At 43.7% G+C, this 243,793-nt stretch overlaps 1 protein-coding gene and 1 long non-coding RNA gene across 4 annotated transcripts; both read left to right on the top strand.

The window, feature by feature from the left end:
* Window positions 1-3,131: 3,131 nt before the first annotated feature.
* On the top strand, window positions 3,132-7,310 carry LOC138787172 (uncharacterized). Its single transcript, XR_011362318.1, has 3 exons — window positions 3,132-3,845; window positions 5,045-5,225; window positions 7,151-7,310. It is a non-coding gene; the product is annotated as an uncharacterized lncRNA (long non-coding RNA).
* Window positions 7,311-15,238: 7,928 nt separating this feature from the next.
* On the top strand, window positions 15,239-121,487 carry SUSD1 (sushi domain containing 1). Of its 3 annotated transcripts, none has more exons than XM_069962142.1 (23): window positions 15,239-15,915; window positions 26,667-26,789; window positions 27,076-27,231; window positions 37,453-37,605; window positions 41,132-41,284; window positions 43,405-43,581; window positions 47,105-47,284; window positions 49,235-49,414; window positions 51,389-51,568; window positions 57,958-58,055; window positions 58,158-58,347; window positions 60,443-60,537; window positions 68,378-68,564; window positions 69,129-69,217; window positions 71,180-71,336; window positions 71,698-71,783; window positions 72,841-73,030; window positions 84,431-84,521; window positions 88,605-88,851; window positions 103,213-103,252; window positions 105,498-105,591; window positions 114,830-114,866; window positions 118,388-121,487. In XM_069962142.1, exons 1-22 carry the CDS (start codon window positions 15,840-15,842, stop codon window positions 114,843-114,845), a joined length of 2,958 nt encoding a protein of 985 aa, XP_069818243.1. In that variant the 5' UTR covers window positions 15,239-15,839; the 3' UTR covers window positions 114,846-114,866; window positions 118,388-121,487. The 3 variants fall into 3 exon arrangements, with proteins under 3 accessions (XP_069818243.1, XP_069818242.1, XP_069818244.1); XM_069962141.1 differs by having other exon boundaries at window positions 60,440-60,537; XM_069962143.1 differs by lacking the exons at window positions 84,431-84,521; window positions 103,213-103,252; window positions 105,498-105,591; window positions 114,830-114,866; window positions 118,388-121,487 and having other exon boundaries at window positions 60,440-60,537; window positions 88,605-88,721.
* Window positions 121,488-243,793: the final 122,306 nt, after the last annotated feature.

Genomic DNA, 243,793 nt, shown 5'->3' with positions numbered 1-243,793 from the left:
CAATTGCTTGTCCTCCGCATTACCTGTTTTATGTAAGCACAGTTTAATTAATTTGGCTTCCGTTAATGTTAGATCAGTTCTCTGTTACACATTAAAATGTGGCCTTTGACCTTTTGCACTGCCCCACCTTTTGATCCTCTGAACAATATAAATGCTCTCTACAGGAAATTAGAAAGGGCTTTTCAATCTTGTACTGTGGAAGACTGTCAAAACTGTATTTTTTCAGTATTGTCTAATATTTCCTTCCTAGAAACATAGACAAGGCATATAAGGCTGAGATACGATACATGAAAACATCCAATTACAGCTTTAAAAGTTTCTATTAAATTTTTTTTAAAATCAATGGATGTCAAAAAGTTCCATTGATTTGTGAATTACTTCTATTAAGAAATCTCAAGCCTTCCAGTACTTAAAGCGTAACTGTCATGTTTTTTTTATTGCAAAAATCAGTAGTATAAGCGATTTTAAGAAACTCTGTAATAGGGTTTTTTTTTGCCAAAAAACCTTCTTTCTGTACTCAAAAAGCAATCTCCCAGCCTCCCCCCCCCCCCCCCTCACTTCTTGTCTGTGCATTATCAGGCAAACACGTCTTCATTACAGAGAAGCCAGTAAAAACGGGTTCTGCTGTTTCCATTATATTCTATGGAGGAGGGGAGGGGCCTAAGGGAGATGAGCGAGCAGGAAAAAGAGACATAAAGGTCAGCTGTTTGTAGACTGTCTGGGCACCTAAAATGCTGGATTCAGAGGTCAGAAAGGTCAGTGGTTATTTAGGAACTTACTGAGAGAAGATTGCAGGGTGTTGTGCTGTGCAGGACTGCTCCGTGCTCACTCACTCCTCTCAGCCCCTCCCCTCTCCATAGCCACATAATGGACACAGAAATCATGCTTCTTCTGAAGTCAGGGGGGAGCTAGGAAAACTGCTTTTTGGAGTACAGAAGGAAACTCTTATGGTAAATAAAACCTATTACAGAGTTTCCTAAAATCGCTTGTACTATTGATATTTATTGTTTTCAGAAAAATGACCCTGAAATGACAGTTACGCTTTAACAGCTACTGTATGGCCTGAAGTAGTGTTGGATTCTTTCCAGTTTGACGCAGTGCTCTCTGCTGCCTCATCTGTCTCTGAACTGTCCAGAGAAGTAGCAAATTCCCATAAAAAACCTCTCCTGCTTTCCCTGACAAGGCCAGAAGTGGCAGCACAGAGCTCCATGTTAGACCAAAAAGAATACAGTTTTTGTTTTGATTGTTTTTTAAAAATAGAAGTAATTTACAAATCCGTATAACTTTCTGACACCAGTTGATTAACAAACTATCCCCCCCTTCTCCCCGAGTAATCTTTTAACCCCTAGACGACCCAGGGCGTATAGTTACGCCATGGAAGTCTGTCCCCAGACGACCCATGACGTAACCTTACGTCCTGGGTGTTCCTCCCGCTATGAAGCGTGCTCCAGAGCGGAGCGTGATTCATAGCAGGTGGGGGCCGGCTGCAAACAGCAGCCGGGACCTCACCGGTAATGACACGCTGCAGCGATCGCGCTGCCGCGTGTCATTAACCCCTTAAACGCCGCGATCGCGGCGCGACCGCGGCGTTTAAGTGTAAGTGACAGGGGGAGTCCCCTGTCACTTACCGATCGGGACCCCCGCAGTGTGACTGCGGGGGTCCCGATCGTTGAAACGGACTGCCGGAGGTCTCTCACCTGCCTCCGTGCGGTCCGATCGGCGATCTGCTACACTGAGCCTGCACAGGCAGGCTCAATGAGCAGATCGCCGATAACACTGATCAATGCTAAGCCTATGGCATAGCAATCATCAGTGTATAAATCAAAGTAGTGAATGTAAAAGTCCCCCAAAGGGACTTCAAAAGTGTAAAAAAAAAAAAGTTCAAAACACTAACACACTACCCCAAAGCCCCTCCCCCAATAAAAGTCTAAATCACCCCCCTTTCCCATTATATAAATAAAACATATAAAAATAAATAAATAGATAAACATATAATATACCGTAGCATGCGTAATTGTCCGATCTATTAAAATATAACAAGCGTCATTGTGATCGGTGAACGGCGTACACGAAAAGAGGGGAAAAAGTGCGCAGATTACCGATTTTATGTTACATTATATATTAAAAAAAATCAATAAAAAGTGATCAAAACATCCGATCTTCACAAATATGGTATTAATAAAAACTAGAGATCATGGCGGAAAAAATGACACCCCATATAACCCCGTAGGTGAAAAAATAAAACAGTTATAAGCGTCACAATAGGCCCATTTTTTAATATTTAATTGCCAAAAAAAAGGATTTCATAAAAAAATACATATATAACATTAGAGAATCTGTGTAACCTGCATATGGTTGTGTTCGGACTGACCTATAGAATAATAGTGTCATGTCGCTGTTACCATATAGTGCATTACGTAGACACAGGAACCCCCCAAACGTTACCATATTGCATTCTTTCTTACGATTTCACCTATTTATATCTTCATAAATAATATATTTGGAATTCCATCATACATGTTATGGTAAAATGAAAGACGCCATTACACAGTACAACTATTTCTGTAAAAAACAAGCACTTACATGGCTTGTAGATAGAAAACTGAGAGTGCTGGAGCTCTTAGAAGGGGAGGAGGTAAAAACGAAAACACTAAGATCAAAATTTGCGCGGTCCACTGGGTCATTTTGGGCCTGGTCCTCAGAGGGTTAAGTTACCTATTCAAGCTGACATGAGATGTTTTCACAGTACAACAAGAAACACAGTTGAAGCTGACACCTACTGTATATATGTAGGGTCTCTGTGCCCTATATAGTTTTGTTAATCATTTAAGGTGCACCTGTCATGAGAGCCTCTTCCGGATTAGTGGTGAAGTCCACTAACAGAACAGCCGGTCTCTGCCTGGATCATCCTTAAGCACCTGCCGGATGATCTTTCCAGCCGCAGGGTTCTGATGCAGGTGCAGCAGCGCGCACCCGCATCAAAACCTCCCACAGCACACAATAAAGCAAGCGGCCGGAGCCGCTCGCTTCATTGTGTGAACTGACAGGGTTTCCTATGGCCATTGAATTGCAGCTGCAAAAAACTGACAGTTATTTGCAAAATGTCAGTTATTTGCGGTGCCGCACGGGATCCTGGCCGGAGCGCAGGCCCGGATTGACAATCTGGCAGATCTGGCATATGCCCGCTGGGCTGCCAGAGTGCCAGTTCGTGGGGGCCGCCTGGGGTGAATAATTAAATATTCCTTTATTAAAAACTAGCAGGTAGTTACTCGGTCACACCACTAGTCGTCTCTGCTGAGGCCCCCTGCTGGACTGAGGAGGCCCCGGCAGCTGCCAGACACTTCCTGTCAAAGATGTCACTGACAAGCTAACAGGCACCCACAGGGCCACCCACTGCCAATCGTCTGTGCTGAGGGGCCTCCACTGGACTGAGGGCCTCATCTCAGCTTGTGAGTGTGTGTGCTGGTGCCGTTCAGAGCCACCATCAGGTCAGAGCAGTTATCAGGGCCCGGGCCTGCACCCAAACTGCACTTCTGTCCCCCTCTGCACTCTATATGGATGGCCTCCCCTTCTTAGCAGCTCCCAGGCTGGACACACCACAGACCATCCAGTGAGCTGTGTCCCCTCCACAGTTAATAAACGTGCAAGTGACAGGCAGGAAGATCAGCAGTGGCCCCCCTCTTCTCTGTCCTGATCCCCTCCCCCCGGAGTGATGTCTGCCCCCTCCTCTATACAGCTCTGCAGTCGGGTGCAGAGGGGGAAGGGCTGCAGGCTGCATGGCCCTGAGCAGAGGGAGAAAAGATGGAGACAAGTGCACACCTGGAGTTTCTACACCTGTATAAAAAGTAAGTGTGTGTGTGTGTGTGTGTGTGTGTGTGAATATCTGTGTAATGTGCCTGTTTGTGTGTGAATATCTGTGTGATATGTGTGTGTGCACATCTGTCATGTGTCTGTCTGTGTCAGGGTTAGTACTATACATGTATAAATGTAATCTGCATGTGTCTGTATCTGTGTAATTTGTGTATCTGCATGTGCCATGTGTGCACATCTGTTGTGTATCTAGTTGTGTAGTCATGTGTCTAGTTGTGTTTTAGCACTATAGAGGCATATAGATAGCATGTAATTACCATGTGTTTGTATATGTATGACATGTATGTGTGTAGTTGTATATCTATGTCATGTGACTATTTGTGTGTTAGTATGACAAGATGTATGCTTATGTGTGTACATGTATATGTACATGTGGGCTGTCTGGGTGGCACATAAATGCTCCAACCATCCATATTCTGTTGCACCCCCACTCTGTGATTCCTGAGCTTCATGCCCAGATCTGTGGACAGCCGCTGCTTTCCAGTAATAAAGTAGATAGCAGGCAGCACCCCACTATCCTGTGTAGCTGCAGGCTGATTTATGTCTGTGGCCAGCAAGGGATGCAGGCAGTGTGATGATATCATGTACACTGCAACCAATCACAGTGATCACATGACCTGCATGGTATCATGGCTCACAGCCTGTAAACATTATGGTCACCAGAACGTCTGCATTATAAAAGGAGCTGATCCGATTTTTATTTTAGGACATCTTACTTTTTTTTATTTTTTATTTAACATCTGTGTTATGTGTCAAAAGTTAATTTAAATACAGTAATACCTGACATTTTTGTGTATGTGTGTGTCTATGTGTGCTGTGTATGTGTGTGTCTATGTGTGGTGCTGTGTGTCTATGTGTGCTGTGTATGTGTGTGTCTATGTGTGCTGTGTATGTGTGTGTCTATGTGTGGTGCTATGTGTCTACATGTGCTGCGTGTATGAGTGTGTCTATGTGTGGTACTGTTTGTATGTGTGGTACTGTGTTTGTACGTGTGCTGTGTGTACTTGTGTGTCTATGTATGCTGTGTGTATGTGGGTGTCTATGTATGCTGTGTGTATGTGGGTGTCTATGTATGCTGTGTGTATGTGGGTGTCTATGTATGCTGTGTGTTATGTGGGTGTCTATGTATGATGCCTTGTTGTGTGGTCGGCTGACCAGTTACCTTTCTATTCAGGCTGACTGCGGCTGCCTCATTCACCTGTGGTGGTCCTGTGTGGCTGGTGCCCCCTCAGCTCAGTGACTAGAGGTGAAGGCCTGTGTTATATATTGTCAGCAGTGTCAGAGGCAGAAAGTATCATTCCTAAGGATCACTATCAGGACAGCGACATCTGTGACACTTTGCTGCATCAGGGCAGGTGAGTTGTTAACCCCTGCAGCACCCTTATGTATTCTCTAAGTCTAACTTCTACATGTTACTTGCATATTTTTTCAAGCCCATATTGTGGACAGCCTGTCCCAGTCTGGCTTAAATATGCAAATAACACGCTTATGTGAAATCATCCTTATTTTGATACACTACTGTGTGAATATCAGCAAATTTTGTGGGCTGGTAGGTATTGTGTGCCAGGGCTGCTTTTCGGTCCCAGTCCGGCCCTGCCGGAGCGTATAATATGTGTATTCGCTCCGGCCGGGATCCCATAGAGGAATAGGCAATGTTCAACACTGCATAAAGTACGGCCGTTGTTGCCGATGGCAACGACTATACTTTTATGTAGCATGAATATAGCCTCAACTTCCTGGATAAAATGGTGATGCCACAACCTGACTCCCAGAGCTGTGCGGGCTGTGGCTGCTGGAGAAGATGATGGCAGAGGGGCACTGAGGGACACAGGGCACTGGAGGGACACTGAGCATCCCTCTGCCATCATCCTCTCCAGCAGCCACAGCCCGCACAGCTCTGGGAGTCGGGTCGTGACATCACCATTTTATCCAGGAAGTGAAGCCTTGATGCAGTAGTAAGTGCAGGGAAATAAACACATTATGTGCATTTCCCGTAATAAGTGTATATTGGTAATTTGTATAACTTTTGGGGCGCAATACAATACTTTAATAAAAATTTTGCCAGACTTCTCCTTTAATGCACATAACCCCTGTCTGTGTTAAAGAAATAAACATGCTCAAAATCACCCAAGACTATGTTTACACACAGTAAAATGATACCAAAATATGTCCGTAATTTTGAGTGAAAAATACAGCATTTTTAATGTAATAAGGCTCCATTAAAGTCTATGGGGAACTAGCCATCACTGCACACACAATATGCAAAAACCGACCATAATTGAGTATGGACATAAAAATAATGAATGGGGAGGAGGGGTGTCCTTAATTTGGAAGTCCTTGAGCTTGCCATTTGACAAACAATTTTTTAACTGGGCAATCTTTCATGGATAAAAGGCTGTATATAGAGTGGATACAGGTTTCCTGGGGGAGGCAGCCTGGGGGAGGTTAAAGCGACTCTGTACCCACAATCTGACCTCCCCAAACCACTTGTACCTTCAGATAGCTGCTTTTAATCCAAGATCTGTCCTGCGGTCGGTTTGGCAGGTGATGCAGTTATTGTCATAAAAAAGTTATTTTTAAATTGCAGCTCAGTGCCCTACGGGAGTATCTGTGCCCTAACTTTGCACCACCCCCTCCGTCCCTCCTCCCCACCCTCTTCATCATTAGGAATGCTCCAGGCAGATTGCTTCCTATTCCCCACCTGTGTTACCACAGCACATGGGCTGGAACATTAAGACACCTGTACAATGTTTAAACAGAAGTAAATGATCCAGTGGCATTCCTAATGATGAAGAGGGTGGGGAGGAGGGGGTGGTGCAAAGTTAGGGCACATATACGCCTGTAGGGCACGGGGCTGCAATTTTAAAAGAACTTTTTTATGACAATAACTGCATCACCTGCGGAACGGACCGCAGGACAGATCTTGGATTAAAAGCAGCTATCCGAAGGTACAAGTGTTTTGGGGGGGTCAGATTGTGGGTACAGAGTCGCTTTAAACCTCTGTTTCAGATCTGCAAATGTGGACATAGCGCCCTGGGTGTTAGGATTTAATTTAATATAGCTTTCAATAAATATAGTTGTACAAATTTGTAGTATTAAGTAGTAATTCATGACTTGTAAGACCTCTGCTTATAGGCAGTGAATGAGAACCTTTATTGTTTTCTTCCAGAGGCTGAAAAGTTGTTTTGGTCATGGGTAAGTTTCATTGCAGTTATGAAAACTTTCTCTCTTACTTATTCTCTTAAAATAACTCATATATATGTATTAATCTAATTACAAGGATAAACCTCATCCGCTATAATAAATACATGAGGATTCCCATTCATGGACTGCAGAGATCCTGAGAAAACATAAGGACTTGGTACAAGACATATAATTGAAGGAATAAGCCTATTTGCTGAGACATTTATAATTGCAAGGTATTTATACACTACATATAATCGGAGGTTGTATATTGTATAAAAAGAGTGTTATAAAGCAGCTGTTGTACAATTTATTCTTGATATGACCCAAACATAGCCTACACTGGCCTGTGTGAACTAAGCCATATAGAGATAAGGGCAAACCATGATTAGATGACATGGAGATTCCCCTGTAATTGCTATCCATATGTGCTTGTCTGATAAGAGATAACATGGTGTCATATCAATTGAAAGCTTATTTTATATGAGATAGTAAGTATCATCTGTTGGAAGTAGAATGTTTGCAAAAGAGAAAGGAAGTGTACCGTGGGAATTGTTTTCGGTGTGGTTCATTTTAAATGACTGACTAAATATAAGACTGTTGTTGAGCTAACAAAGAAAAACTATTTTCTTCTTCCACGCTATTTAGATAAAGTTCTGTGAGATTCGGGCAGGAATATGTCAGCTGCTATATAAGACCAGCACTCCTAACCTTCTGTAGAACAATGTAATCTTCTTTCTTAATCAATAGAAATATAAAGTGCAACAAATATAACATTACTTCCGTCCAACTCACCAGGAACACCCAGAACAAATTTAATAATGCTATGTTTAAACAAAGCCAAACAGCTTATCTACAAAGCAGTGCCAACCCATCCCATAAGAAAATACCAACCATTGGCAAGAGTAGTTATGCTGGAATTCATGGAAGTAGCACATTGTTTAATTACTATGGCAAAAACAGATGTCCTGCTGCATGCGACATCTAATTTATTCCTTTATTTCTTTTATATTCATAGTGCTAAGATTAACAGGGATTATACAATAAACTATTTAACAGCCAAGTAAATAAACAGATGGTATTTGTATTAGTGTTTAATAAAAATCCTAAATAAATAAAAAGTAATCAAAATATATAAACAGATAAAAATGTATATAATATATATATATATGCCAAATCTGCCAATAGTACTAAAAGCAGGGGCATACCTAGAAATGGCTGGACCTCCCACCCACCGACAACTATGCCATCAAGTATAGTCCTAACCCAGTGGCGGATTAAAAGTACCCTGGGCCCCGGGCTGTCCACCCAACCTGGGCCCCCCCCCCAGTCAATTCGCCCACATTATAATCCACTACTGCCCCCCCCAATGCTGTCCCCAATAAACATTGCCTGCCTCCCCTGCCGGCTGGCCCCAATAAACATAATGTTTGGTCCCTTGCTGCTACCCCCAGTAAGCATTGCCCACCCCACCTCCACTGCCCCCAATAAACATATTGCCACTTGTTCCCCCGCTGTTGCCCCCAATAAACATATTGCCACCTCACCTGGTCCCCTGATGTTGCCCCCCCCCAAGGTCACAGCAGCACAGAGGATGTCAGGGGAGGAGGGTGCTGATCTTATAGGGGAGGTCGCAGGTTCCCACCGCACAGAGGATGTCAGGAGAGGAGGGTGCTGATCTTATAGGAGAGGTCACAGCAGCACAGAGGATGTCAGGAGAGGAGGGTGCTGGTCTATAGGGGAGGTCACAGCAGCACAGAGGATGTCAGGAGAGGAGGGGGCTGATCTATAGGGGAGGTCCGAGCAGCACAGAGGATGTCAGGAAAGGAGGGTGCTGATCTCTAGGGGAGGTCCCAGCAGCACAGAGGATGTCAGGAGAGGAGGGTGCTGATCTATAGGGGAGGTCCCAGCAGCACAGAGGATGTCAGGAGAAGAGGGTGCTGGTCTTATAGGGGAGGTCGCAGCGCCCAGCAGCACAGAGGATGTCAGGAGAGGAGGGTGCTGATCTATAGGGGAGGTCCCAGCAGCACAGAGGATGTCAGGAAAGGAGGCTGCTAATCCTATAGGAGATGGTCCCACTTTATAGATGGTCTCCCTCTTCCCCCCCCTTATAGATGGTCCCCCTCTTTCCCCCCTTATAGATGGTCCCCCTCTTTCGCCCCTTATAGATGGTCCCCCTCTTTCCCCCCTTATAGATGGTCCCTCTTCCCCCCCCTCTATAGATGGTCCCCCTCTTTCCCCCCTTATAGATGGTCCCCCTCTTTCCCCCCTTATAGATGGTCCCCCTCTTTCCCCCCTTATAGATGGTCCCTCTTTCCCCCCTCTATAGATGGTCCCCCTCTTTCCCCCCTTATAGATGGTCCCCCTCTTTCCCCCCTTATAGATGGTCCCCCTCTTTCCCCCCTTATAGGTGATCCCCCTCTGCCCCCCCTTATAGATGGTCCCCTTCTTTCCCCCCTTATAGATGGTCCCCCTCTTTCCCCCCTTATAGGTGATCCCCCTCTGCCCCCCCTTATAGATGGTCCCCCTCTGGCCCAGCTTATAGATGGTCCCCTTCTTTCCCCCCTTATAGATGGTCCCCCTCTTTCCCCCCTTATAGGTGATCCCCCTCTGCCCCCCCTTATAGATGGCCCCCCTCTTTCCCCCCTTATAGATGGTCCCCCTCTTTCCCCCCTTATAGGTGATCCCCCTCTGCCCCCCCTTATAGATGGTCCCGGATGGGCCGTCCGTTCCGCCGTCAATCTTCTCTCCTTCTGCAGTCTCCGGCTGAGCGCGGCTGCCGGGGGTGTCCCGTCCTCTCCCCGGCAGCGGGCGCATCACACAACTCCTAGTGCCGCCTGGGCCCTGACTTCCGGTACAGAGAGTGTCAGTACCGGAAGTCAGGGCCCCAGGCGTACAGGGAGCTGTGTGATGCGCGCGCTGCCGGGGAGAGGACGGGACACCCCCGGCAGACGCGCATCAGCCGGAGACTCTTGTGACCGCAAGCGAAACAATGCTTGCGGTCACAAGAGTGCAGTGGCGGGGGGAAGGGGGCCTCCCGGGCGGCATTATAATGTGGGCGGCGTGGCATGGGCCCCCCCGGAGCCTCAGGCCCCGGGCGGCCGCCCAAACCGCCCACATTATAATCCGCCACTGTCCTAACCTTATATTACATGGTTCCGAGGCCAGTTCTGAGGCCATTTGCAGCACCCGGGAGGCACGTTCGGCCGCCGGGTGATGCAGGTAATGTCAGCTCAGGCCCTGATGTGGTGGGTCCCGTAGCAGCCGCTATGGCGCTTGTTCCGCCCCTGGCTAAAAGAAAAGAAAATGGGGGTGTTAGCATAAGGTATTGATTTCATAATTTTAAGAGGCATTATTTACACTATTTTGGAATACTGAAGTAATAAAGGTGGAGCCTTTGTTCAGAATCCTCATTTCTTGGCATAAGAGGAAAATGGTTGCAAAAAATGTTCCACTTTAGAAATGGTCCTGTATTACACAGACAGCCTATTGCTTTAAATAGTCACTATGACTAGAAATAAACGAGCACGCTCTATTAAGTATAGTATTCGCTTGAGTATTAGGCTGCTCAAAAGTACTCAATACTCAAGCAAGTACTGTGGGCTGCTCGGTTGCTCACAAAAATGCCTGTTGAAAGACTGCTCAGTGCTCAGTCAAAGCTATAGAGACATGAATGTGCAGATCCAAAGAATCACAATCACAAATAAGGGAGGGCGAAACGGGCGCAGTATATTGCAGCCCGTACATGACAGGGTGGGGAGGAAGGGGTTAAGTTAGGGACCTGGCTGCAAGCATGGTGGCTGTGCCTAGGGAGCAGCAGCCATTCAGGGAGTTTGTTGCTCTATGTAAGAGCCAATGGGGGTAATGTTAGGAGCGTGGGGGGGAATGGTTTAGCTGGGGGGTAGAAATAGGCTGGGGGGGAGGGCTTACCTCAGTCTTCTGCGTCCGGACCCGAGACAGCCCGTCCGCCCTATTGCTTTTGCCTGGGCGGTGGAGTGGTGGCTTGTTCCTGCTCAGTGTCGCGGCAGCCCGCGGAGGGGTGGTCACGGATGGCCCTGAGTGAGTTGGTTTGGGGGCCCATTTAAAGTGAACCCCTGTTTTGTTATCTGGAATGCGGTTTTGGATTCGGTGCAGGTGGTTACCGCTTAAGCAGTTATTCTGAGGTTCCATAGGAACCAGGGGGACAGCAGTACATGGCATATTTGCCATCCCCGAACCGGCACGGTGCGACTGGGGATTATAGTTTACACTTGTACTGCTTGGTTGGGCTATCAGTCATCTCCCCATATTGTTGCTATGTTATATGTTTACAAATGCAATCATAAAGTTGTTATGATAACAAAACGTTTACAGATTAATTTTATGTTTTCTATTTAATAAAGAGGCTGCTGTGGCCAGTATTCAGCATGGTGTCCGTTATTGGGGTAAAGGGAATTGTTAAGGTGGGAGGGTAATGTTGGGTGTTAGGTCTAAGCTCCCTCTCCCCATAATCTGCCTTAGCCAGGTCATGACAGCCAGGCCTGTTGGGAGCTCACTAGGAGAGGGGTGGGGGAAAACAGACCAATAAAAATAAATGGTAGAATGTTCTGGACATCAGATTTTACCTGACTGATGTCAGTGTGTGACCACACACCCCTCCACACAGACACAAACAATAATGATAGTTGGGAAGTAATAGGATTACTACTTTCATTTTTAAAGGGTTGGTTGCTAGGGGCAGCTGCCTTATTTTCCTTTTAGGTCCTATAAGATGATGCGTTTATAACTGAATGATTGTTTAAATTTGAATGATATAACGATTTTCTGCACGATAATTGGCCTGTGTAATAGGGCCCTTACAATACTCACACAATACAGTGAAAACATCTCCCGTTCTAGGTTCTGCTCTTTGGGCACTTACTATAGATGTCATTAATAACAGAGAGGGGTGGCAACCTGCAGCTGATCTTACTGACTTCTGTGGCATCTTTTGGACCTGCTAAGTTAAACCAAGGTCTTGAGGAAAACTGCATCACAAGCTGCAGAGACTCCTCACCAAACTCGAAGACTCAGCAGACTCCTCAACAGTCATGAATGCAAGTTGATCAAATGCATCATGCTACTGCTCGTGCTTCTGAAACACCTCAGGAAACTCAGGCCAGGCAGCAAGCTGATCAAATGTGCCATACTGCTGCTAGGGCTGCTGGAACACCTCAGGAACATGAGACACTGAGAAATAAAATACAGCATGCTGCTGCTCTGGCTGCTGAACACACTGACACTTTATACCCAGGCAGCGCTAGGTACATTTTCTAATTATAAAATAATCATGAACTCTTTCATCATAACCAGTGGGGCTAAAACTAAACTGAGACTTCCTGTTCTGTCTGTGCTAATAGGAGGAGGCTGCTGTAAAGTGATCTGTACAGCATTACTGTGCCAGGTGAAAGCAGTAGGTAGATAGCAACAGTATAGGACAAGCCACAGCCGTAAAGTGTACCTGTGATGACTGCCCCTTCCAGGTAACCGCAGAGTGCAGTAACCTGGGGTTGCTAGGTTTTGTGAGCAGCAGGCTAGGTGTTAGGGGTATCAACTAGTCACGGTGGCTAGGAGAGGTATGCCCACCCCGGGTATACTAACACTAAGGTTTGAAAAGTAGAGATGAGCGAAGCAGCCGGAAATTTTGTGTCAAATTTTGTGTCAAATTTGTTAATATTCGTGAATCGAATCTTAACATATTTCAATAAAGCAGCCACATTATAGTAGCTACAATACTGGGAATATTACAGAGAGACATATTTGTTAAAGCATATTGTTGTAAAAGTGTTAAAAATCAATCAGCCAGCCAATCATCCAATCTAATAAAACCCAACTTGTATAACACAGACTTGCTCTGCTTTAATGCCAGCTGCGATCCTGCACTCTCCTCCACACACAGCTGACTGGTCACCTCCGTAAATAAATCGCCTTATATAGATGGAGAGGGGAGGTGCTGACATCACAGAGGGGCCTGCAGCTGATTGGATGGGCGCTAGGGATTATGATTAATCCCTTTCTCCCACCCAGTGACACTCCCACCCAGTGACACTCCAGACAGCATTATGTTTTTTTTTGCAAATTTCTTTAATTTAACAAATTGGCAGGAATTCGCTTTGCAGAACGAAGCAAATATACAACGCTGCCGATTTGCTGATTCGCCGGATTCACTGCTGATTCGCCGGATTTGCTTCACTCATCTCTATTGAAAAGGTAGAACCAGTGTAAATGCAGGTACCGGTGCAGAGTAAGCACAGAGTCCAGTTCTTGCCGCTGATCCAGAAGGGGCGATCAACACAGGTGCACGGAAAGGGGGGGGGATGATAGGTGATTAGTGGGAAAAGTATACTTATCATTCCATTCATCTATCTTTCTTCTCTATTGCCACTCAGCCAATCATGGGCTGAGGTGGGACACTGCGGGAACATGCTCCATGAACCAACTCTGTGAATGTCCTTGAGTTGTCCAGCCAGAATATTGCAAATTATACAATTACCCCCTATTCTGTGGATAGGGGGTAAGTGTCCCTATTAAGGACTGAATGGCTCAAATAATTCTGATGCAAAGATAACATAATGCAAAGAGATAAATAAAACTGCTTGTGCAATAAAAAAGCCCTGACACAATTTGCATCATGATTATAATGGAGGCCACTTTGCTCTAGTCTGAATATTTGTGACTATGCAAAATTGCCATTTTTCCTTTTTTATAAATTTATAAAAAGTCTAAAGTCTTTCTAAATACATTGTAGATTATTGGTATGATTCATTATTGAGGTTTGGTTCATGCGTTTGGTTCTGTACAGAATATGGCTATGTTCAGATGCTGTAAAACAGCAGCCATTGTTTGACACGGCCGTTGTTTGCAATGTCAAACAATGGCCGCTGTTTAACATTTTCTTCCATATGATACTCAATATTGGCTGGACGAACATTATTTAGGGCCCATTGTAAACTGCCGGCTGTATGGGTGTGTCTGAAGGACAACTAACCATTGACTTTCATGCACACTACGGCCGGAATGACAGCCACACAATGTGTAAACTGTTAATTAATTTTGCCAAATAATTGACAGGGCATTTATTTGTACAGCGCCGTAGAACAATGTCTGTTGTGTGCTACATAGTGTGCACAACAACGGCCATTGTTTTATTGAAACCAATGTCAATTAATGCATGCTAAACACTTTGGCCATAGTTTTCCCATTAATTTACATTGTCTGAACATAGCCTATAACATATTTTATGGTTTGTGAACTAAAATGTAGAGAATAAAAATTTTTTTGATTGAAAGACAATCTAGTAGCAGATTTCCCTTTTTGCATTACTCAGCAGTTACATATTTAGTGAAAAGAAATGCTATTATTATCATATAGTCTGTGTTTACATGATGTAAAAATAATTGCAAACAATGGCCGTTGTTGTTGAACATAAACATTAATAATGGCTGTTGTTTTGCAATAACGGCCGCTATTTGCCTTTATTTTTACATTGTGGAAACATAGCCATGCTCAAAGTTTCTCTATTTCCACTTTCTCACAATTGGCTTACCGTCTTCCAACTCATTCTATACACAGCACTTACATAATCATTAACATTGCACATTTCACTTGAAGCTAATCCTGCTTCATCTTTCTTCTTAAAAGAAACTGAAGCTTCCTTACTGATTGGACATTTTAAACATGAGCCTTATCAGACCACTCCACCTGCACACACTGCACAAGCAGCTCATAGGCCCCCTGTACTCCGAAGAACAAGGACACACAAGGGGGCAGACAGGACTCTGCAAGATATATTCATATCTGGAGGAAAAAGATATGTCCAACGGTGACCACATTCTATCTAGAGACGGTCCAAGAAAGCCCTTATTTTTTATAATAATATTCAGTGAATGGGGCTTCCCAAAGAAGAGTACCATGAAATGGTTATCAACAATAAAATAGGACACATCTAAGCAGAAATCTGTGTTATAGTGCTTTGAGAAGAAAGTAAAAAAAACACAATAAAAGGGCAGACTAGATGCACCAAGTGGCCTTTTTCTGCAGTCAATCTTCTATGTTTCTATTATCGATGTATTTATTTTATAGTAACATCACACAATAGTTTTCTTAACATCCCCAGTTTATTTGTCTACTTGAATATTACAGGAATATTACATACTAATAATAAAAATAAATACTACTAGTAATATTGGGACTAATAATATTATAAAAAGGATAGGAATTCTCATGCTTAATATTATTTTAATCTACTGATATGTGTTTTGGTGACCAGCTGTTACATTTTCTTCCTGCACAAATGTGCTACAACTATTATGAAACAGAAATGTGTGCTTCTTCGTGTCACCTGGGGTTTCACCATGTCCAAATAACATGTTGCTTAAGAAGTAAAGTTGAAGTACAGTGACTTGAGCATACAAAAAAATGCTATCTCATTCTGCATGAAGTTAACCCGCCTCTTCCACTTGACAAGCATATAACATAAGGACAAGAGGTAGATTTCAGACTCGGGAACTTATTTCTTTTTTTTTTTCTTTTTTTATATTTAAACTATTTTGCAAGTGGCTTCAATGTGACATCTGAAGAATGAGTCACAGGCTGTTTGCTCCATCCTGCCCAGAAGCTACATGAATGTGCTGCCCACAGGAAAGTGACGCCTTGCATCTGATACAAAAAAGGGGTTTCTGCTCTCAAATTATTTTAGATGTGCAGGGGAAAAGAACTGTAGTTGCCAAGAAGTTAACAGTGGGGGGAGTGCTGAAAGACTTTGTGATATGACAACACTGAGCACTGTGCACTTGGCCCTGGAGACATGTGTACTGCTCCTGCTCTGTGCCCATGCTTTTACTGGTAAGTTTCAGTTCTGTATAACATTTGCTGCTTGTGGATTTATTCATGTTTCTTGGCATAACATTGATTATTATAAAAAGATACATTGTATTCTGTGCTTTTTTGATATTATTGGAGTTAGAACTATATGTTATAATTAGGGCTGAGAAATATTGTCTGAAAAGAATCACACTTTTTCAGTTAAGGGTGGTTCTTTATTTTAGTCTCTTTTTATTCTTAAATACTTAATACAAAAAAAAGTCTCAATTCATTTACATAAGGGAATTGCTTGCTAGTCTGTCTGAATATCTAATGATAATCAGAATTGCCCCTGGTGCTATGTGGGATCACTCACACTTTTGAATGGGCCAATTCTAATGATTAATGTATATTAACAGATTGCTGTGTATACAAGCGCCTTTTGTTAAAAAAACAAAAGTCCCATATTTTATTTACATAAGGGAATTGAATGTGCATTAGTCCTTTAGGTAATATTTCATCTGAAATGACCTATTGTTTTTACTAGGTTAAAGTAATTAGGTGGATTTTTTTTTCATTGTTCTGTATCACTGAAAAAATTCTGTAATCTTAAAGTTTTCACTCAATTAATTCTCAGAATAACTTGACATTTTCTGTTCTGTACAATTTTTAGTAGTCATCTCATTATCATCACAGCCCAGATTTTATGAAAAGTAACACCTATGTGTAGCTACAGGATCCATCATTGACAGTAGGTCATGGTCAAAGCTAACCTCCTCCCATGCTTGGTTAAGGCTGGATAGCACAGCCTATATGTTGCACTTGTGGACGTAAAAACTTACCTAAAAATAATCAAATTGAGGTGCTGCTACAGTGCCTTACATTGTATGCAGTGGCCCTCTCTGCACAGGTCACATCACATGCTTTGAACAATCTTCTAAAGAATTCAATCTTTAGAATACAGGTACTCATCATTCATGTAGTTGCTGGAAAGCTTATCATTGTATGTGTTGCGCAAGATGGCTGCCCCTATAATTATGTACAATAAACAGAATTTTCAAAAATCAGGAAATAAAATTTAGAGTTATAGAAAAAGCACAGTTTGTTATTCAATACTTTTTACACAACTCCTAATACAGTCAATGTATGGTATGCAAGCTGTTTTCAGCCTTTCAACCACCCCCAGCTGCTGCAAGCAGAACAGTAGGGGCCTGGGACCCTCGATCTCAAAATAGATGTACGACCAAGAATTGGGACTAGAATCTAATAGACATTTATTGCTTATCCTGTGATCATGTCGTAAATGTCCCAGATGGGAATATCCCTTTAATTTCCCCCAACACTAATCAGGAACACTGTACAGAGAGTGGAAAGATTGATAACAGTCAGAGACTCTGACATAGTATAACACCATCAAAATCGCTATGCTGTCTCAGCAAATCTCTCGATGGGCCCCAGTCACAGACCAGTATAGCTGCTCTCTACATGCAGTTTTGGGATCCTGGAAGAAGGATACTTCATATGGATGGAATCGGGTCTCTCAGTCTGCTAAGCCAGCTGTTTTATCAAAATGGATGCTCAGACTTCCCTCATCTGCTGCTGCTTCCCTCAGGTCACATCTTCCAAATGCCAGGTTCATCTCCTTTGGCAACAGCACAGCCTTAAAGGACAACTCTGGCGTCAGCAAGAAAAAATCCCGTCAACCCCGTCCGCATCTTCATCTTCTTCTTTACTTCCGGGGTCCCATGGCAGGAATGAGAGCAAAAAGGAGCCGTTTCGCCTATCCCCCGATAACCGCTACATGCAGCCCCATGACCGTGACTAGTTTAGACTCCAGGAACACTCAGATGACTAGTTGAATTACTGGACAGTGCGGAAATCAATAAAAGTCATTTTTCGGGGGTTTGTGGGCTGGGACTCAGGAAACACACCTTTGCTTGGGCTCTGTGTTAGAACTTTTATTAACAATGATAGGCTAATAGCAAGTTTGGTGGTGATTGGTTCCTTTTAACAACATGTTCCCCCTGAATCCACATCTCACATAGGAAATAAATAAAAATGTATAAAAACAAGTAATTTTAGAGAAAGAGTAAGAAAGGTTTAGGTTGAACTGCCCTGTATGTCCCTTATTGTTTGGAAAAGTCTTTTCAGGTAGATGTTTTGTCCAGAAGACCTTTTGCTTGTGGATATTTGACATATGGTTAAGTAACAATGTCCATATTTCCAGCTCTGTGGTATCTCACAAAAGTAAGTCATCACATTTTGATATCCTCATTTTTCGATGGTGTCTTTCTGAGATGAATACCATAATGCGGAAGCTTTGAACTATGATACCCACATGTCATGCCTTACCATCCTGTTTTTCTCCCTTTCAAGTTCCTTCTGCTATAAACAATGGTGCTTTAATGTCACAAGAAAGCTCTGTAATATTTCCTGCCTTTAACACTTGACAGTATGTCATTGTACTAGTGACTGCTGTTATCTCCTGCACAGAATTCCCTGTTTATTCATTGCTTGGCAAACTAGCAGACGTACCTTGTATGACCAAAAGCTATTTAAAAGGTGAAGATTTGCAGAGAGAATGGCTGATCAAATATGATGGGTGGATGCAGACCCCCCCCCCCCTGAATCACCTATCCTGTTTGTTATGGCACCTAAAGGTCAGCTGACAGGTGTGCTATAAATTTCTTAGAAACAAATGACAAACTGACACACTTTTAATAACAGTAAATACCTGGCACCTAGTGGTCCAATATTAAGTAACATCTGACTGAGTTTTAAATGGCATGTGTCAAATCTCAGTAACATCCAGTCTATCTAAGGAGAACTATCAGTAGGTTTATGCAAACGAAGTTGCTGATATCCCCCTGCTGCTGCGTACCTGATGTTTGTGGCGCCAATCTTCTTTTTGCTTTGAGTCCTGCAATTTTTGAGCAATTTGATTGATTCAGCTTCATAGGAGTCATCTTCATATGAGCACTTGGACATTTCTGTCCCCACAGAGCACCCTCCTTGGCCCACCCGACGCCACTTTTGGCGATGCCAACTATGCATAGCAGCCAATGCCACCTTCCCCAGCATGCCTGCATGACCTCTGCCCTCCCTGCTCAGCCGCTTTCACCTGACAGGACTTCCTCGAGTGTCCTTGATGAATATGTATTAGGCAACAAAAGAGGTTGCAAGCAGGCAAAGGGGGTGCTCTAGGGGCCAGGAACACCCCCAGTGCGTCTAAGAAGCTGAATAACATATCTGATCTTGATCAAATTGCTCAAAGATGGCGGGACCCACCTCAAAAAGAAGACAGGCGCTGCAAACATCAGGTACACAGTACGAGGAGGATAATTCCCCTTTAAACAGGGGCTGGCCATTAACATGACCTAAAGTTTTGGAGTTTGTACACTGTGCTTGGTGTTAACCCAGAGAAGCATACCTGAGGACATTTTATGCTGCCAAGATGGTATTCAAACACCCCTTTCACCATCCCTAAAACTTAGGGGCCTATTTAGAGCTAGCTCCCTTTCCCCACTTTAAACATATATAAACGACATCTATATCCAAGGAAGATTCTATAGCCTTGTGACCAAAATGTTTTAATGACCGGTGAGTAATTCAACCATTTCTGAATTATCAGTATAATGCCGGGAGTGGAGCCCATGGTTTGAAGATGCTTCTATAACCTTTTCAATGAATGCTGAAGAATGTTTTCATCATTTATCAGGATGTTGCAGCTGTGAAGCTCTAATATAAAGCTCTGCTTATCAGACATTCCTTGTTTGGGACATGTAACCGTTTGGGCTGTAAATTATTATTGGTGTAAATAGGGGGTATCACACAATCAGTGCCAGCTTAATTCCTGATAACTTTACCTTTGCTGGCAATGGGACATCATATTAATAGAATGAACAACCTCCCAATAATTTGGTAAAACCATTTGGGAAATACAAGTCCTCCTGTGTCCCCATCCTGGATAATCCTCACATTTTAACTTACTGCTACCTAATCAACTCTGGTAAAGATTGGATGCCTTCCATCTTCGTTTGGTGCCCATCCACATCACCGCTGATCCCCTCTGAACCCTGAATTAGTCACTTCACGTAAAGCTGCTCCAGGCAGCAAGCCCTAGTACCAGCAGGTACCAGCACCAGCAGGTTTGTAGCAACCTGGGGAGTTGTGTGTGGAGGGACAGTTAACTGAATAACCCATTCTTTGCTGATACAGTCTTCTTTTTTGATACAGAACACCTTACCCACCTAATTATTGGGCTTGGATATACAAGTGATTCGGATTACAAGCATGTTCCAGGAAGAAATTATGTTTATAATCCAGGGTTTCACTGTATTAAGAATTAAAGGGGGTTTTCCATTCAAACAAAACTTTTGATATGTTGCTTACTATGGTGACACTAACAATTCATTTCATACTTGTTATTATCTATCCAGTCTCCTTCCCACAGTTCTGAGCTGATGCTTTCTGCTGAAGACACAAAAATCTGTGTGTGAGCCTTTATATCTGTCTCCCCCTCCTCCTCTCTTCTGAGACAGATGATAGCTAAACAAGTCCCTGGCAGGCTTTTTCTGCCACATTGTAGTCTCTTTGTAATGCTGGGAAGGTTAATCACAGTCAGTTCATTAGCAACTTGACCACACAATAACCCTCCCAGCATTACAAAGAAGCTATTAAGTTGCAGATACAGCCTGTCTGGGACTTGTTTACATCAGCTGTCTCAGAAGGGGAGGGTGGAGGGTGGAGAGAAAGGCTCACACATAGATTTTTGTGTCTTCAGCAGAAAGCAGCAGCTGAGAACTGGGGGAAGGAGACTGAATAGTTAAGTATGGAAGGAATTGTTAGTCTCACCATGGGCAGGAAACCATCTTTTTGTAATCAGAGACAAAGATATGTATGATCAGGGAAATGTCCCCACAGTGTCCTTTTCAGACAGAAGGGAAAGAAAGAGAAATGACTACTGTGGTGTAGTGTAGATACAACTTAACTTTTATTCTGGATTAGTCATAAAAAAAAATATATATTTGGTAGGATATTAAATATGATTTACGGGTACAAATATAAAATTTTTTTTACTGGATCGCGTCATGGGGGGGCATCCCCCCAATAGACACCAGGGATGTGGAAAATAACCTTTTTTAATGCAGCTGTCAACTTCGACAGCTGCATTTAAAAGGCTAATTAGCGGACAGGGCAACCGGGATTCCGGCGGATTCCGGCGGTTCAGAAAGGGTTAAAATGCACCTGGTGTTTTGCCTAGAACAAAAAAAAAAGAAGAAGATTTTTTTAATCTGCAGCAGGCAAGTCAAACTGGTGTGGCCTAGAGTGTCTTTGCCCCAGGTCTGTGACGCCTCTCCTTTCTTCCTCCCTGTCATGCAGACAACTTTGCTTTGATAATAAACAGCTAAGAAGTGTGTGTGTGTGTGGACTTTAAAAAACATGGTTTATTAAAGGGCTTTAAAGTGTACCTGTTGTTATAACTTTCAAAATCAACAGGGAATGTGAAATAAAGCATATTTGCCATTCACATCAATTTATTTTTTAGTTATCATGCTAACAAAGCTATACTTCCTTGTATACTGGTCCAGTTTCCTGAAAGCAGCTTTTTGGTCTTGTGCTGGTTGAAAAAAGTCCCAGTCATTTGCACTCTCACAGATAAGGCAGTGATTAGATTGATAGAAGCATTGAGCCGTGACACTCTGTACTGGCCAGGACATCCTGCGTTTAATCTCTTTTTTTCAACCAGCACAAGACTAAAAACTGCTTTCACGAGACTGGACCTGGATACAAGTAAGTATAGCTTTGTTTTAAAGCATGATAACAAAAAAAAAATTAAATGAAATTGCAAACATACTTAATATTACTTCACCTACTGATTTAGATTTTGAAAGTTATAATGATAATGCCCATTTAAATATTTTGTTAGATCATCCACAGCATGCTACATTCTCAATTGAAATATTTATTGTTACAATGTGCCTAGATATTGATGTTACATACTTGTAATGGTGCCCCTGGTGTCTTTCACAAAATGTCCACTTGATGTATCCAGTGTTGGCAAGAAAATGAGTTTTTATTGACTGTCACACACAATAGCACAAATCACTCCATTGTCCTTATACAGGAGTATCAAGGTGGTGGCACTGAACTACTATGCATGTGTGTCAACCTGTATTAGAGACATTAGAAGGACATTTTGATTTGGAATAAAAGAAATCCAGAGACACATTTAAAAAAAAAATCTAATTGATAAATTATCTTTTGCGCAGTCTCATAGATTAATAGATAGTATTAAATCGTAGGGTAACCCCTTTCATTGCGCTATGCATTTTGTATGAATGCATTCTCTTTTTGTCTTAAGGTTTTTAAAACAAAAAATAATCAATGCAAGGAACCAACTAGACATATGAGCTCATCGTTTAGGAAAAGTCCTTCATTCCTGTTAAGCTGAAGGCAAGACGGAAGCTTGTTAGAAGGTGGAAGGAAGTCCAAATCTTACAAGAGATTAGGTTATAACAATGAGCATCATGTTGACACAGTTATGTGAAGGATTCTTGTGATGAGGTCAGGGCAGGAAGTAACAGTGTGGTCATATAGTGATTGAGGCATCATTTTTACACGGCCAGGTGTTGAAGGTCGGAAAATTAAAGTTTCAAGGAACAAACATCTGGATTAAAGCATTTAAGAATAAAAGGCTATGTATATGTTTTATCATCAATACATGACTGGTAGCTATTACTATAGCAATAGTAGTTTATATTTTTGATATTACAATGATATTAATGTCCAATGGTCTAAAACAGTGGTGGTCAATCAAACATATAATAGGGTCATATCATAGGTGGCTCTACTTTAAGGGTTACACATCATATTTAACCAGCCAGAGTCTAGAGGAGGCACACACATCCTTTCACAGTTCACAGGAGTTAACTGTATTACTAACATTTCCATAGTTAAATATTCCCTGCCAGTAAGGTACTAAGGGGGGTCCCTCCTCAAAAGCAGTACCTACTACTACTTTGAACCAGAGACTGTGTCTTTGGGAACTACTGTAAAACTTGAGATATGAAAATTTTTTAATTCTGTTTTTACATTGTCATTTTAGTGTATTGAATGCAGATTGATAGGGGGAAAACTATATATTTTTTTGTTTTGGGGGGTCTGAAGACATTTCAAATGCAGTGCATGCAGACAGCCTCTTGCAGCAAGCCAGGGAGTGAAAGTCTTAGTGGGTAATATATTATCTGCGCTATCTTTATAAGGAGCTGGTACTTTTTTGAGCTGGGCAAAGTTTTACGGTTGTTGTGCAAAAATTATCATTAAGGCTATGTTCACACATAGTATTTCGATCAGTATTCTTTCAACAAAAATCAGGAGTGGGTTAAAAACACAGAACCTGTGTAAATCTTTCCATTATAGTTTTTCTCTGTTGCTTCCACTGCTGATTCCGGCTACAAATACTGACAGAAATACTGACCAAAATACTATTTGTGAACATAGCCTAAAGCAGGGGTCCTCAACTGGCGGACCGCGGTCCGAACCCGGACCGCGGAGGCCAGCTGTCCGGACCCCTGGTCAGACCTCCTAACCGCCCCGGATCCGGTCCGTCCCGCTCCCCACCGCACTGCCTCCCGCCCCATAGGCGTACTGTCCTTAGATGTCAGTACGCCTGTGGGGCTGGGGGCAGTGTCGGTCCGGCCCCCGGCTGATACGCGGTCTCTGGGGATGTCCCGGGGATTCCCCAGCAGAGCGCGCACCACAGACCTCAGTGTACGCTGCCGGCCTGTCCTTCCCGGAAGTGCAGGCCGGCGGCGTACGCTGAGGTCACTGATGCGCGCTCTGCTGGGGAATCCCCAGGACATCCCTACAGAGCGCGTATCAGCCGGGGGCCGGACCGACGGGAAAAGAAGAAGACAGCCGCAGCGGGGAACGAGGTGCTAGGTGAGTTGTTTTTGTTATTTTTTTTTTCTGTCTGGGGGGCATCTACAAGGGGAGAGCGCACAGGTGGACTATATACTACAGGGGGGACCTCACAGGGAGCTATATACTACTGAGGGGGCTATATACTACTGGGGGGAGCGCACAGGGGGCTATATACTACAGGGGGGACCATACAGGGGGCTATATACTACTGAGGGGGCTATATACTACTGGGGGGAGCGCACAGGGGGCTATATACTACAGGGGGGACCTCACAGGGGGCTATATACTACTGAGGGGGCTATATACTACTGGGTGGAGCGCACAGGGGGCTATATACTACAGGGGGGACCTCACAGGGGGCTATATACTACTGAGGGGGCTATATACTACTGGGGGGAGCGCACAGGGGGCTATATACTACAGGGGGACCTCACAGGGGGCTATATACTACTGAGGGGGCTATATACTACTGGGGGGAGCGCACAGGGGGTTATATACTACAGGGGGGACCTCACAGGGGCTATATACTACAGGGGGAAAGCACAAGGGGGGCTATATACTACTGGGGGGGACCTCACAGGGGGCTATATACTACTGGGGGGAGAGCACAGGGGCGCTATATACTACTGGGGGGAGCTCACAGGGGGCTATATACTACAGGGGGGAGCTCACAGGGGGGCTATATACTTCTTGGGGGGAGCTCACGGGGGCTATATACTACTGGGGGGAGCTCACAGGGGGCTATATACTACAGGGGGAGAGCACAGGGGGGCTATATACTACTGGGGGGAGCTCACAGGGGGCTATATACTACTGAGGGACAGCGCACAGGGGGCTATATACTACAGGGGGAGAGCGCACAGGGGGGCTATATACTACTGGGGGGAGCTCACAGGGGGCTATATTCTACAGGGGGAGAGCGCTCGGGGAGGCTATATACTACTGGGGGGAGCTCACAGGGGGCTATATACTACAGGGGGAGAGCGCACAGGGGGGCTATATACTACTGGGGGAGCAACAGGGGGCTATATACTACTGAGGGAGAGCGCACAGGGGGGGCTATACACTACTGGGGGAGCAACAGGGGGGCTATATACTACCAGGGCAGTCACCCCCTTTGTACCTAATATCAAAGGCCTGGTGAGAGAGAAAAAAATGCCAGTTTTCCCGCTAATAAGCAGCAATTCTGTATATAAATAGTTGAACGTTAGTGACAAAGTAACAAAACACGTTTCCTACTGATGTTCAGCTCAGACCTTCACCTGACAATAGACCCCGGTAAGTGGACCTTCACTAAAAGTTGTTGAGTACCCCTGGCCTAAAGTGTACCTGTCATAAAAGAAATCTTTTGACATGTCCTACACTTTGATTAATCGGGTGTCTGAGTGTTCAGATGCCGACTGATCAGTATAACGAGTGGGGAGACTCTCCACATAGTGTTTCTGTCAGGTTTTTTCAGCATAGCCATAGGCTAGGTTATTACTATGTAAAAACGACGTCCGTCTTTCATAATAACAGTCGCAATTGCAAGGCTATGTTCACACTTTGTTTAACAGCATCAGTTGTATAGCATTCAGTGTCTGTTGCCGCATTCAGGACATTCCTGCAGCCGATACCTCTGCAGCCGCCACACATTGTTAGAACAGCTATTATTTCCAGATGCTATTCATTAAACAGTGTCCTGAAATAATAGACAGGTACAATATTTTAACCCACATTCTAAATAACAGTTGTTAACAGAATGATGTGTGAACACAGCGGCATTGTATTGACTTCAATGCAATGCCGCCCCTGCAGTAAAAAACGGAGGCTGACTCCATTGCAATCAGCATCCGTTCTTCACTAAAAATTACATTGTGTGAACATAGCCAAAGTCATTTATTGTGAAATAACAGATGTTAATTGCAAAAGGACAGCTGTTATTATAAAAGAAGGACATTATTTTTACATAGTGTGAACCTAGCCATACACTGAATTGTACCTTGGACCCTAACTAGTTTAAGTTCCCAAGGTATTTAACAGAAATATATACAGGCTTAATCCTCCTTTACTGTATATTTCTATTCATAGATTAGGTTCACAATACGGTATGTAAAAATGGCGGCTGTCTTTCATAATAATGACCGTCATTTGTACAATGATTCCCGTTGTTATGAAAGATGGACGCCATTTTTGTATACTGTGAACCTAGCTCTACACTTATTTGGACCAGTCAGTTCCCTATTTGTGGAACTGACTGGTCCATAGTCAATCGATCTCTAAAAAAACTAGGACGGCAGACAGATTTCATCCATATGCTTTCAGTATTTGTGGATCATCTCCCTGACAACGTAAAAAATGTACATTCCAAGTGTCAAAGAGGCCTAAGGGTCCTATTACATGAGCTGATGATGGCGGCCTGATCAATACTGTAAACGAGCGCCAACCTGCTACATCGGCGCTCATTTGCTGGGCCTATTACACGGCCTGATAATCGTTTAGCAAGGGCTGCAGGGACATCATTAGCGATGTCCATGCAGCCCTTGCCTTTATGTAAAATAGTAAAGTATTAACTTACCTTACCACGTCCCTCAGAGGCCTTCAATGCTGTTTGCAGCTCTGCCTTCTGTTCTGGTCTCTGCACTGACAGGCCACAGTCGCTCAGCCTTTCACTGGACAAGTCAAGCTGCGGCCAGTGATTGGCTGAGTGACCCTTAGTGTAAAAGAAACTGTAGTGTAAAAGAAACTGTGTGACAGATACAAAAACGCAATGTTAACATTAACCGATTGTCAAGTATGTGTGATAATTTCAATACTATTTATAGATTATCTACTTTGCATTGTGAATAAACAAATCCTGTTACACTGTTCTCTTTATCTTTTTTAAGATATAATATCAAGTGAAGTATGTAAAACATGCCATCCGAATGCCACGTGTATAGAAAAAGATAACAAATATTCCTGTATGTGTAACTATGGATTGATAGGAAATGGGAGGACAGATTGCATTGGTAAGTAAATGTGATCTTATTTATTTTTTCTAAGAATGGAGCACATAGCACAGTACATATATACATAGTGCATTTTTATACAACTCATATTGAACACAATTAGTTATCCGTATGCACTGAGCTCCCCCTGGTGGCAACATAATTGTTTCAATAGGCCTTATTTCTCTTAAAGCAGTGACATTATGTTGGTGACTGCTAATATCCTTATAATTGACAGTAAGGCATTATCCAAAATATTTGGATGATTACTCTAATACACATTATATTATCTTTAACATTTCAACAGATAAAAATGAATGCCAGATAGGAGCACATAAAATTTGCGGAGAGCATACAGCATGCCATAACACACATGGAAGCTACTACTGCATCTGTCTAAAAGGTTACCGACCATCCAATAATCATGAAAACTTTATACCCAATGATGGCACTTTTTGTGTAGGTAAGTAGCACAACATGACAGAGTGGATTGTTTACATTTTATACGTTTTCCCCATTCCAGAAATCCAAAATGTTTGTATGGTTGTGATGTTATTAGGTAAGTAGAATTATTCAATAATGACTATGACTGCATTGATACAATTTGGGTAGGCATCTAGCATCCATGTAACCGTGTGAAGAAGTAACTTCCCCTTTAATTGTAACAACACATTAAGGCTAAAGGGCTTTTACATGGGCCGATTATCATACAATAATTCATTAAATTGTTTGAAATTAAAAGATACTCTTCATGTGTTAACGTGGCAACGACCAAATAACAAACAAAAATGCATTTCTATGTTGTTGATCGCATCTTTTGAGCTGACTTCAAAATCCTTGTTGATCGTTCACAAGTCTTTTAGTGCAAACACTTGTCATTCACAGTATATATTACAAACACAATTACGATCTTATTTACAAACATAAATATGATCATATTGAGGACTTTTCTTATCGATGTATCTTTTTGTGTAAGCAGCTATCATTTGAGAGAAAAAATTATTACTTGTCGTTCACAAAAAAAGTGCTTAACCCCTTAACGACACAGGGCGTATATTTACGCCCTGTGGTCACCTCGTGGACTTCAGAGGGGGGCCGTGCGGCAACCCTGCTCTGAACCCCTGCGGTCCCGGGTGCGGCATGTAGCACAGGACCGCGGCTATTAGCGGGAAGGGTTCGACTGCTGTGCCCGCTAATCAAGCAATCAGATGCAGCTGTCAAAGTTGACAGCTGCCTCTGATTGCTTGCTGTCCCTCATACATGGTGTCTAGTGGGGTGGATCGCCCCACCCCCCGGGACATTGTCCCGGAGGAGCAATCCACACATCCTCTGCCAGCCAGAGTCTGCGCCGTAATAGCGCTGATCCCAGCTCGCCACTCGGTTGTTTTCGGCTGCAGCAGCCGAAAGCAATCGGGTGCCTATCTCATTGATTTATGCTGTATTACTATACAGCATAGATCTCAATGAGAGATCAGTGTGCTCATACTAGAAGTCCCCCAGGGGGGCTTCTAGTATATGAAATAAATAAAGTGTTATTATTGATAAAAAAAACCCTCCCCTAATAAAAGTGTGAATCACCCCCCTTTTCCATGTTATAAATAAAAATAAATAAATATATAAATAAACATGTTTGGTATCGCCACGTGCATAATCGCCCAAATTATTAATTTATTTAATTCCTGATCTCACACGGTAAAATCCCAAAGTGGAAAATTGTGCATTTTTGGTTGCATCAAATCCAGAAAAATTGTAATAAAAAGCGATCAAAAAGTCACATATGCGCAATCAAGGTACCGATAGAAAGAACACATCATTGCGCAAAAAATGACTCCTCACACAGCCCCATAGACCAAAGGATAAAAGCGCTATAAGCATGGGAATGGAGCGATTTTAAGGAACATATTTATGTTAACAATGGTTTGAATTTTTTACAAGCCATCAGATAAAAGAAAAAGTTATACATGTTATATATCATTGTAATCGTAACGACTTGAGGAACATGCATAACAAGTCAGTTTTACCCCAGGGCGAACGGCGTAAAAACAAATACCCCCCAAATAAACAAAATGCGTTGGTTTTTTTTTCAATTTCACCCCACATTTATTTTTTTCTGGTCTTGCAGTGTTTTTTATGGAAAAATTCAGCCTGGCATTGCAAAGTAAAATTAGTGGCACAAAAATAAGGGCTCATGTGGGTCTCTAGGTGAAAAAATGCAAGTGCTATGGCCTTTTAAGCACAAGGAGGAAAAAAAGTGCAAAAATCGAAATTGGCTCTGTCTTTAAGGGGTTTATGTCTAAGTCTAAAACTACATGTATGCTGCCTGGACTGCAGTACAGTGTGTGTGTGTGTGTGTGTTTACCATCAGGTGAACAGATAGCCCATTGAAAGTAATGCCATCAAGTTGTTGATTACAGTTGTCCTGTACAATAGTGATCATACACAGACTGGAGGTCATACAGAACCTATAGAAGAACACTAAACTATCTGGGAGCAGCCCCCATACCACTAGGCTCACCCTCTTCCTCAGCCAATTTCTGTGCCCATTGCTGGGCACAATATGTAGAGGCCACATACAATGCACATCCAGCCGGGTGTAATGTAAAGCTCAGCATCCGTTTATACTGTGTGATTTGCAGGGTACAAAGCAGCCATAGACTATCTCCACCATCAGTCCTTTCACATCACTGCCCAGGGCATGCAGCAACCTGCAGCTGGCACAGTACAGCTCTGGGTGGGACACAGTACACACAGTTCCTGTGGCATCATCACATACATAACAAATCTACAACAGATCATTTCTGAATCACGGCTCCATCTGTCACCACATAGTGTTCCCCCCCAGGGTGAAGGTGGAACAGGTACATAAGACTGGCACTGTCATGTATGAAGCAATGGCAACCACTTCTGCTCTGCACCATAGATGTCAGCAATGTAATGGAATAGATGTCACCAGGGACAGGGAAGAGGAATTGTGCTTTAGCCTTTTACATGCAGTGTACATACAGGTTTCTTTTATATGCTTGGCCATTGTACAGATTTCCCGGGGGATTGGACAAACAAGAATTGACAAGTAATATAGAGGCAGACACAGGGTTGGGGGAAATTCAGCTACGTATATAAAAAAAAAACTGCAAAAATTCTTATCATAGCCTAAACTAACTAAAACTAAATTGACAAAATATTTAATAGTTACGCTTTAAGCATGAGGACATAACAGTTTCTGAGGGTCCCTTTGCCTCTGGTCAGGCAACATGCAGTTTTTTCAAGCCGCTTCAGAGAATTCACTGTAAAGCTTAACTTAAAATAATAGGCTTCCACCTACCACTTGCCAGGACACCATTAGTTATAAAGTGGCCCAGGGGACTAACATCACCTTATCACTACGGTGGCCCCTAAAGAGGTGTCCCAGAGTCAGAGGAACCACTTCAGTCGCTATGACATTTACCTTAAAGGGGTATTCCACTCAACCATAACTTTTGATATGTTGCTTCTTATGGTGAGGCTAACAATTCCTTCCATACTTGTTATTTTCTATTTAGTCTCCTTCTCCCAGTTCTGCACTACTACTGCTACCGTACTACTACTACTACTACTTTTTGCATGAGCTGTTACCTCTGTCCCGTCTCCTCCCTGTTTGCAGGGATGCTTTAGTTCAGACATTGCCAAGGCTAGGTTTTCTGACATAGGTTGCCTGGTCCGAGCTGAGCAGCATTTCCTGATTTCTTTTTGACAGACAGGAAGGGTCCACAACTACTGGCTGAGTGGGTTACTGCTACAACCAATGATAATGTGCTGAGCATTGGTATGATGGGTGATGTAGTCAGGGAAGTTGAGGGAAGACGTTCCTCAGATCAAATCTCTCGAGGGTTTTCGGCTGGTTTATCTTGGAAATACCTTGTGCAGAATCTCAACACATTTTGTAAATAGAGGTGTGCACAGGGTAAAAATCACATTGGTACAGAATGTTTTCCAACTAATGCACACCCTCCCGGTACCCCTCCCAGGCCCCTAAAATGGATCCTCCCAGCAGCCTTTTTAGACCAGGCCCGCCCCAGCCCCCTAACGCGGACCCCCTAGCGCCTTTCCAAGCCCAGGCCCAGCCCCCTAACATGGATCCTCCCACCCCCTTCAAACCCAGGCCCGCCCCAGCCCCCTAACATGGACCCTCCCGGCACCCTTCCCAGGCCCACCCAGCCCCTAATACAGACCTTCCCAGCGCCCCTCTCAATGCCCTTACCAGCCCAGGCCCTTTCCAGCCCTCTAACATGGACCTTCCAGGTGCCCTTACCAGCCCATGTCTGTCCCAGCCCCATAACAAGGACCCTCCCGTTGCCCTTCCCAACCCAGGCCTGTCCCAAACCCCTAATGTGAACCCTCCCGACGCCCTTTCCAACCTAGACCTGCCCCAGCGCTCTAATGTGGACCCTCCCAATGCCCTTCCCAACCCAGGCCTGCCCAAGCCCCCTTACTCAGACTCTGCTGGCACCCGCCCCAACCCCCTAATGCAGACCTGCCCAGCACCCTTCCCAGCCCTGGCCCCCCAGCCCCCTAATGCGGACCCTCCCGTCGCCCTTCCCAACCAAGGCTTCCCCCAGCCCCCTAAGGCGGACCCTCTCGATGCCCTTCCCAGCCCCCTAATGTGGACCTTCCAGGTGCCTGTCCCAGCCCCCCAACATGGACCCTCCTGATGCCCATCCCAATCCAGGCCTGCCCCACCCCCCTAATGTGGACCCTCCCAGCGCCCTTCCCAGCTTAGGCCTGTCTCAATCCCCTAATGCTGACCCTCCCGGTGCCCCTACCAGCCCAGGCCACCCCAATTATGTACATGATCAGTGTATAAATGATACACCACTGCTCATGCCCACAGAATATAATGCAGGAAAATCATAAAACTGCCTTTCTTGTCCATAACAATGAATCAGAGTGAGGCTTTCACTTTTTAAGAGCTTAGTACAAAAGCAGTGCAGTGCTTGTTGTTGGCAACAAAGTGAGTTTACATATTTCACCTACAATAAATAAATTGGGGCAAAGTTGTGATTGGTTGCTGTGTATAACGAAGAGAGTTTTGTTTTTGAACAGTTTGATGAATATAATTTTATTAGTAGAAGACGCAGGAGACATTGTGCTGTGATCATGTGGTGGAGTCTAGTAATGAATGGAGCATGTGTGGACTTCTATATAAACTTAACATCATTAAAATAATTTTACCAAATGTGTGAACTGAAAGCTCAAATAATTTACACATTTTTAAGAAATAAAAAATAAAATGTCACCTAACGTGACAGCTATTATATAACACAGATCCCTGCCAATCCTCTGCTGCTATTTGTGGCACGCAAAGAACATTAGAAAAGGGCCCTCCTATCTGGTACCTATCTCCTATCTTGTTGTTTCTTCGTCAACTTATCTACTTGTTGGAATACTTTTATTGATTATTTTTGTGCTTTGTACCTGAGCACTGTTTGTACTGTTTACACGTTTTCAAGTAAAGTCTACAGGTTGTTAAAAGTGGGACTCATCTCTGTCATCTCTACCATCGCACTTGCACCCTAAGGCTATGTTCACACTACGTATCTTTTCGGCCGTAGTGCGAACCGCGAATATACGCGCGTAGTTTTGAGGTTGATGCGTTCGCTTGAAAGTATACGATATATGGCCGCACAATGCACACTACGTATGAGCTTACGGCCGGATTGTATACGGCGCCGTGAAAAATGAACAAAACCATTGTTTGAGGACGGAAATGTTGAAACTCACGGCCGTGGATCTCCATACAGTCCCGTATGGAGTACTTATTTCTGCCAAATTGAACTTGATTTTTAGATCCAAAAGGTTCTGTGTGTTTTATTGGGCAGGGCGAAGATTTCCAAGTAAATGACCTGTTTCAGATTGCTTTGAAACAAGCTAGGGAAGCATAACTGTACTACGGGCGTATGTTTGCGGTTCGCCCGTATGTTCGCAATCTGGCCGCATGTCTATTTTTCCCACGGACGTACTTTCAGCCACACATGTACGGCTGCGTACGAACTACGGCCGGACGTAGTGTGAACATAGCCTAAATCTGTCCTAACTAAGGTTCGGTTGCCGTGTGTCTGAGGGTGGGTGATACCACTCCTGGCCACCATAAAAAGTAACCTCCAAAACACCAGAACCCACCAGCAGATCCAACATAAGTACCAGCACCCCAGGCCATGGCAGATGTTCTAGGATGATGTATCAGAGAGCTGTGCTGTCCGTCAGGCATCTCTCTAAGAAGAAATGGGCAGAAAATTGCCCCTCAGAAACCACAAGACACCATAAGACTTATTTAAAGCTCCAATTATCATGGCAGTTATGATCAAACCATAACATTCGGTGATTGGGTGTTTCTTTTTAAACTGAAGTAGCTTTATTATTAACTAGATGTTTTTTCAAATACGTACTGTGCAGCAGCTCCAGATAAGAAGCAGCAAACAAATTATTACCCATCCCATAGATAGCCCAACAATATAACACAGGCATCTCTACACTAATCATTATACCACATATTATATACTGTGGGTACCAAGATTACATTTTTTTTCCAGGGAAACTTCGGCTTTGACAATTAGGGGTGTGATTTATTGTGGGTTTGGCTTGTGTATGAAAGAGCTATGTCACTGTGTGCCCCCCCTCTTCTCTATAACCAGCCAGATAAAAAAAAAATCAATAGCAGTGTGTAACATCAGGACAGGAAGGACCATGTGATTTGCTATCACATTTTGAAAGAGTTGCTGGGTCCATGGTGTTTTTTCACAGTGCAGAATGCTGTAGGTAAAGTATATTGTGGGTGTTTATTTACTATTTATAAGCCTATGGACTGATGAGCCGTCCACAGGATAGTTCCATCAGTCTCAGATCGGTAGGGTAGGCCATAGATTGTATCCATGTTTTCCAAGACTCCTGCTTGAGTCATGCTCATCTTTAGTCACTAGTTCACACGTACAAGATCTACAGCAGAACTGCAGCAGATTTGATGGTGCAGATTTTATACTGTGTTCAGTTATTTAGATAAAATCTGCGGATCCGCAACATCAATTCCGCTGTGATACGGTACGTGTAAAGCTATGATTAGGCTATATTCACACAAAATCTTTTTTAGGTGAAGGTAAAAAATGGCAGTTCTTTGATAATGAAGTCCATTAAAAATTATCATGATCTTTACTTATGTCCATCATTATAAAATCCTGGCCGTTATTTTGCCTAAAAAGATGTTGGGGGAACATTACAGAAATAACAGTCAGTGTAAAATAATGGCCATTATTAGTTGTTAAATGGCAGCCCCCCAGGTCATTTTTACATAGGGGGAACATAGCCTAACTGGACAGCCATCATTTAATGGCAAATAATGGCTGGTATTATTCAAACAGCGGCTGTTGTTATAAAATAACACCCTTTATTTGCCGTTAAATGATGGCTGTCATTTTGGCGGTGTGTGAACATAGCCTCAAAGCATAAAATATAAGCATCATACTTTAACCTTAGCCCATATGTCATACTACATATTTACTAGATAAGTATGCTTTTGTTGAAATTCGTACGGCTGCATTTTCCATTAAAGTGGTATATTTTCTAAACAGATGTTGACCAATTTTCCCTTGTGTTTCCAATGTATGGACAGAACAGTAAATACTTTCTGAGTAAAAAGCTTTGAGCAAGTTTTGTTTAATTCCAAGAAGACTCTGAAAAACTGAATGTGATTTTAAGAACGAATTCAATCAACACAAGTGCTTATTAGGAAGAGCTTTATACTTGTCTTTGAGTTCAGGTTATTCGAGATATTTTCCCATCAGCCACATTCACCAGAAGAAAGAAAGCGTTTTTCGATAGACTCACACCTGCCTTGTACACAGCGGTTACCTGTTATTACATTTTCTGCTTTATGACATATATATATATATATATATATATATATATATATGTAAATACTGATTCTTAAATAAACACTAAAACATTACATACAGTAGCATTAGAAGATTTTTTCTAAATGCTTTTTGCTAAATTGGCTATTTACACTAAGTAGATTCTTATTCATTGTGTTCAACAAATTATTCTGTATAGAAGAGTTTGTATTCTGTAGGGAAAAAAATGCAATACAAATATGCTTTTGTCATAGATTTATGTATTATGCAAGGCTAGACAAGTAAGTCAGCCAAGAAAGGGACTAGTCAGACAAGTCCAAGACTAGTGCAAGACTAGTCAGCCAAGCAAGGGAAGGGGCGAGCCTTGAACTTGTCCCTGCCCAATGCCTCTTTCTACTAGCCTCTGACAGCTCTAGTCGACTGTGGGCAACTGGGCGACAGTCCAAGGAAAAAGTCAGCGATACAGCCATCCCGTAAAAAATCACTGGGTGACTGTCCCTAACCTGTGATAATGTGAAACACAAAACAGAGACAACATGAACAAACACAAGAGTAGTCAAGCAGTTCAAGGTCAAAACCAAAAGAGCAACGTGTACAAAAGCAGGATCCAAATAGTGGGGTCAAAGGTACAATGAACTAAAGTCAGGTAACGAGGTATAGCAGACAGAGAACAATTACACAAGGGGTATGCTAAGCATGTTTTACAAGAAATACTAATAGCCAACGAGGACTATGGGAGCTAGGGAACGTTATATAGGAGGTCAGGGGTCTTATCCAGAACGTGATTGGACTGTCCCCTGACTGTCACCACAAACACACTGCTCCAGTCATTTTCTATGGATGTCGGACTCATCTCTAGTGATTAGCATAAAGCGCGCCAACAGCTTTGGGCAATGATTTCTCCGCGCTGAGACTGGGTCCAGGAGCGGGACTTCCAGCAGCTGTTTGCTAGAGAGAGGGGCTCACACTGTATGCCAATGGCTCCCTGACAGTAGGTTGCTGTGGTAGCCAAAGGGTTAAAAATGGCTACCAGATCTCTCATGTATTACCATGTCCTACAATGTTACGGCAAAGGCAGACATAGAGCACTGTACATTATAGAGCAAGAGTAGTACAAGGCTTCTTCCAGTGAGAGTTAATGTCAGCATATCATCCCGTTTACTGGACAGTCTGGTGCTTGGCATTTCTTCTATCTATGAGCTGCTGTAATATGGAGGCCACACCTGATTTTAACCTGCTTTCTTCATTTTTCAATTATGCAAACACATTTATGGTGGTTTTATATGGAACGATTTATCGTTCAAATTTGCCCGATAACGATCGAATTCAAGCGATAATCGTACGTGTAAATGCAGCGAACGATCAAGCCACGAGCGAGAAATCGTTCATTTTGATCTTTCAACATGTTCTCAAATCGTTGTTGATCGTTCCCCAAAAATTCGCAGATCGTTCCGTGTAAACATTCTTTCAACGATTTCACTTATGTGTGAGATTGTTTTGCGATCGCTTAATCCTATCGCATAACGATTTTTCCGTACGATGTATCGTTCCGTCTAAACGCTGATCGTTAGAAAAAAAACATTGTTCATTTAAAATTATTAATTATGCCATCGGGCGAATTATCGCTCCATTTAAAACCACCATTAGGCACACATCGTTTACACAACGTTGAAATAGCGGGCAATTTTATTGGACAGCTGCCATTTAAAGACAAGATTATTGATAAAATAACGTCTGTTATAAAATAACGGCTGCTATTTCTAATTAAAAATGAGCTTCTTTTTGACGGTGTAAACATAGCCTTAGAATGCAGAATGATGGCTGTCTCCAAGCCTGACAAGTTTTTTGTGTGAGGAAAAGTGTGCATGGCTTTCCATTTATTAAACATTCTTCCCTTTTTGTCTGTAAAAAGTGGAAGTGAAGAAAACTGAAACAGATCTGGTGCTGTTTGGTAGGATAAACTTTATTGTACACTTGAGTGCTTTCTTGGGCACAGAGGCATTACTCAATTTTTTTTTTTAAATCCACCATTCTGCTCGAGTCAACATCACTGTTGGGTCCACTTCTTTTTAATATGTTTATTAATGATCTTGTAGAGGGTCTACAGAGTAGAATCTCCATTTTCACAGATGACACTAAATTGGGGAAAGTAATCACCACAGAGGAGGATAATATAATATTACAGAGGGATTTATTGTGGATACATGTAGGGTTATGCTATTGGGCTGTAGGAATAATAAGTACAGTTATGTGCTAAATAATGGTAGAATGACCTCCTAAAAGGACTTTGGGACATTGGTGGACAAAAAACTTAACTTTAGTGATCAGTCCTGCACAGAGCAGGGAGCATGAAGGCATGAGTAGGGCATATGTAGGCACAGTATAGCAGCACTCTCTGTCCAGGGAGAGAGGGGTTACAGCTATGGAGAGATTACCTGCACAGTCCTGTCCCCTGATGCAAGCCCCAGACTGAAGTTGATCTGCTATGATTTGGAAGATGAGGGAGACTTCCTGGGTCAGAGTATTTCTATTAGTTTATTATTATTTTGCCCAATATCATCTCAAATAAAATTTTCTTATATTTAGAAACACAAAAATAATGTTGTTTTTTTAAAAAAAGTAATGGTTGTTATTGTTCTACTTGTATCATGCCAAGCTTATTCAATACCAAGCTCTGTTCAATTTACTATGAAAACTAAAGGTAATGGTAATCCTGGGTTGTTTAGATTCCAATAATGTTACCCTATAAATTATTATATTGCACAAAGTTTAAATATACATTTGCATTGACTTCTCTCTTGTAGATATTGATGAGTGTGACGATTCCAATATATGTGGGGTTAATGGGAAATGTAAAAATATTCCTGGAAGTTATGAATGCTACTGTAAAGAAGGCTTTAGTTTACAAAACGGTACTGGACCATTTCAGGCGGTTGGTGGAAAATCTCTGTGTAAAGGTAAATTAGTAAAAGTCCAAATGTAATCTATTGTGAGATATAGTATGTAACTGTTTACTCTTTTGTTCTATATATTTTTGTTTTGTGGTGATCACATTCAATTACGAAACAATTTTGAAGAAATTCTAAAGAGACAAAATACTTATAGAGGACCTGCAAGTTCCCCTGACATGCCTGTTACAGTAAATACTGTACTTGTATTTCCTGTAAAATAACAATGCTGGAGTCGCTTTTCCAAATTGTGCCATTCTTTTATCATTTCTCCTGGAAATTTGTAAATAAAGTGAAAACTGGCTGTTACTATTCCCCTTGATAACAGTGCTTGCAATGTCATGCTATGTAGGGGCGACATTGGACATAAAAACATTTTGTGGGAACATAGCCATACGTGCAAATCTTTCTTTTATAGTTTCAGGCTATGTTCACACATCATATTTTGGTCAGTATTTGGAGCCAAAATCAGAAAAGAAACTGACAGGGCAAAATTATAATGGAAAGATGTGCACAGTTTGGCTATGTTTCCATCAACATGTTTTAGGCAAAAGACAGCTGTTTTTACAGGCATTAGGATAAAAACAGACGTTGTAGGAACATAGCCTTTTTGTGTGACCATAGACTAAAGCCGCATTCACACGTTCCATGTTCCGCACGGAACACGGACGTGGAAGGCTTATAACTGACTAAACCCCGCACCCCCCCCCACACATCCCCCACCAGCATCTGTGATAACAGTACAGATATGCGCGGCGCTGTGATGACAGCGCCACGAAGTTGCTTCATTACAGCGCTGCACACATCTGTACAGTTCCCCCGCTTCCAGCATCTTATCACAGATGCTGGCCGGGAGATGGGGAGTCTGTTACAGGTCTTCCACATATATGCAGAACACAGAACGTGTAAATGCGGCCTAATAGGCAAAAAAATAATGCACCGTAAAAAAATGTGTTAACTGTGGCATTTTGCTCAATCATACTGCAACTGCATTATAATCGCATTAAATCACAACTGAATTACACATAATAGTCATATATTACTTAGTTATAATTAGAAGAAAATTATATTTTGATGGACGTGTCCCTTAGCAATCTTTATGATAGTTAAAGGAGAAGTCCGGCCAAAATTAATTTTTGATATGTTGTTACTTATGAAAAGTTATACAAATTTCTAATGTACATTAATTATGGGAAATGCACATATACTGCTATTTCCCTTAATTTAGTAGATCAGGAAGTGTTAGAAATATCTCTGAAGAAGTGACGTCACGACCCAGGGTGTAATTCCTATGGAGTGTCCAGCAGGGGGCGCTCTCTATATAGAAGTCTATGGGACTTTATTGTTTCTATGGGTTTCTATGTAATGTAATGTAATGTAATGTAGTGTACAGTGCTTTATTGAATGAATACATCTATGGAATACTTTGGGGAGCAAGTGTCCTTGCTCCCCAAAGTATTGCATAAATGTATTCATTCAATACATTCAATACACAGTAAGCCCACCGATCCGCCGCATTTCCGCCGAATTTCCGCCGCATTCCCGCCGATCCGCCACACGCCGATCCGCCGCATTCCCGCCGATCCGGACCATATACATTGAACTACAGCTCCCATCATCTGCTTCTAGTATGAACAGGTGATGGGAGCTGTAGTTGGGTAAGGGATATCACATGCCGCCGGGCGCAGGGGGGAGCCGCTCAGTACACAGGAGCGCTCCCCCCTCCTCCTCCTCCTTCCGTGATAACTTCCGCCTATACCAATGCTGACTCCCTGCCTGGCCGCCGCTCTCCGCTCTCCCCCCCATACATACCGGCTCCCGATGCATCCTGGTGTCCGCGCTGATGCCGGGAGCCGGTATATGAGAGCGGAGAGCGGCGGCCAGGCAGGGAGTCAGCATTGGTATAGGCGGAAGTTATCACGGAAGGAGGAGGAGGAGGGGGGAGCGCTCCTGTGTACTGAGCGGCTCCCCCCTGCGCCCGGCGGCATGTCATATCCATTACCCAACTACAGCTCCCATCACCTGTTCATACTAGAAGCAGATGATGGGAGCTGTAGTTCAATGTATATGGTCCGGATCGGCGGGAATGCGGCGGATCAGCGTGTGGCGGATCGGCGGGAATTCGGCGGAAATGCGGCGGATCGGCGGGCTTACTGTGTATTGAATGTATTGAATGAATACATTTATGCAATACTTTGGGGAGCAAGGACACTTGCTCCCCAAAGTATTCCATAGATGTATTCATTCAATAAAGCACTGTACACTACATTACATTACATTACATAGAAACCCATAGAAACAATAAAGTCCCATAGACTTCTATATAGAGAGCGCCCCCTGCTGGACACTCCATAGGAATTACACCCTGGGTCGTGACGTCACTTCTTCAGAGATATTTCTAACACTTCCTGATCTACTAAATTAAGGGAAATAGCTCTATATGTGCATTTCCCATAATTAATGTACATTAGAAATTTGTATAACTTTTCATAAGTAACAACATATCAAAAATTAATTTTGGCCGGACTTCTCCTTTAATAATAAGCTGTATACATTACCTCTCCATTCTCTCTGGTGTTTTCTTCGCTTCTCCACACTCCCTGCAGCTACAGGTACAACTTCCGAGCCAGTCTCCGAAGTGATAGGCTGCTTAGCCAATTACTGGTTGTGGTGGTCCTGTCCAGGCTAGTGATTGGCCGAGCAGCCTGTCACTTCAGAGACTGGATCTGAAGTTGTACTGGCGGCTGCGGGGAGCGTGGAAAAGCAAAGAGAACACAGGGGAGCATGGAGAGGTAAGGTATACTGTTTACTGCCTTTTTTTTGCAAAAGCACACTACAAATGTTCATTATTAATGTTCATTATTTTAACGGTCCTTTGACTTCAACGGGCTATGTTCACACATAGTATTTCCGTCAGACATTTGGTCACTATTTTTTGACCAAAATCGGGAGTGGAACTCACAAGGCAAAGTTATAATGGGAAGATTTGCACAGCTTCTGTGTTTTCAGCCCAATCCTGGTTTTGGTTGAAAACAGAATGACCAGATGGAAATATTACGTGTGAACAAAGCCATTGGCTATGTGCACACAAGATTCTTTTTTAGAAAAGAACGGACACTAATTGTAATGAAATCAGCTTCCATTCTTTTCTGCAGCGGCGGCATTGTATTCAATTCAAAGCAATGCTGCTTGCTGTGTGCCAACATCATTATTTTAACGTCCGTTCTTTAGACATTGTAGTGAATGGTTAATTGCGGTGCCTGCAATTCAATTCTAAAACAATAATGTATAATGTTCCTGCAGCCAATACGGCACTATCAGTTGCAGGAACGTCTCAAACGCCGCCTGACGTCTGGCAGTATGAAATCGCCTGTTGCTATGCAACAGACATTGCTATAGGGTAAATTAGGGTACATTATTACAGTATTAAAAATACAGCCGTAGTTTTGCCCGAAAATTATGGACATATTTAGGTAATATTTTACAATATGAGCATAGCCTTAATCTACATAAAACTTTCTATTTCTATCTATAGATATCGATGAATGTAAAGTACCTGAAACATGTGGTGTTAACAGTCTGTGTAAGAATATTCCTGGTAGTTTTGAATGTTCATGTAAAGAAGGCTACAAGCTGCAACATAGTAAAAACACTTCTCAAAACAAAGATTTCAATTTTACTTGCCAGGGTAAGAAAATGCAAACAACGCCATAAATGAATGGTATAATCTATGTAGAAACATTACTATTTGCTCTTATTTTTACATTGTGTTAACATACTGTAGCCCCAAGCTGCTGTCACACACAGGAGTTTATTGGAAACTCCCACTGCAGTTTGTGAGCCAAAACTAAAGTCCGTATTATACGGCATGATAAAAAGGGAGAAGCGAGTGCTGACCTGTCAGCTCTGCGCTCGCTTCTTCCTCATTCTCCGCTTGCTGTCTGTGCTTTTACTCGCACAGACAGCCAGTGAGGAGCAGTTGGAGGGGCTGCCAAAAAGATCCTTAAATCGCTCAGGCTGCCCTTTGAAGTCAATAGAGTTGTTGCACAAATCATACTCTTTCAACAAGTTAAAAGACCATGATTAGCTGCCATCTTGTATGTCGGCTGATTTTGGCCTTTTAACATGTCATGTTGCATGAAACGATTATCGACCTAAACGTCCGGTAATCGGACAAGTAAGGCTGATAATCATGGTGTGTATTAGGTAATACATTATATAGAGACATCTATATAACTTTTAATGTAATTTTAATAGAAAATAATTTTCCCTATCAGGAGTTCCTCAAAGGGAAACTCTGGGTAGGGATAATTATTTAATATTAAAAGTACATTAAAAGTTATATAGATGTGTCTGTATAATGTATTACCATATCTGCACGGTTCTGCCACACTGGTAGCTGATTGACATCCAGGAAGAGAAGAAAAATGGCCTCTGTGCCAATCATGCTCTCTCTGCTCTCCCCCCCTCAGGAGACAGAGATTATTGTACATGCCTCTGTTTCACATTGTGTGTGTTTGCTGAGCACAGGCTGATGATGCAGACAGGGGGCAGGGTGTGATGTCACAGGAGGCTTGCCTGGATCTTCTCTCCCACCCCCCTGAGTGATTCACCATCTCTGACCAGCCTCTCCAGCCTACACCTGAGCAGACAAGGAGTGACAGAAGCAGCTGCTGCAACTTCACTGTTTGTGCAAAAGTCTCCAGTGAAATTACAAGTAAATGATGCTAAACAGCATAGAGGATCAGAGCCGGAACTGCCAATCCGACCTGGATAAAAAACAAGGCATAAACAGTGCATCGCATGTAAGATAATATGGGATTAAGTCCTTATTGTGGGACTCAATCCAAAGATAAAAGATGCTTGAACATAATATGTGCGAGGAGATGGGAAGAAAAAAATGTAATTCAAAAAGTTCTTTACTTTATTCCAATATCAGCGTTACAAGTAGAGGATACAGTGTGCTGTGTGGGTGGGACCACGATGGAATGATAAAGTACTGCAAATAATTCAGTAACACAATGAAACTGCAATGTGTGAACACAGCCCAGATGTTCTGCAAGAGTTTGGGGTGGGGAATGGGCAGGGTGGAGGACTGTGATGAAGAGCTGAGGGAAAGCATTGCATTCTAGAACCTGTAGTACTGTGTACAACTGCTCAACCTGGAAGTAGAGCCACAAAATACAGAACAAAGACCCCCAAACAAATGGATTTTTGGTATTTACAAAGCTTGGTTAGACAGGTAAGCAATGCGATAAGCTTCAGCAGCAGGTTTATGTTTTTTACCTCTACCTGGAGTTCCCCTTAAAGAGAAGATTCAAAAGAAACAGGAACTATGAAGGAAAGACTTACTTAGGCCCAGATTTATCAAACTGCGTAAAACAGAAACTGGTGTAAACTTCCCACAACAACCAATCACAACTCAGCTTTTATTTTACCAGAGTTGAAAGCTGAGCTGTGATTGGTTGTTATGGGCAGTTTACACAGTTTCCAGTAATCTGTCCCGGATAATCTGTGTTTCTGTGGGCGTAAGGAGCAGATGAGTACAAGAATTACAGCCATAGAAAAACATTGAGGTCATGTCATGGTCACAGAATTTAGCTTTTTTGCTAGTCCAGAAGTTGCCATTTAGCTGTATTATTAATCCAACTTTGAAATAAACTACTAATATATTATCAAAGAGAACAATAACAACCCCAAACAAAAAATACAACACAGGTATTTCTTGTGGCTCACCTGTTCTCATAGTATCTACCTAGTAAAATATATTTGTTTTAATGGCTTTCAATATTATTATTTGCTATTCAGCTGTAGACTGTGACCAGCCTCCAATCCTTCCCAACACTAAAATGGACCTGTCTGGAGCCACAACATTCGCCAGCCAAGTGATTTACAAATGTGTTTCTGGTTTCCTTGAACATGGCCACAATATATCTGTTTGCACTGCTAATGGGACATGGGAAGGCGCCACTCTGTTTTGCACAGGTAATGTTTACCATTTTCTATGGACCATTTAAAGGTGAAAATTCTACTGTGCATTTGTTGATACATATATTGTACAAGGCAGGATTAAATTGTATTGTGCTGTACATTGTTCTGCTTGTGTAAACAAAGTCTTTTAGGGCACTTTTATTGGTAAAAAAAACCCTGGCCCTTATTCGAATCTCACAGAAACCCATAAATGCAGCGAAAAAAACACCCAAAAATGCTGTGTATGATTTCTAATAGAGATAAGCAAATCATTGCTATGATTGGTACTATCACTTGGTGGGAGGAAAGGATTACCCATAATCCCTTGTGCCCCGTCCAATCACCTGCAAGCCCCTCTGTAAGCACCTCCCATTCACCCTTTATATAGGGTGATTGGCTTCCTGGAGGCGGGCAGTTGGCTGTATGTGTAATAAAGAGTAGGATGCAGCAGGCAGAGAGAGCAGAGCAGTGAAAGAAATACAGAGAGATAGGGACAGAAAGGAGAGAAGGGTGGATTGTGAGTAGATTTTGGGTAGATAGTGGTCGGTTTCTGTGGCAGCTGGAAAGCCAGTGTCCGGTATATCAAGTAACTAGTTGCTGGTTTTGTTCATTATACCAAGTCACTGGATGCTGGCTGGGCATTATACCAAGTCACTGGATGCTGGCTGGGCATTATACCAAGTCACTGGATGCTGGCTGGGCATTATACCAAGTCACTGGATGCTGGCTGAGCATTATACCAAGTCACTGTATGCTGGCTGGGCATTATACCAAGTCACTGAGTTCTGGCTGGGCATTATACCAAGTCACTGGATGCTGGCTGGGCATTATACCAAGTCACTGGATGCTGGCTGGGCATTATACCAAGTCACTGTATGCTGGCTGGGCATTATACCAAGTCACTGTATGCTGGCTGGGCATTATACCAAGTCACTGTATGCTGGCTGGGCATTATACCAACTCACTGGATGCTGGCTGGGCATTATATCAAGTCACTGGATGCTGGCTGGGCATTATACCAAGTCACTGGGTGCTGGCTGGGAATTATACCAAGTCACTGTATGCTGGCTGGGCATTATACCAAGTCACTGGGTGCTGGCTGGGCATTATACCAAGTCACTGGGTGCTGGCTGGGCATTATACCAAGTCACTGTATGCTGGCTGGGCATTATACCAAGTCACTGGGTGCTGGCTGGGCATTATACCAAGTCACTGGGTGCTGGCTGGGCATTATACCAAGTCACTGGATGCTGGCTGGGCATTATACCAAGTCACTGGATGCTGGCTGGGCATTATACCAACTCACTGGATGCTGGCTGGGCATTATACCAAGTCACTGGGTGCTGGCTGGGCATTATACCAAGTCACTGGGTGCTGGCTGGGAATTATACCAAGTCACTGTATGCTGGCTGGGCATTATACCAAGTCACTGGGTGCTGGCTGGGCATTATACCAAGTCACTGGGTGCTGGCTGGGCATTATACCAAGTCACTGTATGCTGGCTGGGCATTATACCAAGTCACTGGGTGCTGGCTGGGCATTATACCAAGTCACTGGGTGCTGGCTGGGCATTATACCAAGTCACTGGATGCTGGCTGGGCATTATACCAAGTCACTGAGTTCTGGCTGGGCATTATACCAAGTCACTGGGTGCTGGCTGGGCATTATACCAACTCACTGGGTGCTGGCTGGGCATTATACCAACTCACTGGATGCTGGCTGGGCATTATACCAAGTCACTGGATGCTGGCTGAGCATTATACCAAGTCACTGGATGCTGGCTGGGCATTATACCAAGTCACTGGGTTCTGGCTGGGCATTATACCAAGTCACTTGATGCTGGCTGGGCATTATACCATGTCACTGGGTTCTGGCTGGGCATTATACCAAGTCACTGGGTGCTGGCTGGGCATAACAAGTCACTGGGTGCTGGCTGAGCATTATACCAACTCACTGGATGCTGGCTGGGCATCAGGGGAGGATTAACTTTACCATAGGCCCCGGGCTGTTCACCAAGCCTGGGCCCCCCACCCTACTGTACATATGCAAATCATGGCAAAACTGTAGCCAGGGACAATACTCCTCTGTTTGGGCAACCATGGGCCCCCCAGGGGCACAGGGCCCCAGGGTACTGCCTGAAAAGGACCTACTGGGTGCTGGTTCTGTGCATTATACCAAGTCACTGGGTGCTGGTTCTGTGTATTATGCTAAGTCACTGAGTGCTGGTTCTGTGCATTATACCAAGTCACTGGGTGCTGGTTCTGTGTATTATGCTAAGTCACTGAGTGCTGGCTGGGCATTATACAAATCACTGGGTGTGACCTCTATTCGGCATTGCAAAACCAAAAGGGGATGAGGGCTTAGCTAATGCACAGTGGACATTCATAACAATGAACTAAATAGTTAAATTAAACTTTGAATTAAATTAAAAATTATTTTAATAATAAAAAACCCTTCAAATCGAATTGAAATACAATTTAAAAATTAAAATCAGATTGAATAGACATTGAATTTAAAAATGAGAGGGCTTTGAATTACAAATTGTATGGAAATGAGATACTTTATGGGCCCCCTCAGGCTTCTGGGCCCTTGTAAAACCACACCCTCTGTACTCCCTACAGATACAAGCATGGTGCTGAGTACATTCTTTTCTGGCTGTGTACCATGTGACACGTGTAAAACACCATGTACAATGTGACGTGTACATAAGACTTTTTTTTAGTCTCATAGACAGAAAGCAGGGAGGGACTTCAGGCAGTTGGGTGGTTGTAGCAGGATTTTATTCCCCTCTGTACACAAAAAGGCAGGGGACGTTTTAATATATGGCTGGAGAAGGACTGATTGAAAGGAATAAACTGCACCTACCTCCTTGGCTAACGTGCTGCCACCAGTGTCTTACCTCTCCATCCCTCCTGTCTGGACACTTTTGGGTTCTGGGGTCATGGTCTTGCAGGCCTGTCCAGCCAGTCAACAAATGTAGCAGTGTCCCACCTCAGTTGCTGATTGGCTGAGCGGACATGCAATGTCACGACCCCAGAACCCAAAAGGGGTCAGACAGGAGGGATGGAGTGATAAAGATACCGTCGGCAGCATGGGAGCCAGGGAGTTAAGTACAGTTCATTATTTTCAGTCACCCCTTCCCTGGCCATATATCAAAGTTCCTTCCACCAAATATAGATCTGATTCTCTTCTGTTCACAATGTATTTTTCCAAAATATATTATGAACACTTTAATTTTTAAAAGCATTCTTACTGCCAAACATTTTTGCACAGTACTGTATATATAAAATAAAAAGTCCAGGAGAACATTCATACGTATGCTTCTTGCATATTCATGTTGATGTGATTTATTTACATTGTTTTAAAGTTAGCATTCTGAGATTTTTTTTAATGCCCCAGGATTCTTTGATAGATGTGTGCCTTTTAGACATGTTTATAAATGTTATATCTGTATATGTAAATGGATGTTTTATAGCACACTGACTTTATCTTACAAAACTGTAGCCGTAATTTTGATCATGTGATCATGTCTTTTCAGCTATAGACTGTGGACCACCAGTGGCCATGCTAAACACTGTAATCCATACATTTAGCAGCACCACCTTTGGAAGCAATGTGACATTTACATGTGCAAAAGGATTTATTGCAGTGAGTGGTTATAATTCCTCTGTATGCAGTGATACAGGACACTGGGAAGGGGCTAATCTTGACTGTAGAGGTAAGACCGACACATTATCAGATGAAAAATTCTTATGATGTTTTCACAACAATAACCTGGATGTTAATAGCTGTTATAAGGCAAACTGTCCAGTAAAAAAAATGAATGGGGGTTATATTAGACAGCCCCAGCCGCCTGTATATGACCTGCAGTGCTGACCCTGAACCTGTACTGTCTGCCACAACCCTCTTGCATGTACTTTATATGACTCTGCTACTGTGCTGCCTTGCCACAAACCACACCTGCACCAATACTAGCCATCCTCTAATCCCTTGGTGACTTGTGCCAGTAGCTTCTGTTCTGTTGGGACTACCACCACTGCCACCACCAGTGCCACCACACTGGGACCATTCGCAGGACGTGACCCTCTAGCAGGTAAATCCAGCTTTCACATCCCTTAGTCAGATAAAAGAGAGAAAAGACGGACACATTTTCTTTTTAAAATGACATCCATTTTTGCCACATTTTAATTGAAGTCAATGGAATAAGAGACGTCGATTGCACAGTGTATTAAATAACGGACGTTGTTTGCGCAGATGGCAAAATAATGATCACGACAATTATTTTTGGAAGTCTTTTGCAAACAACAGATGTTATTTTTTGTTGTTCGCACACAATTTTTCTTTTACCGTTGCTTCACCGTCTTTACTATTAAATTCAATGGACTTTTCAATTAAAGACACACCCAAAGCTACCTGAACTAGCATAATGTACCAACAGTCGTCATTGTAATGATGGGCGCCTCAAATGTGAACTGATTGAGGTCATTTTAAAAAAGGGAAAGAAAAAGACATATGCCCAGGGGTAAATACTTAGGAGTGAACCTTAAAGGGGTTGTCCAGCGGAAAAAAATTTCTTTAAAATCAAATGGTGTCAGAAAGTTATATAGATTTGTAATTTATTTCTATTTAAAAATCTCAAGTCTTCCCATACTTGTAAGGCTAGGTTCACATTGCGTTTTTAACATCCGTTTAACGGATCCGTTTTTTGCAAAAACGGATTGGAAAAAAACGGATGCATGTGTGTGCATCCGTTTTTCCATTGACTTCCATTATAAAAAAAAAACGGATCCAAAAGGATGCACAATAAAGTACTGTTGGAACTACTTTTTTGACCGTTAAAAAAAACGCATCCGTTGAACGGATTCTGAAAACGCAGTGTGAACAAAGCCTAAGCTACTATATGTCCTGCAGGAAATGTTGTTTATTTACATTCAGAAACAGTGCTCTCTGCTGACATCTCTGGCCGAGTCAGGAACTGTCCTGAGCAGCAGCAAATTCCCATAGAAAGCCTCTCCTGTCTTGGCCAGAGATGTCAGCAGAGAGCACTGTTTCTGAATGTAAATAAACAACACTTCCTGCAGTATATACAGCAGCTTATAAGTATGGGAAGACTTGAGATTTTTAAATAGAAGTAAATTACAAATCTATATAAGTTTCTGAAACCAGTTGTCCTACTTAGTGTTATATAGTCTTTCTTGTAAGAATGCACATACCTGTTTTTGTAGGAATGGTGTCAATAATGGAGTGGGATTTAAAAGGGTTGACCATGATTAGAAATTATCATGATTAGCTGCAATACTGTACATATTCCTGTTTTTGAAAACAAGTTAAGGCTATGTTCCCACAGAGTATTTTTGCACACTATTTTGGTCAGTATTTTGCAACCAAAACCAGAAGTGGCTAAAAAAACTTAGAAAGGCACTGTTCACACACTGTTGAAATTGAGTGGATGGCCATTATTTTAAAACAGCGGCTGTTGCTTTGAAATAACATCCGTTATTTGCCATTAAATCAAGGCCGTCCACTTGTGTGAATATAGCCTTTCTGGGTTTTCAATCCACTCCTGTTTTTGTTCCAAAATACTGAGCAAAAATACAGTTTGGGGACATAGCCTAAATGTGAAATGATCCACCTATCAAATTGTCTCATACTAATGTTCTCTTTGAAGTTGCTGATTGTGGGCCTCCACCCTCCATAAATTACACAAAACCAAATTTACTATGGAATACAACCTATAGAAGCACTGTCAATTATGAATGTTTGCCTGGCTTTGTTGTGGACAGCGGAAATAAAACTGTTACCTGTAATGAAAATGGCAAATGGATAGGAGATAACATTATATGCAGAGGTAAGATCTCACATTATAAACTTAGAATTAAGGATATTTAGCTAGGTTCACACACCGTCTTTTTTTTTTTTTGGGGGGGGGGGGCGTTTGACGGATTTCTTTTTGAGGCCAAATAATTTTTGAGGCCAAATAACGTTCATTATTTTGAAATGACTCACAACATTGCAAAAAAACAATTTGGCCTCAAAATGATGGACATCCAAAAACACGGATGTCAACTGCCAAAAAGAGTGTGTGTACCTAGCCTTTGGAAGTATTTAAAGTGACACTGTCACCCTCTTTGTGCATTCTGACATCTCTACACAGGTGTAAAGGGTAAATTTAGCGTTTTTCATACATAATTTTATATCATACGTTATCATATTTGTTCAAGTAAAAAGTGTCCTTTTATCAACTGCAGATTGTATTAAGTAGGCGTGGCCTTGTGACCTTAGCGCCACTTAGCCCCGCCCACAACTGCACAGTTGGCCCCGCCTAGACCTTTCTGCCAGCCTGTTCCAATGGCCGGTGAGAGGGCAGGGCCAACTGTGGCGTTGTGGGCGGGGCTAAGTGGTGCTAATGCCATGAGGCCCCGCCCACTTAACACAATCTGCAGTTGATAAAAGATGACTTTTTACTTGAACAAGCACCATGACGTATGATATAAAATTATGTATGAAAACCGCTAAATTTACCCTTTACACCTGTGTAGAGATGTCAGAATCCACAAAGGGGGTGACAGTGTCACTTTAAGTGAGTTTATTTAATAGAGAAGACAATCAAAGGATTGATCATAAATGTCCTAATATGTCCACTCTAATCTTTTCCCCCTTTTTCTCACATTGTACTACATACATCAATAACTCTAAGGAGTAATGGGGCTCCAATGCACATAGGAAAAAAGGAAAAGGGTGTTAAAAGAAAAGGGGAGATGTCCTAAAATGACATTCAATTCAATTATTATTCAATTGTTAGCCCTTGGACGCGCATGGAAACATGGTTGGTGGATGATGATTTTGGTGTCAGACAAGGATCATTGTCATCGACTACATGAAGTAATAATTGGTCATATTGACCTAATTTGGCCGATTATTGCTCCATGCAATAGGGCCCATAGAATAACATTGATTAACTAAGCTGTTTGTACCTTTTTTTCTGTCACATTGTGCAGTTTTTTTGTCTATGACTTTTCAGACACTTTAATAAAGCATTTGCACTATTTTTTTGCAACTTTTCATAATGCTTTTTATAGTTTTTATTTATTGAGGTGCATGTTAAATACTGATAAAAACATTTTGTATGTAGGGAAACCTGTCAATTTAATATTAATCCCTTGGGCCACCATCTTAAACCAATACATCATGGGGCTATTAGGGGTGCATGGAGCGGGTCCTTTCTGCTCCATACCCAGCAGCTATCATCAATAATAGCCTGCATGGAGCAATCGCCCCTATACGGGATTTCAGAATTGCGTTTTGGTCACATCACATCCCAGAAAAAAAAATCAATAAAAAGTCCCATCTGCACCACAATATATTTTATGAAAAAAATATTTTCTCATTATTTTCTTGGGTCATTTACATTGGATCCCAGGGTCAGCATGAGCCTGTACATACTTTATCTCTATGCAAAAATAATGTAGCTAGTTTTGTCTGTTAATTCCGTTTTAAGAAAAAAAAAATCCACTACATTTAGCCAATATAATAACATTTTATATTCTATTCAGCAAATTATTTTGTAAATGTCGCTTGGCATTTAAAAAGAACTAAAAACTTAATAAGGTTTGTAGAGAGTATTTGAGAGTGCTTTGTACATTCAGTTTTCCTTACGTGAGTCTGTTGCCCCTGTGTTCTACATTATAGCTATGTCCACACCATGTAAAAATGACAGCCATCTTTCATAACAACAGCCGTCAATGCGCAAATAATGTCTGTTTTTTTTAACTTAGTGTAAACCTAGCCTATATATATATTAACTGTTTATTTTGTATTGGAGAGGTGAACTGTGGAATGCCTTTTATGATTGAAAATGCTGAACCGATGTGGAATAACCAGAGTTCCCTGGGAAGCTATGTCTATTATAAGTGTAAGCCAGGATTCACTGACAATGGCAGAAAGAACTTTTCTGTATGCCTGGAGGACTCTACATGGGAAGGACTGAATATGACCTGCTCAGGTATTTCATCAAATAAATACAAAACTCTATGGTTGGACCTTCACAGGTCAGCTTGTTATGCTCTGTCTTATGAATAGTGGATAACATTGCAAGTTTTGGAATCCCCCTTCAGCCTTGATCATAGTTTTAGAAAATCCATACGACTTACACTAGACTATAAGTAGTCTAATCTAAAATGTTTAGTAACAGAGTTTTTGTTCTGTAAGGTCATGTTCTAGCTAAAGGCAAGATCTAGCTGAGATGAAAAAACACATACATGGGTAAAGGTTGTGCTGAGGAGGAGGTGGCACTCAAATGCATGTGCTTTTCTTTTATCCTGATAGATGGGGTCTCAGGGATTAGTTCTGCTCTGATCAAATATTAATGATATGATCTAGCCATATGCCTTCGATAACTATTAGTTATGGACACCCTTAAAGGGGTATTACACTCAGTATTTAATATTCCACAAAAATTCATTCCATACATTGATGGGGAAATTGTCATCTGCCTCAGAGGTTTTTGCCTTCCCCTGGATTAACACAGTAGGGTTTCCCTAGGTTGAACCTGATGGACTCTTGTCTCCTTTCAACCTTATTAACTATGTTACATTCCATTGCCTTTTCCATCTTATTCCCTCAGTTCTGAGCCTGCTGCTTTCTATTAAAGACACAGAAAACTTTGTGTGACCTGTTCTGTCAGTCTCCCCTCCCTACCCTTTCTCTTCCAAGATGGCTCATGTAAACAGTGTTCCTGGCTGAATGATTCTGCATTGTGCAATGTGGGAAAGCTAATCTAAGGTCAAGTTACTTGTGACTTTACTGTGATTAACCCTTCCGGCTTCAGAGTGCAAAGATCAACAGATCAACTTCCCTCTCTCCTTACACAATGACTTCTGCACAGGTCACAGGCCAAGCCTAGAAAACTGTCTTAAAAAAGGCTCAGATTCAGTCTATTGTTTCCTGTGTCCATTAGGCTTGCTGTAAAGTATCTTTCAAAAAGCTGTGCAGAAAACTCAGACAATATGGCTGCCCCCATAATAATGTACAAAACTGGAAATAAAATTTCAATCAGAAAATAGAAACAGATTAGAAAAAAAAACATTTGTTAGCATCTGTCCCTAGATAACACATTCCCTTTCAGGCTCAATATCCCCTGGCACATTCTCAGGCTCAGTTATTAAAAAAAATGAAATGACCTTTAGGCCTTGGGCTCCCAGCTCCCCGGCATCCCATTCAGCCACTGATTGGCTGAAAGCGATGTCAACGAGCCTGGAGCCTGAGAAGTAAGCAGGAGTGCAACAAGTGCAGCGCTGGGTTAAGTGGGAAGGGGCTTTACATACTCGAAGCAGAATGAAAAATCTGCTGCATGGAAACCCATAGAAAATAACAGTACCAAGAATCACAGCGGAATTCGTTGCAGAACTCTTAGCGTGAAATCCACTATTATCTGGTATGTTTGAACCCACCCTAAATGAAAAATAGTAGTTATATACGATTTATTAATTAATTAGGTAATATTAGATATAATGACATGGCAATGATTTGGACATGGTTATGACTATAATTTGAAGGGTTGTTGACTATCTCTAAATGTTAAAAGGGTAATACATCTGAGAATTCAATCAACAGCAAGTGTTCGGTTACCCTGCAGCGTCACCATAGATAGAAAAACTTGTTACTTAGTTCTCACAGAAATTAATGACCTGATCATGTAATACACAGCCATGCTGGATCCTACAGAACAAGAGATGCTTTTTGTAGCCACTTTCTATTCTAGCTTAGAAATAAGGTGCATTTATTCATTCCCCAATATACTGTAGTGTTTGAATTTTCTAAACCAGACAGGCCAAAAGATTGCTGTATGTAAATGATAGATTTTGTAAACTTCTAAGGAAAATTGTCTGTATTTGGCTGTCTTTTCTGTGTTCTCTACGGGAAGGGGAGAGGTAGTCACAGCCAGACTACCCTGGTTGCAACTTATCTCCAGAGAACAAAGGGATTGGGCAGTAATTTCTTTTTATTCACTCAACCCCTATCTTCACTGATGTCATCTGTCGTTGGATGGTTGGGAGAGCTCCATACATTTGTTCTGAAGGCCAAACCCACGCCGATCGTAGAATAAGTTGTATAAGGACCTTAACATGAGATTTCCTGTTGTATACAGATTATTTCTCAGCAGTGCCTTTGTTATAAATACACACAGGAGTACAGTAAAAGGTGACACCAGTATATATATAACAGAGGTACACACAATGGCTCCCACAACGTCTTTCTGAAAAATGACTATTTATGGTAATGACTACAAATGAGCATAGTCAATTGGGAAAACGAATTTACAGTGATTTAGCAACAAAATATCCATAATCCCTTGAACTTGTCCAATCACCTGCAAGCCCAGGGCCGTCCTTAGGGTAGATGGCAACCTGTGTGGAATTCTCTTTTAGTGCCCCCCCCCCCACACACACACACAAAGATCACTTAACGACACAGCGCAATCAGAATCTCAGAATCCACAGGATATGAGGCCAGAATGTACACAGAGTGCGATCATATACTAGTAGCACTACTAGTCATTTTTACTTCCCACATAAACCCCTTTAAGGGCACATTCTAAGTATTCACAAACAGTATAATGCCCTCAAAGTGCCCCCACACAGTATCAAGTGCCCCAATACATACACAGTTATCTTACAGCATTGTTGACAATAAATATTACCACCATACAGTATTAACATATTGCCTCCATACTGCAACTAAACAAAATAGAAAGTCATTACCAATGATACCACTACATAATACTGCCACACCATGACCACTATCACTACAGACCCTATAAGAGAGTGCAGTTACATCCAGTGACTCACTGGGGGGTGTCTTCTCTGATCAGAGTCGTTCACTTTTTCTTTTTCTCTCCATTCTGCCTGAGCCATCTAGCAGTCTTCTCCTGGCCATGAATCCTTTCTCTAGAATCTGCCAGAGAAACATTTAAGGCTACTTGCTCCAGCACATATAATAGTTAGATTTCCTGTGCTCTTATATAGTAGTCTGGACCCTTTGTGAAGCTCTTATATAGTAGGTGGCCCCCTTCTGTGCCATCTCCTATAGTAATGCCCCCTGGCCCCTATAGTCAGTGGCTCCCTCTGTGCATTCCCTTACCGTAATGGCCCCATGTGCTTTCCTTATAATAATGCCCCCCCCGTGTGCTCCCCTTATAGTAATGACTCCCCCATGTCCTCCCCTTATAATAATGACCCCCGTGTGCTCCCCTTATATTAAAGGGGTAGTGCAGCGTTTTTCTTTTTCTGCCTAACTAACACACATTACAAAGTTATATAACTTAGTAATGTGTGTTAATAAGCTGTCTGCCCCCCATAAGTTAAATAAAGTATACATACCAAATCACTGTCGACCCCGTTCTCTTCTCCTGGGCGCCATCTTGGGTAGATGTCGTCACAGCAGCAGGCAGTCCTGGTCTCCTTCCTCTTTGCTGTCTTCCACAGCAGTGAATGGGAGAGGAAAAGGCTGCTGGTGCACATGCGCGCCAGCAGCCTTTTCATTGGCTGGAGTGCATCACATGGCTTCCAGCTTGCTCAGCCCTGATTGGCTGAGCTTCCTTGAAGCCATGTGATGCGCTCCAGCTAATGAAAAGGCTGTCGGTGCGCATGCACACCAGCCGCCTTTTCTCTCCCATTCACCGCACACCCGGACCCAGAAGTGAGGACGGCGGCTGAAGATGGTGGGGCCGAGTTCACCTGGCGGTGCCCCCTTTTGATTGATGGGTTGATCCGTCCTGTGAAGTTGCAAAGGTCGCACGCCCCTAAGGCCGGCCCTATGCAAGCCCATCTGTGATGTCAGCATCTTCCCCTCTATATAAGGTGATTCACTTCCTGGAGGTGTGAAGTCGCGGAGAGCAGGATTGCAGCAGACAGTTAGTGCAGAGCAGGGAGAGCAATACAGAGAGATAGGGACAGAGAAGAGAGGATAGGATAGGATAGCGGATTGTAGGTGAATTTCTATGGGAGCTGTCAAGCCAATATCCAGTTTATCAAGTAACTGGGTGCTTGTTGTGCATTATACGAAGTCACTGGGACCAGTAAAGACAAATTCCATATTATTGACTTACTGGGCGCAGTAATCTCATAGCGTGTTATACCAATTCCCTGGGATCAGTGAATTGAGCGTCCACCTTCCAAACTTAGTAGGTGCACTCATAGTGTGTTACAGAAATTTACTGGGAGGAGTGAAGACATCATCTGTCTTAAGAACTTACTGGGCTCTGTATACAGATTTAGGCTATGTTCACACAACGTATGAGACCGGCCGTTCCGCATCAGCGCACGCCCGCATCAGAGCTTACCATAGCACACAGTGAAGCGAGCGGCTGGAGCCGCTTGCTTCACTGTGTGAACTCACAGGCCTTTCTGCAGCCGGAATTCACTGAATTCCGGCCGCAGAAAACTGACCTGTCAGTTATTTGCGGGGCAGCACAGATCTTGGCCGGAGCGTATACGATGTGTGTAAGCTCCGGCCGGGATTCCATTGCATAATAGGCTGTGTTCCGCTGCGCAAAAACTACTACTGTAAAAAATTGCGTTTACGCCACTGTTCCACCGACCTCCACTGCTGTCCATGGTGGAAATTGAATGATTGACTGGCTGATTGACATTTTTTTTAAATTGACATTCTCTAACTTTGGACACTGTAATAACAAAATCTGTAGTAGGACGCTGTATAATCCCACTATTGTTGCTACTATAGTTTGCCTGTTTTAATGACTATTGTTTGTATGCGATTGTCATTGTCGGCTGTTATCAATGGTTATGATCATTAATAATGGCCGCCATTATAAAACAAACATCCGTTTTTACCTATAAAAAGACGTTGTGGAAACATAGGCAATAGATGTTGCCCCTCCCACCGAGGTCACCGAGCACACCCAAAAGTCTTTCTCACTAATCCGAATCAGACAAGCCCTATTTATTGTGCTTATGGTCCATGAGGCTTGCTATAAAGCATAGGTCTAAATGCTGTTAAATTAGATAAAGCAAAAGGACAACTTCCATAATAATGTACAAAAAAAAATTATAAAAAATATTTAGAAAATAGAAACAGCAACAAATTAGGAAAAAGAACATATTTCAGTATCTGGCTGTAATCAGTAACAAAATCTAGGTGATATACTACCTCCGCCCTCTAGTGAGCTCGGCTATGGACCCTCTCTAGTTTGCTTATCGGTCAGGCATTGGGGTGGATGATGCCATTATCCACCTTCTACACAGAGCCCTTTCTAACCTGGAGAAACCAGGGAACACTGTGAGAATAATTCTCTTCGATTTCTCTAGTGCTTTTAACACCAGTCGAGGCTACTGAGAGACAAGCTGGCCTTTGTTGGAGTAGACCTCCATCTCTCAAATTGGGTCCTAGACTACCTCTTTAATCGACCTCAGTATGTGTCAGACACTGTCATCTGTAATTCAGGGGCACTGCAGGGTACAGTTCTTGCTCCTTTCCTCTTCACATTGTATACTGCAGACTTCAGGTACAACTCACCTAGCTGCTACCCACAAAAGTATCCAGATCCAGAGGTAAACAGAAATTTTGTTAATTGGTGTTAGTGGAACCACCTGAGGATCAATGCTGGAAAGACCAAGGGGATGGTGGTGGATTTTGCAAGCGCAAATTTCCTCCAAAACCAGTAGCCATCCAGGGGATGGACATTGAGACAGTGAACACCAATAAATATCTGGGTGTGGTCCTCAATAATAAGCTGGACTGGGCTGACCACATGGACACACTGTACAGAAAGGGCCACAGCAGGCTCTACCTGCTTAGGAGGCTGAGGGCCTTTAGAGTCCAGGGGGCACTTCTTAGGACCTTTTTCAACTCTGCAGTGGCATCAGCCATCTTCTTTAGAGTGGCCTGCTGAGGGAACGATACCAGCACCAGCGTTAGGAACACATTGGACAAGCTAGCTCTGTCCTTGGAAGCCCCCTGGAATCGGTGCAGGTGGTGGGGGAGAAATGGATTTTGTCAGTGGTCATCTCCATACTGGAGAATGACTCCCATCCAATGCACAAGACCATGATAGCACTGGACAGTACTGTCAGTGACCGGCTAATTCACCCAAAGTGTGAGCGCTATTGGAAATCTTTCCTTCCTGCTGCGTTTAGGCTATACAACCAACACCGACTCCATAAAGAGAAGTGAAATATTCTAATGTTTTTATTATATCTTTTTACCTATTTTTTTTACTCTTTGTCTTCTTTAACCGTAATGCCTTTACTTTACCTTTAGCTTTTTGTATGTGTAATAGCTATGCTGCTGTAAAACACTGGACTTCCCCATGGTAGGACTATTAAAGGATTATCTTATCTTATCTTTAAGACTAACGGTATAATGTCTTTTCAGTAAAAGAAGATCTAATTGCCCACCTTATCATTGTGAATAAAACATGTCTGCAATGGCAGAAAAGTAGTGATATATCAGGTTGGAAGATTTTGTATGAGGTAGGTCTGTCAAATGACCTTTGTATATACAAGTATAATGATGCCAAGAAATAAATGTTAGTATCACTTTAACAGATTTGTTCCTGTTTTTCCTTACATCAGTTCGATATATATGGCATTAGGTGGGATGACAAAGACTTTGTTGACAAGAAGAGTTTGAACTACACTACAGAGAATGAAAATCCAGTTGTATGCCTGGATCTTCTTCCTGACACTAACTACACAGTCTCTATGGTGGCTATCACTCCCACTTTTCTGGCCATTCGGCTCAACATAACGGTGAACACAACTAGTAGGTAACCAGTTCACACTATTTACACTTAGTTTCTGTAAAGATGTAGCTTTTGAAGTTTAACTGTAGGCAGAAAACTGACTTAGGGTACTATTACACGGAACGATAATCGGCCGAATCGGCCCTATCCACCCAATTATCGATCCGTTTAATAAACACAATGATCAGCCGATGATCTTTGTCAGCTGCTGATCGTTGATATAGGTTTGGATCTATAATTGTTGGCCACCGACCGCGCATTGCTACATGTAATAGCGGTGCGTGGACGGCGGCTGACGATTAGCAAAGTAAATACATTACCTATGCATGGTCCAGGGCTCCTCCTGTGCTTCTCGCCGTCTCCCGCGTGCTGCAGCTTCAGAGCGTCCTGTCTTAGCTGACAGGCCGCTCAGTCAATCACAGGCCAGGACCGCCGTGGCCAGTGATTGGCTGAGCGGCCTGTCAGTTAAGACAGGATGCTCTGAAGCTGCAGCATGAAGGACCCGGGGAGAAGCGGACCACAAGAGCAGCCCTGGACCATGGATAGGTAATGTATGCCAGTTTAGCAAGGGCTGCAAGGGCATGTAATAGGCCCAGTAAACGAGCGCCGATCTAGCAGTTATTATCAGGCCCCCATTGCCCCGTTTAATGCTACCCTTAGGGTACTCCAGGCAAAGGTAAAAACAAAGGGAGGATAGGGGGTGGTGGGAACATATTAATGAAATTATACTTACCTGCAAGCATCATTATCAATAGTTGCCCACCTTTCCCAATTAAGTGATAACATGTTACCGTCGTGGAAACATAGCCATAAAATGTTTCATTAATTTTTTTATTTTTTATTTAAAGAAATAAAAAAAATTAAATAAAAAATCCACATTTGGTATGCTTGTTATTGTAACACCTAAAAACTAAAAGGGTATGTCCACACGTACTTAATCTATACATTGCATTCTATGGAATCCCAGCCGAAGTGTATACACTCTGTATACACTCCGCTGGGATATTAATTGAGTATCGGCTACACAAAAGGGACTGTTTAGACAATGGCCGCACTTTACATTGTGTGCTATAGGTAATTGGAATGGGGCACACCAGAATGCGCCCGCATCCCAATTCAAAAGAAATGAAGTCCATCCAGCCGATACTGCAGTACCGGCCGGGATGAACTTTACTGACATTGGCCATTCTGTGACACGAGCATTGTCTAATGTTGTGTTAATCCGGCCTAAGAGACCATTCACATGTACAGCATCTGCAGCAGATTTGATGTTGGGGATTTGAGGCTGCATATTTTATGCTGTGTATAATAATTCAAGGGCCTTTTACATGGCCAATTATTGGCTAGGAGAGTTGCTAGAAATGCTCCTGCGGCTGATAATCGGCCAGTGTAAAAGTGACAGCAATCAGTTGAGGAGTGGGAAAACGCCCAATCTTGGTGTGCATCTTTGGGACAGGCTTCAAAATGTATCGTTATCGGATGCACATCTTCCTGTGTAAACAGGGGATGCTGACAGCAAAAGGAAACTGACAGCATGGATATGCATGTATCCGTGCTGTGAGTTTCCAGATCACAAGAAGTTCGTGCTTAACTTTTGCGCTGCTTGTGATCCAGCATCCTACTTTTCTGCTCTCCTGTCCTCTGGCCGTGGCTGTATCTTCAGATTCTTGGCCACTACATGAGAAGTATTGGAATCTGTGACCAAACTGATAATAATGTTGTAGGCGATGAGGTCATATAAGTACTTCTCTTTAGTGCAACAGAAGGCGATTGCCAGCTATATAAACAAATTTCAAACACGTTTTTGTTAAAAAAAACAAAAAAACAAAAACCTGTTCTTGTCCCATCCTTGCTGCTTGATGTCCTTTGAATTCAGTTGGCTGCTTATGTAAAGCATGTACATGACAGATCATTACAGGAAGAAGAGCAAAGATGTTCTATACTTTGGCTTATAGAAGACAGACCCTTTATTCATAATCAGGACAACACCTTTAGGCTTCCCAGTGTCAAAAGAACATATTTTCTGAAGGAGGTTTATGGGAATCAGAGATTAGATAAATAATTTGAACTTCTTAAACATGCATAATAATATAAAGTGTCTTGTTTATTTAGCAGTGAAAGAAACAGTTGGTGACATTGAGGTATTAAATAACACATGTTTGAAATGGACAAGGAGTTCTTCAGCAGTAAGATCACCTGAGGTGTATACAGTAAGTAGAGGGTGTGTGAGTATCTGTATAAAAGCCCATATATGTCTTACCTTCTGCCTTCGGGCCTTTGGTAATTCAAATATTGAATTGTTCTTTTCTAGAAAGTGAAATAGTACTCCCTTTCCTATGTAACTCAGATATCTAAACAACATATCTGAAAAAAAATTATGTTTAATGTTGCTGCCATAAAGGGAAATTTGTAACTTAGAAAAAGCAGGGTGAATCTCAAAAAATTAGCCCCAACATTCAAATGCTGGTAATAATAACGATGATGATGATGATGATGATGATAATAATTAGATCAGTTATTTCAAATCAAATCTACAGTTTTCATTGCTGAATCAGGTTAATGCATTGTGTAAAACTACAGCTCCCAGAAGCCCAAACTACACACCGTACACCATTAAAATTAATTAGGATACACATTGAACCCCTAAAATTCGTTAGAATACACAAAGTATCCCACGAATATACACAATATGCTCCCTAAACTTCTTTAGAATACATAATCTGCTCACTGAAATTCATTGTAATATATAGCAGGCCCCTTGATATTTATTAAATTATACACTTGCACACATTTTACTTTTTTCAGCAGAAGTGAGAGTTTTCCATCTATGTCCCAGTAGCAAAATCTTACAATATCTAAGCACAGCTGGTGCGAAAAGTATAGTGTGCGCAAATACTAAATAGGGTAAAACTCTACAAAAACACTGAAGAGGTTGTGGTGTAAGCCGTGTACCGAGGTGGGCTCCCCAGAATACAGCGAAAAGTCAAGAGCGAGAGAGACGACTCCAACACCAAGTTAACCCAAATTGTAATTTTACTGAAATGCACCAATACTAGTACTACAGGTACCAATAACCCCCAAACCATCACAATAATACAATAATAACAATAATACAACAACTAGTGGAGACCCCTGTGCTACATAGCTTGTCGCCACACTTTATCTAATCCAGATGTTCACAACAGCTTTTACCTATTAGCAGTCTCAGATAGATTGGACGCTATTTACCTCTTAATACCCTCACAAGACAGGAACAATTGTGTATGGATGCGTTACTCAGGCGCACTCGCGGTGTAGCACAGCGGTTTACAATCTTAACAATAAATCTAAAACCACAATTTGACAATAAGACAACAATCGGCCGAAAATATTGTCAGACAGGCAATGCTGTGGTATATGAGTCCCACACGTGTGTTCTGTGTGGCTTGTGGCCTAATACGAACAAGAAACCTAACTAACTAACTACTTGTAGGCAGTGACTCAGTCTCTCATACGTTGACGTGCACGCTACTGTCTCACTGTGTCCAGATGAAAAGCTCCTCTGCCAACATCCAGTCCCACGATGGCGACCACTGTTCACAGCAGCACGATCCAACTCACAGAGGATCCAATCGCCAGCAACAACAGCTGATCTCCACCGCAACTAGAAGTCCCAGCAAACCGATTCCCAGCTTGGATGGATCAGGATTTTTACCAACAGCTCTCAGGGAAAAATGGCCGCTCTCTCCTTGACAACCAAAAGACCGTTAGTGATGTCACAGACATGTGACCAGTCACTTATACTTAATGTTAATGCTCAACAGTGGCATCTTGTGGCCAAAATAAAGAATTGTAGGTACAGTTACAATGACATCTCTTACATGCCACCCCACTAGAGGTTGGTGTCCTCGCCAACCCTCCCCATACAAACTCGTCTTGCGCATAGCGCTGTGGGGGCACACCAGCATTACACCTGGGAGTTCTACGTGGGGTTATAGACTCAGGGGTATCAGGAGTGTCAGGCAATCTCTCTGAGGGAGGGGCCGCTGACTGTGTAACCCTCTCCCTGGGTGGCAGACTTGCTACAGTTGGAACCTCTGTGGGGGTTGGGACAGGAGCTGTCCACCATTCCTCATCTATGGGGGGTTCTACCGCAGTCTGAACAGTGACAGGCAACTCCTCTACTATTACAGGCTCCTCAAAAGTACAGCATCTCAGCATATTACGGTGCAAATTCCTTGAGGGTCCACCGGTCCCCACTGGCTCCACCTCATAGACCGGGATGGCAGGGTCTACCCTCCTCTTCACCACATATGGGACTGCCTCCCACCGCCCATCCAACTTCCCAGATGGTCTTTTGGCCCTAACCATCACTCGATCGCCCGGGACAAATCCACCTCTTTGCACTGGTCTCGGGTTGGGGTGTACTACTTGTCTCAGGCGTTCCCCTACAACCTTGTGCACTGCTCTGAGTCGGCGGCGATGCTCTTGCGCCCATGCAGTAGAACTTCTTGGAGGTGGACCCATCGGATCAGGCATGTGAAGGTCCTCGATCTCCTGACCCGCCCTCCCAAACATAAGCATATGTGGGGAGTAACCGGTGGTGCTGTGTACCCTGTTATTGTAAGCCCACATCAATTCAGGTAAGTACTCTGGCCAGCGGGCCTTCTGAGTATCCTCCAAGGTTCGCAGCATCTGAAGCAGGGTGCGGTTGAATCGCTCACACACTCCATTCCCCTGAGGGTGATATGGGGTGGTGCGTGAACGTTCAATCCCGTACAGCTGATACAGTTCACTGATCAGTGTCCCCTGAAAACATGCCCCCTGATCTGAATGAATCCTTCGTGGACATCCAAACACATGTATAAAATGTTTACAGACTGCCTCGGCAGCAGACTCTGCCGTCTGGTCTCGAGTAGGCACCGCTACTGCATATTTTGTGAAATGATCTGTCATGACCAGGCAGTATGAATGACCTGAGGCGGAATACCCAATATGTACATAATCAATCATAAGGACCTCAAGTGGTGCAGATGTCTGGATGGTCTGAACAGGAGCCCGTTGCTCAACACTCTTATTTAACCCACAGGACCGACACTTAAGGCAGGCCACGGCCACCATATCTCCCAAACCGGGGCAATATACCAATCGCTGGAGCCACTTGTATGTTTTATCACTCCCAAAGTGAGCCCCCCGTTCATGGGCTTCCCGGGCGGCCTCTGGTCCCAATGACATGGGAATGACAATCTGTTGCCGAAACTGCAGTTCAGACTGTAGGTATGTGGTCCGGCACAAGAGCCCCTGGATAATACTCAGCTTATCCCACTGTCTCAACAGCTTCTGACCCTCTGAAGTTAGTTGGGCCCGTTCTTCCGGTCGAGGCCAGACCCTGTCCCGGACCCACTCCTTTACTTTTCGCAGATCTGGGCAGTCACCTTGGACCCTCTCCCAGTCCGCCAACGTCTTTCCCAACACCATTACCATTCCGGACACCACCCCACTTGAATGTGCCACATCCCGGAACATGGGCAATCGACCTAGGTTGGGAGTTTCGGTGTCCTCAAGCTCATCGTCAACACTCACAATGGGCAGTTCCACTGGAACCCGGGAGAGCGCATCAGCGTTGCCATTCTCCCTCCCTGAGCGGAACTTAATGCGATACTGATACTTAGAGAGGCGAGCCATCCATCTCTGTTCGAGGGCTCCAAGCTTGGCGTTCTCCAGGTGTGCCAACGGGTTGTTATCTGTCATCACAGTGACCTCTGCACCTGTCAGATACTCAGCAAACCTTTCAGTCATGGCCCACACCAGCGCCAACAGCTCCAGCTTAAAGGAGCTATAGTTGTCAGGGTTGCGCTCCGTCTCTCTCAAAGACCGACTGGCATAGGCAATTACTCGCTCACGTCCATCCTGGACTTGGGACAGCACGGCCCCTAGACCATGTAGGCTCCCATCAGTATACAGCAGGAATGGGGTATCAAACCGTGCATAAGCCAAAATGGGAGCACTGGTCAGCGCCTCCTTCACCGCTTCAAAGGCCTCCTGCTGCCGTGGTCCCCACTTGATGGGCCGATTCTTCGGGCCTCCCGCTGTGCCCCTTACCAGCTCGTTTAATGGACCTGTCAAATGAGCGAATCGCGGTATGAACCTCCGGTAGTAACCAGCCAGTCCCACGAATGCCTGCACCTCTCGTAGTGTTCGTGGCTGAGGCCACTTCTGAACAGCCTCCACCTTTACGGGGGCTGGCTGTACCCCTTCTGAAGTGATCACATGCCCCAAGTATTCTATCCGCTGCTGGAACAACTGACACTTCTTGGGCTTGATCTTGAGCCCGTGGTCCCGCAGCCGCCCCAGGACCTGCCGCAGTTTTTGGAGATGATCCTCAAAGGAGTTCCCAAACACCACCACATCGTCCAGATATATCAGCACTGATTCAAAGTTGAGGTCCCCCAAACAGTGTTCCATCAGCCGCTGAAAGGTCCCTGGGGCATTGGTTAAACCAAATGGCATCCGATTGAACTCGTAAAGTCCCATAGGTAGGATGAAGGCCGTCTTTGCCTTGTCTTTTTCGGCCACCGGTACCTGCCAATAGCCACTGGCCAGGTCAAGGGTCGAGAAGAACTTTGCATGACTCAGGGCAGACAGCGACTCTTCAATCCGCGGCAGAGGGTAGGCATCTCGTATAGTCTGAGCATTCAGTTTACGGTAATCCACGCAAAACCTAAGGCTTCCATCTTTTTTCCGCACTAATACTACAGGTGCAGCCCAGGGACTCTGGCTCTCTTGAACCACCCGATTGTCCAACATGCTGGCCACCATTTCTTTCACCTCCTGGTACATCTTTGGCGGGATCTGCCGGTACCGTTCCCGGATAGGCGCAGCATCGCCAGTAGGGATTTCGTGCTCAATGCCGGAAGCACAACCAAAGTCTTCGTCATGCCTTGAGAACGCCTCCTGAAATTCCCAAAGGGTATCATCCAACAACTGTTGTTGTCCCGGAGTCAGAGTCTTGCAGTCTACTCCCATAAGGGCCATGATCACTCGGCCGTTCCACTCCGCAGTTGGGGACTCCCTTTGTTGAACCTCCACAGCATAGGTCCAGGCCAACCCCTCATCAGTCTGTAGCGTAAAACTCTTGCGTCGGATGATATCACCCTGGGGTACATAGACATCGGCCAGTAGGGTAGTCCCAGGAACGGTCAACTGACTGTCCATGACATTGAGACATCGTACAGGTACGCATCCATTCTTCACAGTGGCGAGAGCCCGGGCTATCAATGGGCGGGTTGAAGACTCTCCCTGAGTGGCGGGTTCAATCAGGACCTGATGGTTTGGGGGTTATTGGTACCTGTAGTACTAGTATTGGTGCATTTCAGTAAAATTACAATTTGGGTTAACTTGGTGTTGGAGTCGTCTCTCTCGCTCTTGACTTTTCGCTGTATTCTGGGGAGCCCACCTCGGTACACGGCTTGCAACTTGGCGTAGTCGGCAGGATACAGCGACCGTCATGGACAGAGACGCGGCACTTCAGGGTGCCCCAGTAGGATACGTTCCTTTGGGGGCACTATTGCAACATCTGCCTAAGTTTGATGGGAACAACATGATGTTGCAAGATTGGACTGAGAGAGTGCGTAGTGTAGTCAAAATGTGTAACTTGGTCCCAGAGCTGCAGGCAGAGGTGGCGGTGGGGGCCTTAGAGGGTGACGTTAGGCGGGCAGTGATGTTACGGCCCGAATCTGAGAGAGACACATTGAAAAAAATATTTTCCCTCCTGGAGGGGACCCAAGGGGGCCGGGCTAAAGTAGTACAGTTGCGAAGCCGCTTCTTCAACCGACCGCAGCGAGAGAGACGACTCCAACACCAAGTTAACCCAAATTGTAATTTTACTGAAATGCACCAATACTAGTACTACAGGTACCAATAACCCCCAAACCATCACAATAATACAATAATAACAATAATACAACAACTAGTGGAGACCCCTGTGCTACATAGCTTGTCGCCACACTTTATCTAATCCAGATGTTCACAACAGCTTTTACCTATTAGCAGTCTCAGATAGATTGGACGCTATTTACCTCTTAATACCCTCACAAGACAGGAACAATTGTGTATGGATGCGTTACTCAGGCGCACTCGCGGTGTAGCACAGCGGTTTACAATCTTAACAATAAATCTAAAACCACAATTTGACAATAAGACAACAATCGGCCGAAAATATTGTCAGACAGGCAATGCTGTGGTATATGAGTCCCACACGTGTGTTCTGTGTGGCTTGTGGCCTAATACGAACAAGAAACCTAACTAACTAACTACTTGTAGGCAGTGACTCAGTCTCTCATACGTTGACGTGCACGCTACTGTCTCACTGTGTCCAGATGAAAAGCTCCTCTGCCAACATCCAGTCCCACGATGGCGACCACTGTTCACAGCAGCACGATCCAACTCACAGAGGATCCAATCGCCAGCAACAACAGCTGATCTCCACCGCAACTAGAAGTCCCAGCAAACCGATTCCCAGCTTGGATGGATCAGGATTTTTACCAACAGCTCTCAGGGAAAAATGGCCGCTCTCTCCTTGACAACCAAAAGACCGTTAGTGATGTCACAGACATGTGACCAGTCACTTATACTTAATGTTAATGCTCAACAGTGGCATCTTGTGGCCAAAATAAAGAATTGTAGGTACAGTTACAATGACATCTCTTACAGTGGCACTCTTGCCCATTCACAGTGATGAAATATTACCACCATACTGCTACTGAAAAAATGTCCTACAGTATATACAGAAATATCTTACCAACAGTACTACTGTATAATGACTAAAAAGTACTGCCACACAGTAACTGCTATCATTACCACCACAGAACTTAGTGACCCTAAGTGTCCCATAGTGACCCTAAGAGATTACAATGCAGTTGCATCCATTAATTCACAGGAGATATCTTTCCTGTTTGGAATTGTTCACTTTCCCTTATCTTTCCCATCCGGCCCAGCTGATTTCCTTCAGCCATAATTCATCTTTACAGAACCTGTCTGACCAACATCTTAAGCTTCACATTCTTTCAACTCCTTTACTACTTTTGTCCACCTATAGTGCCCCAAATGGTAATACTATGCACTTGGTGTCTCACACAGTAAAGTGGGTAGATAAGTGGGTTGGGGAAGGTTCCCCAAATAAGTAGGTAGGTCGCTCCTGTAGATAAACAGGTGCCCCAGTAGGTAATAACCCCTATTAGGTACATCCCCCAGTATCTAGTCTTTCTCATTAGGAAGGTGAGTCCTGTAGGTAATTTCCCCAGAAGCTAGGTCCCCACATGTGTAATTTCCCCTATTAGTAGCGTCACTCCAATTCTTAAATTCTCCAGTAGCTAGGTCCCCCCAAATGTAATATCCTCCATTATCCAGGTCCCTCTGTAGGTACAGTAATCTCCTCCAGTAGCGAGGTCCTCTGTGTAGTTCAAACATGCAAAAAAGAGCCAGTGGAGCTTCATTTAAGAATCTCAAAACATATGATTAGCCAGATATCCCTCCGGGAAGGGCCAAGCCAAGGGGTGGCTCCTGTAGGGAAACTACTAAAACCACCATATTAAGTGGCTCTATAAGTCAATGTAATGACTAGATAAAGACCAAGGCCAGGTATCCATCCACAGGTGCCCTGTGTAGGTAGCATCCCCAGTTGCCAAGTCCTCCATAGGTAGCATCCCCAGTGGCCAGGACCTGCCCCTATAGGTAATATCCCTGTAACCAGCCCCCCCCCCCCCCCCCCAAAAAAAAAGTAATAATTTCCCCTGTTGCACCTCTCCATATAGTAATAATGACCCCTGGCTTGCTTGGTGTTATAAATGGCCCTGCTGCTGTGAAGATATGAAGCACTCACCTTACCTAAAGGATGTACGCACCTTTGTTGTTGTGAGGAATGCAATTCCAAGTTGTCAAAATCATGTCTGTAGTTTGCAATGTCATCAAAATGAAGAAGGGACCCTAGCACAGTGTTATGTGTTATGTGTTGTAGCAGGCATTTGTTACATTTCTTTTAATAGTTATATATGGCATATCATTATTCTGTAGGTGTTCATCCAAGGACGGATAAAATCTTCAGGTGTTTTACTCCAGAGCATAATGTTTAACTTCAGCACAGACAAAGTATCTCCCATGCTCTGTCTGGATTTGCCTTTTTCCGCAGAATATGTTGTTAATGTTACAGAGCATTCCACAGACCAGTCTACATACGCTTATATAAACATAACAAATGATGGTAAGTATGGATGTTACTGGCACTTTTGTGTACAGTATGTGTACTTTTATTTTGTCCATATTATTTTTCTATAATTCTAGCACAAACTGGTTCATTGTAATTACTATTTTTAAGTTATCAAAATTTGTCATCTGATCAAAGATTAATGTGAAGGGCAGAAGAGCACTTCTTAAATTACAAGACTACTGTGTTGGTGACCAGCGTATCCAAAATGGCAGGTCTCATGGGATATAACTGGTATGGAGTAGCTAGCCCCTACTAAAAGTGGTCCAAGAAAGCACAACCTGTGATCTGGTAACAGGGTCGTGTGCAGCCAAGGCTCTTTGTTGTGAATCAAAAGTGAAGGCTGGCCTGTGTGGTTTGATCCTTGAGAAAGCCTCCAGTTTGGATGACAATAATATGTGTGAATAGCCTACCAGACGAGAGTTGCTTTAGTTGTATCTAGTCTAAACGCCCCTCTGTAAGCTAAAGAGGTACAATGGTGTGAAATGGATAAAATGCTGAAAGCAAACGTAAAAAATACATGAAAAAGTTGGCTTCTAATGAGCATATTTTGTTTTTCAGAACCTGAAAATTCTAGAAAAGAACAAATATTGAATGAAACTTGTCTGTGGTGGAATCGTAGTATAGATGGATTACATGAGATATACAAAGTTAGTAATCATCATTATTCATCATAAAGCATAATTTTGCTTTTATATCCAATGTGTGAATATATGTAATGGTGCTCTAACCTCCAATAAAGATTTTATCAGCATATATTAAAAGCCGTACTAAAGGACATGACTGTAATGGTAATGATCATTCCTTAACCGCTTAGCGTCCCATGACGTACCTGGTACATCATGGTGGTGCAGCCGGGCAGTGCCTCTATTAGCCGGAGCGGGTCCCGTTGCCGCGCCGGCTAATTAAGCACTTCAATGCAGCTGTCAAACCTGACAACTGCATTGAAGTGCTTTGTACTGCACGTCCCTGGTGTCTAGTGGGTCGGATCTCCCCCCCCCCGCTATGCGATCGCGGGGGGGGAAATCCGGTCTTCTGGCCAGACTGGCACTCATCGTCGCAATGATGCTGATCCTGGCTCAGCAATAGATTGCTGTGGCCTGCAGCAGGCCACAGCAATCTATCACCGAGTACAATGATCTTTGCTGTGTATATACACAGCATTGATCTCTATGAGGAGGGACTTCAAGTTACAGTAAAAATAAAAGTAAAAAAGTGTTTTTATTAATAAAAAATCCCCTCCCCCTAATAAAAGTCCAAATCACCCCCCTTTTCCCATTTTATAAATATAAATAAATAAATAAACAAATGAATAAACATGTTTGGTATCGTCGCATGCATGATCGCCTGAACTATTAATTAATCACATTCGTGATCTTGCAAGGTAAACGGCGTAAGTGCCAAAAAATTCCAAAGTGCAAAATTGCGTATTTTTTCATAGCTCTTAGCGTTTGCCCGTATCCTAGGTGAACAGCAAGATAAAGACTAAACTTAAAAAGAAAGCAATTTTGCCAATGCAATGCATGTGCAAAGTAGCTTTCTTTTGCAATTTCAATCACCTAACAAAAGTTTGGGTGCTGGGAGTGTCCCTTTAAGGGATAACATGTAGTGGTTTTAACAAACACAATTTTCCTCATTCTGCAAAAGCAGCCCTGACCCTTTAAAACATAGACTTCACTAAACTTCAGTTTTTAGCTGGACTCAAGGTAGGGACCTGGCTTTTAAAATGGGGATGTCTGTTTGGGACAAACCCTTTAAAAATAACATAAATTATAATATACAGTGCACCAGTGAACTGGGGCTGTAATCAATATAAAATCTCAGGCGGAAAGCCATGTAGTGCTCAAGCCACATACACACTGAACAGTCAATCATGTAGCAAGTAAAAAAACACAGGGGCACTCACCCGTATATGCTTTTTGGAGAGTTTATTTTTTATTTTTGTGAAACTGTAACAGACAACAGACAGACACCAGCCGGGTGCATGGTAACTGCTGTTTTGTGTTTTGTTTTTTATAGTTATACAACTTTGTAATGTAAGTTATGTATGTATGTATACAACTTTGTGTCCCCCCCCCCCACGCTAGACCCGGAAGTGTGGTGCATTATACTCACCGGATCTCGTGTCGACCCCTATCCGCCATCTTGGGACCATGACGTAGTCTTAGGGAGGCCGGCCGAACCGCTCCATCCGTCACTCATGCCAGCCCCCCTCTGCCGATTCATAACTGTGCTCAGCCGCGATTGGCTGAGCACAGTTATCCTCGGCCAATCGCGGCTGAGCTGCTGATGACGCGGCAGAGGGCGGCCAGCATAAGGGACGGATGGAGCGGATCGGCTGGCCTTCTGAAGATTACGTCATTGTCCCAAGATGGCGGGAGGGGGGCCAACATGAGATGCGGTGAGTATAATGCACCACACTTCCAGGTCTAGCGTGGGTGGGGGGAAACACAGGGAAGGGGGCCATTCACATACATAACATACATTACAAAGTTGTATAACTTGTTTAGCGCCGCACTACCCCTTTAAGCACTGTATCTGCTACTAACACTAACACACAAGAGGTTATACATGAAATTTTATTCCGTCTCATTTTATCTCTACTTCCACAGCTGTATGTTCAAGGGAAGAAGTGGTCTTCAAAAGAATTATTTCAAGGTTTACTGTACAAAATTAATACAGACCACAATATCAGTGCAATATGTTTAGATGTACCCATGGATAATGAGTACCCAAGTAATATGACTGGAGCATTTTCCCACCTTGTTGGTATGTTAAACATGTTTTTCTATCTCATCTTAACATATGGTCCTATATGGACCTCTAAGGGTACATTCACACTGAGCAAATTCTGCAGAATTCCGAAGCAGAGCTCTCCACCGCAGAACCCCCCCCCCCCCCCCCCCCAGTGTGAAACAATGTGTCTATGGGAGGGCTTGCGCGCCTCTGTTCTCCTTCGCTCTCCGCTCAAAGAATTGACATGACGGGGTTCCGTGGCAGAGAGCTCCGCTGCGGAGTTCCGCCTAATTTGCTCAGTGTGAACATACCCTGAGAGAAACTACTGTTAAAAACTGAGTTAGGATAAGTTTAGAAATAATTTCATATTACACTTTCCTGTTATATTTTATAGTTGGAGAACCCATTCAAAATCTATCTGTGTTCAATGAAACATGTCTAATTTGGAGAAGACATTTAAGGACAAAAGAGCTCTATGTGGTAAGTTTAAAGATTTATGAATGTAAAATGGATTTCAGATTTGTACATGAGTTTTGGAATTCCTTGTTCTTGTTTGTTTATGGTCTTCTGAAATGGCAGAAAGTGATGTGACACCTATGGAAGTGTGACATTATCATGGCAATCAATCACAGCACACCGCATGACCACATGGCCATAGCATAAGTGGCTGCCAATGTCTTGGCTGCCTGACATCCTATCAATACTTGGTGTTTTGAACAGAGATGTAGACTGGCACAGAACGAAAGATGCCTTACAAGTTACAGGGCAAAGGGAAAACAGAAAGTAAGAGTTGGAGTTGTGTATATAGTTATGCAGTGGAGGCAGGGTTATTGCAGATTGCAGTAAAGTAAAAACCTAGTTGAAATCAAGATTTCCGAGGTTATGAAATAATATAAAAACCTATTTTTTTTAATAAAAGCATACCTGTCAAAGCGCTTAGGTTGAAAATTCTTCATGCAGAAAAAGCTGACACTGGAAGTTCAGGTTGCTATGAAAACTTCCCATGCCCCTGCAATTTCCGTGCATGAGCCCTATTCTAAAACCAGTAGGGCTCATGGATGGAACTTGCCAGGGCATATGATGTTTAAATCTAAGCACTGTGACAGGTATGCTTTTAAGGTCAAGTAAGAACAGCATTACAAGCTGGCAAACCATAGAGTCAATGGACATTTTTGGACAAATGACAAATTGGGTTTCATGTTTTTGTTTTACTCTAATGATTTAATTATTCAATTAAAGTTTTGTCAAGCTGTGTCGACACAATACATACATCTTAGGCTGTATATATATATATATATATATATATATATTTCACAATTCTCATTTAATATTTTATGATTATCATAGTAACTGCATTATGAACTGCAGTTGTATCATTGAATAGTTATAATATGTAAATCAAACCTTGTAGTAGTCGTTCAACACATAAAACAGTGCCTATTAGAAATAAAGGTGTTGAACTGTAGCTTAATATGCAGACACCATAAGCTCCTTAATCCAGTAACATAGAGTTCTACCCATTTTTTCTCATTTTCAGTTTTTTATCCACGGTTATAGAAGAAATGGGAGGAGCATATTTTACAAGCTGGTGTTCAATATTGCCTCAGATGAGAAACAACCCATTGTGTGCTTTGACCTCCAAAAAGGCATTAACTACACAGTGCACGTTGTGTCAGCATTTTACCCTCAATACCCTGTGCAAATCTCTGTCCTTGCCCCAAATTCAGGTATGCATTCAGATGTTATTCACATGGGAAATGATTGAATCAGGGAAACATGATTACTACTTGAGTCATACAAAAGAAAGATGTAGTTTAAATGGTCAGTGTTGTTTTAAACCTCTATTTAATAGCTTATGCGATTTCTAACAAATTCAAAAAGTGTTTTATTTACCAAAATGACTCCTAACCCCAGAAAATAAACCTTAAAAGCAGAGCTGGAAAACAGGGGTGTAAATAGCCTTCTAACTAGATAGTAATGAGGATTCTGGGCATAGCTTTTTTCTTCATAGTCATTTAGAGAGATAAATCTATTTGTTATTACTGTATGTCAATGAGGCTTAAAAGCTCAGGGGACATCCCCCAGCACGGCAAAGCCAAGTCAAGTCCAGCCCATGTTTTCTTTATCAAGTGGCTGTCAGTCAAATGGGGTATGCAGGTGCACACATGTACAGAAGCAGTGAAGAAGAAGACATGGTTTGGACTTACTTGGGCTTTTATTGTGTTGGGGAATGCCCCCTGAGCTTTTGAGCCTCATTTAGGCCCCCTTTACACATCTGGAAAATCAGTGCTAAACCCTTCACTAGAGAGGACAAGTCAGAGATCATCTCAACCCATGCCATGAATAAGGAGAGTCACAGTGCAGGACAGTATCCATAAAGAAAAGTAAAGGAACTGATCCGGATAAAGCAAAGTTACTAGAAGCCTATGAACTCTATCTCGCACTGCGGGTGTGGACAGGGAACCCTTAGCATTTGGCTCATCCCAGGTAACAAGGTCTGGGGCTTGTGTCGCCCACTAGGATGGGTCCCCCCACACTGGTAGGGCAATAGGTGGTGCGAAGACCAAAAGAATCAAAACACGGGCACAAGTATTCTCTCTCTCTCTTCTCAAGTATTCTTCTATTTCTACCTCCGACCTCACGGAAGAGCACAGAACTACTTGGGTTGGGACTCTCAAGACATCCTCCTCTCTGCTCTTCTGATCTTCTACTCTCAGCGCGCAGCTCAGTCGGCACGACTGTACAACCTTCTATATTCTCACTACAGATCTGGATCCTAAACTATCAAGTGTCGTATTAAGTGTAAAGTCTTATGTCAATGCAAAGCTGTATGACCTGCTGCATACAAGTACCTCCAGAGTAAAGCAGATTTTACTTATGATAAAGAGACTCTGTGATTCCTCATTAAGAACCAATACAGTTCACGTTTATTCCTTTGGGTCATCTACCCCCTTTTCCGTGGGTGGCAGTGCCAATAGTCCGGGTGGGTCCCTATTCCACTCCGGACCACCGTGAGAACAGCTCAAGGGACCCCGCAACAACCCGGCAGGTCACTGACCACAGGGGAACAAGGTACAACCGACCCTTTAAACTAAAAGCAGGTGTGCCACCATACATGTGTGCCAAACCGGCACTGGCGTCAGGACTTAACATCTTTGGGCCCGGCTGTATCTCAGCCAACCACCTCCGGAGTGGCATCACACCCTACCATCTGGCAAGTGACCAGCCGTCCTACCTCCATACTACCGGGGGTGGGCACCACATTTGCACAACACAAAACGCTTTGCATAGTTCCCCCCTGTGCCCTATATAGGCAGTTATGCCCTCAAGTAGTATTCAGGCCACTCTGTTCCCCCATATAGTATAGTATAAGAGGCCTTCTGTGCATCCATATAGTAGTTAGGCCCCTGTATGCATTCATATACTGTAGATAGCCCCCACTCAATAAGTAGAATACCCATATACAGTGATCCCTCAACTTACAATGGCCTCAAGATACAATATTTTCAACATAAAATGTTACTTTCTAGACCATCGTTACTTGAGACCAGACTCAACATACAATGCTACAGACAGCCAGGATCTGTGAAAGATGTAAAAAAAAAAAACCTAGCTGATCAACCAATAAAGGTGGCCATTTTTCTTGTAAAACCCCAATGTTAGTGAAGTGCATGCACTGGTTTGCTGTCTGGTATCTCCTCTCTATAGTCCAAGTGATACTACATGTCCTGTACTGCTGTGTGTGTCTAGTTTTTCCTCTCTATAGCAGGGCTGTATTAACAGCTGCTGCTGCCCTAGGCATTAAACAGGGAGACGCCCCATCTACACGCACCTTTTGGCGATACCAGACCTGACCAATACCACCATACCCCCCATCCCCCTGGAAAAGACACCAGATTTACTGGCAAGTCTGAACGGGAGGAGGGAAACTAAAAAAATAAAAGCAAAAAAATTTGTTTTTTCTGTCCCCCTGCTCCCTGGTGCTGCCCCCCTGCAAGGTGCTGCCCTAGGCACCGGACCACGGGTGCCTTGTGGTAAATACGGCCCTGCTCTATAGTACAACGTGTTACTACATGTCCTGTACTGCTCTTTACCTGTGCCAGGATGAGTATCACCTTTGGGCATCAGGTGAGGGCGGTTTCATTTTATTTTTCTGGGACCCTGCATGACCTGTATAGGATATTTTGGGAGATTTAGAACCAATTACCAGTTTTCCATAGAGTTTTGGTCTCAACATGCAATGATTTCAACATATAATGATTGCCCTGGAATCAATAAATATTGTATGTTGAGGGACCACTGTACTTATTCTCCAGATTGATAGTTCCCCTAGTAGGCCCCCCCCCCTATGTATTCTTCATGCATGCTTTTTAGTAATTCTCACTGTAGTGATCCAGCCCCAGCAATAAACATCCTCCCCTGTAGGTAATTCCCTGTAAGCAGCCCTCCCCAAACACCTGTAAGCACTGCCAGTGTCGCTGGGAGCCGGGGCATCTTCTGCTTTACCTTTTATGTACTGCAGTGTGTACGTGACACAAACTTCACTTTCATGCTGCAACACAAAAAAGGTTAAAGAGCAGAAGACAAGGAGTGCTCTGCTTCGCTGCAGTGAAATCGGCTGCAGTACTCAGTACCATTATAGTCTATGGCCCTTCATTCTTGCTGCGGATTTTCATTCCGCTGTGAAAATGTAGTAACAGCCATGTTTAACTATTTAGCTGCTGTGCCTGTAACAATAATAAACAGCTAATGCGCCCCAGGCGCACTTCTGCTTGAGGCTCAGCCAATCAGTACACAGTCCATCTACATCCTCTGACTGGCTGAGCGAGCCGTCAGTGAGCGGAGACCCAAAGACTTTAGCAGGAGTGTGCTGGGGGTAACAAGGGTGGAAAAGCATTGGTTGGTGGAAAAGACGATCTAGACTAGAGACTAGAGGATATAAAAATATGCTTAGCACCTTCCCCTAAAATAACTAAATAAATATTTGAAAGGCAACAGAGGTATAATACATATTTGTACATTTAATTTACCTAGGAATAATAGTCAAACAGTTATCAAATAATACCAGATTAAGAGGACCAAATGTTAACAACATATATTATTACCGCCATACTCTTACTCACTATGTGTACTGACACTTATACTACCAATAATACCTTCACACAAGGGGGAGATATCATCATACATATTACCATATACTGTTACTGACCAAATCCTGTATACTGAGAGTATTATTACCAGAATACCATAAGGCAATATCACCCTATATATTACCACCATGCAGTGACTACAGGTGACGGAAGTGGCTCACTTTAGTTTTCTTTCACCCACAATTTATCTCTACAGAATATTCCAAAAGTCATCTTAGGCTAGGCTAACAAAAATTCTTTTTATTCCGTTTAAGGTATACACTAAAAAAGAAAAAAAACTATAAATGGTAAAAGTGATACAGCTGTATGACTGTTTGCCCACTGTTTGCTGTATACGATACCGCACAATCTGTTTACCCTTTAATCCAATTTATCAATTGGATCAATTTTGCAGTGACGCAGCAGAGTTAAAGATACAGATGTTGGGGTTCACAGGTGGATCCTTCGGTGGGACAGTCTAACACTGATGTTCCCCTTCTAAAAGGTGGTGGCAGCTTGGTGGCATAATTATACTTCATACAATGTTGCAAGGATTCATCTTGAATGACCCTAAGGTGACTGAGTAGGCTTTATCCTACTTAGATGTTATGCTGGCAGAGCCATGACTAGGTAACTTTCAGCTCTGCAGCAGTGCTGGCAGAGTTACCTACTCCATCCCAGGCCAAACCAGGACCTAAAGGGGTTTTCTGATTAAAAAATACTTGTCCCCTATCCCCAGGTCTGTTGTGACACAACAACCATATGAATTATGTTAAGCACCACCACACTGCCATGGGTGAGTCAACATGATTTTATAGATTTGTGTTAATAAGAAGTGGCCAGAATTGTGTTTTATTCCTATTTCGGGAGGCCCTCTGTTATTTCTTAGATACACTAATACCTATGTGACTCAGAACATTGTTTGTTTTAGTCGATAACTATAATATTATAGGCGGTGTGTTTGTAGGACGCCATTTTGTAATCTTTTGAATTATGTGCATATATTGTCTTTTAGATTTCTATTTGAAAATAAATTCATGATTTTTAGCTGAAGCCTTTGTTTTTTTGCTCTTTTTGTGTACTATGAATTCAGTACTAGTAGGACTGGCACAAGGATATCGCAAATGTTTGCAGTCTTTTGGAAAATTGCCACAAAAACTGCAAGAAAAAACTCATGAAGCAGAATATAAAATGTTGCACTTTTTTTTGGCCTGAACCTCCCTTGGATGTAAGTTTGGGCTTACCTTTATGCCTTCATGATACATCTCTTAAAAACCAGGCGTACTGTATTACTGGCCTTATCAGAGCTCATCTTCTACCAGTTGCATTAAGCTGCATGTAGACAGTGAGGTATTTTGTCAGCACTGTGTCTCGTTTTAATTATTACATTAGTACATTCAGTACAGTATATGGTAGGTGAAAAGACAGGGATTAAATAGAAAGTAGCCTGATCAGTAATTAGCTATAATTACCCGGCTAATAACGACCCTAATGATTGTATGATGATCTAATTTTGCTCTTCTGTTTGGGAATAAACTGAGATTATGCAGTGTGCTTCACTGCTTAATTGAGATAAAACAAGAGATGGTAAATAGGTTAACATCAAGTGGAGGGAGAGCCAACTACAAACAGCTGCAATTTACAGATTACAAGGACGATTGTCAGAAAATGTGCACTTAGTGCTATACAACACTCCTTTCTGTGATCAAACATTCATAAATTCCCATTTTCAGACTGGGGACAGATCTACAAATGTAAGATGCAGGGAGCTGATAGAAAAGGCTAATGTTATTTAAAGCAGCCAGAGTACTAATTTGTGTCCCTCCAAGCATATGTTATATATAACACGATAAAGAAATAACACATGCAACTGAAAATATCAGTTACAGTATATACCAAACCTATAACTAAAACAACCTATTACTATTTATACTCTATATATAAAAATTGCAGATCAGGGGTAAACTTAGTTTTTTGGGGGATGACATATTGTGTTTGTGCCAAACGCAAAAGAGTACTGACTACATCAGGGAACCAACGGACATTGATCGTTTTTTCCAATATGGGATGTAAACATATATTGTTAATATTGCACCACAAAGGGGATGTAAATGTATAGTAATCGTATTGCACCACAAATAGATAAAAAAATCACAGAAAGCAGCTATTTTAGTACAATCCTGCAAGATATAGCAGTCAAACATAAACTATCTATGCCCAGAAAAAGCAAAGCACACTCAATATACACAAGGGATAATTGCAGCAGCATAGTATTCTAGGCATAGAATATCTGCAGCAGCATTACCATTCAAAAGATGGTATGTAGCTCCCCAAATCCCATTAGGGTAGATATTAGCACATTATAACCTGGAAGCTGGTCAAATGGCATCTAATGGAATCTAAACATAGGAAGTCCACATAGGAAGTCCTGTGCATCTCAGGCCATCTCAGCACTCACAGAGTGAAGGCAGTCATGTGACTTACGAACGTATTGAGCCGTGACTCTCTGTACTGGCTGAATTTCCTGCATTAGGGTGCCTTCACACCTACCGGATCCACAGCGGATGTCACTTCTGCGGATTCGAAGCGAGAACCGCTGCGGATCCGGTATCATTTCACCCCTATGATAGCACATATTTGGATTGACATCCCACTGTGAATATGTGCTTTAACTCCCTGGTGCCCGCAGCACATTACCCCATCCCGGCCACATCCCCCCATAAGCCCATCTCCGGCCCGCCGCCGCGAGCATACATTACCTGCTCGGTGGCGCGGCTGCAGTGAGGCTCCCGGCTCCGGTCCCGCTCAGCTGATGGGGGGTGGGCTGATGGGGGGATGTGGCCGGGATGGGGGGGGATGCGCCGGGGATGCGACGGCGGGGCTGCGGGCACCAGGGAGTTAAAGCACATATTAACAGCGGGATGTTAATCCCGCTGCGAATATGTGCCATCGTAGGGGTGAATTGATACCGGATCCGCAGCGGTTCTTGCTTTGAATCCGCAGAAGTGAGATCCGCTGTGGATCCGGTAGGTGTGAAGCCACCCTTAAGCTTCTTTTTTCAACCAGCACAAGACTAAAAAGCTGCATTTAGGAGACTGGACCTAGATTTCAGATAAGCATAGATTTGTTTTAAAGCATGATAACTAAAAGAATGATAAATGTAAATTGTAAACTAGCTTTATTTTACATCCCCTGCTGATTTAGATTTTAAAAGTTATAATGACAGGAAACTTTAATGTTGCTAAAATGGAGATTGTTGCAGCCAGGGTAAGGACTGTGCAGGTTATAGTCACTTTTGTGAAAACTGCCTTCCCAGCCTCACTAACAACTCAGGGGCACTTCACTGATGAGGCCCACCTCACAGTTTGAGAAGCATTGCCCTAATGGACTCTCATGGCTGCATGAATAATACATAGATCGTTCATGCAGTCCGACCACTAGCTTTGTCATGCCGTGTAAAAGTACTGCAAACTAGTGCCAATCTCGCTGATCGGCACTCTTTTGCTTCTGCCCATGGCCAACAAATCTTTCCATGTAAAAGGACCCTTATTTTATCTCATCACCACTATAGCTGTCACCAGAAACTGTAATATAGACACTGTCTCAAGTGACTATGAACGTTTAAGGTATACTCTGTACCCTAATGGACGCTGATTACAAGTTCTGTTTACAAGTGCCTTATCAAGGACTTTAGGAGTGTTTACCACTGGGCAGAAGCCAATCCCACTTAATAACTTATGTTATAAAAAAAAACGTGTCTGGCAGCAGTGAACAGCATGTACTGACACATAAAGTGACAGGACAGGAGCCATTTCACAGCGAAACAGCTTACACTACTACTCTCACACTATTCTTTATCTGTCCCTGATACCTAATCAACCTTCTATAACCCTCTCTAACCCTGCCTCTCCCTATCTCTTTCTATTGAATTATAGTATGTGTTCAGATCAGGAGCTGACTGGATGAGGATTGTTCAATCCTTAAAACTCTGTACCCGCTGTGCAACCCCCCAACTACTTATACCTTTTTGTAGCTGATGTGAAGTCCTTTCTGCTGGTATCTTTATAAACGCTGGTTGTGATTTCCTGAGGCAGAAAATGAAACTTTAGTTGAGATGTAGCCGTGTCAAAGAGGCGTGGCCTTAAACGACTGTGCCCTAGGCCGGCGTCATCTGTGTGGTGTTGGTCTCCGTCTCCCCCTGCCTCCCGTTCCACCCCCTGTCCGCCCGCACAGGGTAAGTTGTCAGTGCACATGTGCCATTGTTTTACTCCCCGGAGCCGCTGCAGGGATGTTGCTAGTCCCCGCCCCATGGGAGTGACACTCCTGGCCCTGCACCACCTCTCCTGCCTGTCCCCCCCATCACCCGCTGGCTGGATCAGCTTCTTCTTTGCACATGCGCTGCTGTGCACTGATCCTGTGCAGGCACAATGACGCAATAGGCTAGTCAGAAAAGGCCGGTCACGTCACTGCCACAGGCGTGAAGAGGACACACCACAGAGGCGGCATGGACCTGCCAACACCACTGCTGCGGCGCGCGCGGGGGGGTGTAAAACAATGGTGCCTGTGCACTGACAGCTTACACTGTCCGGGCGGACAGGGGGCAGAACAGGAGGCAAGGGGAGACGGAGACCAAAACCACACAGGCGGCGCTGTCCTAGGGCACGATCACTCTAGGCTACGCCTCTTTGACACCGCTATACCTCAAATAAAGTTTCATTTTCTACCTCAGGAAAGCACAACCAGCGTTTATAAAGATACTAGCAGAAAGGACTTAACATCAGCTACAAAAAGGTATAAGTTGTTGTGGGGGGGGGGGTATGGTTGCACAGTGGGTACAGAGTCGCTTTAATTTTATGTCTGATTGGGAATGTATTTATATGTGTGATTATGATGTGTGGTTACAATTTTGATCACTGATGAATGCACCTATGAAAGCATCTTTTAAATTTTATCCAATTGTGGTAAAATACTAATACAATGCATTAAACAATTTGAGTCATTAAAACCAGTAGTTAAAATATGCAGGGCATTATTAAAGTGTCACTGTCGTGAATTTTTTTTTTGCAGAAATCAATGGTCCAGGCGATTTTAAGAAACTTTGTAATTGGGTTTATTATCCGAAAAATGCATTTTTATCATGAAAAAGCAGTTTGAAGCTCTCCCCCCTGTCTTCATTGTTCTCCTATGGAGAGAGCTAAAGAAAAGACCAAAACAGGACAACAAAGAGTTAATCTACAAATCCCTCACGGGAAATCTCTTCTGACCATCACCAGTGACCTGTCTGAGCTCGGATTACAGCTGTCACCCAGCTCCTTGCCTGTAATCCTCTGTTATCTGCTTTCTGCTGCCGGCTAACTCCCTCCTTCCTCCTCCCCCCTCCCCTCTCCCTAGAGCAGACAGGGTACGTCTCCTGCAACAAGTCACAATTTTCAGATTTTTCAGAGTGGATGAAAAAGAGGAAGGAGGGGGGGACCTGGGAAAAGGCTTTTTACATGCAGATAATGGCAGATTTGGCTAATAAACCCAATTACAAAGTTTCTTAAAATCGCCTGGACTATTGATTTCTGCAAAAAAAAAAAAAAATACGACAGTGACTCTTTAAGTACAGTCATGGCCAAAAGTTTTGAGAATGATACAAATATATAATTTTTACAAAGTCTACTGCTTCAGTTTTTAAAATGGCAATTTGCATATACTCCAGAATGTTATAAAGAGTGATCAGCTTAACAGCAATTACTTGCAAAGTCAATATTTGCCTAGAAAATTTACTTTATCCCCAAAACACATTTCAACATCATTGCAGCCCTGCCTTAAAAGGACCAGCTAAAATCGTTTCAGTGATTGCTCCATTAACACAGGTGTGGGTGTTGATAAGGACAGGGATGGAGATCAATCTGTCATGATTAAGTAATAATGACAGCACTGGACACATTAAAAGGAGGCTGGTGCTTGGCATCGTTGTTTCTCTTCTGTTTTCTTCTCTTCTGATCTCTAAAGAAACCCGTGCAGTCATCATTGCACTGCATAAAAATGGCCTAACAGGGAAGAGTATCGCAGCTAGAAAGATTGCACGTCAGTCAACAATCTATCGCATCTTCAAGAACTTCAGAGAGAGGTTTAATTGTTGCCAAAAAGGCTCCAGGGCCCCAAAGACAGAGCAGCAAGTGCCAGGACCGTCTCTTAAAAGTGTTTCAGCTGCGGGATCAGGCTACCAGCAGTGCAGAGCTTGCTCAGGAATGGCAGCAGGCAGGTGTGAGTGCATCTGCAGGCACTGTGAGGCGTAGACTCTTGGAGCAAGGCCTGTTCTCAAGCAGGGCAGCAAAGAAGCCACTTCTTTCCAGAAAAAGCATCAGGGACAGACTGATATTCTGCAAAAGGTACTGGGAGTGGACTGCTGAGGACTGGGGTAAAGTCATTTTCTCTGATGAATCCCTTTTGCGATTGTTTGGGACATCTGGAAAATTGCTTATTTGGAGAAGACGAGGTTAGCGCTAAAACCAATCTTGTCTAATGCCAACTGTAAAGCATCCTGAAACCATTCATGTGTGGGGTTGCTTCTCAGCCAAGGGAATCAGCTCTCTCACAGTCTTGCCTAAAAACACAGCCATGAATAAAGAATGGTACCAAAATGTATTCCAAGAGCAACTTCTCCCAACCATCCAAGAGCAGTTTGGCGATCAACAATGCCTTTTCCAGCATGATGGAGCATCTTGCCATAAAGCAAAGGTGATAACTAAATGGCTCAGGGAACAAAACATGGAGATTTTGGGTCCATGGCCTGGAAACTCCCCAGATCTTAATCCCATTGAGAACTTGTTATCGATTATCAAGAGATGGATGGACAAACAAAAACCAACAAATTTTGACAAAATGCAAGCATTGATTGTGCAAGAATGGACTGCTATCAGTCAGGATTTGGTCCAGAAGTTGATTGAGAGCATGCCAGGGAGAATTGCAGAGGTCCTGAAGAAGAAGGGTCAACACTGCAAATATTGACTTGCTGCATTAACTCATTCTAACTGTCAATATAAGCTTTTGTTACTCATAATGTGATTGCAATTATATTTCTGTATGTGATAAAAACATCTGACAAACACATAAAAACCAGAGGGCAGCAGATCATGTGAAAATATAATATTTGTGTCATTCTCAAAACTTATGGCCTTGACTGTAGAGCTGCATATTTACTTTCTCAATTTTCATGGATCGCTTAACTTGGGGATAAAAAAGAGATATCATAGAGACCTAATAGAGACCTAATTTTTTATTTTATTTGCCAACCCTATTTCCATGTAATGTAAAGCTAGAACATAATAGCGGGTTTAGATGAAGAAATAACTTAAAGTAATAAACATGCTATCATACAAGTAAAATAATAAAAAGTTACTAGAAGAATTATTGTCTTGTTAAAGGTAGAGCAGATATATCAATGTTCTAGAAACAGATCTATAATAAGCAGATTTGTTTCAATAATCTTGAGGCCCAGTAGAGAGAATATGCTACAGCCAGCTGTACACTAGATGGCACTGTGCATTAATACAATCTGAATGAGCAAGCCCAGTATAATATTTTGAAAACAGTTTTCCAGTAAGGGACAATGAAACTGGAAAAATACAAAAAATACAAAGGGTTTAGTTTCATAGCGTGAAAAGTCTTTTGTATGATGAAGTTTTTGCTGTAACACAGCGGAAGTTGTGACATCAGGAGAACATAACTGTGGTTTATGGCAGTCTCTATTCCAACAGAATTAGAAGGCAGCAGACGGGCAGAAAGTATAGTTTAATAATGCATTCCCTTAAGGTGAATACTGAACACAGAAGCTTTTATAACCTTGTGACATCCACCATTCACTGGAACTACTTGGCAAGCACCTACAGTATCTTGAATTGTTGCTAATATTACAACTGTGGCTACTGTAGCTCATAGAGGACATTTAAAAGCTACAGCCTTGTTTCCTTGAATAAAGTATAAATTCTAGTTTGTGTTATCCATTTTCAGACACTCCACTTCCTAAGCTGAAAATTGTGCCAGCTCACAAACAGTTGCCAAAAATTAGTTTTCAGAGAAATGATCGCCATGGACCAATCAGGTAAGTGTCCTTCTAACCTTATAAAAACCCAATTAATATATTGCTTGTGCAACTGCAGTGTAGATGCCAAGGGCACAAGCTCACACTGATGGTACTGTCTTAAAGGGGTTGTCCGGCTTGAGAAATCTTCTGCTATATAGCTGCAGTTGTATAGAAAATAAAGATCTTAGGCTTACCTCTCCACACTCCTCCGATGTCCTGCTGTGGTGTCTCCGGTGTCCCCCACTGACTGAAGCCCTGCCACTTCTAAGAGGGACTCCTCTCAGGAGTGACAGCCCGCTCAGTGAAACACTGGCTATGGTGCTGTTCCGTCTCAGCTGGGAACACAGAAAACACTGCAGCAGGACACTGGGGGAGCGTGGAGAGGTAAGCATAGGTTCTTTATAATTTCCTATATAGCCACAGTTATACAGCAAAAATTTTCTTACACCTGACAACCCCTTTAGTTGTCAGTTTTTTTTTTTGTCTGAGCATTCAGAGATTCCAGCAAGAGAAAATTATTGCTTTTTGTATTAAAAAAAGGTGTTTTTGCTCTTCCTTTTTTGTTAGTGTTAGAACAAGATAAATATTCCAAACTACTCAACCCCCTTTACAAATTACAGTGGTACCTTGGTTTGAGAGTAACTTGGATTAAGAGCGTTTTGCAAGAAGAGCTCAGTTTTTCAAAACTGTGACTTGGTTTACAAGCATTGCTTTGGTTTAAGAGCTCACTGTACTGGGTGCGAGGGGGAGTGGGTGAGGGGCATGGTCTGAATATCAAGGTCTACAGCACAGTACTCTGACCCAGGAAGTTTTCCTCACCTTCAAAATCATAGAAGATGCACTTCAGACTGGGGCTTGCATCAGGGGACAGGACTGTGGAGTTAATCTCTTTATAGCTGTAACCCCTCTCCACCTGGACCGCATTTATGTGACCACATATTCCCTGCTCATTGCTTCATGCTCCCTGCAGTCCTTGTGTTTCCTATCCTCTCTATTCCTGCTATAATGTGCCTGCACTCACACTTAGCTATATACACTGCTGCTATAATGTGCCTCCACTAACACTCGGCTAAACACACTGCTGCTATAATGTGCCTACACTCACACTTAGCTATACATACTGCTGTGTATAAAGTTTCTGTCGCTGTCCTCCTGCACAGCTCTAGGATTCTCACTTCCTTATTGGTTTATGCTGAACACACCCCTCCTCATTGCTGCCAGGTGACCACACAGACCTCTGACAGCAGCCCTGCTTCTCTATTCTAGCCTGTTGAACTATGCTACTGCATTATGGGGATCTGCAGTTCCATTCTGTATCTCCAAAGTGCTGCTGTGTTTTCAGGTTTATGTATGGTGGTGCACTGCTATGAGGTGCGACCGGTCACTTGCTAGATGGTGCTGTGTGAATCCACTAGTGTAGGGGGTGGTCGATATATAGCTCAGCCAGGTCTTTTACTGTTGTGACCCCAGTGCCAGTTGGGCACACAGGTATAAAGGCACACCTGCTTTTATTTTAGTGAGACTGGCTATACCCTTTCCCCTGTGGTCAGTAACCTGCCGGGTTGTTTGGGGGTCCCTTGGGTGCTTATCACGGTGGAGTTGTGACCCACCCAGACTATTGGTCCCACCACCCACAGAAAGGGGAGATGACTCATAGAAAGTGCAATGGCTGTGTAGGTGCTTAGATAAGAATCACAGAGTCCTGTTAGAATAAAAAAAACTCTTCTTTACTGCAGAAATACTTGATACAGCGATATACAATAGATTTTAGCCTTGATAACACACTTTGGACTTGACTGACAAGACTTGTGCTGAGAGCTCAAGAGGTAGAATAGTCGTGCTGGCTTGTTTGCGTTCTGAAAAGTAGAATAAGTTCAGAGAAGTAGAGAGGAGGATGTCTAGATAGTCCCAACCCAATGTAGTACTGTGCTCTGCTAAAACTTTAGAAGTAGAATAAGTAGATGTCACGGCCGCTGTGGCATCCCGTGCTCCGGGCCGCCGCCGCGACCTCTCTCCGCCCCATGCAGCCGCCGGGGTCCATGTGCAGGGACCTGGTGCTGCTACCTGTTCGGCCCCGGGGGGCGCCTTACCTCGCCCCGCTCCTGTCTCAGTCTGTGCCGGCCGGCGCGCGTCCCCGCCTCCTAGGGCGTGCGCACGCCGGCTGTCTCAGATTTAAAGGGCTAGTCCGCCCCTAATTGGAAGTTGCACCAATCACTCCCTATAAATCCCAGCATGCCCTGTCCCTCGTGTTGGAGCCTCTACATGCTTCCCATAGCGTTTGGCCCAGCTCCTTGTTGTTCCTGACCTCAGTCCTTGTTCCTAGTCCCTGTCCGCTGTCCCGGTCCCTAGTCCCTGTCCGCTGCTTACCCATTGTTCCTGAGCACTGCCTGCAACCTGCGGTTACGCCTAAAGACCTCTGCCTGCACTATCATCTGCCTACTGCTCCTGCCACGCCTCGTCTGCTGTCACTGGCAACCAAGCCAGGGGTAGCGACCTGGGGGTCGCCCGCCGCAGCAAGTCCACCCCGCCTTGCGGCGGGCTCTGGTGAAAACCAGCGACCCCTTAGACTCCGCTCCCTGGTGCGGTTACTACCATCGCTAGTGACGGTTCAGTGGATCCACGACTCCAGGCGTTACAGTAGAACACTTCAGAGTAGAGAGAAAACTTGTGCTCGTGTTTTGACTCCTTGGTCTTTGCACCACCTATTGCCCTCAAGTGTCGGGTGACCTGTCCTAGAGGGTGACACAAGCCCCAGACCTAGTTACCTGCGATGAGCAGAGTGGTCAGAATTTTCTGGTTACACCCACGCTGCGAGATAGAGTATGTAGGCTTCTGCTCTATCCGGATCAGTTCCTCTTTCTTCAGGATACTGTCCTGCACCTTTAGACTTGTTCACGGCGTGGGCTGGGATGATCCCTGACTTGTCCTCTCTAAGAGTACTGAGCACTGCATAGCGTGTGGAAGTGTTGCATGCAAGAAAAAAGTGTTCTTGCATCCCATTTGTGTGCATCCACTACCACAACTCAGACTACACTGGACATGTCCTCTAACAGGGGACCTGGCATAAGCCAGGGCCCAACTTAACTGCTGTAGGGACCGTTCTGGCTTGCGTCCTTCCTCTACAGAAACCAGAGTAAGACTCACGAAGTGTGGCTACACTTCCTCTCCCCATGTGACAACTTCCTACAGCATATGTAATATGAGCTGTGAGTGGGGGAGAAGAAAGTGCAAGAGAAGACAGGAGAAAGGTAGAGAAGAGAAAGAGCTCTCATTGGTACACAAATCACAGAAACAATAACCCTTTAGTTAACTACAGCTGAGCAATACTTAAACATATAATATACATACTAGCAACATCTAGTGGTAAAACTTAGGTACTACTTCACTACCACTACTACTTTGAATTACAGGCTTTTGCGAGGGGTGTAAAGGCAAGAAACACCCATGGTGGGACACCACATATGCACTTACTATACATTACACTCCACATGCTGATACTATACTGCACAGTTACTCATAATATGACATATCCAGCTGTTTCTCATTGTTTGTTTCATCTGTTCTACATGTTATTCAAAATAAAAAATCCAATGTTTTTGGGGTGTGAAACCAATTGTCTGCATTTTAGTTATTTCTTATGGGAAAATTTGCTTTGGTTTAAGAGTGATTTGGATTACAAGCACAGTCCCGGAACGAATTATGCTCATAATCCAAGGCACCACTGTAGGTGGTTTATTTGCAACTTTTACAAAATTGTAGCTGTTCATTAAAAACCAAACACAAAATATAACAAAACAATATGAATAGCATAACTTTACTAATATAATGTGGTTTATACAAATTTCACACAAAATGCCACTTTAAGCTATGTTCACAAACTGTATTAACAATTCGCGCTTTTTGACATTTTACTGCCGCCCATACTTCCATATCAGACACAGGAACATCATTTTATTTTATTTGGATTGCGGGCATATTTTGGTCCATGCAATGTATGTCCGTCAAAAAGGCCATAGACACAGAGGGGAGGGGGTTTCATCACACTGAGGGCCAGTTTATTAAAAAATCCCTGACAACCCTTTTAATATTTGCTAATTTTAGTTCCTACCAGGTGTTCGTGATCCAGTTGGTCCACAGGTGCACCTTTACCTGTGAATTTTTGGAGGCAGTCACATACTTTAATAACATATCAAAGACTCAAGGATATGTCACTGCTGAATTTTTTCCTGGAGATGTTCCTGACCATGTGGAGTTTTCTGTTGGAGACAGAAAATATTATGGAGAATTCTATAATGCTCCTCTAGAGAGAGGGAAGGATTACTGTGTAATATTAAGAACTGTAACAAAGGTAAGTCTGCTGTAATATCTGATTATAATCAAATGCGTAGTTGAGGGTTTATCAAATACTGATCTTCTACTACTTATAAAAGATTTGCGTGATGGCTTATGGTGGGAAAAGCAAGTTAGACTTAACTTACACAAAAGACATTGTTCCACTATAAACATACCTTCAATTGGCTGGGAGAATCAGTTTGAATTATGATAGGATATATTTCTTATTGGAAATAGAGATGGATGGGTTCAATCCATTTTTTTGGTAACATTTCAAAAGAGAAGAGGTCAACAAGTGACATTTTTACAGAATTAAATATTTAAATGAGTAAAACTTTTTTTAAGCCTAAAATGACCCAGTGGACCGCGCCAATTTTCATTTTTGCGCTTTTGTTTTTTCCTCCTCCCCTTCTAAGAGCTCTAGCACTTTCATTTTTCAATCTACAGGTCCATGTGGGGGCTTGTTTTTTTCAGGAATAGGTGTACTTTGTAATGGCCTCCTTTATTATACAATAACATGTATGACAGAACGCCCAAAAATATTATTTATGAAAATATAAACTGGTGAAATTGAAAAAAAGAATGCAATATGGTAACTTTTTTTTTTTTTTTGGGGGGGGGGGGGGGGGGGGGGGGGGGTTCCTGTGTCTACGTAATGTACTATACGGTAAAAGTGACATGATACCATTATTCTATAGGTCAGCCGGAACACAACCACATGCATTTTAATACATTGACATTTTGATAATTTTTTATTAGTTTTATAAATATATATATATATATATATATATATATATATATACATACACTTTTTCCCCTCTTTTCGTTTACGCCGTTCACTATGTGGGATTGTTATATTTTAATAGATTGGACAATTATGCACACTACTGCATATAATATGTTTATTTATTTAGTTATGTTTATATGTTTTATTTATATAATGGGCTAGGGGGGTGATTTTAATCTATTCTGGGGGAGGGGCTTTGGGATATTGTCTTGGGGGACTTTTACTTGCAATCATTAGATTGCTTACACTGATCATTACTATGCCATAGATCACCGATCGGACCACACGGAGGAACAGGGAGAGACCTCCGGCGGTCCCACACAGCGATCGGGACCCCCTCAGTCACATCCGGGTATCCCGATTGGTAAGTGACAGGAGCTGTCCCTGTCATTTACACTTAAACGCTGCGATCGCATTTAAGGGGTTAATGACAGCCTGCAGTGCGATCACTGCAGCCTCCCATTAATTAATGGTGAGGGCCCGGCTACTGATTGCAGCCGGCCCCCACCTGCTTCATAACACAGGACGTACCTGTATGCCCAGGGTCGACTAGGGACAGGCATCCAAGGCGTACAGGTACGTCCTTGGTCGTCTTGGGATTAAAACATACAGAAATTTCCCACGCAGAATATCTATTAATTCCATTTTTAAATTCCAAATTTCCTTTAACGACGCATTGAGGATTCACTCAATTTTAATTTTTTACACATGAGGGCTGATTTTTGCTGAATCAATTGTACTTTGTAGTAACTTCCAATGCACCATTGCAAGTTTTACTATGGCAAAAGTTAAATATTATTGTTGGCCATACCCATTGGATGGTTGTCTGGTCCCATAGAGGCTGACAGATTCAGACAATTTTCACTTTTTTTCACTACCAGTGTCTTATTCATTGTAAACTAGGATCCAATGGAATTGATCTTTTCTGGATTGCTCCCTTCCTAAGATGTTTAGAGTCATCACTTTCCGTCAGCCGTATATGTTTCCTTACATAGTTGGAATAACATGCATGTTTGGCAAGAGTGTATCTTGCCTCTATTACCAACCTAATATAACATTGGTAACTACACTAAACTATGATTTCATATGAATAGCTACCAAGGACAGAGCTGCATCAATTTTCATTTGGAGAATACATGGGTCTATGATTAGCATGCTAACATTCTTAGCCAAGAATGACTGCTTCCTAAATTATTATAATAAAAAAAGTCTCATTAAACAGGGTATTGTAACGCCTGGAGTAGTGGATCCACTGGACCGGCACCAGCGATGGTACTAACCTCACCAGGGAGCGGAGTCTAAGGGGCCGCTGGTTTTCACCAGAGCCCGCCGCAAGGCGGGATGGACTTGCTGCGGCAGGCGACCCCCAGGTCGCTACCCCTGGCTTGGTTGCTGGTGACGGCAGGCGAGGCGTGACAGGAGCAGTAGGCATGTCCGCAGGTGACAGGCTGAACTCAGGAGCCACGGTGACACAGGGGAACAGGAACCAGGAACACAGACTAGGGACCAGGTAACGGATAGGAACCAGGAACAAGGACTAGGGACCAGGTAGCGGGAAGGAATCAGGAACAAGGACTTGGGACCAGGTGGCAGATAGGAAACAGGAACAACAGGGGCTGGGCCAACGCTATGGGAAGCATGTAGAGGCTCCAACACCAGGGACAGGGCATGCTGGGATTTATAGGGGAGTGATTGGGTGCAACTACCAATTAGGAGCGCACTGCCCCTTTAAATCTGAGACAGCCGGCGCGCGCGCGCCCTAGGAGGCGGGGACGGCCGGCACAGCGAGAGACAGGAGCGTGGAGAGGTGAGGCGCCCCCCGGGGCCGAAGTAATAGCAGCGCCCGGTCCCTGACTATGGACACCGGCTGCTGCATGGGGCAGGAGGCGGTCGCGGCGGCGGCCCGGAACGCGGGACGCCGCTGCGGCCGTGACAGTACCCCCCCCTTTGGCCTCCCCCTCTTTCTTGCCTGCAGATGGCACAGGAAGCCACAAAGTCTTTGACATCCTGGAACAGACTGGACCACCAGTAGTGGCGGGAGATCCGTTGGCCGGTCTTACGGACTCCAGAGTGCCCGGCCTCCAATGAGGAATGTCCCCACTTCAAAATACCTCTTCGAAGCGCAGGGTGAACATGGGTCTTTCCGGGGGGTACTCTCCGAAGAGTAGAGGTGACGACTGGTACTAGACGATCAGGAGATATAACGTGGCAAGGGGATGTGGGTTTGTGGAAGAGATCCTTCTGTAAGTTCTCCCGGTGGTAAGAGGACATAGAGTGCTTGGTGAGGTGCTGAGGTGACTTGAGACACTGGCTGGAACAGTCCTGACCCCAACTGAGAATCTCTCCGGTTCTCCAGTCCAGCTTAGGGGCATGTAATTGCAGCCAAGGGAGTCCCAGGAGAACGGTGGGGGAAGAATGGGGCAGGACGTAGAAGGATATCTTTTCCTGATGTAAAGGACCCACCTGGAGGACTAAAGGTGCGGTCTGGTAGTACACACGGTCGGTAAGAATTTCGCCCGTGACAGAGGAGATAGTCAGGGGCCTGGCTAGGCGGGTCACGGGTAGCTGCCATCTTTGGACCAATGTAGCCGCAATAAAACTGCCTGCTGACCCAGAATCGAGAAAGGCAGTAGTCTGGTGATTTTGTCCTGAGGGAGTCCGGATGGAAACTGGCATAGACAGACTTGGAAGGGTGGCATTCACACCTAGGGACACCTGTCCCACCGGACCTAGGTGCGAGCATTTTCCGGACGTTTGAGGACGTAGGGGACATCTCAGCCGAAAGTGATCTGAACCACCACAATAGAGACAGAGATTCAACTCCAGACGACGGATTCTTTCATCAGGCGTCAGGTGAGCCCGTTCCACCTCCATAGGAATATCAGGAGAGGGCTGGGACATCGGAAAGTCAGGATTCCGGAAAACCGGCGCCAGCTGGGGATGGCGACGGGAACGGCTTAGTAGATGTTCATGCCGAACCTCCTCCTCCCTCTCCGAAAAACGAGTATCAACTCTGGCGGCCAGTAGGATGAGTTCGTTCAGGGAGGTAGGTAGGTCTCGGGCGGAAAGCACGTCTTTCACTTGACTGGATAGGCCCTTCTTGAAGGTGGCTATTAGAGCGGCTTCATTCCAGTCCAATTCAGCCGCCAGGGTACGGAACTGGATGGCGTAGTCACCAACAGAGGAGCTCCCTTGAGAGAGGTTGAGGAGAGCAGTCTCGGCTGAAGAAGCACGGGCAGGTTCCTCAAAGAGAGAGCGAAACTCGAATAGGAAGGCCCGGAGATTGGCAGCAACAGGATCATCACGGTCCCACAGTGGCGTGGCCCAGGCCAGGGCTCTACCCTCCAATAGGCTGATGATGAAAGCCACGGTGCACTGAGTCAGGAATCCTCTGCACAACTTGGAATCACCAGAGTATTTGCTTGGGAGAGCAAGTCGGAGTGTAGAAACAGCGTCAGGAGGTGGTGTGCGCTGTAAGGCGGCAGTGAGTTGCTGGATCTGCTGCGACTGTTTCTGGATTTGTTGCGCCTGTTGAGCGACCACTCTGGCGACGTCACGGAGATCAGGCACCTCGCCGGGATCCATGGTTGGAGCCTACTGTAACGCCTGGAGTAGTGGATCCACTGGATCGGCACCAGCGATGGTACTAACCTCACCAGGGAGCGGAGTCTAAGGGGCCGCTGGTTTTCACCAGAGCCCGCCGCAAGGCGGGATGGACTTGCTGCGGCAGGCGACCCCCAGGTCGCTACCCCTGGCTTGGTTGCTGGTGACGGCAGGCGAGGCGTGACAGGAGCAGTAGGCGTGTCCGCAGGTGACAGGCTGAACTCAGGAGCCACGGTGACACAGGGGAACAGGAACCAGGAACACAGACTAGGGACCAGGTAACGGATAGGAACCAGGAACAAGGACTAGGGACCAGGTAGCGGGAAGGAATCAGGAACAAGGACTTGGGACCAGGTGGCAGATAGGAAACAGGAACAACAGGGGCTGGGCCAACGCTATGGGAAGCATGTAGAGGCTCCAACACCAGGGACAGGGCATGCTGGGATTTATAGGGGAGTGATTGGGTGCAACTACCAATTAGGAGCGCACTGCCCCTTTAAATCTGAGACAGCCGGCGCGCGCGCGCCCTAGGAGGCGGGGACGCGCGCGCCGGCCGGCACAGCGAGAGACAGGAGCGTGGAGAGGTGAGGCGCCCCTCGGGGCCGAAGTAATAGCAGCGCCGGGTCCCTGACTATGGACACCGGCTGCTGCATGGGGCAGGAGGCGGTCGCGGCGGCGGCCCGGAACGCGGGACGCCGCTGCGGCCGTGACAGGTATGTATTAGCTATTGACTTTTGCTGATAAATCAACATGTATTCCTCAGAATCAAAAACAACTGTTTTCTCAAATCATTGTTCTTAACGTGGTTATGCAATTGTATTGTATTGTATTATATATTTTTTTCTTTACTTATATAGAGCCAACATATTTCTCAGAGGTGTACACAGTTTAGGGCCATGTTCACACAACGTAAGTTAAGTATTAATCACGGCTGTTGTTGCTGATTTGCAACACGGCCTTGATTAAGTTAAACTTAACTTACATTGTGCTGTAGCTAGAGGGGATCCCAGCCGGGGTGTAGACACATGGGGGGACATTTATTAAGTCTGACGTCTTCTGCGCCGGGGTTAAAAATGTCACAGCAGCGCCGACAGTACGCTGATTTATGTAAAGGTGCACTAGATAAATTCAGCGGACCTAGAGTCTGCGCCCCCCGTTCCACTCCCTCCACACCCCCACCCCGCCCCCCTGGAGAGTTTTACTGCGGCCGCTATTCATTAAATATGGGCCACATAGAACGTGTTGGTTCACAAAATGACGCGTGTGGCTCTGGCCACACGCTCCATTGTGTGCAGTGGGGAATATGGATGTGGGCGTAGAACGGCCGGGACACAGAATGGCTGGTGTTATACTAAATGTGAATATGGCCTAGTAGTGTATAGTCAATAGATGCAGACTTTATATATTTGTATATGAATGTTACACGTATTTAAAAAAAAAATAGATTCATTGTAAATTATCTGCAATGGTGCATACCAAAATGTATGTGTCTTTGTTCTAGGTTAAGCGATGGTTGTAATGAAACAATGGAGAGTATCTTGTATTTCTTTCACTTATCACCAGTCATTATTTTCAATTCAACTTTGATCAGAAACCGATCATAGGCTTTAGAGTTGTTGTTTTTTTCTTTTGCAAATCTAAACAGTTTAATAATAATTCAACAAGTATTTATATTATACTATATATTTTGGAAATCTAAGCAAAACACTTTCCCCAATTTTATGAATAGATCCCAAACTTATTTTTCTATTAGAGCCTCTCTCCCTTTTGTCAATAATATATTTGATGAATAGAAATAATCATTGTGCTCCATGTTAAAAAGGAAGTATTGCATCCAGCTATAATGAGCTCACCTGAGGTGAGAATTTCTCCATTTAAATAAACTAAAATATTTAAAACAATTATCTCAGGGCCACAGTGACCCCTGAGCTTCTCATTATATCCTATCTTCTATCTAACTTTGCTTTCATCCCTTATTACATTGCTTTGCCAAAGCCATCTGCAAAAGATAAACTGTTCATTAGTTTCCTGCAGAGTTGAATTGTAAGGGAACCCCAGCGATTATATGAATGCAGTACGTGACTTACCAGATGCTGTTTGTTAAGGATGAAAGACATGATGGTAGAAAAATATAGACACATTAGAATTAGAACGATTTTATGTGAGTTATGCAGTCCACATCACACAGTGTTTGAATTTTTATCAGGGCAATGATGTCAAAGGCACAAACTTTGGTATCACAATAGATTTAAGCTATATGTCCATAAAAATCAAAGCCTTATTTATTCAAAAAAGGGAATTAAAGGACTTCTAAAGTGCCCTGTGAAAGTACTTTCACCACTGGTGCATTTCCTATTTTGTTTCATCACAACCTTGTTGCATTACAACCTGGAAGTAAAATGGATTTTAAATCTTGTAATCAACCTTACAAAATAGTCAAAACTGTTACAGTGGAATGAAAAACCCTTATTTAAAAAAGAAATACTAAGTACATATTAATTCACCCCCATTTCTATGAATTTCCTTAAAGTGACTCTGTACCCACAATTTGACCCCCCCCCAAACCGCTTGTACCTTCACATAGCTGCTTTTAATCCAAGATCTGTCCTACGGTCCGTTTGGCAGGTGATACAGTTATTGTCCTAAAAAACAACTTTTAAACTTACAGCCCCGTGCCCTACGGGAGTGGCCTAGATTGTGTATGCATTAGGCTGGCACACCCTCTTTGTCCCTTCTCCCCACCCTCTTCATCATTAGGAATGCCACTGGAACATTTTCTCCATGCCGAACATTGCACAGGTGCTATGTATGGTGCAAATCTAACACTTCCTTTCGCTGACTTTCCCATCAAAGCCCAGACTTAAATCCAATTGAGAATCTATGACTTAACTACTGCTGAACACACTCCCAACCCTTCAAATTTGGGGCAGTTGGAGCAGTTTTGCCTTGAAGAATGGGCAAAATCCCAGTTCTAAGCTTATAGAGACATACCTAAGAGACTGCTATCTGTAACAGTAGCAAAAAAAAAAAAAAAAAGACTTTACAAAGAATTGACTTTTAAAGTCTTGACTTTTAGAGGATGAAAACCTTCCCGGCTCCAGCACTGTTGACCATTGTCCTCTATTCTAGTCTCTGTTGCCAGGCCTGTGTAGTCAGTCAGCAGCAGAGGTGGGACACCTCTACAGCCGCTGGATGGCTGAGCGGGCTTGGAACGGCACGTCCCAGGTCCCCTCTCTAAACCAGGAAGTGGCCACAGACTAGGGGACTGGAAAAGAGGAAAGTGGATGTCAGTGCTAGAGCTTAGGAGGTAGGTGCACATTTTTTTTCCACCCACCCCCTCCCCAGCAGTTTTGACAAAAATGCCTGTGGCCAGAATTCTCCTTTAACCTTTTAGAGCACCATGCCATAATGGACCCCTCTCCACATTCAACGACTGTTGGCTGCTTTCAGCAGCTGATAGCTGCAATTTGTATAAAGCTCCACTGCTGGCTATTTAACTATCTTGGTATAACTATCAGTGCTGACAGCGTAATTTAGACAGTTACATTAAGTGTTAGAGGTGGTTTAGGGGTCTGTTTTTCGCAGTTTCATATAGTCTTCATTAAAAATATCTATTTTGTGCCTTGAACTCCTACGCATACGAAAGCTAAACAGGCAACGTGAAAATATGTAGCATTTCCACTAAGTACATTAACCCTTAAATAGACCATTTCATTTAATCAAATATACTTACTGATACGTTAATGAAGGCTTGGAATCCAAGTTCACCAGAATTCTGTTTACATCTGTACAAGTTTTGATAAATTTTTAAGCTACTGTTTTATACTCTCTTGTACATCTATCCCCTTTTCATCATGTAACCAAGAAGGGTCAATACAGCTGCATAGTCCCAGCGGATAACATGGGGAACACACTACAAGGTGGGAGAAACAAGACCTTTAAAGGGGTTATCCAGCACTAGAAAAACATGGCCACTTTCTTCCAGAGACAGCACCACTTTTGTTTCCAGTGTGGGTGTAGGTTTTGTAACTCAGTTCTATTGAAGTGAATGAGGCTTAATTGCAAACCACACCTGAACTGGAGACAAGAGTGGTGCTGTCTCTGGAAGAAAGTGGCCATGTTTTTGTAGCACTGGATAACCCTTTTAAGGGGCCACAGTGCTGAATTGCCCTCATTGCCCTTTCTTTCTTAAATTACCCGCAGGAACAGCAGGGTTCCAGAAGTAGGACCCCAGCAATTATAAAATGACGGCCAATTGTAAGGAAATAAAAGTGTTCGCAGCCAATACACAGGAAGATTTAGTTCTATTAAAAAGTCATACCACGCCATGTAACTCCCTCATGATGTAAATGAACTCAAGTGACTTCACATGCCTTCCTCTATATAGTGCCCTCTGCGGCATGGGATCATGATCATAGTACATCACCTGATTTTCTTTCTTCTCATTGCTACTGCACTTTGATTTTATGTTTGAGAAATGATTTATAGAAAGCTAATTTTTCACTTCTGCGCTGATGACTGTATTTATTGACACTGGGAACACAATGTTGATAAACACTACTGTGGAATGTATGTTACATCCACTGTTACTTACCATTGCAAATGCTGTAGATTTTCCCCGGTAAAATTTACAGCAACAACATAACTTGTGACTAGTAATGAGCGGACACGGCTTCAATATTCAGGTTTGCTCAGTTCAATCAAGCTTGAATAAAAAAAAAGTTCCCTGACTGACTTTTATCCAAACTTTTGCACAGACCCGAACTTTGGGCCACTAAAATGGCTGTAAAATGGGGGTAGAAAGGGGTAGAAGGCTACAAATGCAGCCAAAATGGGGGTAGTAACAAGACAATTGCCCTGGCAGTAATGGGGTGGGAAAGTATTTAAAATAGTAAGACAAAAGAAATAAATGACAAAATTAAAAGCAATTCAAATAAATTAACTAGAGATGAGCAAACCTCGAGCATGCTCGAGTCCATCCGAACCCAATCGTTCGGCATTTGATTAGCAGCGGCTGCTGAAGTGGGATAAAGCCCTAAGGCTAATGTAGAAAACATGGATATAGTCATTGGCTGTATCCATGTTTTCCAGACAATCTTAGAGCTTTATCCAACTTCAGCAGCCACCGCTAATCAAATGCTGAACGATTGGGTTCGGATGGACTCTAGCATGCTCCAGGTTCGCTCATCTCTAAAATTAACTAAATGAATAAGGCCGGGTTACAGAACGTTTGGTGTTACTGAAGAGCGGGCGGTGTTAATGATGATCTTCATTTCTTGTTAATTCGGATGTGGGCACATTCTAATCCTAGTGTGTACCCGCATCATAATTCCCCACTTGTCTTCTATATTAACCCTTTTTTTGGTTTGCAGCATGTTAGAGAACACTGGGTCAGTTACACACTGCAGTAAATAAGGGGTTAAGCAAAAGGACACAGGAGGCTCTTATCTTCCCTGGGCTCCCTCCCTCCACGGGCCCCATAGCAACCGCCTTCCCTGCCTCTATGGTAGCTACGCCACTTTGTGTGAACTAACAGGTTCCCTGCAGCCGCTATTGAATGGACAGCGGCCACAGAAAACTGTCATGTCAGTTCTTCATGCGGCCGGATGGAATCACGGCCGGAGCGTATACTGTGTGTATACCCTCTAGCCGGTATTCCATTCATTCTAATACAACGTATGTTTTGTATAAATCACGGCTGTTTTTGCAAATTGCAACAATGGCAGTGATTTACGCAAAACATACTGTGTGTGAACATGGCTTAAATAATATTGAAAAATGACATGGACATTCGGATGGAAAAGAAGGATCAGGAGGGGTAGGTGGAAGTGATGGAAGGTAAAGGTAGAGGTCGAGGAGAAGGCAATAGCTAACACTGCCGATTTGCAAATAGACTTCTTAATCAGGCACCAAAACCAACAAGTCATCTGAGATCCATGACGTTCATTTTTAGGAATATCAGTTTCTCCATGTTGGCTGTGAATAGGTGGATGACACCACCCGTGGTGCTAAATACCCTTTCGGAGAGCACGCTTGCTGTAGGGAAGGCCAGTACCTCCAAGGGATAGAGGGAGAGCTCTGGCCATTTTGGAAATCTAGAAATTGAATGTGGATCAGCGATTATTCAGCACCATGTGACACAAACTAATCCAACACATGCTTATAATTCTGCCTCCTGCTCATGCGTGCCATACCTGCCAATGGTGTTGGTGCATTTTGCGGAGTTCTCAGAAAGGTGTTCCACATAGAGGCCATGCTCACACTCCTTTATGTGACAGTGCTGGTCCCCAAGCTGCAGTCGTGACCACCTCCTCGGTCTGTTGCTCCCCCGAGCCCTTTTTGTCAGATGGGAATTCTGACAGTAGTGCCTCCACCAGCTTTTGTTTGTATTCCCTTATTTTTCTATTAGATCAGTGCTGGCTTATAATAGGCTGCTGGAGCCCAGAGCAATCCATCACTGAGCCAGGATCTTCCTACTCTAACAAGCAGCAAAATAGCAGCAGGACATGTGACAGGCATTTTTATACACCAGGGTAACATGTCCAGCCTGACCAATCCCAGCCATGCCCGGCATAAAAGCTTGCTAATTGGCTGCTGAGCCGTCACCTCAGTGGCCTTATTGAAGAACAAGTAGACACACAGACGCGTGATTGTTCAGGTGTCTGTTCATTACTTGAACACAGGGGCGGTCTTGGCATTTCTGGGGCCCCAAGCAAAGTCATGTCTGGGCCCCCCCCATGCCCCCCCCTCCTCGACATGCGCTGCCCCCCCCCCCCCCCAGTAGTCCTCTTATAACCCTCCTACCACCATACAGAGATTACAAATTACCTCAAAACTGCTCTGAACAAAACAGGAAGATATTACCAATGATGCCATAACATAATACTGCCACACCATGACCCCTATCACTACAGACCCTATAGCAGAGTGCAGTTACATCCAGTGACTTACAGGAGGCGTCTTCTCTGATCAGCGTCTTTTACTTCTTTTTCTTTCTCTCTCCATCCAGCGTGAGCCACCTTGAAGTCTTCTCCCGGCTGGTAATCTTCCCTCCAGAATCTGTCAGAGAAATATTTTAGGCTCCAACACATACAGTAGTTAGGTCCCCTCTACGTCTATATAGTAGTTACGCCCCTCTGTGCCCCCACAGATTAAAGGTGTCCCTGTGCTCCCACTTAATAATTAGGTATGTTCTGTGCCCCAGTATAGTAGTAAGGCATATAGGCACTTCTGTGCAGTCCCAATGTAATTAAGACCGCTGTGTGCTGCCCCCAGTTATATAGACCCCTTGTGCGCTGCCGACAGCAGTAAATACCACTTGTGTGCTGCCCCCAGTAGTAAATACCTCTTGTGTGCTGTCCCCAGTGGTATATAGACCCCCCCTGTGTGCTCCCGCAGTTATATATAGACCTGTGTGATCACCCAGTTATACATAGCCCCCCTGTGTGCTCCCCCAGTATACTATATAGACCCCCTGTGTGCTGCTCCCAGTCGTATATACCCCGTGTGCTCCCCCAAGTTGTATATACCCCCCCTGTGCTGCCCCCAGTTGTACATACCCCGTGTGCTGCCCCCAGTTTTATATATCCCCTGTGTGCTCCCCCACTTGTATATAGCCCCCCTGTGTGTTCCCCCCTTATATAGCCCCCTGTGAGCTCCCCCACTTGTATATAGCCCCCTGTGAGCTCCCCCACTTGTATATAGCCCCCTGTGTGCTCCCGTTTATATAGCCCCCCTGTGCGCTCCCCCCGTTTATATAGCCCCCATGCACTCCCCCACTTATATAGAGCCCCCCTGTGTGCTCCCCTGTTTATATAGCCCCCCTGTGCGCTCCCCCATTTATATAGCCCCCCTGTGCACTCCCCCCGTTAATATAGCCCCCTGTGCGCTCCCCCCGTTTATCATTATGTGACTGTGTTCTGCTCATTTGTGGCCGTCATGTGGCCATCATGTGGCCGTCGGCCGCACGTCGGGCTGCACAGCAGCATCCTTTTTTCACTGATTTCTGCCGTGTAGCCCGACGTGCGGCTAAAAACGAGATATGAACATAACCTTAATGTATTAAAATAAAAAAAAATACAGAAATTAAAAACAATATATATGAAAGTACAGAATGAATTAGCAAGAGAGCAAAGATCACCCTTTAGCAGCATTGGAGTACAACTCCTATCATGGAAGTTGCTGTCAGCAATGATGGGGAAGTAGTCCAGAATTAACAGTCCGATGTGCTTTTTGTTTGTTATAAACTTCACCAAACAAACAGCACATCGGACTGTTTTAATTCTGTGCACTGATACTACTGTGCATAGTCCATCCTGATCCATTAGCTGATTCTGGACTACTTCCCCATCATTTGCTGACAGCAACTTCCATGATAGGAGTTGTACTCCAATGCTGTACTCCTGCCTGCAATTACACCTCCCCACCTGACCCTCATCCCCCCACAAACACACAACCTCACCAGACCCCTCCATACAAGCATACAACACCACCTGACCCCCCCCCCCAAACACACACACACACATACATTACCTCACTTGAGCATGATTGCCCTGAGGTGAAGAAGCGCGGCGGGGCAGGACCTTGCAGGGAGACTTCCAGGAGCGAGGCTGGGCTGGGCAGGAGCACGGTTGACGTCACTGGCGCTGCGCCCTCAGGTACCGCTCACTAAAGGAGGCCAATGTATGTTGTGGGCCAGGCCAGGGGTCAGAGGTTGCGGCTGCTGCCAATCCGGCGCTGGCGGCAGCAGCCGTGGACTCCAGGGACAGCGCGCCACAGCAGCACATCACTCAGGGACCCACTGGGCCCCAAAAGTGATGTGCTGCTGTGTAACCTCATGCACAGTAATAATGTGGGCGGCATGGGCCCCTCCAGAGCCTCGGGCCGCCCATACCGCCCACATTATAATCCGCCACTGAGTGCCGCTGCTGCCGGTAACTATGTGCGCTCGTTACGAGCGCACATAGTTAGCCGCAGCGGTCTTGGGCACCAGAGCGGGGGCCCCCTGGATGTCGGGGGCCCCACGCAATTGCGTGGGATGCGTGGTGCCCAAGACCGCTACTGCTTGAACACATGGATTCAAGCATGAACTCGAACTTCGCAGTTCGAGTTTGCTGATCCTTACTTGTGACTAGTGTTGAGTGAACTTGCAAAGTGAATATACAACCTGTGATGTCTATACAGTAGTGGAAAGAGGAACAGAGAAGCCCATCTGTTCCTCTGTCCACGTCTTTATAGACACCACAAATTGTATATTTACTTATTTATTTACTTATTTTACTGTATTTTGCGATGGCTACAGGACTTGTTGCCTGTGTTTATTTCTATTCTTTATAACACTTCTTGCCACAGTGGCAACCATCTTTTACCAACACTTGTTATACCATCTGTGTATTGCTTTTTGCTATGCTCAGTGTCTAGACAAAGAATTCACCTTATTGGAGGTGTGCCATGTGTATGTCTTTATATGTTTTTAATGGTTTTGTTGCATAAAGGGAGGCTACTTTTCTTCATTTTGGAGTGCACAGTTCCTGTGCTCTTTACATGCTATTTACATGATCTAATAGATTAGCACTTGTAGCATCCAGTGTTTCATTGGGGTGGTGCTCTTCCTACACCATACTAATGGATTTATTTATTTTAATATCCCAGTTTTGTTGAAACAAACAAAAACATACAGTGCCAAATAACACATCACTCAACCATGACAATCCCCCCCCCATAAAAACTGCATTTAAAAACACAAGAAAACCCCAATAATAACTAAAACATATCAGGCATACGGTCTGTACATTTTGCATGTTTCCAAATCATTACATAGAATATCTAGAAGGGGGTTTAATAGTGATGGCCTATACTTAACATAAAAGTATGATATTGTGTATCAGAACGCGGTTGCATAAGTGTTAAATTTTTTTTTATATAAATCCATTTTTTGTCAGCTTTATTTAGATTTCAGCTTTATTACATTTGCATTTTTTTTTTCAGATGAGAACACAATCATGTACGGTTATCGCACAAGTTGAAGGTAAGAACTATGAGAAAATGTCCAATCTACACATTCAAGTTCTATATGTAGGAAAAACAAATGAAAAAACTAAATCTGTGTAAATCACCTCATGGTTATGTTCTCACACATTGTTGTTGTTTTAAATTAACAGCAATTTTTGCAATTAAATGGCGGTCATCCAGTAAATTTCAACAGTGTGTGAACATAGCATTTCTGTATCTTCAATCCACTCCTGGTCTTGGTTGCAAAATACTCACCAAAATACTGGAGAAGTCCGGCAAATTTTTTTTCAAAAGTTCAGCAGAGAACAAAAAGTAATATAACCTGTAAATACAAAGTAATAATCTATTCAGCAGCCTTATCCTACTTTTTTTAGTTCAGTATGGCAGCCAAAAGTATACTCCTTATGTTCTGATTATGTCACAACTCGATGTGTGTACAGGTCCGCCATCTTGGGTCATGACGTTTCCCATGTAATAGGGCCCTTAGGCTATATAACTCTTTTTTCCCCCTTTCTTCTACTTGTTTAATGGTAAATTATTAAGTTTCTGCTGCAGCTGAGTAGATGGATTTCTTCTTGATATCTTGGTTAGAACAGCAGCACATTGGAACACATTTTCCTGATTATCTACATAGCACAATAATGACACACACATCTGGGATCATTTAATAGAAGACAGCGTTTTATAAATTAATATTATTATGGAAGAGAACAGCCAGCACAAAAAGCTGACCTGAAACAAGTGTCATTTTCGGAGATGCATAGGAAAATTCTTCCATGGATATCTATATTTGCATGACGAGTGATGAAAAAGGATGTTAAACCTTGTTAATAATTGAGAAGGTAAACAGAGATACTACTTTATAGTTATCTCTACAGGGTTTAGACTCCAACCAACATGTATTATTCATTCAATGAAGTGGCAATGCTGATGATACATATATAATTACAGCCTTACCCGCATATGTCTCCATTGTGAAGTAAGGTTGATAATGGCACTTGATTCTGTCAAGCTTATCAAACTTTTGGACTGGAGTCTTTAGCTGCATAAATCAATTGTCACATATGATTTTTCTGGCCAAATGCAGCAGGATGTCTGTTCCTTATCATATAAACAATACTGGCACAGTAGACTGAATGATTTATTCTTCAGTCACTCTATAGCCCATCAAGTGGCTGTTTCACAATCTAATTATACAGCAATTTCAGTAAAACAGTCGTTTACTGACACTTTATTCTAATTATCGTGACATTTGGCTATATGATATTTAGGTGATCCATGCTCTTTGCATGGCAGAGAGGCAAGAACACTAACTATGCCTGAGTTTCAGGATACATGTTATGCTTTGTTATATAATTTCCATCCTCCCTAAAGCCAGGACAAGCTAGGCTACATGGTCAACCATGCTGTTTCTCAATGTAATACACACAGAAACAGATCATTTAGCTAATGAGAAAAAGAGTACACCGCTGCTTATGTGTTGTATGACTAAGCAAACTCACAGAGATGCCATACTGTAGAAATAATAAAAACATTGTATGAAGAAAAGGATCCTTTTAATAAATGTTAAAGAAGAAGTGCGGAATTTATATTAAAGTATTGTATTGCCCCCCAAAAGTTATACAAATCACCAATATACACTTATTACGGGAAATGCACATAGAAGGTTTTTCCCTGCACTTACTCCTGCATGAAGCCATCACTTCCTGGATAACATGGTGATATCACGACCCGACTCCTAAAGCTGTGCTGGAGAGGATGATGGCAGAGGGATGCTCAGTGTCCCTCCATTTCTTAGGACGTGGCATTGTAATATTCTTATGTTGTTGCACCATTTCTATTAGTCCACCTGGAAATTAATAAATTGACAACTACATTACAATTTCTCTATTAAAGCGTGACCCTACACAGTTTGATACTGTCAGGACTGATCGACGATAATTGAGTCTAAAGGGTCTTGCCCCTTTGACAGGATAACAGTAACACCGGATTTTTTATTATAAAAATAGAGGACCAGTAATCCTCAGAGTAGCCTATAAACTACTTTGCGAGAGGATGATAACAGTTCTAGATATACCTTCCAGCTGAGGTCAACATTATTAGAATTATTGTTTATTATAAAAAAAAAGCCAATCGCACAAAATTGTTACGCAAGGTAAAATTCATTTGTACATGTTTTTCAATGCACTTTTTTGTTTTGTGGTTTGTAGGAGTAGATTTGCTAAAATTTCACTTAGGCTTCATATTGTTCTTTCTTTCAGAGCCAAGAGGCAGTCATCATTACATGAGTGTTGTGTTGTTGGGATCAGTTGCTTTTGCATGCTTCATAGTATTTATGTCTTACTCACTGGCACGGTAAGTACCTTGGAGTGAATAGATATTTAATTTAAATGCATTTTGCTTTACAGCATTTGTATATTAGACCAAGGCTACTTTACAAAAATGCTGTACAGCCAAAGCCCATAAGTGCATATAATACCAATATGATGCATATAAGGCCACTCCTTGCATACTCTATAAGGCTATGTTCCCACTTCATGAACACATGGGGCAAAGGCGGCTGTCTCGGTATATAGACGACCACTAATAATGATCATATCCCTATTGGGGTCCATCTATATAATGAGATGGCCACCTTTGCCTGATATGTTCCTGAAGTTGGAATATAGCCTGATATTTATCTTCTTCCTCATAAAACTAATTTGGTATAGAAAACATCTGTTTAACCAAGTTTAACCAATACTGCAGGGTAAATGATTGTGAGTCTTAACCCCTTTGTGCTGTAAATCTGACCTGTCTTGTTTTATGCAGTTATAGCTCTAATGATTTATTGTAAACCCTCAATCAGCCCTTTAGGTGATTATTTTAATGTGTGGCCTGGAAAGCATGAAATGTAACAATGCTGTATACTTACCCAGTGTTCTTACCAGCTGCTGCCCGCTGCTACAGAGTTTTCCTTATTCTACTTGTCACATCCGCGGCTGCGGCACATACCTCTTGCCGCGCTGCTGCTGCCCCATCTTCTGCTCTGTGCTGGGGCTCCCCTTCCTCCAGCTTCCTGTCAGCGCGATGGGCGCGTCCCTGCCTCCTAGGGAGCGCGTGCGCCGGCTCTGCTACAATTTAAAGGGTCAGTGTGCCTTTAATTGGCTGCTGCTCTGAGGCTCTCCTATAAATTGCAGCCCTTCCCCACCACAGGTGTTGGAGCCTCTGCATGCTTCCCATTAGTGTGTGGCCCAGCTCTCCATTGTTCCTGTTCATTGTTCCTGCCCTTGTTCCTGCCCGTAATCTCTGTCACCTGCGGTTTCACTCATGCCTGCTATCCGTGTGACCTCCTACCTGCCTGCTTTCCTACTGTTCTAGCTACACCTCGTCCGACGTCACTAGCAAGCCAAGCCAGGGGTAGCGACGTGGGGGTCGCCTGCCGCAGCAAGTCCACCCCGCCTTGCGGTGGGCTCTGGTGCAGACCAGTGGTTCCTTACACTCCGCTCCCTGGTGCGGCTTACGCTATCGCTGGTGACGGCTCAGTGGATCCACGACTCCAGTCGTTACAGCAGGCTCCAACCATGGATCCCGGCGAGGTGCCTGACATCCGAGACATCGCCAGAGTGGTCGCCCAGCAGGCTCAGCAGATCCAGCAGCAGTCTCAGCAAATCCAACAGCTGACTGCTGCCTTACAGCAGCGCACTGCAGTTCAGCGGTCACCCCCAGCATCCCCACCTTCTTCTCCTGTGCCGTCTCCTCTTGGTCCTAATCTACGGCTTGCTCTCTCGTCAAAATATGATGGAGATCCCAAGTTGTGCAGAGGATTCGTCACACAGTGGGCTATGCACATTAAACTGCTCTCTAACCAATTCACCACCAAGCGCTTAAAGGTGGCATTTGTCATCAGCTTCTTGGAGGGGAGGGCCCTGGCCTGGGCTACACCGTTGTGGGACTGTGACGACCCAGTGACAGCTAATCTTCGGGCCTTTCTGGCAAAGTTTCGCTGTGTCTTTGAGGAGCCAGCCCGAGCTTCTTTTTCAGAGACCGCTCTCCTCAACCTGCAACAGGGGAACTCCTTCATGGCCAAGTACGCCATCCAGTTCCGTACCTTGGCTGCTGAACTTGACTGAAATTAAGTTGCCCTGGTCACCACCTTCAAGAAGGGTCTTTCCAGGCGGGTGAAGGATGTGCTATCCGCCCGAGACCTTCCGACCTCTCTGACCGACCTCATCCTCCTCATTCCAGAACCCGGTTACTCCTGCACCCCAGTCTGCATCCGAAGAACCCATGCAGGTTTAACGAGTTCGCCTGACTCCCGAGGAGAGAACTCGTCGTCGGGAGTTAAACCTCTGTCTCTACTGTGGTAGTTCCGGCCATTTCCGTCTGAATTCTCCCCAGCGGCCGCAGCGTCAGGGAAATGCCCACACCTAGGTCCGGTTGGAGAGGCCTCCATAGGTGTAAATGCTTCCTTTCCCAGATTGTCTGCACCAGTTACCATCTTGACGCCTTCGGGACAGAGTTACCAGTCCTCTTCTTTCCTTGACTTGGGTTCTGCTGGCAACTTCATCGTGGCTACCTTGGTTCAAAGATGGCAACTACCAGTACGTTAACTCTCTAAGCCACTTTCCATCTCCTCGGTCACCGGAGAGTCGCTCAACATGGTCATCCGGTACCAGACCGAACCAGTGACGCTTCAAGGGCGCTGCACTCGGAGAAGATTGTCTTCTTTGTCTTGTCCAGCTCCTCATCAGACATCCTGCTGGGGCTCCCCTGGTTGCAGCTCCTGGTTGCAGCTTTATCTGCAAGTCCTCATCTCCAGTGGGTGAAGGCTTCTTCTTCGTCCAGAAAAAGGACGGTTCTCTCCGTCCATGTATCAACTATCGGGGCCTTAATAAGGTGACGGTGAAGAATCGGTACCCTCTTCCACTAATACCAGAATTGTTTGACTGTCTCCGTGGAGCTCGGATCTTCATCAAGCTGGATCTCAGGGGAGCTTATAATATGATCAGGATGCGTGAAGGGGATGAATGGAAAACCGCCTTTAACACCAGGGATGGGCACTTCGAGTATTTAGTCATGCCTTTTGGTCTGTGCAATGCCCCAGCGGTTTTTCAGGAATTTGTTAATGACATATTCCGGGACCTGCTTTATGTCTGTGTCGTCGTATATCTGGACGACATCCTGATCTACTCCCCAGATTCACGGACCCACGTGAGACAATATCGCCAAGTACTGCGACGGTTAAGGGCCAACCACCTATATGTTAAGTTGGAGAAGTGCCTGTTCCACCAAACCAATCTCCCGTTCTTGGGGTACATAGTTTCTGGCCACGGCTTACAAATGGATCCAGCCAAGCAATCAGCGGTACTACTATGGCCACGCCTCGTTGGACTTAAGACTATACAAAGGTTTCTGGGGTTCGCAAATTACCATCGGCAATTTATACCCCATTTCTCCACCCTTGGGGCACCCATTGTGGCCCTTACCAAAAAGGAAGCTGATCCAAGACTATGGTCTGCTCAATCTGAGCAAGCCTTCTCTCATTTGAAGTCAGCATTTACTTCCGCTCCCATTTTGCTGCACCCAGATCCTGTTAAACCATTCTTCTTGGAAGTGGACGCTTCCTCGGTGGGTGCAGGGGCCGTACTCACTCAGAAGGATGCCTTAGGAAAGACGAGGACCTGTGGGTTCTTTTCCAAGACCTTCTCCCCTGCAGAGCGTAATTATACTATCGGGGATCGAGAACTTCTGGCCATTAAGTTGGCTCTAGAGGAATGGCGCCATCTCCTGGAGGGAGCTAATCATCCAGTCACCATCTACATGGACCAAATGAATCTTCTGTACCTTCAGACTGCTCAACGCCTTAACCCTTGTCAGGCCAGGTGGTCGCTCTTTTTCTCCAGATTTGACTTCCTCATTCATTTCCGTCCTACAGACAAGAACAAAAGAGCCAACGCTCTCTCACGAGCATCCGATGTCCTGGGACAAAAAGATGTACCTGGTTCCCGTGGCTACTTCCGTCCTACAGAATCTTCCCCCTGGCAAAATTTTTGTTTGTGCTGCTTCTTGGTTGTAGGCCACCCTGGTATCCACAAAACCAGACAATTAATATCTCTTTTCTATTGGTGGCCCAGTCTTCCTCAAGATGTCAAGGACTTTGTGGCATTGTGTTCTACCTGTGCCCAGAACAAGATCCTTCATCAAAGGCCAGACGGTCTTCTCCAGCCTTTGCCTATCCCTGAGCAGCCATGGACACATATCGCAATGGACTTTGTTACTGATCTCCCTCCTTTCACTGGTAACACAGTTGTCTGGGGGATCACAGACTGGTTCTCCAAGATGTTCCATTTTGTACCACTTCCCAAGCTGCCTTCTGCTCCTTGTCTGGCAAGTCTTTTCTTACAGCATATCTTCAGACTGCATGGTCTTCCTCAAACAATCGTCTCGGACAGAGGACCTCAATTTGTTTCCAGATTCTGGCGAGCCCTCTGTTCCCGACTCCAGGTGAAGTTGGACTTCTCTTCTGCCTACCATCCGAAGTCCAATGGGCAGGTTGAAAGAGTTAACCAGATTTTGGGAAACTATCTCCGGCATTTTGTCTCGGCTTGTCAGGACAACTGGTCAGACCTACTTCCCTGGGCAGAGTTTGCTTATAATCATCATGACTCCAGTTCCACTGGCAACTCACCATTCTTCATTGTCTATGACCGACACCCACGTCCTCCTTTACCTGTACCCGCTTCCTCTGAGGTACCTGCCGTGGACGAACTGGGGACTGACTTTAAGTCCATCTGGGAGCAAACCAGGCAATCTCTACTTCATGCAACAGGTCGAATGAAGGTCCAGGCAGACAAGAGGAGGAGACCTGCCGTGACCTATGCTCCAGGTGACAAGGTTTGGCTTTCCGCCAAATATATACACTACTGTTCAAAAGTTTGGGTCCACATTAAAATGTCCTTATTTTTGAAGGAAAAGAGCTGTACTTTTCAATGAAGATAACTTTAAACTAGTCCGAACTTTAAACAAATACACTCTGTACATTGCTAATGTGGTAAATGACTATTCTAGCTGCAAATGTCTTGTTTTTGGTGCAATATCTACATAGGTGTATAGAGGCCCATTTCCAGCAACTATCACTCCAGTGTTCTAATGGTACTGTACAATGTGTTTGCTCATTGGCTCAGAAGGCTAATTGATGATTAGAAAACCCTTGTGCAATCATGTTTACACATCTGAAAACAGTCTAGCTTGTTACAGAAGCTACAAAACTGACCTTCCTTTGAGCAGATTGTGTTTCTGGAGCATCAAATTTGTAAGGTTAATTAAACGCTCAAAATGGCCAGAAAAAGAGAACTTTCATCTGAAACTCGACAGTCTATTCTTGTTCTTAGAAATGAAGGCTATTCCATGCGAGAAATTGCTAAGAAATTGAAGATTATCCTACAACGGTGTGTACTACTCCCTTCGGAGGACAGCACAAACAGGCTCTAACCAGAGTAGAAAAAGAAGTGGGAGGCCGCGTTGCACAACTAAGTAAGAAGATAAGCACATTAGAGTCTCTAGTTTGAGAAACAGACGCCTCACAGGTCCCCAACTGGCATCTTCATTAAATAGTACCCCCAAAACACCAGTGTCAACATCTACAGTGAAGAGGCGGCTGCGGGATTTTGGGCTTCAGGGCAGAGTGGCAAAGAAAAAGCCATATCTGAGACTGGCCAATAATAGAAAAAGATTAAGATGGGCAAAAGAACACAGACATTGGACAGAGGAAGACTGGAAAAAAGTGTTGTGGACGGATGAATCCAAGTTTGAGGTGTTTGGATCACAAAGAAGAACGTTTGTGAGACGCAGAACAAATGAAAAGATGCTGGAAGAATGCCTGACGCCATCTGTTAAGCATGGTGGAGGTAATGTGATGATCTGGGGTTGCTTTGGTGCTGGAAAGGTGGGAGATTTGTGCAGGGTAAAAGGGATTCTGAATAAGGAAGGCTATCATTCAATTTTGCAACGCCATGCCATACCCAGTGGACAGCGCTTGATTGGAGCCAATTTCATCCTACAACCGGACAATGACCCTAAACACACCTCCAAATTGTGCAAGAACTATTTACAGCAGAAGCAGGCAGCTGGTATTCTATCGGTAATGGAGTGGCCAGCGCATTCACTAGATCTGAACCCCATTGAGCTGTTGTGGGAGCAGCTTGACCGTATGGTACGCCAGAAGTGCCTATCCAACCAATCCAACTTGTGGGAGCTGCTTCTAGAAGCGTGGGGTGCAATTTCTCCAGCTTACCTCAACAGATTAATAGCTAGAATGCCAAAGGTGTGCAATGCTGTAATTGCTGCAAAAGGTGGATTCTTTGACGAAAGCAAAGTTTGATGTAAAAACAATGTTATTTCAAATACAAATCATTATTTCTAACCTTGTCAATGTCTTGACTCTATTTTCTATTCATTTCACAACGTATGGTGGTGAATAAGTGTGACTTTTCATGGAAAACACTAAATTGTTTGGGTGACCCCAAACTTTTGAACGGTAGTGTACGTCTCAAGGTCCCAAGCTACAAGTTGGGCCCACGGTTCCTTGGACCATTCATGGTGCTGAAGCGTGTCAATCCTACCTACCAAACTATCCAAACCTACAAGCTTCGCCTACCGGCCACCATGAGGATTCTCAACTCCTTTCATGTCTTCCTCCTGAAACCAGTGGTCCTCAACCATTTTTCTAGAAAGGCAATCTCTCCACCACAGCAAGCAGCATCCTCCGACATTTATGCTGTCAAGGACATCCTGGATATAAGGATGGTCAGGGGGAGGCGGTTCTTCCTGGTTGACTGGAGGGGTTTTGGTCCAGAAGAAAGGTCTTGGGAGCCTGAAGCCAACATTCTGGATCGGGACCTCATCAAGAAATTCTTGCAGACAAGAAAGAGGGGGGGGGGTACTGCCACGTCCGCGGCACATACCTCTCGCTGCGCTGCTGCAGCCCCATCTTCTGCTCTGTGCCGGGGCTCCTCCTCCTCCAGCTCCCTGTCAGCGCAATGGGCGCGTCCCTGTCGCCTAGGGAGCGCGTGCGCCGGCTCTGCTACAATTTAAAGGGTCAGTGCGTCTTTAATTGGCTGCTGCTCTGAGGCTCTCCTATAAATTGCAGCCCTTCCCCACCACAGGTGTTGGAGCCTCTGCATGCTTCCCATTAGTGTGTGACCCAGCTCTCCATTGTTCCTGTTCATTGTTCCTGCCCTTATTCCTGCCCGTATTCTCTGTCACCTCGTGCATGCTATCCGTGTGACCTCCTGCCTGTCTGCTTGCCTACTGTTCTCGCTACACCTCGTCCGCCATCACTAGCAAGCCAAGCCAGGGGTAGTGAGGTGGGGGTCGCCTGCCACAGCAAGTCCATCCCACCTTGCGTTGGGCTCTGGTGAAGACTAGCGGCCCCTTAGACTCTGCTCCCTCGTGCGGTTTACGCCATCGCTGGTGACAGTCCAGTGGATCCACGACTCCAGTCGTTACACTACTTCACCTCAAACTATTCTTGTTACAAATTATTACCAATTACCAATTATTAATTAAGTACCAAAAGTACAGTTCCTTTTCTGTACCGCACTGAAGATATTTTTAAGTGAATTTAAGCATTGTTTAAGTCATCTCTGCCGTTGCACCCTGCTCCTCACACTAGTTCTACCAAAGGTCGCCTGTGTGTCCAGGGGTGGGTGTTACTCCAGAGCCCACCGGCTGGTTCAACACCAGTATCCAGCGCCCTGGGCCACAGCAAAAAGTTCACATACCCTGGTGATTTGGGCATAGAAGTTGACACAAATTGACAAAAATTGTTCAGGATGCAAAGAAGACCCACACATAACATCAGCTGAATTACAGGACTCTCTGAAAACTAGTGTGTTTTCTTTTTCATTTTCTACTATACTTTTGTAGCATAATTGAGCAGACCGCTGTTGTACGCTGATATCAACACTCCTGATTAAGTGTGGTTGTCTTTCAATGTTCTGTATTTTATTGTTTAACAGTTTAAATGCATAAATAAAAACTCTTAAAACAGTGGCGTCGCTATTTTAAGATGCACAATAAGGAGACACTTGAAGAAAACGGAGCTGCATGGTCAAGTGAATTGACAGGAGAAAGACATTACTGTGCAAATGCCACAATTATCTTGCCTACAATACGCCAAACAGCACAGAGACAAACCTCAAGACATCTGGAACAAGGTAATTTGGAGTGATGAGACGAAAATTTTACTTTTTGGCCATAACCATAAGCGTTACATTTGGAGAGGTGTCAGCAAGGCCTATGATGAAAGGAACACCATTCCTACTGTAAAGCACAGAGGTGGATCGCTGATGTTTTGGGGATGTGTGAGCTACAAAGGCTCAGGAAACTTGGTCAAAGTCGAAGGAAAGATGAATGCAGCACATTATCAGCAAATACTGGGAGCAAATTTGCACTCATCAGCCCGAAAGCTGCCCATGGAATGTACTTGGACGTTCAACATGACATTGATCTAAAACACAAAGCCAAGTCAACCTGTCATTGGCTACAGCAGAACAAACTGAAGGTTCTGGAGTGGCTATCTGAGTCTCCTGACCTCAATAACATTGAGCCACTCTGGGGAGATCTCAAGTTTGCAGTTCATACAAAACAGCCCAGGTATTTACAGGAACTGGAGGCTTTTTGCCAAGAAGAATGGGCAGCTTTACCGTCTGAGAAAATAAAGAGGGGGCAATACACAGAGGGGGCAATACACAGTATTAAGAACCGGGGTATGTAAACGTTTGATCAGGGTGATTTGGATGTTTTTGGTTGTCATTATGATATCAAAAGAAAAACATGGTATGTTGGACAATAAATGTCTTCAACCAAACACTAACCATGAGTGGAAAAAAATGTTTTTTTTTGTGTTATTCATTCGTATTCTCTGAAAAAAGGACAAGAAAGCAAAAATTCTGCTGGGGTGTGTAAACTTTTGAGCACAACTGTAGGTTCAATAGTTTTACTTGCAACTGTATCCTATGGTATCTAACACTACTGCGTAGGAGATTATTATAGCAGAGTGCAGCCCATAAAATGCAGACTTACTCTTACATACTAGGAATTTTATATCCAGTAATTCCCTAATATATAAACTCTGCTGACTTAGATCAAAGGTCAGAAATGCGGATCCAGATCAAAGTTTTTTTTTCTGCTTAACTCAAAGCGTCTTTCAACTATAATTTGAAAAAAATGGAAAAAATGTGTTGAAACATAAATGAAGAGGAATGGCATCCAAGACATGTGACCTTCTAGGAATGACTATCATGTGATTGTTAAAAGGATAAATATGCTTCTTTGGTTTTTTTGTGCAAAGAATTTCTAATTTTCTTTGCATTCTTAATTATTGAAGATTACTCTACACTATATGTTAACCATGGTATATACATATAATGCTGCTACTATTATTAATAGCTATGGTTATCATTATTAATAATAATAATAATAATAATAATAATAATAATAATAAAAATAATAATAGCAACAACAGTAAAATAGAATCGTGTTAAAAGGAATAGGTTACTAAAAACATATAAAGCTTACCCATTATTCATATTCTGTTTGCTTTTTGCAGGTGCCGTAACAGCTAACAGAGACATTTTAGACAGACAGTAAGTTACTGCTTTATACTATTAGGCTATATTCCCACTTTGGGAACATATCGGGGGAATGCTTCTTTCTCGTTAAATAGACAGACGCTACTAAATAACATGATCTTTATTAGTGGTCGTCTATTTAACAAGATAGCCGTGTTCCCCTGATATGTTCCCGAAGAGGGAACATAGTCTTATTCTGCTCTTATATGCTTTTGCTATCAAGGGGAAAGTCAAGGATTAAAAAAAGATTGCAGATTTTTTTGTCACAGATAAAAAAATCATTAATCTACACAAATAATAAACTAATATAAACTAGAGATCTATATATAAACTAGATATAAAGTGATATGACTTTTAGAAGGCGAGGAGGAAAAAAACAAAAAAGCTAAAATGGGAATTAGCCTGGTCCTTATAGCCAAAATCTACTATGTCCCTAAGAGGTAAAAAGAAAAATGCTGGCATTTCAAACTGCTGACACTGTTAAATACTGGTTGACCAAAGAGACACGTGGTATATATCTGTCTGTGTCTCCATAACATAACAAAATCTCTTTAACACTATTCACTGGAGAAAAAAAACACTTTACTATGTTATGGAAGCACAGTTGGATATAGGAAAGTCACCATGCAGGGAATTTGTGTGTGGCATCTTTAGTTGTAGGGTTTTTTTGTGAAATGTATTTATTATGCCTGAAAACCTTTGTAAATTTTACACTTGCAAACAGGTTCCCAAAAATTTAGGTGGTTTCACACATTGCAGTCTGTTTTTTTTAGAAAACAGCCACTTCTAAGCCAAAGCCAAAAGTAAATTCAAATGGGTTTGGCACAAAAACTGCACTAGCAGTTATTCTAAAAATTGCCATGTGAGAAACCAGAATCAATGAATTAAAAAAAGCTGTGCAGGCTGTGGCTGGTGGAGAGTATGATGCCAGGGGGGCACTGAAGGACACAGGGCACTGGAGGGACACTGAGCATCCCTCTGCCATCATCCTCTCCAGCATCCACAGCCCGCACAGCTCTGGGAGTCGGGTCGTGACATCACCATTTTATCTAGGAAGTGAAGCCTTGATGCAGTAGTAAGTGCAGGGAAAAAGCACTTTATAAACATTTCCTGTAATAAGTGTACATTGGTGATTTGTATAACTTTTGGGGGGCAATACAATACTTTAATAAAAATTCTCACCGGACTTCTTCTTTAACTGAACAGCTAACAGTGTCAGCGATTTTTAGATTCCCTTAAAATAGAAGCAAACGTTCTTGGTTTGTATGTTTGTTTTTAATTTTATTTTAGAAGTAACCTTTCATCATACTAAAAATGTCATCTTGTTTATACTAAAAACGTAAGTAGTTTATATGGCTGAAGTATGAACTTTGTTTTATTACTCCTTCAGCCTCATAAAGTTCTAAAGCTGAACCCATGATTGTGATAAAGTGTGTGATTGGCATTAATCCTTGCATTCTTTCCTGATGACTAGGGCCATGCTACGAAAAAATGAAAATGTATGGCTCTGGGACACTTTACTTTTTTAACCCTAACATTACATATCACATGCCTAGACTATATATGAAATATTTCTTGTAACTAAAATTATGTTATATATCTGAGTTCTTTAAAATTAAACTTGCATCAGTAGTCACATTTGACATTAATAAAAACCTAGAGAACATAAGAATGAAGGATCCCCAAATAGCTTGCCCCATTTCCTACAGTCACTTTCTGGTCAAAAGATTCCCTGCAGCGATCAGTTGTGAAGAGACCTGACAGCAAGGGGGATATTTACTCATACGCCAGTCTTAGATAAAGCCCTGCCCCCTTTTTCCTGGCCGGATTTACTAAGAGGCACATGCCAGCCCTGTGCCTGTCCCAGGCATTGCGATAAAATCTACACCTGCTCTATTGTGCAGTATTTTCATAATTAAGAAGAACAGGGATATGTAATACACATACACACACATATAATCCACAACTGAAAGATCTGTGGTACTATGAAGATTACCCAGCCATATCAAGGGGAAAATATTCCTGGAAGGCAACGCTAAGATCTATATAAAAGATCTAGATAGTAGGTGCTAAATTTCTAACATTTCGTTAAGTTGCTGTTTGTAAATTTGTGTAATTTATAGGCATTGACCATTAGGTGGCGATGTGCAATTCAAAAACAACTGAGACAAAAGATATCATTGCAGAAGCTCTTTAAATGTAGCCTGATAATCTATAGCTAATGATGATAAATTAGAACTGAATAAAAAATAAAGTTTCTAAATATTAAATAGCACAATGTGTAAGTATATACACCAAACACTGGTGAAAGAACTTGAGAACTTGCGGGGTCACTGTCCATTAAATATATTTATTTACATGGGACCTCTGCAGAGTGTCCACATAAAGCGAACTACAGTACCCTTTAAGTACTAGCCAAGTCCCTTCAAGCCGAGTCCCTTCAAGTGTCCTTCATAAGGTGCCCCTACAACAATTTCAGTCAGAGCATCCTAAAAACAGTAACAGTGACAGTGCCTTATAACAGTGCCAAAATAGTGTTTCTATAACAATATCTACCACAGTGTCTCTATAATACAGTGGCCTCAGGCCTCAGGCTGCTGTTTGGGGGGCAGTTTACACCAGTGTATATTTAATATTCTTTGATAAATGTCTTTTTTTTTTGTGCCTAATCAGCTATAATTAAAGGTTATCATACATCCTCAATAGCTGTTAGCCAAACATTTGTGTGGTCGACAACTATCTTTTCCAATATCCCCATACACATATTAATGTGTTCACAATGGAATGAGGTGGGGCAAGCTACTTCAGTTAATTTCCCTGAGAACAAAAGGGTTGGGCAGTTAGAATCCAACATGCCTGAACCTCCTTTCCCCCTACATAATCTGTCTGTCTGAGGAGAGACAGGAGGCCCCCATACACTTTAGACAGCTGGTTAATGCCACCAAAGTCAGTAGGTTCAGAAAGCTTCTGCTGATTTTGGATGTGGGTGCACCCTGCATCTGAATTCCCTGCTGCACACAATGCAGCGTGCGGCCTGAGCCGCACGCTTTGTTGTGTGTACTGACAAGTTTTCTGCGGCCACTATTCAATGAATAACAGCAGCAGAAAACTGACATGTCAGTTTTTTGCGTGACCGCTAACAATCCCTGCTGGAGTGTATAGTTAGTGTATACACTTCGGCCGTGATTCCCTCTAGCTGCAGCACAATGTAAGTTAAGTACTGTATTAATCAAGGCCATGTGGCAAATCAGCAATACTTAACTTATGTTGTGTGAACATGGCCTTACACTGTAACATGTTTGCTCCTCAAATACATAATTAAGGTTTCATAGACATGCTTTGCCTGTTTGTAGACTAATATTGCATATATAAAACAATTTTTGTGAGCATTTTGATGGAAAACTGGAAAAAAGTAGAAACTATAGCACTGGTAAAGGGCCCTTAAAATCAGAGAACCACAAAACTTACTTTATTCTATGGAATTTTGTATTTCTACAGTTATGTTAATTTATAACTATATTTTCTATTGTTTTAAGGATTACTGAATGAGCCATTCCAGAACCATCTTTGTGTGACCATTTGAATATGTGAAGTTATTGATAAGCGTTGGAACAAAATCAAATATGGACATATTTGCCAACAGTCTTTAGTTCTTATCCTAGGATGAGGTTTGCAATAAGAATATTGCTTTACATACACTTATATTACTGAAATGATGAGTCTCGGCTAAAGTGGTCTCCAGTTGTGGCACTTTTATTATTGTATAGTGAAGTCAAAGGCCTTAAGTGAGCCGAGGATATATTTGGCTAAAATTCTCCCAGGAAAATATATAGAATTATTAAATTTAGAAAATATTGAAAATATTCACCCAACTTTCTTACCTCATAGTATACTATCACAAAACAGTGATTTTTTTAAGGCTTTAATTAGCGGTGTTTTACCGTGATTGTGCAATTCACTGCAAAATAGCACCAATCAAATGCTATATGTGAACATAATCATGAAGCTGAACAGATCAATTAGAGGAATCACTCAATATTGAGAAAAAGAATATGGAATATAAACAAGTATATTTCAAATAATTACTTTGCTTCCTCTTGGGTATACCAGTACAGCATGGACTTCACTGACTGGTAAAAATATATTTCACATTAATCTGGTTCCAGTTTTTTAAATAGCATTTTATAGATCATCTTTACTAGATGGAAACATGTCATGGACTTATTTTCCTAATTTCCACAATTAGGCTGTTTACACACATAGGCTACTGTATGTCTTTCTTTGTCTGGCCCTTTTTTTCGGGATAGAGGGTATATTTGTTTAGGGGCCCACAAAGAATTTTCTAAGTCCCCTTTGCAGTACCAGGCTATGTTCACAGGTTACGTTCACACAATGTTGAAATTCAGTGGATGGCCGTCATTTAATGGCAAATAATTGCTGTAATTTTAAAACATCGTCCGTTTATGAAATAACGGCCTTTATTTGTCATAAAATGGTGCCATCCTCTTAATTTTAATAGTGTGTGAACATTGCCTTCCTGTGTTTTTAATCCACTCCTGGTTTTGGTTGCAAGATGAGGACCAAAATACTGAGCAAAAATACTGTGTGTGAACCCAGCTCCACTCTGTATGGCGATATGGACATACTATGACAGTCTGTATCTACCCAGCAGTCACTTTCACCTTCTGGAGGATTTAACTGATGGAAGAAAATTTTTGTGGGGTTATAGATAGCTTAAACTGTCACTGTCACTTCACAAAACTTTTGACATGCCATATAAGATTTTGTGACAATGACATATGCTTAGATAAAATAAGGGGAGTCTATAGGCCAAAGGAATCTCCGTCCAAGTCATTGTGGAATTGTGTAGTAACGCTGAGCACTTTACAATGCAGGGAAGTTTAAAAAAAGAGGAGAGGAGTAAGATTACAGCTGTCTTAGGACAGACTGCATTCTAAAGCCAAATAACCGACATTATTGTACAAACAGTGACCTCAAAATGATGTCAAAGATGAATCAGATTGAGACCCAAGGGGTTTGTTTACCAAGTGATTGAGTTTTAGGCCTTTTCTGAAGGAAAACTGTAATACCTTTTACTTTGTTGCACAAAGCATTCTCGTATTACAACTTCATTATCACCAAACCTATTTCCTGTTGAATGACCAGCCCATTTTACTGATCCTTTATCTAACATACAACTTTATATCATAAAGGAATGGGAAAATGTTATTGTTTTCTCCAGGTGTTTACAGATCTCTTTTCCTTACTTTAGGTTGCCTTCACACAGGACAGATCGCAGTGAATCTTTCAGACCACTGCGAGTACCTAAATCACCTGCCCTCTTAACCCCTTAACAGGCTGCCGGCATGTACATTATCTGTCTTCAATTATTGCTGCAAATGGTCCCAGTTTCCTGCTCTCCCGCCCAGCTAATCAGTGTGTTGCCCAGCCGCAGGCAGCTGAGGGGGAGAGCAGGAAGCTGGGACCCTGTGCAGCAAGCCGGATTGAAGACAGGTAATGTATGCAGCCTGTTAATAGGTTTAGGGGGGGAGATGTACATACTTGCAGGGGTCTGAAAGATCCGCTGCGAGTATGTATTCACAAGGGACTGCCTGGACCTTGGATCGTAGCGGATCTCGCTGCAAAACTCTCAGCGAGATTTCCGCTGCGATTCGTCCTGTGTGAAGGCACCCTTAGCCTTAATTTCTTCTGTATTCGTTTTAGCCCTGGGTTTCATTTGGCTTTTCTTGTATGTAAATTCTATTTTATTTTGCGGATTTGTTACTAACATTGACTTCCACCCATGTTTTTGATTTATTGTGCTTTTTCTATTTTTAGGGTACAAACCCACACACCGTATACACAGCAGATACGCAGCAGATACGCAGCAAATACGCAGCAGATTTGTTGGTGCAGATTTGATGCTGTGTTCAGTTATTTAGATCTAATCTGCTGCGTATTTGCTGCGTGTTTGCTGCGTATCGCAGCAGTAAATACGCTGCGTATACGGTGTGTGGGTTTATACCCTTAACACACATAGGTAGAAGTTTTCTATCCTGATGCTTTCCTAGACCTACCCTCATGTTTTCTTTTTATGACCTTCCCATTTTACTTTTCTATTACATCTTACACACAGCTAACTAGGATTCTCTGTATTGAATTTCTATCTCGCAGAGGTTTTATAATCTCTTCAATTTTTTTTTTTATTGGGGCCATGTTTTCTATTAACCAAGTTCACAGAAAGGTACCATTTTATCTACAGACTAATTTGCGTTTTTTAAATTTGTTCTGGTATTAAGAATTAAAAATTACAAAGTGAGCCCATAAATGTTTCTTCAACATTAAATGGTTCCTCTAGTTGATCTGAATAAACACAAACTATTCATCTATTTGAGGGATGTTACATGAATGTTTAGCTGAGAAGCATTGTTTTCTTTCATGTCAGATATTTGTTCATTTGCTTCAAAGTAAAAATGCTGGCAAAGCATAAGTGTGGGGTTTCAAAAAATTTTAACAGGGGTTGTATGATTAAAAACATGGTCATGTAACGTCCTCTCATCTCTGTGTGTTTTTAATCTCTGCCTTCCATTGCATTAAAAATGTTAATTGGTAAAATTGTACTATAATGAAAATTTATTGATCTGGTGCCATTTTTTCATTCAGACACAAGCTGCACTTTCACCAAAATATATTCTTGGTAAACCTTGTTGGAATAGTCATTAACAATTTTTTTCCTAGGTGATATTATATTTTATTTTATGATACATTCATGTTCCTTTTTTTATTTATTTTAATCCATTATTTTAATAAAAAAAATATATATATAATTTCTATGTTTTGTTATTAATATTTTATAATTCAATAAGGTATTTTACAGTTTGACATGTGGCTATGTTCACACTACGTATATTTGAGGCTGTATGTTTGAGGCTGTATAGCAACCAAAACAAGGAGTGGATGGAAAACACAGAAAGGCTCTGTTCACATAATGTTAGAGGAGAAGACTGAAAGCAAAACTGGGATAGCCTTGGCGCTGGACACGGACCACACTCTCCAGTTCTTTGTAGATTTACTTTATTTTGAGCAACGCGTTTCGGCGGCGTGCTGCCGCCTTTATCAAGCTCCTGCCATGTTAACAACAACAGTCCTTTTTATACCGGTGGTTTCTCCTAAACCACGCCCCAAAGAAAGGGGGAGGGGGAGGAGTCCGGTTTCCCTTGCAACAGGTTGGTCGTTACAAAGGCTTTAAACATATAAAATCCATTGCTTCTCGAACATACAGACAAATACAAATGTCAATACAAATAAATTTAGTCCACTTACAAACTCCAATAGTAGCCCTGGGTAACTGGACGCCAGCGATCAATGTGAGCCGCTGCACGCCGGGACGTCACGTCCGCCGACGTCAGAAGACGCGTCACCGGGCTGTTAACCCATCGTGCGCTGGGCTCGTCAACTCACCATTCTCCGGCCAGAACGCACTCTGAGTCAAACCGTCCCGTGGACTGCGTCGATCGGCGTCGCCCGACGGCGTCCAGAGCGAGCCGCCCACAGTACACTGGATCGAACCCGGCACAACACCCAAGCGGGACAACAACGTGGTAAAAAAGAAGAGGAAAGAGAAAACATATCTACACCTACTACAGTTAAGTCCACAGAAATGAATGATGTGTACATCACACATTAAATACAAAATGTATACATTGAGCCAATAAGCAACATAAATACAATAAATACTATAAAAACTATAAAAAGTTACAACATTACAGCATCATTACAATCCTGATAAAAGATAAATCTCATAAAAGAAATAATCATAAAAATATGATAAAATCATTAACTCAGATACCCAATTCTATTGCTTCATTTAGACCATCTGGTACTAAAGTTTTTAATTTAAAAATCCAGTAAGCTTCTCTCCTATTAAGGGATTTATATCTGTTTTTGTCACTGATTTGAATCTGTTCTATAGGCATTATCGTGACATTACTAAAATCACCATGGTGTGCTTCACACAAATGTCTAGAGACACTATGTTTCAAGAAGCGTGAGTTCGTATTAAAACGGTGACCAGTGAGTCTCTTCCGCAGTGTCTGTGAAGTCCTCCCAACATACTGGAGTCCACACCGACACTCGAGGAGATAGATCACAAAGTCGGACCCACAGGACAGCTCCGAATAGACACTAAAAGTCTCTTCGGTGCTATTGGACTTGAAGTGGCATGTTTGATCTTTGATACTAGCACAACACAAGCACCCTCTATTTTTGCACCTGGACACTTTACCTCGCTTTTCTTGTTTTTCTTCTTTTTTTGTTGTAAAGTGGTAAAGTGTCCAGGTGCAAAAATAGAGGGTGCTTGTGTTGTGCTAGTATCAAAGATCAAACATGCCACTTCAAGTCCAATAGCACCGGAGAGACTTTTAGTGTCTATTCGGAGCTGTCCTGTGGGTCCGACTTTGTGATCTATCTCCTCGAGTGTCGGTGTGGACTCCAGTATGTTGGGAGGACTTCACAGACACTGCGGAAGAGACTCACTGGTCACCGTTTTAATACGAACTCACGCTTCTTGAAACATAGTGTCTCTAGACATTTGTGTGAAGCACACCATGGTGATTTTAGTAATGTCACGATAATGCCTATAGAACAGATTCAAATCAGTGACAAAAACAGATATAAATCCCTTAATAGGAGAGAAGCTTACTGGATTTTTAAATTAAAAACTTTAGTACCAGATGGTCTAAATGAAGCAATAGAATTGGGTATCTGAGTTAATGATTTTATCATATTTTTATGATTATTTCTTTTATGAGATTTATCTTTTATCAGGATTGTAATGATGCTGTAATGTTGTAACTTTTTATAGTTTTTATAGTATTTATTGTATTTATGTTGCTTATTGGCTCAATGTATACATTTTGTATTTAATGTGTGATGTACACATCATTCATTTCTGTGGACTTAACTGTAGTAGGTTTAGATATGTTTTCTCTTTCCTCTTCTTTTTTACCACGTTGTTGTCCCGCTTGGGTGTTGTGCCGGGTTCGATCCAGTGTACTGTGGGCGGCTCGCTCTGGACGCCGTCGGGCGACGCCGATCGACGCAGTCCACGGGACGGTTTGACTCAGAGTGCGTTCTGGCCGGAGAATGGTGAGTTGACGAGCCCAGCGCACGATGGGTTAACAGCCCGGTGACGCGTCTTCTGACGTCGGCGGACGTGACGTCCCGGCGTGCAGCGGCTCACATTGATCGCTGGCGTCCAGTTACCCAGGGCTACTATTGGAGTTTGTAAGTGGACTAAATTTATTTGTATTGACATTTGTATTTGTCTGTATGTTCGAGAAGCAATGGATTTTATATGTTTAAAGCCTTTGTAACGACCAACCTGTTGCAAGGGAAACCGGACTCCTCCCCCTCCCCCTTTCTTTGGGGCGTGGTTTAGGAGAAACCACCGGTATAAAAAGGACTGTTGTTGTTAACATGGCAGGAGCTTGATAAAGGCGGCAGCACGCCGCCGAAACGCGTTGCTCAAAATAAAGTAAATCTACAAAGAACTGGAGAGTGTGGTCCGTGTCCAGCGCCAAGGCTATCCCAGTTTTGCTTTCAGTCTTCTCCTCTATGATTTGGGAGTGATGGTATCGTGACGGATCTGTCCTCCATATGCTGGATGCCAGGCTGCGGACTCTACATCAATTACAAGCTCTGCTAGTGTTGTGCCTATTGCTCGCACAACACCAGAAGGTGAGTTGTCTTGCCTTCTGTTAAATAGATACCAATCAACTTAACTTACTACACCATAAGCGCCCCTCTTTGTTCATTTTTTCATTTGTCTACATTCACATAATGTTGTAATTGAGTGGATGGCCGTCATTTAATGGCAAATATTTGCTGTTATTTTAAAACAATGGCTGTTATATTGAAATAATGGAAGTAATTTACCGTTATATGGCGGCCATCCACTCAATTTCAACATTGTGTGGACAGAGCCTTTCTGTGTTTTCAATCCACTCCTGGTTTTGGTTGCTATGAGGACCTGACATGAGGACCAAATACAGCCTCAAATATACATAGTGTGAACCCAGCCAAATATGTATAGGCAAAGTTGATATTTATTTAACTTTTTTACTAATTTATACTGCTCTGCTTTTAGGTTATCTGTCATTTTCATCACAAATCATATAAATAAAGATTCAAATTTTTTTTTTCTTTTTTACACTTTATCTGCACACAATCAATGCTGGCCATACACATTAGATTTTCTAAAAAGCCAAATGCCAAAGCCAGAAACAGACTATAAACAGAGATCAGGTCATAAAGAAAAGCCTGAGATTTATCTTCTTTTCAAATCCATTCCTGGCTTTGGCTTCAGATCTTTGGCAGATAATCTGTCAGACAATCTTTCTGTGTAAATTGACCCAAACCTGCTGATTTTGCAACCAGCCAGCCATAATGTATATTAGCAACCAAAACACCACAGAGGCCCCAACATGTGTTTGCCAAAGTCAATGAATCTAGGAACATTGCCCCCTGGAAAAACAAATATGCAAAAATACTGCAGAGACACCATCACGTGCCATTTTCCATTTTAGTGGTGGCAAGATAACATAAGACTTCTAGCACAGCAAATCTGAATATTGTCCTTTGAACTAGAAGTGCCTTTTTGTAGATAGAGATCTGCTAGTATATAGCAAGTAGCAGCCATTAGAGTTTCCACATAAAATACATCAAACATCATCCTTGTGATAGCGATTACGGAAGTATTGTGCTTTTAAGACACTAAGGCTGGGTTCACACTACGTACGAGACCGGCTGTTCCGTGACCCGGCCCGGCCGGGTCACAGAACGGCCGGTCTCTGCCCGGATCATCCTTAGCCGGTACTTAAATACCGGCCAGATGATCTTTCCGGCTGCAGGGTTCTGAGGCGGGCGAATCAGCACGCGCCCGCATCAGAACCTCCCACAGCACACTATGTAGCAAGCGGCCGGAGCCGCTCGCTTCATTGTGTGAACTGACAGGGTTTCCTATGGCCGCAATTCATTGAATTGCGGCCGCAGAAAACTGACATGTTAGTTATTTGCGGCACGGCAAGGGATCCCGGCCGGAGCGTATACGATGTATATACGCTCCAGCCAGTATCCCATAGAAATGTAGGCAATGTTCCACACTGCATAAAGTACGGCCGTTGCCAATGGCGATTTTACGTGTGAACATAGCCTAAACCCCAATAAAACTCCCCCCCCCCAAACAATAGGCTATTTTCCTGTCACATGCATGGTTGAATGACCAGGCACTTTTCTTAAACATGCTGCCAGCATGGCACAAATTTAACACTTTACCCAACTGGGTCGACATAACTTAAAGGGGTTGTCCGGGATTTTTCAATAAACTAGCATTGCACTGACCTCTGTGGATGTTGCATATTCCACATACACTTCAATTTTTTTATTTAGAGCGCTTACTGTGTTCTCAGGCTCAGTCACATGACCACTCTGTCTGTGTTTTCTTTACTTCCTGTGAAATTCTGTTCCCTTCTGTTTCCTGTTCCTGCTAGTGAGGGAACAGTGAGTCATCAGGTGGGTGGGGTTATGCATATATTTCTTTAGCCACGCCCCTAACATCTAACTGACATCTCAGCCCAGAAGAAACTGCAGCAGTAAGGACAGCATGATAGAATACAATCTCTGTACAGCACTGCAGCATAGGTTGGAGCTATAAATGGTAAATAATGGGTGATTTATCAAAACTTGTGAAGAGGAACAGGGAGGCAGATGCCCATAGCAACCATTCAGATTCTAGGTTTCATTTTCCAAGGCCTTTTTTAAAAATGAAAGAAGCAATCTGATTGGTCGCTACGGGTAACTGCTCCCCTGCACAGGCTTTGCTAAATCTTCACCTATATTGTTACTATTGTAGTGTAAAGATGTACAGTGTGAGGGCAGAGCTGCTGCTGTGTGTAATATGGCTATGGCTATGAGACTTCACCTCATGGCTGTCACCATGTCATCTATCAATCTATTGCTGAGGTAAACTTGTAACAGAATCCTGCCTCATTGAGACCCCGCCCACCAGTAGGATGGCTACTGTAGTGTATATGTAATCCAGAACTACAACTCCTATCATGTACATGTGTGCTGGGGTTTATAGTCCTACAACAGATAAGTGTGAAATACTAATTTATTTAATAACATAACTAATTGGCAGACACTGAGCCACCATGCTGCTCAAAGGGCTTTTGTACTAATACAGATATTACCTGCCTATGGGTAGAGTAAATCCAAAAAGCAGCAACAGAGGAGGCGGACACAGAGGCGAAAAAAAAAAAAGTGAGAGAAAGTCACTCAGGGAAAGGGACAGATTACAAATTATTTACATTTCCAATAAGAAAAAAATGTTGGACAACCTCTTTAACCCCTTAACGACCGCGGGCGTAAGTGTACGCCCCCAAAACCCATGCCTTAACGCAAACGGGCGTACATTTACGCCCGCGGTTTCCCCGATCGCTGCGTGTACACACGCAGCGATCGGGGAAGATGGCCTGCTATAATGTATAGCAGGCCATCCCTGCTTGTCGGCACGGGGGGTGATTAACCCCTCCCGTGCTGACGATCGCCGCTATTGGCTGATCACGGCGATATAGGTACCCCATGAAAAGGTTAAATACCTGCTTTGGACACCTCAGCTACCTAGCATTTTCCAGTGTGACGCCTGTCCTGATCACCCCGGCCTCTGCATACTGGATCGCTTCAGGGCGTACCACACGTCATCGGAGATCTACATTTTCTAAATTCTGTCCCTTATTCCTATTTCAGGGGTCACGTTGGTCCAGGAATTATTCTGATTGCCATTATGGAGTCGGGAAGGAATTTGACTCATACTCAACTGATTCAGCGTCCCGATAGCGTCTTCCGGGTTCCGATCGCGTCCTCGTCTTCATCGGCGTCTTCGTCTTTTTCCGGCGGTCCCCATCGGCAATCATCGGCTCAAGTGTCGTCAAACTTCGGCTTTTTCCGGAATTTGCGTTCTACTGCCCCCTAGCGGCTGATAAGTGTATATAATACACATATCAGTAGCTATAGGGTTGAAGAAAGTTTTTTTTTTTTTCCAATTTTTTTATTTTTTATTTTCGCACCCTATCACCGCTGAGTGCTGATCAGCATCGCACGTAAGTGCGCCGCTGATCAGCAACTCCTCCTTTTTGGCGTAGGGTGTTTTTTTTCTATATCCTACAGCCACGGTCTGCTGATAAGTGCCACACATAAGTGCGGCATTTATCGGCAACTCCTTTCTTGGCGTAGTTTTATTTTTTATACTTAATGTTAAAAAAACATGTAAAAAACACCATTACACTACACGGAATAAAGTTTTACACTACACCACTACACATTTACATACCCCATATACCAATCCCCTTATAAAGATGGCCCCCAGGGTGTTTTCGGTATCGGACGCATACGCTATTATTGCCTCCGACACTGAAACAGCCAGTGAGGATGAATGGGGGGATCCTTCTTTCTACCATTCATCCTCATCATCCTCATCATCCAGTGACGTGTCTGGGGGTAGCGTAGCGTACGCTGCCCCCCAGACACGTCTTTTCCGCCAGTACCGTCCCAATAAGAGATCACGGTATGGCGTGAAATTCTACAAACTCTGTGAGAATACCTCAGGGTACTCTTACAGATTTAGGGTACGTGCACACTGCGGAATGGCGAAGAATAACCCTTTGTGCATTCCACAGCTGGCACCCACCGGCTGAATGATGCAGGCGTGCGTCTCCGCCCGTGTCATAGACTCCATCCTATGCACGGGCGGATTCCATCGTCCGTCCAAAGAATGAACACATTGGACGGAGAGCGGAATCCACTCGTGCATAGAATGGATTCTATGACACGGACGGAGACGCGCGCCCGCATCAGTCCGCCGGTGGGTGCCAGCTGCGGAATGCACAAAGGGTTATCCTTCCCCATTCCACAGTGTGCACATACCCTTAGAGTGTATGTAGGAAGGGACATCCGAATCCAGCCCTCAGATGTCCCCAGATGCCTCCCCCCCCCCCATCCTCGGAGTTAGTGGGAAGATCGTTCGGGAACTGATCTTTCCACTGCTGGATAAAGGTTACCACCCGTACGGGGATAACTTTTATACCAGCACCCCCTCTTCCGGTCCCTCGCTGCCTGAGCTACTGTAGCTTGCGGCACGATCCAAAAATATCAGAAGCAGTAATAGAGCCCTAATATTTAGCAGCCATGGAGCGGACCCAGCGCTTCTGGATATGAAGGACCCAGTATCGCACCAGGGCAACATTTTCCAGGTGTCGTTCCCCACACTGGAAAACAGGAGACCCCAGAAGAAGTGCAGAGTGTGGTGTAACAGGGGGATCAGAAAGGACACCATTTTCCAGTGTGACGCCTGTCCTGATCACCCCGGCCTCTGCATACTGGATCGCTTCAAGGCGTTCCACACGTCATCGGAGTTCTACTTTTTCTAAATTCTGTCCCTTATTCCTATTTCAGGGGTCACGCTGGTCCAGGGATTATTCTGATCACCATTATGGAGTCGGGAAGGAATTTTTCCCTGTGATGAGGCTACTGTTGTCTGCCTTACAAGGGTTTTTTGCCTTCCTCTGGATCAACACAGGTTGAATTTGATGGACACCTGTCATTTTCAACCTTATAAACTAATAATTGGCCTAATACCCCCAAATAAATTAGAATTGTCCCTTTTCCCCAGCTAAATAGGTATGGCCGCCATTCCCATTAGAGGATGTCATGATGCAATTACAAAGCCTCTGTGCGGCCAGGAGAGTAGAAACCCCCCACAAGTGACCCCATTCTGGAAACTACACCTCATAAGGAATCTAACAAGGGGGGCAGCAGGGATATGGCCCCCTGGTAACGGCCACATTTTGGACGTGAAAATGAAAAAAATGTTATTTTTTATTTTCATGGCACATGTTCTACATATGTGCCTGTTACCAGTGGGGTCCATATGCTCACTGCACCCCTTGTTAGGTTCCTTATGGGGTGTAATTTCCAGAATGGGGTCACTTGTGGGGGGTTTCTACTGTCTTGGCAGAACAGGAGCTTTGTAATTGCGACATGGCTTCCATCCTCCATTCCAGCCTCTAAATGGCGCTCTGTCTCTTTGGTGGCTTGCCCTGTGCCCATATGGCACATTATGTCCACATGTGGGGTATTTTCGTACTCAGGGGAAATTACCCTACACGCTTTGCATTCGTTTTCTTTTTTAACCCCTTGTGGAAATGGAAAAAAATCAAGGCTAGACCAACATTTACTGTAATTTGTTTTAAATTTCTACTCTAAATCATTGATTTTGTCTTGATTTTTTCATTTTCACAAGGGGCTAAAAAAAAAAAAAAAAAAAAAATGTGTAGAGCACTTTCCCCTGAGTACGGAAATACCCCACATGTGGACATAAAGGGCCATGCGGGTGCAGGGTAAGCATCCAAAGGGAAGGAGCGGAATGGATTTCGAGGGGCCATGTTGCATTTAAAAGGCCCCTGTGTTGCCAAGACAGTTGAAACCCCCCACAAGTCACCCCATTATGGAAACTACACCCCTCAGGGAATGTAACAAGGGGTGTAGTGAGCATATGGGCCCCACTGGTGATGGGTGATAAGTATCGACTCCAATTTACAAGAAATGTGAAGTACAATATGTCACGAGAAAACAATCTCAGAATCAGCCGGATAGGTAAAAGCATCCCGAAGTTATTAATGAATAAAGTGACACAGGTCATATTCATAAAATTTGCTCCAGTCCTTCAGGCCATTTCAGGCCCGGTCCTTAAGGGGTTAAACAATAAGTGCCCAAAGGGTGTATAACAGAGCCTCTCTAGCTGTCCCTACATCTCAACCTGCTGATGCTGGAACAAGATATAGGCTCGACCTCTGGCCCCTGAGACATGTGGGCATCCTCTCACCCCTGATGGCACACACAATTGGGAACCTATGGATGTTGAGGTGCGTTATGGCACAAGTACTGCAAATATGGGAGAAGATGAGGTGATGTTAGCTGTTGAGGGACTCCATGGCTTGTAGGAGAAGTTGGTTAGGTAGAACCGACCACTGCACAGATGGTTTTTACTCCTGGAATGTAACTTCCACCTCCTGGTGTGTCAACCAGGGCTTGACCTTGGTGCTAGGGATATTCTTTGTCCCGCTTCTCATTCCGCCGGATTCCGTCGCTCATCCCTGCACGCTACTGTTTCACTCTCTGCCTGTGCCATAGACTCTATTTTATGGCCAGACAGATTCTGCCGTCCTCCTGAAGCATGACCCGTTCACTCTTCTTGCGGACGACGGAATCTGCCTGACCATAGAATGGAGTCTATGGCACAGGCAGAGAGTGAAGTGGGAGCGTGCGGGCACAAGCGTTGGAATTCAACGCAAGTCCTCTGCGTCTTTTCCTCAGTGTGCACATACCCTAAAAATTTTTGCTGTGAAAAACCCCCTATTTGTGTTCTCAGTGCAAATGGGCCACAGTAGTTCCACTAGTGTAGCTGCCATAGTTTAGCTGTTTTAGAGTGGTTTGTTAAAGGCTTGCTTTTTACCCTACAATTCTAGTACTGCTATGCACATATTTTAATACATAAAAAATATTCTTGTATGCCAGGTTATTATTTATATCTTTTAGATAACATCTGTGTATTTCCCAGCTCTCATAGATGATCTCATGCCAAATATAATTCTAGATGTCAGTGTTGCCTATTAATATACAACTCTTGGGATGGGAAATATACTGGGGGTGGATGTTTATAACATTGAAATAGATTACAAATAGAGATGAGCAAACCTCGAGCATGCTCGAGTCCATCCGAACCCGAACTTTTGGCATTTGATTAGCGGTGGCTGCTGAAGTTGGATAAAGCCCTAAGGCTATGTGGAAAACATGGATATAGTCATTGGCTGTATCCATGTTTTCCAGACAACCTTAGAGCTTTATCCAAGTTCAGCAGCCATCACTAATCAAATGCCAATCGTTTTGGTTCGGATGGACTCGAACCCGAACCTGGTTCACTCATCTCCAATTACAAACAATTTTGTACAGGCAGCAATCATTAAAAACAAATATTTTTGTTCTTTTTTAAACAATTTCCTGCATTGTTCATCTAAACTCATATGAATAACCTTGAAATTCAAGCTTTTGACTTGAGCGTGTACTAAAATACTTGAATGCTTGTTACTCAAATCGAGTATTTTTAAATTCTCCTAAAACGCATGCAACACCCAGGTTGCATGGCTGTGGCATAGCCAGATGTGCCAGCCACTTCCCAGCATGTTTATTGGCTAATTAGAGCCACCAAACATGCAGGGAGTAGGCAATCATTTTTATTCAAGCACCATGGAGTAGTCTATCGAGTATCGAGTACTTTCGAGTACCACGATATTCGAGGGAATAGTGAGCTCAAACAAGCATGTTTGCTTATCTCTAAAAATCAACCAAAAAAGGTTTCAATGTTTTCTATTAAATCCTTGCCATCTGATGATACACATATACATTTATGAGTGGGGCAATAGAACACGTAAATATGCTGAAAACAGTAACTACTAATGATTTAAGGGCCCCTTTTATGGATCTGTGCCTCTGTACCTATGTAATAAGGCACACAGGTCAATGGATTATCTTGTTGCTTTTATTTAATAATGGTGTGCTACACAAAAATGCCAGAAATGTAACATAATTTTTGTAGAAAAACCTGAAAAGGGGCTGTGTCCTTTAAAACCTGCCATAACCGACATACATATTTGTCTGGAAAAATACACTGCAGTTTGAGCCAAAACCAGAAATTGATTTAAATGGAATGGGACATATAAAGGGAGGACTTATACTTCTCTTTTCTTTTGAATCCTCTTCTGGTTTTGTAACAAAAACTGCATTGGCAATTTTCCATAAAAATGCAGTGTGTGTTTCCAGCCTTACAGGGACTTTATCACCTCCAAAACACCTGCTAAACGTAAGTAGATTACATATCAGTAGAGTATACAATGCTGATTCTATAACTGCAATTTGTATCTTTTTATATTCTTCCATTCCTTTGCTATGTGGTGTCCCACTAGGGGTGTTACTATTATCCACATCCTTCGTAAAAGTCTGTACTTGTTATGGTCTTATTGCAGCTGAAGTGTTACTAAAGATGACCACTAGATGTCGCTGTATTGTATAACTGAAGTGAGGAAGCTGCACGGCTGAAGTGTCTCAAAGGGTTATTGTATTTGTGTATACCAGATTCTGTGAACCAGTAGGATCCTTTCTTTCTTCTAGCTTATTACCTCTTCCCTTTTGCTCCTCTTTTGCACTCTTTCCACCCAACCACAGCGCTTCTCACACACTGAACAGGAAGGGGAAGAATTGTTAGTCACAAGTTTCAGTCTTAGTGCCCTGTATGGGTAGGACTCACGACAGACACCTCTTACAAACTTCTTTCTTGAAGCACCCACACGCTGTGTGATGCAGTGCTAAGCCCTTCAGTAGAGGACTAGCCAACAGATCATCTCAACCCATGCCATGGACTAGGAGTACTACAGTGCAGGACAGTATCCATAAAAGAGCCAAAGAGCTGATCCGGGTGGAGCAAAGTTACTGGAAAATTTATGAACTCCATCTTGCAGTGCGAGTGTTAGCCAGGAACTCTCAGCACTCTGCTCATCCCAGGTAACAAGGTCTGGGGCCTGTGTCACCCATCAGTACGGTTCAGCCAATGCTAGTGGGCATAAGGTGGTGTGAAAGGAAAGGTCAATACATGGGCACAGGTTGTTTCTTCTTCTTCTACTACAAGTATCCTCCTACATACTGCAACATCCCTGCAGAGCACATTACTACTTGGGTTGAGACTCTCACAACACCCTTCTTTCTACTTCGCTACCTCAGTAAAACTCTACTAACTCTACTACATCCTACTCTGTACTTATTACACAGATCTGGTAGTTCTATGTTTACGTATTTATTGGAACTGTATCAAGTGTAGAAAACCAAAATAGCAAAAAGAATGGCTAAATGGGGAAAACACCAATAAAACATCACTTTTAATAACAATCTTATAAAATAGATAACACCCCACACACATTTAATACCACAACTGTGGTCCTTGCTAAAAATGTAGCCACGCATCAATATTATGTTACTCTTTGGGCTCAATTCACACCGAAACAATTTTCTCTAGTGGATAGGAGAAAAAAATGATACAATCTCACCCACTCCACGATCAGTCTCAGAGTTTCTCTTCCTGGAGTCCAATACGATATGATGCAGGGGTACACAACCTTTCCGGGCAGTCAGGATAACTCACCCTAAAATGCCCCTAGTTGTGTGTATATGTTGTCTACCCCTGTTCGCACAGGGTCTGTCGGGGCACTCGCCCTAACAACTCGCCCCTGCCCCGAACTACCCCTTTGAAATACAATCCCTATATACACCCTATATCCACATCCCGACGTGGCCCGTTTATATTGGTTTTGCCAAATATCATCAGGGGATATATTGGAAACAACAAAGGGTAAATTTATGTATATATTAAACTATGCAATGCAAAGAGAGTACCTACTAGTCATAGATCACAGTGGCGATCATAAAGTGACTCATGCAGAAAAATCGTGCAAACAAAGATTAAAGTGCTGTAAATAGTACCTATACCAGTGGGCAAAGAGTACAATATTGCACTAACTTGCAAAAAAAGTAGCTAAAGTGCTATGTGCTGTATCGATACTAGTAAGATGATACTGAGCTATTGCACTTGCTATAATACAATTCTGCTGAGGCACAGTCTGGTGCAGTGGCTAACTACAGACTATCCTAGTGGTCCCTGGTATCGTCTAGTGTGGGGCTACTTTTATAATTACCTGTTCCTGAACGCCATGCTCCACACTTCCTATATGCCGGCTGGACTTCCGGTCGACAATGACGTCACATCCGGAAAGCAGCGCGCATCTACCAGGTGGCGTCAGGCGTTGCCTAGGGGACGCGTGACCTCATCAACTCCGCCCCTCGCAACCAATATACAATGAATAAACGGGCCATTACCTGGTTCTTTATATATAGCCCCCCCCGCAAAGTAAATTACTGACATGGGTAAACAGAGGCACTTAGAGGTTTGTATGAAAAGTTATTAAACTATGAAAAAATAAAAATTGCGTGTATTACGGAGTAAACACGTGACCTAGGGTAAGCACATGAAACAACAGGTGGAGTTATTAACCCTAAAATTCCCCGGTGCCTGATTACATTATATGAATCAGTAGAATACATTAAACTTATGTAAAGACCTGATTATTTATAAGGACACCTAAAATGAAGGTACAAAAGAAAAAAGACGCTGCAAAGATTGCTTATAAAATAATAAGTAATGAGAAGGGGATGTCTAAGGTATACCCAAGAAAGCGCAGGGGACTAGATCACAAGAAGCATGCAAAGCTCAATTGCTCATTCAGGCCTTTTGGTGCAGTAGTCTGTAGCCTAAATATCCACTGGGCCTCTCTCTGTAAGATCAGCCTGTCCCAATCACCACCTCTTGGATTCGGTTTAACCAATTCAATGCCGACAAACTTTATTTCTTTTGTATCCCCCCCATGCATTCCGTTAACGTGTCTCGCTAGTGGTTTGTCTGCTTGTACCCTAATATCCCTAAGATGTTCGCCCACCCTCCTCCTCAGCTCTCTACGGGTCTTGCCCACATACTCAAGTCCACAGGAGCAGGTCACCTTATACACTACTCCCTTGGAACGGCAATTTATAAAGTCCCTGATCACAAATCGTTTTCCAGTTACTCTACTCTCAAAGTGTTTGCACTTCTCTATGTGGGCACAAGCTATGCAGCCACTACATCTAAAACAACCCTGCACCTGTCTATCCAGCCAGGTACCAGGTCTCCCAGAGCTCTCGAAATGACTCTTGATCAATCAATCCCTGAGGCTTCTCCCCCTCCTGAATGTCACCTGTGGTCTTTGAGACACAGTGTCATGAAGGTCAGGATCAAGGAGGAGAATATCCCAGTGTTTCTCTAGGATTCTCCTCACTTGATCAGTTGCTCCATCAAGAGTGGCAATAAGTCTGGTTGTATTCCCATTATCAGACTTCTGACGTGGTATTAACAGTTGGGTACGATCTCCGGTTTTTGCATCCCGATAGGCCTTACGTAGGACATCATCAGGGAAACCCCTACTGGCAAACTGGTTACGTAGATCATCCACTTCTTTCTTAAACTCTGAGGGGGTAGAGCAATTTCTCTTCATCCTCAGGTATTGCCCCCTTGGTATGCCAGCCTTAAGGGCCCGAGGATGGGCCTGTATCAAGTGTATATCAAGATCCGTTGTATTCCCTGCTGCACTTTTACAAGCAGTAAACCAAGTCAACTTTATCAACTGAGTCTGTGATTATTCATTACCACCTGCACAGTACCTACACCGTAACCTTGGGACATTTCCCCTTTCTGTGAATGGTGGGTCCTACCACTATTCGGGAGGGTCATTACACCGCTCTGCCACCTGTGACAAGACTATCCCAAGGGACCCGGTAGCAACCTGACAGGACACCGACCACAGGGGAAAAGAGTACAACCAGCTTTACACACTAAAAGCAGGCATGCCAACACACCTGTGTGCCCACCAGGCACTGGCGTCACGTGACAATACCCAGGGTTCAATTGTATCTCAGCCATCCACCACAGAAGTGGCGTCACACTTCCATCTAGCAAGTGACCGGCTGTCCCACCGCTACAACATCATCCGGGGGCTCGCCACAGCTATAAGCCATAAATGAAGGAGTAAGTAGTCCTCTCCATTATATTCTTGAGCTAAGTAGTCCTCTCTTTGCATCAACATGCCCAGTTTGTAGGCTTACAACAGTGAAATACAAAGCTAAAAAATTACAGATTTGGAATTTGCATCCTTTATCCTCCTTACAGATTACTTTAGTTTAGTGTTTTGAGGAGGGTGGGTTAGAGGTGACAGAGGTGACACATTTTCCATTCTAAAAATCAGCCACTCCTAGGGTGGCAGGATGATTGGGTTTTAGTTTTGTCATGTGAAAAAACAACCAGATTTACAGTACTAAAGGCAACAGAACAAAATTAATAAATATGGTGATTTGGGAAACTAAAACCCTGAGGTGTTATGGTTTTGAAAAACAGACAGACAATCTTAGAAAATCAGCCTTGTGTATTGCTGCAGTCTTAGCCCTTCAGCAAACAGTGTACAATTTTAGCTGCAATGGAGAAGGAAGACACTGTGCTGCCATGCAGTATTTAAGTGTGGTGCTGGGTATTTGAACCTTAAAAAAATATGTGCTACTCCCATTCAGTCTGGCCTTGGAGAAGAGGAAAGCTGACATTTCATCAGTCCATGCCATGTATGATACCAATGACTGCTTAAAAAAAAAGTTGGGTTCTCAGTAATTATCTCTGCAGAACCTGCTGAGCAGACATCTTAGGGCCTTTATTTTTCTCCTTACCTTTCCCCACCTATACTGTGTCAAACAACAATAATATTGATGTTCTGCAAAGTAAAGTGGGTAGGTATGTTGGATAGAAGAGGACCCCCCCCCCATTAGGTAGGTTGTTGCTTTGGAAAGTATTCAGGTGCTTCTAGTCAGTTCAATTTCTGTGATAAGTTAGGTCCCTCCAGTAGTTAGTCTTCCTGTTAGGTAGTTGCCCCCTGTAAGTAGTCCCTCCCCATAGCCAAGTGCACCAAGTATGTAGTTTCGCCCATTAGCTTGATATTCCCACTATGTAATTTCCCCCATCAGTCAGGTACCCCCAGTAGCCAGGTCCCCTCTAGGTAGTTAACTCATTAGTGAACAGTCCAGTAAACAGAAAGAAGATGAGGGCACTCACCCATACGTTGCAAAATGTCTTTCTTTATTCAAGTGTGCAGTTTAAAATTTCCATGAGACATCTCTCGTGTGTGAAGACGCCAATATGTACTGCTACTGCTACTGTAGTCTCTTTGGATAGCTGTATAGAGAAATAGACAATGCAGGCATGGAGGCCTTCAGAAGGCCTCCATCTGCCATGGATGCTGATCATCAGCCTTGCTGAACTGCTGATGGGGTGAGTAACGGCAGCTCATCTGTTACATGCCGTGATCATAATTTGACCCCTGCATTCAACGGGTTAAACTGCATGAAGCAAAGGTTTCTCCTCTCTGTGTAGAATCATACTGACATCTGAGCCCCCACAATCCCATTGCTGGAGCACCCCATGAGCTTATTTCGATACTGCTATAAAATGGCATATGGGTCGGAACAAGGCCCATTGTTGACCACTGTAAAAAGTTTAATATAGTTGGTCACTAAATGGTTAAGCTAAAAACGTTGCTGTTTTCAAACTAAGAAATTACTGTGTGTGTACATATAAGGACTTTATATAGACTTGTGTAGACTCACATCTGCTCCACCTATTGTGAACTTGTGTCACCTTATCACTTCAAATCATAGTAATGTATAGTGAATGTGACTATGTGATTAAATAGTAATTAACCGTTTTACATAGATATTTATGTTATATGTTAAAGGGTTTGGCCACTTATCAGCAGACCAACATGGGAAAGCACAGAGGTGGGGCTTCTTCTGTAGTGAAAACAGAGCACAGCACAAGCATGTGTATGTGAGCTAATAGCACACCAGTACAGATACAGCTTTTTTTTTTATATATATATATATATAAATTTAGAGATACAGTTACAACATTGTACTACATCACATTCAACATACCAGAAGACTGAAAGCTAATTTCTTAGATAAATAGACCTGAAACATTGAATTAGCTCCATTCCTCCTCATTTAGCAATCCTCAGTACTGATGCATCAAAGGATGATTTCTATGTTTCAGGAGATATAGTCTAAAGTCCCTATTACACGGGCCGATAGGTCAGCGCTCGTTCCTTATTCCCCACTCACCGTAAGTGCTATTACATGCACTGACAATGGGGGGGGGGGGGGGGGGTTGAGGAGATTCCCGGATGATCTTTAGATCTAGATGGCCGACAGGAGATAGCGTTGGTCTGCTGTCACCGCTCCTATTACACAGAGAGACGTCCAGCAGACTGTTGCTATGTTGGCTGATTGTTGCCTTTTAACACTACCTATTACACAAAGTGATTATCAGCTGTAATGGCCAAATAATCGCCCAAATACAGCCAATAATCACTTCTCTTCCTACTGCTCATGCAGTAGTTGAAATTAGAGATGAGTGAATTTACTGTACAAATGAATCGAATGAAGTGAATCACTTCTTTAGCTCAGCAATCTACTTATAAGCCTGCTTTTGAAGTCCATACCTTTCCGTGCCACTCCCCTACAGGTGTAGCCAGGCTCTCCCACACCCGGGCAAAGATTCAATTTGGCGCCCCCCTCTTGTGTGCGCAGTAAGCACAGGGGGCCCATGTTGTCCCTTCACTGCTGGTATATATATATATATATATATATATATATATATATATATATATATATATTTTTTTTTATATATATGAAGTTTAGGTAAGCGATTGTTCAGATGAGTGATTTGCTCATCTCTACTGGCAGCACTAGTGTGGTGTTCACAATATGGGATACACAATGTCATATTTGCTGTGTACCTGGAATGTTTCTATGAAGAATGATTATCAGGCAGCTCTGGGCTCAATCAGCATTCTTTAAAGTACTTCCATTTTTCCCATTTAAAATTTGGTCCCTAAGTACATTAACAGAGGTGCCGTTGTCTCCGCTCCCTGCTGTCTGTGCCTGAGGAGGCGCCATTGCCTCTGCTCCCTGCTGTCTGTACCTGAGGAGGCGCCGTTGTCTCCGCTCCCTGCTGTCTGTACCTGAGGAGGCGCCGTTGTCTCCGCTCCCTGCTGTCTGTACCTGAGAAGGCGCCGTTGTCTCCGCTCCCTGCTGTCTGTACCTGTGAATTAGGAGGCAAAGCTTCCTGATCTATCTCCAGTGTGACACCCAGTGTAATGTGATTCTATGGTGCCGTCTCCTAATGCACAGGTACGCTCAGCAGTAAAGTTGATCTAACCTCGGGAAATTCTAGGTTCGATTGAACTCGAACATTCACAAACCTGCCGCATTTGATTGCTGATCCCTTAACGGTCTGTGGGGAAGGAGGAGACTGCCCGGGCACGGCCTGGAATTCCAGGATACAGCCTATTACCTAGGCTATTACCTAGGCTGAATCCCAGAACTCCAGGCGATACTCGGGCACTCTCCTCCTTCCCCACGGAACGGGAAGGCATCAGCAATCTAATGCGGCAGGTTTGTGAATGTTCGAGTTCTATAGAACCTAGGATTTCCCGAGGTTTGATCAACTTTACTCAGCAGCGGAGACAACAGCAGCAATACCTCCAGTAAGGTTTTCCATCACCAAATTCAAAATAGAAATAATTTAGAAAAATGACTCTTGTATTATGGTCGCTATATATACAGATACAGGTGCTTTATAGATTGGCGTAGGAAACCTTGGCTCCCCAGCTGTTGCAAAACTACAACTCCCATCATACATGGACAAATCTAAAACTTTAGCTGTCCTGACATCATGGGAGTTGTAGTTCTGCAAAAACTGGAGAGCCAAGGTTCCCTTCCCCTGCAGATAGTAGGTAAGGTTTATATAAATGTGATATATTTGGAGAGAGCGGTTATTAAGGGGTTAAGTACATAATAATGTACAACCAGACCAGACCCCTACATAGACACTGGACACTCTTGTGTGTCTCCCCCCATCCCAGACTGGTGTCACCCTGTACCCCCCTGCCCCCCTCCAGACTGGGCACCCTTCACCCCCCTCCCCAGACTCCTCCCGCACACCTGTATTTTCTTTCTTCCTCCTCCATAGTGCACTGTACATACAGGACCTGCGTCGACATCATAGTCACATGTCAAGGTCCTTCATCATCTACATTAACTATACTGTACTGTCTCCTGGCTGCTGTTTAGCCCTGATTTGCGCAAAATCTCGGTAAAAACGTAGCGATTTTGCGCAAAGTATAGCTGAACAGCAGCCAGGGGACAGTACAGTAAATTAGAAATACCTCTTTTGATCAAGTTAAAATCATCTCCTGTCTCCCCACACTGACAGAGTGCAGGATGCTTCCAGGCTGCCTCATCCACTGTGATCTTTCTCTCTCTTCTCCCTGTGATGGCACCCCCCCTGGTCTCTGCCTCCGGGGCTGCTGCCCCCCCTCCCTACGGCCCTGCACTCCCCTCCGGGTTTTACTGTTTTGTTGATAAAAATGGTAAAAAAGTAGAAAAGCTATATAAATATGCATATCGCTGTATTCAGACTGACCTATAGAATAAAGATATCATGTCAGTTTTACAGTAAAGTGCATTATGTAAACACAGAACCCCCCCAAAATAGGCAGGATTGTATTTTTTATCCATTCATTGCAGGGATGATTGTGTCAACCTTCTAGGAGTCAGTGAGGGTCCCAGTGATCAGACCCCTGACAATCTGCCCTATGATAAATGTTTACCTTTTTGAACCATAGGTGCATTGCCAGCAAAAGGAGGACCTTCACTTTAACCCTATGTACGCACACTGTAAACTCAAGGTAAAATAAGGCCATAATTATTATTATTAATTTTTTTTTTCAATATAACAATTAATGCGCTCAATTAAAATCAATGGGAAATTGGCTGGCAGTGCACAAACTATATAGAATAATGTCCTTAATTGGCTACGTTCGGCCAAATACCGTTGACAACTTTTTAAAATCTGTTCACACATTTTTTTTAATTCAAAATCACATTCATATTTAGCTTTTATTTTACTGTGTGTGAACATAGCCTTATACCTAAACCTCAAAGATCAAATTATCTATTTACATATTGAATTGATATTGATGGATTAAAAATTTACAGTCAATGATAGAATGCGCCTATCCTTTGGAACATTTAATAAACATTTGTGTAACAAGCGAACCTTAACGTTAAAAAAGGAAACTTACAGAGACAAAGACCAGTGTTTGACTACAATACCTGGCTTCAATCACAGATTATTAGAGTCTCCTAAAATAGAGACAAACTACAGGATATTAACCCCTTGCCTCTGGAACCACTTTTGACGTTAAGGACCGGAACATAGTTTTCAAATCTGACAGGTCTCGTTTCATGTTGTGATAACTTTGTGACACTTAAACTTATCCAAGTGATTCTAAGATTTACTTCATGTTACTAGTAAATTTTGGCAGGTACATTAACCCTTTTTTGTGCAAAATTCTAAAATGTCATAAAAAAATTAAAAATGTTTATTTCTCTAGGATGGAAATGATCTGTGTGTAGCAAAGATAGCTATGCAACACAAATGAGATAATATTTCCTATTTACAATATGTCTACTCTATGGTCTGCATTTTTTGGTAAAGGTCCTTTTACTTCTTAGGATGCTATAGAGCTTAGACTTGGCAGCATTTTTTTTGTATTTAAAATGAAATTTGGCAACAATCGAGTACAGTAACAGGGGTGAAGATTACGTACAGTAACAAGAGTTTTCTAAATAACAAAGGGGGTGCCTACATGTGGGGGGTAACTGTCAGGGGATAGTTCTAAATAGGGGGAATGGGTCTAAATAACAGAAAAGATGCCTACATTAGGGGGCTTACTTACAGTGGGGATGCCTACATGGGGCTGGTGCGACTAACTGGTACAGGAGATGCCAACAAGGGGGAATTAACTACTGGGGGAGATTCTTAACATGGGTATTCTATATCTGCTGAGGGTGAGGTTAATTTACAGGGGCATTGCCTACAGGGGGATGCCTCCTCCATTGGGAGATACTACATATTGGGGGTACAGTAAGAATTGGAGGATCTACTGGGGGAGGCTAACTATCCGGATACTACAGGGGGGGATGCCTACACAGTCAAGACTACATAATGGAAGGGGGATGCCTAACATGGGAATTCTAACTACCAAGGGGTAGGCTAATTTACAGGAGCATTACCTACAGTGGGGTGCCTCCTACATTGGGGGATATTACATATTGGGGGGTACACTAAAAATTGGGGATCTCCTAGGGGGGATAACTACCAGGAGACTACATGGGGATGCCTACACAGTCAAGACTACGTAATGGCTGGCTTACTATTATGGGGGAAGGGGGAGGGCGATGTGGGCTATCTGCACAGGGAGGCCTAACTACTATACAGATGTAGAAAGGGGGGCTGACTAATATATGGTGGCACAGAGGAGCCTTACTACTATAAAGGGGCACAGAGAGATCTTGTTTATTATATGAGGGGAGCCTTTCTACTATGTGAGGGCAAAGAGTGGGCCTAAATACTGTTAGATGGTCCAAATACAGTATACAGCAATACAGATAGGGACTTTGTATAGACATGAGGATGGTGCTAGAGAAAAGAGCCTAAAATATTTGTTTGGCAGATTCTGCATAGACCAGTTGTGCCTGGGTCTTCACTATGGCCAAGCCAAATGGAGAAGAAAGAAAAAGTGAGCAACTACGATCAGAGAAGATGCCCCCTGTGAGTTACTGGATGAAACTGTACTGTAATCACTTATATTGTGTGCAGAGCCTGTGTACCATTGGTATCTACCTCTATATGGGTCAGTGTATGGGGGGATAATTCTCTTTGTATAGTGCATGTGGTGGTAATGGTGATGGCCACTGTGTGGCAATAAAATGTGTTTGTTATATACTCGTATTATTTGTCATTGTATACTGGATTTGGTCAGTAACAGTGTGGCTCTATGGTATGATTTCACCTATGGCATTTTCCACATTTGTCCTGCAAAAAATCTGCAGTGTATGGCATTACCATATTGTTGTGTGAACAGCTGTGGGACAAGTGTTTTGGTGTAGCTTTGGCAGCCAGGCTATGGGTGTGCTTACGAGGCATGGCTTGGGGAGGGGGGTGGTCATGTTACCTTGAATCTCCCTCTTTGCTCTCAGAAAAGTTAGGTATGGAATCGGAGTCCCACAGTAAATAGGCATATTTCTCTCCAAAAGCTTATCATCAAGCACCACCTGTATCTTGAACATTCTGTTTTAGCCTCAGGCTCTTACATGTAATCTACTAGACAGTAGGAAAGTGATGGCTGTTTTTAACCCCTTGCCTCTAAAGCCTGTTTTGGCCTTAATGACCAGGCTCATTTTTCAAAATCTGACCTGTCTCACTTTATGCGCTTATAGCTCAGTGATGCTTTAACGTATGCTAGCGATTCTGAGATAGTTTTTTCATCACATATGACACTTTATATTAGTAGCAAAATTTGGTCACTACTTTGTGTATTTTTTGGGAAAAACATCAAAATATCATGAAAAATTTTAATATTTTGCATTTTATGAACTTCTGAAATTCTCTGCTTCTAAAAAAGGAAGTCATAGCACATAAATTAGTTGCTAAATCACATTACCAATATGTCCTCTTTATTCTGGCATAATTTGGGAAACATATTTTACTTTTTTAGGGTGTTATGGGGCTTAGAAATTTATTAGCAAATTATCACATTTTGTGAAAATTTCCAAAACTGATTTTTTCTTAGGGACCAGTTCTTTTTTTAAATGGATTTAGAAGGCTTGTATACTGAAAACCCCCATAAGTGACCCCATTTTGGAAACTAGACACCTTAAAGAATTAATCTAGGGGTGTAATGAGCATTTTAACCCTACAGGGGCTGGAGGAAAGTATTCACAATTAGGCCGTAAAAAAATCAAAAATTTAAATTTTCAAATAATATATACGTTTAGATTAAAGTTTCTCATTTTCAAAAGGAACATGAGAAAAAAAGCATGCCAAAATTTGTAACGCAGGTTCTCCTGAATAAAACGGTACCCCATATGTGGGTGTAAACCACTGTATGGGCACACAGCCGGTCTCAGAAGGGAAGGAGCGCCAATTAGCTTTTTTAATGCAGATTTTGCTGAAGAAGTTTCTGAGCGCCAGGTGCGTTTGCAGCGCCCCTGTAGTGTCCGCAGAAGAGAAACCCCCCCAAAAGTCACCCCATTTTGGAAAGTACACCCCTCAAAGAATTCATCTTGGGGTGTAGTGACCATTTTGACCCCACAGGTATTAGAGGAAAGTATTTAAAATTAGACAGTAAAAATGAAAAACTTGAATTTTTCCAATAATATGTTTGTTTAGTTTGAAATTTCTCAATTTCACAAGGAACATGAGAAAATCCGCACCCCAAAATTTGTAACACAGGTTCTCCTGAGTACAACGGTACCCCATATGTGGGCATAAACCACTGTATGGGCACACAGCCGGGCTCAGAAGGAAAGGAGCACCAATTAGCATTTTCAGTTCAGATTTTGCTGAAGTAGTTTCTGAGCGCCAGGTGCGTTTGTAGTGCCCCTGTAGTGTCCTCAGAAGAGAACCCCCCCAAAAGTCACCCCATTTTAGAAAGTACACCCCTCGAAGAATTCATCTTGGGGTGTGGTGACCATTTTGACCCCACAGGTATTAGAGGAAAGTATTCAAAATAAGACAGTAAAATTGAAAAACTAGAATTTTTCCAATAATATGTTCGTTTAGTTTGAAATTTCTCAATTTCACTAGGAACAGGGGAGAAGCTGCATGCCCAAATCTGTAACGCAGGTTCTCCTGAGTCGAACAGTACCCCATATGTGGGCATAAACCACTGTATGGCCACACAGCGGGGCTCAGAAGGGAAGGAGCGCCAATTAGCATTTTCAGTGCAGATTTTTCCGAAGAAGTTTCTGAGCGCCAGGTGCGTTTGCAGCGCCCCTGTAGTGTCAGCAGAATAGAACCCCCCCAAAAGTCAAACCATTTAGGAAAGAACAACCCCTCAAAGAATTCATCTTGGGGTGTGGTGACCATTTTGACCCCACAGGTATTAGAGGAAAGTATTTAAAAGTAGAGAGTAAAAAAGAAAAACTCGAATTTTTCCAATAATATGTTTGTTTAGTTTGAAATTTCTCAATTTTACGAGGAACAGGAGAAAAAATGTACCCAAAAATTTATAACACAGGTTCTCGTGAGTAGAACGGTACCCCATATGTGGGCATAAACCACTGTATGGGCACACAGCAGGGATCAGAAGGAAGGGAGCGCCAATTAGCTTTTTCAGTGCAGATTTTGCTGAAGACGTTTCTGAGCGCCAGGTGCATTTGCAGAGCCCCTGTAGTGCCAGCGGAGTAAAATCCCGCCATAAGTCACCCCATTTTGGAAAGTACACCCCTCAAAGAATTCATCTTGGGGTGTGGTGAGCATTTTGACCCCACAGGTATTAGAGGAAAGTATTCAAAAGTAGACAGTAAAAATGAAAAACTCAAATTTTTCCAATAATATGTTCCTTTAGTTGGAAATTTCTAAATTTCACAAGGAACAGGAGAGAAAATGTACCCCAAAATCTGTAACGCAGGTTCTCCTGAGTAGAACGGTACCCCATATGTGGGCATAAACCCCTGTATGGGCACACAGAGGGGCTCAGAAGGAAGGGAGCGCCAATTTGCTGGAGCAAAACCGCAGCTAGAAACAGTTATTAGAATAGCGCAGTTACTAAAAGACAATAAAAAAATTAGATTACAGGTAACGTGGGGTGGTTACGGTAATCTGTGGTGGTTACGGGTAATCTGCGGTGGTTACAGACAATATGGGGTGGTTACAGGTAACCTGCTGTGGTTACGGCCAACGTGGGGTGGTTACGGACAATCTGGGTTGGTTACGGATAAACTGAAGTGCTTATATGTAATTTGGGTTGGTTACGGCAATCTGGAGGGGGTCTTTGGCAATTTGGGGTGGTTAGAGGCAGTGTGCGGTGGTTAGAGGCAACGTGCGGTGGTCAGTGCCAATGTGTGGCGGTCAGTGGCAATGTGCGGAGGTCAGTGGCAACGTGCGGCGGTCAGTGACAATGCGCGGCGGTCAGTGGCAACGTGCGGTGGTTACGTGTAATCTGGCGTGATTGCGGGCAACCTGGAGCGGTTAGGGGCAACGTGCGGTGGTTACGGGTAATCTGGTGTGATTGCGGGCAACCTGGAGCGGTTAGGGGCAACGTGCGGTGGTTACGGGTAATCTGGTGTGATTACAGGCAACCTGGGGCGGTTAGGGGCAACGTGCGGTGGTTACCTGCAATCTGGCATGATTACGGGCAACGTGCGGTGGTTACGGGCAACGTGCGGTGGTTACGTGTAATCTGGCGTGGTTACGGGTAATCTGGTGTGATTACAGGCAACGTGCGGTGGTTATGGGCAACGTGCGGTGGTTACGGGCAATATGCGGTGGTTACGGGCAATGTTCGGTTGTTACGGGCAACGTGCGGTGGTTACGTGCAATGTACGGTTGTTACGGGCAACGTGCGGTGGTTACGTGCAATCTGGCGTGATTATGGACAACCTGGGGCGGTTATGGGCAACGTGCGGTGGTTACGGGTAATCTGGGTGGGTTAGGGGTAATTTGGGAGTAAACTGCAATTATTACTATAATAAAAAGTGTGTGTTTTATTTTTTTGTATGTTTGTCACTTTTTGTACTTTATACATTCATTTTCACTGTATTACTATGATTACTGTGATATTTTCTATCACAGTAATCATAGTTCAGTGACAGAGACCAAATTGGTCTCTGTCACTTTAAATTTTCAGAGCTGGCTGGTTGTGGAGCGCATGCGCACTTCATAACCAGCCAGGACACCGAAGAGGAAGGAGCTCCGTGGATCCGGTGAGTATATGGGGAAGGGCGGGTGACTGGGGGACGGGGGTGACTGGGGGGGTGGGGGGCGACTTGGGGGGGCGACACTGTAACACTTTTTATCCCCTGTCACCAATGATTTATGGTGTCAGGGGATAAAAAGCCCCCGCAGCACTGGGAACAGGCGATCAGCGGTATATAGTATATACCGCCGATCGCCTGTTCCGGGACCCCACAGGGGGGTCCCCGATCACTGCCCCATGCTCTCCGCTACCTCCGGTGGCGGAGAGCATGAGGCTTTGATCATTTTTTCATTTCCATCCCTGCGAACAAACATCGATGCGACCGCAGTGTTTATGGGGTTAACTGCCCGGGGGGAGCGCGGCTCCCCTCCGGGCAGAGGCAGCGGGAGGATGTGGTGTGATACTGCCTCCTCCCGCTGCTCGATCTCACTTACCGACAGCGGGGGGAGGCAGGAACAACATGACGTTTGGGGAACGTCATGCTGCATTAACTACCTACTTTACATGATGTTCCCCAAACGTCATTTTGGGGCAAGGGGTTAAAGTGACTGGGCCCCTGTGCAGCTGCAAACATTACTGGTATATGTGTTGTTAATGTGTATGATAGTGATGGTAATAATAGTCACAGAACAGTAAATATTTACAGTAAATAGAATGAAATATTTTGTACGATTACTAAATACTGAAAATAACATGAAAGATTTTTCTATTCTTGTATTCTTATTTCTCCACAACTACTGAGTTAAGATTATTATGGTTGAAGGCACAGCATTGCTACATTAAATAATATTTTTTTTTCAATACAAAATTTCAGCAACTTTGCGGAATACGTTTACTCAAGGGTCTGAGCTATTCTTAATGTGCAATGCATAATAACAGTGTGACTAACCCTCGGGACACACACAGTTTTCACTATATAATACAGCTTGGTCAGCAATTCAGGTTTGAGTGCAAATACCTAATCTCGTATAGAAATCCACAGTGACTCTTCATATGCATACAGAAGTAGACAAAATATCATGTATGTGTCAGCACCCATCAAATGTATACATCTGTATAAATATCATACAGCAATAAACCTACAGGCATGCAGAACAATACACTTACATAATTTGCCCAAACAGCAATTTCTATCTACAGAGTAGTGTTTAATTACGCAACTATGGATCTGATCAACCAAGTCATATGTCAACCTTTAGTGAGTAGTTGTGTCAGTCTTCATTTAGTCATACAGGTCTTTTAGGTACCATCTTTGGATAGGTATTCATGCAATACCTGCCTTTCAGGCTACAAATTATGTGGTAAGAAGTCTGGACTTACTATTTATTTTTACAATCTGAAAATCTATCACATGCATAGTGGCTTTGAGGATCATTTTCATGTGACTGATGTTAGATATTGCTTAAAAAGGCACTGTTGTAATTTTTTTTTTATTAATTACATTGTTAATTTCTTTCTCTTTATATTGCAAAAGTTAATAATGTAATAAGTCCAAGGTAATTGCCCTTTGTTGATATAAAACCTGCATGATGAACAGGTGTCTTTCCTTGTGTAAGCGCACTAAGTGTAACAACTGGAGTCGTGGATCCACTGTACCATCACTAGCGATGGCGTAAGCCACACCAGGGAACGGAGTCTAAGGGGCCACTGGTCTTCACCAGGACCCACCGCAAGGCAAAATGGATTTGCTGTGGCAGGCAACCCCCAGGTCGCTACCCCTGGCTTGGCTGCCAGTGGCGGCGGGCAAGGTGCAGTAGAAGACAGGTAGGCTGGGGCTCAGCAGGATTCTTGGCAGGAAGCGGGACAGCAGACAGGTAGCTTGAACCAACGAGCGGGAGACGCGGGCAGAAGACACAGGCAGGAAACACATTGAGCTGGGACCACACACTATGGGAAGCATGCAGAGGCTCCAACACTAGGGTCAGGGAAGAGCTAGAATTTATAGGGAGGTGTGTGGTGCACAGTGCTAATCAGAGGAGTACTGTCCCTTAAAACTTAAGCAGAGCCGGCGCAAGCGCCCTAGAAAATGGGGACGTGCATGCCATCTGAGAGGAGAGGAGGAGCCACCAGGGGGAGCCAGTGCCAGTTGGAACGCCCAAGGGAGGATGCGGATGTGGTGGGGGACAGAGGAGCAGCTGCGGTCATGGCAAAAGGTACAAGCTGCAGAGTTTCAGATAACCCAAATATACAGTATGCCTGGTGTATAGGTGTGGATGCGGCAAGGACAGACCAGAGTCCGATAGCTTAACCAGGATAACCAGGGGCGTAAATACCACCTGCTCCTGCAATACATTGGGCCCCCTGAGCTGTCATCATTGGCAGCACCTGGTGGCCTCCCACTTTCTGCAAATGTCCCTTCACCAGTGCTTGCAGTTATGCAGTTATGACTACACCTGTCACCTTACTGGTCAGGATAGCATGAAGAATATAAAAAAAGAAGATACTTGTATTCATGGATAGCGTTGATCTAACCGCCTTATGCCCCACAGTGTCGAGATACCCGTCCTGGGCCGGTTTTTTTCTATTCATCACTTGTCTGAAAACTGCACAGGTGCCTTAACGATCCAACATGTGCAGTGTTCTTACAGGTGATGAATAGGAAAATGCCTGCCTGGTGCATTCCTAATGATGAAGAGGGTGGGGAGGAGGGACGAAGAAGAGGTGCAAGCCTAATGCACAGACACTCTAGGCCACGCCCATTTGACGCCTGGCTGCAAGTTTAAAAGTTGTTTTTTAGCATAATTACTGCATCACCTGCCGAGCGGACCCCAGGACAGATCTTGGATTAAAAGCAGTTATCAGAAGGTACTAGCGGTTTGGGGTAGGCAGATTGTGGGTACAGAGTCACTTTTAAAGAGAAGCCCCATGAATAGAAAAAAGGCAGGCAGGGGAGTGCGGGAACTTAATAAACAAACTATACTTTTCCTGTGCCTCTGTAGCCTTGCTTCCGGGTCTCGCTGACAGCTGCTGGCTGTCATTTTCGTCTGGAATCTGGGTACGTTATGTACACGGCTCCTTCAGCTGCAATGTCGAGGTTCAAGGCTTTTTTTAAAAAACAAAGCAAGGAGTGGACACACATCTTCTGCTGGCTCGTTCTCCCGCTCGGTACAGGTCTGAACACTCAGACCCTAACTGATCAAAACTTTTGACAGTACTCTATGAAGTCAAAAGTTCAGCAAAGCGATAGTGATACTTTAATCGTACAGAAAAACATGGTCAATGTAAGTCAATGGAAAACAAATAGCATACAACAGCATACGTTTTTACCATCCATTTTTGCATCCTTTTTTTATAGAAAGGATACTTTAAACGGATAGAAAAATTGCTATGTGAACTAGGCCTTAGTTAGTTATGTGAAGATTACAAGTAAAAGACATACATACATATATACATAGCTCTGCAACAGCTGACACAGACAGACATACAAATTTAATACAGATTGTCCTTACCAACAGTATCTATAGGGAGCCTGTGATGCAGGAATCTGGAGGTGATACACATAACCTCCAGATTCCTCTCTTTCTCTGCACTGATCTCATGGATTGGTGCTCGACAAGAGAAGGTGTGGTGTCCAAACACAGGGTGCTGTTCCTTGGCACCTGTGCAAAGTTTTTACTCAAGTTAACAAAGTGGGAGATGTAATACCTTATTTTCCCCCACTAGGTGTCACCACTGTTTTTGTCTTTTATGCACAGCTGTAGAGTCAAAGGCTGTTGTACCATGTGTTTCTAGGCTGACCAGTCACAGGTGCTTTTTCTTTTTATCCTATCCTATCCTTCTTCTCTCTCACCCACACTCAGCCCCACCACTCACAGGAATGTTTAGATTCACCCCTGAAGAAGTAGTTAGATCTATGTAGGAGGAAGTACGGAGAGTTAGCAGTCGGAGGTCCGAGTGGATAGATGTGTGAGAAGCTGGCTCTTAGAGAGACTTTCCTTATGCAAGCAACTACCACAGTTATGCAGTGCTAAGCTCACCTTAGAGGAGAAAAGCCACCTAGGACAACCCTAGCCCACACCAGGAACCCTTCTTAAATGTGCAGGGCAGTCTGATGATATTAGATGAACTGATGCCAGTAGGAAAAAGCTACCAAGAATAGGTCTATGTATCCTACTGCACAGCTCAAGACAACCGGGTAATCTCAGGAACCTGCTACACCCAGATAACTGACAACTGGAGCTTGTGCTACCCACCTAGGACAGGTTCTATGCAACTAGGGGGCAGAGGACGTCAAACTATAGTTTATATGTGAGTACGAGTATCTCTTATCTCTTCTTTTCTACACTCCTGTTCTGGCAGAGCACAAATTCTACATTGGGCAGGGCTCCTCTGGTAACTCCTCTCCTCTTCCTTCTCTGCAAAGCACCTACTTCAAAAAAGCACTACTACAAAGCACCTACTCCTGCAAAGCACTGGTACTACTTTACTGTCAGCAACTATGTTTCAGTGTCAAGATTTGCATTACCTGTATTAAGTGCACTGTTCACCTCAAGTCTTGTTCGGTAAAGTGTTTTATTTTATACTAAATGTCTCTGTCTCATCTGTCTGTACCTGCACCCACACACTGTTTATCTTGGGTTATTTTTCCCCTTTCTGTGGTTGGCGGTACCGACATTCCCGGTGGTTGTACTACCACTCCAGGTTACCGTGAAAGTGCCCAAGGGACCCTCAACTATCCTGGAGGCTACGGAGCATTTGGGGACGACAAACTGGCCAACATCACACCTGTACAATACCACTGAACTGGCTTCACAAGTGACATCACAGCACTGGTCCGAGTACCACAAAGGAAGCAGTTGCTGCACAGGCTAGCAGTTGTTACACAGTTCACTCAGTAGTCAGGCATATCGCTAAATTAGCTCTATGCCCAACCATTAGGGAAGCAGTCAGGCCAGTCTGACACTGTCAGGCCAGCCTGAATTCCGAATATGGGACAAAGGCACTTTTTAACAAGATTTTTTCTTGCTAAAAAGTGCGCCTTATAAAGTGAAAAATATTGTTTTTATATATACAGTGGTGCCTTGGATTACGAGCATAATTCGTTCCGGGACCGCACTTGTAATCCAAATCCACTCTTAAACCAAAGCAAATTTTCCCATAAGAAATCATAGAAATGCAGACAATTGGTTCCACACCCCAAAAATAATGATTTATTATTCTGAATAACATGTAAAACTGAGGAAACAAACATTCAGAAATAGCAGAATATGTGATATTAAAAGTTACTGTACAGTCATGGAGAGGATGGGAAACACAAGGACTGACAGAGACTGCAGGGGGCATTAACGAATGAGCAGGACATATGTGGGCACATATATGCAGCACTCTCTGTCCAGGGAGAAAGGGGTTACAGCTATGGAGAGATTACCTCCACACTCCTGTCCCCTGATGCAAGCCCCAGCCTGAAGTGGATCTGCTATGATTTGTAAGGTGAGTGAGACTTCCTGGGTTAGAGTACAGTGCTGTGGACTATGCTATGCAGACCATGCCCCTCCCTGACTCCCACCCAGTATAGGGAGCTCTTAAACCAAGTCACAATTTTAAAAAACTGTGAGCTCTTAAACCAAAACACTCTTAAACCAAGTTACTCTTAAATCAAGGTACCACTGTATGTATGTATATATATATACACACACACACACACACACACACATATACATAGGGGGACATTTATTTTCTGCGCCAGACTTAAAAATGTCCCCGCAGCTCCGGCGCTACAGAGATTTATTTAGAGGCGGACTGCCTCTTGTCAGGGCTGCGGCGGCGTCCCGCACTCCAGACCGCCGCCGCACCCCCTCACCCTGTCCTGCAGCCGCAGGTGTTGGAGCCTCTACATGCTTCCCATAGCGTTTGGCCCAGCTCCCTGTTGTTCCTGACCTCAGTCCTTGTTCCCAGTTCCTGTCCACTGTCCCGGTCCCTAGCTCCTGTCCGCTGCTTAACCCGTTGTTTCCTGAGTACTGTCTGCCACCTGCGGTTACGCCTACAGACCTCTGCCTGCCTACTGCTCCTACCACACCTCGCCTGCTGTCACTAGCAACCAAGCCAGGGGTAGCGACCCGGGGGTCGCCTGCCGCAGCAAGTCCATCTCGCCTTGCGGCGGGCTCTGGTGAAAACCAGCGGCCCCTTAGACTCCGCTCCCTGGTGAGGTTAGTGCCATCGCTAGTGACGGTTCAGTGGATCCACGACTCCAGGCGTTACACCTCTACATAAATCCCCTGTGCGCCCGTGCGCACGGCAGGAGACCTACGCCAGCTGAGAGCTGGAGTAGGTTTCTTGCGTATTTTTTGGCGAAACTAAAGATGAATCGCGCAGACTTTGAGTCCGCATCCCCCGTTCCGCCCCCTCCACACCTCCTCCCCGCCCCCCTGGCGTACTCGGCGGAAAGTGCCGATTTGCCAATATTTTATTCACAAAACGGCCATTTGCAAATAAAATATTAGCAAATCGTCACTTTCCGCCGAAAAAAATAAAATATGCTGCTTGATACATGTCCCCCATACGCTTAAAGAGAACCAATCACGTCGATTTACTGTGTAATGCTACAAGCAGCTCCCCAAAAACCTGCTAAAATGCTGCCATATTGCTGAAACTAGGACTTTTATTTCGGTGTGCAAGACAGACAGGGAGCTTGAAACTAGTGATGTAGGCTGTTACTAGTTAAGGCTCTCTGCAAGATGATTGACAGGAAGAGAGGATTCTAACTGGCCTCTGTTCCTGTCAATCATCCTGCAGCACGCACTGACAGGCAAATCTGTAAAGCCTCCCTCAATCTAAAATGTGCCATGTATAATAGAGCTTCCAGGTCTCCTCAGACTAGAGGGCCTGAGTGTGACTTCTACTGTATATCTTAACCCTTAAAGCTAGGTCCCTAATAGATGGAATTTAACCCCTTAACCCCTTAACGACATCGGGCGTAAACTTACGCCCTCGCGCCCTGGTACTTGGCGCATCTGGTACTTGGCGGAACCTTTCCGGGTCATCGGCGACCCGATGACCCGGAAAAAAATGGCGGTCGGTGCTGTCCGAGGACGGCACTGACCGCCATTACTGTAAAAAGTAATGGTGATTGCCGTGTCACCGGCCCGATCGCCGTGAACGGCCGGCCGGCCGTTCACGGCGATCGGGCCGGTGGCACGGCAATCAGAGTCCCACAAAATAGTAAATACCTGCCCTGGACCCCTCAGCTAGGTAGCCGAGGGGTCCAGAGCAGGTATTTGTACATTACTCACCTGTCCCGGGCTCCTGATCGGCGTCTTCCGGGTTTGCGGCGTCCTCGTCTTCGTTCGGGTCTTCGGCTTCTTCCGTGACGTCACGTTCGGCTTCTCTCGGCTATTTTCGGCTCCAGCGTCGGCTTTTTCCGTATTTTGCGCCCTGCTGCCCTCTAGCGGCTGATATGTGTAATACACTTATCAGCAGCTACAGGGATGTTCAGAATGTAGAACATTTTTTTTTTTTTTTTTTCAAATTTTTTTCTTTCTATTTTCCGCACCCTATCGCCGCTGAGTGTTGATCAGCATCGCACGAAAGTGCGCTGCTAATCAGCAACTCCTCCTTTTTGGCGTAGGGTGTTTTTTTTCTATATTCTACTGCCACAGTCTGCTAATAAGTGCCGCACATAAGTGCGGCATTTATCAGCAACTCCTTTGTTGGCGTAGGATTTTTTTTTATACTTACTGTAAAAAAACACGTAAAAAATACTACATTACACCACACTACATTGAATAAAGTTTGACACTACACCACTACATACCCCATATACCAATCCCCGTATAAAGATGGCCCCCAGAGTGTTTTCGGCGTCAGAGGGATACGTTATTATTGCCTCCGACACCAAAACAGCCAGTGAGGATGAATGGGGGGATCCTTCTTTCCTCCATTCATCCTCATCATCCTCATCATCCGGTGACGTGTCTGGGGGTAGCGTAGCGTACGCTGCCCCCCAGACACGTCTTTTCCGCCAGTACCGTCCCAATAAGAGATGACGGTATGGAGTGAAATTCTACAAACTCTGTGAGAGTACCTCAGGGTACACTTACAGATTTAGGGTACGTGCACACTGCGGAATGGCGAAGATAAACCTTTGTGCATTCCGCAGCTGGCACCCACCGGCGGACTGATGCAGGCGCGCGTCTCCACCCGTGTCATAGACTCCATGTTATGCACAGGCGGATTCCATCGTCCGTCCAAAGAATGAATACGTTGGACAGAGAGCAGGATCCGCCCATGCATAGAATGGAGTCTATGACACGGACGGAGACGTGCGCCTGCATCACTCAGCCGGTGGGTGCCAGCTGTGGAATGCACGAAGGGTTATCTGTCGCGATTCCGCAGTGTGCACGTACCCTTAGAGTGTATGTAGGAAGGGACACCCGAATGCAGCCCCCAGATGCCCCCAGATGCCCCCCCCATCCTCGGAGTTAGTGGGAAGATCGTCCAGGAACTGATCTTCCCACTGCTGGATAAAGGTCACCACCTGTACGGGGGTAACTTTTATACCAGCACCCCCTCTTCTGGTCCCTCGCTGCCTGAGCTACTGTAGCTTGCGGCACAATCCGAAAATATCAGAAGTAGTAATAGCGCTCTAATATTTAGCAGCCATGGAGCGGACCCAGCGCTTCTGGATATAAAGGACCCCGTATCGCACCAGGACAACATTTTCCAGGTGACGTCCCCCACACTGGAAAACAGGAGACCCCAGAAGAAGTGCAGAGTGTGGCGTAACAGGGGGATCAGGAAGGACACCATTTTCCAGTGTGACGCCTGTCCTGATCACCCCGGCCTCTGCATACTGGATCGCTCCAAGGCGCACCACACGTCATTGGGGTTCCACATTATCTAAATTCTGTCCCTTATTCCTATTTCAGGGGTCACGCTGATCCAGGGATTATTCTGATCGCCAATATGGAGTCGGGAAGTAATTTTTCCCCTGTGATGAGGCTACTGTCGTCTGCCTCACGAGGGTTTTTTGCCTTCCTCTGGATCAACACAGGTTGAGTTTGATGGACACCTGTCATTTCCAACCTTATAAACTAATAATTGGCCTAATACCCCCAAATAAATTAGAATTGTCCCTTTTCTCCAGCTAAGTAGGTATGGCCACCATTCCCATTAGAGGATGCCATGATGCAATTACAAAGCCTCTGTGCGGCCAGGACAGTAGAAACCCCCCACAAGTGACCCCATTCTGGAAACTACACCCCATAAGGAATCTAACAAGTGGGGCAGCGGGGATATGGCCCTCTGGTGACGGCCACATTCGGGACGTGAAAATGAAAAAAATTGTATTTTTTATTTTCTCGGCACATGTTCTACGTAAGTGCCCGTCACCAGTGGGGTCCATATGCTCACTGCACCCCTTGTTAGATTCCTTATGGGGTGTAGTTTCCAGAATGGGGTCACTTGTCGGGGGTTTCTACTGTCCTGGCAGCACAGGAGCTTTGTAATTGCGACATGGCCTCCATCCTCCATTCCAGCCTCTAAATGGCGCTCTGTCCCTTTGGTGACTTGCCCTGTGCCCATATGGCACATTATGCCCACATGTGGGGTATTTTCGTATTCAGGGGACACTACCCTACACGTTTTGTGTTCATTTTCTTTTTTAACCCCTTGTGGAAATGGAAAAAAATCAAGGCTAGACCAACATTTAGTGTAATTTTTGTAAAATTTTTACTCTAAATCATTAATCTTGTCATGATTTTTTCATTTTCACAAGGGGTTAAAAGATAAAAAAAAACATTTAATGTGTTGAGCAATTTCCCCTGAGTACGGAAATACCCCACATGTGGACATAAAGCGCCATGCGGGTGCAGGGTAAGCCTCCGAAGGGAAGGAGCGCCATTTGGTTTTTGAAGGCTGGATTTGGATGGAATGGATTTCGAGGGGCCATGTTGCATTCAAAAGGCCCCTGTGTTGCCAAGACAGTTGAAACCCCCCACAAGTGACCCTATTATGGAAACTGCACCCCTCAAGGAATGTAACAAGGGGTGTAGTTAGCATATGGACCCCACTGGTGACGGGCACAAATGTGGAACAATGTGGCGTGAAAATGAAATATTACATTTTTTACACTATAATGTTGGTTTAGCCTTGAATTTATCATTTTCACAAGGGGTTAAAAGAGAAAAAAACACACAATAAGTGTAGAGCAATTTCCCCCGAGTCCGTAAATACCCCACATGTGGACATAAAGCGCCATGTGGGCGCAGGGCAAGCCTCCGAAGGGAAGGAGCGCCATTTGGATTTTGGAGGTTGGATTTGGCTAGAATGGATGATGAACGCCATGTCGCATTTACAGAGCCCTCGTGCTGCCAAAACACTGGAAACCCCCCACAAGTGACCCCATTCTGGAAACTGCACCCCTCAAGGAATCTAACAAGGGGTGCAATGAGGATATGGACCCCTTGATGACGGGCACATTTGTGCCATGAAAGTGAAAAAATGAAATTTTTCCCTTTCACGTCACATTGTTCCACATTTGTGCCCGTCACCAGTGGGGTCCATATGCTCACTGAACCCCTTGTTAGATTCCTTGAGGGGTGTAGTTTCCAGAATGGGGTCACTTGTGGGGGGTTTCCAGTGTCTTGGCAGCACGAGGGCTCTGTAAATGCGACATGGCCCTTGAAATCCTTTTCAGTGAAATTCAGCTTCCAAAAGCCAATTGGCGCTCCTTCCCTTTGGAGGCTCGTCCTGCGCCCCCTTGGCACTCTATCGCCACATGTGGGGTATTTCCGTACTCGGGAGAAACTGCGCTACACATTTTTTGTCTTTTTTTGCCTCTTATCCCTTTAAGAAAATGAAAAATTGAAGGCTAGAACAACGTTTTAGTGTAAAAAATAAATTTTTCTTTTTTCACGCCATATTGTTCGGAAAATCTGTGAAGCACCTGTGGGGTCCAGATGCTCACCGCACCCCTTGTTACATTCCTTGAGGGGTGTAGTTTTCTAAATGGTGTCCCTTTAGGGGTGTTTTTTAGGTTTTGGCACCCCAGAGCCTCTGCCAACCTGAAGTGGTACAGTCAGAAATGACCAAATATAACGGAGGCGTTGAAATTCACTAGGCGCTCCTTTATATCTGAGGCTTGTGGTTGCATCAAATAGCGCAATAGGGTCACATATGGGGTATTTCTATAAACTGCAGAAACGGGACAATAATTATTGGGGTGGATTTCTCTGGTAATAGGTTTATAATTATGAAAAATATTGGACTACAATAAAATCTCTGCACAGAAAATTAAAATTTTCAAATTCCTTACACACTTAGCTTTTATTTCTGTGACTCCCCTAAAGGGTTAAAACACTTTCTGGATATGCTTTTGCAGAGTTTGGGGGGTGCAGTTTCTGAAATGGGGTGCTTTGTGGGGCTTTCTAACATACAGGCCCCTCAAATACACTTTAAACCTGAACAGGTCCCTAAAAATATCTGATTTTGAAATTTTACTGAAAATTTGGAAATTTGCTGCTAATGTTTTAAGCTTCCTATTGTCTAAAAAAAATGAAAGATAGTTTAATAAATGCCGCCAACATAAAGTAGACATGTTGCTAATGCTATTTAATATATAATTTATGTGGTATAACCACTTTCTGTATACGCAAAAAAGTTTCAAAGTTGGAAAAATGCATTTTTTCAAATTTTTTCACATTATTTGGGTTTTTTTCATAAAGATTTGTTATGAGTATCGACTCCAATTTACCAGAAATGTAAAGTACAATATGTCACGAGAAAACAATCTCAGAATCAGCCGGATAGGTATAAGCATCCCGAAGTTATTAATGAATAAAGTGACACAGGTCATATTCATAAAATTTGTCTCTGTCATTAAGGCCATTTCAGGCTCTGTCCTTAAGGGGTTAAGGACCGGGCCAATTTCGTTTTTTTGTTTATTTAGGGGGTATTTGTTTTTACGCCATTCACTCTGGGGTAAAACTGACTTGTTATATATGTCCGCTAAATCGTTACAATTAAAACGATATGTAACATGTATTCTTGTATGTGATGGCTTGTAAAAAATTCAAACCATTGTTAACAAAAATATGTACCTTAAAATCACTCCATTCCCATGCTTATAACGCTTTTATCCTTGGGTCTATGGCAGTGTGCCAAATTTTATGAAGTGAACATGTGCGAGGGCAGACCATTTTGCTTCACATTCTTTGGACCATTAAAATGAATGCAAATAAACTTTTTTTTACAAAATTTATTGAAAACGGCATACTTTTTATACTTAAAAAATCCCGGGGCACACCACCAACTAAAATGGCACAAAATGACACTAAAACAGTACATATTATACATATAGTTAATAATATAGATTCTAAATGTATTTATACTCACTCAGTGTGAAACCTGGGCCTGTTTCGATAAACACAAAAGGGATATCCCTGTTTCTCTCCCCCATCCCCATGTTTTTCTCCCCCCTGCTTCTCTCCCGTTTCTCCCCATCCCCATGTTTTTCTCCCCCCTGCTTCTCTCCCCTGTTTCTCCCCCATCCCCATTTTTCTCTCCCCCTGCTTCTCCCCCATCCCCATGTTTCTCTCCCCCCTGCTTCTCCCCCATCCCCATGTTTCTCTCCCCCCTGCTTCTCCCCCATCCCCATGTTTCTCTCCCCCCTGCTTCTCCCCATCCCCATGTTTCTCTCCCCCCTGTTTCTCCCCATCTCCATGTTTCTCTCCCCCGTTTCTCCCCCATCCTCATGTTTCTCTCCCCCCTGCTTCTCCCCCATCCCCATGTTTCTCTCCCCCATGCTTCTCCCCATCCCCATGTTTCTCTCCCCCCTGCTTCTCCCCCATCCCCATGTTTCTCTCCCCCCTGTTTCTCCCCCATCCCCATGTTTCTCTCCCCCCTGTTTCTCCCCCATCCTCATGTTTCTCTCCCCCCTGCTTCTCCCCCATCCTCATGTTTCTCTCCCCCCTGCTTATCCCTCATCCCCATGTTTCTCTCCCCCCCGCTTCTCCCCCATCCCCATGTTTCTCTCCCCCCTGCTTCTCTCCTGTTTCTCCCCCATCCCTGCTCACCTTCCTTGAGATGCTCGCCGCGGGCGCCGCCCCCCTCACCTACTGGCCCGGACATGCTCCTCCAATCAGGGGAGACCGGGAGCGTGGTGTGTGCCGCGGCACACTGGTTGAAAAACACTGCTCTAGTGCACGGGAAAGGAAAGCCGAAATCTCGGACATCGCGAGATTTCGGCTTTCCTTTTCTGTGCACTAGAGTGGTGTGGCGCAAGGTATCTGTTGCTGCCGGATACCTGGGGGCCGTAAAAGTTCGGAACGCGGGCCGCACTTTGGACATGCCTGATCTATGGGGTTGTGTGAGGTGTCATTTTTTCCGCCATGATGTGTTCTTTCTTTAGGTACCTTGCTTGTGCATATGCAACTTTTTGATCGCTTTTTATTACAATTTTTCTGGATTTGATGCAACCGAAAATGCGCAATTTTGCACTTAGGTATTTTTTGCGCTTACGCCGTTTACCGTGCTAGATCAAGAATGTGATCAATTAATAGTTTGGGCAATTACACACGCGGTGATACCAAATATGTTTATTTATTTATTTTCATTTATAACATGGGAAAAGGGGGGTGATTCAAACTTTTATTAGGGGAGGGGGCTTTTTATTAATAACAACACTTTATTTTATTTTTTTACACTTAGACTAGAAGCCCCCTGAGGGACTTCTAGTATAAGTACACTGATCTGTATATATAGGATATGTATATATAGGATATACAGCATAGATCGATGAGATAGGCACTCAATTGCTTCCTGCTGCTGCCATTACGGCGCAGAACCCGTCCGGCAGCAGACACGGGGAATCGCTCCTCCGGAACAACATCCCAGGGGGGCGACCTCTGCCACTAGACACCAGGGAACGGCTGCATCAGGTAATCGGATGCAGCTGTCATCTTTCACAGCTGCATCCGATTACCTTATTAACGGGCATGGCGATCGGACCGTGCCCGCTAATAGCTGCGGTCCCGGGCTACATGCGGCACCCGGGACCGCGGCGGTTCAAAGCGGAGTCGTCGCATGGCCCCGCTCCGAACACCCTTAACGACCACAGGATGTAAATATACGCCCGCGGTCAGTAAGGGGTTAAAAACTAAATACTTCCGTTACTTATCAGCTGCTGTATGTTCCTGCGGAAAGTGGTGTATTTCAAGTGTGACAAGTGACCCTATATTGTGTTTCTCCGTAAATATGACCTTCCCCAAAATAGCTCCTCAGATTCTAGCTCCTCAGAGGTGGTGACATCAGTGAAGGGGTAACAGTTTTAGTTTAAGTGTATCTGTCGTTATAACTTTGAAAATTTAAATCAACAGGGGATGTGATATAAAGCAAGTATGCAATATACATTCATTATTTTTGTTTTTTTAAGTTATCATGGAAAACTCTGTACTTCCTGTGTTCTCACTCTAAACACAGGAAGTCCCGTGTTTCCCAAGTCCTCTGAGCGCTCACAGAGAAGGCAATTATGTGAGTGATGGACATATTGAGCCATGACACACTGTACTGGCCAGACTTCATGTGTTTAGTCTTCTTTTTTTTTTCTTTTCCACCGGCACAAGACTAAAAAGCTGCCTTCAGGAGACTGGACTTGGATTTCTGGTAAGTTCAGCTTTGTTATAAAGCATAATAACAAAAAAAATTATTAGGATACGTTCACACCTACCGAATCCACAGCGAACTTGACGCTGCGAGTTAGCAGCGAAATCCGCTGCGGATCCAGTACTGTGAATTTGAATGGGTCCCATACACGCAGTGGATCTGCTGTGTGTTTGGGAGCCGGGCCCTTTAACCCCTGCCCCGCCGACCGAAAGCCTGCCCGCCCGCAGCCTCGGCCCCCCGTCCGCCCGCCGCCCTGAGCATACATTACCAGCTCGGTGCCACGGCTTGATTCATGCTCCCGGCTCCCCTCGCTCCTCTTCAGCCAATCAGGGCTGCCGTGCACTGATTGGCTGAAGAGGAGTGAAGGGAGCCGGGAGCTTAACACAGCCGTGGCACCGAGCTGGTAATGTATGCTCGGGGTGGCCGGCGGTGCGGGCGGACGGGGGTCCGGGGCTGCGGGCAGGCTTTCTGCCGGCGGCGCAGGGGTTAAAGGGCCGGGTCCCATACACGCAGCGTATGGGACCCATTCAAATTCCCAGTACTGAATCCGCAGCGGATTTCGCTGCTAACTCGCAGCGTGAAATCTGCTGCGGATCCGGTAGGTGTGAACGTACCCTTAAAGGGGTAGTGCAGCGGTAAAGAATTATTCACAGACTAACACACATTACAAAGTTATACAACTTTGTATTGTATGTTATGTCTGTGAATGGCCCCCTTCCCCGTGTCCCACCACCCCCACCCGTGTACCCGGAAGTGTGGTGCGCTATACTCACCTGTCACGTGCCGACACCAGTCTCCAATCTTCAGCGAGTGACGTCTTCTTCGGGCGGACGGCAAACAGCTCCGACTGTCCCGAATGCCGGCCGCCCTCTGCAGCATCTTCCGATGCTCAGCCGCGATTGGCTGAGCATAACTGTGCTCAGCCAATCGCGGCTGAGCACAGTTGTGACGCAGCGGAGGGGGGACGGGCGGCAGTGACTCGGCCGTCCGTCCGAAGATGACGTTTGGCACAAGATGGCGGAGGGCCCTCGACACGGATCAGGTAATGTATAATGCACCAACACTTCCGGGTACACGGGTGGTGGGACACGGGGAACAGGGCGATTCACAGATATAACATACATTACAAAGTTGTATAACTTTGTAATGTGTGTTATTCTGTGAATAATGTCTGAGCGCCGCACTACCCCTTTAATGTAAATTGCAAACTTGCTTTATATCACATATACTGTTGATTTAGACTTAGAAAGTTATAACGACAGTGAATATAAGAGTATATTGCCTAGATTTGATTTTAGTAATTAGAGCCAGATACTGGCTAAGTCTAAGCTGTTTTTACCAGCATTTAGTGTCATGCTTTACAGCAAACCTCATGAACACAGACACAATTAACATCTCAAGAAATTATTCTTTGTATTTGTAAGCATGCTGAACTGGGAGCAACGGCTACTGTGTGTACTTCTTATCTATATACTGGTCTCACCTGTCACTGTACTGTCTGTGTTGATAAGAAGGGCACTGATGGGGAAAAAAAATCTGTGTAGAACAGGTAGTTTCAGTTAAGTTTCAAGCCTAGTGGCCAAAAGCAAAACTGCAAAATGTCTTGATTATTTTATTATATAGATACCAAAAAGTGTTAAATATGTTTAACTTAAAAACTTGTTTTTAACAATAGGTCATTTTCTGACCTATTCCCTTTAAATACATTCTTCTTAAAATGGCAAATCCCTTTAAGGAAAGGTCATCATTGTTAAAGCTTATTGCCATGCATAGTAAGATTTTTTTTCTACAATATTTCCTGGAATAAGGCCCCGTTTACACTGAGCAAAAACAATGGAATCCCGCCGTGCTCAGTGTCCTGCAGTGAGTGAATGGAAGGGTGTGCGCCTCCGCTCCCGCAGCTTTCCGCTCAAAGAATTGACATGTCACTTCTTTGAGCGCAGAGGGGAGGAAGCATACGCGCACACTCCCTCTCATTCACTCACTGCAGGACACTGAGCGTGGCGGAGAGCTCCACCGTGGAATTCCGTTGTTTTTGCTCAGTGTGACCAGGGCCTAAGGCAAATCATTTTTTAAAAACAATTGTGGATTCATTAATAAGGCAAAACAGCAACTGACAAATATGATGGTTTGCTCAGAATTATTTTACTTCAAAATAAAATTCTCCAGAATTTGGAGAAGAAGTAAGGCTACATTCACACGTAGCAAAACTAGCGGAATTCCGCTGCGGAATTGTCAGCCGCGGAATGCCATTAGCCTCCCTCTCATAATGGGAGTCTATGGGAGGCGCGCGCTGCTGCTCTCCCCGCGCTGAAGAATGAACATGTTCATTCTTCAGCGCGGAGAGACGCTGTGAGAACAGCAGTTCACGCCTCCCATAGACTCCCATTATTAGAGGGAGGCTAACGGCGTTATTCCGCTAGTTTTGCTACATGTGAATGGGGCCTAAGGGGGAAGGGCAGTTGAAATGGAATACAATAAGTGGGGTATGATTAGTGAATTGTATTTAGTGGATATCTACAGTATTGTAAGTTAGGTCAATTAGTTAAAGAGGTTGTCCATGGAAATCTTTAAAGTGTAACTGTCATTTTAAATATTTTTGCAGAAATCAATAGTATGAGTGATTTTAAACTCTGTAATAGGTTTTATTGGGTAAAAAAACTAACTTTTTCTGTATTTAGGAAAGCTATTTTAACACCTTCCCCCTCACTTCTTCATTACAGAGAAGCAAAGTGAACATGCGTTCTGCTGTGTCCATTAAGGAGGGGGGAAGGGCCTAAGGGGATGAGTGAGCAGGAAGAGGAGATAAGCAGCTGTTTTGTTTGGGGATGTCCTGGGCACAAATAACAGAGGATTCACAGGCCACAAAGCTCAGGGCAGGTCTGGGAAATTGATGTGATAAAATTGCAGAAGTATATGCTCTGCAGGGCTGCTTTTTCTCCTCTGCATGCTCACTCATCCCCCTAAACCCCTCACTTCTCCATAGAGCATTATGGACACAGAAAAGCTGCTTCTTTTGAAGTGAGAGGGGAGGCTGCAATACAGCATTTTGAGTACTTTTGAGGCTCTTTTGCTTAATAAAACCTATTACAGAACTTTTTTTTAAATAACTTGTACTATTGATACTTATTGACTTCTGAAAAGTGACAATTAAATGACAGTTACGCTTTAACTCTCCCTACTGTCCCTACTGTCTCCCTGTTGCACAAATTCTGTGGAAAGTGGAAAGAGTCTGTAAATCACAGTCACATGAAGAATTTATATATTTGATCACATAAACCTTGACTGGAGGACAGTGCTTAGATATGAGATGTGAGAAATATTTTGTGTTTATTGTGTGATAACAATAAGTACCCAATAAGCATATGACAGGGCTTTTCCTTTCTTTATACATTAGTGCTACATTTTGCATGGTAATGATAAGGTGACTTCAGCTCTCAGATGTTAAATAATTACCAGTCAAAATACAGTAGTCTCTTATTCATTTGTTTTCACTTTTGCTCACCAAAGTTTTAATTGTCAGCCACTCTTATACTATACTACTTACAAAAAAATAATATAATGAGAAGAAGTTGTTGGAAGCAAATGAAACTTGATATGTGTGAATATAATAATGATACATGTTATAATTATATTATTAGTGTGAAAGGATAAGTTTTATAAGGAGAACTGTAGAGTTGAAATGAGACTGTAGTACCTTGTATGGATACAAGATGGAGCATAAGGGTTCTATATGGCTTCCTGCAGTACATTTAAGGCTGGTGTGCCAGCTAGTCCTAAGTGCTTAGTTGGCAATAAATCTTGCAACCAGGCAAGCAAAGGAAGTGTTGCAATCTGGCAGAGATAATGCTGGAAAATTCTTGCTGTGTGTGGCCAAGCCCTGAAAGCCCTGCAATAAGAGGCAACACATGGGATGTCCAACTAAGGGTGACAGATTTGCCTATGCAGGGCTTGCATTATGGTAATACTGTAGGTAGCTTGGCGTTCTTCTACTAAGGCTTGTGTCATTATTTAATTGGCTGAGGTACAAAAAGAGTTACTTGTGTTGCATTGGTGTTTACTTACATAAGTTTTAACCCATTAACGACACAGGGCATGAATTTACACCCCCGCAGCCTGGGCCTTGGCACAAACAGGTGTAAATGTATGCCCTGCCAGGGTACCAGCCTATGGAGCGGGCTCATGAGCTGAGCTCGCCCCATAACCGGTGAGGAGCGGCCGCCCGTCATTAACCCCTTAAATGCAGCGATCGCAGCATTTAAGTGTAAGTGACCGGAGCTCTTTATCATAAATAAGGTCTGCTTTACTTTAGAAAACATTTGTGTACAACAAGTCATACAGCTGTGCCTTGAAATGGTACTTCACACTTAATAAGACACTTGATAAGTTAAGATCCAAATCTGTAGTAAGCGGAGAAGGATTAGTACTCTCATGTGGACTGAGTTGCGTGGTTAGAGCATAGAGTCAGAGGAGTAGAGAGGAGGATTTTGTGAGAGTCCCAACCCAGTTAGTACTTTTGCTCTGCCGGGATGTTGGTGGATGAGATAGAAGAATACTTGAGAAGAAAGAGAGAATACTTGTGCCTGTGTTTTGACCGTTGAGTCTTCGCACCACCTATTGCCTTACCAATGTTGGGGGACCCGTCCTACTGGGTGACACAAGCCCCAGACCTTGTTACCTGGGATGTGTGAAATGCTGAGGGTTCCCTGCTGACACCTGTGCTGCAAGATAGAGTTCATAGGCTTCTAGCAACTTTGCTCTATCCGGATCAGTTCCTAGCCTTCTGCTTAGTGGATACTGCCCTGCACGGTGACTCCTTGTCCACGGCATGGGTTGAGATGATCTCTGACTTGTCATCTCTAAAGAAGGGTTTAACACTGCATAGTGTTGAGTGGAGTTACTTGAGGGGAAAAGGTTGACTGAATCTTGTCTGTACAGAGTCTAGCGACAAGACACCTTTAAGCTGAGACTGGGGACCTGGCAGAGGGCCAGGACCCAACTTGACTGCTGCTGGGACTGTCCTGTCTTGCTTCCTTATTGCACTGCTAAGGGAGTTTCACACAGTGTATAGGTGCAGCCACCAACAGATTGTATACGACAGCCTCCAAAAAACTAGCGTGACCACCAGTATATTTACTTATTTCTGTATTTCTTACTGAAGCCATACCCAAGCTCACTGCTAATTGCCCTGTGTAAGGGGGTGTCACACAGTGTATAGCTGCAGTGTAAGGGCTTCAAATCGTTATTTTTTTGTATTACCCCATACTGCTGGCTAGGACTTGCAGTGCAGCTACCACGATTGCAGCAGCACACTGTGTTGATTGGCTGCTTGCAGAAAGGGGACATTAGGTGTTGCATACAGACCCCTAAGAAGTGCTCAGTACTCTTTTATTATTTTGTGGCTGGTGGTGCTGCTGTCGTACATTGTGTTGCTTTGATTTGTAGTACGCCTGCATAGAACTTCACTGCTCATTATCCTGTGTAACAGGTGCCATAGACCACAGACCACCACTTACACACAGACTCTATACGACAGCCTCCAAATACTAGTGTGACCACCAGTATATTTACTTATTTCTGTATTTCTTACTGAAGCCATATCCAAGCTCACTGCTAATTGCCCTGTGTAAGGGGGTTTCACACAGTGTGTAGGTGCAGCCACCAACAGATTGTATACAACAGCCTCCAAAAACTAGTGGGACCACTAGTTTATTTTCTGATTTCTGTATTTCTTAGTCAAGGAATATCCAAGCTCACTACTAGAGATGAGCAAACCGGGTTCGGGTTCGAGTCGATCCGAACCTGAACGATCGACATTTGATTAGTGGCGGCTGCTGAACTTGGATAAAGCCCTAAGGATGTCTGGAAAACATAAATACAGCCAATGACTATATCCATGTTTTCTACATAGCCTTATGGCTTTATCTAACTTCAGCAGCCACCGCTAATCAAATGGCGAAAGTTCGGGTCCGGATGGGCTCGAGCATGTTCGAGGTTCGCTCATCTCTACTCACTACTGATTGCCCTGTGTAAGGGTGTGTGCCAGGGCCGGATTAAAGGGAGGGCACAAGGGGCATGTGCCCAACGGCCTCCACCACTAGGGGGCCCCCACCAGCCCAAACCCGGAAGTGGTGTCTGGGAGCCAGTCCCACACACAAAAAGCATGTGGAAACCGTCCCTGGACACAGCACTGGCCACACTGCATGCTGTCCAGGGAGGGAGGGAGTTGTAGGGTTAATCCTGTGTAAGCATCTCCCTCCCGGCAGGCTCAGACTCCCCCCTGATGGGTCTTTGAATGGATTCTTCCTGTCAAGCTTTGTGGTGCCTGTCTCCTGCCGAGGTCCTCACTCCCCCTTGCCCCTCCCCCTCACTGAGGAGAGGACTGCATGGGACCTTAGCAAGGAAACCTGATCTCTCCAGCAGGGATGTGACATCATGGAGCATGCTGGAGGATCTGTCACAGTGGCTGACAGGCTGAAGGAACAGAGAAGAGCCAGAAGAGAGAAGACCTGTCATCTGCCCAGATCAGGTGAGTATGAGGTTTTGTTTTGTATTGGCACAACAGAGCAGGGGTATATACTATAGAGGCATATATCAGAGCAGGGAAATATACTATGGGGGCATATATCAGAGCCGAGGGCATATACTATGGGGGCATATATCAGAGCAGGGGTATATACTATAGGGGCATATATCAGAGCAGAGGTATATATATATATATATATATATATATATATATATATATATATATATATAGCCTGTGTGCAGCATATGACATGTAGCCTGTGTTCAGTGTATGATATATAGCCTGTGTGCAGCCTATGATATATAGCCTGTGTGCAGTGTATGGTATATAGTCTGTGTGCAGTGTATGGATACATAGCCTGTGTGCAGTGTATGGTATATAGCCTGTGTGCAGCCTATGATATATTGCCTGTGTGCAGCCTATGATATATAGCCTGTGTGCAGTCTATGATATATAGCCTGTGTGCAGTGTATGGTATATAGCCTGTGTGCAGTGTATGGTATATAGCCTGTGTGCAGTGTATGGTATATAGCCTATGTGCAGTATATGACATGTAACCTGTGTTCAGTGTATGGTATATAGCCTGTGTGCAGTGTATGGTATATAGCCTGTGTGCAGTATATAACATGTAACCTGTGTGCAGTGTATGATATATAGCCTGTGTGCAGCATATGACATATAGCCTGTGTGCAGCATATGACATATAGCCTGTGTGCAGCGTATGACATATAGCCTGTGTGCAGCATATGACATATAGCCTGTGTGCAGTGTATGATATATAGCCTGTGTGCAGCCTATTATATATAGCCTGTGTGCAGCCTATTATATATAGCCTGTGTGCAGCATAAGGTATATATAGCCTGTGTGCAGCATATGACATATAGCCTGTGTGCAGTGTATGATATACAGCCTGTGTACAGTGTATGGTGTATATATAGCCTGTGTGCAGCATATGACATGTAGCCTTTGTGCAGCTATATATTCCATGATCCTTAGGGTATATTCACATGTACCATATCTGCTATAGATTATACACAGCCTTTAAGTACTTTCTGGGTGCTCCTTACTGCTTCAGGTAGTTTATATGGTTGGGAACTGAAGATGGTACTTAGACTTGCAGGTTCTGCCTGCGATTCACAACTGCATATGCTAGCTGTGGTGGCTGACACAGTGGGCAAGAGCGCACAGAAAGTTCTAAAGTGCTGTGTTCTCGCATTGAATTAAGTGGGAACACACCACAATGCTCACCCCTCCCCCATCCTGTCTCTAGGACCTGGCATCTTCCTCTGCACTGCAGCCTCTAGGGACCATCATATGCAGAACAGAGGAGGATACTGAGCCATACAGCCAGGAGTGAGGAGGAGTAGGTACTAAGTCCCCTACAGCAATCAGCCACCTATATAGATTGCTGTATGGTTTATTTGTGAGGGAAGTAAATGGGGGGCCCCAACAAAATTGTTGCCCAGGGCCTCCACCAACCTTAATCTGGCCCTGGGTGTGTCACACAATGTATAGGTGCAGCCACCAACAGATTGTATACCACAGCCTCCAAAAAAACTAGTGGGACCTGACCACCAGTATACTTTCTGATTTCTGTATTTCTTACTCAAGGCAAATCTAAGCTCACTACTGATTGCCCTGTATAAGGGGGTGTCAAACAGTGTATAGCTGCAGACACCAACAGGTTGTATACCAAAGCCTCAAAAAAAAACTAGTGGGACCACTAGTATATTTTCTGATTTCTGTATTTCTTAGTCAATGCATATCCAAGCTCACTGCTATTTGCCCTGTGTAAGGGGGTGTCACACAGTGTATAGGTGCAGCCACCAACAGATTGTATACGACAGCCTCCAAAAAACTAGCGTGACCACCAGTATATTTACTTATTTCTGTGTTTCTTACTGAAGCCATATCCAAGCTCACTGCTAATTGCCCTGTGTAAGGGGGTGTCACACAGTGTATAGGTGCAGCCACCAACAGATTGTATACCGCAGCCTCCAAAAAACTAGTGTGACCTGACCACCAGTATATTTTATGATTTCTGTATTTCTTACTCAAGGCATATCCAAGCTCACTACTGATTGCCCTGCGTAAGGGGGTGTCATACAGTGTATAGCTGCAGTCACCAACAGATTGTATACCACAGCCTCCAAAAAAACTAGTGTGACCTGAACACCAGTATATTTTATGATTTCTGTATTTCTCAGTAAAGGCATAGAGGGTGGCATGGCATACAGTATATAGCAGAACTTACCCACAGATTGTATTTGACAACCTCCAGAAACTAGTCTGACCAGTATATTTTCTTATTTCTTTATTTCTCAGTGCAGTCATATACAAGCTCACTGCTAATTGCCCTGTGTAATTGCCCTGCAACAACATAACTATTATATTATATATGAACCATGTTGTTTCCCTGTATACAGAATACAGGGAAACAACATGGTTCATATATAATATAATAGTCATGTTGTTGCCCCTCTGTATATATGAGACATGTTGTTTTGCCCTTCTCTATATATATGCCAGATAACAAGCAACACATATTACCACCGCATACTGACTAACACCACCGCTGCTACTGACTAATCCACTGTACATAGATCACTATCACCTCATCCAGTCATATAGAGGTACCCAGCTCTACACAGGTTCTGTACACCATATACATTACAGTGCAGATACATCAAGTGACCCACATGGGACGTCTTCTCTGATCAGAGTTCTTCCCTTTTCTTCTTCTTTTCCATTTGCCCTGTGCCGTTATGAGAACTTCTCCGAGCCACGAATCCACAGAATCTGCCAGACAGACATATTAGGCTTCACACTCTGTCACCATCCTCATCTCTCTACACACTGCACATCTGTATTGGACCCTTATAGATAGCTCCCCCTGTATTACCCCCTTATAGATGGCTTCCCCCTGTATCCCCCCCCCCCCCCCTTATAGATGGCTCCCCCCTGTATCCCCCCCCCCCCCCCTTATAGATGGTAAGAGTCAGGAAACAGAGAAGTGAGTGAACTCTTACACAGACAAATATACACAGTTACACTATGTCTGAGAAATACCCCTGACCAAGGCCACAGGACAGTTGGTCTCCATTGCATTGCCTTTCACAGAAAAATATGACAACCATGTGCATGGATTGGCAGAAATCCACAGGCTTGTCAGGAAGCCTTGAACAGCTGTATTGATTCATAGAGCAGGCGACGGTCAGTGTTGCCCAAATGAATCTGCTCCTAGTCATTCACTTACAGGAATGACTTAATCACTGCTGGTCACAGAATCATTGTAAATTCTGATATAGCAATTTCCTATTATTGGACTGCAAATTATCTACAGGAAGCCTGTTTGCATAACACTTTCACAAACTAAATATTACATAGGGGATGTAAGCAACTTTCTTGTGTTGATTAGTAAACTTGATACTCTTAAGGTTCATTTACACAATGATTTAAAGCGTACTTGTCTAAAAAAAAAAATGTTTGGCATTTTCTAGGGACTTGTCAAAAGTTTTAAATGGTCAGGGTGTGAGTGTGCAGCAGCACACTGTTCTTCCAATTCTTTCTGCATTAGAAAACCCAGATACATAGCACAATACTCACCAATAACCTCCTGTTCTGATTGAGTGGACTGCATTCAGTGGTTTGATCAAAAAAGAAAATAAATTCCTAGTGTTGGAAAAGCAGTTAAATGCTTGTAACGATAAGTGGACCCATAAACGTTGGGTTCGATGGGTTTGGCCAAACGAGAAAAAAAAGTTTGATGAAATGGATCTTAACCCATCCCATATTAAAGTCAGGGGGGAACTGAATCTTTGGGCCATAAAAATGGCTGTAGAAAGGGATAGAGGGCTGCAAATTGAAGCAAAATATGGGGTAACAACAGGACAAGCTCTATGGTGTTAACAATAATTCCCTAACAGCCCTATTACACCAACAAATATCTGACAGATTTTTACAGCCAAAGCCAGGTATGGATTTGAAAAGAAAAATTTTCTTTTATGACCTGTCCCCTGTCTGTTTCTGGCTTTGGCTGCAAAAATCTGTCAGATAATCTGTCAGATATCTGTTGGTAAAGAGAGACAAAAAGCGGGGAGCTTCCTAGTGTAATATCATTTTTAGAAAGAGGGTCATAAGTGTATAATGGACACACTCACATAACAGTTGTGCAAGAAAATGCTAGAAAAACTTTATAGAGAGCTTGTTGCAGTAAACACCGCAGCTGGACAGGGAACACCAGGAAAATGGTGTGTAGAGATGTATCTCTACACACTAGATATCTGTTGGTGTAATAGGGCCCTTAGTGTTGCCAGAGTTACCCACACAGTACTGTGGCCAAATATTTTAAGTGGTGGCGGAGTGATGGTGCGTTTACACAAAACGATAATTGGGCCGATCGTACGATTAACTATGTCGGAGTAACGATTTTTTCATAACGATCAGCGTTTATACGGTATGATATATCGTACGGAAAATTTGTTTGCCGATCATTTTGCAATCCTTAAGCCTATCTCACACATTGGTTAAATCGGCGAACGACTGTTCACATGGAACGATCTGCGAATTTTTAGCGAACGACGATTTGATAACATGTTGAAAGATCAAAATGTACGATTTCTCGTTCGTCGTTTGATCGTTCGCTGAGTTTACACGTACGATTATCGTTCGAATTCGATCGTTATCGCGCAAATTCGCACGATAATTGTTACGTGTAAATGCACCATTAGGCTAAGTGCTGTGGCTAATAATGCAAGTGCTGAGACAAGAAGTTGATTGCTGTGGCCAATAATCCTCCTTCTGGTGGGCACCCTCCTCCAAATTGTGGATGAGACACTGGTGGTGACCCTCCAAAACACTATCAAAATAAATTTTAAAAACCACATGAATTTTAACTGTAAAACTGCAGCAAATGACTGATCAAACTTGTAAACGGCTGCGGATTTCTGCAGGGTGGAGAACGGCTAGGAGGGCAGGGTTAAGGAGGCCGACGATATGATGGATTAATGACAACGTCCTAGACCTCACATGGTCTGAAGCCCATTAGAGTTTGGAGGAAGAAGTGGTGGACACGCAGCCCCAGCTACCCAGTGGCCTGTTACAAGATGTTCGGCACCAAAGCCAGCTCACTGGTGTAGCAAATCTTCTGACAAAGTGGTGACATCAAGACATGGGTGGTTTGCAGGTTGTGCCACCAGAAAGGGGTAGAGGGCTGAAAAGTGAAGTAAAACGAAGGTAACAACATGGATGTGGATAAGTAAAAACTGGGTTAAGGATATGTAACAACTGGGGAAGGAATATATATTAAATCAAATCAAATCTCATGCTTGAGAAAGGCTGATGACCAGCCAGGGCCGTATTTGCCACTAGGCACCCGTGGTCCGATGCCTAGGGCGGCGCCCTGCGGGGGGCGGCACCCGCAGGACACATTTTTTTATTTTATTTATTTATTTTTCATAACCCTCTCCGCTGACGTCCGCGCCCGGGCGGTCCGGGGGGTGGGGGGTGGGGTTGATGGGCCGGTCAGGGAGGCAGCCAGGTGACAGGGATGGAGGTAGACTTGGAAGTTCCTCTCTAATGCAGCGCCGGGGTGAGCTTCCGGCACAGGCAGCCTCTGTATCACACACACCGGAAGCTCAAAAGCTGCGGCCCCGCGCTGCCCGAACTCCTGCTCGGCAGCGGCGCGATGACGTCACATCATGTACGCTGCCGAGCAGCAACTGTGAGCTTCCCGGCGCTGCATTAGAGAGGAACTTCCAATACTGCCTCCGTCCCTGTCGCCCAGCTGATCCCCCCTACCCCCCTGCCTGTCACCTCAGCTGCCCCCCATATTCTCCCCCTGCCACCCTCCCATCTTCCCCCCCTCCTGTCCCCCTCATCTTCTCCCTCCTGGCCCCCCAATTTCTCCCCCTGCCACCCCAGCTGCCCTCCCATCTTCTTCCCCTGCCCCCGATGATCTCCCCCTGCCATCTCAGCTGCCCCCATCTCCTCCCCCTGCCCCCCATCTTCTCCCCTGCCATCTCAGCTGCCCCCTATCTCCTCCCCCTGCCCCCCATCTTCTCCCCTGGCATTCCAGCTAACCCCCCTGCCCCCCATCTTCTCCCCCTGCCCCCCAATCTTCTCCCTTGCCATCCCAGCTGCCCACAATCTTCTCCCCCTTCCACCCCAGATGCCCTCCCATCTTCTCCCCCTGCCCCCTGATGATCTCCCCCTGCCATCCCAGCTGCCCCATCTTCTCCCCCAGCTGCTCCCCCTGTTTCCCCAGCTGCTCCCCCTGTACCCCAGCTGCCCTCCCATCTTCTTCCCCTGCCCCCGATGATCTCCCCCTGCCATCTCAGCTGCTCCCATCTCCTCCCCCTGCCCCCCATCTTCTCCCCTGCCATCTCAGCTGCCCCCTATCTTCTCCCCCTGCCCCCCAATCTTCTCCCTTGCCATCCCAGCTGCCCACAATCTTCTCCCCCTTCCACCCCAGATGCCCTCCCATCTTCTCCCCCTGCCCCCTGATGATCTCCCCCTGCCATCCCAGCTGCCCCATCTTCTCCCCCAGCCACCCCTAGCTGCTCCCCCTCCCCCTGTTTCCCCAGCTGCTCCCCCTGTTTCCCCAGCTGCTCCCCCTGTACCCCAGCTGCTCCCCGTCGCCCAGCTTCTCCCAGTCACCCCAGCTGCTCCCCCTGTTCCCCAGCTTATCCCCCTCCCCATCGCCCCAGCTGCTCCTTCTGTTCCCCAGATTCTCCCTGTCGCCCCAGCTTCTCCCCCTGTCACCACAGCTGCTCCCACTCCCCCTGTCACCCCAGCTGCTTCCCAGCTTCTCCCCCTGCCACCCGCAGCTGCCTTCCTTCCCCAGTCACCCCCAGCTGCCTCCCTTCCCAAGTCACCCCCAGCTGCCCTCCTGCCCCAGTCAGCTCCAGCTGCCTCCCTTCCATTGTCATCCCAGCTGCTCCCCTTCCCCAGTCACCCCCAGCTGCCCTCCTGCCCCAGTCACCCCCCGCTGCCTCCCTTCCATTGTCACCCCAGCTGCCTCCCTTCCCCAGTCACCCCCAGCTGCCCACACTGCAGACGAGTTGTGGTTGGAGAAGTCTTCCTAATGCTGCGCCAGATGGAGAAGAAAGCAAAAAGTGAGCGATGGCAATCGAAGAAGAGGTACCTGTGAGTCTTTAGTAACTGCACTGTAATCACTTCTAGAGTGTGCAGAGCCTGTGTATCATTGGGGTCTAAAAGGGTCAGTGTATTGTTTGCGGTAGTGTACTGACACAGCCCTGCGGTCACTACAGTACACTAGCACAAACTTTTAAACTAAGACCCAACTACAACAGCTGCAGGCACTACAACTCCCAGCATATCCTGAATGCTGGGAGTTGTAGTGCCTGTAGCTGTTGTAGTTGAGTCCTAGGTGCATTATACACTGGATGCTTTGTGGAGATCAGAATACATAGATCTGTGGGGGCTCAGTGTAGGGAAGTGACCCCAGAACAGCACTAATAGGGTATAGAACAAAAACATCTACCACTATCCCCTATTAGTGATGTTCTGGGGTCCCTTCCCTACACTGAGCCCCCACAGATCTATGTATTCTGATCTCCACAAAGCATCCAGGATCCAACTACAACAGCTGCAGGCACTACAACTCCCAGCATTCAGGATATGCTGGGAGTTTTAGTGCCTGCAGTTGTAGTGCCGGGCATCAAGCACAGCGGCACCCCAGTACCCAGCACCCAGTACTACTGACAGCTGCTCAGTAGTACTGGGTGCTGGGGTGCCCGCCTGCCAGCTGTGCCAGGGTATACACCTTGACGCATGTAACCTGCCAGTGCCGAGGGGGAGGGTGCACGGGGGGAGGGTGCATGGGGGGAGGGGGGGGGGGGTGTTCTCAGCATGCAAAGTGCCTAGGGCAGCATGAACTCTAAATACAGGCCTGTGAATAGCCAAAATGTTGCAAGGCTTGGTGAATAAAGTAACCACCTTTTTTTACACCATTTTGGATGCTGTCTCCGCATTACTTCATTGAGGACTTCATTCGGATGTTGATCAAGTCTGGTGAGGCGGGCATTTCCTATACACCTGATTCGTTATCATTTATTTTTTGAGTGCTGTTGGAAAACTTGACTTGTAGATGAGTGGTTGCTGTCACTGAGCCTCAATCCAGACAAGATGGTGTGCGAAAATGGAAGAAATTTTATACCAGCAGTGGGCCAAGCCAGTTTGACGTATATCCCTTGCCTGGTCCATTTGCAGAATCTGGTGGTACAGAGCTGGCATGACAAAGCTGCTGCATAAAGTGTCTGCCCTGTGTGTGCATTATACACATCTTTACCCTGCTGCTGCTCACCTGTATGCACTGCAGCGTAACTTGGACCTTCCCACTCACCACTCCCACTCATATGTGACCTAACCACAATGCTGCAGATAGTGTGCAAGCAACAGGCCATAGTGAAATTTCACCTGCAGAACTAATTCAGCTCCCACAGGCACCTTTATCTCCAATTAAATAGTTAGGAGGGTGGGTTGCTGCCCCTTCAGCAGCAGGAAGACAATTATGAAGGATTTGTAGAAGGAGAAGGATTTGTCCTCACAGCAGGGTGGCACCCAAAGCAGCTTACAGGCTTTACTGTGCTGTGGCTGGGGGATGCTACATGCAGAAGACCATCGAGTTGCCCGCATTCTCAGCAGTGTTGATTACTCGGTGCGCCCCCTGCTGTATTGCCCTGATACATGGAAAGCATTGGATCAACTGCTCATTAAAAGCACAAGGTCCAGGAGGAGTAAGTGGCAAATGCAGCTGGGGCAATGGCACAACCCCGTAAGTGAGAGTTAGCATGGGCGCTAATGCTGCTGTTCTATTGTATATGAGGTTACATGCCTTGTATTTGGGAGTCAAATTTGAATCGCTGTTGAACAATAGTATCTATTCTGGCTGACTTCTTCTGAACCTCACCAACACCAAGGGCGTCAGTGTTTGCCAGTGATCCACCGCTGTCCATAGCTCTCCTGGGTAAATTTATCCCAGTGAGTCACCTGTCACGTGGCCTGTTCTAAAACCATGTCTGGCAGCAGCATGAATGTCATTGCCACCTGGCTCACTGAGTAACTTCACCCAGGAGAGCGGTGGTAAGTGTGTAAGTGTGGTATGTGTGTACTGACACACAAATTGACGAGACAGGAGCTATTTCACAGCTGCACACATTACACTACTACTCTCTCAATATCCTTTATCTTTCCTGAATACCTAATCAACCTTCTATAACCATTTCTAACCCTGTCTCTATTTATTTTTCTCTGTCAGGCATTATGGTTAACCCAATGCAACCAGGCTCTTGCTATAATTTAGTGTATTGAACTCTTTGTAATCTCTGCAATGAATCTGGGTTTAGGAAGTTTGGTTCACTTATCTCTATCAGTTACCTATCAGCGCTACCGAAACTCAGCCTTCCCACAAATAGTGTCACCAATAGGCTGACATGTAAGTGTGCCGCGACTCGGGCTTAAGAAGCTCTGCAGTTCTTGACATATCTATTAGTCACAGCAGGGGACTGTGTCACCCCTTATTGATACTACTCAATGTGAAAAAGAGTAATTTACATTTACATTGAGAAAAGGTACTGTATATTACAAAGTTGTTTTTTTAACAATATTTTATTAGTGGCATATGTAATATTTGAACATACATATTGAAAATTCATTACATGTTCAAAAAGAAAGTCAAGTTCAAAAAGCTTGCAGGCAACAAAGGATTGTATGTTTACAATATGATGAGCCTTTATAATAACCTTAAAAGACATATTATCATATACAATACAACATAGTCTTACCAAAAAACATAAGTAGAAAAACAGCAACCTATAATATCACCTCCAGGGTACAAACACACACAGCATATACGCTGCGTATTTACTGCTGCGATACGCAGCAAATATGCAGCAGATTAGATCTAAATAACTGAACACAGCATCAAATCTGCACCATCAAATCTGCTGTGTATCTGCTGCGTATATGCTGTGTGTGTTTGTACCCTAAAACATGGTATAGATGTCAGATATTCAAGTACGCTGTCAGTAGAATAGAAAGAATTGTCTTTAACAGAGAAAGGGAAAAGCTTAAGATATTTGGAGTGCTCCCAGAGTTCCCTTTTGGGCGGCCATGCAATACCAATCAGTTTCCTTAAATTGATTAATGACAGAGTCTCTCTCTTCTATAGTAAAATCATGAATTAGAAATTGTGTCCATTTGGACATAAACATTTTTGTTGATTTTTCTTTGGTGCGCAATACATCCAAAAGTTCCCAATGAAAGATCACTCGCGTGCAGGCCCAGGCACAATGATACAAGTCTGCTTTAGGAAGTGAACATTTCGGGCAACTGTTTATGTGAGAAGTGTGGGAGTTGGGAAAAGGAATATTAAAGGCATATATTGCCTTAAATATAAAGCAGAAATGTATTTCACATAGAACCACATTAGGAGTGGCAGAATGCACTAGTTGAGATCCTCTCAATATTTGTTGGGTCAGATCCTCTGAAAAAATTACGGAGGACCATTTAGAAAAAAAAAATTGTCTACATAAATTCTTTTGAGAGCGTGATCTAAGTTCTCCATATGTATGTGATAAAGAATTATGTGCCGGTGGTGTTGGGAATAGATTATCAAATTCCATATCACTTTCTGCTTCTGCTATGTATATTACAAAGTTTTATATCTTTATTAAAGAAATATTAACCCCTTTAACCTATTAGAGAACTTTTTTCTAATAATACAGTTCCCATTATTTGCAGATGTTCTTTCAATGAAATAGTTTTTATAAATCTCATTTTACCGATTCTATACCTTTTTACTGTCAATTTTGAAGCGCTTAAGCCTTATTTTTCTTCTTTGGGAGACACAGTAAAAGCTGCACGTTTGCATAATACAATGAATTTGTTGTTACAGGAAGGGAAGTTGAATGTCTAATGTTAAGCCTAAGGAAACAGTTCTCCATGTCCCTTGCATATTTTCAGTTATATTAAAAGCAGATTCTTCTAAATATATGACAAGCCCCATTTCCACAGCACAGTGGTCCCTTTGTTTTATGTGCTCTACAGAGCAATTGCCCATTGAGTAGCACTAGAGTTACATATACAGTGCTGTTCATTGTATGCACTAATTAAAGGCATTCATAATAAGAACCTCTGCATGCCATTATTTAGGTGGGGATGGAGGGGGGGGGGGATTTTAGCAGCTCAACATTTGCTCAGCAAAACAAAAACTACATCCTTGCAAATGACAATTATAACAAAGTTGTTACATTTGATATTTAAGCAACTGTTAACTGTTTTCAGTATCTTTATAAAATGTAGTCATAAAGTATTATTCAAATTATTTTCTATTACAGGAATAATAACTAAAATAGTTATCAGAAACTAATGCTGATCTGGTCTTTTTTGTACATTAAAGACTTTTTTTTGCAGAAAGCTAATGTGGGAAATTGAAGGAAAAGTTTGACTGTTTATGGATACATAACAATAGGGAAGCATGATCAGTGAACCTTGTTAACATAGACGACTACATAAGAGAGACTTTATATATCATTATCCTGTAATAGTCATATTTTGGATAATGTACTCAAATTGTAAATTATAAGAATATGAAAAACATTTAAAAGCACAAAGCCAAAGGCTGATACTATGGGCACCAGTCATGGAATTCAAAAATGGCTCTTAAAAATAACCCTGTTGTTTCAACAAACTTGCATAAATCGTTACAGATAATTGTAAAATTGTAAATAGTATAAGGGAAGGATTATAAGAAACTTTGTAATAAATCTTATCAGAAAAAAAACTCTGCTTACCAGATTGCTTAATTTGTGGTATTTATTCAATTTTTCAGAGTGTACGGCAAAAATGCAAGCCAATGTCATCAAACAATAGTAATAAAGTGAGAGGCATTAGAAGCCAGAGTATGGTATCAATAAGTTAGTAACGGTATCAATAAGAACAACAATACAAGGCTAATTATGATAAACGGTAGAACCTGCCCCATTTAGAGCCGTAACAGTCACTGTAAGAACTGTAAATTACAGACATAATAGGTCTCAAACATTAGACAAGGGAGGGAAACACAAGGTTAAGGGGGGGGGGGGGGGTGGATAATAAAGGTAATCACATCAACATGTATAACCAGATCTGGAACAATACTGTATGTATCCCAAGGAGCCCACACTAAGTCAAAGAGCAATAAAAATGGTGGAAGATGTCAGGCCATGCCTGGGATAAACATATATATATATATATATCCTAATATAATAAGAATGGAAATACTAAGCTGGCAGACTAGATGGACCCAGTGGTCTTTTTCTGCCGACAATCATCCATGTTTCTTTGTTTCTAAGAGCGAGTTTGTTGTAAAGCGATGTCGTCAGGTGTTCCATTGACCTCATCTTTACTTTGGAGATAAGACCCATGTCTGAACAGCGGGCTATCAATGTTTTAGCAGCTGTGAGAGTCTATAGATTCATGTCCCCCTCTGCCAAGGATTTGAGTCTAAAATTAAACAAACCAGGGGGTTTAGACCAATATGAGTGCTCTTTACTACAGTGGCAATTGTATGGACTCGCTGCCAATATCCTCGTATACCCAGGCAGGTCCAGAAAATGTGGTCTCTTTATAAGTGGTGTATATCGAAGAGGTGGACGCTCAGTTCCAAATAATTTGCCAGGACTCGGGGGTCACTGATTTAGGTAAGTCAGCTCTAATTTATCCATATACCCATGTCTAATTGGCGAATCCCAAATCCCTGATTTCAGGATCTTATATGATTATTTGATATTAGCAACTGCTCAAAGGCCGTAGGCAAAAAAGTGTGTGTCAGGGGATCCACCACATCCGCAAACTGGAAGAGCTAGTGTTGTTCGACCAGGCACAAACCACTTGAGAGTCCATACTAGTAGAGAATGGAGTGTAAAGGAGAAGGCATAAGCCGATTTTTTTATAGGCATGGTGAGTAGCCCAGCAAGGTATTTGGCGCTGATGCACTGCCCAGTAATAATGTAAAATTTTCAGGGTTGCCAGTCCCCTCTGTGACTTGCTACTCATCATCACCGATATAGAGATCCAGTGCCATAGGGATGCCCAGATAAATTGGAACATAGCCGATTGTATGGATTTAAGCTCCCTTAATGGGACCCTTATAGACAAAGTTTCAAAATATCACAACATTTTTGGTAGAATGGTCATTTTGACAGCTGCTATTCAACCCAGTACAGAAATGTAGTGTATTTTCCATTTGGATAGGAACATTTTCACTTCTTTAAATAGGTGAGTAAAGTTGGCAGCATACAGGGACACATAGGTAGGGGCACCAAAAAAAACCTTTTAAAATTGAGTTTTCAGATGGCTTTTATAAATATAATCATTAATATATGTTATATTCTGTCAATCTAAGGACCTTATTTATTAACACCAGAAAAACACTTTATCACATACCTTTAGTTAGAAAGGGTGAATCATCTTCTCCATATATGAGTAATAAAGCACTGGCCCTATTAGATGAGGGTGGTCGGGGAAAAGTCACTATTTGGCAGCTTATGTCTGAGCTGGAAGGGTCCATTGTGTGTGGCAGGGAGTGATCTGAGCTGTTCTTATCCTGGATGCTGGATGATAGCATGTGAGCGGTAGTGTAATATTAAGATATCCTTTGTAAAATATAGAAGAAGTAGCAGAAGTAGTAAAAACGTAGTATAAGTGTGTAAAACATAGTAAAGTGTGTCTACAATGTAGTGTTTTCTCTTGGGGAGAAGATGTGTGTTTTTCTTCAGTGTGCTATAGCTGCAGCAGGCTGCATGTGTGTGTGTGTGTGTGTGTGCATGGCTACAGCTAGGCTACAGTTCTGTGTGCTATGGCTGCAGTACAGCATGACGGCTCATGGTCCCCCACCGGGCTCTCAATCATGTGATGCCGCAGCCACACTCAGAAATGTTCACTCACCCAAACAGTGACTGAGGTTGGGCACAGCTCCGGTCATTGACTGGCTGAGCAGGTAGTTCCTGTAGGGTCACAGAGGAAAATCTACTTTATATCTTTGCTTTATTCACTCAGAAGTCGCCCCAGGATCACGTAGGACATTATGAAGAAAAGCTGCTGAGCCAGCTCTACTTTACACTTGTTTGATAAATAATTCCCCTGTGTCTGACTGGCCATTTATGAAGTAGTCTGGAAGTTGTGGGGAAAATTCTTTGGAGTATGTTTTGTAATATAGGTAAGTAAAGCTGTCCAGGCCCAGGGACTTTCCAGCTGGCAGAAATTTAAGAACCTCATGAAGTTCCTCTGCTGTAAAAGGGAAGTTTAGGGACTCCAATGTCTCCGAAGACAGAGAATATAGTAGCGCATGCTCAATCTTATGCATTTGCATTAGCTTAAGCCACCACCAATCTGCACAGGACTCCCACAGAGGGGCAGCATGTTAGTTTTTGTTCCAAAGTGATTATTGACTGTTTGATCTTGCTCACCTGTACCATGTTATTGTTTTTATGTCTAGCACTCAGTCATTCTTTTTATGTCTAGCACCCAGGGCTATCCAATGGTCTTGTATCACCGCCTTATGAGCTTCCCAGAGCAAAGCTTGAGACTCAACTGTGCCCTCATTCTCCAAGAAATAGGACAAAATGCGTGTCTTGACAGAGTCTCTTGATTTTTTCTTTTATTTTAAAAGTGACTCCTTCAACCGTGGGTGACATTGTCATGTAGCAAAAATGAGGGATGCTAATGGAACCGTGACTGGGCCATGATCAGACCAGGATATCTGCTCTATAGTAACTTCCCTCGAAGGTGAACCATGGCAGCATTTCCAAAAAAGTAGTCAATTCTTGTGTATGTATTAGGTGGGTGGGAATAGAAGCAAAATGTTTTTTTTCGCAAAGTGGTCAATATGCCATAAATCCCACAATTGGTAGTTTTGTACGAGTTTGTAGAGCCTAAGCCAGTGGTGTCAAACTCAAATACACAGTAGGCCAAAATTTAAAAAATTTGGCAAAATCGCTTGCCAACCTTGATGTTTAATGAAACGTGCAAGCAGCTTTCCTGGCACTGTCAGAGCAGTGTGTTGCATTCCTGGCACTCCTGTCAGAGTACCAAGCATCTCCCTATATCACCTATGGGGTTGGCTGAGCCGCAACATGCTGGTTCCTTAATGGCAGGAAGCACCCAGCGTTATGGATGGTATGTACGGCAGTGACATAGAAGCTAGTTGGGGATTATCTGTACCATGGGTCCGAAGCTATTAAAAAAGCTTGCCCCCCATACCATATCTATAGTTCACCTTTGACACCGCACTTTTATTACACCTCCTACTCACCTACAGTATATTCAAGCTCCTCATCCAAAGTGCCCAAAATGGTAATAATGTCCCCTGTTGCAGCCCATGTGGTATTAGTTCCCTTAAACGAATCCCCTGATACTGCCCCATGCAGAAGTTAATCCATTATTTCCCCCATACACTAGGTAATCACATAAAAGTGCACCATATAGTAGTTAATACCCACAAAAGTACCCCATATAGTAGTTATTTTCCCAATAATACCCCCCAAATAGTTAATTCCTCCAATAGTGCCCCACAAATTCCCCCAATAGTGCCCCATATAGTTGTTATTTTTCCCATAGTGCCCCACAAATACATAATTTCCGACTATCTTTTGGGCCAGCTTAAAGGAGAAGTCTGGCAAATTTTTTATTAAAGTATTGTGAAAAATATTTGTGAACGCTTTACGAATGCTTACGGCAATGTTCACACATTTCGTTCATATTTCTTGTGCAGCGTTACATACATGATTTTTCTACGTTGAAGACAAGGATCAGCCAACATTGTGCATGGCGGCTTATGTTGCCTTTTAACAGTAGCTATTACACCATGATTAACGTCCGAATACAGCCAATAATTGCCTTAAGAGATTATTGGTTTGGTGCTTTACTCAGTGCCATGCATTCATTTAGCATTTTTTTTATCTGTACCGTTGTCCTATCATTCTTTCTTATAATGCACAGTATGTAGAGTTAACCTTTGCCTTCCTTGGAAAATAAGTTTTATTTTGTCTATTTCTTGATATTTTATTGATATTATGTTATCTTATTAAATGTGCTCTTGTCATTATCTGTCTTCCACTTTTCAGGGTTATCTTTCAAGGAAAACATTCCACTGCTGCCGCCATGATTTGGAGCAGAAGTAGAGCACGGCTGGACGTCTGTAGTTAGTGCACATTTTTCTCAGATTTAAAAAAGCCCCTGCTATATGTCTGCCATAAGCCTGTCAGTACAGTGGTCCCTTAAGATTAAATATTTATTGGTTCTGGGCAGACCATTGTATGTTGAAATCAATGTATATTGAGACCATAACTCTGAAAAACTAGTAACTGTTTCCAAAGCCCCTAAAATGGCAATCCAAACATAGAGAATGAAGAGAATTAAGAACGAAAAAATTATACAGTGTTCTGATAAAAGGGTTGGCCGGCCAATGGCCTTTATTACCTATCTATAGGATAGATGATAAATGTTTTTAGTAGGCGAGTAAAGGACAGGGACCCTTATTGTTTATACCTTTCATCTTTTTTGCACAAGACAATAATTCTTTTGAATACAGTTGTAGCAGCTTTTGTTGTACTGTTACTTCTGTATGTAATCTGTATGTGAGTCAGAAAGTTTGTACTGAGTAGCATGACCTAAAAACAAACAGCAAATAGCTGAATGTTCCAGCCAATAGTTGTGCACCTGTGAACATTGGTGTTGACTCTTGCCAGTGCCCACACGACTGTTAACTCCTACCTGTGCCAGTGGGATATCTCACTTCAGTAACCATTGGACTTACTTCATGCTTACTACAGCCACCATGTCCCAGGAACACCAATGCGCATATTTATATATATATATATATATATATATATATATATATATATATATAAAGCTTTACCTTTGTATACACCAGCCAGACTACTGCTTTTAGAGCAGAGTGGTGGTTGGTAACCTAGACAAATGATAGGCTATGTTCACAGACGACGTAAAAAAAAGAGAAAAGGCTGCCTTTTCTATTTAAAAAGACATCCATTATTGCCGCAAGAGACTTCAATGCAATGCATTGAAGTCAATGGGAAGATGGACGTCCAATGCACACAATGTATAAAATAATGGATGTTGTCTGCGCGGACGTTAAAATAATGATCATGTCAATTATTTTCGGACATCTACAGCTGACATTGTTTTTTTTCTGTTCACACAAAGTTTTACTTTTTCTACTGTCCTTCCACTGTTTTAACTTTTACATCCAATGAACTTTTCAATTAAAGACACACCCAAAGGGCAATCAGTCCACCCAAACAAGAATAATGTACCAACAGTCATCTTTGCACATCCATTATTTTAAGCTCAAAATGATGGACATTATTTTAAATGGAGCTAAAAAAAACGTGTGAACAATGTGTGCTATGTATTGACATGCAGCTTATTGGACCCTGTCTATGGTGTTGCGGGGGCACCAAGGGACTCCACTCCCTGTGAAAACCCCCTTACATGCCATGGCTAACACTGGCCGATTGCTCTAAAGTGATTGAATATTACAGGCAATAAATCATTGTGACATATTTGGAGCATTTTATTTTATGTAACTTATGATGAGCTGGCGTGGGATTATATAAGATTTTGGGCAGCCTTAATATCCAAATACTACAATCTGATGTTGATGTACCAGACATTTAGTGAAGCCTTTGGTATGTTGCATGTTCAAGTGATCATATGTAAGCACAGAATATATTTAAAATTTATAAGAACCATTTATCTGTCCTCCTAGGGTGACACAAGATCCAGACCTTGTTTCCTGAGTTGAGCAAGGTGGCCAAATTACCTGGTTACACCTGTGCTGCAAGATAGAGTACGTAGGCTTGTAGCAATATTGCTCTATCCGGATTAGTACCACTTGTTTCAGGATACTGTCCTGCACTGTTAGAAATGTTTACGGCGTGGGTGGGGGTGATTTCTGACTTGTCCTCTTCTTAGTGGTCCACTACCACACTCTAGACTAGACTACACTAGACAGGTGGGGGGACCCGGCAGATCCAGGGCCCAGCTGGACTACAGCAGGGACCATCTTGTTGTGTGTCCTCTCTCTACCAAGACTTGGATAAGACTCACTAAGTGTGGGTGTATACTTCCTCCCCCTCATGTCACCACTTTCTACAGGGTGTGTAATACCTTCTGTGAGTGGTGGAGAAGAAAGTGCAGAGAAAGAAAGGATAATTAGAGATAGGTGGAGAACAGGAAAGAGCTCTTATTGATGTCAGATTGCCAACAAACAATAACCCCTTGTTCATTACAGCTGTGCAATATACAAATTTATATACATATAAAAGCAGCATCTAGTGGCAAAACTTAGGCATAACTTCATTACCACTTTACTTAGAGTACAGGCTTATGCAAGGGGTGTATAGACCAGTAATACCCGTGGTGGGACACCACAGTGTTACCAGTGGCTGGATGAAAGATGTAAGAGTTTCTGTGTGGATGCCAGAAACTCACTCAGCTTTTATGCACACACACAGATTACAAGCAGCCAGGTCACAGATGAGGATGTCACCTTTAGTAGCCATTCAAACCCATTTGAGTCAATTTCTGTGCTTATAATCAGGCCCAAATCATTATGACTTAAAAAGAGAAAACACAGTAGTTTGACAATAAATGGCTTCACCCAACCACTATACTCTGTCTGGTATGCTGTGGTTTCAGGATGTAAAGAAATGCTTTTATTCTCTAGCAAAAAGAGTCAAAGAGGCTTTCCCAAGCTCCTGAATAGCTGGAAGCTGTAAAATTTCTTCTCTCCCCATCCCTGCTTGATTGACACCTGGCAACTGAGTCCCATGCACGATCAGGTATGGGAGTGGGGAGCACGGAGGTGTTACAGCCTGGCGCATGTCAGGAGCTTGAGAAAGCCTCTTTGACTCTTCTTACTATATAATAAAAGCATAATTTTACATCCTGAAATGAGAGACATATATATGAAAGGTACCAGGTGTCTCCTTAAAGGGAACCTGTCACCCCCCGTGCCGGGGTGACAGGCTCCCGACCCCCCGTTAGAGCCCCCTATACTCACCTAATCCCGCCGAGTCCCGCTTCTGGATGCGGTCGGGTGATGAAGATCTCAGCCGCTGCAGCCCGGCGCGCGCTGAGAGATGAGTCCAACACCCATAGAGAATGACGGAGCGCTGGACTCTCCTGTCATTCTCTATGGGTGTTGGACTCATCTCTCAGCACGTGCGCCGGGCTGCAGCGGCTGAGATCTTCATCACCCGACCGCATCCAGAAGTGGGACCCGGCGGGATTAGATGAGTATAGGGGGCTCTAACGGGGGGTCGGGAGCCTGTCATCTAATAGCTATCTAACAGTGTCAGTGGTTTGGAACATGAATTTCCGCTGACAGATTCCCTTACAATGATAATAAAACAGAGTCCGCATAGTGATCATACAAATCCTTAAGATTCAAAGAACATGTAAGTTGAAGGTCAGCCGCAGACTCGAGCTTTGGTTGCAATGGGACCGAAGCATCCTGACTGAGGATTCTAAGATAGCAAGTTTGAGGTTGTTTCCCAGAAGTGAAAAGGGAAGTCTGCCAAAAGCAAAAGCCCAGTTTATTGCCTGTACATTGCACATATTTCCTATAAAAATGCATCATAGACAACTGTATTATTTAAAGGACTCACTGCCTGAATACTTAGTATTCTAATTTTAAGTCTTGTAATGTCCTCACAGTACATTAGTACAGTACTAATAAAAGCCAAGCGTAAACTATGTCCTGTGTAATCAGGCAGAAAGAGAGAACACAAGAGACTTCTAACACTATAGGGTAAATTCCATACATAAGTGCTAAGACAAGACATATTATGGCACCAAGCTGCTATATGAGGGACACATTAACAAAACATATAACACTCAGATTAGAGGGCAGAATATGGGTCTTTCACTACAAATGATTGGAATATTTTAAATACTGTATTTTGTAAAACCAAATAAGATTCCTAACCTATGCTGAGTTGAATATTAATAATGGATGAATAATCGCAGCTTTTAATGACATTTAAACTCATTATGACCAAGTAGGTATGCTAGGAGCATTGGCAAACAGTGTTTAGAGATTAATATACAACCAATTTTCTCCCTCACCATAGCAGACCCATTCATTTAGGTGTCATTTATAAGTGGAAAACCAATTGTATCCCAATGAATAATTAGCCTAGTGCGCCAAAACCCAAATCCATCTCCCTTATGGTGCCTTTACAAAGAGAGATTTATCTGACAGATTTTTGAAGCCAAAGCCAGGAAGAAACTATAAACAGAACAGGTGATAGGGGTCTGATTGGCTGCTAAAATCACATGACCATCCCATATATATATATATATATATATATATATATATATATATATATATATCACTGTGATGCGTTCTGGACGCCATTTTCAGCTCACTGCATGCTGCCATTTCGATTAGACAGATAGGTAGTGAGATTAGTGAGATTACTGAGATAGGTAATGAGATTAGTGAGATTAGTGGAATGTTTAGCAAGGTAAGACTAGCATTTTTGACACAAGCATTTTCCTTTCCATATTCAGCACTGCAGTCACAGCGATACTCAGCTTTGGGATTGCAGGCTGCATATTGGATTTGCCAATTTATACATAGTGCCCAAAAGTGTATTTTGGTCTGCTCACATCTGTCATACCCAGTAATTAATCATACATCTGATTTGTGTACGTGGATTTTTTCAGTGATTACAGCTTTATTCCTATCAGCTGACATAGGTTCTCAGTCCAATTTCAGTCCGATAGTCTGGAATATTATTATTACTATTATTATTATTATTATTTATTTATTTGTTTAAAAAGCGCCCCGAATTCCAGAGCTCTATACAATAGATAGGAGTAACAAGCAGGAACAATACAAGATCAAAACACATTACATGAAGGCAAAAGACAGACCGTTACATGGGGGAAGAGGACCCTGTCCGTGAGGGCTTACAATATCAGTACCGTAGTCTAAAATATAAATCCAGTAGTCTGGAATATCAGTCCTATAGTCTAGAATATAAATCCGATAGCCTGGAATATAAATCCAGTAGTCTGGAATATCAGTTCAGTAGTCTGGAATATCAGTTCAATAGTCTGGAATATCAGTCTGATAGTCTGGAATATCAGTCTGATAGTCTGGAATATCAGTCCTAAAGTCTGGAATATAAATCCGATAGTCTGGAATATAAATCCTGTAGTCTGGAATATCAGTCCGATAGTCTGGAATATCAGTACCATAGTCTGTAATATCAGTCCAGTAGTCTGAAATATCAGTCTGATAGTCTGTAATATCAGTCCTGTAGTCTGTAATATGAGTCCGATAGTCTGAAATATGAGTACTGTAGTCAAAATATCAGTCCGATATTTTAGAATATGAGTCCTGTAGTCTATAATATCAGTCTGATAGTCTGGAATATCAGTCCTGTAGTCTGTAATATGATCTGATAGTCTGGAATTTGAGCCCTGTAGTCTGGAATATCAGTCAGATAGTCTGTAATATCAGTCCTGTAGTCTGGAATATCAGTCTGATCGTCTAGAATATGAGTACTGTAGTCTGTAATATCAGTCCGATAGTTCGTAATGTGAGTCCTGTAGTCTGGAATATCAGTCCAAAAGTCTGGAATATGAGTCCTGTAGTCTGGAATATGAGTCCAAAACTCTGTAATATGAGTCCTATAGTCTGTAATATGAGTCCAATAGTTCGGAATATGAGTCTTGTATTCTGTAATATGAGTACTGTAGTCTGTAATATCAGTCTGATAGTTCGGAATATGAGTCCTGTAGTCTGGAATATCAGTCCAAAACTCTGGAATATGAGTCCTGTAGTCCGTAATATCAGTCCGAAAGTCTGTAATATGAGTCCTGTAGTCTGTAATATCAGTCCGATAGTCTGGAATATGAGTGCTGTAGTCTGTAATATAAATCAGATATTCTGTAATATAAGTCCAATAGTCTGGAAAATCACTCCTGTAGTCTGTAATATCAGTCCAATAGTCTGGAATATCAGTCCTGTTGTCTGTAATATGAGTTAAATAGTCTGGAATATCAGTCCTGTAGTCTGGAACATCAGTCCTGTAGTCTGGAATATCAGTCTGATAGTCCGGAATATCAGTCCTGTAGTCTGGAATGTCAGTCCGAAAGTCTGGAATATGAGTCCTGTAGTCTGGAATATGAGTCTGATAGTCTGAAATATGAGTCTTGTAGTCTAAAATATCAGTCCGATATTTTAGAATATGAGTCCTGTAGTCTGTAATATCAGTCCTGTAGTCTGTAATATCATCTGAAGTCTGGAATATCAATCCAAAAAGTTTGGAATTTGAGTCCTGTAGCCTATAATATCAGTCCGATAGTCTGGAATATGTGTCCTGTAGTCTGTCATATCAGTCCGGTAGTCTGGAATATGAGTCCTGTAGTATGTCATATCAGTCCGATAGTTTGGAATATGAGTCCTGTAGTCTGTAATATCAGTCCGATAGTCTAATATCAGTCCTGTAGTCTGGATTATGAGTCCTGTAGTCTGTAATATCAGTCCAAAAGTCTGTAATATGAGTCCTGTAGTCTGGAATATGAGTCCTGTAGTCTGGAATATCAGTCTGAAAGTCTGTAATACGAGTCCTGTAGTCTGTAACATCAGTCCGATAGCCTGGAATATAAATCCTGTAGTCTGGAATATTAGTCAGATAGTCTGCAATATCAGTACCGTAGTCTGTAATATCAGTCCAGTAGTCTGAAATATCAATCCGATGGTCTGGAATATGAGTGCTGTAGTCTGTAATATAAATCAGATAGTCTGGAATATCATTCCAGTAGTCTGGAATATCAGTCCTATAGTCTGTAATATAAGTCCAATAGTCTGTAATATCAGTCCTGTAGTCTGTAATATCAGTCCGATAGTCTGGAATATCAGTCCTGTCGTCTGGAATATGAGTCAAATAGTCTGGAATATCAGTTCTGTAGTCTGAAATATCAGTTCGAAAGTCTGGAATATGAGTCTGATAGTCTGAAATATGAGTCTTGTAGTCTAAAATATCAGTCCGATATTTTAGAATATGAATCCTGTAGTCTGTAATATCAGTCCTGTAGTCTGTAATATGATCTGATAGTCTGGAATTTGAGTCCTGTAGTCTGTCATATCAGTCCGATAGTCTGGAATGTCAGCCATGTAGTCTGGAAAATGAGTCCTGTAGTCTGTAATATCAGTCCGGTAGTCTGGAATATGAGTCCTTTATTCTGGAATATCTTTCCTGTAGTCTGTAATATCAGTCCTATAGTTTGGAATATGAGTCCTGTAGTCTGTAATATCAGTCCGATAGTCTGTAATATCAGTCCTGTAGTCTGGAATATGAGTCCTGTAGTCTGTAATATCAGTCAGAAAGTCTGTAATATATGTCCAATAGCCTGGAATATGAGTCCTGTAGTCTGCAATATGATCTGATAGTCTGGAATATGAGTCCTGTAGTCTGTCATATCAGTCCGGTAGTCTAGAATATGAGTCCTGTAGTCTGTCATATCAGTCCGATAGTTTGGAATATCTATCCTGTAGTCTGTAATATCAGTCCAATAGTCTGGAATATGTGTCCTAAAGTCTGGAATATCAGTCCAATGGTCTGGAATATGATTCCTGTAGTCTACCATATTAGTCTGATAGTGTGGAATATGAGTCCTGTAGTCTGAAATATCAATCATGTAGTATTTAATATCAGTCTGGAATATGATAGTCTGTAAGATGAATCAATCTTTGGTACAGAGGAGTTGGTGGTCAACTTTTTCCTGAGTGGATAAAAAGCCCATTTTGGTCAGTTTACATTGCTAATTTATTTTTATTTTTTTTTAAATCAATCCCTTCATCTGTTAGATGTATTGATGTTTTGTTCTGAGGAGTTAGTGACTAAATTTATCCTGAGTAGGCACAGAGCCCATATTTGACAGTCTGCATCGCAGACCAAATTTTTTTTACATAATTTCTTCATCTGTTAGATGTATTGATGTTTCGTTTAGAGGAGTTCCCAAGTATTTTTCTCCCATAGACTATAATGGGATTCGACATTCATTCAAATATCGGGAGCTATTCGAATCGAATTTTGAATTATCGAATATTTCACTATTCGCTCATCTCTAGCAGTATTTTATTCCCCCTTTGTTTCCACTTTAATTCTTTTTTTTATTTTTATAAATTCTTTATTTAAACCAAACTAAACCACCTTTTCTGCAGGTACAGACAAAGAGCAGGGACCCACCACCCTCCAAGCACCCCGCAACATGACATAATGCAAACAATGAAATTCCCCGCACTAGGGAAAATACAAGAAAAAAACTAAGACCACAAAAATGAGGTTGTGTGGTAGATAATAACTGACCCGTGCTTATTGCCCAACAGGCGCCATAAGAGCGAAGGCCCCCTCCGTCCTCTCTGCTTTTCCAACAAAAGTGCAGATGCACTAAGAATAGAGAGACCTTAGAAAAAAGGGAAAAAGAAGAGGGAGAACCAAATCGGGTCCCCTCTCAGGTGGAGTTAGAATAGAGAGGGCAAAGGGAAGAGAGAGAGAAAGGACAAGCAAGCAGAGGGTGAGAAAAATGAAGAGAAGGAGAAAAGGGAGGAAAAAAGAAGAGGAGAAAAAAGGGGAGGGGGGGGAAGGATGGAGGTAGGTTTAGAAGAGGGGAGGTAAGGTAGGGTGGGGGGGGTACAAGAGCTATGGCCACTGCCAGTCGACCAGTTTTGACCACCTCAGGGTTCACTCAGGAGGGCGTAACAGTCTCCGGCTCCAGTGTAAGCAAGGAGGCGTAATCAGTCGTGCCCTGAAATTCCAACCAACTGAACCACGTCTTGGTGAAACGAGAATTAGCATTGTGTAGAGAGGAAGTGAGGTCCTCCATTCTCATAAGTTCATTAACCTTGCTTACCCAAAGCGAGATCGGTGGAGCGACAGTGCGTTTCCAGTACAGAGGGACACAGGCCCTGGCGGCAATGACCAAAAAGCGAAGTAAGGAGTGTTTATATTTCTTAAAGGACATCTTGCAGTGATGTAGGAGGAACAGCGCAGGGGTGAGTCCTGTGGAAATTCCCGTCACCCGACGGATAATCCCCTGTACTCCATCCCAAAAGGATTTCAACAGAGGACACGACCAGAAGGTATACAGGAAGGTGCCCTGATCGCCACCACAACGCCAACACATCGGGTCAGTCTCAGGCCAAATTGCATGCAATTTCACTGGTACCCGGTACCAGCGCGACATGAGTTTGTACCCCGCCTCCTGAAGGCGAGAGCTAATCGAGGCCTTGTGGGCAAGGAGGAGTATGTTAGTCCTCTGCTGAGCAGTTAGTTCTAACTGTAGGTCCTCCTCCCACCTTAGGAGAAAAGGCGGTGGATCCTGGTCAGGGGGGGCCATCAAGTCAGCATATATTAATGACAGAGAGTGGCGGAGAGCTTCTGAGCCATCACAGAGGGATTCGAAATATGTTTTGGAGGAAGTAAATTGTGCGACCAGGGGTAGGGAGTGGAGATAATGTTGTAGCTGAGAGCATCTACATACCCCCAGCGGGGGGAGATCCGGGATCGGCCTGACTGCTTCCACAGACAACCAAGAGGAGCCCGTCACAAAGTGCTGGACCCTAAAGAATTTGTGAGCAATCCATCTCCGGAACACCGGGTCAGTGAAGCTCGGTGCAAAATCCGGGTGGCCAAGTATCGGCGTCATAAGGGAGCACTGGGGCAACAACCGCTCACGTACTAACTGATTTTCACAGACCCGCAGAGTCGGGCCTATCGTGGGATGCGAGCAAAGTGCTCGCGTCTGTGAGCTCAGGAGCCAGGGAATGCAGCACAGGGGAATGCTGGAGGCGGCTTGTTCAACAGCCACTGATAGTTTCGTGGAGGCGTGACGCGTCCAATCGATCACCCTAGAGAGCTGAGAGGCTAAGTAATAAGTGTGTAGGTCAGGTAAGGCCACCCCTCCCCGATTCTTGGGTCTGCATAACAATGTTCTTTTCAAACGCGGGGGTTTGGCTCCCCTGATTAACTTTATCTGAATGGATTTAATCGCTTTGAAAAAGGACATAGGGACCCTAACCGGCAGGCACTAGAAGACATACAGTAGTTTAGGCAGGAGGGACATCTTAAAGATGGCGCATCTGCCAAACCACGTAAAAGTCCCCTTGCTCCAAGACGCACAACAAGACTGGATCGTAGCTAAAATGGGAGGGAGGTTAAGGGAAAAAAGATCTTTTAGAGAAGCTGACAGGAGTATGCCTAGATACTTTATAGATTTGGAGGCCCAGCGGAACCTCCACTTTCATTCTTAAAGCCAAATTTCAGGCTATAAGTTGTTCCATGTTTCCAGTTTACTCTTCTGGATGATAATTACAGTTTCTCCTACTACATATAGGTGTCAAAATTAACCCTGTCATTTCAGGGTCATTGTTCTGAAAATAATAAATATCTATAGTACAAGCGATTATAAGAAACGCTGTAATAAGTTTTATTTACCAAAAGAGTTTCCTTCTGTACTAGCTCCCCCCTGACTTCAGAAGAAGCAGGATTTCTGTGTCCATTATGTGTCTATGGAGAGGGGAGGGGCTGAGAAGAGTGAGTGAGCACAGAGCAGTCCTGCAGAGCACAACACCCTGCAATCTTCTCTCAGCAAGTTCCTAGATAAGCACTGACCTTTCTGACCCCTGAATCCAGCGTTTTAGGTGCCCAGACAGTCTGCAAACATCTGACCTTCATGTCTCTTCTTCCTGCTCACTCATCTACCTCGGCCTCTCCCCCCTCCATAGGATATAATGGACACAGCAGAAGCCATCTTTACTTGCTTCTCTATAATGAAGATGGATTTGCTTGATAATGCACAGATAAGAAGTGAGGGGAGATGCTGGGAAATTGCTTTTTGAGTACAGAAAGATGCTTTTTTTTTGCCTAATAAAACCTATTATAGAGTTTCTTAAAATCGCTTATACTACTGATTTCTGCAAAAAAAAAAATGACAGTTACACTTTAAGTCATTTAAAGAGGAAGATTTCTTAATTCATGCACAATAGATAGTATAACAAATACTGAGTAAATAAAATCAGAACTGGACGTACTCAACACCATGTTGCATACAAACCTTCAAGTGGTTGTATTTTGTAATATTATATCGCTTACATAACAGCCAAGTGTTTTGAACATTACAAGTAAGATGACAATATGTTGACATTACTTCCCGCAGGTCAGTATGTTTTTTCCTAGCAATGACAATACTGGTACATTGGTAAATGAAAAGGCTAGCACTTCCAAAAAGCTTATGAAACGTAATCCTCATCAGTGCGATCTTTTGCAGACTAGTATTGTCCCAGTACAATATATAAACCTATTATAAAATAAACATTGAACAGCAGTTAAAGATTTTAAACTTTAGGATGAACATACAAAATGTAGTCAAAATTTAATTGTTTCTATATATTTTTTAATAATGTTAATGTGTACCGCTATAGAATTACATTACACTGGGCCTTGAACTGGAGACAGGTGGTGGCAGAGAGTGGTAAGAATGGATGCTCGGTACAGGTGTTTAAATGCCAAATTCGAAAGTGCCACCTGCAGCTACAGACAGGATTAGATGTGTATCTGTCCCTATCTGTATTTGCACGGCCCATTCATTCTAATAAGTGATCCAGCTTTCTTGTGGCATGGATCACGGCTATAGATGAGTGAAACCAACTTTTCGAACCCAGATTCTTTACAAATTTTGCAAAAAGTTTGGTTCATGACTAAACCAAATTTTTTTTAAAAGTTCATACAAACCCAGTCCAAAATGGCAGCTGCACATTGTACATTACATAACATCAATAGCGTGGGTTAGAGAGGGTTATACAAGGTTAATTAGGTATCAGGGACAGATAGAGAATAGTGGGAGGGCAGTAGTGTAAGCTGCGTAGCTGTGAACTCGCTCTATCACTTTGTGTGTCAGTACACACTGTCCACAGCTCTCCTGGGTGAAGTTAATCCTTTGAAGCACCTGCCAGGTATGTCAGGTGGACTGTTCTAAAATAAAAGCTGGCAGAAAAAAAAAATTTCATTGACAATGAAACTTATTCTGCTGCCAGACAAGTAGCACTTGTTTATTATGTTCCCCCCTGTCCCGTCTATTGGCAAATTTTCACTTTTGTTGGACTTCTTTAAATAAATCCCTGCTCCCATTTACCTGCTTGTAAGGCTAAAACCCTGTGTCTTTTTCTTAATGCATTTGTTTTAGTTACACCCATGAATCCAGAAGATTGATAAGTGGCAATTAATATTACATCATTTTTTGCTCTGTATTTATGCTTATTATTAATAATAATATGAATATTTTTTAGAGTACCAACATATTCCACAACACTTTACAATATAGAAAATACATGTACAGATGGAATCTAATGTTTCAGAGGAAGAAAATACTTAACAATTCAAGCAAGAAGGGTGAAACCTGCTTAAAAGAGCTCACAATCTATGAATGAGAGTGATATAAAATGTACAATGGAGCTAATTCATGTAGAGGTATTGATGGAAAAGCTATTGTTTCCATAACCAGCATGTCAGGAGCGAATGCCTGATATTTATGAATGTCTATGTGTGACTGAGCTGCAATGCATGGTAAAGCCTATGGACATGTCTCTAGAGGAACATGTAAATATAGAGATATTTTAATTACAATTTTATTCAGCCCTTTAAAGGGATTAAAAGAACATAGCTGCTTTTGCTCATAAATAGAGCCACACCTGTCCATAGGATGTGTGTGGTATGGTATGTCTATTGAAGTGAATGGAGGTACACGGCAATACAACATACTGTACATCTTAGGGAGACATATGATGCTTTTTTCCGCAAACATTTAACAGACTTTCTAATATAAAAATGTGGTTTGAATGCATTAGAGGAGGTAATTGGTTTGTGTAGGAGTGGTAAGCTTTGAGACTAGCGATAACAGTGTTATGCAGGCAGGCATCAGAAAGCATTATGTTCTTCTACTAACAATGGCTTCAAAGGAAAAATTTCTACTGAACCAACGCAAATAAGCAGCAGTTGGTGTGTATGTGTAGAGTAAGTTCAATTAGAGGAAGCAAGTGTTGTCTTGGCTGCTATTTATTTTCCAGATAAATCCTTAAACAGAGCCATATTGAATGGTATTGTCATATGCTCTGTTAGGGCATGTATGGCTATCACTTTAGGTTTGCCTATTAACAGATCTGTTGCTCTTACTGTGTATTTGTTTAGCTCTTGATAGTTTATGTACAGTATGTCACTGATCATAGTTGAAAAATCTCGATTATGTCAGTGACGGTCTGCCACACTGCTCCATTCAATAGGAGCAGCAGGAGAAGACCAATAGGCAGTTGCTCCCTACGGCCCCTCTTGCTGCTTCAGGATCGCTGTCTGTGCATGTAGTGGCAAAGGTGGGGAATGAGTTGGAAGCGAGCACTGAATTGACAGGTAGGAACTCGCTTTCCCCTGATGATCGTGTAATACAGCCTTTAGTTATATGAAGGCTTGAGGGCCACAGATTCAGAATTGTGGGGTCAGGTTTCTGTATTTGTCTTCTAATACTTACATTGTGGAAGTTCAGGGAGTTACAAGGCAGAAAAGAGGACACTATATGTTCCTCTCTTTGGGATTCCCCATGGCTTCCTATCCCCTTCATTCTTAAATAGTACAAAGACTGGTAGTGTGCTGGCCTCCACAGGCTAAACCATCTTCTTAGACAAGGTGTAGTCATTACGTTTGATCAACTGTCGGATAGTCCTAAAACTCTCACTAAGTTAAGAGTACCAGGTGTTCCACCTTTTTTTACTTCATGTGTGGTACTCAGCCAGTTACTGTGATCTTGTTTGTCATGACGCCAGTACTGTGGTAGTACACAGGTGTAATGTTGATACCTGTTTTGGCCGGTGACAGGCTGAATTTTTGCATAAAGTACACTGCGAAATCAGAAAAAATTCAAAGTGTGGTGAAATTGAAAAAAAAAAAAAACGCATTTCTTTTATTTGGGGGGTATGTGTTTTTACGCCATTAGCCCTGGGGTAAAACTGACTTGTTATGTATGTTTCTCAAGTCTTTATGATTAAAATGATATATAACATGTATAACTTTTCTTGGATCTGATGGCCTGTAAAAAACCATTGTTAACAAATATACGTTCCTTAAAATCGCTCCATTCCCATACTTATATCGCTTTTATCCTTTGGTCTATGGGGCTGTATGAGGTGTCATTTTTTGTGCCATGATGTTTACTTTCTATCGGTACCTTGATTGCGCATATACGACTTTTTGATCGCTTTTTTGTACATTTTTTCTGGATTTGATGCAACCAAAAATGCGCAATTTTGCACTTTGGGATTTTTTGGCGCTGACACCGTTTACCGTGCGAGACCAGTAATGTGATTAATTAATAGTTCGGGCAATTATGCACGCGGTGATGGCAAACATGTTTGTTTATTTATTTCTTTTTTTACTTTTATTAATAACCTGGGAAAAGGGGGGTGATTCAGACTTTTATTAGGGGAGGGGGCTTTTTACTTATAACAATACAATATTTTTTTTTACACATATACTAGAAGCCCCCCTGGGGGACTTCTAGTATATACACTTTGATCTCTCATTGAGATCTTTGCTGTATAGATATACAGCAAAGATCAATGAGATTGGCACTCGTTTGCTTTCGGCTGCTGCAAACAAACGAGTGCCGAGCCGGGGACGGTTTTAAATCCTCCTACAGGGGCTATATCTAAACCATCCTGTGAGTGGTGGGACTGAGTGTGGGTGAGAGAAGAAGAACAGGACAGGACAAGAAAGAAGAGCACCCGCAACTGGTCAACATACAACACATGACATATAGTCATGTGCATAGAAGACATGAAACAGTCGTGCATAGAAGACATAAAACAGTAGCGTCACGTAGTGGGGAAAATAAGGTACTTCATCTCCCACTGGTTAACCTGAGTGAAAACATTAATACAGCTGCCAAGGAAAAACACCAGTGGTAGGATACCACACATGGAGTCTGCAAAATGCTAAAATTCTTGTGTGATATTGATTACAGATGAGACACCAACTATCCTTGCTGTCGTATGTCCAATACTAATCCTAGGTACATGATGTAGTCATGTACCTATTCACAGGATTTTTGGAGGTAGACAATACATAAGTGTATTGTATGGAGATAGACTATTCTCTATTGCTTTGTGTCTTGGCATATGTGGATAATATGAAGCTCACCCATCCAAAAAAAACTGACTGTGGACAGAATTCTGTACATAACCTGAAAATAAAGTTCACAGCATTGGTTTGCTGAGGTCTTGCCCTATTTACTCATCAGTAATACTGTCCATAACTGCAGACCTGCAACTGCCGACAGGATTTGGATGTGTATCTGTCCATGTCCACATTTGCACGGGCCTATTGATTGTAATGGGTGATCCATCTTTTTTGTTGCATGGATCACAGCCCTTTTGCAGATCTGTAGCAACTACACATGTGTAAAAGGATTCATTCAAATCAATGGGTACCTAAAGTGGTTGGCCACCTTATAGTAAAATAGTTTCATGTGCAGTATTAGTATGTGTACTCAGTGTATTTACTGACAGCAGCTCTCTGTGTACCTCATAGAGCCAAAATCAGACTCCCCTCCTCCAGGCTGGGCTGCCCTTCTCTGTAGTGAGTCTGGCCATAAGATGGCTGTCATGGAGGAGCATGTGACCTTGCCCCGCCCCCAGTGTGCACCACTGAGCCTGTATATGTCTATGGAGGACAGTGGGGACGGGGCATGATCACATGCTCCTCCATGTCAACCATCTAATGGACAGACTCAACACAGAGCAGGGCAGCCCAGCCTGGAGGAGGGGAGTCCAATTTTAGCTCTTTGGGGTACACAAGGAGATGCTGTCAGTGTATAGTGAGTACAGTTAATAATACTGTACACTAAACTATTTTACTATAAATTGGCCAACTCCTTTAACTATCTACAATTACAATTACACACAGTTTTTCTGCTGTTATATATAGTTGCATTGTAAATCTTTATTTTTTTCTGATTAATAAGGCTGCAGGAACTATCAACCTATTTGGAAAAATTTACTATTGTATATACACCAGAATCCAGAATTAAAGAATTGGACAGTTTTAGTAAATCTGTCCCATTGGGTGTGCTGTATTGAAAACAGGACATGTTTTCAGGATTTCCTTAGCTGTTTAGGCGATATAGTTATGGTCAGTGTATCCGTCATCACCACATGTGTTCTCTGCATGGGATTTCCTCAAATTATAACTTGGGAAGCCTTTAGAATGTGACTTGAGAAGCACTCCATTATCGGTTACTGAGAAAACCTCTGCAAGGAACATAACATCACTAATGCTGTGTTCACATTAAGTATTCTGGGTCTCATTTTGGTCAATAGTTTTACCACAACCAGGAGTAGAATTGACACTGAGAAGAATTATAATGTGTTTTGTTTTCTGTGTTTTGAAAAAACAATACTAAGGCCTCATTCACACTTCCACAATTGTAGAAAAATTTAGATCATTTTCTATGTGCCTATAAAAAAAGGACATGTCTTTGTGTGGACAGTATTTGCGGCACAGAACAACCACAAAGGTCTATGGGATGCACATCAATATAAATGCGGATCCACAAAAAAAACAAGACTGCAAAACTATACTAACGTGAATGAAGCCTAAGGCCCAGCAAAGGTTGTTCTAGGTAAAAATTTACACCCAACACCCACGCTAATCAGCTGTTTGGCCAGCACTACACTGTGAATAGAGTTTAGCTCAGGTCCCATTCAAGTAAATAGGAGCTAAACTGCAGTTGCACATTGCCACTGCTACACAATGAACTTTGACTATGCTCACCGTGTAGTGTGGGTGCCAAACAGCTGATCAGCCCAAGTGTTGGCACTTGTGATAATTTTCTGATGAGCTATCCGGTGGAAAAATTAGCTATAGAAGAATATCAATGCAATATTGTTTTTCTTCATCCTATAATTATAGGATTATTATTATATAATTTTAAAAAAATTATTTGGATTTGATATAGTTAAAAACATAATGACCTGCTTAATAAGCATAACGTGATTTTCATCACTGTAAAAATGACACTTGCAGAAATGTGTTATTATTTTCATACCATCCCATTTTTTTTGGACTCTGAATACTGTACATTATATAGTAAAACAAAGAGTTCCATTAACAAACTGTCCTGCAAAAAATAAAACCTTAAAAGACTATATTGCGAGAAAAAATTAAAAAAAGTTATGGCTCTTAGGCCTCCTTCACAAATCGGTTGTCTCACTGGTAGCCCACAACTACAGGTGGGACCATGTATATGCATCCGCAGCTGTCTGTAGTATGTGTAGTCTGTAGTAGACCTGTGTTCCCTTTAAGCTGCACGTTGCACAGTCGCGCAGCCTAGAGGGAAGCCCCTCTCACTACTGCCAGCTGGTTGCTCAGCCTGAGATCTCTAGGCAGCTGCCAAAGAACATTGTATGCGCGTCCTTACTGGACACAAATACAGTTAGAATGGTGGGGCAAGGGCCACTAGCAACAACTCCACCATTCCTTCTCGTAGGGTGCAGGAACCTCTGTCCTGCAGCCTGTCAGGAGCATGAACATGGAGAAGGGGCAAGGCCAGCAACCTACAGAGAAGGACGCATGAGAGACTGGCTTCTTGACTACCAGCTCAGGCAGCATACTGAAGGGAAGCCCAAGACCGCCACTGTGAACACCGGGACCCAGACTGAGTTCCTAGCAGTGGGTGAGGGACAGAACGCTCCAACACCGGCCGCACAGCTCTACTTGGAGTTTGTAACCAGAGGGATCATCTCTATTACAGCCACACTCTGTAGTCCTCCTCCCTGGCCAGCTATCTACCCTCTACTCATACAAAGAATTCACACAAAAGAGAACACATATTTCCTAACCCATCTTTCCTACTGCTTATTCTTCATAGGTTATACTATATAGGTTATACTATATGTATAAATCCCCTACGGAACTTTATAGGCAATCATTCAGTTGCTTTTAGCAATGGTAAGTGTAATACCATATCCATACTTGTGTCGTTTGGGGGCAGCCTTCCCCGCCGGTGGTGCTGGCTGGGTTTTGGTGGGGCTTTTTGGGTCTGGTCCTGTGACATTGGGGTTGCAGGGCCGTTCCATGGCCTCCCTTCCCTGCACGTGCACGCTTTGCGGGGTTGGCTGCCGCTGACCGACACGGTGTGGAGTTAGCGTAGGGACCCGTGTGGACCAGAGGACCTGCGCGGTGGTACACGGGGCAATATGGCTTGATCAATTCATATACAGACACTCTGGTGTTGATTTTTAATATAGGCCTAGCGGCATTAGTATCAGCCATAGATGGGATGTGCAGCGGTTCCATTCTCTCCAGTTCGTGTAGTCAGTTGCTTTTACCATTCAATGCATTACTATAACAATGCAGTGACAGGATTTCTCACTGCTATCACTCGCAGCACATGGCAAACATCTGGGCCAAAATCGTTAATAAAGTTGTTTAATATGTAAAAGAAAAAAAAATATATATATATATCATTATATATATATCATAAATTTTTTATAGAAAATTTTACATTCAGTTTCAGTAGCTTCAAATTTTTTCAGAGATTTTGAACATTTTTCCTGATGTTTTGAAAATCCTGGAGAAAACACGAGAGGAAAATGCCGTGTTTGAAAAATAGGCATTTTGACGAAAACTTCTCTGAAAAAAAGTTATGCAAAAGTATCAAAGACCAAAATGCTGTGTATATTTTACCACAGCATCTGGCCAGATCATTTCCGAAAGCCACAAAACAATGACATAAATGTTACTAAATGCTTTATGTAAAACTAGTCTTTCACAATATAATTCAATCAAATACATTTTACAGCAGGTGGGATGGTAGAATTGTTGGACTCATGCAGACCATGCTGTTTCCCACAAATTTGTAAACATTCTTCATCCGTGGCTGCTTTTCTTGTCAGTTTAGGAACATAAAGGCTTGTACAATAAAACTGCAGGTAGCTGAAAATGAATTCCTGTTGTGAAATATTTCCTCCAGGAAGTGAACCAACAGGAATGATAAGCATTTTGCACATGACACCTGACACATACTGTGAGTCAAATGTACTTTGGTTAGTCTACTTCCTAGTATGTCAGAGTTGAATTTTGTACAAAATTACTACACAGGACGCATCAAAAATGCAGAAAATTGCCACTCCTTTAGTTTCAGGATAACTGGTATGTGTGTACATGAGGATTTGGTTGGGTTCACACTGTATTTTTGCAATCTGTTTTTTTTTTTTCATCCATTTGGACCAAGCCCAAAATGACCAAGTGGACCTCGCAAATTTTCATTTTTGTGTTTTCTTTTTTTCCTCCTCCCCTTCTAAGAGCTCTAGCACTTTCATTTTTCTATCTACAGGGCCATGTGGGGGCTTGTTTTTTACAGGAGTAGTTGTACTTTTTAATGGCGTCTTTCATTCTACCATAACATGTATGATGGAGCCACAAAAATATTATTTATGAAGATATAAATTGGTGAAATCGTAAAAATAGAATGCAATATGGTAACTTATGGGAGGGTTCCTGTGTCTATGTAATGCACTATATGGTAAAAGTGACATGATACCATTATTCTATAGGTCAGCCCGAACACAACCATATGCAGGTTTAGGGTATGTGCACATTGAGTAAATAGGACAAAAAGTCCATCACGTAATCCGAAGCTCGCACCCGTTCGCGGACAGCCGCGGCCCGTGCCATAGACTCCGATACAGTGGGTCTCAATCGTTAGGCGACAGGAGGTTTTAAGGGGTTAATGACACGCTGCAGCGTGATCGGTCCAGCCTGTCATTAACAGTGAGAGCCGGGCTGCTCGCTGCAGCTGGCCCCTGCCTCCTGTAAAGCGCACTGCGCTCCGGAGCGCGCTTCATAGCACAGGACGTAGCGGTAAGCCCAGGGTCACCCAAGGCGTACCAGTACGTCCAATGTCGTCTAGGGGTTAATGGATGGGAATTGTAAACGTAATTTACTGTGCTGTTACTATATACACTGCGGATTTTCCACGCATCTTGGTATGTAATACTACTATAATAATTTTAAAAATTTTACAGCTGTAATTAGATAAATAAAGATCAGGCCTATTTCTCAATCAGACCAACAAGAGATTCCTTTAGTTCCTTATGCAGTAGTACCATACATTGCTGGAGAAGCACATACCCTGTTCGAAACAGCTGTCACTACTAATCATGGTCCAACACTGGCGCCCTCGCCAACTGCATGTATCTCTAAATTGCACAAATAAAGCGTTGAAAGCGGTGAGTGTCCTGGTGAAAACTTGTTTACTCCTCTTAAGATCCATAGTTTAGGTGGGCTCACTTAGGTGTTGGAAAACACAATATTGTTCTAGCAATATATCTGCTTTTAACAATACTAGACATCTTATTGTTGCAGAATATGTAAAAATGTTGCTATTCGGATTTATCTAAGTAATTTTAACAAGGCGGAGGCACATTTCTTTCTTTGCTCTGGGGCCTAATGAACTCTAGGTATACCCTTGGGTGTTTGAAAAAAGAATTGGAATTGGAATTGCCATGCTTGTCAATTAAATCTGGTTTCACATCCGGTTGACTGCACATTTTAATAAATTAGGCTTCTGTCAAGTGATCAGTAGAGCTTGGGATCATGCTTGTTTACTAAGCAGCTCAATATGACCTGTATGTATGTAGCTACAGTGAATGAAACTCTAGAGAAATATCTATTACCTCTAACGACCTTTATCTCTCATAATGATCTTGATCCTAAGGAAAAGTTCAGAGTATAGGCCACAGGTGGCAGAAAACATATGCCACCTTATAGCATAAACAACATTTCAATTAATACAAAATAAAAGTAGCATAGTGTAGAGTATGAACTAAACCTGAACTAGAACCGGGTGCAGGCCATGTCAAAACAGAGCCACCCGAATATTCAACACATCTCTGGATTATCTGGGTTATCAGATGTGATGTGACTAAAGATGACAACAAGATAAATGAATCAAATCATTTGAAGAGTATCGGTGTGTTCGCATGTTCTGCTTTTTTAACAGTTAAACATCACAGGAACATTAAAAAAAAACTAACGCATCTCAAGTTTACAAAAAACTCATAGCAAAAAAACTCATAGCATGCTTTAGGAAGAAGGCAGTTATGTTTCTATAATCCTGTAAACCTTTTTAATCTATCTACTTACATTTTTCTATCTACATACTTTTTCTGCTGTCAATCTTCTATGTATCTGAGGTGATTATGTCTTTTTGGTAGGATATAATTGTTCTTTCCATTCATTCCAAAATAAAGACTTCCTAGAAATCCAACAAATTCTTCTGCACTAAAAAACAAAATGTAATTTTAGCATGGGAATACATAACTGTCCACTAAATCAATAGTTAGAGGAGACTGCACTTTAGTCAACTTGACTGGATGGAGTAAACTTTTGCTTTCCCATAAACACTTACATTTTTGCACTTTGCACTCACAGAAAATTAGAGGAAAAGCAATACATGATTTTGTATAGCCACCCCAATGCTATTTAAGGATATTTGAACATTTTCAGTTTTGAAAGAATATGTTTTGTGGTACAAAAGTGCAACCTCCCAATCCCGGCACTTCACCATCTTAAATTACTAACCAGCTAGTAATGAAGGGTATGCCAGAATGCATATATGTGATCAACTCAATGAGAATGGAGCATAGGGAATGGCAATATGTAAACTTGATTGGCAAGGCTATCAGCCCATTTAAACAAGCCCACTCTACAGCTATCTACAACCACTATAAGTTTACAGAAGCTGTGAATACTTAACAGTGGTGTGTGCAAGCTACCAATAAGAGATATCAAAAATACTGTCAGACAAATAAAGTAACAATAATAATAATTAATAATAGGAAGTGTAAAGTGCCCCTCTGCTTCAGAAAAAGACAGGTTAGTAATAATGAAACTAGATGTGCATTTCCAGGGAAATACATTGTGCTTGAAAAGAGTGCCCCTTTAACAGTAACTTCCCTTTAAGAGAATCTTTAACCGTTTAAACTCTCCCTTTAAGAGCAATTTTGGTACAGTCCCTTTAAGAGCAACTTTTGTATAGTCACTTAAGGAGCGACTTTGGTGCCAACACTTTTAGTGACCTATATACTGTCCCTTTAAGACTAGCTTAAGTAAGGCTCTCCTACATGGCTGGCTCAGCTCTGCTGTATCATGCGGATATCGGCTCTGCTACTTTACTGACTCAGCTCTGCTGTATCATGCAGCTATCAGCTCTGCTGCTTTACTGACTCAGCTCTGCTACTTTACTGACTCAGCTCTGCTGTATCATACGGGTATCGGCTCTGCTACTTTACTGACTAATCTCTGCTACTTTACTGACTCAGCTCTGCTACGTAGTTCGGGTATCGGCTCTGCTATATGGCTGGCTCAGCTCTACTACGTAGTGCGGGTATCGGCTCTGCTACATGGCTGGCTCAGCTCTGCTACGTAGTGCGGGCATCGGCTCTGCTACATGGCTGGCTCAGCTCTGCTACTTTACTGACTGAAATCTGCTACTTATAATGGTAAAGAACATTGCTCGGTTACCATGACAATCTTATTCATGTCAGTGAGACAAAATCGTTAAGGACCTTCCATCTTCTACATTATATATTTTTTTTCTATGAGAAATTAGGGGTGTTTAAACGAAAATTTCTTAAAAACAACAAATCCGATAGAAACCAAAAATAGATAGCACACCTGTCACCGCCAAGGGCTTCGAAACGCAGTTTGAACGGAGTCTGTGCGCAAAGCGGTTCGGCCTGTATTAATCGCAGAAGAATAGCTGGAAGAAGAAGCGGAAGAAGTAGAATACGGGTTACAATGTAGTGCTTTTTCAAGCACTATAATAAATAAAGTTCATCCAACCTATACTGCACCGGTCGGGATGAACTTCAAAGACAGTGGCCATTCTGTGACACGGCCGAGTCGCTGAACAGCCGATGTTTTACAGCATGTGAACCCAGCCTGAAGCTGAACAGTACCTCTCCACACCAGATGAGGGAACAATTCTCTTGGTGCAAAAGTCAGTAGTTTCAGGATGTGCCTTACCACCCTACACGAGCTCTAGTTGGGTAATCGTTTTTGTTAAATATACAGTGGTGCCTTGGATTACGAGCATGGGGAAAAGGAGTCCCTGGGCAATGAGGAAGACGGGATCAGCCGGCGCACAACGCTTCAGTCACCCCCGGATGATGAGCGGCTGCCGGGGTTGTCCCGTCCTATCCACAGCAGCGCGCACATCATAGAGCTCTCTGTGCAGCTATGGCCGGGACTTCCGGTACAGCAAGCGCACGTTTGAGAACCTCCCTGGCGCACAGGATCCTCTCTGATGCGCGTGTTTTCTGGGATAGGACGGGACACCCCCGGCAGCCGCGCATCATCCGGGGGCCAGACGGAGGCTGAAGAAGGAGAGAGGATCTACGGGGGAGCACGTTGTTAGGTGAGTTAGTTTTTATTTTTATCTGCTGTACATGGAGGGGGAGGGAGGGCCAGGGAGAGAAGGGGCCATCTATAAGGGGGGGGGGGGTAGAAGGGGCCATCTATAAGGGGGGGGTAGAAGGGGCCATCTATAAGGGGGGGAGAAAGGGCCATCTATAAGGGGGGGGGAGAGGAGAAGGGGCCATCTATAAGGTTGATATAAGGTTGATACAAAGACTATATAGAACTAGATTTGCATTTCCAGGGAAATACATAGTGCTTGAAAAGAGCACCCCTTTACCAGTGACTTCCTTTAAAGAGAATCCTGGGTGCCGTCCCTTTAAGAGCGACTTGGCTCCCGTCCCTTTAAGAGCAACATGGGTCCCTTTAGGAGCGACCTGGGTCACTTTAAGAGCGACCTGGGTCCCTTTGCCCTTAAAGGAGCCCAGGTTGCTCTTAAAGGGACCCAGGTCGCTCTTAAAGGAACCCATTTTGCTCTTAAAGGGACCCAGGTCGCTCTTAAAGGGACCCAGGTCGCTCTTAAAGGGACCCAGGTCGCTCTTAAAGGGACCCAGGTCGCTCTTAAAGGGACCCAGGTCGCTCTTAAAGGGACCTAGGTCGCTCTGAAAGGGACCTAGGTCGCTCTTAATAAGACCCAGGTTGCTCTTAAAGGGACCAATTTCGCTCTTAAAGGGACCCAGATCGCTCTTAAAGGGACCAAGGTCGCTTTTAAAGGGACCCAGGTCGCTCTTAAACGGACCCAGGTCACTCTTAAAGGGACCAAGGTTGCTCTTAAAGGGACCCAGGTTGCTCTTATAGGGACCCAGGTCGCTCTTAAAGAGACCAAGGTCGCTGTTAAAGGGACCTAGGTTACTCTGAAAGGGACCTAGGTCGCTCTTAATAAGACCCAGGTTGCTCTTAAAGGGACCAATTTCACTCTTAAAGGGACCCAGATCGCTCTTAAAGGGACCAAGGTCGCTTTTAAAGGGACCCAGGTCGCTCTTAAACGGACCCAGGTAACTCTTAAAGGGACCAAGGTCGCTCTTAAAGGGACCCAGGTCGCTCTTAAAGGGACCCAGGTCGCTCTTAAAGGGACCCAGGTCGCTCTTAAAGGAACCAAGGTTGCTCTTAAAGGGTCCCAGGTCGCTCTTAAAAGGACCCATTTTGCTCTTAAAGAGACATATTTTGCTCTTAAAGGGACCCATTTCACTCTAAAAGGGACCCAGGTCGCTCTTAAAGGGACCAAGGTCGCTCTTAAAGGGACCAAGGTCGCTCTTAAAGGGACCCATTTTGCTCTTAAAGGGACATATTTCGCTCTTAAAGGGACCCAGGTCACTCTTAAAGGCACCCAGGTCGCTCTTAAAGGAACCCATTTCGCTCTTAAAGGCACCCAGGTCGCTCTTAAAGGGACCAATTTTGCTCTTAAAGGGACCAATTTTGCTCTTAAAGGGACCCAGGTCGCTCTTAAAGGGACCCAGGTCGCTCTTAAAGGTACTCATTTCACTCTTAAAGGGACCCATTTTGCTCTTAAAGGGACCCAGGTCGCTCTTAAAGGGACCCATTTTGCTCCTAAAGGGACCCAGGTCGCTCCTAAAGGGACCCGGGTTGCTCTTAAAGGGACTCGGGTTGCTCTTAAAGGGACTTAGGTCGCTCTTAAAGGGACCCATTTAGAGCGACTTGGGTCCCTTTAAGAGCGACTTGAGTACCGTCCCTGTAAGAGCGACTTGGGTACCGTCCCTTTAAGAGCGACTTGGGTACCGTCCCTTTAAGAGCTATCTAGGTACCGTCCCTTTAAGAGCGACTTGGGTACCGTCCCTTTAAGAGCGACTTGGGTACTGTCCCTTTAAGAGCGACTTATGTAATGCCTTTTTAAGAGCGGCTTGGGTACCGTCCCTTTAAGAGCGACTTGGTTACCGTCCCTTCAAAAGCGGCTTGGGTACTGTCCCTGTAAGAGCGACTTATGTAATTCCCCTTACACAGCGACTTGGGTACCGTCCCTTTAAGAGCTGCTAGGGTACCGCCTCTTTAAGAATGGCTTGGGTACTGTCCCTTTAAGAGCGGCTTGGGTACCGTCCCTTTAAGAGTGGCTTGGGTACCGTCCCTTTAAGAGTGGCTTGGGTACCGTCCCTTTAAGAGTGGCTTGGGTACCTTCCCTGTAAGAGCGGCTTGGGTCCCCTCCCTGCTACATGGCTGCCTCAGCTATTTTACTGACTGAACTCTGCTACTTATAATGGTAAAGATCATTGCTCGGTTACCATGACAATCTTACTCATGTCAGTGAGACAAAATCTTAAGGACCTTCCATATATTACATCTTCTATTGGCCAATAGTGGACATGTGACTGTGGATGGTGTGATACATTGCCTGACAAGACCTTAGAGTTCCTATTGGCTGCTATATTTCATCTATTTGCATATGTGCTGTGATTGGCTGTTAGTGGTTAGAGTGTGGCCATTATTTTCAATGGGCCATTATTTTCTATGGGAAATTTGGGGTCTTTAAACATAAATTTCTTAAAAACGACAAATCCGATCAAAACGAAAAATAGATAGCACACCTCACACCGCCGAGGGCTTCGAAACTCAGTTTGAACAAAGTCTGTGCACAAAGCGGTTTGGGCTGTATTACACACAGAAAAATGGCTGGAAGAAGAAGAAGAAAAAGAAGAAGAAGAAAAAACGGAAGAAGAAGAATACAGATTACAATATAGTGCTTTTCAAGCACTATAACAAGCAAATATCTTAAAAAATAGATTTCTAAATAAGGGATATCCGGAAAAATGAATGCCGTTAGCCTCCCGTTCATAATGGGAGTCTATGAGAGGCGCGCGCTCCTGCTCTGTACGCGCTGAAGAACGGGGCTTTGCTCAGTGGGAACGGGGCCTAATACCTAAAAGACCTAACAATATTTTCAGCAGAACGAAAACCTTACGGGGCCATGAAGCTCCCAGCAGACTTCGGAAAGAGCAGGGTGCGAGTCCTGATTCTGTGGAGTCGGAAGAAAGGGAGGTGGGCTCCATGAGATGTCAGCACAGTCGGTGCTTATGTTGTGAATGGATGCCATCTAACCCATGTACCACATTTAAATCTAGAATCACAGGGGAATCATATATGGTACGTGGTAGATTCACGTGTGCCACTCAGTTCGTGATATATCTACTTGAGTGTAGATGTGGACTGCAATACGTGGGTCGCACCGTTCAGACGGTGCGATCCCGTATGAATAAAAATAGATTTAACATTAGAAAATCTTTTCTCCTTCACAGTGTAGCTAAACATTTCTTTATTTGCCATCAAAGTAATCCAACAGATTACTATTACTACTCTTGAGCAGATCCCAGAAAATCATCCTAATAAATATAGACAACTGATAAACCGGCAATCCTACTGGATTTTTAAACTTTCCACTTTTAGGGTATATTCACACGAACGGGCTCGCAGCGAGATTCTCGCTGCGAGCCCGGCAGGTCCTGGCAGTTCCCACACACTACATACTTGCTGCAGTCTAAACGACCGCAGCGAGTATGTAATTATACCGCCCTTAACCCCTTCTGCTCCCGCCTGGCTCCCCCGCTGTAAGCATACTTTACCTGTCCTCGCTGCACGGGTCCGGCGTCCTGCTCTCCTGTCCGGCCAATTAGTGTGTTGCCCAGCCGCAGCCACTGATTGGCCGGGCGGGAGAGCAGGACGCCGGACCCGTGCAGCGAGGACAGGTAAAGTATGCTTACAGCGGGGGAGCCGGGCGGGAGCAGAAGGGGTTAAGGGCGGCAGAATTACATACTCGCTGCGGTCTTTAGACCGCAGCAAGTATGTAGTGTATGGGAACTGCCAGGACCTGCCGGGCTCGCAGCGAGAATCTCGCTGCGAGCCCGTTCGTGTGAATATACCCTTAGTGTACAAACACACAGGACGTATATGCAGCGTATCCTGTCCTGGTTTAGTCAATGGAAGACAAATTTTCAAGATCCCTGCTGCGATTTTGTCTGCAGTCCGCCCCGTTAACCCCCCGGCCGCCTGAAGCCGGAGCGGGGACCAGGCAAAGTATAAGCTCCAGCCAGCCGCCCCCCACAGCCCCCCCCCCCCGCAGCTCGATCAGCCGCCTGCCCGCAGCCCCAATAAGCCGGCCGCACTGATCGCCCACCTCCCCCCTGCAGCCCCGATCAACCGGCCGCCCCGATCGCCCCCTTCCCCCCCCCCCCCCGCAGCCCCGATTGCCCGGCGATCGGAGCTGCGGGGGGTGGGCGGCTGGTGGGGCGTTCGGAGCGGCCGGACGGCTATTCGGGGCTGCGGGGGGGGGGGGGACATCGGGGCGGCCAGCTGATCGGGGCTGCGGGGGCCATCTGGGCGGCCTGGGGCTGCGGGCGATGTGCGACTGGGGGCGGGGTGCGACCGGGGGCTGCGGGGCTGGGGGCTGCAGGGGCTGCAGGGGGCCAGGCATACATTACCTGATCCCGGCTCCTGCTTGCTTCGGCGGCTCCCGGCATGTCCCGCCCGGCCAATCAGTGCGCTGCCCCGCCGCAGCGCACTGATTGGCCGGGCGGGCCATGAAGACACCGGGAGCCCTTTAGCAAGCAGGAATGGGGACCCGGTAATGTATAATGTCCGGTGGCCGGGGGGTTAATGGGGCGGGTTGCAGACAAACTCGCAGCACGGATGTACATCCCTGCTGCGATTTTGTCTGCCATTGAATACACAGGCACAGGATTCGCAGCGAGTTACACTGCGTATACGCAGCGAGAAACTCGCTGCGAATACGCCGTGTGTGTTTGTAACCTTACTCCACAGGGACTGAATGAAATGATTGAAAATACAAGATAAACAAAGTTTTGTTCTTAAGTGATATATAAAAACCTTGTTTTTTAAATATATATTTGTTTATTTTTTAATATATATATTTTATAGCAATGTTATCTGTTTGTATGCTAATTAAAATCCTGTGCATTTGTGTTACCACCTACCCCCAATGGGAGGATTCAATATACATGTAATTAGTTGCCATCTGTGAGAGGCTTGTACTGAGCATGTGCACACTTTTTATAGACCTTAGAAAGTTTTTGTTTTAGACACTTGAGAAAGAAGTTGGCACGACTTCGAAACGCGTTGTGTTTTAATAAATAATCTTTTATAATCACTTGGGGTTAATGTTCTTTTTTTTTTTTTTTTTTTTATTTTTTTTACAAACAGAATTTTTATTGTGGAATTGAGCAATGCAGCAAGAATATCAGTAAACAGACGGTACATTGATCATGGACACGTAGGTCCTAATGAAGCAATTGGCATGAGAATACATCTGTTAAAAGGGAATAACATTTTCCACATGTTTTAAAGTTTTATGCTGAAGATTGCTGAAATGACAGTGGGTAAACCATGAACAAAACAAAACAAAAACAGAGAACCAAAACTATGACTGGGTATTGTTGTTCCGAGATAATGGTATTGCCATATAAGAGATGTCCCCCAGTATAACTTAAGCAAAAAAGAAAAACAAAGTAAAAATACTACTACTAATAATAATAATATTAGGATCGTGACAAGTTTACAAGTCGTGTGACCTAAAAAATAGTCAGAATATGGCTGTGAAGGTGTAGGAATGTTCATCTTGGACCTGCGCCTGATGTTATCCAAGGGTTGGAATGGAGGTATCTATTGCTTTTATCTATAAGGTTGGGGAGAGAAGGGGCCATCTATAAGGGCGGGGGGGGGGGGGGGGAGAGGAGAAGGGGCCATCTATAAGGGAGGGGGGAGAGAAGGGGCCATCTATAAGGGGGGGACAAAATAGGGGGACAGGGGGCCATCTATGGAGGAGGACAACATGGGGAGAAGGGGCAACATAGGGGGAGAAGGGTACATCTATAAGGGGGGAAACATAGGGGGAGAGGGGCCATCTATAAGGGGGGCAACATAGGGGGAGAGGGGACATCTATAAGGGGGGCAACATAGGGGGAGAGGGGTCCATCTATAAGGGGGGGACATAGGGGGAGAGGGGTCCATCTATAAGGGGGGCATCATAGGTGGAGAGGAGGCCATTAATAAGGGGGCAACATAGGGGGAGTGGGGGCCATCTATAAGGGGGGGCAACATAGGGGGAAAGGGGTCCATCTATAAGGGAGGCAACATAGGGGGAGAAGGGGCCATTAATAAGAGGGGGCAACATAGGGGGAGAGGGGCCATCTATAAGGGGGGGCAACATAGGGAGAGAGGGGTCCATCTATAAGGGGGGCACCATAGGGGGAGAGGGGGCAATTAATATGGGGGGCAACATAGGGGGAGAGGGGGCCACATGGGGGAGAGGGGGCCATCTATAAGGGGGGGCAACATAGGGGGAGAAGGGGCCTATAAGGACACAACATAGGGGGAGAGGGGGCCTATAAGGGGACAACATAGGGGGAGAGGGGGCCTATAAGGAGACAACATAGGGGGAGAGGGGGCCTATAAGGGGACTATATAGGGGCAGAGGGGGATTATAAGGGGACAATATAGAGGGAGAGGGGGCCATCTATAAGGGGACAACATAGGGGGAGAGAAGGACATCTATAAGGGGACAACATGGGGGGCATCTATAAGGGGGGTATATATACTATAAGGAGCACAACATAGTTTCAGCATACCCACTAAAGAAGGGTGTAAAGGGGCCAATACAGATGTGCAGTTTGTAGAGAGATGAGGATGGTGCCAGAGTGAGGAGCCTAATATGTCTGTCTGGCAGATTCTGTGGGTTCGTGGCTCGGAGAAGTTCTCATAATGGTCAAGGGCAGAAGAAGAAGAAAATGAAAAGGGAAGAACTCCAATCAGAGAAGACGTCACCTGATATAACTGCACTAAAAGGTATATGGTGTACAGAACCTGTGTGGAGCTGCATTCACCTCTATATGACTGTATGAGTTGACAGTTATCTATTAGTCAGTATGTGGTGATATTAGTCAGGATGTGGTGGTATTAGTCAGTATGTGGTGGTATTGGTCAGTAGGTGGTGGTATTAGTCTCCAGTTCAAGTGTTGTTTGCAATTAAGCTACATTTACTTCAATGGAACTGAGTTTCAAAACCCCACCCAATCTGGAGACAACAGTAGGGGGAAAGTGACCATGTTTTTGTAGCGCTGGATTACCCCTTTGAACTCGGTGACCGGGGCAAGAAGCAGTCTGTCTCTGCACACTGTGTAGTGGTGACAACTTGTAACTGCAGCTCAGCTACACAGTACGGAGACAGAAGCTTCTGATCCTTTTACTGCGTTATTATCTGTAATTCCAGTAATGGTAGCATGTAGCCATGCTGCACTCACAACATTGTCTCCTAACTTTTCACCGCGCGGCGTGTGGGCCTGTGTGCTCTGAAATGCCAGGGCTGATTTTCAGTCCTAGTCCGGCCCTGGAAACAGCTGAATATATCATATTATAAGTTACTGTACAGTATAGCAATCAGCATGTGGAGTATGATGTACAGTAAGTGCATAAACCTGAAAAACAGCTGCTGTTTGTGGATACAGGATGGAGCCGCAGATCCCCATAATGGCAAGGATGGGAAACACAAGGGCTGACAGAGACTGCAGAGAGTATGAAGGAATAAGCAGGTTGTAGAGTGAGCACAGTTTAGCAGCACTCTGTCTGGGGAGCTATGAAGAGATCAGGAATTTAATAATTTAATAGATTGGGTGATTACGCATGCGGCGATACCAAATATGTTTATTTATTTATTTTATTTTTATTTATAAAATGGGAAAAGGGGGGTGATTCAAACTTTTTTTAGGGGAGGGTTTTTTTTTATTAATAAAAACACTATTTTATTTCCACATACAGTAATTAGAAGCCCCCTGGGGGACTTCTATATACACAGCACCGATCTCCCATTGACATCAATGCTGTGTATATAATAAAGCAATGATCCATAAGATCGGTCCTCTATTATACTGGTCTGCTGCAGACCATCTACATGGATTGCCGAGCCGGGATCAGCATCATTCCGACACTGAGCCCCGGCCGGCTCATTACAATGGATCTCCCCTCCACAATCGCATCGCGTGGGGGAGATCCCCCACTAGACACCAGTAAGAGGGGCACAGTCACTATTTAAATGCAGCTGTCAACTTTGACAGCTGCATTTGAATAGTTAATTAGTTAATTTTAACTTGATCAAAAGAGCTATTTCCCATACTGTACTGTCACCTGGCTGCTGTTTAGCTATAATTTGCACAAAATCGCTGCGTTTTTAAAGAGATTTTGTGCAAATCAGGGCTAAACAGCAGCCAGGAGACAGTACAGCAAAGTTGTGTAGTTGTGTAGATGGTGAAGGACCTTGACATGTGACTATGATGGCACCGCAGGTCCTGTATGTACACTGCACTATGGAGGAGGAAGAAAGAAAATACAGGTGTGTGGAAAGGGGAGGACAATCAGGGGTGCATAGTCTGGGGAGGGGGTGAAGGGTGCCTAGTCTGGGGAAGGGGGGAAGGGTGCCCAGTCTGGAGTGGGGAGGGGGGCAGGGGGTACAGGGTGACACCATTCTGGGATGGGGGAGACACACAAGAGAGTGTCCAGTGTCTATTTAGAGGTCTGGTTGTACATGATATACTTGACCCCTTAATAACCACCCTCTCCACATTTATACATTTATATAAACCTTACCTACTATCTGCAGGGGTAGGGAACCTTGGCTCTCCAGTTGTTGCAGAACTACAACTCCCATCATGTCTGGAAAGCCAAAGTTTTAGCTTTGACTGTCCATGTATGATGGGGAGTTGCAGTTTTGCAACAGCTGGGGAGCCAAGGTTCCCTACGCCAATCTATAAAGCACCTGTATCCAGGGCTGTATTAACAGCTGCTGCTGCCCTAGGCACTAAACCTGAAGACGCCACATCTTCACGCACCTATTGGCGATACCAGACCTGATCAATACCACCATACCCCCCCACCCCCCTGGAAAAGACACCAGATTTACTGGCAAGTCTGAACGGGAGGAGGGAAACAATAAAAACAAAAAATTAGTTTTATCTGTCCCCCTGCTCCCTGGTGCTGCCCCCCTGCAAGGTGCTGCCCTAGGCACCGGACCACGGGTGCCTAATGCTAAATACGGCCCTGTATATACAGCAACCATGATACAAGAGGCATTTTTTTTTTATTATTTCTATTTTGAATTTGGTGATGGAATACCTTACTGGAGGTATTGCTGCTGTTGTCTCCGCTGCTAAGTGGAGTTGATCGAAACCTCAGGAAATCCTAGGTTCAATCGAACTCGAACATTCACAAACCTGCCGCATTAGATTGCTGATGCCTGTCTGGTCCGTGGGGAAGGAGGAGAGTGCCCGACTACCGCCTGGAATTCTGGGATTCAGCCTAGGTAATAGCCTAGGTAATAGGCTGAATGCCGGAATTCCAGGCGGTACCCGAGCACTCTCCTCCTTTCCCACGGACCGGGAAGGCATCAGCAATCTAATGTGGCAGGTTCTTAAATGTTCGAGTTCGATCAAACCTAGGATTTCCCGAGGTTCGATCAACTCTACTGCTGAGCGTACCTGAGACGGCATTGGGAGACGGTACCATAGAATCACATTACACTGGGTGTCACACTGGAGATGGATCAGGAATAGAGATGAGCGAACCTGGAGCATGCTAGAGTCCATCCGAACCCGATCATTCGGCATTTAATTAGTGGTGGCTGCTGAAGTTGGATAAAGCTCTAAGGTTGTCTGGAAAACATGGATATTGTCATTGGCTGTATCCATGTTTTCTACATAGCCTTAGGGCTTTATCCAACTTCAGCAGCCACCGCTAATCAAATGCCTAACGATCGGGTTCAGATGGACTCTAGCATGCTCGAGGTTCGCTTATCTCTAATCAGGAAGCTTCGCCTCCTAATTCACAGGTACAGACAGTAGGGAGCGGAGACAACGGCGCCTCTGTTAAGGTACTTAGTAACCAAATTTTAAATGGAAAAAATTGAAGTACTTTAAAAAATGCTGATTGAGCCCAGAGCTGCCTGATAATCCTTCTTCATAAAAACATTCCAGGTACACAGTAAATACGACGTTATGTATCCCATATTGTGAACACCACACTAGTGCTGCCAGTAGAGGTGAGCGAATCGCTCATCTGAACAATCTCTTTTCTAAACTTAATTTAAAAATATATATATATATATATGAATTATGAAACGAGTTATGTGGTGGGCGATTTCAATTGTGTCATGAATTACTCTCAAGATAAGAAACGTTCTGTGGGGCTAAATGGGTAGTGCACCTCTCCTTTATATAGGTTATGTGAGGAACTAGGCTGGGTAGATGCTTGGCGGGTGTTAAACCCTGGGAAGACTGGTTTCACATGCTATAGTTCCTCCTATGATACAGCGTCCAGAATTGATGCGATCGCGGGGGGGGGGAGATCCGTTCTTCTGCCCGTGCCGGGCCTCAGCGTCGGAATGACGCTGATCCCGGCTCGGCAATAGATTGCTATGGCCTTCAGCAGGCCATAGCAATCTATGACCGATTTGATGGATCTTTGCTGTGTATATACACAGCATTGATCTCTATGAGAGATCAGTGCTGTCTATATACAAGTCCCCCAGGGGGACTTCTAGTTAAAGTAAAAATAAAAGTAAAAATGTTTATTAATAAAAAAATCCCCTCCCCTATTAAAAGTCCAAATCACCCCCCTTTTCCCATTTTATAAATATAAATAAATAAATAAACAAATAAACAAACATGTTTGCTATCGCCGCGTGCATAATCACTAGAACTATTAATTACTGATTACTGATCTCGCACGGTAAACGGCGTAAGTGCAAAAAAATTCCAAAGTGCAAAATTGCGCATTTTTGGTCCCATCAAATCCAGAAAAAAAGTAATAAAAAGTGATCAAAAAGTCGTATATGCGCAATCAAGGTACCGATAGAAAGTACATTTCATGGCGCAAAAAATGACACCTCACACAGACCCATAGACCAAAGGATAAAAGCGCTGTAAGCATGGGAGTAGAGCAATTTTAAGGAACATATATTTGTTAACAATGGTTTGAATTTTTTACAAGCCATCAGATACAATAGAAGTTACACATGTTATATATCGTTGTAATCGTAACCACTTGAGGAACATGCATAACCAGTCAGTTTTACTATAGGGCGAACAGCCTAAATGCAAAACTCCCCGAAATCAAAACAAATTTCTTTTTTTTATCAATTTGACAGCGCAAATGATTTTTTCCAGTTTCGCAGCATACTTTATGGAAAAATAATGCCAGTCATTGCAAAGTACAATTGGTTTCGCCAAAAATAAGTGCTCATATACGTCTCTAGGTGAAAAAATGCAAGTGCTATGGACTTTTAAACATAAAGTGGAAAAAGCAAAAGTGCAAAAACGAAAATTGGCTTTGACCTTAAGGGGTTAAGAAGATAAAAATTTAAACTAGATCTGTATCCAATCATACTCTGATCTCTATTGAGCTGGTAGGAAGGAAAAATAAATCTGTTCTTCACCCTTTCAGGCTAAATCCCTATTGGCTGACAGTTCTACAAAAAGAGGATGCAATTAGGAAAGAAATTACTATGTTTTGGGAGTTAAATAGAAACTCAGCAGATTTGCTGGTTGTATGGGATACGTTTAAAGCAGGGGCGTAGCTAAAGGCTGATGGCCCCTGGTGCAAAATTTTAGCTTGGGGCCTCCCCATCTCACCCGATCAGGCAAAGTCATATCTAACGTTATATCCAATTACTCTAATGTGCCACCATGTTCTAATGCACTGTCACTGCCTCCACCTCATGTACAGCACTACTGCTCTCTATAATTAATAGACTGTACTGTGTCATTGTCTAATCATTGTATTCCAATCTTTGACTCTCCAGCTGAAAAACTACAACTCTCATCATGAACTGCCAGTTGGAAACAATGGGGGTTGTAGTGCTGCAACCTGAAGAGCCACATCCTGCAAAACTACAACTCCCATAATAAACTGTCAGCAGGGCACGATGAAGTTTGAACTTCTGCAACCTGGAGAATTCACCTGATGTCACCTGCAATCCTATGTAACACCACAGATAACACAGTGATATACCTCTGAGTACAGATAATGTAGTAGATGTCCCCTGCAGTTCTATGTAACACCACAGATAACACAGTGATATCTCTATGTACAGATAACGTAGTAGCTGTCACCTGCAGTCCTGTGTAACACTACAGATAATACAGTGATATCTCTGAGTACAGATAATGTAGATGTCACCTGCAGTCCTATGTAGCAGCACAGATAACACAGTGATATCTCTGAGTACAGATAATGTAGATGTCACCTGCAGTCCTATGTAACAGCACAGATAACACAGTGAAATCTCAGAGTACAGATAATGTAGTAGTCACCTGCAGTCCACTTCTCCTCTCCTCAGTGGTATAAGTGGCTCTCGCAGAGTTGAGGCCCCTCCCCCACCGGATCACAACATTGCTGTACTCTGTGATGTTACTTGCAGGCTGTACAGTGATGTCATCTGACCTGGGGGAGGGGCCTCAACGCTGAGGAGAGGTGGATTGCAGCTTAACCCTCGTAAAGGTACGGCCATAGGACACAGCTTGGGCCGCCAACGCAGATGTCTGGAGGAGTGGGTGCTGGTACTTGCTGTCATCTGATTAGGTAAGAGGCCCAATCAGATGACAGCATGTGCCAGCGGGCACAGCGGGACAGATTAGTGCAGTGCTTCCCAACCTTTTCCACCTCTGGGCACCCCTTTAAAAAAAAAATTAGCTCGGGGCACCCCTACTAAATAATGTTCTACAAAATAAGAAAACTATCATACAGTGACTCACAGGTGACGTCTTCTTTGATCTGAGGCGTCATTTTCCCTTTTCCTCTCTATCCAGTCCAGTCCTCCATGATGATTCCTTCCAGATACTGTACGTTTCATCTTTTCAGAGCCTGCGAGACAAACAATTTAGGCTCCGCACATTTCTAGCAACTTCCTTCCCCTTCTCCCTCCTGTAGGCTCCCAAAGTAACTGCGCTGTTTGGTGTTATGTGCAGTAAAGCGACTAGGAATGTGGGATGCACCCTGTATGTAGGATTCCCTGCTGTGCCCCCATGAGCTAATAATGCCCCCAAAGGTGCCCCCATGAGCTAATAATGCCCCCAGAGGTGGCCCCATGAGCTAATGCCCCCAGAGGTGCCCCCATGAGCTAATAATGCCCCCAGAGGTGCCCCCATGAACTAATACTGCCTCCAGAGGTGGCCCCCATGAACTAATAATGCCCCCAGAGGTGCCCCCATGAGCTAATAATGCCCCCAGAGGTGGCCCCCATGAACTAATAATTCCCCCAGAGGTGGCCCCCATGAACTAATAATGCCGCCAGAGGTGCCCCCATGAACTAATAATGCTCCCAGAGGTGCCCCCATGAACTAATAATGCTGCTAAAGGTGCCCCCCTGAGCTAATAATGCCCCCAGAGGTGCCCCCTATGAACTAGGTGCCCCCAGAGGTGGCCCCATAAACTAATATTGCCCCTAGAGGTGCCCCCATGAACTAATAATGCCCCCAGAGGTTCCCCCATGAACTAATAATTCCCCCAGAGGTGCCCCCATGAACTAATAATGCCCCCAGAGGTGCCCCCATATATTAATAATTCCTCCAGAGGTGCCCCCATGAACTAATAATGCCCCCAGAGGTGCCCCCATGAGCTAATAATGCCCCCTGCTGTGCCCCCATGAACTAATAATGCCCCAGAGGTGCCCCCATGAGCTAATAATGCCCCCAGAGGTGCCCCAATGAACTAATAATGCCCCCAGAGGTGCCCCCATGAGATAATAATGCCCCCAGAGGTGCCCCATGAGCTAATAATGCTCCAGAGGTGCCCCCCCATGAGCTAATAATGCCCCCAGAGGTGCCCCCATATACTAATAATGCCCCCAGAGGTGCCCCTATATACTAATAATGCCCCCAGAGGTGCCACCATGAGCTAATAATGCCCCCAGAGGTGCCCCCATGAGCTAATAATGCCCCCAGAGGTGCCCCCATGAGCTAATAATGCCACCAGAGGTGCCCCCTATGATCTAATAATGCCCCCAGAGGTGCCCCCATGAGCTAATAATACCACCAGAGGTGCCCCCTATGAACTAATAATGCCCCCAGAGGTGCCCCTAAAAAAACAAACATCCTACTCACCTAATCGCGCTGTATGGCTGCAGGAAGCAGCTCTCCTCCTCTTCTGGCTCCATCCTGCGAGCCGCAGGGACGGGACGTCCGGCAGGCGTGATTACTCACATCATCACGCCTGCCGAAGAGGTCACATCCCGGCGTCCCATAGGCTGTTGGTATGAAGTGCCGGCAGCCTATGGGAGGGAATGCAGGAGGAGGTCCTGCTCCTGCACTCTGCTCGCTTTAATGTTCCGCCCGCTTACTGTGCGGGCGGAACATGAAAGCGATCTGTGCATCCCGAGAAGCTGTGCAGCGGCAGTTTCTCTGGACGCTTAAAGAGACAAGTGGCAAGGGGGACCGTGCGGGGCTGCGACCCCTACAGCTACGCCACTGTGCACATGTCCCCCTACCTATATCCTCCTCATACACAATATGCACATGTCCCCAGCCCCTGCCTATGTCCCCATCCCCCATACACAATATGCACATGTCCCCAGCCCCTGCCTATGTCCCCAGCCCCTGCCTATGTCCTCATCCCCCATACACATTATGCACATGTCCCCAGCCCCTGCCTATGTCCCCATCCCCCATACACATTATGCACATGTCCCCAGCCCCTGCCTATGTCCCCATCCCCCATACACATTATGCACATGTCCCCAGCCCCTGCTCTATCTCCCCTCAACATTTTAAAAATCATACCTGCGGTGGCCAATGAGCAAGTCAGAGGAGGCAACGGCAGCAGCAAATCTCATCCATTGTGCAAGACAGCAACAGGAGGAGGGGCAGCAGGGGCAGAAAGAATTCTCATTTTAGTAGCTTGTGCCTGGCCCTCCTCCTCTCCAATGATTGGTCCTCAGGAGAAGGGGGGTTGAGCAGAGGAGAGGTGAGCAAACAGCATGCACTGTGGGAACCAGGAAGTGCCGGAGCCTCCCTCTCGGTTCTTAAGCGAACAGCAGCTGCAACAATACACAAGTACTGAGTGAGGCGAGGGGGGGGTTGCGGGTCCCCCCTGGCTAGGGGCCCGGTCGCAATTGCGACCTATGCGACCCCTATAGCTACGCCACTGGTTTATAGCATTTTTAAGGGGTATTTTCTTTAAATTAATCTGTCAGAAAAAGAGGGAGTTCGCCGGGAAGGAGAGAGAATTATCCAGGGAAGTGGAGAGGGCAGAGACTTCCTATGGGTTAGATAGATCTACGGACTCCTGGAATAAGCTCCAAGAGGCGCAGGAGAAATATGGGATTTTTCTATCTGAGAAGTCTCAACATAAAGTGTTCTTCCAGGGCCAACAAAAATATCTGGGTGGTGGGAAACCGAATAAAATCCTTGCAGGCATCCTCAGAGGAAAGCAGATTAGACAGGACATTACTGTAGTTAAGGACACTAGGGGTTGTTTGATTTCCGATAGAAAGGGAATAGAGCAGGAATTTTTTAATTATTTTGTAAAGTTATATAGCTCAGAGAGTAAAGCTGGAGAGAGGGAGATTGACGACTTTTTTAAGCGCATCACTCTCACCCCTCTCCCTGAGGAGAAGAGGGGATGGTTGGAAGAAGAGAGTTGAAGGAGTCGCTGGGATCATTCTCTGGGAACTCGGCCCCAGGTGGAGATGGTTTACCCTTCCAGTTTTATAGGAACTATTCGGATGTTGTCTTGCCCATGTTGCTTGAGGTTCTTAATGAATCCTGTGTCAGGGGAGAGTTGTCGCAATCCATGAGGGAGGCCCACATCATACTTATTAAGAAGAAGAATAAGGGGGATGCAACGGAAATGGAAGCCTATTGACCAATATCACTTTTAAATACTGATGTTAAACTGTTTTCAAAAATTATTGCCAGACGACTTGCTGGTGTGATGACTGATCTGGTTGGCCCCGAACAGGGTGGTTTTATTCCGGGGAGGATAGTGCATGATAATTTGGGAAAAGTGTTTGCAAACATTCAGTTTAGCCCTCCCGGCTCCGGCTCCATCCTGTCACTTGACGCTACTAAGGCGTTTGACAGGGTGGAGTGGGAGTTTCTTTGGCACTCTTTCAAAATAATGGGACTGGGCCGAAAGTTTATCGGGTGGATAGATCCAGACATTGTATAATAATCCAGTTGCACGTCTGATAATTAATGGTGTCCCTTCCAGTTGTTTTTCGCTTAGTAGAGGCACCCGTCAGGGTTGTCCACTCTACCCTCTTCTATTTGCGTTGTATATTGAGCCTCTTGCGGCATGGGCACGGCAAAATTCAGAGTTTAGGGGTTTTGGTTTGGAAGGGGAAGGCAATAAGATATTACTTTATGCAGATGATATTTTGCTATTTGTCCTAGAACCTGATAAGTCTGTACCAGGTATTATTGGCAACTTGGAACAGTTTGGTGCTCTCTCGGGGTTAGAAATAAATTGGGGGAAATCCTACTCCCATTGGATGAGGAAATTAATAGCCCAATAGGAGAAGTGAGAATCGCCAAGAAAACTGAAGCTCTGGAATATCTGGGAATAAAAATAACAGCAAAGGGTGAAGAATTTATTCCAGCGAATCTCACACCCTTTCTACAGAATCTAGAGAGGCGTATAATGATCTGGAAAAAGTTGCCAATTTCGATGGCCAACCGTTTGGCCATAATAAAAATGGTAATACTCCCCCAGTTGCTGTTTTTGTTTGGGGCGGCTCCGGTATGGATAGGCGATAAATGGATAAAGAAAATAGAAGTACTACTAGGTAGTTTGATCTGGAGAAGAAAGCAGGTACGTATCAAATATGAGAAATTTAGTGTTCATAGACAGAAGGGTGGGTATTCTATGCCAAATATTAGAGTATACTTTTTGTCTTCACAGTTGGCGGTTTTGGTTAAGGATCAGAGCAATTCACTTATTCGCTATTTGAGTGTAAAATATAAGGTACACAGTATATTTGAATTATTAGTCGGGGAGGATGAACTTAAGTCACCCTCCTGATTGCACAATAGAACGTTTATTTATGTTGGTTTGGAAATCATTGAAAGCCTTATGCAATATAGGTGGGCATTAAGCGTGCACTCCAATTTGGGATAATAGTAACTTTCCAGAGTTTGAGAAAATTCAAAATAAACAATTTTGGGTAGATAGAGGTCTTAATTGGGCTTCACAACTATTTCACCAGGGTAAAATTTGTATGTTTAGGGTGCGTTCACACCTACAGGATCTGCAGCAGGTCTGCAGCAGATTTGATGCTGTGTTCAGTTATTTAAATGAAATCTGCTGCAGAAAATTAGCTGCAGATCCTGTAGGTGTGAACGCACCATTAATGATATTGCCGAAGAATTTTGGCTTGAACACAAGTATGTTTTTTATTATTTACAATTGGTACATGCCGCAAGCCAGTCTGTGAACAGAAATGTATTCAGCTTGTCTCAGAGTACTGTTATACAAACCTTAATGGGAATGGGGGTTATGAGAAGGGGTCTATCGCTTATCTATAAATGTATAATGCTAAATATTGAGATGAAGTCAGATTCTGGATGCCGCTCCAGGTGGAAAGAGAATTGGGGGGCGACCCCGGATGAGAGCTGGGACAACATTATCCAGAATATTGGTAGAGTCTCACTATGTGAGGAACAAAAATTAACTCAGTTTAGAATTTTACACAGGAGCTATTATTCTCCTGCCTGGATGCATAGGATGCAACTTTGGGATACTTCATCAGCGCTGCACTAATTCGGAGGCAGATATAGCTCACATGTTTTGGGATTGTCCATCAATTCAATTATTCTGGAATGAGGTAGCAGGGTTGTTAGCATCGAAGCTGGGCTATGATCTCCCTCTAACTCCATATGTAGCTATTCTGGGCGCAACTCCTACATTGCCATAGCGTGATGACGCTATATTAGTTTTAAGAACTTTATTCTACGCTAGACTAACTATTCTGAGAAACTGAGTGAATGTTGCCCCGCCCTCGTCTAAAGAATGGCAGAGTGTAGTGGCTAAAATAAATAAATATGAGCAGACCTGGTATGCTAGAAAAGGGAAAAAGGGAGAAATGGCATATTTGCGGATTTGGCAGAAATGGTAGTTGTTGTTTTTTTTGTTTTTTTTTTTCCTTCTCCTCACAAGCCGGGGGGGGGGGGTGGGTGGTTGGGTTAGGGAAGGGGAGGGACAGGGGGTTTATGGAAATTATAGTCTTAAATTAGTAATGTTATGCGATAATATGTTCATTATCTGTAGTCGTGAAGTTATGTGTTTATTCCAGATGATGGATTTTAAGACTTATGTATAAATAAAAGGTTGAATTAAAAAAAAAATATTAGCAGACCACACTCACATTGGACAAATAAACACTATCACCTACATACAGTGCCCTAGTGAGGTACTGAGGCAGATGTTATCAGTAGTCATCTAACAGGTTTAGGAGGTTAAGTAGGTTAAGGGCTCACAAAAAATTCATTACCTTGTACATGGACTGTATAACATGGCCCTGTGGATGAGTCTCTATGATCTATGCCTTTTTAGTACATTGAAGCTTCTGGTGTACTGAGAGCAGTGAGCACCCATTTTGTATGTACAGGTACCTGAGTACATGGGGCAACGGGGATATGTTTTCATTTTAATATCATTGACCTCTTCTAATATTATTGAGGGTGACCTTCTTCATTCTGTTGTATACCCTGGGGTTATTTTGGAGTAGTATAAAGTGTATGATGGTCTCCCAACCTATACACCTCATTTGGCTGACAATTATTAAAGGTGTAAAGGCACCTTCAGTCTCTGTTCACATCAGAATTGGAAACAGGGCATTTGTAGATTTTTTTTATTTTTATTTCCAATTTATTTTATTTTATCCATTTCTCACCATTGTCACCACTAAAAAAAGAATTAAAAAAAAAAAAAAGTTCTTTCTTTCTGATTTATTTAAAGGTTGATGGCGATGACCCTACTGACCACTGTCATGTTGTGAAGTGAGAAAAAGGAGGTGCATGGATCCAAGCACAGGACACAGTGAGATCTCCTGTATTTGCTGCATTGATGCACTGTGTGCACAGTGAAAGCCATTGCCTATTAATCTTGATTAGTTTCAATGGGTGTTAGTTTTCATGTGTAGGAGTCATATGAGCATAATTAAATACAACCAATGATGACGCAACTTAATGGACTTTTACATGGGTCTATATCATCCAGGAGCAGCGCTAGAAACCTTCCTGGGGTGATAATGTGTAAAAGTGCCCGTGTAAAAGTGGCAGTGATCAGCCGAAGACCGAGCAAATGCCCGATTATCATTTGATCGTCTGTCTAGAACTTGTTTAAAAAATGTATTTTTGTCGGTCGTACATCTTCCTGTGTAAACAGGGGTTTGTGCTGCCAATAAGGATAAAGGGAAACTGACAACACAGATATGTATATAGCCATGCTGTCATTTTCCAGGTATACTTACATCCACACTGCTTGTGATGCGGCCTCTGGCTTCTCCAGACCCCCGGCCACCGTTTGTACCTTCAGGCCGCCTCCTCTGCCAGCTGGAGGAGGCAGGGCCAGAAGACACAGCTGGTGATCAGAGGACTGGAACAGCCAGACATTAGATCACAAGCAGCATGTTAAGTATACACTGCCTGTGAGCTGCAAACTGACAGCACGGATAGATAGATAGATAGATAGATAGATAGATAGATAGATAGATAGATAGATAGATAGATAGATAGATAGATAGATAGATAGATATACAACGATACCCCTGGTTGGGGAATCTGCTGGCACCAAACTACGTTTTACAAGGTAGTGCTGCTTCTATATTCTTTTTCCTAGATAGATAGATAGATAGATAGATAGATAGATAGATAGATAGATAGATAGATATGTAACAGAAAATCTAAGCAGCACTGCTCAAAAATATTCGGGTGCCAGCGGTCCTGGATCCTGACCACAGATCGTTCCCAAATAGCAAATAGATAATCCACGGCACTCACGGGGTTAAACGGTGAAAAAAGTAAGTGATTTATTGCAGCATTCCAAAACAAGACATGTGTCTTGTTTTGGAATGCTGCAATAAATCACTTACTTTTTTCACCGTTTAACCCCGTGAGTGCCGTGGATTATCTATTTGCTAGATAGATAGATAGATAGATAGATAGATAAATAGATAGATAGATAGATAGATAGATAGATAGATAGATAGATAGATAGATAGATAGATAGATAGAATAACTTTGATAAAGGTGATTACATATGTAGATAGGAGGTTAATGTTTGAACAAAGTTGTTAAGGTTTAAGTAAGAATACAGGAAGGAGACAACCGTCTGCAGCTTTGACTTGACTGCCCCTTCCCTTTCATTGTTTTGGAAACGGGTGGAGGACATTGTCTCCATTAGAATGGGCACCCCTGTGATGCTGAGGCAGTTTGTACTCCACTACTAGGAGGCCTAAAACAGTCATGTCAAACTCTGGCCCGTGGTGCCATTACTTTTGGCCCGCCAGGCAATTCAGAGTTTGAATTACATCTGGCCCGCCATGGCTACAATATAAGAGACTATGGGGGAGGGCTGTCTACTATATAAGAGACCATGGGGAGGGCTGGCTACTATATAAGAGACTATTGGGGATGGCTGGCTACTATATAAGAGACTATTGGGGATGGCTGGCTACTATACAAGAGACCATGGGGAGGGCTGGCTACTATAAGGGACACGTGGGGGCTAGCTACTATTTGAACACTATTGGGAGGGCTGGCTAATATGTGGGGCAAATTAGGTTGGTTTGGCTATTACATGGGGCAATATTGGGGGGTTGGCTATTACATGGGATGAAGTTTAATCATGGCATAGCAATATAGCATGTCATTTATCATAGTGCACAGCGCTGGGAGACACACACCACTGATAGGGGCAAAAATGCCGCATGCTGATCTGACAGTGCCAGGACGGCTGCATTCGTGATTCATTAATTATCAAGGTTGGCCCGTGACTTTGTCCAATTTTTTAATTTTGGCCCACTATGTATTTGAGTTTGACACCCTTGGCCTAGAGGGATCGTGATTTCCCTGAACCTAGACCCTGAGTGGATTTTGTACCTTAGCACCCCATGGGCAAACTGTATATTTTCCAGTTGAGCTGTTAGATGTCTCAACAATGTTATTGACTTGTTAAGGGTGTTGTGCGGGTCCGCGAGCTGGGCAGGCCTGGACTGGACGCCAGGTGGGTCCATAATAGTAGGCTGGGGTGGGCCTTAGCATCGCTTGGGCAAATTGTATATATTTTATGCAAAAACAATAAAGTAAGGGTTTTAAATAGCTTACTGTCAAAATTAAAAGTGTGATTCAAACATAAAGACAACCTAGACAACGAGTTTTAATTAAAAAAAAAATACAGGATGGAGACAACTTTGAGTGGTCCCTCATTGTTCTGGAAACGGGTGGAGGACATTATCTCCATTAGAATGGGCTCCCCTGCGATGCTGAGGCAATTTAGACTCCTCTACTAGAAGGCCTAGAGGTATGGTGATTTCCCTGAACCTAAACCCGGAGTGGACTCTGTGCCTTAGCACCCCATGGGCAAACTGTATATTCCAGGCAGTTTTGGTGATACATGTATAGACAATGTTGTTAACTTATTGGCCAATGTAAATGTGCTACCCAAACATTAACACAGCACAGCATGGGTTTTGAATAAAAATACAAGAAGAGATCGGTGATGGTTATTAAGGACTAACTTCTTAAAACGTTCAATACTGTTTGGAATTTCCAGAGTCACCTGAATATTTCTCTTATCATTACAGGATGATCTGTTCGGATTAGTTACAAGGGGATCTCCCATATATCTCTTATGAATTTTATACGTTAATTTTACACAATATGAATTTCTTTAGCTTAGGAATCTAGTCGCTTCCTGCTATATGTTAAACCATATCTTCTAAATTCTTCAGTACATATTTCTATATACCGTATTTTCCAGCGTATAAGACAACTTTTTAACCCCGAAAAATCTTCTTAGAAGTAGGAGGTCGTCATTTACGCTGGGTATGGTCACTTCATACGGTGGTGGGGCTCAAAAATGGCCCCTCCCCACCGTATGAGGCGAGCACAATAAAAAAAAACATTCAACTCACCTAGGGCATGTTCTCGGCCTCCTAGCGCCTCCCATACCGTTCCCTGTACAGGCAGTGTGACGTAAACAGTACAGGAGGCGTGCGGAGGCCGGGAACGGGCCTAGGTGAGGTAAATGTTTGTTTTTTATTTAGCTGCAGTTAACCCCTACCTGACCGCAGCAGGGCTGCAGTCAGGGGGGGGTTAACATTTTCCAGCGTATAAGGCGAACCCCTGACAATTTTCTTAAAAGTCAGGGGTCATCTTATACGCTCAGTCGCCTTATATGCTGGAAAATACGGTAAAAGCCTTGTCTACCATTTCTCTGCACCATGAGTTTCTGTACCATTGTTTCTCATTGTTATGGCCTGGCAGAGGCCATAGCTGCTACACATAACAGCCTATTATTTGCTCTTTTTTTTGGAAAATAATATATTAACCCCTTAGGGACCAAGCCTATTTGGGCCTTAATGACCAGGCTCATTTTTCAAAATGTGACCTGTCTCACTTTATGCGCTTATAGCTCAGTGATGCTTTAACGTATGCTAGCAATTCTGAGATTTTCACTTTTTTCACATATTTCACTTTTTTAGGGTGTTACGGGGCTTAGAAATGTATCAGCAAATTATGAAATTTTCATGAAATTTCCAAAACTGATTTTTTTTAGGCACCAGTTCTTTTTTTAAGTTGATTTAGGAGGCTTGTATACTGTAAACCCCCATAAGGGGCTAGAGGAAAGTATTCACAATTAGGCCGGAAAAAAATGGAAAATATAAATTTTCCAATAATATATTTGTTAAGAGAAAAGTATCTCATTTTCATAAGCAACATGAGAGAAAATGCACCCCAAATTTTGTAACGCAGGTTCTCCTGAGTACAATGGTACCCCATATGTGGGCATAAACCACTGTATGGGGGCTCAGAAGGGAAGGAGTGACAATTAGCATTTCCAGTTCAGATTTTGCTGAAGAATTTTCTGAGCGCCAGGTGCGTTTGCAGCTCCCCTGTAGTGTCAGCAGAATAGAACCCCTGCAAAAGTCCCCCCATTTTGGAAAGTACACCCCCTCAAAGAATACATCTTGGGGTGTGGTGACCATTTTGACCCCATAGGTATTAGAGGAAAGTATTCAAAAGAAGACGGTAAAAATGAAAAAATAGAATTTTTCCAATAATATTTTTGTTTAGTTTGAAATTTCTCAATTTCACGAGGAACAGGGGAGAAAACTCACCCCAATATATGTAACACAGGTTCTCCTGAGTAGAATGGTACCCCATATGTGGACATAAACCACTGCATGGGCACATAACGGGGCTCAGAATGGAAGGATCGCTAATTAGCATTTTCAGTGCAGATTTTTCTGAAGAAGTGTCTGAGAGCCAGGTTCGTTTGAAGAGCCCTTGTAGTGTCAGCAGAATAACCCCCCCCCCCCAAAAAAAGGCACCCCATTTAGGAAAGTACACCCCTCAAATAATTCATCTTGGGGTGTGGTGACCATTTTGACCCCACAGGTATTGGAGGAAAGTATTCAAAAGAAGACAGTAAAAATGAAAAAAATTGAATTTTCCCAATAATATGTTCTTTTAGTTTGAAATTTCTCAATTTCACGAGGAACAGGGGAAAAAACTCACCCCAATATATGTAACGCAGGTTCTCCTGAGTAGAATGGTACCCTATACGTGGGCATAAACCACTGTATGTGCACACAGCAGGCCTCAGAAGGAAGGGAGTGCCAATTAGCATTTTCAGTGCATGATTTTTCTGAAGAAGTTTCTGAGCACCAGGTGCGTTTGCAGAGCCCCTGTAGTGTCAGCAGAATAACCTCCCCCCCCCCCCAAAGTCACCCCATTTAGAAAAGTACACCCCTCAAAGAATTCATCTTGGGGTGTGGTGACCATTTTGACCCCACAGGTATTGGAGGAAAGTATTCAAAACTAAACCGTAAAAATGAAAAAATTTAATTTTTCCAATAACATGTTTGTTTAGTTTAAAATTTCTCAATTTCACAAGGAACAGGGGAGAAAACTCACCACCAAAAAATGTAACGCAGGCTCTCCTGAGTAGAACGGTACCCCTTACGTATGCATAAACCACTGTATGGGTACACAGCAGGGCTCAGAAGGGAAGGAGTGTCATTTTAGTTACAGGCAATATGTGGGTTTACTGGCTATCTGGGTTGGTAATGGACAATCTCGGGGTGTTTACTGGCTATCTGAGGTTGCGAAAGGGAATCTGGTGGGGTTATGGGCAATCTGGGGTGGTTACGAGCAGTCTGTGCCAATCTGGGTAGGTTATGGGCAATCTGGGGTGGTTATGGGCAATCTGGGGTGGTTACGGGCAATCTGGGGGTGTTTACTGGCTATATGGGGGGGTGCGGGCAATTTTGGGGTGTTTACTGGCTATCTGGGGTGGTTACGGGCAATCTGGGGGTGTTTACTGGCTATCTGGGGGTGTTTACTGGCTATCTGGGAGTGTTCACTGGCTATCTGGGGTGGTGACTTGCAATCTGGTGGTGTTCACTGGCTATCTGGGGTGGTGACGGGCAATCTGGTGGTGTTCACTGGTGATCTGGGGTGGCGACCGGCAATCTGGGGTGGCGACGGGCTGTCTGCGATGGTTCCGGGCAATCTGTGGTGGTTACGGGCTGTCTGCAATGGTTACGGGCAATCTGTGGTGGTTACGGGCTGTCTGCGATGGTTACGGGCTGTCTGGGGGGGTTATGGGCAATTATGGGGGGGGATTACGGGCAATCTGGGGGGGGATTACGGGCAATCTGGGAGGTTACAGGCAATCTGGGGAGGTGACGGGCAATTTGGGGTGGTTACAGGTAATCTGGGGTGGTTACAGGTAATCTGGGGTGGTTACAGGTAATCTGAGGTGGTTACGGGTAATCTGGGGTGGTTACGGGTAATCTGGAGTGGTTACAGCTAATCCGGGCCGGCTTTTGACTTTGGTGACAGGGGTAAAAAAGTGCCGGCACCATTTGGAACAAGCGATCAGCGGTATATTGTATATAACGCTGATCGCTTGTACTGTGACCACACCGGGTGGTCCCCGATCATTGCCCCATGCTCTTTGCCACCTCCAGTGGTGGAGAGAATGGAGCTTTGATCAATTTTAGGAATCCATCACTGTGAACAGAGTCTGTTCACAGTGATGGCGGCGGCCATCTAGGATCAGATGGCCGCCCAGTGAGGGGAAGGTCAGTGACCAGGTCACTAGGGTTAATTCTGGGGACAGGGGGGGGACATGTTCTCATCTCCTCTCACTGTGGATTCACTGTGAGAAGAGATGAAAGCATTCAGCTGTGCTGGCAATGCCCGTTACCGGTGGCCGCCGTTATACTGGTAATAACGGCGATCGCCAGTGAGGGGACTGGCCGGGACTGACCCCACATTCTACCCCAACCCCTCAGCTACCTCCGATAGCTGAGAGGAGGGGGCTGCGAGCATTACCGGCGCCACTGCACTATTCTGCGCCATCGCCATAAAGAGCTGATGGCAGCAGAATAGAGCCCATTAGTGATCGCCGTAAAAATCCGTATCGGCAGTCACTAATAACATAATACATGTATTCTCTGGGTCACTACGGTTACGGCGATACCACATTTGGGTAGGTTTTTTTTAACTATTACTGCTTTGGCGCAATAGAAACTATCTTCCTAGCAAAAACCCACAAAAACTGTCGCCACATTGCAAGATCCATAGTGTTCTTATCTTTTGCGCGACAGAGCTGGTTTTGGGCTTATTTTTTGTGGGAAGATCTGTAGTTTCTATTAATACCAAGTTTTATATGTATATGACTTTTTGATCTCTTTTATTACGTATTTTCTAAAGCAGATTGATAAAATACTGCTATTCTGGTACTGTTTTTTTTTTTGTTTTTTTTACAGCGTGTGTCGTGCAGTGTAATTATTGATATAGTTTTATAGATTGGGTCGTTACGGACATTACGATACCAAATATGTATATGATTTGTGTTTTTGATCACTTTTATGTCAACTTTTATTGTGTATGGGGAATGTAATGCATTTTTATTATTGGGGGGGGCTGTGTTGTGTTTGGTGCACACTTTTTTCACTTTTTTTTTTACTTTTACACTAGTGTACATTACTGTACACTAGTGTAAAATACTTAGATCACTGATACAATACATTGCAGTACCTGATGTACTGCAATGTATTGTATCATGCCTCATGCTGACAGGCAATAGCCTTGGCCACCCCTGTCAGCATGAGGCATCTCCATAGTGACCCCAGGGACCTTCATTAGGACCCCGGGATCACCATGGAGACATCGGAGGACCGGACGGCGCCTTGGGACATCGCGATTGCGTAAGTGACCCGCGGCGCCGACTGGGACACAGCGGAACCCGTTAGATGCCGCTGTCATGGTTTGACAGCGGCATTTAACGGGTTAAACTGCCCGGAGCGGAGAATCCTCCACTCCGGACAGTTACAGGAGGGTGTCAGCGGTCACACTGACCGCTGATCACCCGCTCTGCTGCCGCCACCGGGCGGTAATTTATTCCGATGCGCCCGCCGTTAAAAGGCGTACGCATCGGAATAAAGCCCATTAGTGGCCGCCATGAATATGCGTGCAGCGGTCACTAAGGGGTTAAAAAAGAAAATACAGGATGGAGACAACCGTCTGCAGCTCCGACTCGACTGCCCCTTTCCTTTGAGTGGCCCCTCAATGTTCTGGAAATGGGTGGAGGACATTATCTCCATTAGAATGGGCTCCCCTGTGATGCTGAGGCAGTTTGGACTCCACTACTAGAAGGCGTAAAGGGATGGTGATTTCCCTGAACCTAGACCCGGAGTGGACTCTGTGCCTTAGTACCCCATAGACAAACTGTATATTTCCAGTTGTGGTGTTAAATGTATCAACTTTGTTTTTGACCTGTTAAGGGTGCAGGGTGGGTCTGCGTCAGCGGCTGGGGTAGGCCTGGGTTGGGCATCAGGGTTGACAATGTTGGGAGGCTGGGGTGGGCCTTAGTAGCCCTTGAGCTAACTGTATATTTTGTATGCAAAGACGATATAATAAGGGTTCTAGATAACTGATTGTCAAAATGAAACGTGCCATTAAAAAAAAACAGACAACGTAAGATGAGTTTTACTTAAAAATACAGAATGGAGACAACCATCGGCAGCTTTGGCTCGACTGCCCCTTTCCTTTGAGTGCCCCCTCAATGTTCTGGAAACGAGAGGAGGACATTGTCTCCATTAGAATGGGTTTTGCGATGCTGAGGCAGTTTAGACTCCACTACTTGAAGGCCAGGAGGGATGTTTATTTCCCTGATTCTAGACCCGGAGTGGACTCTGTGCCTTAGCACCCCATGGGCAAACTGTATTTATTTAGTTTAGGTGTTAGATCTCCCAACAATGTTTTAGAATTTGTAAGGGTGCTGGGCCAAGCTGGGCTTGGCTGGGCACTGAGCGAGTCCTCTTTAGGTGCTTGGAAGGTCCTGGAGTCTTTAAGGAGTTCATTGTGGGTTTTTACAAAGGATAGGTAAATTAATGTTCAGAATGGTTAAAATCAGGCTAGGGAGGAGGGGCTCCCTCTTGGTGCCTTCACCTTGACGTGGTGAGGGAGCTTGCGTGCCTTGCTGATCCATTGAGCTAAGCTGGTGGGAGTAGTACTCCCGGAGGGGTCACCCGTGCCGGACAGGTCAATGAGAAGAGGCCAGACTAAGAAAGGCACCCGGAAGAAACTGTTTGCAACCTTCTCCTGTACTCTGCCACAATATCTGTATTAAAATAGATAAGAGCTGGCATCCTTCTTCTGTACCCTGCCACAAAATCTCTGTGGATAATTTTAGTTTGGAAACATTCCAAACGTTCAGGTACATTTGCTTCAACATGACCCACGGATAGATTGGCACTGGTGCAGGGAGACCGTTGCTGTGGTACATTTTTTCAAACAGTGGCCCAGTTCTCATGTACGGTGCCATTCTATCCACAAGTACCGGCCGGGGCTGAAGCACTGGAGGCGGGCTGTGCCGCCCCTAGTGGGAGGAATCCCACTGGGGGCGGCTTTAGACCCGGCACGGTACCCGTGGATAGAATGGCACTGTACATGGGAATCAGGCAGTGGTTCCAAAAATGGACCACGGCAACGGATTCCCTGCGCCGGCGCCAATCTATCCTGATAGTACATTCGCTTTGACTCCTATGGATGACAATCAATGTCTATGTAATGAAGAGTCTCCGACTAATGGTGCGGATGCGACGTCATCTGCTGTGGAATATGCTTTGTAGAAAAAAAAAGGCTGTGAAGGTTAAGTGGTTGGAAAGTTTGTTCTGGATAATAGTAACAAGACTGGACAGTGCCTCAAGGAATTCTATTAGACCAATTACCTTTTCCTCTGTAAGGCTATGTTCCCACTACATCTATTGTCAATGACGGACTATGAAGAAAAAGCAAATGCACCAAAAGGTAGGTGCGTGGCAGACGGGACCCACGCCAACTCCGTGGATGCAGACCTCCTAAGCCTCCTCAGCCGAAAATACGAAAAAGAAAATGAATAAAATATGAAGAAGGCAAAAAGTGAGTCTATCCCCTGCTTCTTTATCATTTTCATCATCGTAATATTGTTGCATAGGTGATGCATGCTGGCTCCAATTTTCATTGTATGAATTTATCGGAGACAAGTGGTGGTCTACAATTGTCTGAGCCAGACCCTCTATACGGTTCACATTCAAAGACTTTACCTGAATGGTATGTTCCCACTACGTCTATTGTCAATGACGGACTATGAAGAAAAAGCAAATGCACCAAAAGGTAGCACATCAAGAAAAAAAATCTTTATTTAAATAGCCTTACAATACACAAAATTCATACAAAACTTATTGCTCCTTTTTTGTATATATTTTGTATATTGTAAAGCTATTTAACCCCTTAAGGACAGAGCCAATTTCGATTTTTGCGGTTTATTTTTTTCCTCCTTGTGCTTAAAAGGCCATAGCTCTTGCATTTTTCCACCTAGAAACCCACATGAGCCCTTATTTTTTGCGTCACTAATTGTACTTTGCAATGACAGGCTGAATTTTTGCATAAAGTACACTGCAAACCAGAAAAAAATTCAAAGTGTGGTGAAATTGAAAAAAAAAAAAGCATTTTGTTTATTTTGGGGAAATGTGTTTTTACGCCATTCGCCCTGGGGTAAAACTGACTTGTTATATATGTTCCTCAAGTCGTTACGATTAAAACGATATGTAACATGTATAACTTATATTGTATCTGATGGCCTGTAAAAAATTTAAACCATTGTCAACAAATATACGTCACTTAAAATCGCTCCATTCCCAGGCTTATAGCGCTTTTATCCTTTGGTCTATGGGGCTGTGTGAGGTGTCATTTTTTGCGCCATGATGTGTCCTTTCTATCGGTACCTTGATTGCGCATATATGACTTTTTGATCGCTTTTTATTACAATTTTTCTGGATTTGATGCGACCAAAAATGCGCAATTTTGCACTTTGGGATTTTTTTGCGCTGACGCCGTTTACCAAGCGAGACCAGGAATGTGATTAATTAATAGTTTGGGCGATTATGCACGCGGCGATAGCAAACATGTTTGTTTATTTATTTATTTATTTATTTACTTTTATTTATAACCTGGGAAAAGGGGGGTGATTCAGACTTTTATTAGGGGAGGGGGCTTTTTACTATTAACAACACTTTTTTTTTTACTTTAACACTTATACTAGAAGCCCCCCTAGGGGACTTCTAGTATAAGTGCTTTGATCTCTCATAGAGATCTCTGCAGCATAGATATGCTGCAGAGATCCATGAGATCGGCACTCGTTTGCTTTCGGCTGCTGCAGCCGGAAGTAAACGAGTGCCGAGCCGGGGAGGGCGCCATCTTGGAGCGTTCCCCGGCCGGCTTCAGAAACGGAGATCGCTCCTCCGGGATAACATCCCGGGGAAGCGATCTCCGCCACTAGACACCAGGGAACGGCTGAATCCGGTAATCGGATGCAGCTGTCATGTTTGACAGCTGCATCTGATTACTGTATTAGCGGGCACGGCGATCGGACCGTGCCCGCTAATACCTACGGTCCCGGGCTACAAGCGGCACCCGGGACCGCCGCGGTTCAGAGCGGGGTCGCCGCGCGGCCCCGCTCTGAACGTCCTTACCGGCATCAGGGCGTAAATTTACGCCCGATGTCGTTAAGGGGTTAAGTAAAAAAATTTTTCTTGATGTGTTACCTTTTTGTGCATATGCTTTTTCTTCACAGTCCTTCTGTGTTTCTTATATGCATTGGTTTTGCACTCAAGTTATAGGTTGGTGCCCACTATTCTCTCTGGTTTGGCATATTGTCAATAGTGGGCGCAAATAAGGATCATGATCAATAAATGGACGCTTTTTTCTGTTAAATGACGGCACGTTACCATTGTAGGAACATAGCCTAACAATGTTATGGACTGGTCAGTGATCAAATTGCCTGTTCAAGTTGGAAAAGCACAAGAATTGTAGCAGAGGTAAAGCTTGGAAAAAAATACAGTATGAAACACAAATATTCACAGGAGAAATTTCCTGAAACATTCAATACTGTTGGTGATATCCCTGAGCCTAGACTTGGGGTAGTAGGGCTGAGTCAAAGTATTTTGCTATTTTAGAAGAGTATTACACAGCCTGATGAGCAATGTAAGGGAACTTGGACTGTATATATCTTATTAATGATGTCCATGCTTCCTTTGCTTTCACATAGGCAATAATAAATTTTATACCTACCCTGGCTCCCCGGTGTCCTAGTGTCTTTTCCCTGCATTTCCTGCTCCCCACAGCCACCTCTGACACTTCTTGCTCCATGTCTTCTGAGACAGGCAGCTCAGCCCCGCAGCCAGTGATTGGCTGAGTGGCCTGTCAGTACAGATACTGGGTCAGAGGTGTCTGAGGCGGCTGCGGGGAAGAGGAAACGTCTCGGCCAGTGATTGGCTGAGCTCTTGTCACTTCAGAGACCGTCTCAGAAGTTCTAGTGATGTCTGGGGGCAGAGGGCAGAAGCATGACAGACACCGAGGAGCACAGAGAGGTATGTATAAGGTTTATTATTTTTCCCTATGGGTCAGGTATGTATGGACTTTATTAATTTCTTTACACAGTCGTCAGCCGTCGGCCGCGCATCACTATTACATGTAGCGATATGGAATTGGCAGCTGATGATTTTGGGTCAGGACTAGAGATGAAAATAGTGAAATATTCGAAAGTTCAAAATTCAATTCCAATAGACAGAGATGTTTCACTATTCGTACCCCATTAAAGTCTATGGGGAAAAAATGCTCGACACTTGGAAATTAAAATTCGACAAATTGGAGGTCCATAATGACACCTTTAGAAAATGAAGCAAACACCTCTGCAATGCAATTGGAAAAGCAGGGAAGCGGAATCACACCACTTATAGCGGTCCCCGGCAATAATACTGATCCCTGTAATTTTTAATATTTAATTAATAAAAATTTTTTCGTTCTAATAAAACTATTTTTCGCTTAAAATAGCATAATTGAAACAAATAAATGCTTTTTCAATTAAATATACTGTTAATAAAAAACAAAATATATAAATAAATGTGTATATATATTATTTTTATTTACAGTATAGTTAATAGAAAAAGCATTTATTTGTTTTACTTATGCTATTGTAAATTAAAGAAAATTTGCTTTGTTAATTAAATCTTAAGTATTACATGTAGCTGTATTAATGTTGGGATACCGCCAATACCGCTAATACAGCTCAATGTAATGCTTTATATTTAGTTAAAACAGCAAATGGTTTTTCTAATTATGCTATTTTTTGTTCACAATAGCAACATTAAGATAAACATTTTGTTTTATATGTATGCCCAGCTGATTGGCTGGGCGGACATATAAGGAGCCGGAGTCGGCACACTGAGCTCAGTGTGCCGGGCTCCGGCGAAGAGAGAAGACCTGGCTAACACTAAGGGCCCTATTCCACCGGACGATTATCGTTCAGATTATCGTTAAATCGTTAGAATCTAAACGATAATCGTTCGGTTGAAATGCAGTAACGATTAACGACCGAACGAGAAATCGTTGATCGCTTTATAAGACCTGGACCTATTTTTATCGTTGCTCGTTCTGAAAACGTTCGCAAATCGTTCGCATTGAATAAGACATCGTTCGGTCGTTCGCAATAGATACGAACGCAATAGCGAAGAAATACGGAAGAAGAAACGATCGCAATTACGATCATAAGTAACGATTATCGTTCCATGGAAATGAGTGAACGTTTTCAGGTCTTTCGCAATAGCGGTCGTTTGAGATCGTTAATCGTTAACGATTATGCTAACGATAATCGTCCGGTGGAATAGGGCCCTAAGCCCCAACTTAGTAATGGATTCTGTCTATTAGATGGCTTCCACTACTAAGTCTATATAGTAAAGAGATAAAGACAAGACACAAGTGAAAAATTTTTTATTAAAAAAAAACACCCCTACACCGCTTGTTGATCATTTTACAAACAGGACCACATAGAAACAGGAGCACAACACCCATCATTGTGACCGGTGTTCTGCAACTTACAGTATGCAGCATCTTTACAGATCGCTTCTTACAGTGTAGCACTCCAGGGGTTAAAGTGTCACTGGCGTTTCATTTTTTTTGCAGAAATCAATAGTACAGGCGATTTTAAGAAACTTTGCAATTGAGTTTATTAGGCAAATATGCCAATATCTGCATTCAAAAAGACTTTCCCCATCCCTTGCTCTCTCTCATTCACTGCTCATTATCAGGAAATTTCGACTCTTTTACATCAGACGGGCCCTGTCTGTTCTATAAAGAGGGAAGGGGCGAGGAGGGAGATTAGTTTTCAGCAGAGAGCAGAGAACAAAGGATTACACTGCAGGGAGCTGCATGAAAGTGGTATTCAGAGGTCAGAGCTGAGATAGATGAGATAGCCTGGCGATGTAGCTGTAAATTAAATCTGTGTTGTCCTGTTTTGGTGCCTCATCTCCCTCAACCCCTCCCCTCTCCATAGACAATCATAAAGGCAGGGGGGGAGAGCTTAAAACTGCTTTTTCATTATAAAAAGGCTTTTTTCTGCTTTTTTAAAATCGCCTGTACTATAGATTTCTGCAAAAAAAATTAAACAACAGTGACACTTTAACCCCTTAATGACACAGGGCGTATATTTACGCCCTGTGGCTGCCTCGGGGAGTTCCGAGGGGGGCCACACCGCGGTCCCGGGTGCCGCATGTAGCATGGGACTGCAGATAAAGTAATTAAATATATTTGTTAACAATGGTTTTTACAAGCTACCTCATTATATAAAAGTTATACATGTTACATATTGTTTTAATTGTAACGACTTGAGGAACATATATAACAAGGCTGCTTTACCCCAGGGCGAACGGTGCAAAAACACATACCCCCCTCCCAAATAAACAAAATGCGTTGTTGGGTTTTGCAGTGTACTTTATGAAAAAAAATTCAGTCTGTCATTGCAAAGTTATGGTGCAAAAAATAAGGGCTCATGTAGGTTTCTAGGTGAAAAAAATGCAAGTGTTATGGCTTTTTAAGCACAAGGAGGAAAAAAAATGGACGTGCAAAAATGCAAGTTGGCTGTCCTTAAAGGGTTAAGGGAGAATGCATTGCATCCCCCTTAACCCTTTGGGTGCCATACTGAACAATCTTGCCCCCAGAGGGTTAAGAAAGGGTCCTCACTTACCCCCTTGGGGGCCAGACTGATATCACACTGTACCCATACCAGCAAGGAAGGGGTTAAGTGACCCCTTCCTTGTTGGCATAGGTGGAGGGGAGGGGGGAGAGAGCTTTCTACTCACCCTCCAGGTCTTCTCTCTTCGCCGAAGCCAGGCACACTGAGCTCAGTGTGCTGACTCCGGTTCTTTATATGTCCGCCCAGCCAATCAGCTTAAAATAAAAGTGTTTATTCTAATGTTGCTATTGTGATAAAAAAAAATAGCATAAATAGAAGAAACATTTGCTGTTTTGAATAAATATAAAGTATTACATTGAGCTGTATTAGCGGTATCCTGGCATTAATACAGCTCCATGTAATACTTAATATTTAATTAACAAAGCAAATTTTTGTTCTAATAAATCTATTTTTCATTTACAATAGCATAATTAAAAGGAATAAATGCTTTTTCTATTAAATATACTGTAAATAAATAAATATATACATTTATTTATATATATATTTATTTTATTAACAGTATATTTAATAGAAAAAGCATTTATTCCTTTTAATCCCTTAAGGACCATGGGCGTACATTTACGCCCCCGCTGCCTGGGCCTTAAGGCAGGAGGACGTAAATGTATGCCCTGCCACGGTCCCGGGCTATGGAGCGGGCCACAGGCAGGCTGAATCAGAAGATCACAGATAACATTGATCCCTGCAATTCTATGGCATAGCAGGGATCAGTGTTACTGGTCCAATGTATGTATGTGATAGTTCCCTAAGGAAACTATAAGGCTATGTTCACACTACGTATCAGACCGGCCGTTACGTGACCCCAGCCGGGTAACGGAACGGCCGGTCTGTGGCCAAATCATCGCGGCCGATACTTAAGCCAATGCTGGTTGTCATCAGCCAATCGTTGTCTTTATAACACGCATTGATAATCTGCCACATCGGCCCAATTCATCAGATTATCGCTCCATGTAGTATGGCCTTTACTATGATAGCGTACAGGAAATTAGAAACTATATAACGAAAACAGCAACCTTTCCACTCTCTGACCTGAGCTGTCAGCAATTCTGATGCCTCTTTCTTATTAAAATGACTTCATTAATTTTAGAGGATTTGTTGTATAAACAGTACTGCGGTTTAAAGCAAATGTACCATCAGTACATTCGCTTTAAGTTTTGCACATGGATAGAATTGCACCAGCGTGGGGAAGCCGGTGCCACAGTCCTTTTGTTAATCTATGTCCCGGTTCCTCCGCATGGCGCGGGTCTATTACAAAGCATCGGCCGGGGGTGAAATACTGGATACAATACACAATGGGGGACATTTATGGAAGATACGCCTGAGGTATACGCCAGGGAGAAGGTGCAGATTCGCCCCTTCCTCCTGGCGTATGCCCCGCTCGCCCAATGGGCTGGCTGGGGGAGCTTGGCGGGGGCGTGATAAGGTGGGGAGGAGGCGTGGTCTGTTCCCAGACGTAACTCATGATCCAAATCTACATCGGCGTGCGCCTCTTAGTGAATCCTGTCACTAAGGGCCTAATATAACACCAGTGTACTTGTATGCCGGTCTTAATAAATGCCCCCCATTGTCTTTTGTAAGCAACTGCTTTAGATTTGGTGCTGTTACCACTTTACAAAATGACGCACTGATGTATTCCTACTCGGATCCGCACAGCTTCCATTCATTTTAATGGCCTGATTGTAGTCAGCTAGTGACTATATTTGGGTCATTTTCTAAATGTATTGTCTCACACTGAAACGTGCTGCAATCCATGTTTTTCCACTCTGAGACAAAATTTGGGTACACTTGTAAATTTACCCAAATACAGTCCCTAGCTGACTACAATTAGGC

This window comes from Dendropsophus ebraccatus, chromosome 3 (assembly GCF_027789765.1).
Source record: "Dendropsophus ebraccatus isolate aDenEbr1 chromosome 3, aDenEbr1.pat, whole genome shotgun sequence".
Taxonomy (NCBI): domain Eukaryota; kingdom Metazoa; phylum Chordata; class Amphibia; order Anura; family Hylidae; genus Dendropsophus; species Dendropsophus ebraccatus.
This window is presented reverse-complemented; position numbering and strand designations above follow the sequence as displayed.

Excerpts from the sequence above, each read along its gene's own strand:
- SUSD1 (XM_069962141.1), top strand. The coding sequence starts at position 15,840 with ATGACAACACTGAGCACTGTGCACTTGGCCCTGGAGACATGTGTACTG. Across the intron at positions 15,916-26,666 it reads CTGTGCCCATGCTTTTACTG|ATATAATATCAAGTGAAGTA; the intron begins GTAAGTTTCAGT and ends ATCTTTTTTAAG. Across the intron at positions 84,522-88,604 it reads GATCGCCATGGACCAATCAG|TTCCTACCAGGTGTTCGTGA; the intron begins GTAAGTGTCCTT and ends TGCTAATTTTAG.